General features: G+C 40.7%; 4 protein-coding genes across 13 annotated transcripts; 3 read left to right on the forward strand and 1 right to left on the reverse strand.

Moving 5' to 3' along the window:
* The first annotated feature begins 11697 nt into the window (after positions 1-11697).
* Positions 11698-95015, forward strand: RCAN2 (regulator of calcineurin 2). 2 transcript variants are annotated; one of them, XM_021529740.2, is made up of 5 exons: positions 11698-11825; positions 19327-19550; positions 78791-78964; positions 81554-81725; positions 88652-95015. In XM_021529740.2, the coding sequence occupies exons 2-5, from the start codon at positions 19329-19331 to the stop codon at positions 88810-88812; spliced, it is 729 nt and encodes a 242-aa protein (XP_021385415.2). In that variant the 5' UTR covers positions 11698-11825; positions 19327-19328; the 3' UTR covers positions 88813-95015. The 2 variants fall into 2 exon arrangements, with proteins under 2 accessions (XP_021385415.2, XP_021385417.1); XM_021529742.3 differs by lacking the exons at positions 11698-11825; positions 19327-19550 and adding an exon at positions 53621-53931.
* Positions 95016-97111: 2096 nt separating this feature from the next.
* On the forward strand, positions 97112-108312 carry ENPP5 (ectonucleotide pyrophosphatase/phosphodiesterase family member 5). Of its 6 annotated transcripts, XM_077782464.1 has the most exons (6): positions 97126-97204; positions 97936-97973; positions 98417-98539; positions 99178-100047; positions 103130-103306; positions 104622-108312. In XM_077782464.1, the coding sequence occupies exons 4-6, from the start codon at positions 99183-99185 to the stop codon at positions 104990-104992; spliced, it is 1413 nt and encodes a 470-aa protein (XP_077638590.1). In that variant the 5' UTR covers positions 97126-97204; positions 97936-97973; positions 98417-98539; positions 99178-99182; the 3' UTR covers positions 104993-108312. The 6 variants fall into 6 exon arrangements, with proteins under 6 accessions (XP_021385404.3, XP_077638590.1, XP_077638588.1 ...); XM_077782462.1 differs by having other exon boundaries at positions 97157-97204; positions 97936-98539; XM_077782466.1 differs by lacking the exon at positions 98417-98539 and having other exon boundaries at positions 97162-97204.
* Positions 108313-110800: 2488 nt separating this feature from the next.
* On the reverse strand, positions 110801-118787 carry ENPP4 (ectonucleotide pyrophosphatase/phosphodiesterase 4). 3 transcript variants are annotated; one of them, XM_021527246.2, is made up of 4 exons: positions 118649-118787; positions 116106-116970; positions 115023-115193; positions 110801-112647 (listed from the first exon to the last, which is right to left on the reverse strand). In XM_021527246.2, the coding sequence occupies exons 2-4, from the start codon at positions 116926-116928 to the stop codon at positions 112283-112285; spliced, it is 1359 nt and encodes a 452-aa protein (XP_021382921.2). In that variant the 5' UTR covers positions 116929-116970; positions 118649-118787; the 3' UTR covers positions 110801-112282. The 3 variants fall into 3 exon arrangements, with proteins under 3 accessions (XP_021382921.2, XP_021382918.2, XP_021382919.2); XM_021527243.2 differs by having other exon boundaries at positions 118701-118748; XM_021527244.2 differs by lacking the exon at positions 118649-118787 and adding an exon at positions 118487-118637.
* An 8888-nt stretch (positions 118788-127675) lies between these two features.
* On the forward strand, positions 127676-196924 carry CLIC5 (chloride intracellular channel 5). Of its 2 annotated transcripts, none has more exons than XM_021527240.2 (6): positions 127676-128131; positions 173375-173484; positions 173821-173946; positions 175284-175390; positions 194153-194334; positions 196562-196924. In XM_021527240.2, exons 1-6 carry the CDS (start codon positions 127676-127678, stop codon positions 196727-196729), a joined length of 1149 nt encoding a protein of 382 aa, XP_021382915.2. In that variant the 3' UTR covers positions 196730-196924. The 2 variants fall into 2 exon arrangements, with proteins under 2 accessions (XP_021382915.2, XP_021382916.1); XM_021527241.2 differs by lacking the exon at positions 127676-128131 and adding an exon at positions 146432-146765.
* Positions 196925-268888: the final 71964 nt, after the last annotated feature.

Genomic DNA, 268888 nt, shown 5'->3' on the forward strand with positions numbered 1-268888 from the left:
AACTCCCAGAATAATCACAACTTCTTTCATGTCTTCCCTCTAATGAGCCTCCCCAAAGGCCCCTCTCAAACCAAGTATTTCAAGTGGTCTTTCCCTTTTCTGTGCCATTGATTGTCACAGAACCCAAAAGTTTAGACTTAGCACATACACCTCCTCAAAATAACTGTCTGGGGACTAAAAGATAGGGCTGTGGACATTGAGAGGTGGGCTAAAAATAATTACTTCCCCTCAAAAAGAAATTAATTTTACGACCGTTGCTCTGTGCTGGGCTTAGGCACTGTGCCAAGCAAAACTCAACTTAAGCATGTGTTTTGCCTTAAACAAACACTTAAAATGGATCTGGGGAATAAGAATGGATTTTGATTTAAGCACAGGCTTAAGTGCTTTGCTGAACCAGGGTCCAAAAGCCTCAGTCCCTAACCTGTTGTTTACAGTTAGTCTTGGCATCTGCATTGCAATTTTAAGGACATACAAAGGTTAGTGGAAATACTGAGGTGGCTTTGCTCATTTTAGGTGAACCTGGCACACACAAAAGGATTTTAGGAAGCATTTATAGCCCAAACCAGTAGGCTTTGTTGGCAACAAGCATCTTTCCCAATTATTTGGTACATTCTAAATGCATAGGTCATCAGACTGCAAAAAATACTCCCTGTCCACCATGTGGTAGAAGGGGAATTGGACACAGGAAAGGCAGGCAAAAGATAGCAAGCACTTAATTGCAACAGCCAAGGAGAGGCTTTCATAATGTGGCCATTCTGGATGACATTGGACATGCGACTGATTGGCACGGCATTATTTGGGTTTTTCACTTTGATCATAAAATTACCAGGAAAGGCTTAATGGAGTTAAAAATATCTTGTTTCCATGAGAGTCCTGGGAGGATAATTATAGCACTGAAGTCTTTACAAAGATAGAGCATTTATAAAATGATATTATCTGAGGCCTCCAATGGATAATGTAGGGAATTCTGCACTCTATTCCCAGCTCCCCTATTGACTCATTGTGCTCTTTGGGCGAATCACTTCATCCCTCTTTCCTCACTCTGGGGTAATAATGACAATTACCTACTGCTGCAAAGTCTGTAGGGCTTAAAAGCTGTAAGTGTTGCTCCCACTCATCAGAGCACTCCTGATTGATAGCAATGGCTGTCTGGAAGGCTTTGGATGAGCTACATGTTTTCCTGATGTGTGCTACTGGTAAATTACAGTACTTGTAGAGTTAGAGTCAAAACACTCAGGAGAAATATTTTAAATCTCTTAATTCACATTTTTTAAGAGGATAATGAAACAGCTGTCTTCAGAAATACTTTGCTTTTAATGCAAAGTTTGGCATTTAAAGACTATGGACAAGTTTCTTGTTGAGTGAAAAGACAACTTCCTTTCATAAAACCAAGCCCTGTGGAGGAACATTATCCAGAAGGCTGAGTAGCAGCTGCCTGTGAGTAGAAACTACATCTATGCTAACATTCCTAGCTGCACTTTTCCTGCTCTAGAGACACCATACATCATCTTTCTGGCTTTGAAAAAAGCAAGTGATGAAAGAATGATGGCAAATGAGCAAATGATTGTCACATGGGATACTTTGCTTGAAGGCCCTAACATGGACTTTGGTTACAAAAACAAGAACTTCAGTGCTGGAGAGGAGATCCTACATCTCCCATCAATAGCACTCTAACAGCCCTGGCTGGGATTGCAAACAGCTCCTGATAAACTTGAGAGAGATCAGAGCTCTCTGATAGTGAATGGGCCTGTGGAGGTTTCTGTGTCTTTTTACAGTGGACTGAAATGAAAATGAGCAGATTCCTAGCTGGAACAAGGTAGAACTACAGATGAGGAAATGGAATTGTTTTACCAAGCACTGAAATGACGTTTCTATATGAATAGTCCTGACAACAAAATTGCCTATTTTTCCAAAATAGAAGCTCCTGCTCTGGAGCATGTGCACTCCTGGGGTGAAGGGAGGAGAAAAAGGAAACTTCATTACTTTTCAGGAATCTGCAAACATAAACCAGGAGAGTCTGAATATCTAAATTATCTATATGGGCATTCTGCTTCTATAAAGCAACCTCTAGGTAATACACAAAGGAAGAAAACATCTTTTTTTCTGAGTGCATTTCTCAGATCATAGCTGGGCAGAGAAATCTAAACCAAAGGAGGATCATGTTCTTTACAAAGCATTATGGAATGGAAAGATTTAGCATTCCCTTTTTTCCTGTGTCCTTGCTCAGAGGCAATTACAAGTGATTTCTGTCAAAATCTGACCCAAATAAGAGCTAAGAGAGGCTCTGTGGATGTGGTGCCTCAGCACTGCATGTCCAAACTACTCTTGCTGTGGCATCTTGCACTGGTAAAGAGGATCCAAGCTGAAGATGGGGCTCTGTCACCTCTTCCCCTCAAAGGTCTCAATTGCCAGACTTGACTCATTTGAATTAAACACACTGGATTCATAGTGTTGGTCTTTGGAACTGCTGGCACACATACGTAGGAAGTCTTAAGGCACTGGCCTTTTAGTTGACCTTTATTCTGAAGGCCATCAATGCTCAGAAAAGCATTTGCTTGACACCTGAGGAAAATCAAGTGATTTGCATTATCATGACATGGCCCTCTGAATGTTATTCCCAGGTTAAAATGGATGAGCAGCTTGAGATGCTCAGAGTTCTGCTCTTTAAGTAATTCACTAGAGCTGAAGATACTGCCTTCGATGCTCTTCTGCCCAAATCTTAATATTATAATGTACTATTTTCAGTTTGTTTATAGAACTGGAATAATATACAGATAAAAAAAGGATAATTACTAGGGTGTTTTCAGGCATTAAAGCTGAGGTTTGGAGTTTCTTTTTCTGAGAAAATAAACCAAGGAATGTTTTACTATCTGAAAACCTGGCAACTGGTCCTTGCTTACCATGGAATAAAATCAAGCACCACTTTGTTAAAAGCCAGTTTCATCACAATGATCTAGTTGTTCCTTAAAATAATAAAGAGGCCTGAATGAGCAGGAGATGGTTTTATTCTGTCCTTTGGGTATTAATCAATATATGCAGCTAAATTTTCCAGCAGACACTGGCCTTGCAGCTTGATTGAGAGGTTTTGTGCACATGCACAGTTTGTACATTCACACAGTTTGTACAGGTGTGTGAGTCTGTAGGAAATGAGTTCTCTACACATCCACAAGCCAGGACAAATCCAGGTGCTTTGTTGCAATCACATCTGCCCTGAGCTGCCACACCCTGGGAAGGAACATTTATCCCTCCACACAGAGACGTTCCAGCATTGGCATCTTTGTACAGGGGCCAAAGCTGGAAGCTGGGCAAAGGATCTGGAAGTTGGGGCTGGCCTGCCTGCTGGGCTCTGAGCTCTCACAGCCTGGGAAGGTGCCATGCCACTGGATGTCTTGGTGGGCTGGCTGAATGAAACACTCATGGCACAGCAGGCTGATCCCCAAGGTGGCCCTGGAGCAGTCGAAGGCACAATTAGAATAGAAGCCCTGCTTCATCTTTCCCTTTTATCTCCTATTTACTGTTTCCATCCTCCCTAAGAACTTCAACAGTGCTCTTTTTCCCCCTTCCCAGCTCAGCTGTAAACTCGGCTTACATTTTCCTTCAGGTCTTTTAAGACATTCAGGCTGCCAAATACCTGGAAAGTTTAATGCTGGAGTGAAACACTGTCCTGGTTTGTAAGATAAGCTTGTATTCTATTTGCCATCTGTTGGAGGTTGGGCAGGTTTGTTATCTCTTCCAAGAACAATGGTTTGCTCGAAGAGGTAATGGTTTGTTAATGGGCCATTGACTGACTCACTGCAGGGCTGGTAACATAACACCATCCCATTGTGAGATACTCCACCAAGAGGGGGAAGCCAAGCACTTTTTTTTTTTTTTTTTTGTATAAAGGGGTACCTTTTGGGAGACAGAGCAGCTCTCTCTCTTTGCGGGATTCCCAGAGAAGCAGCTCCTTCGGTGGGATTCCCAGAGAAGCGGCCGGAGCGCGGTGAGGCGGCGACGGCGGAGCTCGGAGGCGGCCCCGGTGCAGAGGAAGACCGGCCCCACTGCCACCAGATCTTCAGAGAAAACTGTACCCTTCAAAAGATCACCACTGCAGCTGCAATTCATCAGCCACTGCAAGAGGAGCAGCTGTCATTTCAACCGGACTGCTACCAACACCCCGAATCCTCAGGTTGTGGATTTTATCACTAGTTTTGTTTGTACCAATTGCATTTGCCTTTTTAAATTGTTATCTAGTTTTCTCCTAGTAAAGAATTGTTACTCCATTCCCATATCTTTGCCTGAGAGCCTTTTAATTTAAAAATCCTGGTAATTCGGAGGGAGGGGGTTTACCTTCTCCATTGCACAGAAGGCTTTTACCCTCCTTCACAGACTCCTGTCTTGTCAAACCAAGACAAACACTGCAAGGGTGAGCCTGGCAGATCAGTGCCTCAGTAGGAGATAACTCCTGAATGGACTGGCTGTCCCTTCTGGAGCTGTGTCACACTGCTGGGAGAGCAGGAAGAGGGGGCAGATGTGGAAGGAGGACACTCCTTAGAGGTTGCTCTGCTGCAGTGACTCAGTGCTGTGGAAGCTGTGACTGCCCAAAAATATCTGTGTCACCAAGACCATTTCCATTTTGCCATCCCCACTGCTCCCCTTGCACAAGGGCTGGCAGGTCAGGGACACTGGCAGTCACTGATGTGATCTTTAGAAAATCAGTGCTAAAATATATAAAAGCAATGCTATAAATACAAGCATACTCAAAGATAAAGTATGTAAACAAACTATGTCTTAGTATTGAAAAATTAAGTTTTCACTTCTAGGCACAATGCAGGTTCAAAAATACAGTCTCAATTGTTACTTACCTGCTTGAACTGCTTATTTTCCATTAACTGGATGTGTATGAGGTGTCATGCTGACTAATAACACAGCCTTCTGCTTCCATGATACTCCAATTATGCCATCAGTAGTCACTTAGAAGTGCCAGAATAATGAATGAAAATTTCAGAGAAGAAAGAAAAACACAAGAAGCCTGAATATTATGGATCACACTTAAGGAGACTGAAACATTCAATTTTTTTTAATGATCTCTCAATATAAACAAAGCTTCTTAAAATGACATTTTGGAAAGCCTTCCTGTGTCAATCTCCATAATTAAGGATAAAGATTAATAAAAGGCAAAGAAATCTCATACAGTGGATTTCTCTATCAAACCTATCTAGCACTGCTTCAGAACCAGGGCTCCTAAATTCTGCTTCTCAACAATTAATAAAAATTAATTACCACAATATTTGCTTTAGAGGAGTAAATAGTGTCTTGCAATCTGTGAATTACAGTCTGTGGCCTTCTAATTAGCACATATAAAAATAGAATTTCTAGTAGCTTTTTTGTTTTCTTAGTTGTTTACATTCTTAAGCAAATTAAATAACATATTCATAAGCTCAGTCTGTATTTAGATACCTAAATAAGCATCTTGATTTTTAAGAGCACCTACAACTCTGAGTCACACAGTGCTCCTGAAAACCAGGCCATTTATTTAGGTGTCTATATTTAGGTACATGAGTTTGAAGTGTTTGGCTTGAGGTCACATAGCTATGGCTCACTGCATTTTTTTATTTCCATTTGGGTCATAATGGGCAAGTCACTTCTAATAATTCTCATCACAAATGTAAGAAATAGCAGGAGAGCTGGTAAGAATTACTTACTAAAAACCATAATGATGTTTAGCATTTCCTGAAAATACATGGAGTTTCATTCATGGGGAATTAAAACCTAAAAAAGATAGAAAGCAGTGCATAGAAAGGTAAGACAATGTGTTTAGAGACTAAATTTATGTTGTGGTTGAACTGTGCTCATTTCCTGGATTGAATTTTCTGACATCCTTGTCATTGCCTCTATGACCTTGTGACCATTTTGACAAGCCAGATGTTTCAGCTTCTTGTAGTTTGACTGGGTAAATCCTAGAAACAAGTGTTTCTACTTGTTAACACATGGCAGCAAACCACAGTTTATTCTTGAGGAATTTGGGCTGACATCATCTGTCATGCTCTTGAATTGTGGCTACAACTCCAAGATTGCTTTTGAATTTGCACAGTAGCTTATACAGGCCTTAACCTTAATGAACCAATTATGAACTAAACAGTCCAGGACTCTGCTGAGAGCACTTGGAAAAGGACATAAGGAGTTTTAAAATAAATTTTAAAGAAACAAAGAACAAAATTAAAACCTCCTATTTCAGCATCATTCAAATGTGACTATTTGCATCTGGCCATAATATTTCAGATCTGAGAGGTGCACTTGTACTGTAAGGATGTTGTTTGTTACAGTACAAAAGGTTTGTTTTTCTTTCTTGAAATGGAGGTTGTTTTAAAAGTAAATGAAACCTGTTTTTCCTCTTGATCTATCATGCATCTAGGCTGAAAAAACATCTCTTGTTTAAAAATTTTCCTTCAACAGAAATGGGGACGTGCCATTTTTGTTGTCTTTAAAGCAGAGGCTTAGCTATAAGATAGTAAAGTTCTGTTTTGTGTGACTTTATGTTAGATAGGGAATTGTTGCAATGTGAAATCAAAAAGCCCTTTATTTTTTTTCCAATGGCTCTCACTCTCTGAAGTAGATGTTAAATGGAAAGATTCTTTGTTCCTGTTCTGGTTGCCTTAAAAGACACAAGCTCCTTGTCTGACCTCTGTCTGCTCCTGAAGATGCTCAGAAACAACAGGGATATGCCAGAGAGGGGATTTAGGGAGCAACAGAGCCAAATGCAGGGGGTGTCCCACTGCAAAGGTGGGAATTCAGGGGTTCCAGAGCAGTGCCACAGGTTCTTACGGAACCACAGACTGGAAGGGACCTTAAGGATCATCCCAAACCATTCCATTCCCTGCCATGGGCAGGGACACCTTCCACTAGACAACATTGTTCCAAGCCCCATCCAACCCAAACTTGAACACTTCCAGGGATGAAGCACGCACAGCTTCTCTGGGCAATCTGTGCCAGGGCCTCACCACCCTCACAGGGAAGAATTTATTCCCAATACTTAATTTAACCCTGCCTTCCATCAGCTTAAGGTATTTTTCTTTGTTCTACCACTCCATGCCTCTAATAAAAGTCCCTATCCAGTTCTCTTGTAGCCCCTTTAACTGCTGGAAGCCCTCTCTAGGACTCCACACTTGCCTGACCCCCACATAGCAGATTTGGAGAGAACAGACATCCCAGCTGCAGCATGTGCTTCCCTGCATATCCAATTCCTCAAAGGAAACAGCTCTGCTCCATGATCAACCTGCTCATGGAGTAAGGTGTACAAGGGCTCTACAGGCACTGAAATTTTACAGCAGGTAGAGGATAGTCTCCTTTTTAGCAGGAATTTTTCATTCGTGCAATTATTATTCCTGTACCCAAAACAATGTAAAATGCTCTGTAGATACAAAGAAAGAAGAGCCAGTGTTTGCTCTGCACATTTTTGCTTTTCTCTATAGTATGTTGCAGCTAAGCTGCTCTGCAGTGCTGAGCACACAGACACTGGAGAGGTGTTGAGGCAATGTTGCCTCACTGCCCTGAGTGACTGGGTGATAAACCAGCAGACGAAGTTCAGCAGTGATAAGTGCAAAGCACAGGGGAAAAAATAACCCCAACCACACACACACAGACACTGGTTAGAGCACTGCAGGAGATCTGGAGACAGAACTGGAAAGCCCTCTGGAAATGTCAGTGTGAGGCTAGGAAGCGGTCTAAAAGGGGAACTGAATGTTAAGAGTCAGTAGCTTCCCCTTAGAAGATGAGGAGACCCCCAAAGTCTTTAGCCCAGATGCTCAGAGTTATTCCAAGTCCCTTGGCCAGACAGCTCTTGTCTATTCCAGACCCAGCAAAATTCAACAGTCATTTTAGCAGAATCAAAATTTCAAACTAGTGTTTTCTTGTAAAATTAGATAGGCTAGAGAGGATGGTGATAAAGTCTCCCAGTGAAAACAAGAGAAAACCACATGAAATTTAAAAAGGGATAGCTGGAGGGAAATCCAATTAAAGGCTAGGAAGTAATGACAGAAGAGTTTGGAAGGAACCTAAAAGATTATCTTGTTCCAACCCCTGCCATGGGCAGGGGTACCTTCCACTAGACCAGGTTGCTCCAGTCTGGCCTTGAACACTTCCAGGGATGAAGAATCTACAGCTTCTCTGGGCAACCCGTGCCAAGGCTTTAACAGAAGAATTTCTTCCTAGTATCTAATCTAAACACGTCCTCTTCCTTCATCTTAAGTCAATCCGCCTTGTCCTATAATGATGGTGACAAGGTATAAACAGTAAATTTACTGCCTCTATAACAAAGGAACAATTAAACAGGGGTAAAACTTGGTGGTTTTACACAGTGAAGAACTATCCTGTCACAGCACATTGTGGAAATTGGTTAATTTTGAATCACAAAGGGGTTCAAAAAGAGTTAAAAACTCCTAGAGAACAGAACCACTGGTAGCTACTAAGTGTTGTACCTTCGATTAAACCATGAGTTCCAGAAATCCCTACCTCCCTAGTTGTTGGAAGGTAAATAAGGTGAACTACCTACTCCTATAAGGTAAATAGGAGAACATAGAGCCTATTTTTACACTGATTTATTAAGCATCCAGTCTTGGCTGCTGGAGACAAAAGACAAAGCTAAATGGATCCAACTGTGTTTTTTGTGTTCTAAAAAAGTAACAGAAACAATCAAGCATATAATGCTGACAGAGTCACCATTAATTTACTTGCTTTATCCATTCTAATCTCCAAACTCAGCCATTTGCAAGAAATCATAATCCAGATCTGGCTAAAGAATTTGGGATTATCCCAGTGAGCAGAAATGTAAAAGATAAAGTATTGGTTCTTCAGAATGTACAGATTTTCAGGCATTACTTATTTGTTTCTTCTAAAAAAGGGGAAATTGTCATCAGAACATCTGCAAAGGCTGCAGGACTTGGCCAGGGTTTGTATTTTGATGATCAGAAATCAAGGTAACATTGGCAGGGGGCAAAATCTTTTGGTTACAGTGGTTCAGTTGTGTTGAAATTCTCAGTGGCTGCTTCAGCACACTTGAGAGGCCACTTTTGCTTACAGATTAAATCTGGAGATGGGAAGCAGGTGCAGACTGAAGATAATGAGCAGCTCAGGATTTGGAGGAGACAGGCTAAGCCTGTGCTCTGGGATATCAGTAACAAACTCCCACTCAGTTCTGTGGGATGAACTCACAGCAATGCTTGTGGATCCTGCAAGTAGCAGCTGTTTTATCACCTCCTTTGGTATTCTTTCCAGAATTACAGCTTCCTCCAGGTTTTGGCACTCTGCAACTGCTTGGGCTGTGGGAAGATGGCCACAGCCTTTAAGAGGCACAGGGTGCATAGCCTGAGCTCTGGGGTGAAGGGTAGGACTCCACAAAGGACCTTCTCTCAATTGCTCTTATCCTATTATTTTTGCAACACCATTTTTCCATGTCTAAACAATATATTATTTTGTGACCTTTCCTAATATAAATCTTTAATGCTTATAACACAGGATATTAACATCCTGCAATTGCTGCCATTATCTGCTTTGAAGGATGTTTCACTGCAAGCTGTGGAATTTAGGGTTTTTTCCCCTTCATCTTAGCAGTAGTGCCTGGATGCATATAAACCCAGTGCTGACCTTGTCTTTCCTGATTTTTCCTGAGCATGGGTTGGTTATCTTGCTTTCAAAACTGCAGAGATTCCTATTTTACTACAAGGAAAACATATGCTAGGGCAGCTTCATCACAATAAAAACATTCTTCCCAATATGAAAATTAATAAAAATCGAGACACAAGATATAGTTAAGAGGATGGAGATAAGAAGACATGAGGAAATTGTATAACATAAAATGCAGGACAGAAAAAGCCCAGTGGATGCTCTTCCTACTCAGAATATTAAAATAACACATCATGCAAAGGGAACACACATAAATGGAAACAAAGGAAAATATCATACCAGGTTTAATTCCCAAAACACAAACCAACAAGCAGATAATTTGATTTAAAATCTGATTAGTTTATATAGTGACATCTGTGGTTCCATAGTTTGCTTACTCTTCTGCATAATGCCTAGAGCAGTGAGATCATGGTCAGAGATCGATATTTTAAGCACAAGGACAAATCAATGAAAATAATAATTACTATTATAAGTTACATATGATACATTTAAAAATAAAAGTAAAACTGAAGCAGAAACCCTGAAAGGGATCTAAACCAGATATGCATCAAGGCATAAGTCAATCCTGAGTTAAGGGACTAGGAAGAAACTCTTCTATTGCAAGTCCAGCAATTTCTAGTGCTCCTTGCTGTCTGCAGAGATGAGGTGGGATACACTATTGATTTCATTCTTCACACTACTTATTTTCTGCTATTATTGGAAAGTGCTGCTATAAATGGCACACATATTTTTATATATTTTAAACTAATGGATAATTATTTCTTACATAGATTTTTATAGGGTATTTAATAATTATATGGGAGTCTTCTAGTTCTTCATTACACTCTATAGATTTTCAAAGCCATCTTTACAAAAACCTATTTATGTTTCTGTAGCACCCTATTGATTAAATCCCTTTGTATTACATTCCAAAGTGAAGAGACCACAGAAAATCAGTGTTAGCCTCGGATGTGCAGCTGGAAGAGAGAAAATAGCCCTTCTTTTAATAAAACATGCCTTGGGGGCATCTGGGGGCTTTCTCTTCTTTTTAAAATCATGACCAGCATCAGCCTTTTTTCCATTGTAAATGTGACTTTCCTTTAGAGCCCTACAAATGCTTCTTCTGGTCTGGTATCATCTGTAGTGGGGAGATAGCCCTGATTCACCTGTTAGCCTGAAGATCTGGCTCTGCCCCAGATGGAGCTCACTCCAAAGGACAGTCTGGGTGTTGGTGGTCAGAGGGGAACATAGTTTTGGGAGAGTAAGTAGGACCCCTGCAACATCGCCACAGGAGGGCCTGAGGGGTTGTCACTAAAGCCATGGTGAGGTGCCCCGGCACTGTGAGGATGCCCATCCCACCCACCTCTCCCCTACCTTATCCCATCATCCCTTCTCACTCCTATCCCATCCCACCTCCCTCCTACACCATCTTTCCTCACTTCCATTCCATTTCATTCCTTTCAACTCCATCCCATTCCATCCCACACCACCTCTTCCCTACCGTACCTTATAAGCTCCCCCCATCCCACCCCTCTCCACTCCCATTCCAACCCATCCTGGATGTCCCTACCCCACCTTTTCCCTACCCTAAGCCATCCCATCCCACCCCACCTGACTTCACCCAGTCCCGCCTCACCCTCAGGATGGGGGCACTGACTCCTTGAGGGAGAGCAGCTTTGCCAGGAGAGCACCGAACTCTGCCGGTTCCTGCCGCTCCCCGTCTGCTGGGGCGTCAGGAGCTCCCGCCCGGCTCCCGTGTCACCTCACTACCCTGTGCCGCTCACCCGTCCTGCGTCCCTCTCGCCTGTCCCCACACACCTGCCACTTGTCCTCGGTCATCCCTTGTCCCCGCACATCCCCTGCCCGGCTCGCCTGGCCGCACTCATCTGTCCCCGTCCATTCCCGTGCCCGACCCCGCTCCCTCACGGGCTCCGCCGCTCCCCGACTCCCGGAGGGTCGCCGCGGGAGCGGGGGCGTGGCCGGGAGTGCGGGAGGTGGGATCGACGCGCTCCTCGCGTTCTCATTGGCGGCGCCTCCTGCCTGTTTAGGCGGAGGCGTTGCTGATTGGGCCGCCCCGTCCTCCACCTTGGCGGGCGCGGCGCGGCGGGCGCGGGGCGCTCTGAGGGAGCGTTGGGCGCGGAGCGAGGCGCACTCCGGACGGGCAGGGAAGGGCGAGCGAGCCGCAGGTAAGGGCACGGCCGCCTCCCCCGGGGCTCCTTCCCCGCCGGGGCCGCAGCGCTGTCCGGCAGACCTGGGTTATGCAACCGCCCCGCGGTCCTGCCCCGGCGCCGCGCTGCCCTCGGGGCTCCATCCACCCGGGGCTCTAGGGCGCGGGGGATGCGCGGCCGCCCTTCGGGAGGGACTGGGGCCGGGGCCGGTGTCTCCCCCGATGGGATGCGGAGGAGCTCGTGAGGAGGGGTGGGAAGCGGGAAGGAGGTTTGCGGCCGTGCTGGGAGCAGGTCGGGGTCCGGGCGCTCGGGCAGGGCTGCGCCGGCAGTCCTGTGAGAGGGGCTCTTCCCGGGATGCTTTAAACTTGGCTGCTGTAGCCGAAGGGGAATGGCTTTGAAATGAAGGAAGACTGGTTTAGATTAGATATTAAGGAATAAGTTCTTTACTGTGAGGCTGGGGAGGCATTGGCACAGGTTGCCCAGAGAAAATGTGCATACCCAATCCCTGGAAATGCCCAAGGCCAGCTTGTAGGGGGCTTGGAGCAGCCTGGGATAGTGGAAGGTGCTCCTGCCCATGGCAGGGGGCTGGAACGAGATGGTTTTTAATATCCCTTCCAACCCAAACCATTCTGTGATTCAGTGATCCCAAGCCAATATAATTTGATGCTTATGTAATAGATAGCTCTCCAAACTTGCTGGTTTGGCTTTTTTTTCCCCTCACCTCTCCTATATTCTTTTGTACCTCTTTATTTCCTTTATTTCTTGAGTTTGGCATTTAATGAAGGTTCCTAAAAGCAAATGTATGATAAGTTTGTACAGCTGAAAGAAATCATATAAATAAGAATTGTAGTTTAATCAAGGTTTATAATTTACACCAACTTCTGTCTTTGGCTTTCAAATTTTGCCCTTGGAAATGGTTTGGTCTTTTAGCTACTTAGAGTGGCTGACCTGATGAAAAGGAAAACCCCTATTCTATGAAAATACATTATTAGTGTAAAGAAACTGCTGCATTTATCTTGTAGTGAAGCTAAATGATATAGTTACTCATCATCATTGTACAGATGGAAGTCTGAATACTCTGAGAATATAAAGCATTACAGAAAACTGCTAACAGTAAACAAGGACAGAAGATTTTCTTTAGATGATCATCTCTGTTAACTAGTCTTTGGTACCTTTAACAGCAGGATATGTCCTTAAACTTCCGAGAAGTTGTCAGGTGTGTGATTCAGTTTGTCTGTCCCCTTCCAAGTATTGTAGCTTGTGTTCAGATTCAGTAGCTGGGTTTGTCATTGGGTAGAAAATGTATGTCATTACTTAATTTATAAATTACTTGATTGTTCTAGCAGGAAATCCTTTTAGAGGAGGAAACTTTGAAATGTTATTCCAAGTTACTGTTGTGCCCCGAGTGTCTTCCAGGAGTTAAGCCCTGTGAATGGCTCCCGTTGCAGGTAGTTGTGGGTGAGACACGGGGCTCAGTTCTGAATTTCAGGTTGCAAGCTGGAGGGCTGCTGAACGAGTGTTCCACTGACCTCTGTGTGAGGTGACAGCTCTGGCTGAAGGCCTGTGACACTCTAATGCTGTGTGCCCCTTATGAAACTGGCTTGCTTTAAATAGATTAGCATAGAGGCCAAGTGAAGGTGATCAGGAGGCTTGTTCTGGTTTCTTTGTGTTTGAGGAGGCTTTTTGGTTTTTCTTTTTTGTTCTTTGAATACCTTAATGTTGCCATGGTTACTGTAGTGCCCAACTGATTGAAGCTCAGCTTCTTGACTTTAAGAAAGGTACAGGAAATCTTCACACCTGGCATTGGCTGCTCCGAAGTATCACCTTCCTGTGGTGCAGTGGCACTGGAATTTTGGCTTGGTAGGGCTCACCAGTGCCTCCTGAATTGTTTGCTCCAGTGCTGGAGATATAGATGCTGAGCAAGGCAATGCCAGACGAGTCTCTCTGTAGTCTCAGGATACATCCCTGGTGTGGGAGGCACAGCTGAACCTTCGGTGTGATGTTCATGTCCTGAACTGCTTGAGCTGACCAGTCCTGCTTTAGAGGAATAAAACTGAATAGTCCCTTTGGATGTTAAAAGCTTCCAAAAATAGTTCCCAAGTCTCAGCTAAATTTAATGCGGCTAGAATGTCAATGGAAAGGATTAGAACATTTGGGATTTGCACCAGTTAGCATTTAGGGAAAAAAAAATCCTCTTCCTCATATCTGCCACTTTTGTAAGAGGAAAAGTGGAGATTGGCACTATTTTTGTGCGGTGCTAACCCAACTGGAGCTCAAATGTGAGTGGATTTCCCTGTGCTGGTAATTCTGATTCCTGTAAGGGAATTTGCCCAGGTGGGAGGTCAGGGTGAAGGCTGTGGGAGAGGGGTCACTATAGTCCTTATTGCTTTTGAGGCTGCAAAGGTTCATTAATCCTGTCATGTGTGGTCTAGTTCTGCTCTTTCTAATTAAGTAAAAAGCCTCTATTTAAGTCCATAGGAGCTTTCCACAGTGAAGAATTAGCACCATTAAAAATAATGCTCATCTCCAGTGTTCATTGTGCAGAGTGGAATGAACTTCCAGTAAGTTATTCTGTGACCTTCCCTGATACATTTGTGCTTTCTGACAGAGCCTTCAGTGTGGAGCCAGTTGGATCCAGCAGGAGATGCAGCCCTAGGCTGACACCACTGAAATTGATGGCTCTGCTACTGTAAAGTCAGTGAATATTTTAAGTAAAAAATTATTCTTTCAGTAAAATCTTATTAACTGGGTTTGATTTCTCCCCTCTTGCCTCTCCCCTGCCTTTGAATTATGGTAAAAATTGCTTTATTTGGGCTGGTTTTTTTCAGTAGGAGCCAAGATGAAATCCCTACACTTCTCCTGGACCCTTCTACAAAAGCAACTGCAACTTTTCTTGCTTTGTTTTTTTCTCCAAATTTTCTTAATTCCTGCAGATTATGGTTTCCAGGTTTGCACTCAGGACTCAATAATACTTCTAGTTTATAGTGATTATATTTAAAGCTCCTATTTGTAACATTTTGTTTGCTTTATTCTATTTTTAGTCATGTTGTTTGTCATGGCAAGCAGTGTTTAATAAAAAAAAATTAAGTTTCCTAGTGATTTCAAGAAATATGTGCCTGTTTCTTGATGTCCCTCAGGGATTCTTTTTAAAAACTTTAAAGATAGGGAAATGTTCACCAAGGAAATGCCTTATTAGTTTCCATAAAAACAGTGGATAAATCTGTAAAAGCTCAGTGATATAGAAGGCATTGGTCCATTCAGACACTTCATGTCCTCAAATTGTCTTCATTCAATACAAGGTTTTGGCTCTGCAGGATCTGACTTCATGAGAAGATGTACATTTTTACCCTTTAGTTTTATACTAAATATAAGTGTAATTTTTCAAAGAGAAACTTCAGTGAGCTACTGCTGTTTACCAGTGAATATAATTTTCTGCTGGCCTCTGTTAATTTTAATTAGAGGTGTACTGTGTCTAAAAATAGTGAGGTAACAGAATGAACACAGAGCTCCCACTTGGAATCTCTGCAGAGATTTTGGTCACAGCGTCTCCAGTGCTGAACACTGTGACATGACCTGATCTGTGCCAGTGGGAAGGGTGTTTGCCTTGTGTTTGGAGCCATCCCAAATTAGAAACCTTTGCATGCCTGGACCATGGGAGGAGAAATTTAAAGTAACGCACATCAGAGTGAAGTGATGTCTAGGTCTGGGGGGGAAGTGGCTGCTGTGGTTCTCCAAGGGTTAAAAGTGCAGCACTCTTGAGGTTTTCTCATTCTGTGGGATGTATTAACGTTGAGGGTCCAAACCTTACATCAAATTCAGAAATAACCCAGATAACATTCAGGTGTGCTTTCAATAAGGGGAATAAATGGATGTGGCGAGTGCTCACCTTTAGCTGGGGGTTATGTGAACTTGTTCGGCTCAGGTTTGAATCTGCCTCAATGTCTCAGATTTTTCAGGGGAACAATCCTGACAGAGTTTGCTGTCATGATCCCAGGTAAGATTTTGGGCAATTTAGCATCAATATTAGTTCTGGATAGTGCCTATATTGGTGTATATATATTTTTTTTTAATGGCATTGCCACTTTTTAAAAATTCTGTATGGCAACTTATGATCTCAAGTATTTGTAAAATATGATTTGGGAAGGGAGAAGAAAATGCATAATTTGATCTCAACTTATTGCATTTTAAAAGGAAAGTGAGTACAGTTTATTGTTATTTGGGGGTTTTTTGTTCTTTTTTTATATAAAAAGGATCCTAAGGGGAAGAAGTTAACTATTTTTTTCAGAAGCTGTGGAAAGGAGCTTTAACATAAATGGGAATGTGATCCAGTGATTGTATTATCGTAACATAAAAGATTACTTTTAATTTGGCTTATTTCATATGAAAATCCAGTTCATGGATGATACATGACTTAGAGTTAATTGTTTTAAGGGATTTGAAATGTAAATTCTTTTGTTCTTAATTAGTTGAATAATTGGAAAGAAAATTTTTTTTTGTCAGAGGACTGCCTGAAGTGGCTAAGTAATTTCAAAGAAGCCACAAAACACTACCAACAACATGATACCTGAGCCTTAAGGTTATAGAGGATATGAAGTTGATTTTTTACATATATGTATATTTTTTAACGTGTAACATTATTCATATGGAAGAATGTCAGATTTCCATCTTATGCCTGAGGATAACTTCTGATTGAAATCTGCTAACAAATGTTGATTCAAGTATGTTTGTCCCCTGTGATTATCATTGAGCTCAGGCTCATAGGCAGTTTATTTCTCTTGGGGAACATGTATGTATTTTCTTAGGTTTCTATTTGTGGTGCTCTGCTTTCTATGTTGCAGTGCATGGCAAAGGAGAATCTGTGAAACAACAGTTATTCCATACAGGTATTCTCAACCATCCCATCATCAACTGGGCAGAGGATTTAAGAATCAGGTGTAAGTTAACTTGCTAGTGGAGGGAACACTAATCAGAACTCGGTGTATCTTAAGAGTAGAAGATGCATGTCCAGGCACAGACACCTGCAAGTCTGGGAGAAGAGCTGGCCAAGAGCCTGTGAGACAGTGACTTTCTTAAAAAGACTTGGCCAATACCCAAGTCCCACTGGGTAAAAATGTCTCAATAATTGGCTGGAAAAAAAAAAATCAAGCTTTTCCTATCCAAGAGCTCTAGCAGAGCAAGACTACTGCCACATGATGTAAATATTTATTATTTTCTCATCCTGGCTGCTGCAGCATATGTTCATTTTGTTATTGGTTAAAAACCTGAGCTTCATGGTTGTAACTTAAAATCCTGTTCTGTTTTGTTGTTTGTCATAGTGGTTTTGCTGAATTCCTAATTTAAAAGCTTTCCTATGTAGTACTTCATTATAATATGGCTCTCCAGGAGAGAAAAATAGGCAACTGTTTAGTGAGGAAGCCTATAGACTTTTCTGAATTCTGTCAATAAATTGAGATTCTTTGCTCTGCACAATTAGCTTTGTTATGCCTTGGGAAAGGAGGTATGAAACTTGTTAGCCTTAACATTCATAATCTAGATTCCTGCAACTTTAGCATGTCCAGTGTAACTCTTAAGATGGTCAGTGTCTTCCCTGGCTGCAAATTGTTTGTTGTGAGTGAAATTCTTCCCTCGTGCAAATCTGCTCTGCCATGTAAATTGTGTTTTGTAACACACTGGGCTTGAGGTTCATTTCCAAAAACCTAATGACACAGGCTAGACATGATGACAAACATGCTTTGAGATTATTGTTTTTGGAGGAGATGATTTATTAAAGCTTTTTGCTAGGGAAAACACTGCATTCTGACGTGAAGTTTCTGGCTGCTATGAGGATTTCTTTGCAGTATTTCCCTGGATGTGTTTACCATGAAATGTGTAATAACACAAAGCTTAAGTGAATTGGTTCAAATACCAGAGGCAATGTTGCTGTGATGGTGAGCTCTCTTATACTAATGTGTACTACTGAACTTGTAGCCATCTCTTCTGCCATTTGTTCAGGCTTCTTCTTTCCAATTAGGATTTAATTTCTAAACCTAAATTAGTTGGAAGTGGTTGTGCTAGTATTGGGCTAAGCTGCTGAAAGGAAAGTGTGTATTTGATAGCCTGCAAACCCATCCTCGGGTTAACACACTACTTTTGAGCACGGCTTCAGCTTGTATACTTGAGAACTTCTGTCATTAGCCCTGAGATTCCAGCAATAACAATTACTGATATTTCCATAACGTTATGGAATGATGTGCTCTGTCATCATCCAAATCTCATTTCAGAGCAGAGGTTATATGAAAGGCACAGCCATGGCAAATTAGCTCCATAATTTAGCTTTACTGAGATTAAGTGTAATAAACCCATATGGTTTAATTTTGGACAGCAGTTCTATATAGTGTGTTTGAGCTAATATTTACAGCTATTTATAGAGAATAGCAAGTATGCAAGAGAGCAAGGGCAGAGCAGAACAGATGAGCATGCTGAGTTTATGTAACTCTAAATGCTTGTGCTAGAAGGAAAAGCATGATTGCATATTGTTATTGAAAGAAACAAATAAAAGGGAATGGATTATTATCCAGTAAACTTCTACTTAACTTACTGGGGCTCTGTAGATGCAGTAGGTTGATGTCTATTAAGGACTTCTAAATACCCGATTTAATACTAATTAACTCTCTGATCATTAATTGGACCTTGACTTACTCCCCTTGGCTGGGCATGTGGCTTTCTCTCATAACAACAGTAGTGATACCATTTCGTGTATGAGCTCATTATGTGTGCCCATCATTTTGTATGCCTTAAAATTACCTTTCTATACTGATGCATTTGGGATAAAGGCTCCAAAATCAGCAGGACTTTCCTAAAAGTGCTGAAAGTCATCGAGTCCACTCTTCCCACAACTTTATTTGCTTCCTAGTGTGATTAAGATGCAAAGAAATTGCTAATGAGCTTTGAAAACCAGTCTAAGTTCTGTACTTAAACTGTAGAAAAAATTGGCTGTGTTCTGTATAGCAGAGATTGTAGCAGTCTTGGTTGTACTGGCTTTTGATGATGCTGTGTTCATGCTTCTTTCCATAAGGGTGTTTTATTTTGGTTTTTATTTCTTGAAGTCTGCTTTAAATTTCAAAAGTTATTTTCAAACTTCTTACCCTGAGCGTTATGCTTCCTGAGCTGGCTGCAGACTCAAAAGCACCAGCAACCTTCCCATTAACAAACATGGTTCTCTTAAAACCAAATACAGCATGTTATTTTCTCATACGGCAGGGGGCTTTTAAGTAATGTCTCTTCTGCTTGTGTTCAGAGGCTTGTAGTGGTATGTTTAGGCCTTTTCTGTGCTAATAAATGAAGTTAAAGTCCCTGTTTGAACCTTAGTGAGACTGGTCTTAGTGCCCTGCGTCAGAGGCCATTGTTGCCTTGAAATAGTGTGAAATTCACTTTCTACAAATGGAGCCCCCAGACTTCAGAATCTCTGGGTTACCTTGTGGATGTGGAATGTTTAAAATTGTTGTGTAACTGAGTGATGTTATCTTCTCTGTGCTGCCAGGGATGAGGGGAGATTCTTATTTTGGAATGCGGGGCCTTGGCCAGTATGGCTGCATCCCAGAGGATGGAGGACGCTTCCTACTCTACTCTATCAATGGAGACAACGGCATAAAGAGATGTTTTGCAGAGGAAGATTTCCATGAAATAATTGATTTCAACGATCTCCCAAATTCTCTCTTCGCTTGTAATGTTCACCAGTCTGTGTTTGAGGATGAGGACAGTAAGGTACAGTGTCTGTTTCCAAATTTTCCCTGTAAGAGAAACCTATGTTTTATATCTGTTTATTGTTGTCAGTGGCTGGTGACTCAACCCCTTCTCTGGGCAGCCTGTTCCAATGCTAGACAACCCTTTTGGTGGATAATTTTTTCTAATATCCAAGGTAAACCTCCCCTGGCATGCCTTGAGACCTCTTCCTTTTGTTTACTGATTGCTAATTTGGATAAGAGACCACCACCTGCCACACTCCAAACTCTTTTCATATAGAGAAGAGAGATAAGGTCTGATGTGTTTTAAGTTGTCTGTAATACTGTGTTCTCACTCTCATTCACTACAGATTTTCTAGATAAAAACACATGAGAAACTTTATGACAATATTTTGAACTCTGCAATTAATCTAAAACAATGTTGAGAACAACATGGTCTAAAGATAATAACAAAAAAGCAACTCTTGCAGGAAGCATTCAGTTTCTGTTTCTTAGTCTAGTATTATTTCTGACTGAGACTTCAAGAATATAAAACTGATAGCTTGGGGCTTTATTGTCTGATGAAATGAGTCTGAGCTAATTGTTATAGGCACAACTCAAGCTACTTGAGTGTTCTGTTCAGAATTTTCAATTCACAAACAAGCTGGCAGTGGTACAGTGGGTTTTGCCTGAAACTGTCTGAGGTATCCAGATAAAACTACAAAATCACCAGGACCAGAGCTGGCCAGAATGGACAAAGACTTTTTAGTGGGAGGATTGCCAGATTAAAGAGGAATAAAACAAGACTTCTAAGGATACAGGCTCCCATTAAAGGTACTGAAAGTGATGTCTGGTGAGGCTGTATAAGTGGAATTATTTGTGTTTAGTTATTTAGGCATTTTTGTCTTCTGTAATAATGTCTTGTGTATGTTTGAGTAATATAGGTTAGTGCTGCAATATGAGCTTTAAAGTGTGCATTTATATATTACAAATTCTACACTCTAAATTGCAATTTTGAAAAACAGTTCCCTATTTTATTGAACAGGCCTTTTGCTAATAAGCATCTTGCATTTACATTCTGCCATTTTCCAGAATTTTCTCACCATCTGGTAATGAACTTGACTAAAGTTGAAGGTGTCTGAAAGTCCAGCTTTAAAGGAAGAAAGCAGAAGCCCACCTGGAAGTAGGGACTCTTTCTTTACCCTGCAGAGATTCTATCCCTACTTGCTCCTGATCTTTCCCTTTTGAGAGCTGCATTCTGGTATTTAGCTGATGGCTTAGTTAGAAAATGGAATGGGTGATTATGTAAGTATGTGGGATAGCAATCCCCAAAGACTTGCAGGACTTAAGGATATGGCTTAAGAATAGCAGCTGGGTTGTGGAGGTGGATGTTCTGTGCCACGTGCGAGTCTGTAAGAGCCCTGTGCATGCTGTGAGTTGAAGCTCTGTTTGCAGGTAAGTGGTTACTCCTCTAAGTCTCTATTTAAAGAGATAGGATTACCTTCAGATTTTACATTAAATCCAAGAACCTGGGGAGTTGATTATAGTTTTTATTATTCCTGTAGAACATGTTCTTGTGTTCCCAGTTGATTAATACCCATAATCCTTTCTATTAATAACTGTTGCTGCAAGATAAGAGCACACGTGAATTCAAAATAAAAATATTGTCAAGTTGCTGAGCTAAATTTTAAAATCTCACATGATCACTATTCATAAATGATGGTAACAGTCATATCTTCAATTATGTATTGATCCAAAGTATATGTAATGGTACAATAAACTTCTAAAAAGTATGTACTATAGTAATGGTTATATCTAGAATTATTTAATTGTGGTTTTCATTCTACAGAAAGTAAAGCTTTTTGTAATGTATTTTTGACTTTTACTCTTGACCTGCACTTTTAGGAGTAAAGTGAAGGTATGATTGGAAGTTACAAGTTAGCTAGTACAGGAAGCCAGAGAAGCCCCTCATTGTAAATGGCTGGTTTGGTTTGGTGTGGAAAATTCTGAGTGGCTTTAGCATGGAACACCATTAAAGTAAAGAAGTTGCTGTGTTAGTTCTAAAGTTACATTGTGGCATTCACATTCTCTGGACAGAGAGACATAATTCTGTCTCTCAGGAAAAGCACGGAGAGAAGAGAAAACAATCTTTATCTCTGCTCCTTTGTTTTCCCCATGTGGAATGTGGTATGGAGATTGTTTACCTGAAGTGTTTGCTTGATTGGTTTCTGGTGAAGGTTGTTTGGGTTCAATGACCAATTGGATCCTGCTGTGCCTCGGACTCTCAGCAGAGAAGTCACGAGTCTTTAGTTGATAGGTAAATAAGAAATAGGTAGGATAGGATAGTCTCTCTTTAAATAGTGTATTAATGTAATATAGTTTTAATAAAGCAGATCCTTCAGCTTTCTGACTGGGAGCCAGACATCGTTTCTTCCCTGTTGAGGTCACCCTTTTTTACTATATTACATTATCTGAGATGTCCAAGGGGCTGAAATGGCAAGTTCAAACTTCTGACACACTAATATCTAAGTAATACACTCACTAAAGACAGGTTTTAATTTGAAGGCATTAAACTCCTTTGTATCAGATACAGGGTAAATTCCAGACTGTGCTGGAACGTGGACTTGAGGTAGCTGCTGGCAGCACGTACACCTGTGCTGAGGATAAGCTGATTTGGTTTGTTCTGAGTCCTGTGTCAGAAATACCCTTTCACCAGTGCTGCATGTCTACAATCCCTCTTAGAAGGAATTCTGTCTCCTGTCAAAAGCAATGATGGCACCTGAAGGTGAGAATCTCTGGCAGCTGAAGGCCGAGTCCTTTGCAGGGAAAGACACAGGCTTTGGTTTTCTCCTGGCTGGCACCCTGAGGTCTCACTATCCTGAGCCTGAGGAGTTGTGGACTCTGGAGATGATTTTGCCATCAGGCTTCAAGGAAGCTGCTTGGAACTGACTGCCTTGAAACACTGAAGAAAAGGGAATATAGGTTAATGCTACCTACAACTGATCTTGCTTCAGTAACAGAGCATCTGGTCAAAAAATATTTTCCTACCTTCCAGCCTGTGTTTCTGGGAAGAAATGTGTGCTTGGGCCAGGAGAACGCCCCAGATAACTGGGTTGATACTATGGGCATTTAGGAATTTGTGCAGGATGTTTTAGCAAGATGCTGAAAAGGATATCAAAAGGATAGCAGCTTGCTGTAGCTGAGGGGAGGTGGCTTTGTTTATCTCCACTCCCATCATGGACAGCCTGCACATTCCTATGCAAAATGAAATTGTACCTTCTTTACAGTGTGCTCGAAATACAGAGCTTTTTAGTTCCTAAAATTCAGCAAAGGTGTGGGAAAGATTATCCAACAGGATAATCTGTTGCTAAGCTGGGATCGCATTCAGTTGTGCCCCTGTCACTGTCCTGTGTTCTGATCATTTGTTTTGGCATAAAGCTGTTAATGGTAGGGGCAGATTAATTTGGTGTTTTGGAGTGTACGGCACTGACTTGGTTGGGTCATGGAAGTCTTACTGTAAAGAAGCTAAAAATAAAATTACGCCTTAACCCTGGGCGTTGTCGCATTGATGGGACTATTTATGTGTAAGATATGGCAAAATTGAGACTTATTTTTGGCTGGTAGAGTGACTGAATGGGGGGGTGCTGCTCCTTTTAGCTTTCCTGACAAATCAAGTGTGTTGGTGAGCCAATGGCCATGACGCTGATAACTCCTGAGGGTTGGTATTCTAGTGTTTCAGCAATTAATTGCTACCCATAGCCCTTAAACTCTGGCTGGTAACTCTTTTGTTGTGCTTTATGTGTGTATCACTGTTTTGTAAAACCAACCTTTCTGTTCTGTGACTTAAACTTCCTTCAGGCTGGGACTGGTAAACACACTGTCAAAGTGAAGCATCTTTGTCTCTTAGGATGGTTTCTTCAGATGCTGTAGTGCCTCAGGAGATACTTACACAAAGCTAATAATATTCATTATTAGAATATGTTTTCATGAGAGAAGGATGTGTTTCCTCAAGCATTTTAGAAGCTGCACGCTCCTTTTTTTTCCATTCTTTTGGCTCAAATTGGAAGGTGCACCGATTAAACTTGATAGTTTTATTCCAGATAAAGAATGTTTCATCACTTTCTGAGCATTTTAGTTATGGTGAAGCTGCCTAGGCAGTGATAGCCAAAGTCTACCAAGTGCTTTTTCTTGCCAATGTAATCTAAACCAATAGGAGATACTATTATTATTTTTGCATGAGAAAATACTGATCAAATGCTTCCAGTTCTGAAATTTCCAGCATGAGCAAGACATAGACGTACTGGAGGGAGGTCACAGAGATGAATGGATGGGAGCCTGTCTGCTCTGAAGAAAGGCCAAGAGAGCTGTGCTTGTTGAGCTGGAGAAGGCTCAGGTGGATCTGAGAATGTGTGTGAACGCCTGAAGACAGGGTGCAAAGAGGGCTGATCCAGACTCTTTTCAGTAGTGTCAAGTGCCAGGAGCAGAGGCCACAGGTATGACCTGAAATGCAGAGGGTTCCCTCTGAACATCAGGAAACACTTTTTTACTGTGGCAGTGATACCACAGGGTGCCCAGGGAGGTGGTGCAATCTCTCCCTCCCCATGGAGATACTCTGAAGCTGTCTGGATGTGGTCCTGGGTAGCTGAACTTGAGCTGGCCCTGCTTGAGCCAGGGGTGGGTTGGAAAAGATGACCTCCAGAGGTCCTTTCCAACCTCCTACAATCTGTGATTCTGTGAACATCTCTTGTTAATTCTTCTGATGCAGAGGGCCAGTGTGCGAATGCAAGATTGGGGATTGAAGGTGATTAAAAATGCATCTTCTGAACTGTGAACTTGATGGAGCTGGGATGGGACAGGAAGGAGAAAAGTCAAACTAACAAGCCAATGGAAAAGATAATCCTATTTTAATAGAAGGACTTTACTATTAAAACAATTACTATTTTTGTGAGGGATTCACATTACAACATTATTGACATATATTGGATGATTGCTTGCTCTTACTGCAGAAACCTCTGTTAGACTTCCTCTGACTTGTTTTTTTTAAGATTTATTATTGAACTTGGATCCTGAACAATATTTAAGGCTCCCTCAAGTGGGTGCTGAAATATTTGTCCAAGGGTGATGCTTTAAGAGCTCTTCATAGCCTTACTTGTAAAGCCTTTTTTCCCTTTGTACTTGCATTCAGATTTCTCAATAAAGCCCATTTTCATGCTGCTATTTTTATTTTTAAGGTTCAGTGAAAGACACTGGACTGCTCACTGGTATGCTGTCTTTAATGTTTATATGTTAATTCTGGAACTGAAACTTTCTGCTGATTCTTTGACTGAAGCAGATAATTGAAATGTGTCTGTTCAGTGCTCCTTTTAAACAAAGTGGAGCCAGTGTGTCTGCTGCCATGTGTGAAATGTTTCTTGAGTTCCCTTTTCCTACCGGCTAATTCAAGATGATGCTCTGGGAGGCTCTAGGCAGGCTTTGTGTCTGCAGGGGAAGGAAGATCTGTTCCTTTTGACTTGAGTTTTAAGCATCTAGATTGTGAAGTCAGAATCTCTTTGTTCATATTACATCACTGAAGCCTCCAGGTGTTGAGTCATCATTATATTTAGAGGGTGGCACACTTCTTTTTAGTCTAATATTAGTATTCAAGCCTGGACCCAGCGGAAGGTCACCCTAGCAAAGATGAAGTCAGGCTCCAAGGCTGGAAAAGAATGCAGGCTTCACTTTGCCTTCCTAGTACACTTGCTGTTGCTTTGCTTTACTTTCAGTTTTTCTACCTTTTAAGGTTGGTGGTGGTTGATATGATAACATTATCAGAAGCTGCCTCTTGAAGCAGACTGTGCCTCTTGCTATGGAGTCTACCTACTTTTCTCTGTCCTGCTTTATAAATGGGATGAGTGTTAGTCCCTGGCATTCTGTGAAAATGGAAGTGTTTCTTTGCTATGCTCTGTCTGTGCATCTAATAAAATGAAAATACAGAGAGCTTGCAAAGAGTGGCTGTAGGAGAAGTGTCCTTCATGAATCACAGCTGCCCCCTGGGAATGCTATTTTGCACTTTTCCCTGGGTGCTTGTTTGCAGACAGCCAAGCACTGCTTTTTTTGTATGTACTTTTGGAAGCACTAAAATAAAGCTTTAGGAAGCTGTTCTTGCTTTAAGAAATATGCACTCTGAAGTTCATTTTCTATTGCATTTTTTTTTTTCTGTAACTAATTTCAAATACTTTTATGAACTGTCTCTGAGCAGTGCAGTTTTTTGTCTGAAAACACCTGTGGTCTTCCATGCTCTGCATCTGATATTCCATCAGACTGCTGGAGTGGTAAGCCTGATTTTTTCAGCCTCATTATGAAAGTTCTCGCTACAACTGAAAGAAGCTGTTGATATTAGGCCTTAAAATGGCCTTAAACCAAAGGGAGGGTAGGTTGACATTAGATATTTAGAAGAAATTCTTTACTGTGAGAGTAATGAGGCCCTGGCACAGGTTGCCGAGAGATGTGAATGCCCCATCCCTGGAAGTGTTCAAGGCCAACTTGGTTGGAGCTTGGAGCAGCCTGGTTTAGTGGAAGGTGTCCCTGCCCATCACAGGGATTGGAGCTAGAGCATCTTTTTAGATCCCTTCCACCCCAAACTATTCTATGATTCTGTATTTGTCATTCATAAACCTCCCTTTTACCCCATTGTGAAGCTGCTGGCCCTTGTTATCCGGTTCTGTGCTGGCACATGGAATGGGATGTGGTGTCACAGTTCCTCCCTGTAGCTGTTGTTCCTGTGCTTTGCTCACAAGTCAGGTGTGAGTTCTGTTGAGGGGCTCCGATAAGAAAAGCATTAACTTCATAGAGGTGGAGATACTGTAGCTTTTGAACTCTCTAAACATGACTGGCAGTAAGACCCACAAAACATCTCTGGAACTCCTTAGGACTCAAGCCACAGTAACCATAAGGAGGTGAAGTTTTACTGGAGAAGGTGAAGTAGGGAAGTTCATCTTCATTGACATTTGGGATCTGTTGAGTATTCATTGTGGTTCAGAGCCATAAAATGAGTTAATTTTGATTGGTGTGTTTTGCATATTCAGAATGTCAATGCATATTTATAAGAAGATGATTTAAGGCTGCTCTTGTAGCTTTTAACAAGACAACTTGCATTTATGTATGTATATAGGCTCTGATGGTAATTTCCTCTGAGGTGATCTGCAGAATTTCCAGAGGAGCTGTAAGGAGGTGTCAGTGTAGATTAGGCATTCCTTCCATCTTCTCTTGGGTTGTTCTGGAGATGATGCTGTTAGCATGCAGGAATTACCCAGCTCTGAATATTCCTCAATTGCATCAATGTTCAATCCTGCTCTAAAAATATGGTTTGGTGTTTTTGTGGAGCTGCTGGTGTTGTGTTGGGTTTTTTTAAAACAAAAAACACCTCAATCTATCAAAAAGTTAGTAACAAGTATTTCTGGGTCTGAAAGGCCACTGTCTGTCATGTGGATCCTGTATAATAATTGTTACAGTACTTGAGATTATTTTCCCATCCATGCACAGTGTTCTTGGTAGCACAAATGCCCTTGTTTCGATGGGAGAATGTGCTTGGCAAAAAACCAACTGGGTTAAAGGTAGGCCTGTATTCATTGCAGCTGAAATCTGAATTAGTGCTTCAAAGCATTTAGCTATACTAGTTGTTTGTAAATTACAAAAATAACCTGATTAATGTTGTTTCCAGAACACACAAGACAGCAGTTACTGTCTGCTTTTTAAATTTGGAAATGTACTTTTTTCCTTAAGAGCAACTATGGAAAAATTCTTCTAGTGTTGGCTTTCTGTGGCTGTATTCTACTCCACAGTCTAGAGGGAATGTGTTATCTCAAACGAGGCTGGGTAGGAAATCTTGCTTGGGAAAGGACCATTCAGGGTATTTCCTTTTTTTTTTTTTTTTTAACAGGAATATAATTTTTTTACCAGTTTTACTAAAATACAGATTTTTGAATAATGAGACATTTCAACAAAGGTGTTAGTAAATCCATGCCAAGGTTAATGAGGGCCTTCTGTTATTACATAAGTAAACAGGCTCTGGGAGCCATAGGGAATTGCAAGGTCTTGTGTGTAAGTCAGTAAAAAATCATCCTCTTAATTACTCCTTTCTCCAGCACAATGGCCACTGTAGGATAAACTGTGGGTAGGTCTGATTTAGATATCCCTAAACACTGTGCAAATTTAGGTTAAGATTCCACTTGGCAGTTGTCTGTCTCCTGTAATAAGATGAACTAAATTCCTATACTCAAATGCCTTTTGATCTTTGAGGAAGTTGGATCTGTCCTGGAACACTGAGGCTGGTGTGGCTTTCCTCTGAACTCCAGCAGGGTTAGCTGGAACGAGGGTTCAGCCAGGGACTTCTGCTGACTGAGTTTTGGTGTTGGTGGAGTTTTCCTTCTGCTTACCCTTCTTGAAAATACTGGATGGGTATGGAATATTGAGCCTTTCTTCTCCAGGATGATAGGATATATTGTTTTCTGGGATGATAATATTTATTGTAGCTGGTGATACTTGCTATTCTTGAGCAGTGTTAGTCCAGTTTGGGTGTTTTTCCCTTTTTTTTTTTTTTTTTTCTTGTCTGGCAATCTAAGTCATGGCATGTTTTTATAAAGCAATGAAAGCCAAGATGATAAGATAGCAGGTCACACTTGAAATAAAGCACAGCCATGAACTCTGCAGGAACTTCCTTGGGCCTCATTGAAACTGATGCTGGCACATTGCATATTAAAGGAAGAAGTCAACCCTTCTGGTATCTGCTGACATGAGCAAGAGCTACAGCTCCCAAAGGGAAAAGCTGCCTTTATGTAATTTATAGAAGCGTCTTTGGTTTGTTCCACTAAGTAGTTCTTATCAACAAATATCTGCTAATAATCAAACACAGTTTTGCCCTTCTCCCTCCAGCAAACTGTCACTCTGAAGTCAACAAATATCCTGTTTTTCTAGCTGATAGTAATCAAAAAGTGCAGTAAAGCCATTCTAATGTGGTTAGGGCAACAGCTGTTCTTTATTTTAATAGCATCAGAGGTCCTAATCCCACCACAAGTTCTGCTATCAGTTTTCTGGCCCAAGGAAAAGGCTGCTGAATGAAGGTCAGCCTTCATTAGTAGTGCACAATGACACCGTGTTTGCAGAAGCAACCTTACAGTTTAATCACATTCAAAGTAGTAAATTTACAACTGTAATTTCCACTTATTTAAGGGAATTTCTCAAATATTTAATACAAAATATATGTTAACACTGTGAAAGAGTTAAATGCAATTAATAAGTTAATAGTTAAAAGAGGTGGGTAAAAAATGCTGCTTGAAGAGGAATATTGTCTTAGAAAATGAGGGATATGAGGAGGTAATGTGAGAAAATACAGGGTGGAGAAGGGAGAGACGGTGTTTTTAAGATTGTGGCATTAATTAAGAATCTGCAACCAATTTGGGCACAAATGTGAGAGATCAGAGGTGAATCAAGGTGATACGAATTATCAGTTACTTCTGTGCATTTGAAAACATGTTTTCTTCTGTGCCAGCTGAATTCCCGATTCTTCTCCAGCTGATGGAAATTTTAACATTTGCTGCAGTACTGCGAAGATTTCTCCATGGTTTTGTGCTCAGGTCCAATCCTGAGGCAGCAAGATCTGCTGATACCATTCCACCAGTGAGGATTTTGCTCAAGTTCTCAGTTTCCTGTGTAGTGTGTGTGAATGTACTTTTTTAAATTGTCTTGGCTTAATGTAATTACTTTTAGGTTATTTTCTTCTAATTCAATTGCATTTTCTGGACACTCTACCCTGCTTATGTTACATAACCTTTGTAGTGGGCTTTGAAACTTAATCCAGAAGCAGAGGCATTGCAGATGTGGTTAGATGTAATGTGTTTGCCTTGGAGGGATAAGAGAAGCCTTCCATGTGATAGGGGCTAATGAGCTGGAAGTTAAGATGAAAGTAAAATGGGAAAAAAATTACAATATCTCTGACAAGAGAGTAATGAAAGCAACTCTTGCACTGCAGCAGAGTGGACTCAGATCTGCGTATATTGGCTTTACCTTGTCTTGTGAGTTAAAAAAGCATAAAGACATTATAAGACTGCAGCATACAGAATATAAAAGTGTTCCATTTCATTTTACTGGAACCAGCACTGGGGAAAAATCTGATGGTTTCATCCCTGTGTTTCCAGTGTGTGGCTGCCTTACAAGGGAAGAACAAGCTGGGAACTTCTGAAAATGATGAGGAAATGAGGTACCAGCCCTGAATGCAGGGAGAGATGTCCCCTGTGTTAAGACCTTGATATCAGACTGATGTGTACCATGGGCTGACTTACAAAAGCCATGATAAAGTCAAGAAACCCATGTCTCTTTTATTTTTATTCTTCATTACTCTTTTGGATGCTAATTTTGTATTACTTCTTCTGAGCTTTTGGTGATTTTTTTCTTTTTCCTTTTATTTTTTGGGTTTTTTTTTTTTTTGTTTTTGTTTGTTAAACAGCTGGTTTTTGTGGTATCCCTGACTGAAAGCAAAGTCAGTTCACTCAGACTGAAATACCAGCAGTCTTGAAGAGAAGGGAATGGGTATTTTACATGGCTGAGGTTGTGTTGGATTGAGCCACAGGGCTATCTGAACCAGCCTTCTGTCAGTTTCTAGAGTCATTTTTACATGGTTTTCTTTGAGTTCCTGGGACAGGGCCATGTACAGGCTAAGAGCACTGACATAACCCAGAGGCTGCCTCCTATGTGATATCAAATATTTTTAATGTACATCAACAAGTTGGCACTGCTCATTTTCACTTTTTTGTCTTTGCAGAGCTTCTGTGTGAATTCTCCCAGGAATATTTCCTTAACAGAGATCAAATTTGGGATATATAATATTAGGTGCTTAAATTAGCAACTTCTGGACCCTTTCAGTTCTTACATACTGGTGATGCTGTTCCTCTGAATAACCATGCAGGGCTGCTTCACACTGTCTGACTTACGGGATATGGTCACAGACACTTCCAAATTCCTTTAAAGTCGCTGCTGCCAACAGGAGCTGTGGAAATGTATCACAGAACGCTGTTATTTTGTCCTTCCTTTCTGTGTCCTTCTGGAAATCCCTTTATCTTTTGCATCTTTAACTACAGATCTTCCTTTCAGTCATTTCTTTGCCCAGTGGCCGTTCTACCTTCTGTGTGCTCTGTGATGCAGATGCTCCTGTGATTGTTTCCCTCACAATTAAGAAGGAGAAACACACAGCACAAATGGTATAGAAGTGTTTCTTAGGAATATAATCTGTCTTCCTGTTTTTATATTCCAATTTCAAATAATTTATATTAAAAGTCTTGTACCTTTTAATAGGTATTTCCCAAATAAATTGTTTTATTGTCTTAATCCATCACTCTTACAGTTCTGAACGAAAGTTTTTCTGACTCCCTGCTGGTTTTTGACCTACATATAGCAGATGCAGTTTGTCCTGTGCATGTATTTAGATTTTGAGAATTTTTTGGTGGAGCTGTCATGTAGTGAAGCACAGTTCTGATTATCTATTCAGAACTGTGCTGCATCCCAGTCTTTCAGTTGATCTAAAATGTATGATGTGATTGATGCTGTGTGGCGACAACACAAGCAACTGCTTAAAATAGCTGGTCCAAGCTATGTGTCTGTATTCCATGTGTTTACTTCAGGCCTAAGAATTAAATCCTTATCTGATATTTGTCAGTCTTGAAACAGAGATGGATGTACACCTTATCAGTAGCTTGAGCGAATATGAGATTTTTCCATATCTTCCATTCCCAGCACAACCCTGTATTTTTCCAGCCTGTTCTTTCTCTAAACTTAACAGGGGGAAGAAGGAAAAAAAAAATGTTGTACAAATCTGCATTTGGTATGACAATTAATTTTGTGTAAAAACCAACTACTTTCTAGTGGTATAACTGGAGGGCAGAAGGGGTGATGGAGTTTGAATGTGAACAAAAACGGGCACTGGATTTTCAGAACATTATTTGTAAGGTGAAATTCATATGAACACAGTGACGTTTTTGAAATTTTAGGTGGTTTATTAGCTGCAAATAAGCAGTATAGAGTTTCTGGGTAGTCCATTCTCCTTGAAATACTTAGTACCTGTCTTGCTTTTTCTTCCATATTAGCAGTTAATGCCCTCCCTACCTTATTTTGTTATTGAGGACCTTCAGCTACCCTTTATTATCCACATTCTTGGAAGGACTGCTGTTAACCCCAGGCCTAAAAAACATGAGTTGTGTTAGTATTGTGATACTGATTTTAAAGAGAATTTTACGTTCTTTTTAATGCCTTCTGGCTTTTGACCTAAGTTGCCACCTGTATGCTGATTTTGGTTTTTATTTTTTGAGGTTGTATCTTAGGTGTGTGTTTGGCAAGGTGAAAGAGAGAATTTGCAACTGGATTTCTTGCACAGAAACTGATGTAAACTGGGGTAAAAACACTGATACTGTGGAGTTTGAGATTAAAATTATGAAAGTGAAAAGCACCGTTCTGCTTCTTTCTGATATTTCCTTGCAGTTCAATATCATGCAGGAAGTCACCTTGGTAGTGAAAGTAAACTTGATTTATGCACACTTAGACCATTTACACGGTGTAGGGGAAAATCCTGGCTCGTACAGAAAGAAATCCCAGGTTTTTGTGAATAACCCAGCCTATGTGTGTGAGCTAAGGGCCATCAGGGTGTGTGTGTCTGGTTCGTGGGTGCCATCTGCTGACTCGTCCCTGCATCACACACCACTTGCTGTTGGAAGAGGGAAAGATAATATATACTAAAGAATGTAGTTTTAGATACCCCACCACTGGAATATTAAATACAAAATGTACTTCTTAATCCTTGCTAGTTTTGTGGAGTTAGAGCAGCAATGTTCAGCCTAAATGTATTTCAGTTTCATTTCAGCCCTGCAAAATAGCTTTACAGAGGAATTATTATTACTATCAGATTTCTTTTGCAGTGTTTTTGCTTATGGTGGACCTAGATCTTAATTGCCTCATTGTATCTCATTGTATTGTGGCTCAGCACCTGAACTCAGCTTCTAGCATTTTACTTTCAACATTTTTGAAGTCTTTTCTCATTCCATGCATTTATTCCATTGATGGTATCCATTGATGGTATATAGCTAGGAAGTCAGATTGAAATAATTTCTGTGTTATGCTTGCTTGGAAACCTGGTAAAACAGGTTCTGTTGTCCTTTGTGACCATACCACCACGGAAAGTGGTGTAAATAGGTAATCACACCTGATTTAGTAACAAAGCTGAGAGAAGAGGCTAACTGGAGGAGAACAGTTTAGCTAGATCCTAGAGTAGTTTAGAGCCCACTGATTAAATTGGTTTTAAAGGCAACTTCTCTTTTGTCTTGATTGTCATAGTTTACTTTAAAACCTAAAATAGATTTGTTGCTTTGAGTCACTCAACTGAATGTTGGTGAGTATCTACTGAGAAGGAATTCAATCCTAATAAATGTGACATCTGTAATGCCATTGTCATGAGCTGCTGTAAATCAAATCTTGTTCTGGCAAAGGCTTCATAACTATAATGTGAGATTCCAGCTAATCCTCAGTCATGGAGCAGCTTTGCTCTTCATGCTGTGGAGAGGTAGCATAGCCAAATGATTATTGGCCTATTTAGGACTTGGGACCCAAATTGTGTACAGGTTTATTTTTTTCTCCTGACAAGGACACCATTACCATTCCACCTAGTGTATCTGGATGTTGTTGGGATAAATGCAATCACAGTCTTTAAGATTGGGAAGGATCTCTGTGATCATGGAGTCCAACTGCTAGCCCAGCACTGCCACTAATCCATGTCCCCAAATGCCACATGCACCTTCCTTTTGAGCGCTTCCAGAGAGGGCAATTCCACCAATTCCCTGGGCAGCCTGTTCTAATGCCTGGCAACCCTTCCAGTGGAGAAATGTTTTGTAATATCCAATCCAAACCTGTTCTGGAGCATCTTGAGGCCATTTTCACTCATCCTTTTGCTTCTTATCCCGAGGAACAGACCACCTGAATACAGCTTCTTGTCAGGCACTTGTACAGAGCAAATATATCTCAGGAATGATTTAAGGCACTTAAGCCTGGCTATTACAGGGAGCCCATCATAATTTTTTTTTTCTTTTTTGTAAAGTAAAGGAGGAGAGGTACTGTTGCATTAAGAAGATTAAAATCTGAGCCATGTTTATGCATATTTATTGTCTTATTTGGCAAAACCCTATGAAGTGTATAGGTTTATTTGAAAGCAAGGTAATGCATAAGATGGATAGTTTCATCCTGGTTTAGATGAATGGGTTCAGCTGAAATATGTAGTAGTAAATTATTTAAATACATTTACAGTGTTTTTTGAACAAAATGAGAAGATTGAGTACTTGTGCTTTTCATAGCACAGCCTTGCGAAGGAGACTGTTTTTGGTAAAAATAACTTGATAAAAAGCTCTACTTTTAACTTTGAATCTTCTAATTTAAGAATATATTGCTTGTGCCTTTTCCACTTGACTGCTGAGGGGTGGGGAGAAGTCTTTGGCATTCTTATCTTTGTGGGGGAGGTGGAATGTCCTCCAGATATGCACAGAAATACTTAGCAGAACTAATTGGTGCCTAATGAGTATAGTCACTGTCTAGGGTGAAATGGTAGTTAATGAATGGATTGAAGAGAACGCTTCCTGAAATATTTGAATACATCAGTAGTTTTAAATACGTAAAATATGAGGAAAAAAAAATGTATAATTTTTAAGTCTTGCAAATAGGATTGATCTCTTTGATGTGGTTATTGATTATCTTAAGTGTGTTAGGTCTGTGATGCTTGTTAGTATAGCAGCAAATATAGTATCTTAGACCCTAGAGGAAATAAACACAACCAAAATGAATAATGTAACTAGAGATGCCAGGAACAGCCTTCTTAGGTAGGTATGACTCATGTCCCTCTAATACCTTAAGTAATCTTGGAGTTATCATGTTGTTTATGCAACTTGGACTTTTCAATTATTCCTAAATCAGAACATTTAATTATTAACTTCCTGCTCTAGGGTAATAACTAAAAATGTTTTTGCTATGTGTAGAAAAAAAATAGCATAATATGTTTGCATTAACTGAGTGTGATGATTGCTTTTTTCTGTATTTTGGATATGTAAGAGTAGATTATAAACCTTCCTACCAGCTGAATTTTTTTTGCTGTTTGTTTTTTTGTGTTGCATGTGCATATGCACATAGTGTGTGTACAGCCTTCAGGAAAATAATTCTGATATGGAAGTTCACTTTGATTTTCTTGGACTAGTAGAACAGCCAGGTAATTGTAAGAACAGCAGTAGGAAGTCTGCTTGCCAGATTTCAAACAAATGTGTTACTGGAGCAGTTTAAGTAATTTGGACTGGGCACAATAAATTTTTTAGGTAGAGGGACAACTCATCACTGTAAGACTTACTGTTTTATTTGCAAAACAGTTTTCTTAAACTGGAATTCAACTCTGTATACATCTTATTTCTCTTGGCAATGATGGAAGATCCTGTAGGCCAACTAGATATAAAGGATGGCTTTATATGCTCAAAAGTCATTATGATGTGCTATATTGTAATTGAAAGTTTGAGTAAATGTAGTGAGGCATTCAAAATGTGCTTATAGTGATATTTAAGTGGCAATCAAGGAGGAGTCAACAGAGATTTGTCAGACAAAAGAGAGACTCTTCTAAGCTCTTGGCAATATAAAGTATATTGTATTATTTGACTTAGAATTTAACTTCTCTCTCTACTTCAGGTTTTTTGAGTCTACAAGTAAGCAGACCTCCCTGCTTTTCCTCATGCACATTATAATTAAAAATATAATGAGAAGGTCCGAAACCAACACATTCCTTTTTGAGTCTGAGTGGTAACATGTCCCTGAGTAAAATGGGAAATGTTTTATTTGGTGCGTCTATGTGTCAGGCTAAGGTATGCTTTGTCCTCACTGGGAGTATTTGTTCCCCAAATTACTATTGCTGTCCTGAGCAATTAAGTTCCTGCATTGTGTCTTCATGGGATCACAGAGACATGAGTTGGAAGGGGTCTCTGGAGGCCATCTGGCCCAGCCTCTATCTCCAAGTTTAGGACTGTTGCCAGCACTAGTTGAGGTCAACTCTGACTTTTTTTCACCAGCTCTTAAAAACCTCCCTGCAACTCCACAGCCTCTCTGGACAGGTGACATCTGTGTTACCTTTCAAGTTTGTTTTTGTTTTTTTTTTTTCAGCACATTTGCAATTTGCCTTGTTGCTCGAAATGCTTAGGAAGATACTGAGCAATCTGTGCCCTGATACTGACCCTTGTGATAGTCACCTGTTATTTTTTGTCAAATGGATGCTGAGCACTCGATAATTAGTGTTCCAGCCTGTCCGTTCAGCAAGTTCTCAACTCATTTTAACAGACTGATCATGCAGCCCATGCTTCCTCAAATCACAAACGGGATCATTGGGTCAGGATTTAGATAAGTTGATCTTAGTCAAAGCTTTTTAAAGTGCTTAAGAAATAGGTGATATTAGCATCATATTTGGATGCTTAGTATTACTGTATTATTTCTTGTATCCGTGGTTTGGTTTTGGTTTTTGTTTTGTTTTGTTTTTTTGGTTGGCTTTTTTATTTTAATGTCTGAGAGTGATTTACAGAGCTCAGTTTGCCTTCTGTGAGCTACTGGACCTGAAACCTGAGCTGCTGAACAGCCAAAGAGATGTTGTTTCTTCCTTGGAAGCAGATGAGCCCTGGGAAAAGCTGGCTTCCAGAGCAGGAAATAGCATGGGAGGAGAAAGGTGAAGAGGAAGAGACCTGCAGTGCAACAGTTTTGGTAAGACAGAAGCACAAGCTGCAGAGACACTGGAAAGGGAGTTCCCAGGGAATCAAGAACACACTGAATTTCCTGCAGTGCAGGAAGCCACTTTACTGCTGGATGGAAAGCCTCCTGCAGGGCAGCCCTTCTATCTCTGAGGATGCAGCAGACAGGGGTAAATCTATTTCCAGCTGTGTTTCATTTCTATTTTCTCACCGTGAGGCTTGTGTATTTTAACATGTTAAGATTCCAGTCTTCAGTCACAGGTAACTGCATCGTGTGCTACTTCAGCAGGAGCAGAGCCAGCAGCTGAAGGAGGTGATTTATTTTACTTACTGATGAAGCAACATCTGGGATAGCATGTCCTGTTTTGGGCTTCTGTACACAAGTAAAAGGTGTAGACAAGCTGGAGAGGGGCTCTGAAGGGGAGCATGTGATGAGGACAGCCTGTGTGTGGGGCTGGGTTTCTTCAGCCTAAAGGAGAAGAATAAGACTGGAGGGACCTAATTGGTCTCTGCCATCAAGTGAGTGTGGAGAAGAGACAGACTTTACTTGTATGTGCACCATGAAAGGAGAGAAGGCAGCAAATAAACCCAGTCAGAATTTCCCACCTCAAAACTTAGAAGGAAAAAACAGTTTTCACAACAGGTAAGCACTGAATCAAGCTGCTTAAGGAGGCTCAGGAACCTCCATCCTTGGAAGATTTTCTTGGAAGTTGACTGAACAATCTGATTTGATTGCTCTCTGTTCCTTGAGCAGGAGGTTGCACCAGATGACCTCCAGAGGTCTCTTCCAAGGTAGATTATTCTCCTGGCCTATAAGACATATGTTTACATGGCAGTTTATTGGAGTATCCTGGAAATTAATGTGGGTTTAGGCACATGTCTAGTTTTTTGTCCTTTGACTTTTGAGGTTCATTCAGCAAAGTCAGTCATTTGTTTGTGCTGTGTTTCTCTTAAGGTTTTGTAAAGCATTTAATCCTTCCATGTGAGGACTGACACCTACTAAAGAAAATTGAGTCTGGTGTCATCCTTTTTCATGTCTGATTGGCAAATGTAGAGTTTTCTTGTGTGTAACCTGCCATAGATGGAGTGTGGGTGGTTGCAGGCCTCTTAAAATCCTACTTTTATTTTAACATATTCCTGGCCCTTCTGTGCATTGTTGTTACTACAAATCAGAAGTTCTCATACTTAGTGTTCCTTCCTGCATGACTGGGAAGAAATGGAAAATTGGATTAGCATTCTGACACCAACCTTATCTTTCTTGCGCTGATTAAATTTTTTTTTCCACATAGTGGCCAAATATCCTGTGCTGAAGTTCTTACTTTCTGACAACCTCTGCTAAAGGAAACTGTCTGTGGGCTGAGATGCTGCCAGAATGGGTCTGTTGTATTTATGTGTGGATGTGGTATTTCAGACTACTTTTTAAGCTAGTTCATGTTCTCTGAAGTGAGCATGCCTAGAATGCCTCTTCCACTTCAGTTTTGTTTCAAGAAATCCAATTTGCACAGTCAGCCTGAGCAGCGGTATGGAACAAAGTGAGATAGGTGAGGGTTGTCAGGAGGTTTGCTTCAAAAGCACAGTCCTGGTCTGAACTAAATTCAAATATAGTCACAGCTATAAAATACTGTTGTGTGTGTGAAATATATGGTAGTTGAGATTTTTCTTACCTGCTTATGGAGACTTAAAACTTATTCCTGGGGCCATATAGCATGAGCTTAAGTCATGTAAACTCTCTCAAACATTTCAAAATAAAAATGCATTTTTGATAACGAGTGACTACCACATTGTCATGGATTGTATTCTGATCTTTACATGTCTGTTTTGTGAAGCTACTGAACAGCCATCTGCAAATGTGTTGTGCTAGGGTGTGCTTAGCTGAATTTCAGATGTGGAGAGAGACAATAAAGAGCAGAGGGAGCAGAAGGGCAAATAATGGAAAAAATGTTAAATGTAGGGTTTAGTTAATTCCTTAAATTATAGTGTGAAATGTTAAATATGTGGGAAGTCATGCCTGATGAACCTGATGATGGTCTATGGTGATGACCTCAATGGATGAGGGCAGAGCAGTAGATACTGTTTATTTTGACTTTAGGTCTCTTGGCACTGCCCCCTGTACCATCCCCATGCACAAACTACTGGAGTAGGTACTAGATGAGTAGACAGTGAGGAGGTGTAGTGGGTCTAGTGGTTGCCAAATGCCAGTGCAGCCAATAGAATTACTTACTCATTTTCTGCTGTGAGATAAGGATTAGGAGAGCAAAGCAGGCTCAAAACTTTAAAGGGTATAAAGAAAACTTTATTAACAGAACTAAAAGAAAAATAATAAGAAATCAGAATAAACCTTCTAAACACTTCTCCTCCCAAATCTTCTTTCTTTTCTCTCTGATAACATAAAGAGACAAAATTTGGTATTTGCAGTCAGTTTACCACTTCTAAAATAATCTTTCTTAAGTTCCTGTAAGGAGAGGAGTCTCTCTTGCCATTCCATGGAGACTTTTCCACAAGAAACAGTTCTCTCATGGTTTGAATTTTCACAAATAGCAGCCACCTGGATATCTGCAATTGTAAGTCTCTCCTACGGTTTGGTAGTCTTCCCACAGCTACCACCATGGGTCATCTCAGCTTATTGGGGTACAATTTTAAGGATGAACTGTTCTAGTATAGAAACAAAAGTTCTCTTTGTTTATCTCTGGGAACAGAGGTTTCCTTTTTCTATCCCTGGGGCAAGGTTTCTCATCTGTCTCAGTTCAAACTTCTTATGTTGAAGTAGCTGTGATCCAATCTGCTTGCTTTAACACTGGTGCCTCTGTTCATGGCTGTGACTAGAACACTACATCCCTCAATACATTCTGTGAGTTACAGGGGAAAAAAATATAAGTCTGATGTATCAATTCTATCTTCACCATAGCCTTACAAGAGAATCTTAGCCCAAGGCATCTCCTCATTCTTCTCCCATCTGAGATGTGACTCCTTCACTGACCTTGGTGTGTCCATGTTGCTTCTCTAGGTGTCTTCACCCTTTCCATTTCCCTTACGTGAGAGAAAGGCAGGAAGCAAGAGAGTTTTTCCTGGGGTTCATTTGTTTTTAAATGTGATTTCACAGAGGCGCATTCTGCTGTCTTACGTGGTTTAACAGGGTGTCAGGATTCAAAACTAGCCAGCTGATTGGTTCTGTCAGGTCCAAAGGAAGCTGCAAGGTCCTTACAGGAAATCACTTCCGTAGCTTGTGTTTTTTTTCCTTAACTGAAAACTAAACTATGTTTAACCACAACAGGAGGATTGAACAGTGTCTCAGCTGCTGAGATAAAAGGGTTGAGATCAGCAGAACAAAGTCCAGCTGGTGTTCAGACATTGGTGGTGCACCCCTAAGGTTGCAGCTAGGGGCAGTGCTGTGTGTAAGCATCTCCTGAAGATGAGTGAAAAAGCTGAATCCAGACTCTTTTCAGTGGTGTTCAGTGAAAAGAAATACACTGGACACAAACTGAAAAAATAGAAAAATAATTTAAACATTAAGAACAATTACAATAAAGCCTTCTTTTTATGGTGGAGTGGTCAAGTGTTAGCATAGATTGCTTAGACAGACTGTGAACTCAGTCTTCAGAAATATTTGAATCCTGACTGGACATGACCCTCAGCAACTTGCTCTGTTTTGACCCTGCACAGAGCAGGTTGCGTTGGACTAAATGATCTCCAGACTTGCCCTTCAGCTTCCTTCCCTTATAAAAAAGTCACAACTTCATGCAGTGCATTCCTATAAAAGTTCTGTGTGAAGCAGAATTTTATTGGTACATTCAGGAGTGTTGATGTGCTGGTTCCTGTCTGCTCTTGCATTGCAGACCACTTAACTTAAAAAGGTCAATTGCTCATACTGATTTAGCACTCCTTAGAATAATTTTATCACAGACTTTATTACACAAAATTGGGCACTTTCTTGACTGACACTTGTTGAAGTTTTTACCCAAATTAAAATCAAACTGTGGAAGTAAAATAGCTTCTAGTATACTCTTAGATTATGTTATTCCTGTTAGGTCTGGATTTGAGACTGCACTCCCAGTTTACTGGTAGTTATAACCCACTGTTGTTTGTGCTTCATTGGCTCTTTTGGTAGGAATCTTCTTTAAGTTGTCTTGGATAATTGCATATTTTCTCCTGACTTGAGTCATCAGCATGAAAGCTGGAGTTGATTCAGCTTCCCAGTTCTTACCTGGCTGCTTGCATCCAGTTGGACTGATTTAGTGTTCCTTTACGTGTGCTTTGCTGGCAATGTAAAGACTTGAATGACTTCATCCAAACGCTTGTTCCTTTTCTGATGCCTTTTTTGTTCTTTTATGCTTAGTGTGTTGCAAACACCTCTGCCCTGGTTCCAGGTGGCAGACCTGGACAAGCAGTCGAAGTTTATCTGCTCAGCAAACTTCAAGAACTGTTCTGTGGCTGCAGGAATGTGTTTGACCAGCGCAGCCTCTGAGCTGAGCTGACCACGCACTTGAGTGTGATGACTCCCACGCTTTCTCCCAGGCTATTTCATTATTCAGCATCACTGTTAAGCACCTTCCCTGTGAATCATTGTGCCTGTGGTTCTGATGTATTGGAAGATGTAAAATGCTGTGAGATAGGAATGTGCTCAGGATTCTTTTTCCTCCTCTCCAATGCAATCACTCTTACGTATTCGTGCTGCTGTTTTACATTTCCATTTCAAATTTATCGCCTTCTTTGCTCTGCATTTATTCCCTCCCACACTTAAAAATCCTTCAAATCACTCCTGTCTTTTTCTTTCCCACAGCAGTGCCAATCATCCTGTCCTGTTAACATTCTCACAGACATCTTGGAACTTGTTCTTCAATCACAGGAGTTATTCGCTTCCCATGCCACAGTCATCTTTTCTCTCTCTCTCTTTACATTGTGCTGAGGTGTTGTGAAGTGACATCAGCACTTGTCTTTCTTTACCAGGAAGTATTCTGCTGCTGAAACCTGGGAATGCAGTGGCTTTTTCCACATGTTAATTATGTTACCTTACCTGGGTTGTTGGTCCTGGTCAGCTTTTGGTTCCAATTTTGGTCTTTCATGCTTTGAAGACTTTGAGCCATCAGTGGATTTGTGGGTGCTGACCTGTTCGTGAATTGTCGTGGGTCACGCGTGGGTTGTCATGAATGTGACAGATAAAATTGCTGCTAATAATACAACTCAGTAGGAGATAGTCATAACCTTCCTATGGATTGGTACTTCTGCTGCTGGCACTGAAGGGAGCGTTCTCTTCTGCACTTTGTTCTGCACCCATCCTTCCTTGTCTGCATTAGCAATTTTCTGTTTGAAATTATTTATTATACGTGAGACCCTATTGATATCTGAAATAAGCCATACTAGACAAAAATCTGTTAAAAATTCTCTTCAAAAAGAGTCCAACTTTAAATTTCTGCTGCTTTATTTTGGCATTCAGGTGTATGGAATGCAATGATCTCTTTCAAAACACCTTCCAAATGTCTGTTGAATTTGTGCAGGCTTGTGCTTTCTTACCACATTTCTGCCTGTATTTAAGAAAGCTGTATTTATGTTTGTCCAGTAACAGAGTTTTATGAGTTGATGATACAACCCCAGGTTGATGAAATTTAAAGTTGTCCTAACCCTCTGCTTTTGATTTGGGGTGAAAATTTCAGATGTTTTTTAATAGAATTTGTAAACAATGCACTAAAGTAAAAAAAACACTCAAATAGTGAGATCTCAGAATTAATTTAAGAGACAAGGTTAAATGGTTAGAAAACTTTATTCTGCAAAAACAGGATGTAGAGAGAACACAGGAGTCTCTTTTTCTAGTTCAGCCATTTGAGTGGTTTTCCAGATTGCAGCAGATTCTGTACATTGATAAATGGAGGTCTGAGATAGTAGAAAGAAAGAAGCTTGAGTTTGCTTCTCTGTTATCTGCCATTTTGAAGACTGAAATCTCTGTCTGGGATCTGTTTGTTCTTTTCCTTTGAATTTAAAACTGCATGGATTTCAGGCCACTTTTATTTACGTAAGTTCTGCAGCGTTCTGTTACTTAACAAATTCTTGTTGTAAGTACCAGTGACTCTGGCTTCCCATTCACCAAAGGAAGTAATACTTCAATTCCAGACAAAGCAAATTCCGTACAACTGAATTCTCCATCATTATTACATGTAAAGAATTATAGACAGAAAATTATTGGATATTAAAAAAAAATTATATTGGTTGCAGCATGCAGCTGCTCTGTGGATTATACAATCACTGTTTGAGAATAATGACTTTTAAATAATAGAAAAATACCTCTGGGTTTTTTTTCTCTGCCTTTTAAAACTTTGCTTTGAAAAAATGTTCTTCTCATCATCTTTCCTCTAGAAGTACTGCTGAAATAGTTCTTAACCTTGTAATTCTGCCTACATTTTAGGGGCAGAGGAACTGCTGTTGGTTTTGAGCATTAAGCTGCATAAATGTTTTACTTCAGAAATTTGTATAGTAGCAAATAATCCAGAAAAAAATAATTATTTTGTGTTTATCCTGATAAATGGAAGGATTTAATTAGCAAATTGAGATACAGCAGTTTTAAATGGGGAATGGCTCAAAGGCATTAGAGGAAAAGTCAAAGATGTGGGCCATTAAAATTGGAATACTTTTTTTCTAGACTTAAATTGATGTTTAAAAAAATCCTAGGAGTGCCTTGAAGATTCTTCATGGCATGATTTTGTGTTGGTAACTACTCTGTCTTCCAGAAAAGCTTTTGTAATCTGTACTTTCAAAATGCCCCATCCCTGGAAATAGCCAAGGTCAGATTCGACAGATTGCTCATTGCAGGGGGTTTGGAGAAGATGCCCTTTAAAGGTCTCTCCTATGATCCTGTGATATTTAGTAGCTTTTGAACATTTATTTTACAGCTTTGTAACTAACTTTACATGTAAGTGGATGTTAATATAGAAACCTGTCTCCTTGTCAGCCACCTTTCCTTTACAGAAACAAGACAGGAAGTTGGGAGTGTCTTTAGGGATGCCAGAATATGTGTCTTTATTGGTGAATGTGATTTCAGTCCCTGTGGGTTTGTGTTGCTGCCAGGGTGGGCTCAGTGTAAGCCCCTGTGGCTGCTCAGTGCCCCTGTCTCATAGCCTTGGCAGACTGATGGGAATCTTACGGTGCTTAGCATGGAGCTTTTTATGTGCAAATTTTATATATTATGTCCATCACTATGGTGAATGTGATGCCTTGAAGGCTTCAGTGGGCTTCTGTTTGTACAGTGTAACATAGCAGACTGCCCTGAGACAATCTGCAACTTGATACAGGAATTGTTTTATTGGGAAATTGGTTCTTTTAAAATCTGACCACTGTATATGGCCTGGTCCATGTCCCTTCAGAAATTTGGCTGCATTGTTGATGTATGTAAAATACTTTAAAAATGGCAACCAGACATGACCATCACATTTTAAGATTTACAAGGACATCAACAGAACAGAAAATAGTAACTCAGTTGCTATGATCAAAAGATAAGACACTATTCTTTCTTCAAGTTGAATTCAGTTACCTTCAAGGAATGTTTCCTGGTCCATGACTGTCTTCAGTTGCCTCCATTTGTCCCAGAAACACAAACGTGCTTGAGACACACTGAGATTTGCTCCTAGCCTAAATTACTGCATCAGCTGCAGGGCTTATCCTTGCCCTGAGAAGGGGCTGCTGTCACTGGATGTCATCCAATGTCAGAACTCTCTTTAGCAGTCTTTTAAGTGCTAATTTAAAGAATTGTGACCTTCTTGGGTTACACACATTTTGGAGCAAGAATTTCTTCTTGTTCAACTCGATGAAACCAGGGTATGGAATGAAACAAAGCAGTTCCAAGTGATCCTTTGATAGAGCAGGTGGTACAGCCAAGGTGCCTCTTGCTATGTGTTGTAATATCTGAGCCAAAATTTATCTCTGTGGCCTGAGAAAATTGTTACATGGTTAGAGGGATCTCAAGTGAACTAAAGCAGGATTTTGCTTGTCCATCTCAAGTAGAAAGATGAATATCAAGTTCTGACTGTAAAATCTCAGTTTATGACTAAAATGCATAGATACTACATTAAAATTTCATAATAAATTGCAAATTAATACTTAAATATTTTTTGTCTTTTCAACAATGAGGAAGCAATCAGCTTTCTACAATAAGCTCTGCTTGCTGCAAAGAAAAAGAAGGTGTTGAAACAAATTCATATTTTATGGTCAACATTAGTGTGGAACACCTCACATCAAAGGGCATAAGGTGGAGAGGACTGGAGGTTTTTAGTCAGAACTTTTTCTCCCTTAACTGAGATACTGTGCACTGTATAAAAAAATGAGGCTATTGGATTAATTCTTTAATGATTGAAATTTTTGAGTGCTTCAGTGCCAGCACTCTCCATTCATAGCTTATTTGTACTGTTCTAATTTAAGCGACTAAAGAGAAAATTAAGTGGTCTATAGCCATGTGATAAGCTTTTAATTGGAGTTGTATTCATAACTTCTGTGAATTGATTAATGTAACCAGACTAGAATATTACTATGAAATTGTGTTAACAGAGTGCAAAAACAATTAGCAAATTAAAGTTAAATCACGAATAAATATTCTCAGATAATTTTATGAGCATTCTTGTGAAGAAATAAAAACTTAACTAAATATGCATTGCTTGGTGAAGAGGTGAAGGCAGCTGTGATAAAGTTGTGAGCAAAAGTTAGAGTAGAATTTACTAGGGCACAAGTGGTCATGAATAAGAATGCAGAACTGAGCAGGAGATAAAGTCATTGTGTAGTAACAGATAATTTTAACTACCATTTCTGTTGAAGACTTCCCTCATTTGGATGTTTAAATCTATGTTGGACAAAGTGATAGATGGGCTGGGCTACAGAGTACAACTAACATCAGATTATCAGGTCTGCATTTGTGTATCTGGACATGCACAAGTCAAAGACAGTTGCTGTGGGACTGAAATTATGACTTCATAAAAGTTTTACTTTAGAGTTTCTGAGATCCAGTGATTATTTGAGTTTTTGACCTGTGCAATTGTAATGTTTTAATGCAGTTAAAAAAAAAAAAAAGCAGGTCCATTAGGTCTAGAAAGTATCTTTGATTGATAAAGCATGGCTGGGAGCACAGGCAACTACAAGACCTTAAACATGGCCCACAGTACCTGGACAGATGTGGACTGTTGCATGCTACTGGGTCTCAAAACTTAAAGTATTCCTGATAGACTTAGTTACCTGGAGTAACTGCAGGTGTGGTTTAGGGATCAGTTCTAGGCCCCAAATATGCGTAGCCACTTAATGTGCAATCTACAGAAAAATTAACCAGCATATTCCCAAAGTTAAACAAGTTCATAAGCTGGGCTTGCATAGGTGCAAAGCAACTAGAGTCTAAGAAGCTATGGAAGAATAAAAAGGTAGAGAATGAGAAAATCTTGTTTCTAAGAAAACAAGAAACTTCACAGAAACAGTTATTTATGATTTCTCCAGTTTTGACAGGGGCTTCTGATTAAAACTGAATTACTTGAAGTAAAATGAACAAACAAACAAACAAAACCCCAAGCAAACAACCTACAAATAAACCCTATTCTAAAGTAACAACTGAACTTGCTGTAGGTTAGTTGGACCCAATATTTGGGTTCTCCCCCTTGTGCCTTTGGCCTTCCTAAACTTTTTTTTCCTTTTCTACTTTCCTATCAAAAGTAGAATGAGTTAGAATTTTTGTATAGAAATGTTCTACTACTGAAAGATGCTTTGGTTTGGGGAATATCATGCATCTGAGCTCATTGTTTGAAGCTCCATGCTTCAGAAGGCAGCTGACTGTTTAAATATAGATCAGTTGCTTTGAAATAAGATCAATTTTCTGTCACTCATTTGTACTTTAATGTATTTGCTATTTAATTACTGTCAATTTAATATTGACAATGCACTGTCAAGCTCTTTTATATAAGAGTGTGGACCAACATTATAGAATAACTAAATGGTTTGGAACTGTTTTAAATACCTTCTGAAACCACACTGATACCTCATATATGAAATGCCTGTATAGGAACTATTTATGCTTCAATTTTTAAATTGTTTTATTTTTGTTGATATCTCTTTAGAGCTGTATCATGCTTCATAAAAATATGGAGATACTGAATAAACTGAGAGTTCAAAACATAGGAACAGAACTGGTTCTGGTCCTTTCTCGGGCTGGGTCAATGGAAGACTGTTCCTTGAGTTTTAGTTAGGAAAATAACTGTGGGTTTTAGGGAGAGGAAAAAGGGGAAACTAAATCTGATCTGTCTTCAAATAAGATACAGGTTCTGAAATGGCCCATCATGGTCTCTTTCTTCTGTTTGTGAAATCAATTAAATCCATCTTATAAGGAGAAACTAGGATAAATCCATTTTGTAAGTACAAGTGCACTGGTATCTTAGAATTACTCAGATTTTTTTTTTTTTTTTTTTTTTTTTTTTTTTTTTTTTTTTTTTTTTTTCCTGATCATCATGTTCACATATTCAGGGAAAAAAATCTTCCTTAACAGTATTCTTATTTCACTTTAGAGCCATTGGAATCTTTATATCTGACTTTTAGACTTTTAGGTCTCATTGTATCTAATCTCCATCTGTCTTTTGAACATAAATAAAACAGTAATAGCAGAGGATTTAGACAGTAGAGTCACCTGTAGCAAAGACAAGAAGTAATATTTGTATATGGCAAATTTTAAGTATCAACACCCTTTTTTTGTCTGCAGTTTAATCTGAGGATTAACAGAAGAGACTATTTGTTTTAAAGTGTTACAGTAAAATAAATCCCACCCTATAATATCAGGATAAAATAGCAATTACATAGGAAATTTATTATGCATTGCTTCATTATTTGCTGTCTGACTGCATGCTGTTTGACAGTGGGCTTTTTTCTCTCTCTTTTTTTTTTTTTCCCCTTTGAACTGGGCTGCTTTTGCTGGCTTGGCAGTAAAGGCTGTTTTCTCTCACCACAGCCATTAAATCTCTCACCTGCGTGTCCTGTGCAGAGCTGCAGTTGAGAGATAAGGTTGGTCTCTCTCACAGCAGTGAGCATTGGTATTCCAGGCTCTTCTTTCAAGGGCATTTTGCTGTGATGAAGCATCTGAAATGACAAGGAAAACATACAGACATGTTAAATACCCTTGCTAGTCTGAGACAAGTAAAGGTAAATGGAAATTATTTTAAAATACATTTTGAAGCTGTTAACAGAGCTTGTGGATAACTGCAAATCACAGTTTTAGGCAGGAGCATTATAGACCAATTCCAACTGGCATCATCCATTAAAATAGCAAATAATAATGGAGAGTCCTTGTCCTGGCGAGATTACACTTAAAATCTAAATAAAACACAAAGCTCTGAGCTATTTCTGAATGTGTGCTCCTGCATGTTCTTCATCCAAGGTCACAAAGTTAGTTGTTGTGAAGAATTGAATCCATTTCTTCAGTGTCTTACTCCTGTGACAGCCCCTGAGCACCTCCATCTTCCCACTGGGAACTGAGGGAGATGCTTGGGATTTCAGTTTCCTACAGCTGTCAGAGCACTGGCCTGGCATCCTCTGTGTGTGTGAATCTCATACAGAATCCTTATAGGACCTGGTTTTAATTCTGTTTTCAAGTACTGCAAGAATAAACATATGTAAGGACTTCACCTGTTTTGTAGTCTTCAGTCATTATTACTTTTACAAAATTAAAAACAGCATAAAAATATGTTTTACATGTGCTTGTTAATATTGGATGCATTGACAGAGCAGGTATCACCATTCCTATCCTGCTGTTGGAGAAATTGATTAACAATGATAACTTAATGTGTAGGATTCAATTATAGATTAGCACTTAAATTACAGCATCAGCTTGTACATATGTGCTAGATGCTTATGTTTCTGTTGTAGTTGCTGAAAATCTCATTAGTAGTCAGAGGTTGGAGAGAAATGCCGTCCATCCTAAACTACACAGCAAGTGATTGATCAGCAAAATCCCACTCTAATAATCTATGGAGTGCCTTGAACAGTTGCCCAAATAATAAGTTCTAATTTAAATATCTTAAAGAACCTCTTGGGGCCTCTGGCTGATGGTTCAGAGGAGGGAGATATTCCAGAGGTCCTGGATCATGTCTGTCAAGCCTGTATGTGTGTCTTGGATACCCTTAGGCATCTCCCATTGCATTAGCTATCCATGCTAGAGCTATGAAATGAATTCCCAAATCTGTTGCTTATACTGGCAATGTGTGCACCAGCATGTGGGGATCTATGTTTCGTTCTCTTAATTTGAAATCTATGCAATTTATCAATGATACTGTGTAGCTAGGCTGAAAAGAAATTCAGCTTACACTGCAGGGTTATGATCTTCTGTTGCTAGGGATTCATGTGTGTGTTATGTATTCTGTAGGTGTTCATGGGTTCACCAGACGAATCAAGGATGTCTTGACTCCTGAACTGCAGCAGTTTATTTTACCAGAGAAGTTTGCAATTTGGGACCATAACAGTTGTTTTCCTTTGTGGATCTGGCACAGGAAAGGATTTGTAACCATTCTGAGTTGACAGAAGACACACGCACAGATTTCCACCCCCTCACACCTCCCTGAATTTAGTTGGAGCGAAGGACTATGAATGGTACAGCCACGTTAAAATAATTGAGCAGCTCTGACTCACAGTTGCAGCTTGTGTAGCTGAATGAGACAGCAGTGATGCTGCCTGACTGACACAGTTGTTTATGCAGTCACTGAAATATTCTCCCGTCATGTGCAGGCCTTTGAGTTGTTTGGTATTAACTTTATTAAAGAGGAAGAAATCCTTCATAATGCTGATGATTTGTTTTATTTTCTTGGAGGCCCTCAGATCCCGAGACTTAGAAGCATGACTAACAGAAAATTATTGCCTACAGAAATGCAAAATATCATTTAAAATACAGAAAGGCTACTTTTCCTGAAAGCAAAGCCAGCCAAAGCATTTTCTAAAATCAAAAGTCTCTGCATATATGAGGAACTTACTGATTTAGGATCATTCTAAATTTAATTTAACTTTTATTGTCCGGTCAAGATTCTGTGTCTTTGAAAGTCTTCATAGGAATGATTACTTATTTTGAGAAGGGGTTTATTGGAGTCCTTTTCTTTGCCCACAAGTGATGCCACTTTGGGATTTGTAGAAACTTTAGTTTGGGTGTCAGACTCATTGTGGGAAAATCAGTGGGTTTGTAGCTGTTGGATAGTTCAGTGTTCCTTATTTACTGCAATGGTAGTTAAATATTCTATTTAAAATATACATTTCCAAACAGTTTGATGGCCGTTCTGTTTGCTAGCGTGTTCCTCTGGCTGGATTTGTCTGTTGCTTCCATTGTTTTGGGGGTAATTGACCTTAGCACAAGCCAATGTTCACTGTCATGAGAAAAAAAAATTATTTCTGTGGATGAGCTGAACCTTGCCCAATCTTCAGTGTTCTATTTTCTTGATGTCCTTGTGAAACACCTCTTTGAAGGAGCTGACTTTTCTCCTGAAGAATATTTGTGGTTGGCCTTTTTTATCTTCTGCTGTAGACAAAGAAATTGGAAGAACTATCTTTCTGGATTCTTTTTTTCAGGACTGTCTCATACTTTTCTAAATTTTTCTGTGGCTTTGAAAGTATATATCATTTATAATTCCGCTAAAAATGAGATTATATTTGTAAAAGTGTATTCCTACTGATAGGTAAGAGCATGGTTTAAATGCTGTTTACTTGTGTGGTAGGCTGAACAAGATCAATAGAGATGCACATCATTAGAAGCACTTCAGCCATAATGTGAATCCATTCCCAGTGCTCCATTCAGCCCCCAAAGGGTCATTGATGGAGGCCTCATTTTTATTTTTTGGGATTTACACGTTGACCTAGTAAGGTTTGCACCTGCAAGCAGAGCTGCTACAGAAATAACCCCTCTAGTACCAGTGGTAACAAGCACAAGCTTCATCCACAGAACAAAAAAGTCAAAATCTGAATTTAGCTGCTGGTTTCGGTTACCACGTGGTTGATGTTATTGTGAGGTCCAGAGCCAGTGAAGTTGCCCTAAGGCTAAGTCAGTAGTAGTTTGCTTGCAAAAGGAGGGTCAAAATTTTGCAGCAGTTGTTTTAATGACTTGAGAGTTGAGCTTGAAAATCTTAAATCTGTGGTGCTGCTCATATGTGTTGAGCTGAGACACAGCTGGAACTACAGGAGGAAAGCAACTCTGTACACAGGAGTAAAGGCTGTGTTGTCTCAGGAACTGTACAGATGGAGAAAGGAAGATTCCTGGCTGGAATGGCATGGCTTTTATTTTCCTTCTGGTTGAGGAAATGCAAATATAAAATCTGATGAAAATATAAGACCTGATAATCAGGTGTTAATCATCAGAGTCTAGTGATGCTATGAGGTTACTGTGGTGCTTGTGAAGGAACCATAACCTGGAATATTGCTCTGAGTTCTAGAACCTGTCTGATGCCTATGCATGTAACTGTGAAAACTTGTTATTTGCATGCTCAGCCTGATTTTACAAATGAGCCTCAACTACTCCTAAATTCAGCCTCCTGAGATATTCCAGTAGTGAGTAGTGCCCCTTGAATTCCATGCACAACTCTTGCTATGGAAAAACACTGAAACACATCAAGAAGCTTCTGAATAACTGTTGAAAACTCTCCACTTTCTGTTCTCAGAATTTATGGTCATGGTCTTAAACTCCATATAAAGTTGGTGAGGGATGGAAGTAGAGTTACATTGTGGAACCAGTTTGTGATACTGAAGGAGTATCAGTACAATGCTGAAGTGCAGGTCTGTCTATATCAACTTCTATTTATTAAATATAATACTTTAAAATATTCATGAAACATGGCTTCATTTTTTATTGGGAATTTGGTGAACTGAAATTAGCAAGACCATCTAGAGACAGAGTTAAGAAATCTTTTGAAAGAAATTGAAATGCTTTTTTCTTTAAATTTGGATGAAAAGGAAGTCTCCTGAACTGGAGAAATAAGTCAATATTAACCAATTTTAAAGCGTTCAATAATAAATTTTTCATTAACATTAGGTGAGACTACAAGGAATTGTGGAGTACCCTGAAAAAAAACCATTCACATAGGAATGTCTTGATTTCAGCTGAGAAGTGAGCACTGACAAATAGAATATGACATATATTAGCTGGGGTACTCAAAAGCTTTGTAGACTTCTGTTAGGTAATCTTTGTTTTCAAGAGGCAAAACCAACTAGGTTATCTTTGTAAACAGCTCACTAAAATGCCCTAGTGAGCTAGAGTGATTTTTAAGGGGGAAAATTAAGTTATACTTTGGAATAGGCAAGAAAAAGCAAGAAATGAAAGTAATTGTGATCTCAGTAAGGTCTCCTTATTCAGATTGAGTGGGAAAATTGCAGTGATTCTCCTTTGAAAGGAGATGAACAGTGGAAGTGCGGGAATAATCTTGAAGTGGAACAGGTCAGTTTGCACATCAGGTGCCAGTTTTCATAAGAAGATAAAGGCTATTGAAATTGAGAGGTGACAGTTTTTAAAGAACAAGAAGGGGAAAAAAATATTTCTAGAACTATCCAGTGTAGCTCTATAATGTAAGATCTTTTTTCCATCACTGTTGTGGAACCACACTCAGGCCAGCCATCACCCTCACTCTGGATGCCTTTATGGACCTTAGAGACCATCATCATCTGGTTCTTGATATTTTCCTTTCCCAAATGCTTGTTTTGTTTTCATCCTGTTGGTCCATCACTGTTAAAACTTTCATAAGACTCAGACACATGACTCATCTTTGCTTTCAGGGTTTCCTTCCAGCTCTTTGGTAGCACTTACTGGCTTCTCACTTTTCTGATGCCTTGATTTTTCCATCGCTGTCTGCCTACAACCTCAATCAGGCCTTTATGGATTTTTTTCTCTGTTAGCACATACATATTATATTCAAATGTATGAATAAAAGGTCCGATAAACACTCACAAAAATGTTAACTTCAAATTCTTTCTAAAAAGTGGTTTCCTGTGGTTTATGAGAAATCTTGACAGTGATTAAGTGACCAGTGCAAAAAGAAATTGATATTTGTGACAATTCATTTTCTGCCTTCTTCTGCCCTATCCATTTCTGTTGGTCTGTATTGGTCTGGGTTTGTAAAATATTTACTGGTGGGATAGGTTTTTGTCCTGGCTGTGGATCTTAGTTTGTGATTACCGCTGGGGAGGTTGCTGTAAATGCAAGTTGAAAAGTGGGAAAATTATTCAATAGAACTTGAAAAAGAATTTTCTGGTAAGTGATATTGGCTTATTTGTCTCAGCATCTAATGTCTCTGCCCTGTTACAGTAAAGAATTTCTTCCTAACACTTAATGTTAGTATAATTAGGAGTTTATCTGTGAGTAAGTGGAGGTAAGCAGAACAGTCTCTTACACTGAGCCATAAGCTACTTCTAGGTTCATACCAATAGTTAAATATTTAATTCTCCTTATTAATCAGATGTATCCATAAATGCCAATTCTAGGCCTACAACAATTAATAGTAATTTTTGAATCACAAAAATGAAATAGTAGAGGAAAAATAATGGTGCCAGTCTGGGATAAAGATCACTTCAGAAGTCTCAGACTTGTAGATATTTTATTTCTACCATTAAAAAAATAATAAATAAACAGATCACTGAGTCAGCAGGTGTAAAGCATCTTCATTTCTACTTGTTTCTTTTGTTGAACTCAGTTCTATTTGTGAAGGGTTAACCCTTAGGATGAATGGTGTAAAGTTTGCCTAGTGTGAAGTCCTAATTTCAAGGAAATTTTCATGTTCTGTTCTTTGAAGGGGTATTGACTTCCAATCTGCACACAGACATGCCTCTGATCTTCCTGGGGATGAGTCACAGTGCAACGTGGATGCAAAGCACTGGCATCAAATTTGCAGTGTGTTGATCACTGTTGATGACAGGACAAGATGTTCTCTAATCCCATGTGTGGGGTTGTAGAGTGTGCTTTATTAAAAAAGAGGATTTAGAGCTATTAAAAGCAGAGTGCTGAGATTTTGTTGATTTGAGGGGTTTTTTATTAGTGCTCTGCTGTAGATTTTCAAGTATAGTAAAGTAACAAATCTTACCTTGAGATTAGTGGCTTTAAAAGGCGGGTTAATTTACTCGGAGTGGAGCTTTCAGTGTCAGGCGATCTCTTTTATTTTTTTTTTTTTTTGCCACCATAAGCACTCAGCTGAAACAACAGCTATGACTCAGTTGACAGTGAACGCTGCTTGAATTGATTTAGTCCGAGTTCAGATTTAGCACATAATCATGTTCAATTTGATCCACTGTGCTGCCTAGAGATAAAAGGGTTGAAAAAACAGATTTAGCTTGTGTCAGTCTTTGTGGTGATGTCATTGCCATGAGAGATGGAATAGCGCTGTTACTATGCTGTGCCTGCTCAGTTGGTGGGTGTACGGGGGACAGGCAACTCGCTGTAAGTGCACAGAGCTCGTGTGCAGGCTTGCAGGCATTGCCAGCGCTGAAACTGAATCTTGGACTGTTCAATTGCAGTACTGAAGATTTTTTTTTATTATTGTTATTCTTTTGTTGTTTTCTTCCATCGTTTGTGACTCTGAGCTTGCCTAACTCTGTGTACAGAGGCAGGGGATGCCAGCCCGTAGCATGGACTGTGATGTTTCCACTCTGGTTGCCTGTGGGGTTGATGTGGAGGTTTTTGCCAGCCAAGAGGTTAAGGTATGCGCCTGCAATTCTTTTGTTGCTTCTTAGAAAAGCCTTTGGGAGCAAGAGGCATTTGTATGTAGCAATTGACAATAAGGGGCAGATGAGATTCTGCTGCAGTGGTAAAAGAAACGCAGTTTAAAAAAATCTGTTAATTAGTGGAGAGAAATATATCAAAGCAAATGTGCCTGCTTTTTGCTGTGTTTTGATAAGCTGAAAGAATAGTCTGGTGTTTACTCTTTAATGATGTAAGAAGTGGGTTATATAACTGACATCTGTGCATATGCATGTTTCATATTGATAAAAAAATATTTCATTGTTAATTTTGTCAAGTTATTTTTAGTCCAGTGTCACTTTTTAGATCAGCCTTGCCACAAATGTTATTTATTGATGTTGATAACCTTCAGATATCTTTACTCAGTTGACCAGTAGCTGTTTCTTTCCTTCATATTCAAATCAAATATGCAAACATAAATTTTTTGTGAAGGGCTAAAAGTTTGTATTAAGTATCTTTGTGCATCTGCAGTGTAACAGAACACAAAAAGTTATGCATCTTGCATATCATATGCATACCTGGAAAACAATGCTTAAATTTAAGGCTTGATATTCAGGGCTCATAGTCTCTTAATTAGACAACTGCTGTAGAAAAGTCATTGTGTGAAATTGCTTACTGTTGAAATCAATTATCTTTTTTCATTTATTCTCATATTACTGCAAGAAAATTACTGTGAATTAAGTTTGAAAGAGGAATTCTAAGTATGTGTTTCACAGATCATCTGAAAGAGCTCATAGATGTAATACAGTGTTATTCAGCAGTTTATAAAGGACAAAGGTACAGACAAAATTAGTTTCTAATCTGATCGTTCTTAGTATTGAAAGACTGGAACAGGGTAAAAAGGATTTACAAATTGGAGGTCAAATTTTGAACCTCTGTTCTGTTTGGTTCTGAGTCAAACACTGAAGCCACTGGAAATGAAGCTACTTTGATTTGCAAGAGACTCTGAGGATTTTTATTTGCCTGTTAGTCTGTTACTGTGTGAGATCATTTATACTTTATACAGATGTTTTTTTGTTGGTATCAAAATATTCTTCTTAATTTAAGAAGCTTTTTCCTAACAGTTTAATAGTGAATTTATAGCTGAAGAAGTGAGTAATTCAGAGGAATCATTCAGGTGAGGAGTCTTGCCTGAATTGGGACATGTTTCTTGTATTATTTTGAAGTAGTAAAATGTTTATCTGGTTATTCATTTTTTATTTTTTTCTTCTTTTTCTCTTTTTTTCTACTTGAGAGCATTTTCTTTTAACATGTAAGATTTACACCTGCATTGATATAATTTTGTACCTGGGTCTTTTTGTGTCTGGTCCGTGTTTGATGTAACACCATGCAAGAAATTAAAGTTGTAGTGAGCGTCTTGTATCCTCATGCTACTCATGTCAGTAGCAATGCAAAAGCAAAATTTTGACTAACATAAATAATCAGAAAGCATACCAGTGATTTGGGTAAGATTAAGATTAGCCTGATTTAATCTGCAGCATCTATAGCGTGTGGGCCAGGAACAAAAGGGTTATAGAGACATTACAGGAATTATAACCCTTTTGTGTTACTTGGACTTTCTGTACCTTGTTTGCTTTGGTTAAAACTGCCCTATTTTGCTTTTTTCCCCTCTTATGTTTGAATTAAAGTGTTGATTGCAAAGTCTTTGGGTATATTTACAGTGGGGACTGCACTGCAGATTGCACTGCAGCTTAGAAATGCAAAGTCTGCTCCGAAGTTGCCTGGCTTAGAGGCTGTGAGCAGCGTGTGCTCCGTGACCCACAGCTCACTGCAGCTCCTTCCCACTGGGCTGTCCCCAAACTCTGTTGTGAAGGCTGTGGCCAGCTCTGCTCATCCCTGGGCTCCCCATGCAGCAGCCTGCAGTGTGGGCACCCTCTTTGTGAAAGTTTCACTACTGCTGTTAATGTAAAGCTGGAGATACCTAAGATACCTACTGCTCTTTGCTCACTTCCAGGAGAATCGCAGGGAAAAATACCAATATGGCTTTTTTTTTTTTTTTTTTTTGCAAAAGGGTTCACTTCAAAGTGAGTTTTTTTGGTGAAAGTGAGAAAAGATGGGTGTGGAAGTTGAAGAACAAAAGCAAGTGCAGAATTCCTGTCTTCTTCACCTACCCTGAACTTTTGTGGGTCAGGCTGAAGGCACAGGTAGCATTGACAACTGAAGTCCGGGCTATTGTCACTTCTCCAACAGAAGGTTTTGTTGCAGGGAATCTTCTCCCTGTGTGAAGGGAATGTTCCCTCAGTGGCAGAACAGAGATTGAAGGTCTTAGAATACATGTGGTGCTTGTTGAAATTTGCTAGGATGAGCTGTTAGTCCCGTAGAATAGTTCTCTGATGTCAGTAAGGGTTGTGTTCAGGGTTTGGGATATGCTTATAGCATATCTCAGTTTAATTTCAGTTTAGGTTTAGAACTGACATGAGGCCTGGGAGAAGGATGCTGGTATTACTGAGCCATTGTTCTCCCATGAGGCTTGGGAGAAGGATGCTATGTTACTGAGCCATTGTTCTCCCATGAGGCCTGGGAGAAGAATGCTGGCAACACAGAGCACTTTGCAGCATGTGTTGGCCACAGCTGCAGGCTGGGAGTCTGAGGAGCTTGCCAGGACTGCAGTAGCAGAGCTTGCTTGGAGTGTTGGGGCTCTGGAGCAGCAGTTTTCACAGCAAGTGGCAGTGGGGACTCCTGGAAGTTGCCATTTCAGTCCCTCAGAGTTTGGGAGTTCTTACATAAATCAGGCTTTGAACACAGGACTTGGAGCAGAGGGAGCTCTCCAGCTTATTGCTGCTTTTCCACCTCTGGAGGAGACCTTATTCTGTACGCATTATGCTCTTAGCATCTGGCAGTCAGGCTTGGAAACACTCTGTTTCCATTTGGCCTCTGAACAGGGGAGCAGTTATTTAGTACTGAAGGTAAAGCTTTTTAGTTACTGCATTTGGAGCTGCTCATCCTTTCGATGGACAGAGGCTTGTATGGGTGCCTTGTCAGTGGCAGCTGGCCCCCAGCACTGACACAGTGGGTTTGGCAGCCACAAACCCATCCAACAAGCCCTTCACTTCTGATCAGCTGCTGTTTTGAGTTGTCTTTTCTAGTCCAGAAATTGGGTCAGGCTAATCAGCATGCTACTAACTGTAGATCAGGAACTAGAAGAGTTGAGAAGGCAACCAGAGAAATCACGAAGTGCAGTTCTGCTTTGAAGTTCACCTGGTTAATTAAGATTCTTTCAGTGCCTCTAGATGATAATTTCATGTAATGATCTTTGTTACATAAGCAATTAGTTAATATCTTGTTTATTTCTAATAGAGGAATTCCAGACATCACTGAAACAGTGGAAGATAATTTAAACTTGTATTTCTTACTCTAAGCAATGTGTTTTTATATGATTAATTCTACATATTCTCTCCTCATTTTTGTTCACACAGACCATTCCATTCAGAAACAGGATAGGACTGGGGCAACTTGGCACTACTGTAAGAGAGAAGAAATATTCATGATCCACATGGATCACATCCTGAAGACAGTAATGTAATGTGGATGGGACCATTATCTTAACACAGGGAAAAAACCCAATGTGTACATGAGCCAGGCAGCAAAGGGAAATAGTAGGAATAGTTTCACTGTTTGGACTGTTACTTTGGAGGATTAATCCCCATTAGAACAGGATCTCTGTCAGTCTGTAAACTTATTACTCAGTTCAGATGCTCCAGTGAGCATCCTGCTATTGGGAATTGTTTGGGATGGATGGGTTGGAGGTTCAGTCACTGTCCTGCAGTTGCCTGTGAGAGGTTTAGCAGTCTAAATTTCTGAGGTCTAAAGGGCAAAACCACACCAGCTGCTTGCGGTTTTTGCTCTCCATTTCAATTCTCCACTTGTCTAAGTGCTCATTGACAAAGTTGTTCTGAGGTTTAAAGTTTAAGTGCTCTGAGGCCAGAGTCAAGTGAAGAAAACTGGAGAAGGGGGGAGAAGTGTTGCTGCCCCTCTGGATGGTGCCAGCTGTCCAGTGGCAGGAAGCATGACTTGCTGGGAGAGTTTCTGGGTTTCTGCCTTTACATCCTTCTCCTTAGCCATGTGAGCTTGATCCGTGGGAAGAGTCTGTTGCACAGTCATAAGACTTCACAGACGAGCTATAAGGAGGAAACCAAACAACAGCATGACTGCCAAAAATACCCTGATGGCTAGAAAGGCCTGCTCTGTACCTTCTCTTGGTATTTTCTGTAGTTGGGAGTTCTTTCTAATTGCAGATACGGTTGAGTCTGTGAAATCTGTATGATCTAAGAGTTCTGCTGGAGAAATAAACCTGCTTGTCATTTGATCTCTGCTTACTGTCTGTGCTGATCTGGAGTGAGTAATGGAGAGGAGCTTTCCAAATGCTGTAGTGCTGTTTCCAGGACACTGACCCTGCTCTTGGCTTCAGGGTCAGCACAGAGGGACTGACAGCAAAGCTGGGGCTTGTGCAGCCTGTGCTGCTGCATACTGAGGTGCTCCCAGTTCCAGTCACAGGCTGAGCTTTGTCTCTGTCCTTCTAACACCCTTATGTGAAGGCAGCTGAACTCTTTAGGGAGGTTCCCAAAGAAATGATAGAATGTTAAGACTTCTAAAGGCCATAATATGCTCTTTAGGCTGATCTTAACTTGTTTCCTTTTCCCTTGGCTCAGAAGAAGGGGGTGTTGCTATTTCACCAGAGGTTGGTGGCAGCTGCAGGTGTTTATACACCTCTGAATATGGCAAAGCTTCTGCTTCTCCTTCTTCACCCTTTTAATGCTAACAGGGAACAGCAAAACAAGTCAGAGGGCTTTGTATTCTCTCTGATCCTCCTTTCTATTGGAAGTCACATGAAGATTATTTCCTTTTCACAAGGATAGCTAGACAATATGTAATTTGTCAAATGAAAGCAAATAACAACTTGAATGCTTTGGTAGAAGGTGTAGAATTAATTCAAGGCAGGTAATAAGGTAAGATGGAGCTTGGAATTCTACTGATAAATGGCCCAGCCAGTGAGGAGCACTGAAAAGATGGTGATTTTCTTAAGCAAATTTGAAGAATTAATCAGAGCAGCTGTAGATTGACATACTTGTAATATGGATACATGTATGATGCTGATTTTTCATTAAATAATTACTTAAATTATTAAGATTTTAAAATAAAATTCTCAGAAGAACCTAGAGAGATAAAGTACCCAAGTTCTTTCTCTTCTTCTAAAAGAAAAATTATCAAGGACACATTATTTTCAGGTCTGGAGTGATCCAGTCTCATTTTCCTCTAAAGGTGCTTTATATGTGCACTCTTTTATCTCAAATTTTACTGATGCTGTTTGCTGCTGCTTAGCACGACGAAGATTTGCTACTGAGCAGTGTTGCATGTTCTGAGGCAGAGGTCTGCACAACCTTTTATGTATCTTTAGTAACTTTTTATTAATTTATGGTAATTTTTTTGCTCAAACTTTTATGTATCTTTAGTAATTTTTAGGTGGTTTTTTTTTTTTTGCTCATAGACTAATATAAATGCTTTGTGGTTGGAGAGGACTTCCTTTCTAGGGATGATTCTACCAGAGGCCTTAAATAATCTACTCAGTTTTGATCATTCAAGTGCTCAATAGCCTGTTTGCTTTGGAAGATGCTACCCAATCATATGCTAGAGTGCAAACAACCGTGACAGTGTGGTCTTGAGCAGAGAATTCTTCCTTGGCAAAAAGACACTGAGGAAATTGGAACACAGTTTGTCAAACTTTTGGCTAACACACAGGACCAGGAACCAGCCAAGCAAAGCCTCCAGTCAGTGGCCACTTGCTGGAAGACTGTGTGTTTTCCATGTACATATTTATAGTGGGACCAGCATTGTGTGCATGAGCCTTTCCTGAAGATTTCCCCCACTAACATGATTTTCAATAGGCAACTTCTCCTTCTAAAGGCCAACACAATTAAAATTTCCCCCAGGGAAAGGGCAGACTTCTCCCCTTTCTTTTCCTTATTGGCAATACCTCTAAAAAGCACATGCAACCTTGGAGTTTGGCTCCAGCCTGTGATTTCCACCTAGGATTCCAGCTGATTTCTGATTTGTCCATGTCCATTCCTGGAAGCACAGACCACTTTCTCACAGCATCTCACAACATTGTGATGCCTTGAACTGTCCCCACATGGAATTTCTGTTGGTGCTGAATCAAGGAGAAGCCTTTGGTTGTAGCAGTTGTGATGGAGCAAACGGCTCTGCTGTCCTTGCAGGGACAGCTGGGTGGGTCCATGTAGAGCTGGATGCTGCAGCAGCCTCTCCATGGCACCTTCTCTTCTGTACACCTGGAGTTGCTGGAAAACCTCAAGGTGATGTTATAGGTAAAAAGTTCCAAGTGTTCTCGTTTACAGATGGAAAACTAAGGAACCAGGAAGTAAGTTCTCTGATTAGGAAACTGGATTTGGCATGCAGAGCTGGTGTAATTCATAATTCTTGTTTTTATTAATCATGTTCTCTAGATGTTCGGTTTCAAATGTCATTGAGCTCTAGGCATTTTCCAGAGACCAAGGAGCTTTATTGAGTTGGTAGCTGATTTTGGCTGGTTTTTGTGGTTTGTTTTTGTTGGGGGTGTATGTGTTTGTTGTTTTGTTTTTAATTAGCCCAAACTTGCTGCTTTTCAGAATCTGCATTAGATTCCTGCAGACAGAAAGACTGACTTTATCTTACAGGATGGCTTCATATTTATCAGTAGCATGGAAGAGTCTCCAGTTTTGCAGCACCAGGTAGTTCCACCTGTTGAAACAATAGTCCCTGAGCTGAGAAACCCAATGAACCTACTGAGCTCCAAGCAGTAGCAACAGGCAGCTGTACAGGAGAATTTCTGCAGATCAATTTGTCACTTGCAGAAGAATCTCTCTGCTTCATCTGCTATAGTGAGGGATATGTTTGCTGTTAAAAGTTTGAGGGGTCCAGAGGGCTGAATCATGCAGCAGGACTTCTGCTGCACAACCAGAGAGAAGCCACTTTGCAGAAGTCTCACTTGTCCTTTTATTCATGTAGGTCAGATATGCTGGTGTGAGGCAGATGAACAAATAATGGCTAAATACCTGCTAATTCTCTCAATAAAAGAAATTCCATATATGGAGGAGATAAGGAGATGATTGTTTTATTTGCTGTGCTGATTTTACTCAAACATTACTATCCTCAAGTTTCATCATCCTTTGCTGTGTATCCTCATGCCCGGTGACAAGGTTCATTCAGTTTTGGCTACTTGTCCACATTTCTTAGAGAAAACCTATGACTAAACCACTAAGAATAAAAACTTCTGAATTTTCTGAACTGGAAAATTTGTTTTAACCACAAAGCAAATGTTGGTTTTGGTGGGGGTGGAGTGATGTATATTTTATTTTGTTTGGAGGATTATTGTTTTATTTCCTACTGCTGATACAAAAGCAAAACCAAAAGCAACCTACCAGTAGAAATGGCCTTTCTCCCTCAGAGAATAACATTTTTTTAAAGAGAAGCAAGTATTCTAAGGGGCAGATCATAGATGGAACTGTTCTGAGCTGAGGGAGGAGGAAATCAGTTGTTCAAAATGTAGCCAAAATGAGGAAGGGTAGCATGGGGACTGGGAGAAGGGAAGTCAGTCTGATGAAGTTCGTCTGTTGGGAAGGACCAAGAGTGGGTGGGGAAGAGTCCTGTGGAGGCTGGGGCAGGTTGTGGCAGGTGGTTGCAGGACTGGTGTCTGTGGGGATGACAGCAGCAGGGCAGCTGGGATGGAAGGACAGCTCATGAAAACAAGAGTAATAATGGAAGGCCAAGGTGAGAACAGATGACTTTGACTTCTTGTGCTGTAGTAGAATGATTTAAGGGCAGAAGATGATACAAGATGCTGGAAAAACCCATTGATAGTCTAAAAAAAGGAGGATTTTGACAAAGCTTTCATCAAGCAGGTGTTAAGCATCATTGAAACCGTAGTTAAATTAATCTTGACAGCTTTCTGCTGTACTGAAAGCATCTTCCACAGGCTTCCATCCCACCTCCAGGTAACAAAATCCCCTTGTGAATGGGTACTCTGGGCTGCTGCCACTCTGCTTTCAGCTCCTTCCTCAAAACCTGTTGCTGTTAAATGTCTCACAAGGAATTAAACGATTGAACATAACTACACTAAGCTACATATGCACACCACACATGGGACAGAAAATAATTTGGAAATGTTACCCAAAAAATCAAATATATTCTCTTTTTATATACTTTATTCCTACCTGCTCTGTCTTTCTGTTTCATCCTCCTGGAATTCAAGAATGAATTTTGTGTTTTCCCGTGTTGTTTTTGTTCATTGTGGTAGATGATACTAGAAACAAATAGCAGTAATTTTTAACCTGTTGGAAATATCCAAACAGTAGGTGATACAATAAGACATGTATCAAATTATGAGACTGTTCTGGGTGCAGGGTCTTTTAGCACATGGAGGTAGGTAATTTTATTTGATTTTCAGGTTTGATTTTAGCAATTGAAGAAATTAATAATGGCAAGTACTGTTGGTGAAAATTATTTTGAAGTTAGCTTTTGAAATAAAGTCTGAAGTCAGAGGAAAATAATTTTTCTGAAAAGTCATTTTCACTGACCTTATGGAGCTGGTAAATAGTGTCTCCTAAGAAGATTATCTGAGAGACCAAGAAGAACATGAGAATTAGCAGCTAAGGAGGCACTTTTGAATGTATAATGGAGATTATCTATCCTGATGCAAAGGACGGATGAGACATACAATGAGAGACTGTTAGGGCTAGATCAGATACTCCTTTTGCTTTAGAGCAGTTTAAGGATTTAAATATAATGTGAAAATCAAGTGTGCAAAATCACAAAATAGGTTTCCATTATCAGAGGTTTTAAATAAGAACAAGGGAAGTCTTGTGATGTATAAAAATCAGGAGGAAAACATGTGTAAATCCATTAATAGTAAGATACATAATGTGGGAGAGGGACTGATTTCATTTATATTATATAATAACACAGATAATTACCTGAATTAATAGTAAAAACAACCCTAGTAGTGGCCAGAGCAGAGAAAAACTGCTAAAAATTTGGGGGTAAGACAGATATTTAAATGTACAGGAGCTGTTAAAATCTACCTAAGTATGCTTCAGGATGCAGCTGAAATAATTTTTTACTATTTGAAATTATCTTTAAGAATTCATAGGTTATTAAGAGACTGCTGAGATGGGAGATTAAAAAAAAAAACCAAACATTTGTGTTTAAAAAGGGGGAGAGAAGAAAGACCTGGACAATTACAAGTATATCCTAAAGTTAGTATATACTGAAGCTTTCACACTGTTCAAGTCATTTCCATAAGTAATCTACACTCCAAATATAATTTCCATAAGGTGAGTGCATAGTTGTTTACAGAATGTCTAAACCAGAACCAGTTGATTCTCAAATGGTGAAGCCATTTAAGTAGATGAGCTCACATGTTCCTTCCTGCAAGCAGGTTAAAAATAATGACAGTAGTCAGAAGGGAAGATCCTCAAAAAAAGTGTGATTGACATTGACTTGGTGGGCAGGGTCAAAATTGTAAAATTCTGAACAACCCTTGGTTAAACAACACAATGAAATTTAGTGCAAAAAGAAATAAAATCACAGCTGTATAAAAACATTCACATGGTTAAACAGTTGTGTGATGCAAGTCTCTTGAGTTCTGGTGAATGGCAGTGGATAATTAGCAGCAGTATCACTCTTCTGTTAGCAAAACAAATGTGAACTCACTGAATGAATTGGGTTAGAAGGGACCTTCAAATATCATCTTGTTCCAGCCCTGCCATGGGCAGGGACACCTTCCACTATCCCAGGTTGCTCCAAGCCCCATCCAGCCTGGCCTTGGACACTTCCAGGGAAGAATTTCTGCCTTAGGTCCAATCTTAACCTGCCCTCTTTTGTTTAAATTCATTGCTCCTTGTCTGACACTACTGGCCCTGGTAGAAGTCTCTCTCTGTCTTTCTTGTAAGTCTTTCTCCATCTTATCTTTTTTAAGTATCCCAAGGCTGCCATAAACCTCAGAACTCCTAAAGCCGTTTCTTCTCCAGGCTGAGTAGCCCCAACTCTCTCAGCCTTTCCTTAGAGGAGAGGAGCTCCAGCCCAAGTTCGCTGTTGCATCTGTGCTGTTTGTCTCTGGTAAGAGTTTTCAGATGCACATTTTCTTGTCTGGAAAGGAGATTTCATGTTGCTACCTTGTTTACAGAGCCTAAGAAGAAAACCACTGATGTGTGAAAAGTAGTACCTTTATCTTTAGAAACAGCTGATTCCATGAGAGGAACTGCAGGGCTGTATGACCAGCCAGCTTTCTGCAGGCGGCTGCCAGTCCTTGAACCAGAATCTGAGAGTTGTGGAGCTAAAAAAAATTCTTATTAATCAAAACAGCTGGGAGCAAAGCCAAGTGCTGGGCTGTAGCAGAAATAAGTATGCTGCTTATGTTAGACAGAAGTAAATTATTAGCATACTTAAAATTTTAGAGACTTGGGAGCTGATGTGGTTTTGCCTGATTTTTTTTTAATAAGTGAATAAAGAGGAAAGATGTTTAGCTGCCTGCTTCATATTTCTGTAGCAAATTATTAGACTGACACTGTTGAAAAACAGTAGTGATGTAAGCAAGCTGCCTGCAATCCTGACTCCAAAGTAGTAATATTTTTTGGGAAGGAGTATACATACTGTATACATATTACTGTATGGCATACAGTAGTAGTCACAAAACAAGAATTTACTCAATGATGCTGCATCCTAGAATACAGTATAGAATATTTTTTCATGTCATGTTCTTAGTGTAAAATTCCTGCTTAAGCTTTATCTATTATCCAGTTTTATAGTTTATGTATTGTATAGTGAAATAGAAGCAGAGCAAAGGACACTAACAATTCTATAAGGAAAAGGTCTTGGATAAGGGGAATTTACTTTGGGAATAAGTAGTTGGTATAAGTATGGTAAAATGATAGTATAATGGGAGTGTACACTTGTGTGTAAAATGAGGTGTGGATGATAATGCTGCAGGTTGGTACCTATCTAATTACTCTTATTTTAGAATCATAAAAGTAGAGAATCACAGACTGCTTTGGGTTGCAATGGACCTTAAAGATTATCCAGTCCCACCTCCTGTTATCAGCAGGGACAACTTCCATAGACCTGGTTGCTCCAAGCCCTGTCCCTCCTAGTCTTGAGTGCTCCCAGGGATGGGGCAGCCACAGCATCTGTGGGCAACCTGTGCCAGGGCCTCACCACCCTCTCAGGGAAGAATTTCTTCCTGATACCCAATCTAAACCTGACCTCTTTCAGCTGAGACCACTTTCTTATATGAAGGTACTCTCATTGGTTTATTCCCCCCTAATGTTTTCCATTAAATCTGAAGTTTATATGTAGCAAGTTCAGTCCTATTGTGTTTCTGATTTGAGTATCCCTTGGATAAAGTCTAGACTATGCTAAGCTTGAATGTATTCACTTTTAGTTGGTAATTTGCCATTCTTAATTTAATACTAATATCCCACACTGAAATTTCAATTTCAGTTCAAAACTGTAAATTCTGTTCTTGGGGCTAAAACTGATGCTGCTTTTGCAGTGCAGTGATGTGCAGCTGGCTACAGGCACAGTCCATGCATCAAGCTGAGTGGTCTGGGACCCCCTCTGAACTCTGAAGATGTAACTTCCACAGGTGGCTTCCCTTTATTTTGAATGACTGCTTCCACCAGATTTGGCATCCCACTTCTTCTCCTGTCATTTAGAATCTATTTGCACAAAAAAATTTCCTTGACCTCAAAGCCAGACTCCTTGAGTCTGCATCTGTGTCATGGGAGGCTTAGGTGGGATTTCCCAGAGAGGTGAGTGGGCTCCCCAGGGAATGGTCACAGCCCCAAGGCTGACAGAGCTGTTTGGAAAACACTCTGAGGCACAGGGTGGGGTTGTTGAGGGGTCCTGAGCAGGGCCAGGAGTTGGACTTTGGTCATCCTTGTGTCCCTTGCAGCTCTGGATGCTCTCTGGTTCTGCACGTTTGTCTCCAGTGTTCCAGACTGGCACAAGGGCATCTGCAGGGCAAATGCAACAGAAAATGCAAGGCAACATTTGCAGGACAAATGCAACAGAAACAGAGCCAGTGTGAAACAGTGCCACAGGGCAAGAAACTATGGAATACTGATTATTTTTTGTGTCCTATTTATTTGTAAAAAACTTGTTCATAAAAAGAAGAAAATCTCCATTTGTTACAACCCTGCTTGCCAGCCACTGGGCTTGTTTCTTCTCACCAATTGCTCTGGATCTGTGGACAGCAGCTTCAGTTTCATAATCCCAGTCCAGTATCTTTTTAATATCATGCTGCTACTGATATATTTTTCACATCAGGAAATGAAAATTATTTTGATGAAGAGCAGTACTAGTTTTAGCTCTAAGATAGGATTAGTCTACTTTCTAATTCTGGTTTTTAAACAGAAATCATGCCAACTGGAAATTTTCCAATTTGTTGAAAAATGACATGGGAGCAGTTTGGTCAGGAATATTTGCTTTTTCACCCTGGGGTTACTTCCATCTGCCTAATAAAACAATTATATCACTGTAAGACTGAAGTTCCCTGTGCTGTCTGGAAGTGGATGGTACTATGGCTGTTGAGTCAGATGGAAACCTCTGCTATTTTTCTACCCTTCTGTACCCAGTACAGAGCCTGTATCTGTCATCTCAGCCTTTCTGCTTGCTGGAATCTGCTTACTAAGTCCACACAAATCCTCTTTCCTGGCCTGCACAAGCCCAGTTTTCTGATGTGTGCTAAATTCTTTATGTCATGAGGTCCTGTAACACTGTAAAGTTCTAGAGGCTAATTTAGCATTGTGTATACTGGAAATTAAAATATGCTGTTGAAATATTTTTAATAGGCAGGTAAACCATTGTGTGGTGTTCCCTTGGTATTTCAGCATCTGTGCAGCTTGAGATCCTGGCATCCTCTAAAGACTGGGACCTCTGATGGGGAAGAAAACAGCCTCTCCAAGTGTAAAAATGTTTCAAGCATTTTTTTTTTCCCACTGAAGTTTATTCAAACTGGAAAGCATCTTCAGTGTTTTTTGTAGGTGAGTGCTGAACTGGGGGTTCCAGTGACAATCTAGAAGCAGCATGAAGAGTGTATCATCTCTGTTTATGCAGATGCTTTCCATCCATCATTTTTTCCCATGATCTGCAAAATCAAATTCACAGTTAAACTTTTCAGACTGATAACAGCATTAAGAGGCATTATACCCAGCAGATTATAGCTCATTTGAGCCTCCTCTGAGGGCATCAAATCAATGGATGTGGGAGAATGACAAACTCGCAGTCTTTTATAACTCTTTCAATGCAATTTATGAACATTAACATTTTAGTCTGTGGAAGTTCTGCTGTTTGAACTTAGAAGGAACAAGCTGTTACCTATAGTTATTACTTTTTCTGAACTGAAATTTTATATATATATAGATACATATTTATTTATCTATTTATTTATGTATTTATACTGATGTCTTTACATTTTAGCACAATTCCTGTTGTGGGGAAAGTCTATATCCTATGTAATGAAAAAAAAAAAAAAAGAAAAATAATCTGTTCAAATAAATGCATCAGGTGCAATTGTTCTCTCATAAGCAATTAGTGAAGGAAGGACTACAAGGAGCAAATTAGGTTAAAAAGAAAATATGCATAAAGAATTGATGGATTTTCACTGGCAAGCTACAGAAGATGTGCTCCATATCTCTGAGCATGTGGCCTCCTCTGGACCTGCTCCATCAGGTCCATGTCCCTTTTGCAGTGGGGTCATCAATGCTGGATGCAGAAGAGGGGCAGCATTCTCTCCCTCACCTCCTGCACTCCTTATTTTTGGTCCAGCCAAAGACATACATGATATATATGAATGTGATGTCAATATCCTCAATTTCTCACATTTGTAAACAGAACATTTCCTGCTCTTCCAGCGCACTGATGATTTTTTCTTTAGTTTTCTTTTCACCACTTCCCTACATGTTTATTTCTGATGCTTTTGTTGATGCCGTTAATTCAGAAACACCATTTATTTATAGTTGATGTAGGTTTGCTAAAGACTCCACTCAGCCACTTGACTGGAGGCAAAGTATTCCCATCCTTGGTTTGTCTTCCTTGTACAAAGAGCCTCAGAGGCTGCAGCTCCAAGGAGCTGCTCAGATGTACAGACAACAGACCTGCTCGAGTAATTTGCAAATGAAGTGTAAGACGGGGAATGACAGATGGTTGGGACAGACTGGGAAGAGCAAGGAACAGTCAAACAGCACAAGCAGAGCATTAGACAGTGGTCACAGTGCTGCTGGTTGTGACTGGGGGGGTCTCTGGGCTGCAGAGAAAGTAGAGCGAGGATGATGATGAGAGGATGTGCATTGGTGAGTCAGGAGTTTCCCTTGTACCATTTTTTATCAGTTAAGTAACAATTATGGACCTGCATGATATTAGATTCTATTTGCTCAGGTTTTTTTGCTTCATAGTCACTTTCAAAATTGTCAGTGTCCTTTCCAAATCCAGACAAGTTGAAACTGTATTTTTAGTCCTATTTGTGCAGTTTGCAGTGTTAGAGGAGAGGAGAGGGAGAAAGCATTCCCCATGACTGATGAGAACAGCTGAAATGCTATAAATGTTGATCACTGTAGGCAAAATAGCAAATCAGGAACAGGCAATGCAAGCATTTTATTAGTTTAAAATGTCCCATGGCTTGTTCTTGTTTATTTTTCCAGTTTAACTGGGTTGACAATGTCAGGGAATAAGTAGTGTGCATTTTATGGTTGTTTTACAATGTTGCATCTCCAAGAGTATAAATAAGACACAGTTTCTCAGCTCTTGGTGTCGCCTTCATTGTAGTTCATCCTTGCATTTAGCATTTTGCACACTGATGTCCTGATTCTGCATCACAGCAACAAAGGTGTACCCTGACACTTCCACAGCTTCAGTAAGAGGCTGAGGTTTCTATACTCCAGTTGGGGATTGTGTAGAAGTAAAGTGATTTAAAATGAGTTATGAAAACTCTGGTTCTGATCCCATGGTTTCCCATGAGCATGTGGTTTCCCACTGTGACTGTGGGTCTGTCCTGACCTCAAGTGTCACCACAGGGACAGGACAGTGGGGTGGCCTCAGAAGGCTTGAGGACATGAAATTGCAGTTGCCAAAGATCAATACAAATAGTGTCGTAATAAGATGGATATTTATGTAGCTTGTATTGTATCAAAGTTTATACAGTTAATAGGAAGAAATTCTTTGATGTGAGGGTGGCGAGGCCTTGGCACAGGTTGCTCAGAGAAGCTGTGGGTGCCCCATCCCTGGAAGTGTCCAAGGCCAGCTGGAACAGGGCTTGGAGCAGCCTGGCTTAGTGGAAGGTATCCCTGCTCATGGCAGGGGTTTGGAACTAGGTGAGCTTTAAGGTGTGTTGCAACCCAAACCATTCTGTAATTCTATGAATGTGAATCATTTTCACACAGCTTCTCATAATAAATAATTTCAGTCCTAGTTCTGTGCACAGGTTTGACCACCAGTCACTTATTTATTATTGGCTCTAGCACTTCAGTTTTGTTGTGGAGTTGTTTTATTCTTCTCCTGGAGTGCCAACTAACTATTTTTATGAGGGATACAGGCTTGTGTCTACATTAGCATTTTGAGTCTGAGCTGGGCATTTTCATGAGGCAACTTTCCTGTTGCTTGTCATTAACTGTGCTTTTTGTTCACATCACAGAGCAGTTCATGAACTGGATGCCTTTCAGATGAAATTCATCTAGAAGATGCACTCTAGTAGAATGCCTGATATGCTCCAACTGCTAATGGGCATTCAGTCTGTGGCACCTGATCAGAAAGTCCTCAGCACCAACTGTTTTGCTGCAGAGATCTGCTCCTGGAATCTTCCTTATTAATATAAATGTAGCAGCTTTTGGTAAAAACTAATTAAGGTTGTTTTTCTTCCTTATTTTGTGTGCTAAATTAACATAATAAGAACTTTAGAAAAATATACACAGTAATTTGTTCCTTTTGCTACCAATTAATTGTTGGGCTTAACAACAGGAACAAGACAAAAGTGATAGCTGGTATTGTACTATGAACATTCTTAAATCCAATGCAGATGAGCCTCTTGGAGTTCACTACATATATTATCTACTCAGTTATTATTTGAAATCTTAAAGCAAACAAAAGTAGGCTGTTTTTTCAGGACAGTCTCAATATTTTCTTCACATCTTTGTTCTTAGCATTATTTTTACCATTCTCAAGCCAAAATGTTAGGCTGCTATTTGGAAAACAAATGCATTAAATCTTCCACAAATCTGTTCAGGTTTTTATTTTTTTTTCCCACTGACAAATATAATGCAAAAGAGAAAAAATAAAAGACAACTATTATGTGATGTTGCACAATAATGGTAGCCAGCACTGGAATCAAATGTAGCTTTTCAGGGAACAAAGAATGATGTCTCTACATAACACTCCCCAGCACTGAGGTTAAAACTAATGGATCTGGTAATAGAATGTGCACTTTGCCAGCTGGTTTGAAAGAGCACTTCCAGTATTTCAGGGAGCTCATACAGCATCTGGAACTGGAGTACTTCAAATATGGTGTGCTCAGAAAAGCTGTGGCTGATGATACAGTAAAATAACAGTGTTCCTATAAAGAAGAAATGTAAAGTGTGGATTTTTCTTTTAGCTCAATCGTTGGGTGTGAAATTGAATTGAGAACTCTCCAAACTATATTAAATCAGCCCCTTGGCATTGCCACAGGAACAATTTATTTCATCTTGAAGGAGCCTTTGGTTTCCAGATCAGTGGAGCTAAGCAGGAGGAATGTGCGTCACATTGAGGTAAACAGGGATGTGAGCTGGTTAAAAACAGAAAAGGCAACGCAGCAGAATTCTGTGCCCCTGACATTTGTCAGCCTCTTCTGAAATGTGAATGCATTTCCATTAAGCTTTGGGGCAGATATTATCTCTGTACCTTTTGTTGTGCTGATGAGCTGGAAGACTGGAAGGAAAATTTATTTGGTTCAGCTGATTTTTCAAGAGGGACATCTTTGTTGTTCTGTTCACCAGTTGTTCACAGTGCTGTCATGCCATGATGGGCATGTAATGCAGGAGGGATGGTGAGGGATGGATGCCTCCTCCTGCCTTAGTCCCAACATGAGGTGGGACCAGCAAACTTCTTCCAGCTCCTGACCTACTTTTGCCATCAGGACTCTTTGAGAGATGAAGAGTTAGAAATGTCTTTACGACGTTGTGTAACATCTGTTAGACTTTCTCAAAGTCCCTCTCTGGTACAGATACTAGATCTGTAAGCAGTAAGCATTACATCAAGTATTTCTGCTGTCAGAATGTTTTTGGCACAATGTGGAGGGCAGAACACTCATTGCATCCTTCAGGATCTAAAAGTTCTATGCAGATGCCTGTGAACAGCCCCAGTGTGTAAGGATAACACAGCAGGATGTGTGAGCCATGGGACAGGGCTGTGTTTTGTGGTCAGTGTGCTCCTGTTCAGGGTTGGTTCACTGCAAATTGCAGGGCAATGAGGCCATTGAGCATCACTTCTGAAAACAAACTGTGCATTCTTTACTTAGAAAAGCTTAAATGTATGATGCTCCCCTTTATCAGGATTGCAGTAGTGAAGGCAAATCAATCTTCATTTTATTGGAGAGAGCAAGATTTAATACTTTTTTAATGCCCCCCCATCTTTAAGCCCAGCCTTAAAAATTTTTTTTGGCTTTACTGCTTTATTTCATCTCTGATTCACAATTTACCTGACCTTCCGCTCTTGAAAACAAGAGAAAGCCAAGCATAGAACAACAAACTGAATGGACTGGGGTAGCAAACTGAGTTGGTTTGCTCGTGTACTGACAGAATTGTTCTATTTTGGAATATGCTAATTACTGCCATGTTTAATGCAAATAAACCCAAGCTCGTTCCAGCCCTATCTTAATGCTCTAATCCAATGTCATGAAGAAATGAGCAGGGCTGTATACTGAGTTCCAAGGTAAGGGACACACTTTTACACAATATAGTAACCAGGAGGTCACTGCAGAGTACTTTGTGATTATGATTACCTGACAAAATAGCCACTGTTCCCTGGTTTTCCCCCCTTTCAAAATGTCTCACATGTAGAAATGTCCTTTTAAAATGTACCCTGATGAAGGACAGGTGGAAAGACACATTTTTCCGTTCATGTTGCCAACTGAGAGATTCTCTTTGGTAACAGAAGGAACCAACAAAAATGTTTGTTTCTGCAAACCAGCATTCATACAGTAATATTCAGGGTGAACATTCAGATAATGCCCTCCCTCACTTGTAAGGAGGGAGTAGGAAGATCCCACACTTTCAGCTACAGCTACCTACAGTGAAAGGTGAAATAAAAAGCTACAACCTGGAGACCTTTGCCTTAAGGGGATCTCTAAATGGTGAATTTGTATTTTATTCTCCCACCATTACTTAAAGGCAGCAGGACAAGCCCATAGGAATTCTCTATCATCACTGGTTTAAAATATTTCCTCTCCTTATAGCACTCCTGGAATTTTAACTGAGAATCAATAGTGGATTTTCACATGCACAACCAGGATTCCCAATGAGTTTCATCTTTTTAGAAGCAGAGAATTTGAAGAGGCTGTTGCTTATACTGGCTACTTGTGGGACTTCTTGCTGTTTAGGAATATTCACATGTGAGTTGTATCAAGCTGCTTGGTTGTTTTGTGTGTCTCATTAAATAATTGTTGAAAGCACTTCAGATGAGCCCAGTTCTTTTAAGTTTTCATTAGACAAATCGGGATCCCTTATTGTTTTCCTCTAGTCTTTCCTCTCCTTTTGTCTTTGAGAACCACAAAAATGTATAGTGCTCTTCTTTCCTTCTTACCCTTTTCATCAAAGCAATTAGGCTTTTTTCTATTTCTGGGCCAGTGGCATTTTGATGTGTTACAGGTCTAGTGCTAAATAACTGCCTCAATTTAAGTATAAATCTTTTAACAGGCAGTCTTTGTTTAATATCAACACTGTTGGTTATTTTAATTCTGCTAATCTCTTTCCCTCTACATTATTTATTGATTTGCTTACACACAGATGCAACAGAAACGCCTCATACTTTGGGTTCTGTTTCCCCAGGCAAGATCCCAGAATCTCAGGATGGTTTGACCTGGAAGGGACCATCTCATTGCAGCTCCTGCCATGGGCAGGAACACCTTCCACTACACCAGGTTGCTCAGGTCCCTGTCCAGCCTGACCTTGAACACTTCTGGGGATGGGTATCATCTACCTCTACCTCCTGTGACAGGTTCACAACTTCTCTGATCATCCTTGCAGTCTTTTGTTGCTCTTCTATCTTGCCATCTTCCTTAATTGTGGATGAGAAGAGCTACACACAATATCCAGGCTAGGTCATTTACAATACCCTTAATATGGCATTGACATAACTCAATGCTGAAATCACTTCAGCTCATATTTTCTAGGCTTCTGTTTTAGTTTTTTTGTTAAATGTGTGTCACCTTAGTGACTCCTTTATCCCTCTAGAAGTAACTGGTATGCTTATCCTCTTTGCTATAAACTGGGAATGAATCTGTTCTTAGACTGTTTTTTCTGCAAGACTCTTCAGTGCAGAGCTTCCTGTTTTAGCAGATTCTTTTTTCTTGTGCCTCATGAGAACTTTGTAGGGTTGCAACCAGCATGGCTTGTCTGGAAACAGAATACATTCAACTCTGAGATAGGAGTTTATATCTTACAGGGGTATTTATATCCAGTACAGAACTAATTTCAGGAAAAAATAATTTAATAATTGCGAATTATATCCCTTTCTCTATTGTGGTTAGTTCCTTGGGGTATCTTTTACATGAATGAACAGGAAAAATTGAAATATGAAAAATGCTTTCTTTATTTGCTTGCAAAACTCTAGGAAAAGCATTAGGCTAAAGTTCTAAATCACAGCCATCTCCTAAATCAAATGTGTAGCAAGGGTGATAATGAGTGTAAACACACTGAATAATAAAATGCAATTTGGGTTCTGAGTTCTAGGGCTCTAATCCAAAGCTCGCTGATGTCTGTGGAAAGGCTTCCATTGATTTGAATTAGGCCTTGGCTTTTGTCCTGAATGAACACAATACCAGTGGAGCTATTCATGAAAGAAATGTTTGGAAATAAATCACAGGAACTTGCTGTGTCAGAACCCAATTCACTTGCTAATTATGGCTGTCATGTTTTACAATGCTCATTGTGTCGATACTTTGTCATAGTCCCTCACATGAACTAACCAAATTCAATCTTAAAAAAATAATTTGCTGCCACTGCTGTAATTGGAACGTTGTTTCTGGATCATTAGTCTGATGTTTGAAACCTTCTTTAACTTCTAGACTAAACCTATTTATGCCAACTGTTTCCCCTTGTTTTATGCCAATGTCGTCTTCTAGATTTACAGCATACATGTGTGATTTGTCCTTGCTCTGAACAGTACTGGTAAATTACTGATGACTGTCCCATCTCTTCTCAGGCTTTGTTTTGTTTTGCTAAATAAGCCAAGCATCTTAATTTCTTGTTTAGTAAGTTGATAATCCATAGAATTATGGAATGGTTAAAAATGGAAAAGACCTGTAAGATCATCTAATTCAACCATTAATCCAGCACTGCTGTGATGACCACTAATCTATGTCCCCAAGTGCCACATCCACCTGCCTTTTGGGCACTCCCAGGGATGGTGATTCCACCAGTTGCCTGAGCAATCTGTTCCAATGACTGTCAGCCCTTTCAGTGAAGAAATTGCTCCTAATGTCCAGCCTAAACCTCTCCTGGTTCAGCTTGAGGCCATGTCCTCTTGTCCTGTTGCTTGTTCCCTGGCAGCAGAGCCCGACCCTCACCTGGCTGTTCCCTCCTGCCAGGGAGTTGTGCAGAGCCGGAATATTCGCCCTGAGCCTCCTTTTCTCCAGGCTGAGCTCCCTCAGCTGCTTCTCATCAGACTTGTGCTCCAGACCCCCCCCCCAGCTCTGTTGTCCTTCTCTGGACTCATTCCAGCACCTCCCTGTAACCTTTATCTGGATCTATTCCCATTAATCTGCTTAGGATACAGGCAACAAACCCTGCATTTTTAATGAGCTGCTATAGTGCTCCATACAATGCTGTTAACACTGTCCTTGCTTTACTGGAAATACTTTTTCAAATATACCCAGCATCTTGTTTACCTCCCTATGGCTGCATTTCAGTGATCACTGTTACCATGTGACTTGCGGGGTCTTGGTCTCAGATGAGTTCCATTTAGTGCTAGAAATAGTTTTTATTCAAGAAGGGCATAGGTTTGCCCTTGTCCTCAGAGGCTTTTAGCTCCTGTCTGTCACTCCATTGCTCATTTCTTCCTTGCATGCTGCTCTGTTTGTTCTCAGTATTGGCTGTCCTAAATGATAACCATCAAGCTAGAGTAATCAGCAGCTTTAATTAGTATGGTCCTACTTTGTGCTAATTTTATTAATTTAGAAAACAAACAGAAAAGAACTTTGGAAATTGCTAGAGGCACTGAGTGATGGGAGCTGACAGAAGGTGACAGGAGAGAACTGGGGAAAGGTGCCCAGTGCTGGGCAAAGGAATAATGAGATGAAGAGAGGTCACAGGGCCCAGGAGGGAGAAGTGGGAACCTGGGGAAGTGAGGGTTGCTTACATCTTCCAGAGCATTAATTGTGCCTCATTGAGACATACTTGGGATGGATGAAGACACTCCAAAATCCTAGAAATAAATGTATAGCTCATGACTTTCTACATTTTGGCTTTTCAAGAATAGCAACACTGCTGCTTAACTTTGGATGTTTCCTTTTTTTTTTTTTCCACAAGTTTCAAAGTGCTCTGAAAGTTCAAATACTTACTTTCTAAAAGCATTTAAAAATACTTAATCCTAAAAGCACTTTAAAAGTCTTCAATTGAGAGGATTATGAGTCTTGAATAATTTATCCACAAAACTTGAAAGGGAAAGAATTTGCTTAGGCCTTTAAAATGTATATGATACATTTTCTTATAGATTGGAATTACTCTGAAAGACTTTTATCCAGATAAGTGCATTCAGCAGATATTAGAAGTCACAGGCAATAGCAATTAAGACATAAGGCTTTTCCTGGGAATTGATATCAAGCTTGAAGGAGTGGGGATGGCTCAAAATGCAGCTGGAGGCCATTAACTTCACTTGATGATTAATGACCTCTGCTTAGGTCATTATTATTATCAGCTGAAAATGTAAAAAAATCCAGATGTATGAATCTTTTTAATGGGAGTTGCAGTTTCAGTCAGTGCAGTGGAAGTGTCCCCACTGTGCATAGACTGCCCTTTAATAATATCAAGTAAAGGGTTTGATTTCCCTTCTCCCCACAGCATTTTCAGGAGTGTTAATCAAGGCTGGGTCTCTAAAGCTGTGCCAGTATAAAATTGAAAAGCAAGCAGAATAAAGTCCATAGTGCTTTAAAGTTCTCGCAGTGTGGCAATGGCATCCAGGACTTAATCATTTTTTTTGCAGTTCTCCATCTATCCCTTTCAGTGCCTAATCAGAGTGGGTCACAGTGTAGCCCAGGAATGGGCCCAGCACATTCCTCGTGTTCATTGTTTTTGGACCCACGTTTGAAATTGTGTCTTCCCTAAAGTTGTGTTAGGTCCCTCACCAAGATCTGGGCTCTGGCTTGTGTTACAGAGGGGCAAGCACACAGCCCTGACTGCTGCATCCAGACAGAGAGCATCTCTTTATTAATAAATGGTCAGTAGAAATAGATACTTCCCAGTGTCCAGACAAGTCCATGCATGGTTCCTTCTGCTCTTGGTGAAACTTTTTTTTATATGATGAATTTTATTGTTGACTTGTAGAGAAACAGAGCTACTACTGGGAAATGTTCACCTTGCTGCTAATTTTTTACTTATGAGACTTCTGTTCTAAGGTCTTGATCATTGTATACATACATATATATAAAAATACCTTTCTGTCTCTCACAGAATCATGTCTTTAGTCACCCTCTGCCAAACCACAGAGCTTTCACCTCCTTTTTATTTTTTCATTCCTCCAAGTATCTCCTGCAGTGAGAGGACGAGGTGAGTGAGGTCAGGCAGAATGAAATGAAAATCATGAAAGCTTAATAGACCATAGGGAGGTTCCTTTGAAAGGGTGCCAGCGATGGAATATCAGTTATGGGGAGGAAGACCACAGAGCTGGCAGTGAATGAAAGGAGATCGGGCACATGCGCCGTGGTGTCCCAGCCCTGGCTGTGGAACTGGGCTGCTTCCCTGTTAACTCCTTAACAAATGTCTCACTCTGACTAATTACTCCCATGGTGCTGTTAGTGCTCCCTGTGCAGCTGCACTGTGCTGCAGGATGCATTTTTTTGAGAAATTCTAAATTGTTTGTTTTGCTGGTAAGCTCAATAGATGAGAACTGAAGTATTGATGAGATTACATAAATTGCATTTTCTATCTTCTGTAATCTCTACCAGTTATCCACTGTAAGGCAAAAGGAATTGTTTTCCTGGATGAGAAGCAAAGAAGTATTTTAAAACATGTAAAAATGTGAAGACTTGTAGAGATAGCAAAGAAAACAGAATCCTGAAATGGTTTGAACTGGAAAGAACCTTAATGATCATCTCATTCCAGTTCCCCACCATGGGAAGGGACATCTTCCACTAGGTCAGGTCGCTCAAAGCCCCATCCAACCTTGCCTTGAACATTTCCAGGCATGGGGCATCAACATCAGGTTATTGCCAATATACATTAGGTTATTGTAATTATAAAAACCCCTGACATAACAGCTCTCAGTGTATAAAAAATGGTGTGGCAAATCATCTCACCAGTGATTTTTTTTTTTTTTTTTTTTCAGAATAAAGCACTCCTAAAAGCAGGGGCTTTGGTCTGGCTGATTCTCCATCTTACAAAACTTCAAGTCTTGATTGCAGTAGCTAAAATGCTCAGATTTGATGTGTGACACACTGGATGGCAGTCTGAAATCTGAGTAAACATGAAGGCTGGGCTAAATAATAACTGCCCCATTTCAGCTTTGGCATTTTATGAATTTATGCTTGTGTGATTGAAAAGACCTATGTCAGAATTGATTTAAGAACTTTGGGTTTATTTGATGGTGTGAAACTTAGTCCTCTGTGTACTCACAGCTTGCAGAGAAATCATGGAATCCGAGCCTCCAAGGCTGACAAAGTGCCTTGAATTTCTGTTCATCTCCAAGTCCATGGTTGTGGTAAACTTCAGTCCTTCCTTTTACAATGCTAAATATCCCTATTTTTGTTGTGAGCTTTTGAACGTGTTTCTACAGCTGAACATTTTGAAGCCTGAAGTTTCTCTTTCAGACAGATTACTGTTTTCAGTTGTCCAGTTTGTTTCCAGATGCTGCAGGACCTCTCAAAGGACAAATGTGTATTCTCTTAAGTATTTAAATGACAAAACATCCAGAAAAACATGGCATGCAATACAAAATGACCCTGCAATGCTGATGTGGATGTAAGCCTCAGTTGTAGCCTTTGTCTGCTGACTCCACTGTAATTCAGCACAATGGTTGCTTCTGTGCAGATGAGCCCACTGTTGTCTGGTGTTTTCAGTCATGTGCCCTTTCAGCTTCATTTCATATATCACTGTCACAGGTTTGCTCAACTTGTATGAGAAGTTCAATAGCTGCTGGGTTCTCAATTTGAAGACTTCTTCCCCTAAACCTTTTGCAGAGTTCAGCACTACCAGACCACTGCTTTCCTTAATTTCTTTTCACAGAGTCTTTATTTGTCTATGGACACCTGTCCCCAAAGGCCACAGGTTGAACCTGCTTAAACAGCTGTTGAGTTTCAGATTGTTGTTTGGCTCAGACTGATGTGACAGAGCATAGAGTTAATCTTCAGCATTATTTCTTTTTCCTTTGCAGGAGAAGTTTGAAGGTTTGTTCCGTGCCTATGATGACTGTGTGACGTTCCAGCTGTTCAAAAGCTTCAGGCGTGTGCGGATAAATTTTAGCAGTCCCAAATCAGCTGCTCGTGCCAGAATAGAGCTGCATGAAACACAGTTCAGAGGGAAGAAGTTAAAGTTGTATTTTGCACAGGTAATGAAATTTGGACTCTACTTCTGTGTTACTGCACAATATTTAGTTAAAAGCTATGCACTAACACTGAATAAAAGTAATAAAGGTTTCTCCCATGTCCAATCTCTCTGATAGAAGATTACTTAAACCTCCTTATGTTGACTGAGCTGTTTCTGCCCTGAGGGTCTGCAGTAAATTTAAAGGACCACTTAGGACTGAAGTTGCTCATTCAACACACAGAATTATGTATCTCCGAGGTGATTTACAACACTGAATGTTGTCTGTGGGTAACTCTTTTAACTAACCATAAGAAAGTTCTAATGTAAAGAATCCAAGTGAATAAAAAAGGTGGGACTAGATTGCATATTTGGCTGCAGCCCTGAGCCACAGTCAGACTTCCTCCTGCCTTTTTGGCTTTTCCTAACTGAATACATGAATTACAAATACTGAATTCTCTAAAAGGAATTTATTGAGTCTAAATTAAAGGAAGAAGGTAGGGGAAGAAAAACACTCCCAGCCTGGGGCTGTAGGTGATTATATCCATCTATTGGAACTGTCAGGTGGGTGTTCAGTTCTTCTTGGCCAAGGGAGAAAGAACATAAATCTCCCACAGCAGGCTGGGCCCCAGCCAGGATAGAGAAAGTTGAAGAAGGTTGAGAACCCAACCACCACCTCTTCTGAATGCAGTTTAATAAATTGATGAGGTCACGTGGCTTGTGAGATACCCACTAGTGTTTAAAAGCAATGTAAGTGTGCTTTGTGCTGCCTGTTGGCCCTTCAGAGGTCTGAGAATAAGGGCTGGCTCACTTAAAGGTACCAAGCAAACTCATAATGTTAAATTATGAGCCCCTTCATCCTGGTCAGAATAGGAACTGTTGTGAGGCTAGGCAGGAGCAGAACCACAGGAAGATGTGAAGCTACAGCTGTGAAACAAACAATGTGCTTAACGAGTTAGATGAGCTCAGATCTTACAGCTGGATTTAGGTGTTAAGAATCTGCCTCAATCCCATTTTCTATGCCCTGATCTCCTAAATCTGGCTCTGAATTTTTTTTCCTGAAAGGTTGAAAAACCTGCAGTTAGGCAGATCTGAGAATGATTTCTTTCTAACTGTACATTCAAGAGGATAATTGAAAGCTGGGGCTAAGAACAAAAAGCAAAATGTGCACAATAGTGATTAGTCTCCCTATCTAAGCTGATTTCCTGCAGAGCCATTCTGGTATCTGCACTATGGTCTCCAGTACACATAGTCTTACAAGAGCTTATTAGTCGTGTTCAGGGAATGAAGATGTGGAAGCAGCAGTGTCTGGCCTCAGCCAAGCTGAATAACAACTTCCAGACCTACAAGTTCTGGGGAGCATGGAGTTGAGAGATCCAGACTGGCTCTTTGCAAACCCCATGTTTGCTATCATGGAAATAGAATTTATTGCTTCTGTGCTCGAGCTGGTTGCAATCTTGCTCAGGTATAGCTGCACTACAATTCATTTATGTCAAGGCTTCTTTAACATACTAGCAAAGAGAAGGAATTAAAGTAGATAATTTAAGGTGGAAATAAAATAAGGACACTGAATTGCAAATGACTAAGGAACACCATAGATTCCTCTTTCACTTCAATGAAAGAAATAAAATCTGTAGAAACCTTTTGAAGTTACTTACAGGGCCTTGGTTCAGGAGTTACTTGTGTAATATCACTTTTTATTTAGGCATTTAGACCAGATCACAACAGTACCTTTACAGCCTCAAAAATCTCGGAGCTAGCAGCTGGGGCTACCAAAGCTTTGCGTTTATCCTGAAGGAATATACACAGGAGGCACAGACACTGTAGCTTTGCTGATGTCACAGCCCCACACTGTGCATTTACTGCACAGGCACCATCTGTAAGGCTGAGATGAAATTCATCTACAGGCCTTCTCTTCTGAGACTGATGCTGCAACCCTGCCTGGGTGGCATTTGGGATGAGAAAAGTATGATTTGATCAGTCATTCCATTAGCAATCCTGTGGGGATGAGAAGCTGGACATGAGCTGGCAATGTGCCCTGGCACCTCAAATATCCTGGGCTGCATCAGCCAGTGTGACCAGCAGGCTGAGGGATGTGACTCTGATCCAGTGAGATCCCACCTGGGGTCCTGTGTGCAGCACTGGGCTCCCAAATGCAGGAAAGGCATGGACCTGTTGGAGTGAGGCCAGAGGAAGCCACAAAGATGCTCCTCTGCTGTGCAGGCTGAGAACTGGAGGTGTTCATCATGGAGAAGGCTCCAGGGAAACCTCACTGTGGCTTTTCAGTACTTAAAGGGGGCTTACAAGAACAATGGGAATGGACCTTTTAGCAGGGCCTGTTGCAATAGGACAAGGGGAAAACAGTTTTAAATGAAAAGAAGGTTGTTTTAGGCTGGATGTAAGGAACACATCTTTTACAGTAGGAGTAGTGAAACACTGGCACAGGTTGCCCAGAGGAATTGTGGATGCCCCATGGAAATATTCAAGGCCAGGCTGGATGGGGCTCTGAGCAAGGCAGGAGGGTTGGAGGAGATGACCTTTAAATGTCCCTTGCAACCCAGAGCATTCTGTGATTCTTTCCTGTACTAAACAGTGTCTTTGTTATGCTTTAAAGATTCAGACCTCTGAGACAGATGGAGACAAGCTTCATTTGGCACCACCACAGCCTGCAAAACAGTTTCTCATCTCGCCTCCAGCCTCCCCACCTGTAGGGTGGCAACCAATAGATGATGCAACACCTGTCATCAACTACGACCTCCTTTATGCAGTTTCTAAGCTTGGACCAGGTAAGCTCGTGGTCCTTGGGTGAAAATGTGTCAGGAAAAGCAGACAAAAAATACCAGTGTAGATAATAACTGTAGAGGGAGTTGGCATAGAGCTGGAAGTTGCATTAAAATTTGGATTTCAGTTGATGGATGTCACCTGGTTCTTTCCTTCAGAATGAGTTTCACCATGTGTAGGCACAGAACTGTGTGTTATCTACAGCTTGTGAGAGGTGATCAAAGCTTTGCTTACACCATTTATTGTGCTGGGGTTTGTGCCTAGATGACACAGCTGATGGTTTAGGTGGGGACTGGACAAATGTTTGGCTATGGATGTGAGGAGTTTTTGCTGTACACGACATCTGCTCAGTTCTGCATTCCAAGGTGCAGATTTCTCACTTGAAAAAGTGCACATTTACTGGAGTGGAGAATCTCTCATGTTGTTTGCTGAGAGACAGCTACTGTTCCCCAGCCCCAGTGGGATTGCTCTGTTAGGAATGCTCATTTCCTGCTGAAAACTATGCAAGAGGAATGGGATAAGTTGTAACCTCTGTTAGCACAAGATAAATGTCAATGGATAATGCATCCAGGCTTTCTTCTGTCTTCTCATTTTCAGCTAATGCCAGGACTTGAAGCTAACTGGGATTTTCAAGCAGTGATTTCCCTTGGAAAATGCTCATCTGATAAAACCAAAACTTTACATAGGAGAGGGTTACTTTTGATTTAATTAAGTAATCTTTACAAATAGTTTTCTTTCAAAGCTGTTAAAGCATCCTGGTTTAGAATTTTCAAAATGAGAAAGGTTCCAGTTTCAGGTTCAAGCGGTATCATTTACAAATTAATCTAATTTATGTTCATAAGCCACAAGGAAAAAATAGCCTATTAAATTATCTTCATACCAAAATAAAACATTTCAGACCCAATCTAATAACAATTGTGGGGGTGAGCTCATGAAAATTTAGCAGTTTATTTTTGAAATTCTTGTGGGATGAGAGAATTGTTTTTTCCCCAGCTGTACTGGGAATGCTGCTTGCTCACTCTGAGAGCAGCTTCCAATTGCAGACATATAATCATTGGGGCTTTTGTGCAACTGCACCAAAGGAACTCAGAGCTGGAGTGCATGGGGTGCAGAAGGATGTTTCATGATTCATAAGGTTTGCAAGATTATCTCCTGTCTTTTTCAGATGGGATCTCTCACAAGAGGAAAATATATATCAGGAGATTCCTACGGTTTGTTCCCCTTCAGCAGGAAAAAGGCAGCAGAAAAATGCAGTCAGGGACGATATTACATATTATTATTTCCAGGAGTGATACTTTGCTTCTAAAATGCTGAATAAAAGAAAAACCAAAAACCTCCTTTATTTTTTTTTTTCTCTTTGATGCAGCAGTGTTATAAATGGAAACATGTAAACGAATTCCCGAGCTAGCTGGGTAATAAATCAATTCCTGTTCTGGAGCAGTGGAATGTGAAATATCACTCATTGTCCCACACTCTGGGACAGCTTTGCGTGAAGGTCAAATTCACCGGATTTAAGGAGCCTGCAGGGAGCAATATGAAAAGCCATTGTGTGCTCTCTTCTTTCTATTTTTAGCACTTGTTAGAGGGATCAATTTTAGTTAACTGCAGCGGCGGGTTTAAAATAGTGTTGCTGTTCTCAGTTGTGCATTTACTATGTTTAGAATTTCATTGAAAAACAAATACCAGTAACACTCCTTTCTCAGTATTGCAGCAGTAAAACACTGCTGGACATCAAACAGCATTGGTAGCCTCAGAGAAGAGATTTTTTTCATTCAAAAACACAATTTAAAAATGTAACTACAGCTTATCAGCTGTCGAAAAATACTCACACACTTGGCACAGTTGTTTACAGAGCTGAGAATGTTAGAATCTGAATTACATGTCTTTAATTTGTGAGGAATCTTTGCTGTATTAAATGTAGTGATTTGATATAATAAACATCTGAGGACCAGGAAAACTCATTAATGCTTCTAAATAGTGAACAGTGTCTTTGTACGCCCTCAGCATAAGATGATTTTTATTGTCCTACTTCCCTGGAAATGCAAGATGTACCACCTGGACACTGACCTGTGCTCCTTTCCCATTCCCTGAATCCAGGTCATCTCCTGTCACAGTATGGTTCCATCATCATCATAACCACAAAATTAGAGACCAAAACTGCCCCTGAGTGCAAAATGTTGGGAGATTTGCTCCAGAGTGTAAGGAGTATGCTGGAAGTGAGTTAACAGATTTGCTGTGTGCCAGCAGTTTTGGACAGGTGTTTTAACTGCAGTGACAGGCTGGCATCTTGGAGAGCTGATGGAACAGATTTCTTTCTGTGCTCAAAAGGAAGCTGGTTCTTTCACAAGGAATTGAGATTGGTGAGGGTGCATTTACTCCTTAGGGAAGATGGTGGCATATTTAATTAAGTTCCTGGATGATTGATGCATATTCTCACTTTCTACAGATGCAGAAATTAGGCTTTAAATGAGGCATGAACATAGTGCTGTAGATCAGTCAGAGCCAGGAACCGTGACTGCGCCTGGTGCTGACCACCAGCCTACAATCTTTTCAATATACTGCAAATAAAGGAGTGGAATTGTTAATCAGTTTGATGGAAAACACTTCCACTGTCAAGACAACTTCCAGTAGTCTGATATGCTGATGAAGATCTGCAGACATCAGGGCTGGGACTAGAGAACAGCTTGGCAGGTTGCAAGCATTCCTGTAGGAAAAAGCTCCTAACTTGGGGCTCCAAGTTAGGCCAGGTGAGGATAAAACCTGGCAACCTGACAGGCAAACAAACAACCACCTTACATTGCAAACATATTTTATGTGAGAAACCTCTGCAGGGTGGAGGGAGAGTGAGTCTCCAGGTCCAGCCTGTGTCTACAGCAGAGCTGCTCCTCTCAAAGAACAGGCAGCTGTTTGCCATTTATTAGTGCAGTGATTTGCAGACTATCCTCTTGGCACTAGAATATGCTTGTTCTTTTCTGGAAAGCAGTCCCTTCCTCTCCCTATCCACTCCCCAACCTGCCTATATTTGCCCTCCTTACCCCACTGCCTCTTTATTCACAACAGATTGTCCCAGATGCCCTCATTTCTAACTCTGCACTCCAAAGTGTCTTTCCCCAGGATCCCAGGTGCCACCCTGACTTCTTGCCAGCCTCAGCCCCTGCTCTGCCCTGGGCTTGGCTCACCCTTCCCTAGGGAAGGGGAAAACAGGTGAGAGCAGGACCCTGCCCAGGAAATGCCATACACAGGGATTTCAAACCATTTCACAAGGCAGATTTTCTGTGCCCAAGTGTTTTCAAACTCTCATGTTTGTCATCACTGATTCAAAGGAAATACTAAATACTTCATATGACTCCCAGGGAGGATTAAAAGGGGATGGAGGGGCAAACAAACAGTGATAGATAAAACTTTTCATCTCTGTCCTTCCTCTCCCTGCTGTTCTGTGGGTGCTTTTGCCCTTCCTTTCTCTTACCAGGGGCAGGGTGCAAGAGAGCTGCTGGATGAAGAAAATTTTTCCTCTGGTTAGGAGAGTAGGGTGCCCAGCTCCTGCAACATCAGTAATGGGCTTCCAGGGAGCAGCTCCTCCACTTTGCTATGGCAGATTCCTGCTGTAGAGGTGTTTCCTGGAGGTATTTTGTGGGATGGGCTGTCACAAACATGCACCCATACAAAGGACCTCCTGTTATTTGTATCCTGTTGTTTATAAAGCACTTGGATGAAGGGACTGAAAGTGGAAGGGATTTTCACGATACCAATGCCACATTTACTTGAAATGGGCAGCTCTGAACTCATTAACCTTTGCTCATGAGTCTGAATTAGGGATGAGGTAGCTACACGTTATCATTAGCATTTGTTCATTATTCTTTATGTATATGAACATGGTCTTTGCTGGACAAAAGTGTCCTGTTAGACAGGAGCTGCACCATCAAGGAAAGGTCACAGTACTGACTCACAAAGGGATAGAAAATCCTATACCATTATTTTTAATTCTGAAATATCATTAAGTTGCTTCTGTGCTCATCTTTCTTGCGTCTCCCAAGGCTATGGGTTTAGTCCTGGCTCATGTGGTCACAAAAGGTAGGGCCCAGTGACATAAAAGCAGCTGTGCTCATTATTAAGGAAGAAAACTTCAAATTTTTACTGGCTTTTTATGCAAAGCAATGGTTAGGGAGGAACACCGCTGCTGTTTTCAGGGACTTATCAGAAAGTTTTTTTGACAAATCAGCAGTGGATGTGCCACAGCTGAATTCTGCCCTGAAGGGCAGAGTATTTTTGGTAAATTTTATGATAATTTTGTGAGTAAATTTATGTGAGTTGCCACTGTTAGCTTATGTGAAGGTTTAAATTTATTATTACAGGATAGAGAGAGGTCAAAGACAACTGGAGGAGAAAGACCCCTGAGCCCAAGAATCCTTTGGCTTAGCTAGCCTGTAAGAATTCTTCAGACAAGCAGGAGAAGCAGGAGCATGGATCAGTGTAGGGCCTGAGATCACAGAGGAAGCCATGTCAGAGACAGCTGAATGAGGTCACTGGACAAATGCTTGGGTGGTGTTACAGAAATTGGTGATTCTTACCTATATTAATTCAACTTGCTATCATAGCTTGGGACAACCTAGGTTGTGTAAATATAACTCCAGTGACTCAACCATTGCTTCAGCAGCTGAACTGCTGCAGGCTTAGCTCATTAATTTTATTTTTTTTTTAGTGCTGAAAATGGTATTAAGGAGAAAAGAAAAAATCATAGAAACAGGGAAGCCGCAGAAGGGAAGGACTAATCTGGCTGTATCTATTGGATTTTTATTTTGTGCTTATCACCTTAGTGTTTGTCCGCAAACAGTGACTATGTTTGGAACAAGATACAGCTGTACAAAAGTCCCAGAGTTATTGTTGTCCTGTTCCTAACTCAGCCATGAAAAGGTTTTGTGCCATTTGTGTACAGAACAAACAGCACAGCTCATTTATGCTCAGAAATAACTGTATGCCTTAAAAACCTAATTTATGAGTGCATCACATTTTGGTTTACAAAGTGACATTAATTGTTGCTTCAGTTACTTGTGCCAGAGGCATCTGAATATTTTTCCTTGCGTCTGTACTTTTTTCACTGTTCTTTTTCAGCAGAAAGACTCCTTCTGGGAGGGATTTGAGCAGTACAAGAATGTGGCATTTGAACTGGGATGATTACCTTTTAGGAGGGCAGTGAATGTGATTTCCTGGCCGGCGCTGCGTGAGCGCGGCACTGCGGAGCTGCCCGCGGTGACAGTGACCAACGCAGCCCTCGGTGCTGCCTGGCGGCATTGACGTCAGCCCAGAGCTGAGAAATTAGCTGAGGCCCGCAGGGAAAATGGGCAAAGAAAAACCATGTAATTCCTCAATGCAGCACAACCAAGCTAGTTCTCTTTTTATATTTTAGCCTATCAGCAAGACCTGTAATGCTTTGCTCGATTTGGATTCAGAGGAAAGGTTGCCAAAAATAGAGCAGTTAAATGTCAACATTAATGGTATCACAGCAGTAAAATATTTCTCACAGCAAGATGCCTGGCTTATAGCTATTATTCACTAGGTGCCTCCTTGTTTTTAGGCAAAAATACAACGTGTCCTCTAGTCTCAAGCCATCCAGGCTTATTTGGACCAGAAATTTGTCAGCACAAATGGCATGTGAGCACAGTCCCAGAACTACATAAGCTAATGCAGGGCCAAACTTGAAACCCTTTCTTCATATTAATTACTCTGCCCCAAAGTGACAAACAAATAAACCTCCAAATTAGTACCACAAGCAAGCCACAAGTGCTTTGAGGCAGGAACTGCCATTTGCTTCCATGCTACAACACATGGCACTGCTGGGTTCTGTCAGTGGTGCAGCATTTAGGAACCACTGCACCACAAACAGAGGCCAATGGGGTTTGCTAGGGGCCTCACCTTCCTCATCTCAGAAGATTTTGCAGGAATTTTTTTTTTTTAAGTCTTAAATTAATTTTTTGCAATTTAATTACCAATACCTACTTGTATCCCATGTAAAATCCAGAATACATGTAGTGCCAGCAGGCTGAATTCAGGACTCAGAGCCCTATGTCTGATCCTTTGTTTGCTTGTGGACTTTTGCAGGTAACCACCCAAGCCCATATGGGCCAGTCTCTTAATAGCTGGACTCCATGATCCTTGTGGGCCCCTTGTATTTCAGAATATTTTCTGTGGGAAAAAAAAAAAAAAGCCATGTTATCTCCCTCAGAGGAGTACTGTGTTGAGACTTAAATATGGAATGTAGATAGTTAGAAAATATATGTACTGTTTAGGCGTTCAGCCTGCTGTAGCAGTCATTTATAGACTGCTCTGTAATCTCATCTGTAGAGACAAAATTTGTTACAGCCCCAGATAAAGAGCTTTGAAATTCAAAATCTGTCTGCAGCAGAGATATCAGGGAATTTATTTCTGGATAAATTAGATTAAGTGTTGAAATCTATCTAAGAGCAACAATTAGGCTTTAAATGGGACTGAGGAAAGAAGCCACAGCAAAAAAATACTAATCCCAACCCAACAGGTGTGAAATAACTTCAGACCAAAGGTTGGATAGTTTGGCTTCCAGTTCATCTTTTTAACTGTGAACTTCTGTGCTCTTTCTCCTTCCTCTGCCTACTTTGGGGGTTTATTTCAGTGCTACTGGCCACCAATATTAGTACCAAAACCCATTACAGACACAAGGATGTGTGTATTTTATGATGCCTTACAGACCTGTGATCAAACTGCCTCCTGGGGCAGGGTCTCCAGGATGTGTTGAGGCAGCTGACAGAGTCCAGCCGTGCTGGTGCTCACCTGTATTTAGGAGCAGCACACACTCAGCTCCCTACCCAGGTGTGGAGTATTCTGCAGTCCAGGAGTGCCACGGGCTGTGTTGCTGCTCAGATTGCCATCTTTTGACATGATTGCTTTTCTCTGCTTCCAGGAGAGAAATACGAGCTGCACGCAGGAACAGAGTCCACTCCCAGTGTGGTAGTGCATGTTTGTGACAGCGACATGGAGGAAGATGAGGACCCAAAGAATTCTCCAAAGCCAAAAATCATTCAAACTCGACGTCCCGGTGTGCCGCCGCCTGTATCTAACTGAGCCTCTCCGGCAGAAGCAGCACTTCTCTCTCCTCCAGCACAGCTCTTGGTTTTTGTTTGCTTTGTTCTGTTGAAAGGCAGCCTTTGCCTTCTGAGCACTGGGACACTAAGGTCATTGAAACCCCTTCACAGTAATCAAGCCTCTGTAACAAAAGGGCTAGGAAAAAGATCTTTGTACCTGTAACCATATCACACACCAACTGATAGACCTAGCTGGAAAGGACAAAACAAGGCTGAGGAAACAAGGGTGGGTTTCAGTCTGAGGATCTTTTCACAGCTGTAATTTGCATGCTGAACTACCACTACCAGAGATCGTTTGGGTGGAAATTAGGCCAATATCAGTCTTGATATTCAAACTCCCAGGATTGTTACTGCCCTTCATCAAGCAGCCTGCTCCTCTGCCCTCCTCACTTCCCAACAGTCTTTTCCTTGTTTCCTTTTTTTTAAGGGGGGTAGGTGTGTTGTTTTTACTCTACTAGCTTGGTGGCTTTTGCACCCCCCTGGAATTCTCTGTAAGGAAAACTATCTTTGCAACATTTTCAGAAACAACAGACAACAATGTTCTTCCAGCAATAGCTGTAGAGAACGGTGGTCTGAAATGGTGGCAGGGATCTCAGATGGAGCTCTCTGGGCTGAGGGGAGAAGCAGCAGCTGCTGGGGGGTCTGATCAGTCCTTTCTGGGGAGAAGGGAGCCAGAATATCAGTAGGGATTGTCAGTTAATGTTCTATCAAGGGATGAGTGGTCTTCCCTTTGGGTCTGAGGAAGAAGAGTTGACTGACTGCTCATGTAAAATGAGATTCCTTGCTCTCTGTCATAGCTGAACGCTCCAGTAACATTACAGGCTGAATGTTTTCCTAGTGGTGTGGTGAATAGCCCTGAAATTGTCAGTAATTACTTGCAATCTCTAATATTTAGCCCTTTTCCCTTTCCATGGCCTGTGCTTCAAAACCCTTTTTTAGCTGTATGAAGTTTGGGTTTGTGGAGGTGAGCAGAGGTTAGTTGAATTTTTTTCTCTTTTTTTAGGCCAAAGAAAACAGGACCATAATTACACACTTGAAATTAGACTGCATGCAACTGAATCCCCTTTTTTCACCCCATCCTGCATGTTTCTTTCACTTGCAATATATACTGGGTTACAAAAATTGTTCTGTGTTTGCATCATGGCTGACAGCAGACAGATCCTGGCTTCCCTGTCTGGCAGACCTTCCATGATGATTTATTTTTTTAAGGTGTACTTGTCATTTTGAGAACATATTTTCTAGACATTTGAGCTCAGATTTTGCATATATTTAAGCATGCGCTTAATTTATGCACATGAGTAGTTCCACTGAAATTAATACTGCAGAAACTGAATGTATGTGTAAGGTATGGTGGGATTTTTAAGATGATTAGCTGCAGCTGTACTCCCCAAAGTGAATATAAAATGGCACAGCGAGCTTCCATGGTTTAAAATCCTTTACAGCTTAAAATAAGTAAATACATCTTGGAAGCTCATTCTAGGGTCTGAAAAGTCAGTTTAGGCTCTGTAATCAAGATTTTTTTGTTGTAAAACCTAATGATCTGGTTTCTGAGGGAGGGTTCCATCACACCCTTAATTAGCAGCAATGCTACAAAACTTCAGCAGAGTCAAGTCCCCTTTGCAGGGTCTTGGCTTGGCAGCACTTCCAGGACAAGCAGAATGTTGCTCTGTCAGTGAGGACAGGAGATGGCATTCCCAGCCTGCATGGTGAGGACATCTGGGAATGAGGACTTGTCATTCTCACATAGTTCAGCCTCTGAGTATTCCTGATGAGATGCAGTTCTTTGCTCAGCACTCAGCACATTTCTATAATTGTTACTACATTATGGGCATCATTGTGTACTGTTACACTGATAAGTGTACTGCTCATTAAATACAGCAGAGACTGAAAAGAAAATGGGGCTTTAGTATCTTCATGATATCTATGTAAAGTTTCCTTAAAGTAACTCCTTAGAGGTGCCACATCAATTATATTTCCAGTGATACATTTAAAATTGATTTAAAGAAAGAAGTTGTCACTCACAGGCCTAGGAATATATCCTGTTGGTTACACCATTTTAGGCCACAAATGATATTCCAGGAGTAACACCACTGTTTTTTGAGAGCACACTCAGCACTGATGTCCATGGGGTTTAGTTCAGCCCAGTATAAACAGCCAGTAAGATTTAAACATGTAAATGATCAGATATCATTGCTAATGGATTTTTTTACAGGCGAGACTGTAGGAGGCCAAATCTTGGTCTTGTATCCATGTCCTCTAACTTTGGAGAGAAATGGTTCTGAACTAAGTACTTTGGCCTCAAATGATGTAAAACTATGCTGCAAATTAAAGCACTGGACCTTAAATGTTCTTTCCTCAAAGTGCATTTTCAAACAGATTTAAACAAGGCCCCATTCAGTGACTACTCCATGCTTTGGAAAGCTGTGTGGTACTACCCAGGAGGCAGCAGGACATGGCTCATTGCTTGAAGCATTGAAATAGAAACACAATTACAAACCTGAAAATTCAAAGCAGGCTCCATGGTCAAAGCTTATATATCATCTGTGATAAATTAATGATCATCATAAAAAAAAAAGTGTTTCATGTATTATGGAATAATGTCCCTATCACCAAAGTATCAGCATTTTTGGCTCTTGACAGAAACTAGTGTTTTACTAAAGGCTGGTTCTTGCCTGACATGGCAATAATGCTTCTTTCAAAAAATGCTGACTATCTGGAAGGGGAATTGTCCTATTCAGTAAATCACAGCCAGAGCCCCTACTCATTTGAGTGGGAATTTGCTTTTCTGTAGCTTTTCTGAGGTCAGCCACTCCGACTTAGACTTCTCACAGGGTGTCAGGGGTTCTCTCCTGTTGGAGGCCTGGAAGAATGAAGCCTCAGTGTTACACTGTGGCTCCTGAGGCACAGTGGCACTGGCGCATCCCTTTAATTTCCTGCCCAAAGCAGGAGCTGGAGGGAGCAGCTGGAGGTGATGCCCTGGGGCCTCTGAAGGGTGGACATGGTTCCTGCTGTTCTTTGGAAATTAAAAGAAGGAAATTAGGGGAGTACAGCTGCTGCTTCTGTTGCCTGCTGCCTACTTGTCCTTTCTGACCTCTTCAGAAATGAAACTGACATTTTAATGACTTCCTTACTTCAGTTTAAAGCATGAAAACCTTTTCAGTGCATGGAGAAAGAGTGTTTTAGAATCTGCTCTTTTGGAACAAACTAAGTAATTTTTGTGGCCTTGATTTTTGTAATTAAGACAAGGTATGCAAACTCCCCCCTTCTTAACATACGCAGACACACTCCAGTAAACTTTGTTTTCAGCCAAGAAAATATGGCAAGAGCATCCCTTCCTCAACTACAGCAAGACCACAGCCATAGTTACTCTAAAGCGTTTTAGGTTATAGAAATTCTCCCCATGCATAAATTTTGTAGCACTAATTTGATCCTAAACTGGGCAAGAGGGGTGGGTTGGTTTTAGTTTGGTTTTTTCCCCCCTCTCTGTCCCATTCAGCAACACTGTAAAAGCTTTCAGCAAAAATACAGATTGTTGTTTGTATTGAGGAATGGACTGAACTCCTGGAAGAATGCGATTCCAGTGGTTTGTCTGAGCACTGTCACAGATGCCATGAGCTTTTCCATTGTATTGTACATAACTTTTGAAATGTTCTATTTAGTCATATTTTATAGGAGTACTAAAAAGCTACTGGCTAATTAATCACTTTTACACTTGTATAATTCAGAGCTTAGTTTAAAATAATAAATATGGCAAACAGTATTTTTGTGTTCTGCTTGCACTGGTGTTTGGAAAAGCAACATTTAAAGAGTTAAACTATATCAATAAACTGAGTAGTGTGGTGTATACCCCTGGTAGAACTGAAAATGCTTAAATGTGTGACATAGGCCAAACTTTGTTTCAGTAGCAATTAAGGGGAAAGCAGCCTTCTTGTTGGCAGGATATGCCATATTCCATTTTAAGCTGCTGCAGTTTCAGAGTCATGTGAACTTGCTCTGGTTTGCTGTGGATTTGGCTCAGTGTACACAAAATAGCTGCAGTGCAGTCCCTGGTGAGCAGAAGCTTGGCACGTCCCAGACCCCTGATGTGGTTCTCACTGTGCTTTTATAAACATGGGTGATGCTGTGGCCATGAATGCTTGGACAAGGAACATGGCATCCAGCTGCCAGCCAGGCTGGGGAAAGAGTTCTGTTAACATTCGTTATTATAAAAATTGAAACTAATTGTTGTCTCTTGCATCAATTTGTGCTGGGTCTTGCAAAAGACTGGAAACTGTGAGATGAGTTTGCTGATAACTGTCCTGTGAAATTCTGATATCAAATTGCTCAAATATGGATGTGAAAAAATTATTTTTATGTGTGCCTGGCATAAAAAACTTAATTTATCAAAAGATGATTGTTCATGATTCTGAAAATTAGATCTGCTTAGGAAGTCTCACTGGAGAAGTAAACTCTGAGCTTTTTAATTCCTTTGGAAAGGACAGGCCTTAACCTCTGTGTTTTAATTAGAAAAACTAATAATACTGAACTTCTTCTGGGGTTCTTTTCACCTCTTTTAGAGGTCAAAGGCAGAAGGCCTTGTTTATTCTTCACTTTGAGCACCAAAGGAGCTTCCCCCACCACAGTGAGTTTCTTCATCCACCCAACTGAATTGTGTTTGCGACATGCCAGCTGTGGCTCTTCCACCATGGCACTGGACACAGCACTGGGAAATGAGCTTCAGGACAGAGAGCTGTGTCCCAGAGGATCAGACTGATCACAGTCACAATGCTTTCAGATCCTCTAAAGAATATTTACTGAAATTATTCTTGGTCCTTCTTTAGTGGCAAGTATTTCAGCACTAAACTTTTCGCTGTTTCAGGCTTTATCTCACATACCAGTGTGAATGTAAGACCTTTGCATTTCCTTGATTCCCTTTTGCCTAAGAAAACACTTTTAGTTCTGGTTTATCAAAAAACAAGACCAACTATGGATTAAAGTCCCAGCCAGACCCTCATTTATACTTAGCATCATGTAATGCTCTTGAATAACAAGTTTCACTAGCAAAAACCCCAAACACTGCTTTTCCTGATTTAACCCATCTTCTGGGGGAGTACAGCCGCTTTCAATATTTTAGGCTTCTCTCAAAAAGAGATGTTTTTATAACAGTAGCTGTGCTCTTTTTTTGAATACATGTAGACTGCAGCATTCAGGGGCAAAAGGACAAGGGAGGAAGTGTTGTAAAAGCTCTTTCCCACAGGTCTATTTGAAGTGTGGAGTATTATTTGCTTTGGCTTGGAGGGGAGAGATGCCAGCACTGTTAGTGACAGAATGGCAGCAGCACTCTAGAGGAAGGGCAGGAACCCTGAAAGACCCTACTGCAGAGATGCTCAGAAAGCTTAAAAAACTAGCCTGAATTCTCTCTCCCCTTCTGTCAGTTTGTTCAGTAACTACACAGATTCTGGGGCTGCAGCAAGAGTCATCTTAATATAGGATTGTGTCCTGATGCCACAGCTATAAAGCTTAAATAGGCACATTTGATAGGGAGGTTCTTGCTGGAGTAAGGCTGGGAAAGCTGTGAAGTGCGAGCAGCCTTGAAGTTAATGAAAATAAAGATACTCAGAACCTTAAAACAGACTTCAGGATGCAGAGTCATGTACCCAAGAGCTGTATTAAGGGCCCATTTGAATCAGGGGCTCCCTCACAGCATTAAGAGTATCCAGAAAGAAAGATAAAACTTCTCTATTATTCTCATGAGAAAATCAGCCTTCTTTTAACAAATTATGATAACTGATCATATATCTAGTGTGAGAAAGTTGTGTCTACATTAGTGTCACACAGATGTGTTCTCTTCACTGTTGGGTTAATGGAGGTAAATGTTTTGAATCCATTTTAGAGCAGAGTTCTCGTACAGAAACTTCTGACAGAAATGCCATCTGTAGGGACTGGTGGATCCTTAAGTGTCAGTTTGGCAAGTTGTCCTAATGTGGGTAGCTGCAGAAATATTTCGTGTATGTTGTTGTAGATTTAAAAGCATTGCTCATGGTTTCATTCGAGTGTCTACATTTCTGACACGGATGTGACATATCTGTATATATTATAAATCAATACTATTTTTAACCACATATTTTGTACAAATATTCACATTAGCGCTGTACTTCAATGAAAATCTATTATGGTATTAAACATTTTGGTGGAATTAGCAAACTCCTTGTCGGTGCTTTGCTTTCATTTTATATCAGTGTTAAGCAGCTGGACCATTTCTGGCATCCAAGGCAAATATAATTTCCAGCTATTCATGTTGTTCTTAAATCCAGGTGCACCTGTACCCTCTAGTGACTGATCCCAGCCACTGCAGAGGCAGCTCCCAACACCTCTGGATCCGAGTGAGAGAGCCCAAAATCAAACCTGAACCAACAGTAAATGTGAGCACAGGATTTTCTAGCTAATGTGTAACAGCGTGGGACAGCACACTGCTGTTGAAGGACACCCAGCAAGAGATTTCAATATACACAGGTGCAGTTTTAAAACAACTTTCCTTTTTTCTCTTTCTCTGAAGTTTCTGGTGGGGTTCACAGCTAGGAATCAGATGATGAGCTTGGTCCTACAGGTGCAGAACAGTGACATCCACACAGGTTCTACCAGGCACAGCAGCATTGTGATTCTCCAGGATTGGACTCAGCCTCACACCCGTAACACAACAGCAGTAATGAAGGAGGAGGGAAAAAGACATTAAGAAAACAATTAGAAGAGCCTCTTTCCCTAGTACAATCCCTGGTGGTAGGGTGAAGGGGAGAAAGGTATCATCTATATGTATATAAATATAAAATTATAAAATTATAAAATTATATATATATAAATATCTTTATTTATTCACTAGATCAGCAGTACTTGCAGATAGATAGATAGATAGATAGATAGATAGATAGATAGATAGATATTCACCAGATAGGTAGTGTCAGCTATAAAGTGATTAATAAGCATCATGTTTGATTATATGATTCTCTATGGTTGGACTTGCAGATCCTCAAGGTCTCTTCCAACCTTGACAATCCTATCATTCTGTGTTCCCATGCACCAGTAAGAGGATAATGGTTTTGTACACTGCCATGAATTGGGGTGGGGTTTGTGTACATACACAGGACGTGGACTTTGGACAACTTTGGACTCTTATGTAGCACAGATCCTCAGCCAGGAAAGGTGGGAAACTTAGCTTGGATTTTTGTCCAGTTCAGCAGTTTCAATTCATCTAGTGAGATGGGGACGGATAAATTAATTTTCATTCCAGGGCATAGCTGTGGGTCTGGACATCAAAAGGTGGGGAAAACCATCTTCTGGGAAGCAAATGTAAAATCGAGAGCCTCAGAACAAGAGGAGAAAAAAAGGCTGATAGAAAACCAGCATCAAAGCCAATTTTTAAATTATTATTATTTCTAACTAAAGAAACATTTCCAGATATCCAGAGAATGCATTTTACTCCTTGTTTTACAGTCAGGCGAGCCAGCCGTGCCCAAGCTCTATGCCATGCACTAACGCCCTTACAGCCCTGGTGACATCTGCGCAAGGGCTGTACCGGAGAGCCCACCCCAAACTGCCCGAGGTCACCTCCCCTGGGACCTGGGGGTGCTGTGCAGCAGCTGAACAGGAGCCGGGTGTGCCCGGGTGGGCAGCAAGGACAAAGGCACCTGGGCTGTGCCAGCCATGGTGTGGCAGCAGGGCCAGGGCAGGGACTGTCCCCTGTGCTGGGCACTGCTGGGGTCACCTCGAGGGCTGTGTCCAGTTCTGGCCCCTCAGTTCAGGAGGGACATTGAGGGGCTGGAGCGTGTCCAGGGAAGGGAACGGAGCTGGGGAAGGGGCTGGAGCTCAGGTCTGAGGAGGAGCAGCTGAGGGAGCTGGGGGGGCCCAGTCTGGAGAAAAGGAGGCTCAGGGGGATATTCTGGCTCTGCACAACTCCTGACAGGAGGGGACAGCCAGGGGGGGTCGGGCTCTGCTTCTAGGGAACAAGGACAGGACAAGAGGACATGGCCTCAAGCTGAGCCAGGGGAGGTTTCGGCTGGACATTAGGAAAAACGTCTTCACAGGAATGCTGATGAGACACTGGAACCGGCTCCGCGCAAGGCCGTGGAGTCGCCGCCCCTGGAGGCGTTTGAGGAAAGCCCGAACGCGGCACTGAGGGCCGCGGTTCAGCTGACGCGGCGGTGCTCGGTCACAGGCCGGATCTGTGAGCTCAGAGCTCGCTCCCGACCCAAAAGACGCCGTTGCCTCCGTAATCCCGCAATTCCGTAATTCCGTGTCCCGCTCCCGCCGGGCCCGCCCCGCGCCGGCCCGCCCCGCAGGCGCGGAGTGACGGCGCCGGGGCCGCTGCCGGGCCGGGCCGGAGCCCCGCGGCCCCTCAGGTAACGGCGGCCCGGGGCTCGGGGGCCCGGCCTCCCCCGGCCCGGGGCTCGGGGGGCTCGGGGGCCCGGCCTCCCCCGGCCCGGGGCTCGGGGGGCTCGGGGGCCCGGCCTCCCCCGGCCCGGGGCTCGGGGGGCTCGGGGGCCCGGCCTCCCCCGGCCCGGGGCTCGGGGGGCTCGGGGGCCCGGCCTCCCCCGGCCCGGGGCTCGGGGGCCCGGCCTCCCCCGGCCCGGGCTGCTGGGCGCGGGCGCTGCGTGTGGGGAATGGCGGCCTGGGCTCGGCATTGGCGTGTGCCGGGCTCCGGCGGCCGCCGAGCGGGGCCCGGGGCTCTTCTCTGTCTGTCTTGTCCGTCCGTGTGTCCGTGTGGCAGCACCTGCCCTTGGCAGGCCGAGGGGTTCGTCCCCCCAGAGTTTTGTGGTGCCGAGCTCGGCAGAGACCCGGGTGTGCTTCGGCTGTATCTGGGGAAAAGCAGTATGAAAAGGCCTTGGAAAAAAACCAAACCAGCCGTTATTTATTATTTATTGAGAGCATGCAGTTAAGGAGTTAGAATAATAGAATTAGAGATCATGCTGAGATCATTAGTCGTGTAAAATTCAGAAGTAGAGACTTGATTTCACTTGAGAGGGCTTCAGTCCATACTTGTCCCTCCCCAGAAGGGGAGTTTATGGGTTATGTCTAATTTGGCAGCTGGGATTCCAACAACACCTCAGTGTGTTGTCCCTTTGTCCTTCAGGTGCAGCTGGAAGAAACATCCCGTCAGGTGGATCTGAGGTAATCAGTAGCCTTTGGGTCTGTGTTGCTTACTGAAAGGGGAGTTAAGTCTCTGGAATGTCAGTTTGTTCTTAGCAGAACTCAAGGCCTGCATTTTAATTTCGAGAGACACACAGGTCTGGTGTAACATTTGACTACCTGCAAGTCACAGAATCCTAAAATCACAGAGTGCTTTGGGTTGGAAAGGACCTTAAAGCTCATCTCATTCCAACTCTGCCATGGACAGGGACACCTCTCACCAGCCCAGGTTGTTCCACGCCCTGTCCAACCTGGCCTTGGATACTTCCAGGTATGGGGCAGCCACAGATCCCATTCCATTGTTGCAGTGATATTCAGATGCTTGTTATACCATAGCTTCTTATATTGACTAGGATATTTATGTATTCTGAGTATTAAGATGGGTTTATTGGTTGCAAATTCACTGTTTTCCATCTGAATTCCAGTGGTGATTGAGTCCCAGAGGATTGCTGAAAAATGGAAACCTAAAGGGAGCTGTGAGGAATATTGGTACCACCCATCGCAGGATTGAACTGGTCTTGTGATTAAATGATACTGTTGAGCAAAAAGTGGGTAATATTAGTATGAAATTTTAGGTCAGTTACAGACAAGGAAGTTCTGTGTGAGGATTCTTACAGGGATCTTGCTTTGAGTAGATATCTGAGTTTAAAACAAAAAATTGTTTGGGAGGAACAGGAAGAAACTGGGGCAGGGGATCACAAGCCAATACAATGTGAAATTATGTGTTATATTTTGTCAGATAAGGACATAATGAGGACTGTTAGATGAGGAATACCTGTCATAGCTAGGAGTAGTCAAAATCCTTGAGTCTTAGAATTAGAATCATAGAATGGTTTGTGTTGGAAGGGACCTTAAAGATCATCTTGTTCCAATCCCCTGCCATGGACAGGGACACCTTCCACCAGACCAGGTTGCTCAGAGCCCTGTCCAGCCGGGTCTTGAGCACTTCCAGGAATGGGGCAGCCACAGCTTCTCTGGACCTGTGCCAGGGCCTCACAGTAAAACATCTCTTCCTAATATCTAATCTAACCCTGTCCTCTGTCATTTTGAAGCCATTCCCCCTTGTCTTGTCACTGCACGCTTTTGTGAAATATATCTTAGAGCATATAAATATATAAGGAATATTTTAGCCACTCATTATTAAAACTAAGTTATGACTTTGACAACTTCTTCCTCTGCTCAACAGATGCCATGTTGCCTCAGAAGAGGGGACAGATACCTTCCAGAATAGCCATGAGCAATCTGTGGAAAGTCCTGGGAATTTTCTTACTCTCTCTTACAAGTGCACTGTGTCTCCAGCCAGTCCAGCCCAGAGTGCTGCTGGTGTCGTTCGATGGGTTTCGGTGGGATTACATCTACAGAGCGCCCACTCCCAATTTCCACTATGCCATGAAGAGCGGGGTGCACGTCAGGCAGGTGACAAACGTGTTCATCACGAAGACGTACCCCAACCACTACACCCTGGTGACCGGGCTCTATGCCGAGAGCCACGGCATCGTTGCTAACGAGATGTATGACCCTGTCCTGAATGAAACCTTCTCCCTGAACAAAATGAACACCCACAACTCCAAGTTCTGGGAAGAGGCCAGTCCAATATGGGTGACAAACCAGAAGGAAGGACACAAATCTGGTGCTGCTATGTGGCCTGGAACAGATGTGAAGATACATGGAGTCTTGCCTACACATTACATGCCCTACAATGAATCTGTTCCCTTTGAAGACAGGGTAGCAAAGCTTATTGAGTGGTTTACATCAGAAGAGCCCATCAACTTTGGTCTCCTGTACTGGGAACAGCCTGATGAAGCAGGACATGTTCTGGGCCCAGAAAACCCACTTATGGAAGCGATAATCAGTGACATTGACAGAAAACTGGGATATCTCATTTCTGAACTGAAGAAAGCAAAGCTGTGGGATGTGATAAATGTCATAGTCACAAGTGATCATGGAATGTCACAGTCGTCCTCAGAAAGGCTCATTGAGCTTGATCAGTATGTGAGCAGAGAGCTCTACAAAGTGATCGACCATTCCCCTGCAGTAGCCATTTTGCCAAAAGAAGGTAGGAGCTACAGCAGCAATGTTCCTGAGGAGGAACTTGAGTATCCAAACTTTACAGACTGAGTTGGTGGTAGCAGCACTGGTGGCAGTAGGACATCAGCCTTGAACAAGGAGTACTTGCAGGATCCCTTTGTTGTTTTTGTGGCTCTGTCAAAAGCCTGGATGAACTTTCAGAAAAGGGAGCAAATTTGTTTGCAGTTGACTAATATTGCCAAGGATCCTTTAGTCCTTGTGAGAAATATGATAATCTAATAGCAGTGTCAAGGCTGAATGGTGCTCTAGATAGATAACACCTGAATGTTACATATCTTGCCTTTCATCAAGATGCTGAAGCCATAATGGAAGAATTATATTTCTAACTCAAACAGTAAACTGAGAACAGATGGGGATCTGATAAAAAGAAAGCCTGTGTTGGCTATTTGATTGGCTGACAGCTATTGTAGTTCACTTGAGTTCTTCCCCCCGTCATGCTGGACAGCCAGTCAGTTATATTCATACCATTTTTACTGAGATAAAGATGGGCAAGAACAATGTTGGAATCAAAATCTGAAATCTGGTTGCAGTCACCTAAGGGTTGCTGTGATGCCAGATGTATGTTTAGTGTCACTAATGCATCTGTTTTTTGATAATCAAGTACTGTAAACTACTTGGTGCAGAAGTGTAAACATGGAAAATAACACCCCGGCCCACACAAAAAAAAAAAAAAAGTGCTAATTTGGAAGTTGAATTTCAAGGCAGCCTTCTGGAAAGATGTCTTTTAAGAATTCTGTAACATTGCATCAGTAATGGATAGATAGCACTCTAGTGCCTAAGCAGGGAGAGTATTTTGCAGAATTAAGTGACTTGTAAGTCACTTAATTAAAGTATGAACAAATGGGTCTTGTCATTTATTTGAAGACTACTCCAGATTAAAATGTGAGTATGTCCAAACTGAGGTCTCTGTTGCCTGAGCACAGTCAGGCCCTGTAGCTGGGTGCTGTTTCTCTCGGTGGTGATAAAAGAGCCAAGTTTGGAACCTTCATCCCATAGAGGCAAACTGGTTGCCCAAGATGTTCTCATTAGTAAATAAAGAAGCTGTAAAAATAAACTTCAGTGCTGACATCCCCCTAATGTAGTAAAGGAGAACTTTAAGATGTGTAACTTGATTCTCCTGTCTGCTAAATGCTAAAAAGAAACAGTATCCTTGCTACAATTAGATGACAGAATAGTAAAAAAGCCATTTCAGTGGATTTCAGAAACAACTTAGATTTGATTTAGCCCAGAGATTGAGGTAATTATTACACTACCAATAAATAAGAATTAGTTTTGAGAACAGCTAAAATTCTTTCCTTCAGTGGTACCAGATGTTATTTTTATTATAAACAGTGAGTTTCACTGTCAGTTCAGGTATGAGCTAATATGTGCTTAAGTACATAACACTGATTCTTCTCCTGCTACTCAATTTGTCTTTCTTAAACCAAGGGAATGGTACAATTTAGTGAGAGTGAGAAAAGGTTTGAATGCTTAAAAATGCAGCAATTTCTTTTAACTTTTTGGCTATCTATTGCTTCCCCAAGAGATGGATTAAAGCCATTATTTAAGCATTCTGGTGTATTAGTGTGTGGGGAAGTAATTGGATGTTTACAACAATGGTACCTGTACCACAGCTGGTGATGCTGGCCTTTTTCTTGCGTTTAATATAAATATATTAATTCAAATAATTAGGATAAAATCAAGTTTGCTATATTTGGGACTTCCCCTCACTGCCATCCCATACAGAAACCTGGCATAGCAAAATTAACTTTATTACTAATATAATTCTAGAAATGCTGCATTAGAGTCCCTCTTCTTGTTGCTGTAACTATCTCTGATACCTTCGCTTTTGCTGTCTCATCTTGACCTTTGTTTTGTTTCTTAATTTAGTGATTTTTTTTTTGTGCCAGTTTGAGATAAGAAGCATTAATTTGTTTCCTTCAGAATGGACATATTAATGCATTTTCTTTCAGAATGTCTATACTGGATTCTAGGAACTGAAGGAGAAGAATAAGATGTATTCTTTAGAAACATTTCCCACTTTCTCCTAAACATTTTTCACTGATATCCATTCAAAATTCCATGGATACTGGAAATGGCAGTCTGAAAGGGGCCTGCAGACACACGGTGCATTCATCTGCTTGTATCACACAAATACTTACCCAAATCCCAGAGCTGATGGATTTGGTATGTCACAGGAATCTGTTGTGTGCACTGCATGACTCTCATGGAATCTGGCTTTTAGTGGAGGTGGGGAATGAAGAAATTTGGTCAGATGTCAATTCCTGCACTTGCTTTTGTGTTCCTAGCTGTTTGTTCTGGTTCCTCCATTCTGTGCTCTGGTGCTCCAGCCAGATTGACCAACTGGTTGTGGCTCTTCAGTGGTTTTTACTGGAAAGGCAAGCTCAGAAACTGGAAATAAGCAAATAAAGAATTGGAGGTGGAAAATGCCTAATTATTCAGTGTCAGTAGAGCTCTTGAGGGTTTGTGCTCACTTGACTAGGTAGGGGAAAGGAGCAGGCATTGGGAATACAGAGGAGTAGCTCATGCTCTTGGGTGTTATTGAATAATAAAGGAAACCAGGAAACTGCTTTAAAATAGATGAAAAGTGTCACTTGTTGTCACAGCCAGCTAGGTGACAGAATTTGGCCTGAATGCAGCCATTACCTCACAAACAGGTTTAGGAGGTGTCTTCTTGCTTTCAGGCACTGCATAAAGCTAGGAGGGTTTGGTTCCTTTTCCAGGAGACAACTGAATGCTTTCTATCTCATTCCTGTGAGAAGCTTACATTCTGATAACTGAAATGAGGGATTTTTGTCTAAAATTAGCAAGGCAGTTATTGCTTGGGAACAGGCTGTGAAGTCTGGTGCTGAGGGGATCTTATTATGACTGAGGCTCTGAATTTCTCACAGGAACTTCTCTGCACACACTGTTGTCTCTTACAGTTATAATTCACTTATGGGGAAGTGCATTTTTCCCTCTTCTTTCAGCTGTATTTTAACCACTGATGAGTTCAGCAGACACACTGGTATGTTTAATTTTTGTCTTTTGTATTTTTTGTTTGTTTGAAGGCAAACTGGATGAAGTATATGAAGCTTTGGCCAATGCTCATCCCAACATGACTGTATATAAAAAGGAGCAGATTCCAGATAGATTTCATTACAAACACAACAAGAAAATTCAGCCCATCTTAGCAGTGGCTGATAAAGGATGGGAAATTGTACATAACAGGACTGATGGTTTTCTATGTAAGTATTCTGTCTTTGTAGTGTTTTGCTGTATCTTCCAAGGCAGTGACCTTATGTGATACTTTATCTCCTAGTATCAACAACCAATGTTCATTTTTAATTTTTTTTAAAGCTATGAGGGCAAACTAAAGTGTGTGAAATTTATAATTTTTTCCCCTGATGGAATGGGAAGCACCCTACTGTTTGGGGAGGAGGATCTGCACTTACCATTTCTTAAGTATTAAATGTACTGAGATAAGATCAATCACATGTTTTAGTGGCTGCATACTTGAGGTCTTTCAGGATGTAGCAAAACAACAAGCACTTCCTGAGAGATTAAAAACCAAAATTGTAACTGAATGTGTTGAGTAGAGAGTGAATGGGTTGTTTTATCATGTTTTATTTACTGGAGAAGGGTTGGGTTGGAAAATACAAGAACATTTTCTGAAAGTTTTCAGCTTTTCTGGATGCTACACTTAAGAGTAACCTGGTTCATTGTTACAAAGAGTCTCTGGATATTGTGTTACTGCACACCAGTGTTTTTCATTTGCCTTGGAGGAAAAAATGCATTCTAGGTGATTTGGAGGAATAAAACCCCCAACACTTTCAAGTTCCTCACGTCACAGTTTTGAGATCTATTACAGGTAGCATGGAGACAATGAACTGTAACTTCTTGGTAACCTAAAATACAGGTGTTATATGATCAGTTCTTACATTTCTAAATGCGAACCTTTTGAACTTTACTGCTGGTTATGTACCTGAAGTGTGTTACCAGCAAGACTTAACAAGATTTTCAGTAACTGCTGAGAGCACCTTGTGCCTGTGTGTTTGACATGTTCCCAGTTTTTAATGCCTCTGTCAGGAATGGTCACTGGACACCCACCAGTGAGTTCTTCTTCCTTGTTGAGGACTTGATGGTGCCCAAAATTGGACAAAATGTCAGTGTCTCCTTGGAGTCACGTGGACAGTCTGACTCTACATGTTTTTTTGAATTTTTCTCTAAGAGACCTGGACCAGTTGCAAAGTTGGGAGTTTTTCCTTGAGGAAAATCAAGGAAGTGTGAATGTACACAGTATGCTATTGACAATGCTGTTAGTGCCATATGAGCTCAATTTTTTCCCCCTCTTTGTTAAATGGTGTTCTCTGTTGTGGGTTTTTTAGTTATTTTCTCTTTGTAGTTCTCTTTGGTATTTGCTAGGAGACATTTGTGCTGTCAATCAAAACAATCCTCTCTAAGGATGGTGTGCCTTTTCTGCATTCTGCTAATTCTAGGAAAATGTTTAATGCTTGTTTTGCAACTTTGCAATATTGACCTTTATCTATCTTTTATTTCTAGTTGGTAATCATGGATATGACAACACTGTACCAGAAATGCATCCCATTTTTTTGGCAGTTGGGCCTGCTTTCAGAAAGAATGCCACCAAACAATTAATGAATGCTACGGACTTGTACCCCTTACTGTGCCATCTTCTTGGCATCAACCCACTGCCCAACAATGGTTCCTTCAATGCTGTGAAGGATATACTTGCTGAGAAAGTTCCTGGAGCCCGCAGAGCAGATTCCTACTCCACTGTGATAGGAGTCTTCCTGGGCAGCTTGCTTGTTTTGGTTTTTACTGCAGTTTTTGTTAAGCATTTTGTCCTTGCCCAAGCAAATTCCATGCAAATCCGACACACTGAAGTTGCTCAGCCACTGCTGCAAGATTAATAACACCTGGGATTATTTCCTGTTGAGGCTTAAAATAAGCCCATACAAAGAAAATAAACAATGGAGGTGGATTAGCATGAATATGTGGAGTGAAAGGAGATGGATGCTGATCCAGTGGTACTGATCCATTGGGCATGTACAGACCAGGGATGGAGAGAGAGCATGTTCCTGTTTCACACTGCAGCCACTTCATCTTTCAGGGCTTGAAGATATCCTGGGTAAATCTGGGAAGCTCTGTGTGTGTACGTAGACCTGTAGTGACAACAGATCTCAAATACCTTATTATGGCTTTTTTTAGGGAAATAACATCAACTGGGGTGCACTTCACAGACTATTAAATGGTCATTTCATTTCTCACCCTCTTTTTTCTTTTATTCTTTGAGGGGTTTTTTGAGTCTCTTTGATTTTAACAAGTCACTGGTACTAAACTTTTTTGTTAGTATTTTTCTGCCCTACTCAAGGAAGCTTTTGCATGGATCACCATTACAGATAACTTGGTGGGTTAAATCCTGCAGGAAAGAACATTATTATTCAGCTGGCTCATGCAGTGCTAGGTGTCTAAGTTTCAAGTTACATATATTTCTTCAAATTGCTGTGTTAGCTGTAGCCCCAAAATACAAAACTTAAGTGGTATTGCCTTTAGCAATCAGTATTAAACTGCTTGATTCTTAATATTTTAAAAATGGTTTTAAGTAAATATAGGTTTTTACCACTTTAGATATGATTTCAGGTAAATGTAGGTCTTTACTTTTTTCTATTTCCTCTGCACTGCACTAAATTTTCGAGGAGTTCCATGCAGCTGGCAGGATAAAGACACATACAAGCACCACACCTGTATATCCAAATGGAATATTTTCTATTTCTGTGGTGCTAAGGGAGGTGAATAAATTAAGGAACAAGGATGCTTAGGCTGGTTTCAGAGTGTTGTCAGGCTTGTCCCGGGTGTGCTAGTGGAGATTCTGAGTTTGACTCGTGTCTTGTGCTTTATCTGTTCTGTCTGGGTGGGCTTTGGAATGAAATGATCAGGATTACACATGCAGTTTAAGGGGCAGCTGTATAAATCTTAAGCCATATATGTTCTTAAATCTGAAAAAGCACACTTCACTAATAAAAAAAAAAGTGTAAGACTGGAGTTTATTTCTCCAGAGGAAAACCTCTGTCAGGGAAAAACATTAATTCTGCCTCAACAAAGGTACATATTCTTTTGTATGTGGCAATAAATCTTCTTGCTAGTGTAGCTGTGAGTTTTTTTGTGAGCTCACCTAAATGGTGAGAATCTGCTGACTAAAGTTGGTATGAAAAACGTTCTGAAGTGAGGAAAGTTGTCTGTTGTCAGACTTCTCCCATTCTCCCTGTGAGATGATAGTATTTCTCAGCACTTTGTTGCCAAGTACAATGCCTGGAGAAAGAAACTTTCAAAATTAGTGCAGAAATAGCAGACTGGGTATTTTTAAATGCAATTTATGTCTGTATCCACAGCCCCCAGCAGAAAGCAAGGGTGAGAATACCTCAGCTTTGGATGTGCAAGGGCATGGCAGTCAGTTCTGCAAGGGGAGGGCTGGGGTACAAAATTCCTTTTGCTGGGCTAAATTCCAGACTTATTGAAGATTTGTTGTGTTTTGCTGCAATGGCAGGGACATTTGCTTAGCAGCAAGCTGTCTTGCAGATACATGTGGACATTTCCAGAAGCCACATTTGGGTACAGTGAATGCTTCAGAGGGAAGGCAATGAAGTAGCCCAACATCTTAGTAGCTTTTAGAAGGCAGGAAAAATGCAGGTCTCTTGAAGACAGCCCTCAGGTTTGGGGGATTTATATGAAACCCTGTGATTTCCAGCTGACTCTATGCTGTTACTGTGCTCTGAACTGCCTTGTTTTCCTGCATTGCCATTTTCTTAAGAAAACACTGAAGGAAAAGGTCTGTAAGGCTGATTCTTAGTGCAGCTGGCCCTTAGCTGTGCCTGAAGTTGAATTTGCTGGCACAGGTAAAACTGAGTGCTGCAGGGGCTCCAGCTGAGCCACGACACCAGTTACGTGTTCACAGCACTTTTCAGAGACCAGGGAAGTCTGAGCACAAAACCCAAACCTCTGAGTTGTTACTAATCCCTACCCACCTTCCAAAAAGTGGATGGCACATAGCAAACTGATGCACTGAGTCCACCTTCTCTTGCTTATTTGCAGCTTAAAAATGAATTGTAGCAAAACGTACTGTGTGTTTAAAGGAATATCTGCAGGCTTTTGATAAGACAGTAACAGTGACAATTGTCATAACAATTCCATAACCATCACCTCTAGCTTCTGCACTGTGGAACTTGTTGCTTTAGTAGAAATTCTTCTTACTGCAGTAATTTCATAGCAGTGATTGTGGCAGATGTAACAATAACTGGGTTGTAATCTCAGAGCTTTTCCTTAAACCTCACTTTAATTGTGGCAAGTGTAGTTCTGTCATCAGCCACAGTGACCCTTGATTTTAAGGGGGCGCAAAGTTTGCCAGTGTTGATCAGCCATTTGGGACTTAGATTTACCTGCCCAAATAGGCAACAAGTATAGAGCAGTAGGTTTCCCCCAACAAAGGGTTGGGTAGCAATAATATCAAATAGGCTGGGGACAGGAACGTGAGAATTTATGTCATTGTTCTGTATTGCACTGTGAGGCCCTTCTTTGAGGAGGGCAAAATAAAACTTTGTAAAAAAAACCATGAAGAGAATCTTGTAGCATTTGGGTATTTCAGATTAAGGTCAAACATTTCTTTTATTCTTAGGTGTATTTGCAGGTACCTCTTCGTAGTTCCTTGTTAGGACATTTGCCCAACTGTTTTTAAGTTACTGGATGTGAGCTTAATGAAATTGAAAGCACAGATGATGCCACTCGAGAAAAGTAGCAACTTTTTTTCTGATGTGACATTTTGTCAGACACCTTTTTGGGTGGGGGGGATGTGGGATTTGGTTTCTGTGATACTTTCTATGATTGTACAAACAAGTTTATTGGAAAGGGAATTTGAGTATACTGTGTACTGCTTGTAACTTAAACTTGGAAACCAAGAATGATGCATGATATGTTTCATTACTGACCTGTTGAGCATAAAGATGTCAAATGCTTTCTTTGTTTCTTCTTGTTTGGAAATGCAGAAGTTAAAAGAAATCTTTGCTATAATGCTGTCAAGCATGGAGTGCTGGCTTCATTGAAAACACTTCTGGAAATTAAACTTGGACTGGGGGGAGATGACTGGGGGAGAATGGTTTCAACTTGTATGCATCCCAGCTATTCTTTGGACTCTGCAAAGTGTATGCCTTTGTTAAAAATAAATGGAAGTGTGATAGAAGTTTGGAATTTTAGGTCACAGCTCTTATATAACAGACTTGTTTCCCACCTTGCTGCCATATATGGAAAAAACTGCTATCAGTTACCAATAGTGGGAATCCAGTTTCTTTTACTAAAAAAAACTCTTCCAGACTTTCTTGGTCAAGAGCTGCAGTAATACTGCTACAAGAAATGCAGTCTCAAAAAAAAAAAAATTAAAAAGCAGAAAAATCAGATTCATTAAATCACTTAAGTTGGAAAAGACCTTTAAGATCATCCAGTCCAACCATTAACCCAGAACTACCAAGTCTGTTGTAAGATGAAATGATGTGCAAACTGACTTTTCATACAATCATAGAATAGTTTGGATTGGAGGGGACCTTAAAGATCAGCTCATTTCAAGCCCCCTGCTCCCCTGACCTCTGTCAGAAGTGTGAACAGCACAATCTTGACTTCATGTGAGATAAGGATAAATGTGCAGTGGTTGGGTCCCATTCTGTAAAATGGAAATTTAACAGGCTTACGTCCCAGTCTTCTTCCCTGCATAAATAATTCCATGGATGCTGTGTTGGCCATATCTATGCTGCTGTATAAAACTTTCATGGCATGTTTGCCCTACAGTAAAGGTGATATAAGTATTTATTAGATAGTAAACTACAAAAATTGTTGCAAGCACATGAAAATTATAAATTCAGTTGGGGTATCAGCCTTTCCATAATGAAATCCTAATCTGAATCCTATTATCAAACCTCTAATACTGTTTTTTTTTGCAATAAAAGATGCTACCATGCATGTTACAGCAAACATCTGTCCCTGTGGTCCCTTGGAGCTACACAAAGTTGGTTTATTTTCACAGGCAATGTGCAGGCAGCAAGTTACTGAAAGCAGTGTTTCAGAGCTGTAGTCAGGTGAAATCAGCTCAATTCTGGAACTGTTTCTGTGATGCCAATGGCCAAAAAGCACAGAACGCCAGAGGGGTTTGTTTTAGGGCTGCTGTACCCAGTGTGGAGAGTTCCTGTATGGAGGCAGTTAATGTAACAAAGCATCTGCCTTCAGTGCTGGGAAATGTCACTAAATGTCCCCTATTCCTCTCTAACTGCAAAGCCAGTTAAGGGTTAAGGACTTCCCCTGAATTATCCTGCCCTTTGTGACCATTGCTGAGTTGTGTCTATTTAGCAAGTCATGAAATATTGTCACAAACTACTGTCCCTTTATCACAGCCCTGAGGAAGCACAAACCACAGCAGCTTTGTTATTCTGAACTGGCTGCTCAAAAGGAAATCAGCCACTGGCTTTCATGAGAAATACTTCACACAAACCAGAATGAGACAGTGGAAATGTTTTGTCATGTTTAAGGCTCTGTTGTTAAAAGTAGTAATTCTTAAATAAATCAATTGCATGCCTTAAAGACAGAAAGATGTTTTTTTCTAGATTCTCTTGATTTGTACATGATCTGTATGAAACTGGATGCACAAGAGCTACTCTGAAGCCCTTTGTGCCAGGAAGAACACTCAGCACCTTTACAGACCACACTACATCTTTGGAAATGAAAATAATCAGCAGTGCAAGTGGAATATAGTTTATCTTACTTAACACTTAATTTCCTCTTCAAACCCTTTCCACAGTAGCACTGCCTCATCTTCCTGCTAAAGGGAGGAGGAACAGAGGGTGATAAGGACTCCCACCAGACACAGCCTCTGGTTTCACAGCAGCTCAGTGCCTGTGGCAGTTCTCATCAGAAGGGGCTGCCTTAGAGCTAGGAGGAGAAATGCATTTAGGCCTTGATTTCCCCAGCTGTAGCAACATTCCTATTTGTGGTCGAAGTTCTGCCATCCTGCTTCAGTCAGCATTTACAGTTCTGGTCACCAAAGCCTTGCTGGTAACTTTGCCACCTGCCTGGGAGGGCATGCACGGAGGAACCGAGAGCACATGTCCACATGCTGTGTGACAGCTGCTGGGGGGAAGGAACAGAGTGGAGAAAATACTGTCCTAACCAGTTTTAGCTTCTAGAGAAGAACCCAAAACTCACAGGTAGAGGAGAGAATGTTTGCCAGAAAGGTAAACTCAGTCAAGCCTTTCCAAACACAGGTGATGAAAAGCATCTCCAGTAATTCTCTGACCCTCTGCAGACCCCACTGGATTAGAAGAATTACCAGAACCTAACAAAACTCTCTCCAACATAGGAATTCATGCATCCTCCCTTTTAAAGTATATCTAAGCCTAGGTTCTACCCTGCAACACATTCCCTTTGTAGTTACTCATTAACCTGACCTCTTGGTGCATGTAATTAATTAATTTAAATATAGCAGGATGAGGAAGTGACTGTGTTCAGTCCAGCTACTGCTCTAGATATTCAACAGGCTAAAATCCAGTACTCTGTCAGTAACAGCACAGATTCTTCAAGGAGCCTGAGCCTTTTACAATTACTCTGAACCCTTCCAGTTCAGATTAATTTAGAGTAAACCATTAGTAAGTAATAATTAGTAGTTTAAAAAAAAAAAGCCGAAGTAGTTAGGTTTTGGATTGTGTTTTTAATCAAGTACAATGGAATCCCGAGAGGGGAAGACGCACCTTACTAAAACTTTCAAACATTTGTAAAACTCAAGTTTATTTTTTCCAGTGGGCAGTTCAAAGTAACTCCTTCTCTCCAAAGTTCCTGCTCCCACCCTGCTGGATCACTAAATGGCTGTGGCCAACACCAAACTGCAATGAATCTGAAGTTGTGAATGAGAAACCCCATTGCTACCACATACCTCTGTCATTTTATTTTTTAAAACCATCAGACCTGTAGGAAAAGGACTTGATAACTGTAGTTCTCTTTCGGGGTTAGCAATAATAACTTAATCTCACTGAAAGATAAGGTACCATTTAAGGCTTTCTTAATCAAACTTTTTTTATAGTAAGTTACTAGATGGCCATTAACAAAGAATCAAGAGTTTCAATTAACAGTTAGCTCTGGTCTTCAGGAGGAATTTGCATCTATGTACCTCAAGCATTACAGAAAATTTATTTTTTGAGATAAGATCTGCTAACTTCTTCCTTTAAATTTCCAGGGTTTAAAATAAGAGCTTGAAATCCCTGCTTGATGACATGCACATCAAACTTCCAGCTTTTTTAGCACAACAGCCTTCAAGAGGCAATTATGAGCTGGTACACAGCGCAGAACCACCTTTATCTCAAAACCACCTTCAGCAGAATTTACTCCTGAGAAATTTTTGATAGGGTTCAGGAGCATTAATTTTACACTACAGCTGATGAAACTGGGTAATTCAAAGACTCCCAGGTTAAACTGACTTTCTTGAGATGAGGCAGTAGTGCCATCCCAGCTGGACCTGTGGATCTAAGTCATCCAGAGACACATATCCAGAAATGTCAGAGCCACCTGCCCAGGCTTATGTAAGTGCTTGCACATACCTTATTGCTCGAAATAGAAGAGATATGCACAAGTTCTTTAATCACTGACTTCTATTTTCTTTCTCAAAAATTTCTTGTCACATTGCTGACTTAGGGTAGAAACAGAAGTCTTGGATCCTCTCTTTCCCCAAATTTAAGGGCACACCAGAATATACTCTCTAAACAAAACTAACTCCTAAGTCCCAATAAAGTTTTTCTTTCCAACACAGGTGCAAGAACACTAAAAGTAGTCAATATTAATTTAATGCAAAAAAGCAATTATCATTTACAAATAGTAAAATTCACTTTGTCTATCCTGGCTAGTCACACTCTGGAGTCTCATTCTGAAAGCGTTCAGAGGCTTGAATGAAACACTAAGCAACCTTATTTTGTTAAGCTTCTCTTCCAGTAAAAAGCCACCTGTTTACTGTTTGGTTATGAAAATATTTTTATCTGACACTAGTCACACAAATCAGCAGGGTCTGGCTGTACAGTATTTTACACAGATAAAGTGCATCAAACAAAGAATGCCATCCAGTGCAAATTGAAACTGTTTTCCTGAAATCACAATGTAGGAAGCGAGGCGAGGCTCCCCCCAGGCTATCCAATCAAAGGATCGTCGTCATCGCTCTGTAACTGGAGCCGGGCAAAGGGCCGGGAGGGAGCCACTCTGTTCTTGGACATGATGATGATGCAGGTGAAAGTGCTCAGGACCATGAACACCCCGATGACGATGCCAATGGCCTCGGGGACGCTGATGCACCACTGGTCAGCCAGCAGGCACTTGGTGTTGGCGAAGGTGCCGTTGTGTGGCCGCGGGGCGAGCCCCAGCACGTGGCACATCATGGCGTAGATGTCCACGTTGGCCAGGCTGCCCTGGCGGCAGCCGCGCCGGAAGGCGGGACCGCGCGCGGCCAGGAACGGGTGCATGCTGGCCAGGGCGTTGTCATAGCCGTGGTCCCCCACTGCGGCGGGCAGAGCACACAGTTACTGGCACAGCCTCTGCTGCAGAGCCACTGGTCCCCTGCCCATCTCCCCGGCCCCCACAGCATGTGCTCTAACCAAAGGTGAATGCACAACATAAAAGCAGCTGTTGGAGCAACCGCAGAAGAAGCCAGAGTTCCTTCCCTCTTCCCCCAAACCCCACAAGTCTTTTCCCATACTGGCCTTTCCCCATGGTTCTCCCTCCTATTAATCTCTTTTCCTGTCAGTGTTTAACATTTCCAGTCTTCCCCTTCCCATTCTTCATGCCAAAGGTGAAAAGGAGGTTGCCATTCCACAATGAGTCAGTAGCTAGAATGCAAATTTTTACTCAGATTTTGAAACGTCTCTCCTTGTAGAATGGACACTTTACTTATTAAAAATCAGGCACCTTTCCCTTGATAGTGTTCAGTTTGAGCATATTAAATACCCTCAATTCATGCTTATCAGATAAGGTACTTCTGCTGATGGGACATCCAAAGAGTCAAAACCAAAAGACAAAGGATCATTGTGCCTCTGGCAGGCACGTAGCAAAACCTTTGTGGCTATCAGGTCAAGAGAACTTGGACATCTGGTAGGTTTTCAAGATTGACTATAAACAGCTGAAGAGCAGCCACTGTTAAATTTCCTAATGGCATTCCTGAAAAACCTGTCCAAGGTGTCAGAAGTCTCTCACTTTGAGTGACTGAATTTGAGTCCATTTCTTAGTAACTGTGGAGGAATATCACTGAGAACTGTTTCCTTGGGTGCTTCCCTGAAGCTTCTGATGCATGAATATCCAGATTCCAACTGATTAGGTGACACTCACCACTTCAGCGAGCTTCCACTAGTCCTTTTTAATGTTTCATACCATTCCGTTTGTAACCACATCTTGTTTGTTTTGACTCATGTTTCTAGATTGTTTTCCCTGCCTTTTACTACTTGTTTGTTCTGAACAGAGCTACTCCAAGTCCCCTCACCAATGAAGTTGCCAGTTTTTCACCTATGAAGTAGGATTCTGGTGTGTGGAGTTACTGGCACACTTGGCAATCCCTGCCACTTTGTCTGTGAAGACAATAAACCTTAAACAGGCTTTTAGGCTAAAGCCTCCCCTGCCTGATTCTGGGAAGCCTTCACAAATAAAATCGATTTGAAAAGAGATTTACTTCAACTGATACAATGCTGTTCCTTATAAATATCCACTTACTATTTTTAGGTACATGAAAGTGAATCTAAACAGAAACAAGAAAAAGAGAACTCTGATCAGAAAACACTTGTGCTATGTGTTGCCAAATTGAAGATAATTGTAGCAAATCCATGGGGAAATTAAAATATAAATACATCCTGCATTAAAAAGCAGTACTTCTGTACAAATACTGAAAAAAACTGAACTTAATTCTGCAAAGTGCAGACATTAAGATCAGCCAAAGTGGGTGCAGCCAGGATTTACACCACTCAACACCCTGTCTCTAACAGCAGTTGTACAGGGAAGTATCCAGGAGGGATATCCCTGACCCTATCGACCAGCCTGAGCTGTTGGCTGCTCAGAAACTTCCCAGAAGTTGGTACTTTGGTATTTAATTTCTATTAATGGATTTTCCTACCAAGAATCTGTCCAATCACTTTCTGAACACACATATACACACACACAGAGCCTTGATCTCCAACTGGAATTACAGGTTAGAATTTTCTTACTATTACAACACGAAAATCTATCTGGAATTTGTTTTTGAGATACACTTTCATGTGACTGTTGTATTTTTTCAGTTAATTATCCATGCCTCTTGTATGCCAAAAAAACCCTGCCTGTGGAACACCTGGAAATATATACACATATATATATACACACATGCATATATATGTATGTGTAATTTGACATTCGAGCAGGAAGAAAGTGCTAGCTAAGCACTGAGAAGTGACACCTGTTGAATTTTATCTTTCAAACATGCTGCAGTGTTCCTACTATTTTTAGTATTTCCTGCCATTTATTTTCATTCCCTAGAACACATATTGTAATATTGAATGGTGTGTGTTGCATGCTTTGATTATTCATCCCTTCATATGTATTTTATATACAATAAAAAGTTAAACCAGTTTCCCACATCCAGGGAAAGCTTGAGACAGACTACTAACCTGCCTAAGATAACTCAGACTATTAAATTGAACATGACAAAGTGTTTCAGCCAACAGAATATTCCCCATGTCCTCCTCATTTGTTAAACACTCCAGGCTCAGGCTGAGAATGTTCTAGAAAATGCTGCATATTCCTAAACCTGCACAGTGCCAGGACTCCCCTTGCTAAATGAGAACCATCCTGCAGCTGTCTGGAATAGAAACAAGGCAGTTTACCCACACAACCCACAGAGGAACACACACTTACACTTGGAAAGGGACTCGTTCTGTACGATTGTCCAGCCTTCATCTGCAACCAGAATTATGGGCTGGATTCTCTTGTGATGGCGATAATGGAATCTGTCCGGAATTTCTTCTTTCAGATAAACTTTCATGTGACTGCTGCAATTTCTGAGTAAGTTATACACATCTTCTTTGTCTGCCAAGGAAAATATTGCACATGAAACAGCTGGAAATTAACTCTTGTTTACTACAGTTATCTGTCATTAAACCTAAGATCCATTATTTCAAATTAATTATTTTTTGAAAAAGCACATAGAAAAGCAATTTTTATGTCCCTTATGAAATGCTGCAATGGTTGAGGTGCATTTCAAAATCTGCCTTCATTTTAAAATCAGACTCCTCCCAGATGTGGGTTTGGACCTACAACTCAAGATACCATATGGGCTTGAAGGGCAAAATTCAAGGAGAGAAATCAACAGAAAGCAATCACCCCCTCAAGTAGCCAATATTTTATCCAATGCAGTAACTTTTTTTTTTTACTGTATGAATTACTTTGTTCATTACTGTGGCCACAGAGAGGCCAGCAATGTCATGATTTCAGACATGCCTGCTGGGGACTACTCCAAGATACAAAAACTGAATTCATGGTATGAAATCTTAGGTTTCACTCCCAAAAACAGAAGTGGTAAAACGATCAAAGTTGGGACTAGAGTCTTACTTGGAAATTTGCACAATGATGTTTTTTATTCTTAATAAACACATGGGTTTATTTCATGCTCACTGTGAATCACAGCTGCATTAAGTGAGCAACAAGAGACAGCCAAACTCAGTACCTACCTACTTTCCCAACCACCTGCACCGGGGTCATCCTTATTAGCCACAGCAATTTGACAAGAAATTCTCCTTGTCCCTATGATTGCCAAAACAAACTTCCAAATCAACCATCATTCTATAGCTTACTCATTATGTCAATGGTCTCCAACATAAACTCCATAGGTTTTGCAAAAGATTAGAACAGTCTAGCATACTGTGCACTTTTTAGAGAGGCAAGATAAACAAGATTTAATTCTCAGTATATGCCTTAAAATATAACCAAAACCAAACATACTCTGCCTTGGCAGCACTGCAGCAACAGGAGTCCTGTCTATCAGGGTGTAGTTATTGCGCCCGAGGCATTCATCCAGGACAATCAGCTTCTCTGCAGAACAGGAGGCCATTCCATGGTCACTTGTTATTATGACATTTACAGAGTCCCACAGGCCCGATGCCTTCAGTTTGTTCATAAGGAAACCAACATGTTTATCCACTTCTTCCAACACTCTGTGCATGTTCTGGGTGTCACTCGGGCCATACTTGTGCCCGCTTGCATCCGGTTCTTCCCAGTAGAGCACAGCAAAATTGACCACTGGGTCAGAGCTGTTCAGCCACTCAACAATTCTCTCCACTCTCTCCTCAAACTTCACTGAGAAGTTGTACTTCATAAAGAAATGAGGGGTCGTGTTGTTGATTTTTACATCACTACCGGGCCACATGGCAGCAGCACTTGCTCCCTTTCCCTGCTGTTGATTTGTTACCCAAATTGGAACTGCCTCATTCCACCAAAAGGGATCTGAATCGTTGAACTGCGAAAATTTTTTCTTGGCATCTGCATCGTACATGTCATTAGCCACAATGCCATGGCTTTCCTCATACAAACCGGTCACTATGGTGTAATGGTTTGGGAAGGTCTTGGTGATAAAAGCATTCATGACTTCTTTTACAAGCACACCATCCTCAATGAATTCCTGGAGATGAGGAAGTTTGTAGGTTTCCAAGTAATCAGCCCTGAAGCCATCAAAGGACACGAGAAGCAACTTGGGTACCGAGTCACCAGCTGTGCAAGCACAACAGAGGAGGATTCCAGCAAAAAATAAAATCAAAATCGAGCTCATTGTGGAGACTTTGAAGCACTTCCAGCAGGTAATCAGATGCACCTGAAAAATTTAAATAGACAAAGTATGTAACCAAAACTATTCTACTGTGACCAGTTTAACTAGCTATACATTATATACATCTCCCTTCCAGAGGGTAATGTCTAAACACCCAGTCTAAACAACCACTCAGGTCAACAGTGGATCTCCCTACTGACTTCAGAGGTTTCTCACATATTGTCAGTTTTTCATATATTAAAACAAATGTGCAGTGTGATTTTTTCCACTGAAGACTAAATGAAAGGAAGAATTGTTTTCTTTTGCTCAATTATTCCATTGTTGTGTGTGTCCTATTCCAATTCTACATTCCAAGGGAGAAAATCAGTATTTTTCCTCATGTTCCAGCACAGGCACAAACACTTGAGAATTTCCAGACTCACATTTAAGAGTTCTCTGCAGCCCTAAATTCTTATTACACATCACTGTTCAGATCAGAAGCCTGTTTCCTACTATAATTGTAATTTTCCTTTTCCATCTCACTTTCCCTTTTACGGTTTCCACCTCTAGAGTTGCTGGAAGACTTTTCAGCCTTTCAGCATCCCCATTTACTCATTGCTCATTCCATACACAGAACTGCCAGAAGTAACTTCTCCTTTCCTTCTAAGCTAGTCTAAAATCTACCATAACAGCATTTAAATCTGTTCTTCCCATACCACACTTTTCTATTAAAAAAAAAAAAAAACAAAACAAAATTAATAACCTTAACTATGAGGTAAGTATTTCTCAGCAAGAAATTAATTATTGAGTGCCAGGTATGCTTTGTAAGCTTATGTATTATGTGTGACTTAATAGGAAGTTACAGAATGATGCTCTCAATCTTTAAAAGAGGAAGTGAATGTCCAGGTTTCACAGAACTTTCTGCAATGTTGTTAGGCAGTGTATTTGCTTCTCAAGAAGAGCAACATTCTGGCAAATTTTCCCTTTGTTATTTCTTCTATCCTTATCTTCCTTTATGTGCAGACAAACTGTGATTCTAGGAGGCACAGCAGCTGACTTCCCAACATTTTTAACATTAACCCTTTCCCGCAAGATCCATAAAACGGCAGGTTTATTTTAAAGGTGCTTTATTTTAAAGGAGCTTTAATGTTAGCTGTAGCTTTAGCAGTGACGGGAATTCAAAGTACAGGAAGCCACCTCCAGCCCTGGTTTCCAAGTTAAATGGTCTACAGAACATACAAGAGTTACGAGGATTGTCAAAAACAGCATTAAGACTTCTCTTAGCACCGAGGACTTGGAGCACACACGCCTTTTCAAGGAGAAAAAGGAGAAAATAAAGGGGAAAAGCAACGCAGCGGCGATATCACCCCTTCGATGTTGTCAGGTGCTTTAAAAACCAGAATCAGAGTTTTCCACAGCGCAGTAAGGCACAAACCCGCATCGTTCCCTTCGAAATGCGCCGCAGCTGCTCAGCACTGGGGTTTTTATACACAAGTGGCATATTCTAACCAAAAATTAACTCTGTCCCAGGCAAATCCAGCAAAACAACCCAGCCGCGAAATACCACCAGCACTAGTCCAACCTGCCCCCGAACCTCCCGACCAGGTTTTGGAGTTGCTCGGTTCCGCCAGAACGGAGGTTATTCCGCCTGCAAAGCGCACACACGCGGCACCGCCGACCAACCGGGCGCTCCGCGTCGGTTTCACTCACGCCTGTCCCTCAACCGCACTCAGACCGAGCTCACCGTCCCCACAGCCTCCCGCCGCGGGACACCCCGGTCCCCGCCGGGGCCCCACCGTGAGGCGCCGGGACGAGCGGGCGGCACCGGAGGTGGCCGGGGCAGCTGAGGGGGTTCAGCGCCTGCGCACCCGCCGCCCGCGCAGCCCAACCGACAACTGATGGGCCCTGGGGGGGGCGCGGGAGCTCATCGGTGCGCGCGGCCTCTGCCCACTATGATTGGCTACGGGCCCACTGGCGGGAGATCCGATTGGCTGCGGCGCGGGGGCGTGGCGCTGTGATGATCTGACGGGGGAGCGGGAAGTGAGGGGCGGGCGGTGAGAGCGCCGGGAGGAGGCGGCTCTGGGGGCAGTGGAGAGCTCCTGTGACTGGGGTGTCTCAGGTCAATTAGGTGGAAAAGAGCGCTGAGATTATCGAGTTCAACCTGTGGCCGATCACTATCTTGTCAACTAGACCATGTCTCTTAATGCTGCGGCCAGTCTTTCCTTAAACACCTCCAGGGACAGTGCCTCCCTCGGCAGTCCATTCTAGTGTCGAACCACCCTTTTTGTGAAGAATTACTCATAATGTGCAACTAAAAACCTCCCGTGGTGCAACTTGAGATTATGACCTCTTGTCCTGTCCTTGTTCCCTAGAAGCAGAGCCCAACCCTCACCTGGCTGTCCCCTCCTGTCAGGAGTTGTGCAGAGCCAGAATATCCCCCTGAGTCTCCTTTTCTCCAGGCTGGGCCCCCCCAGCTCCCTCAGCTGCTCCTCCTCAGACCTGAGCTCCGGCCCCTTCCCCAGCTCCGTTCCCTTCCCTGGACTCACTCCAGCCCCTCAATGTCCCTCCTGAACTGAGGGGCCAGAACTGGACACAGCCCTCGAGGTGACCCCAGCAGTGCCCAGCACAGGGGACAGTCCCTGCCCTGGTCCTGCGGCCACACACGGGGATGAAGGGGGCAGAGCTGAGGGGAGCCATGGGGCTGTAGGATGAAGCCCTCCCAGCAGAGCAATGCGGGGTTTTCAGGGAGCTCAGGGGTTTGCGAGGGATGTGTTGTACCCCCGGACCAGGATGCAGCTCACTTTGGGGCTGTTTGCTGGGCTTCCCATTGTTGTAGAAGGGCACTGTGAGGTGAGGCAGCGATGGGACACATCCTTGGGAGTGTCCCTGTGTTTTCCCAGCACGCCCATAACCTGCCTCCTGCCTCCTTTGCAGGTGCCTGGCAGCTCCAGGCTGTCACCTTTTTGAGGTAGTTCTGCTTGTCAGCATGACTCCTCCATGACTTCTCCATGACTCCATCTCCCTTTTGGTCACACAGCTCTCTCAGTTGGCTGTTCATATTCTTTCACGCACATCACCTTTTTGTGGTCTCTTGTGGAAAAAAGAAATAAAACTATTTACCCTAAAACTCAGAATACAGGCAGGAAATGGTCAGGTGTTGCTGAATGTACCGAGTGCCACTGCAGCAGTGTATGCTATGAGTTAAGATCTGTTTTGGGTCTTGGTATAAGTTTGTTTCATAAAGTAAGGCAAATAGTTTACATTCCCATGGTTTTCCTTTTTATTATGAGAAGGGATTAGTAATTCTGCAAAACCTGCCAAGTTACTAGTGCTGAAAAACAATGAGATCAGCTCTATGTAAATAGAGAAATTAAGCACAAATCATCACTATTGTAAATTTCATCCTAAAAACTGAGAAAAAGACATGCTTATGGCTTCATAACTGGCTGAAGTAGATCTCAATTTTATTCTGTGTACCCTGCTAGATGTTTATTCTGCAGGCAGTGTAGATTTCAGCTTGTTTCTTCCTAATGGCTTTACATATGTATGAGTTAGGCAGGTTTTGCTACCTGTGTGTGTCAACTGTGGAGTGGCTCTAAAATGTGGTATAAATGGCTGAATAAGTGACACGCCCCTGATTCACCTTGATTTATGGAATGTAGCAGGTATGGCAAAACACAGGTCTGTAAAAGAGGGAAAAAACATCTCCAGCTACTTAGGTGTTATGTGTCAAGTTCAAGTCAAGGTCCTTGTGTTTTTGTTTTTTTTTTTTCTCTGAGTCTCTTTTTGATTATACAAATTCAGCTTTGTGAATATACACATGACAGCTTATCGTGTGGAGGAGGTACATGTCCTTTATATATTACTTTGTTGTATTACCTTAAATTTTTTTTTTTTTTTACACAGAGTGAACTAGAACTCCAGGGAATGCATAACAGACCAGGTGCAATATTTAGACCAATTTCATCCAGTTACAACTAAGTTCTTGTTAAAAACTTTATGTACAGATGCAGACAACTTTTAAATACCGAGGCTCTTTTGTCAGCCTACTTTTGCAGCATACTCACTCAGTTATTCAGTCCTAAAAGGTGTGAGTAATCTCTTGTTTAGCCTTGCTCACATGCTTTGAAAACCATTTACAGTATTCACAAGCCCAGCCTAATGTAATGTACCAGTTTGATACATCATACAGGCAGCACACCATAGCAGTTCTGAAATCTGAGCTGGCCTAGCCAATATGTACCTAATGTGTTTAATACAGCTCTTGGTTCTATTTACAGTGTTTGCCTACAAGAAATTGGTGAGTTACATGTATATTTGCATTAAGAGGAGTAAAACTGGGCACTACTGAGATGTTTGCCTTTCTTCACCTTGATCTCTCTGTTGTATTTTAGCCCACATTTGCGTTTAGAAGCTGCAGTTCTAAACCTGGATGCTGCCAGAGCTGTCCAGATTTACTGCTGGAGTACAATTGAGCATTTGCAGCTTGAAAACCATTAGTCAGTGCCAGGAAGTAAAGAGCAGGCAACCTCAAAATATTCTCAGGGGTTGCTAGGTTTAGTACAACACTTAGATGGGAAACCATACCCTCTAGTTGGCAGTGTTGTGGAGGTGAAGCAACTGGATTTATTTGGATTAATTAAATTTGGATTTAAATTTGGACTAGTTTAATTTGGATTGTTCAGCCTGGAGAAGAGAAGGCTTAGGGGTGATCTAACTTTGACATTCCATCACCTGAAGGGTGCCTACAAGAAAGATAGAGAGGGACTTTTAACAAGACTGTGGAGTGACAAGACAAGGGGGAATGGCTTCAAACTAAAAGACAGCAAGTTTAGATTGGATATTAGGAAAAAAATCTTCTCTGTGAGGGTGGTGAGGCTCTGGCACAGGTTGCCCAGAGAAGCTGTGGGTGCCCTATCCCTGGAAGTGTCCAAGGTTAGGTTGGAAGGGGCTTGAAGCAGCATGGGCATAGTGGAAGATGTCCCTGCACTGTACTGCATGCTTTCTTGAATAATAAATACTTCCTGTATTTCCAATTTTAGTCTCAATTTTATCTATGTGATGGAGACCTCTCTCACCATTTTTGCTCAGTAGTTTTTAAAATCTGTCATTTAACCTGTAATTTACTGTGTTTTGATGCATCTTTATAAAATCAAGATTAAAAAAATAGATGTTTCATGAAACCATAAAAAGAACTGGGTAAGCAACAGCTGTTAAACTTTATTAGACCTTAAGCTTGTAGTGTCCATTTAATGCAAAGCATTGCTTGTATATGGTGGCTATAAACAAAAAGGGCTCTTAACCTTTCTGTTTCTCTAACTATGTGGAAGGAGATCCCTAAGGCTTTTGACAGGGTGATACAGAGGACTGTAGTGTCTCTGCCTTCTTTATTTCAGTTACCAGAGCCTCCACTGCAAACACTTGAAACTGGGTTGCTGAACTTTTCGAGAGTGCTTAGTTTCAGCGATAAACAAGGTTGTTGAAATTATGCCAGATTTTAAAGGCAAACAAAAATGTTTTTCTTGCAGCAGTTAGGCAGATAAAATGTTGGTATTTCTTAGGCTCTCAGATATTCCAATTGAGTTCTAACCATGGACTTCAAGACTAAACCAAGTAAAGTTTTAGAAAATGAACCGGAAGACCAAAAATAAAGGGCTTTAAAACAGCTAAACTGGGAACAATTAGGCGCTGCAGCAGGCAAAGCAGGCTTTCAAATGTAGGTTGACAACGACTCCTGGTATTTTTAACAACTAAAAGCTGTTGATAACGTGAGAATTGAGTGTCCTGTGCAAAGTGGTTTTCTATTGTTTGTCTGGTTCCCGGTGGAGAAATTTCTCTCATATTCAGAGTGAAATTTTATGGGTGTGTTTGCTTAAAATAAGCATTTTATACAGCCAGCATCCCAGGAAATCTGGGTGAAGGTGAATCACCATTACTACAGTGGGGTCCTGAATTCATGAACCAGCCCCTCAAGACTGCAGAATCCAGGTCAGTTTTAGCAGAACAGATGGATTTCTGGATGCTTGCTGCAAGGATGTGCTGACTCCTGTGTGAAATATGTCATCCTGAACATTTACCAAACCACTGTCTTCTGAAATAATTCTTTGGTATGTTTGTTTTCCTTACTGCAGTACAACTAGAATACAGGTAAAGGAACAAAATGTGGGATAAAGTCTTGTCCTCGTGCTGTTTAGTGCAAGATTGGCAGTGGATAGAGGATTACTGTTGATTAACTGTGTAGAGATGAGGTGTTGCTAATAACACAAAAGCTGAGGCTGGAAATGGTGCAGGAGTTTGTTTGTGCTTGATTTCCTCCTGCTATTGAGTGCAGGCAGGAGGGAAAACAAAGTTACTGCAAGTCCCTTGTAGTATGTCTGTAAACCATGACCAGTCTGTCTCCCAGAGCCCACAGTGTAGTTTTGATAATGTCCTTGAACTACATGTTGCAAAGCTTTGGAAATTTTGGATCTTTACGAAGCAAAAAGTTGTTGTTTTTTTCTTTTTGTAAAACCAACATCCTGAATGGCCAGGAACATCCATTTTCTTTGAGTGCACTTAATTGCAAATGAAGGGTCTTATCCTCTGGGATGCTAAGATCCTTCAGTTTCTGAGGGACAGTAAACTTTGTTTACCATAATTCAGTTTCAGGTTCAGCTGTTTCCAAGAACTCTGAGTATTTTAACCATTCAGGATTTTTTTTTTGCATCTCTTTGTCTGGAAAAAGATACTTTGAGCAAGCAACTGAAGGACCTTAATTTCTTTAGGTTATAAGGAATGATTTACAGGCTCTTTGCTTAAATTGTGCAAGTATCTTCATCGAGAACAAATAAAACCGAACGACTCTTTTATTAAACCATTAAAATTACAGGAATATCCAACAGGAAATGACAAAAGAAATTCCTATAAAAGCAGGTTGCTATTTCTAAACAGGGCTGTGAACCACTGAAGTTACTTGTGGCACTGATGGTTGAGTTGAAATTTACAATATTATGGAATGTCTAGAAGATGTGCAAATTATTGCTTTAATAAAGGTGTACCCAGGTAGAAGTCTTGGGAATCTGTACTAAATAGTGTAATGTGGGGTTTGCCTCTGATTCTTAATCTCTGAGAATATGTGAGCTATTCTCTTTAGGGGTCTGATATTCTTGTTACTCTTCATTCTTCCCACCCTTCTCTTCCATTCTGGAGGCAAAGGATAACTGACTCTAGCCATGCAGGAATTTCTTGACAAGTGAGTCTTCTGCTTGTCATTTTAAAATAAGTGCAAGGTGGAGGTGCTGATTTCTGTTGGGCTTTCAGGGTGAACTGCTAAAGTTTCAGTAGGAGCTTCAGCAGTCTGAGTGTGCCAGAGCCCTTATCCTTCAGATAAATCAAGTTGCTCTAAGCAAACAACTTAAATGCCAGTAAATGTCCCTGTGTGTTTGAGCTGCTGAACTGAGCTCTGTGTGTCTCTGCAGGGTGAATTAGGCAGTTATCTGGGTTCCTAGCCTCAGTTTTGATGTCCATTTGTGGGCTTATAAATGTAGATAAATACCAGCCTTGCTGTCTAAACAGACACATCTATTGTAGGGAGCTCTGATAACTGGGCTGTATTAAAGACCATCTTCATCTCCATGTTTTTCTGTGATGTACTTTGAGGTGCTCATCACCTGAACACCTGAGCTCATCACCTGAATCACTGATTCTTTCCACTGGACTATGGAAAGAATCAGTGATCTGCTTATTCCAGGTGCTGAACACTAACAAAACTGTAACTTCTGTCTAAGTACACTAGCTGGACTTGTAGTCATGTTGATTCTGGTATGTCTTCCTTTAAAAAGAATAAAGGTGAAGTAAAATCAGAAATTCAGTCATTAAGCAAAAAACAAGGTTCTCCTGAAAATAAGGAGTTCTACTGCTCATGTTCTTTGTCCTTTTATGAACATTTCTGTTTATGGTTTTTGTGTTTCTTTGTGTTTCTGCAGAGCTGGTGATCAGCATTACCAATGGCTCACATGGGTCCAGATCAGTGACACAATCTGGATTACAGAATTAGCAACATAAAGTGTTGTGTTACTAACTTCCACATTAACTCAAGACTTTCTAGATTTGGGAGCAGAGGAATTTAGGGAATGGATGAAGTTGGTGGTCTCTGTTTTGTAATCTTGCATTCTCATGGCTACAGGGTGGGACTGTTACTCAGAGGGCTTTAGTTGTGCTGAGACCTTTTTTTTGCTCTCCTGCCTCATACAACCTCTTCCCTCTCACTTCTGTGCAGGAGAGATGTCCCATTTCACTGGACACTTAATGTTACTTTTCATTGTTTGTGGAGGGTGGCAGGAGAAAGAAGAACTCGGATAACTCACAATAAAGAAACCCACATCAACTGTACTTATTTTTGAATAATACCTTATGCTCTTACCCCTTGCTTTACTTGTGATATTTTAAACCCTCCAGCAGGTGCTGCTGCATCCTGCAAATGTTGTCTTTGTGGAGGGGGGAAAAAAGTCATGGACTGGACTACAACTGGACTTTGTTCTTTGTTTTGTGTCATGCATATTTCTTGTGTTCTTTTTTTCCCTCAAACTGTTTGCCAGGCAAGTTATTAAGGAGAGAATTTTTATGATCCCAGTGAGTTTAATCCTGCAAGCACTCTGTAAGAAGGGGTTGAAGATCAGTGGGAGTTGCTGATCAAAGTCATGCTGAGAGCAAGCTGAACAGACCCAGGCAGAAATACATTTGTCTTTCTACAAAATATGAAGAAATCCAAGTGTTTTCTTAGAAGTGAAAAGTAGTCCTAAAAGAAGTTGAATTTATAAAACTTTACCATCTGTTTTATTGCTTTTCTGAATTTTCTGGAGCTTCAGTAATTTAAGTTCATGATTTTAAAATCAGTCTTATCATTAGCCTTACTCGCCTTACTCTTGGGTGCTAGAAGTTTGCAAGACAGATTACACAGCACACATTTCAGAATCTCTGAGTCAGGATTTCCATGTGAGGAACTGTGGAGTTACATACAGCTAATGTAAAGAGATGTGCTTTATCCTTTTTGGTGATCGACCACTTGTGCCAGGCAGGAATGTGGGGGTAAAAAGAGTTGAGATTAGGCCTTGGTAATGGGTAATGTATCCTTGAAGTCCTTGAGTTGCAGCAGGCCAGAAATGCCCTTGTGAGCTAAGAGATCTCATTGATTTCTGATACTTACCTGCATCGTTGTACTGTACAATCACAGTGATTAAACTTGGTTGTGACCTTGGCACTTTTCAGGTTATCTAGGAGCCCTAAGTTTAAGTAAGATGAAGTACTGGTTTGCTTTTGATATTTAATTTTAGTAGTACTCTAAACTTCTTAATATTAGAGTAATGGCAGTTAACTACAGTTGCAAATCCCAGGCAGGCTGCACCTGCTATCCTACATTGTGAAACAGCTTGTGTTCCCTTCTTGTTCTGCCTGAATGGTTTGAATTACCATCTTTCAATTATCTTCTTTATTTCTTTAAGAAATCTAACCTGGATTTGGCAGTTACCTCTCAGAAAGTTACAAGGTTGGGGCAGGAGGAAAACACCTTCATTTTCCTTTTGACTCAACCCCAAAAGGTTAAATATAATTACTTTATAAGAATTCTTGTCATAATCTATGTAATCCAGATGCAGTAAGCATGGAGATCAAAAGTCTTTAGTCAATAAGGCTTGAAATTCTCATGATTTTAATAGATTGGTAACTTTATAATAGTTTGATAACTGCAAGTTTGGATCTTCCAGAAGTTTCAGCTCTGTTAAATTCAGTCACTCTGGAATGTGTATCTGTCTCTATAAAGGCAGTTAATTTTATGCTAAAGCTGGCAGTATTCACCCACTTTAGGTTCTGTGCAGTTTGGGGTGTCTCTCCATTCATTAGAGAAGGAACTGTATACACAAGGTGGCAAACTAGATTTCTACAGTGTATGTCTTACAACATGGAGATACATAACCAAAATGTGATTATAATTAATTGATGCATTATGTATATATAATTAATACATGATTAATACTTCTTCATTGCTTTCTTTTCCTGTATTCCCAGTGAAGCTTATGAGAGCTTTTACAGTTTTGGCCCTAGTTTATAAAGTTCAGAGGAGGACAATGCCAAATGTGAAATGTGTGGCCCCCAAAGTGAATGCATGGCAGTGTTGGAAAGAGTTAAAATTTGCCCCTTTATTTTTTTTGTAGTTTTTTCATAAATGATCTTCAGTTGATGATGATTTTGTAAGTAACCATTAAAATGTTGTAGATGATTGCTTGTATTATTGAGGCACTTTTGTCTTGCTTTTCCTTGAAGTTTTTGTGAAAAAACTCACTCATATTGAAAATATGAGTGAGTGGGCGAAGTCTGCATTTCTACCTCTTTACATAAATAAGATTTCCAGTAGAATTATTTTTGACTTCCTATATAAGAATACTTATTTTTTTTTACTGTATCTTTCTAGTACTGATAGGTTCTTCAGCTGGTATTTGCTATACTTACCCAGGCAAAATCTGGGGGAACAACTGATTACAGCTCCTGAGATACAGTTCCCAGGAGTCAGATCGACAAAGGGGTTAAAAGTGAGACAGCCTTTTACTTCGGTGGAAGTGCAGTTGTTGATTCAAGGCTCTCAGTAAATGATTGTTGGAGATCTGCCATGTGTAGCTGAGCATTCAGAAAGTACACCACAGACTCTGCTTCCTCCTGAGGAGCCTTGTCTGTCAACATCTCACTTTAATTGTAGTCTGTAAGGTACCAGCAGGCAGGCAAAGCCCACCAGCCAGCAGCCATGGAAGATCCAGTCTTCACTCAAATCAATCAAAATGCTAAGGACACAACTGTCTCTGAGGTTTCAGATTCTTTTTTTCATCATGTCCATGAAGATTCAGCATCCCCCTTTTCCATCACTAATACCCCAGAAAACATGGATGGTAGTAAGGAGAACTCAGAAGATAGCTGTAATAATTCTGTGGCCTCTCAGCATGGAAGTGATGGAGAAGATGATTCTTCATCTCACCATGGTGCTGAAGAAGATTACCCACAGCAGCAGATGCATCTGATGAGTCCAGCTCTGGAAGATAAAGACATAGAGGGCACAATGTTTGCAAGCAACCTGCATTTTCCTCCAGATTTCCAGTTTCGTCAGAGACAGAGCAACTCTTCAACTTCCCTCAAGTTTCCCATTAACAATAATGGAAAAACAAACAACTTTCAGGAAGATTTGGAGATTTCCATTTTTGTAAAGGTAAGAACCCAGGTGCTCCTAAGCATACCCTAGTTTTAAAGCCCAAATTAATATGTGTATCCTCCAAATGAGTGAAATACAGCTGGCCATTGCTTTGCTCCCAACTCTGCTGCAGGGAGCCAATCTCTTCACTTACCTCCTGCATCTTTCAGCAGAGAAAGAGGTGATTTGTGTTGTGTGGAAATGCCTGGGATTTCTTCATTCAAGTGGAAGTAAGTACAGTGTAGGTATTCTGATTGTTGCTGCAATTAATTTATTCTGGGAAACCTCCCTGCTGTTGCAGCTAAGCTGCTACTATTTAGTTGAGCTAGTTCAGCTATCCCTACACTTCACTATCTGGTAGCTGAGACCTCAAAAGTAATAACTGTGAATGCTATGAAGGAAATAGAATATATAGTTCAAATAATACTCATCCCAGAAAGAAGTTTTTCTTTCATTTATTTCAATATTTAGATTTAGGCATTTCTGTGACAATTTCAACATATATTTTCATTAACTTCCAATTAGGTATAAATTACTGAGAGGGCTTTCACACTTTCTCTCACCTTAAAAAGGATTTCTTAGCTTTCAAAACTGTAAACACCTGTGTTCTTGAATAAACACTATGATTCCCTTCATAAAAGCACTTGTATTTAACTTTTCTCAACATTTATTAGGCTGAAACACAGGCCTGGCAGTTCCTTCTTTTTAACTTGTGTACCTTGAATAGAACACACTATACCATGATTATAATATTCTGTTATTTCAAAAAAGCCTTATGAAGTTTGTCACTTTTCAACATAAGTAATATTATCAAAATCTGTTTCTCAGTTCCATGGGGGCTTTGGAAGCAGAAGAGATTTTTTCATCACACATAATGAGAAGTGTTTTCAGTAGTCGTTATTTGTTAAATGACCCCCTGAAACAGCACCTGTCCTATTTCTGTGACTGGATCATGGTCATTGCTAAAAATATGTTGATTATATGATCAAAGTAAGAGCTGTGGCAAAGTTCTATTTTATATTTCTGCATGTAGTCCTGTGTATGTGTAAAAAGTTGCAGCAATTGAGTACATTTTGTTTGTTATCAACTACATGGTGTTAGCAACCTGTATTTGGGCTTTAAAATAATCTCTTTAATTTCCTTATTCTTTTGCATTCCTCCTACTTCAAAAGAACAATGTCTTTTTCTATTGATAAAATAAGAAATCTGTGCAGATGTTCCCATTCAAGCAGAGTTGTTTGGGTTAATTTGAAAAATTGAGAGGAGAGGCATTTTGAATAGAACTGTCAGCGACAAGGTCTGAGGAAAGTCCTTTTCCTTGCCTTTGTTGTGCAGAGTAGTTGATTATCCCATAAAGGTTCTTATCAGCTGCTCCAGAGAGAAAGGCAAACTGAGCTCTCTTCACTTGCAAAACGTGACTGCCTGGTGTCTTTCAGATGTCCTTGAGCCCCAAGATATTCCTACCTGGCTGAAAGGCTGGGACAAGAGGCTCTCAGGTGATCCATGCTGTGCCCAGTGGGCAGGGCACTGGGTACTGCTGGGTAGGTGACTGAACTCCTGTTACAGTGTTTTACTCCTTGAGAACGTGGTGATGTTTCATTTTTTGCTTTTTGTTTTTCTATCTTTCTGGTATCAAGGTGATAAAGCAGTAACTCCATGGAGTGCAGATACAGCTTTGCTCTCTTTAATTATCTAGATAGCAAAAAGTCAGCCTGTAGAATGGAATGTCACGGAATAATATATAACAAGAGTAGTGAAATCCCTGAGGTCTGTGGTTTCTTGCACAGGGAACTAATATCTCAGTTGTGTCTATAAATATTACTCATAGATGGTTCCTTTCTCTCATGGTCTGTAGCCCACCTGAGGCCAGTGTTGCTCTGAAATTGGGTTAATCTGGGTTTGCACTTTTCTGCAGACACTAACAGTAACAGCAGGACCTGGTGCTGTAGGACAATAGTGATCGTGACAGTTCTGCCACTATTTATTCCTCCCTTTGCTTGTAGACCTAATAAATCTCTGTGAATGACTAGAAACATGAGTATCAGAGGACTGAACACCAGAGAAAGTGGGAAGATTAAATGGTATCTAACTCACAGTGCAGCTGGATGGATAATGCTCACATTAGTCCATTCATTAGACACCAAGAATATGTTTACATCACTTTAACTCATTTTTCACTGATTATCAGTGCTTGGTAACTATGTCATGTCAGTGGGCTATTTCAGGATGTGCCATAAGGTAAAAAAGGAATTCCCTGTGCCTTTAACAGCAGAATACATCATGTAACAACATGGATCTGTTTATGTGAATCCAGCATGTCCAGGCTTGTCACAGCCACTTTAATGCTCTTTCAATAACTCTGTAATTTATTCAAACAAAAGCCTTTGCAATTTGAACACAAATATGACTGGCACATGGGCTGTGTAACTGAGTGCACAGGACAGCCTGATCCAATCATAGCGCCAAGGTCCAGCCTTCTCACCTGTACACTGTATTTTCCTGTTGAACAGGATATTTGTTCTGAAGGTTTGGGAACACAGTTCCCAAAAGAACTTTACCCTAAGCAATAACCACCTTGTGTTAGGCAAAAATACAAATGTTATGCTGTGGTTTAGCATCATCAACATGCACCTGTTGGATCACTGCACTGAAGTAACAGAGTTATGGATGCTGGAGAGCATCTCTGGAGATCACCTTGTTCAACTCCTTACTCAGAGCAGGATCACCTACAACAGCTTGCTCAGGGTCATGTTTGGTTTTCAATATTTCCAAAGATGAAGAAACCACAACTTCTCATTGCAACCATTCTCATGTCCTACCCTCATGGTAAAACTGTTTTAAATTGAATTTTGTGTATCTAAATTTGTGCTTATTGCCTCTTGTCCTTTTAGTGGATAGCAGTGCTTATATTTAAGAATCAGAAATTACACATTTAGCTATTTCTGTTTGGAATTATGAAAAAAAAAGTAAAATTTTATTAAGTCAGGAGCTGGTAAATAAAGGATATTTTTGTTTTTCCAAGATGTTTTTGACTTCCTCATTTGAAGTGCTGAGTCCTGCACTTGGGTCAAAACAACTCCTGCAGTGCTGCAGGCTGTGAGAAGAGTGGCTGGAAAGGTGGCAAAGGACCTGGGGGTGCTGCTACAGCAGCTGAACATGACCCAGCTGTGCCCAGGTGGGCAAGAAGGCCAATGGCACCTGGCTTGCACCAGCCATGGTGTGGCAGCAGGGCCAAGGCAGTGACTGTCCCCTGTGCTGGGAATGGCTGAAGCCACACCTCAAATCCTGGGTTCAGTTCTTGGCCTCTCATGACAAAAAAGAAATTCAGGGGCTGGAGCGTGTCCAGAGAAGGGAATGGAGCTGGGGAAGGGTCTGGAGCTCAGGTCTGAGGAGGAGCAGCTGAGGGAGCTGGGGGGCTTTGGTTTTCCAAACTCCCTGAAAGGAAGGAGAGGCCAGGTGGGGGTTGGGCTCTGCTCCCAATTAATGAGTGACAGGATGAGAGAAAATTCCTCAAGTTGTGCCAGTGGAAGTTTATACTGGATATTAGGAATTTTATTTTTTTCCTTGGAGAGGGTTGTCAAGCACAGGCTGCTCAGGGAAGGGGAGTCACCATCCCTGGGCAGCCAAAAATGTGTGGATGTGGCACTTGAGGACCTGATTTAATGTTGAACAAGGTGGTTGTGCTGGTTGACAGTTGGACTTGATCTTAAATGGCTTTTCAAACCTTACCAAGTCTGTGATTCTGTGGTGCTCTGATTTCCAAGCCAGGAAAGTCTGAGGACTCCAACTCAGTGCCACAACTAACTCTGTGCTAGCTCCCTACTGCCTCCCCGGGCTGAGCTGAGCTGTTGTGAAGGACAGACCTTGCTCCTCACAGGGACGGTGAGACTCACTGTGTCACTGGGAAAATCACACTTCTTCCTAATGAGTTGGCTTTTCTCTTGTTCTATGAAGAATTCTGATATCTGTTCTGAAAATTCTGTTTAGGAATGTGAATTAATGATTCAGAACATGAAGTCACAGGACAAATCTAATTTTAAACAGATATAATTTGAAGAAAGCAGAACCACATGAATGTCCAATCAGAAGTTAGTGATTAAACTGTTTTGCTGAGCAGAACTGAACATTTCTTACAACACTCATAATCTACAGAATTGCAGTTTTGGGCTGTTAGATATTTGTAAGCATAACTGGGTGTCCAGATACTTCCTAGCAATGGAAAGCAGTTAGTCTTCTGACTGAATCCAACACAGCACATTAGGCTGGTGTTCAGCCATATCTTCTCCATCAACATTTGCAGCTAGAAAGGTAAATTCAGGCTGAAGCCAGGTGGCAGCTGTAACTCTCCATATGTACACAGAATTATAGTAGTTTGTCTTTTTATATCATTTTAGCTTTAAAAAATATTATAAATAATTAACAGATGTAAACAAATAGTATTTTGGTCTTATTAATAAGCTTAGAAAAAGGTTGAGTGATTCATAATCCATCTTTTAAATAGTGTTGACTGAGCAACCTGAGCAAGGAAAAGATCCAATAACTATTTTCAGAATCTTCCAGTCTTGGCAGATTTACAGACCAAGATGCTGAAGCTGACATGTACACACCAGGAAGTGACTCATGGGGAGCCAATATCCTAACGTGATACCTGTTTTGATAATTAAAATGAAATTAATGGTTGTTTATTCCTGAAAATAGCTTAAGATACCTTACAAGTACAATTAAGTATAGAAATACAAATTTGGAATACCAGGTGGTGTGTCCTGCTCTCAGTTTTCTCTAGAGTGTCCCTAACAGAAGCTACTTTGGGAACATTCAGTGATGCCCATTCAGCATCTATACCAATGAGTCTCTGTCAGTGCTTAATTTTTGTTCTGAGACAATTATTTTCCTTTAGTAAAATTCTGTTGCTCTGAATTATGCTATTTTTCTTTTGACTAGACAAGACCTTTATGTATATAGAAGACACAAATCAAATTTCCTTCAGTCTTTGCTTTCTTGAACTAAACAAATCCTTCAGCTTGCCTTCATGCTTGAGTCATCATTTCTAAATGTTGAGTGGTTTGGTGTGTTGTGGTTTGGAGTTATTTTGTTTATTTGTTTTAAGGGTCGTTTTTATGACCTTTCCCAGTCTTTCTCCAGTTAATTTATGTAATTCTTAGGCTCCAGTTTGGAGATACAGGTAGTGCAAATAGCAGTACTAAAAAATTACTACAGCAAGCACCTCTTTAATTCATCATTTATCTAACTCTCTAGTCAGGACACTTTATCTGATCTATTTTAACATATTTTTGAGTCCTCTAACATTCATGTGGTTCCTCCAGCAGCCCTGTGGTTTTCCCAATAAATGTTTCAGTGACAGTCTCAACCATTTGTTACATGCCCATTTGCAAACAGTTGCAAACAGGTGTAATACAGTAGTACTGCACAATTTGCAGCTGCCATTTCACTTGGAGAGTGTTAGGTTTCTCTTCTGTGAGAATTTAGGTTTCTCTTAGTGGTATAATCAGACTGATCACCCCTCACTGAAAATAGCATGGTTTTGGAGTCAGAGAACTGCTCTGACATAAATCCAGTGTGAAGGACACCCTCACCAGTGCTTTTGCTCTGCTAACTCAGAAAATGAGGATACTCCTCTAACACCTCCACACCACTGTGCAGACCCAGCTTGGCTTTTTGGCTCCCTCCTCCACCCTGTCATGTACAGCAGACTGGTAATCTCTTTAGTCTTTGCATATAAACCTAAGAGGTACTAACCCTTATGTTTGAGGAGGAAAACTGTGCTGTGGGTCTCTTCACAGCTGGATTTATGCCTATCCTTATTATCCTCTAATCTGAAAAGATTAGTGACAGCCGTTCTGTTACAGATAACACCCAGTCCCCCAACTATCAGTCATGAGCAGAACGTGTGTTTCAGCAGCAGGGCAGAACAGTTTGCTTAATCTTTTGGATACAAAGGGTAAAAGGTCTTGCTTCCAACCCTTGCTGAGTCTGTGCCTCACTCAGGCACCTGCAGAAGGGTCTGTGAATCAATTTTCAGCTGGCTCTCCTGTGCCCCCCTCAGTGTGTGGCTCCAGCGGAGTCTGGGCACAGAGCAGTAGCGTAGCAACAGCTTCAAAATACAGACCTGAATTATCTAGGAAATTGTCCCTGCACAGTGACTGCAGCAATGGTAAACACAATGTAAATAATATAGGTCACCCTGAGAGAAAATTAAAGCAGGATTTATTTACTCATTTCTTTTTCCTCATATACATTTCATTTTGTGATACGCTCTTTGATGTTCTGAAAAAAAGGCTCTTATCCCAGCATGGACTGTTTTTTTTCTTTTGAAACAGCACCTACATTTTTGCAGTGAAAAATGTTTGGATTTGTGGATGGATTACTCCTTTGCTGGCCTTGAAAACTTACCTGTGTAGCAGTATTGTCACCTGTTAAATGAATCCTGTCCAAATGAATCCTGTCCAAAACAGAGCAATTTGTATTATTTCAAATTGGTTATTTCAGAAGTACCTAAAGAGCGGCTCTACTGAGACTAATATTTCACAAACACAAAATAATGCATAATCTCTGCAGAGCAACAGATGATGATAATATGTCCATTATTTTGGAGTCTGCAAGAGGAAAGCAGCATTTCTGCTCTGCTATTTGTTTTCTTGAGATATCAAGGGTTGGATTTGGCTCGTCCAACTGAAGGTGTGTCTGTAAGCCATTAACTACACCTCTTCAGGATATCTAGGCTTTTTTTGCAACAAAAACCTATCTGAAATACCATGATGGGATGTTGATTCCTGTGGCCAAGTGCAAGCACCACCTGTAGAGGGAGGTTCCTTGTTAGGTCGACTGTTCATTGTATGGAACAGAGCCTAATTCAGTTTTCCAACCATGGGCATCCGCTGCTGGTTTAGATGTCTAAAGGCTTTCCTGGCCTCCAGGTACCTCTGGAGTGTCCCATAAATCCTGTCTCATATATGTTTATGGATTTCCTCAGCCATCCTGTCAAATGCTGCTGGATATCTAGGCTTAGTAAACTGCATCAAGCCATAAACTTTCACTGAATACAATGGCCTGGTCACCTAAAGTTAAATAAACTGAATTCCACCAGTGACAGTTTAAATACAAATCTTGGATGACGATTAGACTAGAAGTGAATTCTGGCAATAGACATCTGGAAATTATCTTTGGATTGATGTGTTTCTTTTTTCAGGCTATTTAACTTCCCTTATTGTTTCAGAATCCCCACTCAGCAACAACTGAAGTGCAATAGAGATCAAACAGTGCAATGTTGGACACTTCTGCTGTTCACTTACAGTCTAAATTAACCAGACAAAATTATCTAACACATTTTATCATCTTTAAAAGACTGAGATTCAGCACTTTTCCTTTAACTTCAATCAAATCTTATCCTTTTTTTAACAGCAATCCCCATATGTGTCTTTTAACTGTATTTGTTTTAGAATTACATTTTATTTCAGACACCACAGTAGAAGAGAAAAGCTAACTGAACATACTAAATTTGAATTCCTAGATACTGTTTCAGACACAACTTAAGATGTTAATTGGGAAAAGAAAAATTCTTTGTTTCTTTGGGTCATAAGACCCTGCATTGAAGGCAAATTTTCCCCTGTTCTGCCACTGTATTTACTAGTTCATTTAGAATTAGTCAATGTCCTCTCATAACTTTGTTTGTGGCTGAAAAGATACATATAAATATTTTTATGCATTTGTGGCAATAAAAAAATATTTACTACTTCTTTGTGGAAAATATTATGAACCTGTATGAAACCGCCTTTTGTGGGAGAAGAAAAGGAGGAAGTGTATCACTTTAAAATGAGTCATTTATTTGTCATCTGCAGGTATGATTTTTATATTTAGATCTCTAGATGATCTTTTTCATATCAATTAACGAAACAATTGTAGGTGAATTTTTACTGTTGGTACGTCTCTGATAGTACAAGACGTCAGTGACATTGATGACGTTACAATGACGTGCTCAGGGATAGCTGGGAAGTGAATTTGTCAGTGTACAGGTTTGGTTCCAGTACATCAAGCAGTGTTCAAAACCAGGATTTTGATTTACAAGTTAATTGATTTTCTGTTGCAGGATCCATGCAGGTGTTAATGAATTAAACTCAAGAACACATCTTCTGAGGGAAAACCATTATCTTCCTGCTTATATGTTTATAAAAGATGAGGCACAGAAAGGCAGAAATCTGCACACTGACCAAGATGGTTTCTTTGGGGATTCTAGGTAATCTGAAAAGAAATTCATGGGACTGGATGTGACTTTTTGGGACATGAAATTGAGTATTCTGTTACAGACAGCCTCATCATGTAATACTTCATTTATAAAGTGATCAAGGTCTATTTAGAAACTATTACTATTATTATTCATTTTGGAAATCTGTTTCAGAATGTCACTGCTCTAAAGGTTTGACACTTTAATTTTCAAATTACATTTATTTATGTGCAGCTAGAACAGCTCTTGTTCCAGTATGGTCCATTAGTAGTCATTCATGCATTTTGCTCTTTTAAAAATCAGTTTAGGCTCAGACAACCCCAGATGCTTTGGGGCTAAACCAGCCCATCTTTTTTGTCTCCATTTCTGCCAGTTGTCATAGTAATCCCCTTCTGCACATATTTCCTTTCCACAAAGGTGCCTTTTCTTTTTTCACAGCTGCATCTTGTCTCAGGTTGCTTCTGCTTTTATAGCTAAACTAAACAAGCAGCAAAAAGATTCTTTTAATAACCTCCTGTTTTAATATACCTATGATTGTTTGAGTAAACAAATTCTATTTGAGGTGAAATGTCTATGTTGCTGTGCTTTGGGAGTTCTCAACACTGTGTCCCTGTAGTTTGAGATCTGGTTGAGAAGCAAATGGAAGGAGTGGATGCTTTGCATCTGGGAATATAGGTGTTTAATCACTCATCAGACCTCTGCTCACATGTATTTGCACCATTTTTGGATTAATTTTTAAATCTATTTGAGTAAAAATCTGACTAGCAGAAGTGTTTTATATTTGTCCACATTAATACTTAGTCTATAAAGATGCTCATCCTTAGCTGTAACATTGATACTTTGGGTGGCCCCTCATTGCAAGAGGGTCTCTGTTTTCCAGAAATGGCCAGTGAGGTGCCCAAATAATACTGGCAAGTCCTCAATAAACAGAAATACTAGGACAACTCATTTAAACTTATAAAATTTTTATTTTTCTTAATGTCATCAGAAATTCTTCCTAATTTTAATACATATTTTTATCGCCATTTCAAATTAATTTCTCAAAGCCTAAAGTTACTACAAGGTCATATTTCCAGGAAAAGTTACTAAAAGATATGCTGGACAAAGTCCAGTTTCAAAAGTCTATTATACACCATGTGGCCTGTTTTGAAGAGGCACCAATCTGTCTTTTCCTTCTTTGGTGAGCACATGGATTTGTAAATAATCACAGTAAATTGACGTTCCCCCCTCGCACAGCCCCCTGAATATCAGGCTAGCTCAGAGGTCCAAGGCTGTGAGGGGAGGAGTATCAGGAGATGGCAAAGATTTCCAAAAGAGGCTCTTACCCCAATATTGATATGTTGGTTCAGCTCTCTTTGTTCTGTGATGTCCATGTGGCGAGTGGGGCAAAAGAGAACGAACAGGAAATGTCAGGGGTCTATAGAGACTTTGGACAGGGTGGGCTTCCCTGGCTCCCCGCCAACCCCCTTGGGGCAGGAAGGAGGGTCCAGGGTTATCTGATCAGAGTCACAGGGTCCCGGGGAAGGGGGCACAGAGTGCCCATGAGCTCACTGTAACAGTAATTTCCACTTACACAATACACAGTTACAAGGTGACATAAAAATCACCACCTTTGTAAAACCACCAGAGATTGATTTATATGTATATCACACTGAATGATTGCATCACTTATTGGACTTCACGAGGCACCTTAAATTCACTCATTTTCACCAAATATAGGCAGGATGCTTATCTGTTGAATCAGTAACTTGCTCACGGTGCTGAGGCGCGTCCTCGGCGCGCTGGCGCCTTGCAGGAGCGCGTCCAAAGAGCGGCCCCGGCTCCGAGCAGCGCGTTCAGCGCCTCGGCTCCTCCCTGCGAGATCGCTGCGAGCGGAGTTTGCCCGGGGCAGAGTTTCTGTGCGGCCCCGGGCGCGGATTGGCCCCGCACCCGCGGCTGATAACAGCTAAAAATAGTCCCGGTATAAAAGCTCAGCACCCTGGCATTCCCTCCTCCGCTGCCAGCCGGGGAGGAGACCGCGCTCTCACAGTCCCTGCAAGGATGTGACCAAAGAACGCTCTGCTGCCTAATTCCACTTAACAATTAACTTGTCGAGACTGGGCTGTGTGACTCATGGGGATGGTAACCAAGTGCATTTTATATTAAAAAGAAAGAAAAAAAAAAGAAAAAAGGAATAGGCTGAAGGGCAGATTTTCCAAGCAGAGCGTGACAGGTGGGCTGGTGGAATGTCTTTGGAAGTGTGCCTGTAGAATACTGTGTACAAGAATGTTGTACTTGTAGATATATTCAGATAATCACCTGTATGGAGAGTGTACTCCATGACAATGGAGTTCTGAACACTTGGGAAAAAAATTCATTTGACAATGGTTTGACTAAGCTGACATTGAGGAGTTCAGGAATCTATTCTTAGCTTGCTGTTGATTCTGGGGAAATTGGGTCATTTCCTTGCATTTTTGTTCACTTTCAAGCTTTTGTTTCAAGATGTAGCCCGGGGAATCGGTGAGTTCAGTGGCTGAGTGCTTTGCAGGATAATTCTTTGGGTGTCTGAAGTCCTTTGGATGAATAAAGAAGACACCAGTGTTGAAAAGCTTCCTTTTTAAAGTCTGGTAAAAGTTACCCTGACTTGAAAACAGGGTGTAAGAAAGAATTAGGAAGCATTAACAATCAGTGGCATTATCAGCCCTATCAATAAACTATTCCCACATGTATTACTCCCAGTGGCTCTGAGTCATTCTCTTTGATTTTATGAAGCTTTGCACTATGAAGTTTGTATGTGTAGATTCCCCTTAATTTTCATTACAGCATTTTAATTTTTTTTTCTGGTTTACAATAATAAAGTGCAAGCTTTATAATATCTTGGGAGAGTAATAGATGATGTGGCTAACTTGCTTTCAGTTTTGATTCTATATACTTAGTTCTCCAAAAAGGGCTATATTTTAATTTGTTGTTTAATTGCTAGATCTATCATGAGATATGAGATAATTGCAGAGCATGTTGGTTTGATAATTCTGTATGTTAAAGTAATCTTTTTCTGCTCAGGAGACCCAGCATGGTCAGAGATGATCAAAACTCCCTCACACAGTGACTTCCACCTAGTCAAGATGCAGAGCTGAGAGGAGTCAAACCTCACAACACACACAACTTCACCCTTCTGAATTCTGCTTTTCCTCTCTGAAGGTCAATTTTCTGCCTGAACCTGTAGGCAAGGCTTAACTGGAGAGTCTGTTTGCTGCCACCCTCTGCAGGGGAATTCAGTTTTCTCTCAACATCACAAGATACCTTTAGATATATTTGTTAATTAGTCTGGTATCAACTCTGACTTGCTGCTTGGCTAGAAATGGGTAGAAGTTGCTAATAATGAGTAAAGGGTCTATATCTCATTAGAACTTTTCCAGCTGATGTAGATCTCACAGGAAAACCTAGTCCATTTTCTACAGAATTGTATCAGAGTTATCACCAAGATCAGAGCAGTGACATTGCAAAGACAAACTGGGCTTTGACATTTTGGTGGGCTGTGAGGTTGCTCCCAGATATTGCAGCCAGTGGCCAAGGGTCTACATTTTTCTTATAAAAGTAATAGCTGCTACATGCTCTGTGAAAATTTGTGATTTTGGCAAAATATGGAAATTTTGTGGAGAATCTTCCACTTAAGAGGCAAAAAACCCCCTTATGTCTTTATAGTTAGACTACCCAGTATTCCTAGTTCTAACAGACTTAAACAAGGCACCACAATTATTTAGACTGTGCTCAGTGCTGAATTTCACTAAAAAATTACTTTTAGTCTTAAGCTAACCATCTTTTTAAGAATTACCACAACCATCTTTCACTTAAGGATGTGAGACATGTTCTTTGATGTTCTAATGAACTGGGTTTGCTGGTCACCAGCAAAAATCTGTTAATGTGGTGGTTACCAGCAAAAATATGTTAATGTTATGGTTACCAGCAAAAATCTGCTAATGTAAAAGAGTATTTGCAGAAGAGAAGTTCACTTCTGTGCTTAACTCACCACCTTGCTTCAATTAATCCTGGATGTTTGCATTAACTCTGCAGTGAAAAGGGTCCTCAAGCAAAAAAAAAATCAAAAAACAAAACCACAACAACCTAAAATGGGATATCACCAAGTCAACTAGGTTCTGCAAGATGTTGAACTCTTACTTTGAAGTTCTTGGGAAGGAAAAAAAGAACAAAGAACCCACGGTTCATTTCATAACAGCTTGAGGTGATGCACTAAGGCAAGTGAGCTGGCAAAGTTTGTGGAAAGTTTATCACAGAAGTACCAAAAGGTGAAATGAAAAATGAATGAAGGCAATTTATTAAGGAGAATGGAAGAGTTCTTCAGTTCACTGTGAGGCTCAAGGTCAGCCAGCGGCACTAACCCAGGCTAGCAGCACTGCCATTGACCAGTGGCATCACCACTGCAGAGGTTAAACTTTGCTGCCACAGAGGGATGTAAGGATGTTGAGCCCTGCTATTTCACACTGATCCAGTGTGAGTTTATCAGGGAGCAAAAATCCAGAGGCCCTTTTCTTAAGCCAAACAGTACATACATCACAGAGGATTCTGAAACCCACAGTGCAGATCCATGCACATAACCTGCTGTGCAGGTACTGATGCCAGTGTGTGAACCCATGGGGGCCAGCCTGAGTCATGAGTAACTTCAAATTGAGCTGCTGAAGGCTCCAACGTTTAGACATAATGTGCATCGGGACAAAGAAAGTAATTTCAGCTCTCAGGCAAATTGTTTGCTAAACAACAGTGTGAAACACTAATGTGTCCAATAAAATCAGCAGCAACTGTGCATTCTTTGAGCCTCAGTTCCTGGGAGCAATTGAAGCCTAGCCTGAGATGTGCATGAGTTGTAAATGCCATTTTGAACACTTTCTGTAAATAATAATTCATAAATCAGGATTAAAGTAGTGTGTTGTGTGCTGGTCTTTTGTTTGGGGAGGGATTTAATCCCAGGTTGCATGTTCATGCTTCAAATCTTAATTAATTTAGAGTTAATTTATGATAAGACACATACAAAGCAGTGAACAGAAATAATCTAGAAAGGGACTTGCATGATGAACTCCTGTAAAACAACACAGGAATAGGCATTACTTACTTTGTTGCAGACTTGGAAGTAAAATAATGCAATTTTAGTTCTATGACAGTAGTGAGTCAACAACAATGGGTACATCACAATTACCTGGTGCTGTTTTTCTTCAGCACACTTGATAGCATAGAGGATTCACTTTGAAAAGCAAGGGCTGAGGATCTCTACATTTCTCCTTTCATCATTATCCATATGGCCCACAGTTTGGGACAATCTGTCATGCTCTCCATTGTATCTCCTACAATACCACTTTCCAGAGCAGTCTCAGTCCTGGTTGGAAGTATCTTTTGTTTTTAATTGAAATGTCAGTTTTGGAATGACAGTGAAATAAACTACTGCCCTCTAGAAGCCTCTGTACTGAATGCAGCATTAGGAGATGATTTTGTACCTTTTCAGAGCCACTTCCTTACAAATGGGTACCTGAGACTGCCTCTATGTGAGCACTGAGATCATAATCCATAATGTAATCCCTCTTCACACTGAACAGCAGCAGGTTTATTCTTCAAGGTGTTAATGCTTATTAGTGTTACAGCAAAGTCTGATGCTGCATTCATGTGAAAACATAATTATATATAAAAATAATTCCATGGTTTTGGACTAGAACTTTACAAAACTCCAGTCTGAACTGATTAGTTCTGCTAAACAGAAGAGTTTTGACAAGATAATTTTAGAGCTAAAATAATACTTTTAAATAAAAAGATAAAGGAGAGCTGTATCATGGCTGTGATAGATTCATAATATATGGGGGTTGGTAATAGAGTGGGTTACCTCAAACTGGCCAGTTTTCTGGTCTAGGCTTTTCCATCCCATCCCATCTATTGGAACACTCAGACTGCACACCTGTTTTTGTATCTCTTGATGTCTTTTCTTCCATTACCTTGAGTGTGGGAAAATTTACAAAAAGGAACAAAATCAAAGTTCTTCAATCAAACCAACATAGTTTGCGGTACTGTACATCTTTAGAGTCAAGGGAAAGTATCTGCTCACCCAGTGTTGGCATGAGGCTGATAAGAAGAGCTTTGTATGTCCTTGCATGTCTTTTACATTTGTGGAGGGGAACCTGCTCTCTGGCCCCAAATATCTGAGACAAATCTTTTGATTTTTCTAAAATTCAGACAAGAAATCAATAGTGACACATTGTAACTCAAGGGAAAATAAAAATGACTGGATTGATTCCTTGCAGTTGTTAACTTGTTACGTGTGTTGTATATCAAAACTACTAGCATCCAATAATTGTAGTTGGAAATTTCCAGTAATTCAGAACTGTTTCTGGGGGAGATGTTTCCATAACCTGTTCAAACCTCCCTGGCTGCTGCTTAGGTGTGGGGCTTTTTGACAACTAAGCAGTTAAATAGTTCCCTGGTGAAATCATAGCCCCAAATATCATTTGCTGCATTTACTGCAGCTGCACCAAACTTCTACTTCTTTTTATCACAACAATGAAAAACATTGCCTGTGTCATATAAAACTTGCAATACCTGCTCTGATGGAAGGAGCTGGATGGAAGCACTGGGAGATGAATGTGCTTTGTGCTCTGATCCTTCTTGGTAACGTAGCAGTGTGCAGGAGAACTGATAGAGTTACATTCTGGATGCTTGGCCTCTGCTTCACCCCCTTGGGACAAATCTTTGCTGGAAGTGAAGCTTGGATCAGGCCTGTGAAAGCTGATAGGGCATCAGGGTTCACCTACAATAGAGGTCTTACATCGGGATGTGACTGTTCCTTTTCTGAAGCTGTTCTCTTCTTTTATTAATGGGACGACATGCTCATATTCATTTCTATATCTCATAAGCCTCAAACTATAATGACTTGATTTATGAGGAGTTCATAATTTAGTGTCTAATGATCTTGTGTGTAACTCAAAGCCTCTGCTACTTTTGACTTGTGAGAAAATGATAGGCCAAACTAAGTGACTCATTCTTTGCAGTAAAATGAGAGTGTACTAATTATTTATCAGGATCTTACCCTTAATTTGGCTCAAGAAAGAGCTGATTTCATCATACACAAAAGAGCTGTGTAGACAGTAAAAACCATTATAGTCAGAAAGGTTCCACCCAGATGTAAGCGATAAGTCAGTTTTATATGACAGAAAAGCAGTAAATGCATGAATAGATTCCTAAAACAGTGCATATATAAATACATATATGCATCTATATATATTTCCTCCTACTCACTGCCTTCTACAATGTTTATCATAAATTCAACTTCCAGAATCCCTTTATAAAAAAATAGCATTATCTGAACAAGTTATGTTGTCTGTTATGTTTGGTCTCTTTTAGGGATTCCATTGGGGTATTTTTGTAAAGCAGAGGGTTTTGTTTGTTTGGTCGGTTTTGGTGTTTTTTGTGTTTTTTTTTTTTTTTGTTTGTTTTTTTTTTTTGTTTGTTTGTTTTTTTTTTGTTTTGTTTTTTTTTTTGAGGTGGGCTGGCTTATTCTTTCCATGGATACCTAAAAGCACAGCTGGTATGCCAAATGTGTGGTATTTACTTCTCAACTTCTGTAGCCTCTGAGCACCCCATAATCAGGTCCTGGGTCAGGAGGTGAGGTGGAAGCAAATGGTGAAGGCACCTTCCAGTGGCAGCACTGCCCAGAACACCCTGAGCCAGGTGGGATCTGGCCCATCCCTGCAGCAGTTTATATCTGGATTACAATGGAAATGGCTGCAGGGCACCTTTGCTCTCTTTGTATTGCAGTTTCCCTTCTGCTTTGCTGAGCCTCAGCACAATAATCTTCGTCTGCAAACTAATTAGAACACACCACTAAACCCAGGCAGTAATTGGGAGGGAAGGATTTAGATGTTAGCACGTTGAGGCTCTACTGAAATTGCTTCATCTAGAGTTTGACTTTCAGAAGTGCAAGGCATGCACAACTTCTGGAGTGAGGGATGGCACAGGCACAGGAATCAGGCTCTAAAGCCATAGATTTCCTCTACTTAAAAATTACTGCAAGATTTGACTGACCATTACATGTTTATCTCATTACCCTAGACTCAGTGGAAAAAATTAGACACTTCTAGAGCATGTTTTTTCATTCTAAAATAGACATCTAAATAGGTCACATGCATCATAACTTGTAAGTGCTGAGATTTTGAAAGCTGATTTTATTTCTACCCTTTGGTTTAGCATTAGCAGCATTACCTCATTACTGTGCTCATAGCTGGCAGTGTCTTCTCTTCCAGAGCCAATGGTCCTGTGATATAACTCATTCAAACCACTTGCCTATATCAAAACAGTGTTTTCAGTGAGGCTGGAGCTACAGGTAACTTCAGTCAAGATGATCCATTTCCCATTGTTCCCAGGAACCCTTATTAAAGGGAAATTATGTCACCACGAGGTGCTAGAGCAAAACAATTTTTCAGCAAATCCCAAAAGCTTATAATTGTATAGTTAATAGTGCATTGTTTAGGGATGCATTTTAGAGATACAGCAATTACTCTTAAGTTTTTGGCAGACTTTTATAACTGTAATGCATAATTACAATGCAATGATTCTTTCTGCCACATGTAAGTACACTTAGCCCATGTCCTTGGAAACTTGCCGGTAGGCTTAAGAATAATTGTACTCTAAATGTTTGGTAATTAATGTGCCTGGTCCAAAAATTACATGTAAAAATTTGAAATCAAAGGAGTAATAACACTTAATTCTCTTACAGTTAACCTTCCAGTTATTTGAATGAGTGCTAATTAGATCTAAAAACCATAAGCATACTTTTATAGTAATTACAATGATGATTATGTTGTAATTACAGTTGCAGCAGCATAATGAGATTTTCTTGTTAACCATTTCAGTTCTTCATGTAGTGCACATGAAGCAGCTGTTGTAGGAAAATTCCCATAGAACTTACCCAAAGGGCCATGGAGGTGTTGAGTTTGAGTGCTCTGGAGCTGTGTCAATGCCTACAGAGAGAACTGGAGATCATCACAGAAGCACACAGCTAAGAGCACTTTCAGGAAAGGCGAGAGTTTGATCATGTCAAAACCCTCCCCAAAAGGCATCTCTGTGTCAGAAGGGGAAGGTAAAACTGCTCATGCCTGGCACCTCAAGCTGCCAACAACCTGTGAGCCAGAGCTTTGGCAGTCCTGAAACAGGATCAGGGGCAGAAGCGTAGAGAGAGACTTCCCGAGGGCAAGAGGACACAAAGTCCCTCCAGGCAGGGATGGGGATGAGGAGGAGGTGCCATTGACCCCTTCACCTCTGCCTGCTGTCCCCTCGTGTGCCAGCACTCCCTCTCTTCGTGCCTTTTGGCTGCGTCAGGACTTTCTATAGGTGCCACCTCATGCTCAGGGCTGCTGTGCGGTGCCCTCTGAGTCACGTAAGGAATGCAGGGCAAAGGAAAGGCAGTAGGGATGACAGCAGCATGTCAGCAGCAGGCTGAGGCCCTTGGAACTGTTCTCCCATGCTCCACCCAGCAAATCATTGCCCTCCTGTCCCCCCTCTACAACCAGCACCCCGAGGGACATGCTTAGAAATAGTTACGGGACCCAAACATTCCCATTCCTCTGTTCCTGAGCTCCATCACATCACAGTGCTTCTCTCACCTGACTTTTGGCTTCTGTACCACTTTGTACTGCATACAAGGTGGGGGCTGCTGAGGCAAAGCTCTGCTTTTCTTCCCATTACTTGGTTGATCCAACAGCCAGTGCACAGGCTCTTTTTCTCTTACCTTTCTTAGCAATAACAATATTAGGACTTTGAACAGCTAGAGGCAGGACAAACACCCTTCAGAAAAGCAGAAAAAACATCACTGTTGCTTAAAACAACGAAACCAGCCCGGCTGCAGGACTTCCTTCTTCCCTGTCCCTGGTGCTCCCAGCTGTAGAATGAGGGAGGGAACAGAAACGCTGAAAACAGGGAAGAGCAAAATTATTTGTTCAGAGACTGATCTTACCGTAGGTACCAGGAGCTTGTCTCCTCCCCTGTGAGTTTAACCCCACCCTCTGTTTTTTTATGCTCTGGGCTATTTTGGGCAGGCAGTGAGGGCTGCAGCTCTGACAGATGAGGATACTGAACCAGAGCACAGCAGCACTTGTTGCTCTGAAGAACTACCGGGACTGCTCCTCTGCTGCCTGCCTTTTCTTAATTATTGTTAATTACATGCAACTTGTTTACTCCACTCCTTTCGAGCTTTATCATTACAAGTGATGTTTTAAGAGCTTTGTGGGAGCGGTTCAGAAGGGAAACTCGCACGCCGTGCAGTTGAAACCTCCTTTAGCCACTTAATATCAAGAGATCAGCTGGCAGCCTTGGGGGTGAAAAATGACAGACTCTGTTGCTGCTAATGGGGAAGGAAAGGACCCTGAAATTGAGCTCTTTGTGAAGGTAAGTTGTGCTGTGAACTGGACACTGGTGTGGCTCTCAGGTCGGCTCAGCTTCTACTGAATAATCAAACTTTAATTTTCTGGCTCTGAGTGGAAGCGGTGCTGTGACAGCCTGTTATCTCTTGCACACACGCTCACTCTGCTTTCTTCTTCGTGACATTAGAATTAGGTAATGTTGTGGAGGGAGAGTCAGAGTTCCTGTGTTTTATTGTTAATTCTCTCCTCCTGAGTTTGGTCTGTTATTCTTAGCCTGCTGCCTGCAATGTACTGTGTCCTAACTTTACACTTGAGGTTGTGGGCTTCAGGTTTTGCTCTATGAATCCTGACTTTCTTTTCCATTTTTGGGAAGAGCTGGGGATACCAGGATTTGGTACCTCAGCAGAGGCTGTTGGGTCTGAAATGCTGATGGGCTATAAAACAATAAAGGTTGAGATAAACTGTCAGTCTTCTGATTATTTTCTGCAATACTTCATTTTTTTTTTCCCTAAACTGATACAAAATCAGTTTTTACTGTTGGTTTCTTCAGACTGAAGCTCATTCTGATTTTATAGAAGGGTGACTGAGAGCAGAAAGCAATTAAATGAAAATACAGAAAAATGACTACAGCTTTCATGTGGTAGGGTTTCAGAATGTTTCAAGTTGTGTATGGGTGTCGGTCTTGGGCTGTGAAAATCTTACCTTTAAAATCAGTGGCACAGTTGAAATCCATGACACATACAACCTTATTAACAGCAAACTTCATGCAAACTGTCTCAGTGAAGAGCTCAGATTTTTTGATGTTCAGAGCATTTTAAGGCCTCTACACACATTGAGGCTGAGATCCCCTATGCCCTTGTAAAATTATGGAATGGCTGGTTTGGAAGGGACCTCAAATATCTTTTTGTTCCAATCCCCCTGCCATGGGCAGGGGCATCTTTCACTAGACCAGGTTGCTTAAAATCTTGTCCAGTCTGTTCTGGAACACTTGCAGGTGTTTGGTCTCTCTGAGCCTAATCCATGCGTGTAAATCCATTGGATTATTATGAATATGTGGGAGTTACCTCAGACCCTTAGCAAACAGAGCCCTGAATGATTAGGAAAGCAAATTCCAACCCCTCCCTTCTGTCAAAATGAGAGTATGTAATTGCTTTGTACTCCCTGATGGATATTTTGGGCTGTAACTTGAAATGTCAGCCACATCCATGATATGTATACATGGCCTCTTCACACATCTTCCAAAACCAGTCAGTTCAGGTGCAGGTGCTGTGACTGAACCAGCAGTGAGGTCTTTTTCTGTAGCAAACAGATTTGGCAAGAATTTCAGGTTCATAAGAGCCCTGTAGATACTTTTTACAGAGAGCTTAATGTACTAAAATGGACCAGCAGGAGTCCATACAGCCGGATACCTCACCTCTTACAAGTTGTTTCTACCAAATTGAGTTTAATGGAGATGTTTATGGACTAAAAAATAGGTTTGTGATGTTGTTTGGTACTCTGTCATCAGCCAAATGTGTGCTGGAATGGGAATCTGTAGCTACTGATTTGTTTTGGTTCTCACACTATTTCACTGAGGCTGACACAGATGTTTGTGATATGTGGTCCTTTGACTGCATCAGCTGTTAAAGTGAAGGTCATTGCCCAGATTCATTGTGTGAATAAGATACTGGGGAAAATGAGCACTGCCTTAAACCAAGCCATGCCACCACCTGAAGATTTATAACTCCAGAAAGAACATTTTTAGTAATGTGACTTCCTGCATAATGCATATTACAGAATTGCATAGAGACTCACATAAAACTCAGAGCTGGAACAGAAGAATTAATTGGTATCTTCCTGGAGACTTTCCATTTAGGTTGAAAAATTGCAATTCTTGATGTTTTGGAAGGGTGCCATTAATTTAATTAAAAGTTTAAAAGGTTCTATAGTAAAGCATGTGACCAGAGTATTAAATTATACACCTCAAAAGTTCAAAAAGAGAACATCCAAAGGAGAAACAAGCTGAAAAATAGAAGAATATAAGAGTATCATGAACAGGTGAAAACTTTCCTGGAGGTTGACTGCAAAGAATAGGATATTAGTAGGGGGAGGTAAACAGGAAGGCTGATCCAGGAGACACTCTGCAAAGAAGAAACAGACTTATTCTGTCTGTTTTAAGGCAGGAAAGAACAGAAAAGTAGTAACTTCTGGAGGACTGTGAGGTACTGGGACAAGTGGCAAATGTAAATATACTGGACCACACTAGAGGCAAGTTCTAACAGCAGGGGATGTTGGGATCAATGAGCAATTCCTCATTTGAGTATTACAGAGGTGGTATTTCACCCAAGGAAAAGAGTTCTGTCCTGCATCCCTGAAGGAGCACACAAAAAATACAGCAGTAAGTCAGAAAATGTAGGGCAGTAGATATGGCCTGGTGGAAACAGTATCTTCCACAAGCCCCAAAAAACCAGAAAGGGCTGTTTTTCACCAGCTACAGTGTCCTTAATAAAAGCATTTTCTGTCTCAGGTTAAAAAAAGAAAGGTGTTACACAATTGCTCTATTTCTCTTTGCTGTTTGTCAACCAGGAGTGGAGGAGCCTCAGACAGACAAGCAGGGAGCGGAGCTGTAACCAAAAGAGCTGCTCTGTAACCCAATGCAGCCTGGCTCAGGACAGGCTGGGCACCACCAGGACACAGCTGAGCTGCTGTGGCAGGGACAGGTGAAGTGGTTATCACACCTATTTGTTATCACCCCCATTGATTTCACTTGTTTTCTAACGGTGCCCTAACCTGGATCTGTGAGGTGTTTTTTTGTGAACAAGTGTTTGTTCTTGCAAGGTGCGTGTTTGAGAGCAAACGCCCCCAAATCTAGGGCAGGACACAAGGAGAGTGGTGAGGTCTGCCAGGGAGGTGCTGCTGCCTTGGTCAGATGTGCAGCTGGTGTGAGCAGGCCTTTGCTCAACTCTGAAACTCTCCAGCAGCAATTCCCTCCCTAAACTTGTTTGACAGGGAATTGGAGGAGCTGCCAAAGAGAAGGGTTTGTTGCGTGGTGCCGTGAAACACTGGGGAAGACGTGGGGAAGGGAGGTAGTGCTTGCTCTGTGCTTAACCCAGCTTGCTGTAACTTAATTTCAATCCTCTGTGTGCTGGAGAAGCAAAGTGCTTCTGTATAAACGACAATGACACCCTGATGGAAGATATGTTTAGCTTTTCCTGGCAATCTTGCACCTGTATGCGTGAATTTAATGACAAAATTGAAATAGTACTCCTATTACGTGAAGTAATGAAATTAAAACCCATAAGGGAGGACCACAAGACTTTTGTGGCTTCTTTCTGTTTGCAATGGAAACAGGTGTTTGGATGTACATTCCTTGCCTTTCAGGATTAGTACCTAATACCAGAAGTTAATTTGAATGGAGATGCATTGTACCCATAGAAAACAAAACATGATGCAAAGAGAACTGCATTGCTCAGAGTGCAGTCTAGAAAGCAAACAAACCCACAAGAAGACCACAGTACATGTAATTTTAAAAATCTTCCTGCTTTAGAAGCACTCTATAACAAGATATATCTTAACCCATATTTCTGATAGTGAAAAGATGGTGGTATCATGGTGGTAGGAGAATGTGTGGTAAGCTGGCAGGCAGCTGCTTCTAGAAGGAGTCATTGTTGTGGCACTGATGGATTAATATTAATATTTAGGAGTATGTTCATCAGTGTCCTGGGCTGAACCCAAATCAGAGGAACCTCAGTTGAAGGAGGTGATTCTGCCTCTCTACTCCACTCTTTTGAGACCCCACCTGCACTGCTGCATCCAGCTCTGGGCTCCTCATCAGAAAGAAGATGTGAACCCACAGGAATGAGTCCAGAAGAGGCCACCAGTTGGATCACAGGGCTGGGACACCTGTGCTATGAAAACAGGTTGGAGAAGAGAAAGCTCCAGGAAAACCTTATAAAACCTTCCAGTACCTAAAGGGGGCTACAGAGAGACCTTCCACAGAAGCCAGTAGGATAAAGGGGGGGATGGCTTTAAGCTAAAAGAGGCTAGGTTTATATTACATGTTAAGAAGAAAGTCTGTATAAAAGGGTGGTGAGGTCCTGGGGCAGGTTGCCCAAAGTTGTGAATCCCTGACAGTGTTCAAGCCCAGGCTGGCTGGAGCTCTGAGCAGCCTGGTATTGTGGAAGGTGTCCCTGCCCTGGCAGGGGAGTTGGAATGACCTTTAAGGTCCCTTGCAACCCAAACTATTCTAGGATTAGGTGAGCAAGAGCTTTTGCTTAAAATGTGTAAGGCTTTACTTCTCAAAGTGTTCATCCAGAGTCATGCTGAACACCCTTCTAGGGAAAATGTGAAAGTGCTGCAAGTGTAGAAATCAAAAGAGACCTCAGAGGCCTTGAACTTCCACAGTTTCTGCTTCAGACATTTAACATGTCCCCATTTTCCAGCTGACTGGGCCCATTAGGATTATGTCTAAAAGTGATGGCAAAATTTTGTACAAACTTACTGTTCTGAATGAATGGGTCAGTCAGAGAGCCTGGCTGCCAGGATGGAGCAATCATAAACAACAGTGTGCTCCATCAAAGACCCAGGAGCTGCTGCTCCCTGGAGGGTGTTACTGCTCCTCTTGTAGACAATTATCCCAGAAATTATCTCAGGGAAAAGCAAGCTGTGTGGGTTTTTTTTTTTGTTGTTTTTTTTTTTTTTTTTGTTTTTTTTTTTTTGTTGTTGTTGTTGTTGTTCTGGCTTTTTTTGGGTGCATTTCCTGGATTTTTAAAGTTATTTCTGCTGGAAGGTGATTTCAAACCAACCTTGGTTTGAATTTTGGTGATGTGTTGTCACATAGCCTTAAAGGAAGATATAAATAAAAGTGTTACTCCTGTTACGAGCAATCATTCCCCGCTGTTAAGGCTTTTGTGTTTTTAATATGAGATAATCAGTCTGATAAGAAAACTGATTTCAGTTTCAGATTTTCAGCATTATCACAACCAGTACTGGCTTTGCAAACAGGGAGAGATAACTTGGTAGGAACCTTTTAACCCTTTATAACTAGACAGGCTCTGCAGTGTGTTTGATTCATAGACTGCCTTCAAAAAGTTTAACTGATGATGAGAAATCAGAATCAGATCTGTAGGGCTCTAAGATAATTTCTGTTTCTTGAGAAGTGTATTTCCTGGGTATTATGAGCTCAGCTTGGCTTTCATACAAAATCATTCCTATATTTAGCTAAACTTTCTAGGTAATTAGGAAATAACAATGATAAAAAAGCACAAAGAAGAATAATGACACTGAAACATCTGGTCCAACCTGTCTGGTGCTCCAAGACTGACCATAACATGTTTTTGTTGCCAAGCCTTTCACATTTTGAAAAAGCCACAACCACCCTAGCAGAAGTGTACGGTGTGTGCAGTCTCTGACACTTTGAGCTGTCACCCTGGAAGTGGTGGGAGCACAGGCTTTGCTGTGTATCTTGAATTTTTACCGTTTGGAGCTGCCAAGCAGGTGATGGGCACCATGGTTTGTGTCTCTTCAAATGGCTTTTGGCAGCCTGAGTCTCCTCTGCCACCATCCTGGCCTTGTGCTTTGGTATTAAGGTTACAAAATTTACAAGGTTTACCAGTAGTCTGGACACCAGGGAGGAAAACAATTTTACTAGGTTTGTTTAAACATCTGTAAATGAGTTTTGAACGTTCCATGCACTGGGACTCAAGTATTTCATTGTAGTGGTTCTGCTAAGATCATGTCAAATCAGGAATGAACAGAGTGACAAATCTGTAATAACTCCACTTCTGACCTGCTTAAATCAGGGAAATGCTAATGCTACCTGTACTGATTGTTGCTGATTTTTTTTTTGTTTGTTTTGTTTGTTTGTTTGGCTTTTGTTTGTTTGGTTTTTTGTTTAAATATTAAGCATTTTCAATAAAATAATTAAAAAATAGAGGAAAAACATCTGTCTTGGCAAGAATTCATTTTGCTTTAAAATTCAATAAATTGCCATATAACCACTTAGCAAATGTTTTAAAATTACAAGTTGCTTGTTTTTCCTTGTGATGAAGAAAAACAATACTTTAAAGAGGCTTTAGCCTGAGTTATACAGTGCAGCGTCTGTGTGTCTGTTTTGTCTCTGAGCATTTGGAGGTTTTGTTTTGCATCAAGACAAGGGCCTCGTTGGTGGGAATATTAGAGAGAGGCAGTAAATTGTTTAAGCAGGCCAAGCTTATAAAGTGACTTGGCAGGGATATATTCACTATCCTGGTCACCTTAAACCTAGTCTGGAATGTTTTTAGGATTGCCTGGGAAACTGGTTCTCAAGTTAAGAAGGTATTTCCAGCCATGTCTCCTGCCTAAGTTCATGGTTTCATCCTTAGTTTATGGTTAAAAGTGAATGATACCCTGATCTGCCATGGTTTTGGGGTTTTCCTCTATTAACAGCTGTGACTATTTGCTTTTTATTAAACTTGATGGAGCTGATCTACATGTTAATTGTGATCAAAACATCTGCTTAAAATGAAACATATTTCCATGCTTTGTTGAATATACATACTTTCTGCAAATAGGATCCAATCGAATAAATAAGAATTCAGAAACATTCAGCTTGGGTTGTGGCCACAAAAGCAAGTCAGTTTTGTACTGCTGAGTTCAGTGGCAGCAGAATCAGGCCTGCCTAAGTGCATTTGAGATCTTCTTTAAACTCCACTTGCTAGCTCCTTCCTTTTTTCTGGCTTTTCTGAGCTACACAGTCAAACTGGGAAAACATGTTTTAATTTAACCATGAAGAACTGGTGATACTGGAAATTATTATTGCTAATAATAATAATTCTAAATATTGGAATTAGCCACCAGTGTGCACTGGGTGCTCTATCTTTAGCTGCAGGTTGCTCTTTTTCCATCTCTAGCAGCTCCCATCCCGTCAGGCTGGCAGGTTGGGTGTCGTGGTTCAGCGGTGACAGTGAAGCTCCAGTGTCCTCAGGAAACTTTTCTTGGCAATACGTGGCTCTGCTGAGGCTAATCCAGAACAGCAAATGTCACTGGGATCGTTTGACATAACATCCCCAAAATACACAGGGAGCCTTTCCAGGAGAGCCAGCAGGAAATACGTCTGCCTGTGCTCCAGGATTTAATGTTGGTATCAGTCCACCTGCCTGTGTCAAGTAGAGTTTAATAGAAGGCTGGGTAAGATTGTTTAGGAGAGCACATTGATCATCACAGCAACAGTATCATGTAGCTCTTGTGTGGCACATAATTCTTCAAAATGTGGCAGTTATGAGCAAAATATTCCCAGCAATGCTGCAGAAGTAACAGAAACATTATTTTGTTAGTAATATTTCCATTTTTCAGCTAGGAGCTCTGGTAGGTTTTTTAAATTACTCCTTTTTAAGAGAGTTAGGCAGATGTTAAAGGGCTGTGACTTTATGTGTTAGTTTTGTACATGAATAATAGAAGGTTTCAGTGATACATTTTTAGCTAAGGTTGACTTAAAGTCAGAGAGAATCAGTTGGGATAAGGAAGGGATTGGTTTTGTGCTGGACTCAGTCTCTAAATCTTACATGATGTAGGAAATGAGAGCTGGTACCTAAAGTGCTACAGTAGGTACTTTGTAAATAGCTTGAAGTGATTTGCTTGACACAGTAAAATTTCATGTGGTAATTTCCTTAATTCCCTTTCCTTCCTTGTCTTTTGTTCTCCCCATTTTTTTGCACTTCTGTGTTGCTGACATGCAATAAAACTCATCTAGATGGGGTAGCAGGGATATATATGTACATCTGGAGCTATGAGTTTAAAAAATCTGGTTTTTGTGTATCCGAGGAATTTAATCAGCATCATGTATTCCTGGCATGATTTTTATATTAAATTTAAGACTTGGAAATTATTACAGTGGAACAGAAGTAATTCAAAGTGTATCCAGCTGTGTTTTGCAGTTCCAAAGCCAGTAATTTATCTAATAATACCTAAGGGTAGAACTTAATCTAACTGATTGCATTTACAACATGTCATTGCTGTTTGTTACATAACTTGATTGCCAGTACACACGTAAATGTAGAATGATGAATTGGTAGGATTTTTGCTCTCTCTTAAAGATTCTTTGTAAATTAGTATTATTCTGTCTCTCTCAAGAATAATTTCATGACTTATTTTTAAAGTGTTTATGATTTTACTTTTCTATATGTATCTATATTTTATTAATGGTGGTATTCACTGGATTCAACACATATTCTTCTTTGATTCAGTGACTCTGATGCACCACAGAAATGTCATGGGTACAGTGTCATAAGAGGAGATGTGCTCCAAAAAGAGATTGGATCACAAAGCCCCTGAGATGCAGTTCTCTAAAACACCATAGCAAAGTTTTGCCATGTTTAAATGGCCCCAGTTTGTCAAAACCCAAATCAACCTTTCTTTTTTTTTTTTACTTTCCAGTCTATGAACAAATAAGCACTTCAGCACTTTATCTTAATAGAAAGCAGCAGCACAGCTCCCATCATTCAAACTCTCTGATTTTTATTATTTTTCTCATCAAACTGTGAAAAGGTCCTGCAATGCAAATTTTACATGTTAAACTCAGTAATATTTGTATTTCCAGGTTTTGACACAAATTCTTCACAGGATTTCTTTACTTTTGTGCTTTTCTGCCTCCTTCAGTGACCCAACGCAAGTTTTTCAGGCTCACCTCACATTGATAAAATGCTGATACCAGTCCTTCTCTGGTGCCAAGTTTGTGCACGTGTTGCATCTTCTGTAGACCAACTTCTCTGCTTTTCCTGCTTGTTCTCACACACAGACTCATAAATTTATACCAGTCTTGTAATCCCAATAATTTCTGTGTTGATCCCCAAAGCAGCCAGGTTACTTCTTAAGAGGTATTGTATATCTGGAGCTCAAGGGCTTCTCCACCTTTTTCCCCATACACCTGATCAAAAGACATTAAAATAGCTCCTTTTTATGTATTTCTGGCAACCCTTCATAAAACTGAAATAAAGCACTAGTTGTAATGTATTTCAGGAGGGCTGTGTTGTATTAATGCATCTGTAGGACAGTAGGAGTTGAAACTTCCCCTTCTATAGCTACTCTGGTGTAAAGGACATTATATTAAGGAGGATAAAGGTGCTCAGATAGTGACAATTTGCTCTTCTAAATCCTCATCTTGATAGATGCTAATTTTGTGTGCAGTGTAGGTGACAGAAGCCTATGGAATTCACCTGTATGTGCTTGCTGCAAAAGGTAATTAAAATTCTCAAGGCCTAATATTCACAGCTGAAATTGATTTTCATTTACTTTAAATTCTATAAAACTTGCAAGGATATTATATGGGAGTAGTAAATTCCTCCCCCCCCCCCCCGCCTTTCTTATGTAAATCCTGCTGTAAAGAAGCCCTTTCTTAACTATTTCTGTAACTTCTCTTGCATTTCTTACAATCATAGAATGGTTTGATTTGGAAGGGACCTTAAAGATCATGTAATTACCACTCCCCTGCCATGGGCAAGTACACCTTCCACTAGACCAGGTTGCTCAGAGCTTCATTCAACCCAGCCTTTAATACTTTCAGAAAGGAAGCATCCACAAATTCTCTGGACAATTTTTTTGTTTCTTCTGGTCTAAGAAAAACATCTGACTCAGGTCACTCTTCACCACAATCTCAGGTGTTAAAACCTGTTCATGATTATGGGAAAGGGGTTTATGCACAGAGAAAATTTGCTTGATTTAGGTATGGCTTTAGTTTCTGTTTCTCTTAACCAAGAAGATGCCAAAGGAGACATATTTTATATAACTTCTGCTGCAGGTAAGGACATAAGTGCAATGCTCTATTTCTTGGAGAAGGGCTCATCACCCTCAAAGAGACTGTGCTGCTGCAGGCTCACGGTGGAGTTCAAAGTATGAGGAGCTAATCCTCGTGTGCTCCATCTCAGAAATCTGACAACTGAGTTCAGCAACTCTCTGTATTCAGAAAAGAATGTTTAGCATCAGTTTTAAATGTTCAGAAGATGGAATTTTTTTGTGAGTGTTGGGTTTTGTTTTTTTAATTCTTGGTAGTAAAGCACAGGGTGATACTAGAAATTCTCCAAACTTCCTAGATAGCAATTAAGCATCCTTAGATCCCAGTTCTGCAAAGGAGGCTGTGCAGGCTGCTCTGTGCTTTGGCAGGCACCTCTAAACATTTTTGCAAATGGTCTTTGCAAAAACCATTCCCCGAGGTAAAAAATAAATACAGATGCCTTTTTATAGTATTTCCAAAGCATTGTCAGTACTTTACAGTACTGACAATGGTCATGGTCAGTACTTTACAGGTGCAGAAGATAAGAAGCCATCGCCTTCTGGAAGGAGAACCAGCAAGAAATTCACCTTGATCCTGTTCTCTGTCCTTTAGTCAATAGCTCTTGTGTCCTTTGGGTTTTGTAGAGCACTTAGCATGACTAATTCAGTGTTCATGTGTCACTCAGGCATAGTAATTCACAGTAAATAGCCCAATAACAAACACACAAATCACACTAATCACATCTGTGCATTTTTACTTTGTCTTTTTGCCACTGCTATTAGTAGGGAGTGGTCAAGGTTTAGATTATCTTTTGACTGGCTATTTTAAACAACACACAGAACTTATGTGTGTTAGGATACTGGAAAAGAAGTAGAGAAGAATAATTTTAAGGCTTAAAAATTGCTAAAGATTGCCTTCCTGAAGGCAGCATTTCTCCTTTAATTAAAAGAGCAAGCATCACTTGACTGTAATATTAAATATATCTGCAGGGTCTTTTTAGTACAGTGGTAAGAGGTATAACAAGACAGAGAATCACAGAATGGTTTGACTTGGAATGGACTTACAGACTGTCTGTTTCTAAACCCTCTGCCATGGACAGGAAACCTTCCACTAGACCAGGCTGCTCCAAGCCCCATCCAACCTGGCCTTGATCCCTTCCAGGGATGGGGAATTCGCAACTTCTCTGTGCAATTTATTAATAGTTAAGGTCAAATGTAGTCAGAGTAGGAGGAGTCTTAATAATAATTGTAAAGGTTGTAACCTGTTGGAATGGACCAGCAAAGAAGTCATGCTCTGTCTGCCTCTGGTTCAGATAGATATGCTCTAATGAAGCACACATAGCTAGGGACAAGAAAGGAATAAACATGCCAGAAAATCTGCAAACCAGCAGGACATTGCTATGGAGGAGGTATTGACAAGACAGAACAGGGCTCAGTTGAAGCATAGAAGGAATCTTTGCTTTCTGTGCCTCTGAACAACACCACAAATTTCGTTGAGGCTAGTCTGGCAGAAGTGATGCTGAGAGGCTGCTTACATGTCCTGGGTGTGACAGTGGAATGTGATTGTTCAGGTGCTGGTTAAACATGGGATTGCTTATCTTATGTGCTTATCAAACCTGGTTATGCCAGGGCCAGACTTTGGAAGGGCCTCCAAAGGCTGGGCTGGTGATTGTTGTGCCAGTAGAGGTCAGACCTTGAAGATGAGGTGAGGAAGAGCTAAACTGGGAGATGCAATAGTGGAATTCCCTTTCTGTCTGTCATTGCCTAAGGCATGCCACAACCCTGTGCCTTGGCTTCATTCCCTATGAAACGTTTGCCCCAACATCCATTTTTATATCTGTGTAGTCCAGTAGCATGTCCAGATAAAATTTCCCCTCTTTTCCCTTTACAAAGATGAGTGACTGTAAAAGCTACCCAATCATTGTGGATTGATTCCTGGCAAAATACTGAATTAATTTTCAGGTTGGGCTGGTGCTTCTCTGTATGGATTGCCAAGCTTGTCCTCTTCATGACATTTTAACACCCAGATAAGCAGCCTGAACCTTGACACCCAGGGCATGTAGCTATTGTTGTTCTGCCTGCTGGTGCATGCCTATACCTGTGTATTGTCCCAAACGAGTGGAAATCAGAGAAACCAGCCCTGATGGATCATTGCTATTGTTGCTGGTGTTTTTCTAGATTGTGACTCAATTTGTGTGGATCAACAGTCACGTTGTGTTACTGCTTTCCTTTTGCTTTTAGCTGCTGAATGGGCAACTTCAAACAGATGCAAATGCATATCATGGGGGGAAATTATTTTCTTTCACTGCCCTGTTTTGTGATGAGCCATTGCTGCTGATTCAGTGTGCAACTGGAAACCTATTGTTTGTTTATTTTATTTATGGTATTTTTTTAAAAAGCTCTTCCTGAATGAAGAGGGATTGAATAATGGAATATTCTTGCAGGTTCTAGGTTCTCTCAGAATGGCAGTATTTGTTGTTTTTCTGTGCTTAGGTCTTTTAAATGCCCAGGACATGCCAAGAGGATTCAGTGCAACAATTAATAATGAAATTCCCTTCATTATTAAGTCTATTTTCAGTCCTCAATTAGCATTTGGTTAATTTTAATTAAATTTTCATTCTGCAGTTTGACAAAGAATTCTATTTTGCCCTTTCTTGTACCGAGATGCACAAAATTTGAATTTTTGTTTTCTTTTTTAAAGCAGTATCTCAGAGTCTCACAGTTAACCTCTAGAACCAGTCCTAGGACTGCGTGGGTCTTGCTTGAGGTTCAAAAATGATGATTCCTCTGCATTAAGCACTCTGTACTCAGCCTGGTCCAAGATGGAGCCACAAGGAGCTCCTCAGAGTGCACGAATGCAATCTTCTGTTGCATATTTCAATTCCATATTTACAAATCTTCAATTGCATGTTTCTCTAAACACTCCATAAATCTTCTTGCTATTCAGTCTCTACCAAAGGCAGGTGAACACAGATGTGGGAAGACTTGTTTCAGAGTGGGAAGTGGCTCCTTGTCACCAGCAGCCCTGTGACCTGTGCTGTGGCAACACCTCATTCTCCCACTGAGCAGAATCTCTGCTCCATGGCCTCATGATTCAGAGTTTATCTCAAAACAGATGATTCAACAATAATAATACATCTTAGAAATGCTGACTGTAGACAGCTCCTCAGGTCCAGTCTTGAAGAGCTGGGGAAGGATGTGGCCAAAATGAGAAATTTGAAGATGTTATATAACTTTTATAGAAATTTATATATTTCTCTATAAAGTTATATAAATAGTATAATATTTATAAAGTTATAATTAGTCCCATGACATCTCTTTCATTCTGGGCACCAAGTTTTTAACTTATTAAAGATTATTTGAATATTTATTTAACATTTATTTTAAGCCATATGCAGGATCTTTGAAACTGCGTGCAGAATTAGTACTAATCACCTTGTGCCATTCTGCCAGAAAGAGAGATTTTTGTACTAACAGATGTTTAGCTTTTCATTGGAAGTGTGAAATTATAGGATTTTTCTTACTTGTTATTTTTTGAAGACCACCCGTGTGTGCTTGACATTTTACAATAATAGGAAAAAAAAATCTCCACTTTAGAGAGAATTGTAAGTAACGATTAAAAAAAACCAGCTTATTTTTCAGATCTTATTCAGGTATTTGAGGAAATTAGGCCCAGCTGTACACAAATGCATAGAAAATATTCAGAAATTCTCTTGCCAAATTCTGGTTTCTCAATTACCTGATTACCCTGCATTGTCTCCAGAGAAGATGGCACCTTCTTGTGAACTTAACAATAAATGGATGAGGAGATTTAGAGAGCACGACCCTTGTGTCACACTCCATTTCCACCATATCAAAAAGGATTTGTTTAATTTGAATAAAGCAGCTGGGTGACAATGGCAGAGAAGCAGAATGGAGAGCCAGAGAAAAGGATGGGAGCTGGGGACAGATGTCAGGGTTGCTGTCACCAAACTGTGGTGAAGCCAGGGAATGGGGAGTATGGCTGAAAGGTGAGTGGCATAAAATGAAATAAAATCAACAAAGTGATTATTTTCTTGCGGGGGGAAGAGTGCAAGCAAGACATTTTTGGAAGATGGCTACTGATTGCTTCTGGGAAAGCTGTGAGAGGAAAGAACAGGCTGGAGAAGAGTTCTGCTGTACAGCCATGCTGGAGTCACTGCTGAACTTTTTGGAGGGTGCTCCACTTGGGGCAAAAAAGACTTAGGAGTGATAAGAATAATAATAATAAAAAAAAAAGGTATTTGGAATTGACAGCATCATCAAGGATCCCTGAAACAAATGGACAGTAAGAGGTGAAGAGGTGCTAGGTAAAGTACAATTGATTATTTTGATGAATAGCATTGAATTAAACTTAATTAAACTTTGGTTTTGGGTTTGGTTGTTTTTGTTTTTCATGCTGTATAACAGGATACAATGAAATCAGAGGAAAATCACTCTGAGTATTAGGTAAAAATTTGTTTTCAGAAAATGAGCAAAACAGTTTCTTTTTAAAGCATTTCAAACTGGCTCAAACAGTACAAGCAAAGTAATTTAAGAAATCATCCTGTATTGGGATACTGAGCAAACAAGAAATGTGTTCCAGACTTCTCTCATTGATCTGTTCTTTTCTGCTTACAATATTTATCATGCATTAAATTCAGAAGCCCATACTGCAGAAAGATATTTGTAAATTCTACTTTTGCTAATACACACACTTATTCAAAATTTCTCAGTAGTTTTTGGAAAGCACCACTGTTTATTTTCTCCATCGTTTGATACTGAACACACAAATTGTTTTGCTTTTAGGTGGGTCCCAAGGAACATTTACTTGCTGCTTGTGTGTATGGCTTAGACTCTTGCTTTCACTGCAGGTATTTCCACATAGTAACTCAGAACTTGCTCTCTGTTTCTTGTTTAATGAAACTTTCAGAGGGAGTGACATCAGAAAAGTCTGCCTTGTAGTGCAACACCCCTCTAATGGCTAAATATGACTGCGTGTCTGTGTAGATGATCAGATGAACAAATACAGCAAGGAACAAAATATGAAAAGTAAAAAAAATCCCCTCAATACTGAACCCTGTAATTATTTCTCTGTGAGTAGCTGAAAACCAGAAACTTTATTTATAAGGCATTTTTATTCTCAAGGCATTAAGACTTGGTTCAAATACCAGTAATATTGTATTGACAATTAGTTTTTTGGAGTGATCGAGGGTTGTGCTTGGAAGTCACACCGAGGTGCAGACATCAAACCAAAAACTGCTTTGGGCTGGGGTTTGCTGGTCCTTTGCAGCACAGTTTGCTCTGCTTTCAGTGGGAGTCAGAATCACCTCGGGATGGAGCTTCCCCTGCCCTCCGAAGGGCTGTGAACTTTGGAGATGCAAAAGGAGAGAGGAAGGTCCTGCCCACTCTGGGACACCTCCTGAGGGCTGCCAATTGCTCTTTTAACCCATTCAGAGTCACTGAGGAACTGTATTTTTATGATACGGTTTATATGTTAATATGGTACAAAACAAGACCCCTGAGGACACTTTATAGGATCAGCTGATATGGTAAATGCCATTATCAGCAACACCCACCATCCAGACCTTTATTTGCAGTGCCTGCAAGTGACTCTCTTTCCTAGGACTGCAAATAAAGTCATGGAATTTCAATAAATAATTCAGCCCTGGATCTTATTTCAGGTTCAGCGTTGACTTTCAGCACCTGGCTGCTGTTATTATTTGTTAGTCTGATACACTGCTTAGAGGCATGGAAATTTGGCTGCTATTCACCAACATTTGCAGAATATGCTGTGTGGCCAGATTACTACCCCTGGCTCAGAGATTTTAAACAGAAATCCAGATTCCAGATGTGCCAGATATAATTCTTACAAGAAAAAATGCATGCGGGATTCTGGTACTGTAATGGGAACTCTGAAGAGATCTGGTTTTGGAGAAACACCTGATTTGCACCTGATCTCCACTAGAAACAGGAATAATTTGGCTAGAATTGCAGTGCCTATGACACCTTTTGGCACTGATCTATCTCTCATTTTATTTTCTGCAGCTTCCTCGGGGGAAATTTTTTTTTTTTTTGGTATCTAATTAACTCTCAGGATATAGAATAGTCAATAACTGAAAATATTAAAAATGGTCCTTTGTGAATAGCTAAATAAGAGTTATTCACAAATTCTTTCTTCAGAGCACTTGTGGTTTTAATCATTTATTAGGAAGAAACTAGTTAATCCAAAGTATGACTCTGCTTTCACTGAATTGAGTGGAAAATGTAGTGGGAATATTTTGAGTGAATACTGACTATTATAGAATTAGATAAGGTACATTATCACTGAATCACAGAATATTATGATTTGGAAGGGACATTTTAAATGTCATCTAGTCTGATTCTCCTCCAGTAAACAGGAACATCTTTAACTAGATCAGTTTGCTGAGAGCCTTGTCCAGCCTTGAGTGTTTCCAGGGATGGGACATCCACCACCTACTCCATTAGAATGTAACCCATTAATGGGTGGGCACCTGTAGGGAACGCTGGGCTCCAGGACGGCTTTGATGAATGGAGATGAGAGATCTCTGCAGGCTGCTCTTGGGATATCAGGTTTATTGGGGATGGAGAAAAGTCTTGCTTGGAGCTGCCAGATGCAGCACATGGCAAGGCCTGAGGGGATGGGGGCGGGGAGAGACAAAGGGTAGAGAGGATGCTCTAGGAGAGGGTGGAAGTTCTAAGAGGGGGAAAGATCCAAGAGAGGGGAAGTTCCAAGAGGGCGTCTGGCCCCTTGGAGACCCCTTATCGGGGGCTTCAAGGTGGGCTGGAACAAGACTTGGGCCAATGGGGTCACAGACACTTGATGTTTCAGGGGAGGGTTACAGGTGTGGGATGAACCATACATTTTGGGGTGTGAGAGAAAACAGTTCATTTGACTATTGGACCTATCTGTAGGTAAGGGTATTGTCCAGCCAGTACGGAGGATTGTTTTCATCCTGGCTGTACTATTGTGAATCTTTTGCCAGGCAATTATATTTATCCATCCTTTCCAACAGGCACCTAAAGGTAAAAACCCTAACAATATCCTGCAGGCTTAAGCTTCCAAAATGAAAGAGCTGCATTATGGATATGCAGAGCATGAACAGGCACTGGTATCAATATCCTGTAGGACAAGATCCTTCCAGTACCTGAAGGGAGCCAACGAGAAAGATGGAGAGAAAATATTTACAAGAGCCTGGAGTAAAAGGACAAGGGGAGATGGCTTCAAACTGAAAGAGAGCAGGTTTAGATTGGTTATCAAGAAGAAATTCTTCCTGGTGAGGGTTGTGAGGCCCTGGCACAGGCTGCCCAGAGAAGCTGTGAATTCCCCACTCCTGGAAGTGTCCAAGGCCAGGGTAAATGGGGCTTGGAGCCACCTGGTCTGGTGGAAGGTGTCCCTGCTCACGGCAGAGGGGTTGGAAATTGATGATCTTTAAGGTCCAATCCAACCGGAACTGCTATGATTCTAAGTCTATTTGTCTTAATTACAGGATTTGCGACTTTCTTGTTCAAAGCCCTTACTTCTCCTATGAGATACACAATTGTATCCAAAACAGTCAACAGCAGCTGATGCTTCAGCATCTCTATTGAATTTTACTAAAATCATGACAATTTTCTAAATACCGGTGTGTCCTGACTCCCCAAATCCTATCACTAAGGTTCCTTCCAGTACTTGAACCCACGTGCAACTGATAGATAAGAAAAAAAGATTGCATGTATAACTGATGTGACAAGTTAGGTACCTTTTGGAAAACCCCAGAAATGGGATGCTGACTTCCTTGGGAGTGAGAGCTGCTCCCTGCAATGCAGACAGACAACGCTAGAGGGGATTTTACTACCACTCTATCTGAGGCCTGTGGCTCTCCCAAAAACCCTTCCAAAACATATGTTATAATTCAGCCACAAAATGCTAGCTACAGGCTGAGCAAAATCTATGTTTGTATGATGCAAAAGATCAGGAAATATTATGATAATTGTCCCCTCTGGCCATGAAACCTCTGAGTGAAATTCTGGTACTGTCAATGTCACAGGCAAAGTTGCCATTGATTTCACTGGGGTCAGACTTCATCCTGTGTAGGGTGGAGGGTGACAAAAGTCTGTGCCACCAAGCATCCAGCATTGGCAGCAGGAGCAGCTTTATTGTCAGAATCACTAATGTACACTGTTAAAAAGGGTTTTTAAAACATTCTATGCTGACTCTTTGCTCTGCAGCAGCAGGATGAAATAAATCACAACCAGTTTTAACAGCTTCTTTTGGTTTCTTCAAAGCCTCCACTAGATGCAGATTACACAACCTCCTTAGAAAGCCTGCTTTGTGTTTCATTAGTCCTATAATTACACTAGCTTTTTTCCCCTCCTAAATCTTTATTGTTGCAAATTGAGCAAAATACTTAATCCCATTCTCTGTGGGCATGAACAACAATGGATCATCATCCTCTTTGGGAAGCAGTCTTATGCATGCTTGAGGAGACTGTTATGTTGTAGTAGAACAACACATGTACATCTCATTATCTTGTTGCTGTTTCCTGTAGAGGCACAGGCTGATGATTCACGTCGTGATTTACGTAAAACCTCCTTCACTTTGCCCTCCCCAGCTATTCCCCATCCTGCATTTTGTACATTACATTTTGTTTTTCTCACATCTAACACCTTGCAGTTTATTTTGCTGAATTTCACTTAATTGGTTTCAGACACTTTGTTCCAACTTCTTAGCATCATTTTGAGTCTACTCCTCTCCTGGGGAATCCCAGTAACCTCTCTGTGCTTGTTGTTGTCAGGAAATTTTGTAAGGTTCTGTTTGTTCCTTCCTCCATTTTGCTAATGGAAACATCAAATATGACTCATCTTGTCACAGACCTTTATGGAACCTCTGTTTGTTATGTGTTTATGCGCTAACAGAAAACTTGATTATTGCTGCTCCATAAGTATTTTTTCAACTACTTGTACAAGCGCTTTGCAGAAGTTTCATGAACGCCTTTTCCCCGTATTTTGTTAATGAAAATATGGTCTGGATTTGATGTGATAAACCTTACAGAGGTCAGCTCTAGGTACCTGCTTCTTTTTTCCTACCCAAAGTGCTGGGGAACCTGGCAGAGAACAAAACTTACTTGGGCTAATTCATGTTATTTGTTCCTGATATGTCCATATTGTCTTTTCTTATCAACTTTAGATTTACACATTAACTTGTGAATTACTGTTACTCAGTTGTTCTGGTATCTTTCTATAGGTTAAACTTGTATATCTGACATTTCTTGCATTCTTTTTTTGTTTCTGTGGTGTCTCACTCAGAATGAATTATTGATGGGTCCCTAAAATGCAAAGCTTTTAAAAGCTGTTTTCTGAGGTTGCATCCACTGGCTGATGTGGGTACCCAGGACCCTTTGCCAGGATTCTGGTGAGTGGTGGGAGCACAGTTGCTTTATTAAATGGGAAAAGGCTCAGGAAGAAGTATAATGGATGATTGTTGTTTGTTCATCAAGCCAAGAATGAAACACCTGTATTTTCAGTCCACTATATTCTGAAACACAGGAACTTTGTGTACAATCTGCTATCAAGAGCTATGATAAGAATGGCAATTTTTGGTTATGAAGAATTTCAAAATTTTTGCTCTAAATTGTGCTAAGTCTAAAAAACCCATTTTAAAACATTCACAGCATTTCTAAACAGAGGCTGTGGTGGGTTTTCTGTGAGGAGGGAAACTGCAATAGCAATTTTAGAAGGAAATTTTGGCTGCTGGGTGGGCTGCTGGGCAGCCAGGAACCCTGAGAGTCCTGCTGAGCTGCATGTTGTGACCTCCCAGCTTTGTGTGGTGCCAGCACCTTTCCCGTCCTTGGGGGCTGGCCAAAGACCACAACTTCAGGCGTATTCCCCAGGGTGATCTGGCCAAAGGTTCCGTGCATCTCCATCAGGTATTTGTCAAATTCCAAGTGAGCTCCTCAAAAAATATTCTTCCAATGGAGATTTTATTTTTGAACACTGAATTTTTTGTGTAGTTGCTCAAGAAACTCACAGTCAGTGATACTTCCCTCTTACTGAGGCTTTTAAAATCAGCTTTTCATTTTGAGCAAGCTTAAATTTTGTGGCATGATTTGCCAACTGTAGAGAGTTGATACTTGTGAGAAGTCAGCTGCCTTCAAATTGTCTCACAAGATCTAAAACTGTTAGCCACTCTGAAAATGGCAGCCTGCATTTAGCACCCATTCTTTAGCTTGTATTTTGCTGACATTAAAAAAATATAAATACATGCTCTATGTGGTTTCTTTCTACAATACTGCTGGTATTAATGATTCTTACTCTTTTGGAAGCTTTTCCCTTATATATAACCCCCTGAAAGTCAGTCTTGGTGTTCAGAAATTCCTCACAGCAGAGCAGGCTGGAATATGGTTTCTTGGAAAAAATATTTTGGTACCAAACTTTATATATATATATATTTGTGTATATTTGGTGTAGGAAGTTTTGTTATAATTCCCACTACCTCTGATTTTCTAATATTAAATTCTCATTAAATTGACCACATGCAAAGTGAAGTAACAGATCTACAAATACAAATAATATAATGTCCCAGGATGTCAGACTAGTCTGTGCTCTTCTACTCTAGTGATATTTGTCAAGTCATGGAACTTTAGAAGAAAGCAGAAGAGGTGATGGAATAGCATGGAATCCTTTCCATGTGATCAGACCATTCACCCATGTCTAGTCTGTAGTTTTTTAAATCTAAACTGCACATGACTGATTGGAGTTCTCAGACATCACAAGGTTTATTTCAGAGCAAAAATTATTTCATGCAAGAGCAAATGCGGTGGGCAGTGGCTCCAACAAAGCCCTGGAGGCAACTGAGACCTATTTGTGCAGGTTGATCCCTGTGCCTGCAGCTGTTCTGCTACCAGGGCCTCAGCTGATGTAGCAGATAAATCTGATCTTTAGCTCTGAATATCCCAAGCCATCATGAAAGGATTCTTTGGAAGAAGCCAACCTATAGGACTGATCCCTTCCTGCCCATGCTGCCCCTCACATGGATATAGAAAGTTTATATGATTTACCAAACCTACAGATAATATTTGTCATTTGTCCTAACTGCATGATGCCCATGGGGGACTCCAACCTGCAGTTCCATCTCCTGAAAGTCTCAAGAGTACAAATGCATCTCTTCCAAAGCTGCAGAGATCTGAGAGTGCAGTGACAGCCCCTTGGAGATGCTCAGCCCTGCTGACGTGCTGCTCACTTGGAACCTAGTGGGAGAAGCCAGCTCCTCCAAACTGGCCAGCAGCACAGACCAGTTCAGCTTATGTGCATCTGAAATATATGCCTGGATGTAATGCCAAACTGGGACAGCATTTTGGCTGGCTTTTGGGGAGCTGGCTAAAGAGTCTCACCACTTCCTTTTTGTTTTGTTACTACCCTGACAGCCCTTCAGGCAAGTGCTCTATTTATATTTGACAAATATGCACATGGTCCATTTCCACGTGTATGTGCTTAGGAATATTTTCCTGCTCCATCTTGCCCTCTGGAAGGCTGCTGCCCACAGCTTCTCCTAGGAAAATGAAATCTCAGGAAAAGTCCAATGAAGTTGAAATGCTGCATAGCAAATTTATTATTGTTGTCATAGGCCCCTGATCAGGAAAGTACTTAAGTATGTGCTTAAGTCTTATTGAAGTCAACAGGACTTAAGAACATGCTTAAAGTCAAGCATATACTTCCTCTGAATTGGGATGAATTTCAGCACAGGCTTAAATGCTTTCCTGAATCAGAGCCACAGTCAACAAGAGTGTCTTGAGATGCACAGGGCTTGTGAGACAAGATTTACTTCTTACCTAAGACCTACCACTGCTGCTCTATGAATGTACAGTTCTTAGCTTGTATCTTGGTTGGTGGCATTCCAAAAATCTCACTGGCTCTTGCATTTGGATAAGAAGTTGGGAAGGAAAAAAAAAAAGGACAAGAAAATGGAAAAAAAGCCCAAAAAAACCTTACTAAAGCAATACCTTGGCATGTCTGATCTCATGTTGCAACCCATGTTTTTTTCCCTACAATGGAGATTTTTGCTATTGTGTGTGGCATAATTACTATGACAGATTTTTTTTTCTTAATTGCACAATAAATAGGGTATTTCCTGGCCTGCTTTGCATTTCCAATAGGATTTTCACATCCCCTTTGGGTTCTGAGCGTAAGGAGAGTAAGTGTCAAAAGGCAGGAGCTTTCCCAGTTTTAAAATAGAGAGGATGTAACCACGTGTAATGTGAACCATGAGTTTGATTGTAGGGATGATGAAATCAAATCTCTCCTTAATCCTTACTGTGAAACATTGAGGTGAATTATCCTGCTTGTTTTTGTTAACTTGTTAAAATCCTTTTGAAAAGAAATGTGTTTTAATGTCATAAAAACCCTCCTTGCTTTACCCCACAGACTAACAGACCCCTGGACCACATGCAGAGTGACCTCCATGCAGTGAAAAATGAAAGAAGAGGGAGGATAGATAAACCCAAATACATTATTTGCCTGGAAAAATCACAGTGCTTTGCCATATGCAATTCCTTCCAGTGCTGCCATCTTTAAGCTAGATGCTTAGTCATTATTAATGATGGTGTATTTGAAGTTCTTTTTTTGGGAAAAACTGGAACTTGTCTTTTTTTCCTCCCTTAATGTTAGTTAAAATAATATACAGTTGTCTGTGTGTATTACATGTACCAGTTGGCATATTTTTTGGAATATGGGAGAAAATTTATTCCAGTTACTTCATTTATAGCAAAGTATTAGCTTGAACTTGAGAAGAACTCCTTGTTCAGCTATGCTATGCAGTGGTTGGAGGTTTTTGATACTGCCATGACTTCACAAAAATACTTGACACAAAGTAAAAATAAAATCACTGAGACTATTTTTTTCTCCCTCCTGAAACCACCTAAATTTTCTTAATTAATGACATGTTCATGCAGCCCCCACACATGCACACAAATGTCATTACGGTTTAATTAATTCACTAGAAATAGCTGAACTGTTTAAGGAGGAGCACCTTATAATTAATAAAGGAGAACACATTGTTCATTCTTGCCATTACTCAGAGGGAAGCAGCTGGTCTGACAGGAGGCTTTTCCTGATGTTATTACACTGAGTTCCAGGGCAGGACCTTGCATCACTTGGTGTGGAGGACAGAAACAGCTGGAGACTAAGTAGAAAGGCATACATTCTGAGTAGGTAAACTAATAAAATTATGTTTGTGGGGAGCAATGGGAGCAGAAAGTGCTATTTCCAAGATGGAGAAACATAAGTCTATAGAAATTCTGTCTCCACAAACTCCAGACTTTTCTATTGCTGGGGTCCATGCTCATCAAAACTAAGACACTCAGTGGATTCAGTCAAAGTGAAAGGTGGACAGATTAATCTTTCAGATGTGCATCTTGGCCTTGCTCACAGAGGAGACCTTCTCTTGGGCACCTAAGTTCAACTTCAGTGAGGTGAGTGATTGGCCAAAGAGTCTCACCTGGTTAATCCTCAAATCTACTGTACTTTTCCACAGTCACTATGGGAATTTTCCTGTTCTGGTGAGGATCTTCTCAATTGGGAGTGCACTTTAACAACTCTATCTCCTTGATCCTAGTGCCCACAAAGCCTCAAATCTGTCCCTAGCTGCAGTCTTTTATTCAGAATTGTCAGTACTGTCCCTAGTTGTAATCACTGTATCAGAAATATCCAATATTGCTGGCAGGGAGAGTGCATATGTCACCAACTTTCTCCATTTTATAAGTACTTCATCACTTTCACTGTGTTTCAGGGAAGCTGTATGAGAAAGCTTTTGTGAAAAACAGCAGGGATAAATGGTGGTTCTCCAGCTTGTCAATTATATGTTCTTTTCTTTCCATCCACTGCTTGAGTTCTTGATCTTGATGAAGGTATTATTTAATTCCTGCCTTTCTGAGCCCTTACTCTTGGACAAATATGTAACAGATTTTTATTTAGGCACTGCTGGGTGCTTTAAAAAAGCTGTTTTTCTTTGAGGCTCAGAGTGACTAAGCCTAGGAAATTTTCTTTCTCATCTCCTCCTGGTAGTTAATAGACTTCACAAGGGATCTCAAAACTCTGATAAACCTTTGAAGTTGTTACCTACTAAGGTTTTGGTCTTTCTGAGTGCTGAACATTAAATTACTGACTGCTGTTAGAAGCAATGAGAAAGGATTCAGAAAACCAACAGAGCTTTGCCTATAATTTCCAGAGGAAAAGAGCTGAATATAATAGATAAATTGTGTTGCTGGGGAGATTTTGATTCAGTTCCCTCCTCTGTCACCAGTTTGCCTTGTGATTTGTGGTAGCATTTTCAGTTATGCCAGTCACATGAGATCAAAACCCATGAGTCAGACTCCACCCAAATCATGAGCCTGGCTTCCAGATCCCAGAGCTTTGAACAGAGATCATACTGTACTTTTTCTTTAGTTTGTTTTTTGTTTTTGCAGTTTCCTCTGCCTATTCCCAATGTGTCTCTAGCAATAAATGTTTCCCATTGCTTTGGAAGTGTTGAGAAGGAATTTCAACCATTTGGGACTGTTGGAGCCCTCGTTTGACCTACACAATTAATTTTATTTTTGATCACCAAGTCAATCTTATTTCTTTCAGATTTCACATCTTCTTGAATTTCCCTATGACTTCTACATCCCTTAGCCCCACACAACCCATCACTTCTGTTCCTCCCTTGTCATTATCATTCTTCCAGGCACATGGTGCAGCTCTTTGGGATGTCCTTTGCTAAGAGTTGGACTCAGTGATCCTTGTGGGTCCCTTCCAACTCAGCAGATTCTGTGGTTCTGTGATTCAGCTGATTCTGTGATTCAACTGATTCTGTGGTTGTGTGGTTCAGCTGCTTTGTCCTTCCTTCAGTCCTCTGGTTTGGAGATGGTTTTTCACCATTCCCTTGAAGGACAGAGAACGTATAAGAAGATGCAGGTCTGGGCAACCCTTAATCTTTGCATGAGAATAAACAAACGGAGAGAGAGCAGGGAAATTGTATCCCTGTGCCTTTCCTGAAAAAAGGTGAAATTGTGATTTATTACTAAGATGAAAAAATCAAGGGGAAGTTTGGTGTCATATCACTGCTTTCTCCCATAGCATTTGCTTCTTTTCAAGAAGGACAAGAAGTCAAAAGCTTCTGGCAAAGGTTTAACAAACAAAGTCCAAATCAGAAAATGTGACTTCACAGTAATTATGACATGCATTATGGTGGTTCCTGGTATTCCCATGGTGACATTGTTGCTGTTGCCATGAAATTTGCAGAACAGACCTAATGATGAAATTAATGAAATTTTGCAAATCCAGGCTACTCACACCTCAGGTAGATGGGAAATGCATCCTCTCCTACTCATCCTCATGTTCTAACACTCTTTCACCCACGTTGTTTGTTGATCCTTGCATATGCCATGTGCCAGACATATTGCAGATCTATAATTTCAAGTAAAACTGCAAACAGACTGTTCCCCCCTATATCCAAGAAGCTCTAGAGTCTGAGTGCTTGAAACTGGATCTGAACCCAGATGAAATCTCTTTACACATCTCTGAACTTCATGCCAGGTTGTCTCCAAGCCTTGAATTCACACTCTTCCCATAGTTTGGTGACAGGAAGTGTGAATTTGTTTTTAAACCCAGAACTGTCAAAAGTTGCATTCAAGACATGAGAAAGATTCTTGATGCTCACCAGAAAATCTTTTGGCTGAACATTTCACAGTCAAGGCCTGAGTTTGTACCAACTGGACGTGTCTCAAAATGTTTCTAGTTGTGCTGGGATGCTTCACAGAGCTGCAGTAATAAGAAGGGATTCATTCATTAAGACAGAGAAATGCTACCTCACACCTTGAATATTAATAAGAGAAAATTTATGGCAGCCACAGAGTAATATAATAATTATAATTATAATAAGTAATATTGTCTCCGGAGGAAAAGGGTATTTATCTGCTTAGCTCTTTCATCAGCCATTTTTGGACACACACTGTGCTTAAAATGCAGTTATGCAATCCATGTGGGTCAACAACGGAAGGTTGGTTGCTTCACCAAGATTATAAGAATCTTTTAAACACAATGGTACCACAAATTAAAATGGAAATCTATCAAAACAATTATCGTCCTGAAAGCTTTGGCCACAAGCATGATTATTGTAGAAGGATGTTGTCCTTGGCCACAGCTTTGGCTCAGTTCTGCTGGTGTTATTTGTATCCCTCCAAGGCTCAAAGTTAGAATTTGCATGGCTAAGGACCATAAATTTTTAGAGGAAAAAATAGGCTGCTCCTCAATGCTAACACTAGCAGTTTTATGTTGTTGTGTAGTGGTTTGTAGGCAATTTGTTAGATACTAGAGATAGGAACAGACTGAATGTGGCTGAAACCTGCCTTGAACTTTGGGAGGATTCAGACAGAGATTTCTGTCTGGACCTGGCTGTTTCTGTCTGAGGCAGTTATTGATGTGAACAGGAACAAGTTAATGTCCAGAGTTTTTGAGTTTAACCCCAAAGTACATGTTTTAGATAGTAAAACAGTGAAGCAGATATTGAGCTGATATAAACTGCAGTCTACAGAATTAAATAAAGCAGAAGTAAAGTCCTGAGTGTGTCCAACCTGTCCATGAGGCAGGCAGTTGTAGGTGTAGAGTTGAAAGAACACCCTGGATGTTGCTTGCCATCAGCAAAGGACACATTTCCTTAGAGATGTCCTCAGGAGAGGCTCCATGTTGCACCCTTGAGCTCCTGACAAAGGCTGAATCCTACAGTAACTCCATTCTTGTGTTGATGATAAACTATATTAAATTACAAGCACTGCTGGTTATTTTTAAAATGCTCATTTTTCTTTCACCATCCAATTTTCTGTCTTGAGGGAGGTAAATGAGTAACAAATCTGAAATCCATTTTTCCTTTCCCCCCTCCAGGCTGGTATAGATGGAGAAAGCATTGGGAACTGCCCATTCTCCCAGCGTCTATTCATGATCCTGTGGCTCAAAGGAGTTGTGTTCAATGTCACCACTGTTGATCTGAAAAGGTAAAAATTGTTTTGTTTAATTGAAAATAGGTGTATAACCCAGTGTTTGCACTATAGAAAAACCCCTCCAAGTTAAATCAGATTTTTATGTGGCCTAGAAAGCCTGTGGTGCACAACAAAATAGTTTGGATTCAGGTTTGGCTGTTGTTTTTATTTTTTTCTCACTTGTGGAATGTTTTTATATTAAACAGGGTGCTTGGGGTAGTTTCAAAGTCTTCCAACCACAAATTACTGGAGAGGAAAAAAAGGCAGACTGATTTTGTAGGAACTATAAATATCTGTGCAACTACCCGACCATAAAGATTAGCGATTTCATGACTTTTTCTCTGCTTGCAGAAAGCCAGCTGACCTGCACAATCTGGCTCCTGGGACCCACCCACCTTTCCTGACATTTAATGGAGAAGTCAAGACAGATGTTAACAAGATTGAGGAATTCTTGGAAGAGATTCTTGCACCTCCAAAGTAAGATCTTTGGATTTTTTTTTTTTTAGTCAGTTTTCCATTTCCTAGGAATGAAAAATGTCCTAAGAGGAGTTCCTAAAAAGCACTCCTTCCTACAACCTTTACTTACAGGAGTAATATTTATTTATGAAATTTGCTGGCTTCAGTGAGATGACTTCCATGTGTGAAGGTTACTTATGTGACTAATAACTGCAGAATGTTTTCTCTGTACACATTTCAGGATGCCCTTGTATGCAGAATTAAGGAGACCAGTAATAAAAAAAATTTGTAGGGGTCTGGTGGCCACATTTCGCAAAGCTAAAAATAACTTGGAAGAGATGCTGAGAATTGCCACACAAAATATCTGTGCCAGGAAAAGCATTTTACAGTGAAAAACTAGAGGTTTCTGAGCTGTATGGTGTGTTAGGAAGGTTGGAAGGGGAACTGATTACAGAGGACAAGAGGCTCGGGAGGCAGAAAAGTGCTCATTATTCTAGTCAAGAAATGACAAGAGCCCATAACTGGGAGTTATAACTAAACTAATTCAGATTAGGAATAAGGCCCAGATTTTTTTAGGATGAAAAAGCTACCAATGAAAGGTTTAGATTTACCAGATATGTCTTAGTAATTCAAACATTTTGGACTTAATACAAGGATAATGGAAAAAATAAATAGTTGGCTTGTGAGTTGGACCTTAGAATCTATGAATCCATCAAATTTGGCTTGGTTCCTTGTGGAGCATTTTACCTCCAAGTGAATCAGCAGCTATAGGCCAGTCCTGAAGCAAGAGATTAGGCATTTAAATTTTCTATACTCTGCTCCAAGACCACTGAAGTCAGTAGGAGTTGTTAGTTTGTGTTTATCTTTCAAATCAATATATTCCTTTTCACCAAATGTCTATAAAAAGCAATGCAGGGACTGGAACATTTATGTTCCTTCACCTGGTGAATCCTAACAGCCTTTGCTGTTCCATCCTGGAGTACATTTTCAGAGCAGGGGATTAGACACGGCTGCCATTCTTAAGGGTGTGATCTGGCTGCCACACTCCCCTGCACCTTTCTGGAAATGTATGTTTCCTTCTGATTCAAGGCTGATTTTGGACTGTGGTTACACAAAGCAAAAGTGCAATTACCTTTGTCTTGACACCATCCCTATGTAACTCCCCACATGCCTGCCTCCACAGACAGATTACAGATACCATTACGAGGGTCTTGCCAAACTCTTTTTTTGAGATAATGAGTGTTAATTACAGTTCTTCACACAGGAGGTTTTCCTCTCTTCTTGTAATTTATATTTGTAGCCATGGCTGTGATGCTGGTAACAAGATGTTACTCTCCCCACTGCTTTTGCCTTTTCAGGTACCCCAAGCTGGCTGCTAAGCATCGGGAATCAAACACTGCTGGAATCGATATATTTTCCAAATTTTCTGCATACATCAAAAACACCAAGCAGCAGGATAATGCTGGTGAGTATAACCATTGCCAAATGTGCCAGGGAGTTTGTGTGCTTAGAAGTGAAAGAATTTTGCCATTCTTTCATAATTTTTTTTTTTTTTGTAAACTTTGCTCAGATGACATCAGGCACTGCTGCTGATCAGCTTGAGGTAGTTGGTTAGGACTCAAGTTCACATGTCCACAGCTGAATTAACTACATCTGTAGTAGTAAATAAAAGAGCCATGGAGTGTTTGGTAGCCTCTTTACCAACAGCCATGGCGTGACTCCTCTCCATGCAGCCCAGTTTCCCCACCAGAACAGGATCCCTAACTGCTTACTGGAATGGACTGGTGGCCTGTGCTACCTCCTTCTCTGCCCCAGCACTGCTCAGAGGAGTGTGTGGTGACTGGACTCAAACCTGTGAGAGCAACTCATGCTTTATTAGATTTTGCCATCAGGCTCTTGGCCCTCTTATGATTATGTTATGCTGTTATAGCTAATTTGCTCATATAAACTGAGTTATATCAAGACATTCCATATAAAATAATTAAAAGACAGAAGTGAATTTAAGAAATGTAATTACACTGTGTAAGCTCCAGATTTTCCTTCACATTTGTTTATGAAGAGTCCCCCAGAAGCCAGATGCCATTCATATTTATATGCATCCCACACAGTCTTCTTAATGAAATTGCTGTTCTTCTCCACATTCCTTTCACCTCAGAGAGGCAAAACTCCAGTGAGTCTGGGCTCCTGTTGCTCCATAAAGCTGTGGATTTACACATCCCTATCCCTTGAGATGATCTAGTAGAATATTTGCAGTCATTCACTGGTGTACCTTCTCCCTTGTGTTCCGGCTTTCACAGAGACATAAGGCATGTTGAGTACCATGGGTTTATATCACATCATTCAGAAAACACTAGATTTTGCAGGTTCCAGCTCTGCCACACACTTCATCTGTGCAATTATATTTCATTGCCTAAGGCTCACCCATGAGATAAAAATGGGTAAATGATGATTTATGTCAGATAACAATCTCCTCTGTAATATTTTTGTGTTGTTAACCGAAGGAAATAATTACAGTGCTTCACTTCTCAGTGATGCTAAAAACTTGGGGTTTTTTTGTCTAATGCTAATGAGATGCTCAGCTAACTTGTCTAGGAAGTTGTAAAAGGAAGATAAATTAAGAGTTAGACTAAATAGATATAACAATGAAAGTAAAATATCCTGGCCATTTAGAAGGAAGCTTTATGGTCTGCTGTGCAGCTGTAAATCTTCAGCTGTGCTATCTCACATGCACAGTTCCAACTCTTGCTTCTCAGTGACTGCAATATTCAAATGCCTTGGCTCACAAGGGCTGACATCTCCAGCCAGGAATAGATGGGTGTCCTAGAGGTGTCTGCATCTGGCCATAAGCAGAGCTGGAATTCAAGGTCTGATATCCACTATGGTGAGATAAGGAATCTAACCCCACAAAGCACTCTACATTTTCAGAAGCTGCAGTATGATTAAAGAGAACTTTCCCTAGTTCTGCATAACAAACTTTTGGTTTAGGTACTCTTGCAAATGACAATTAAGCACACCAAGGTTTTAGAGACAAGAGCTGTTAAGCTCAATCAGAGACACAATCTTTGCTCCCTGCAAACATCCTCACTCTATTTTTGTTACCTGCTCCTGTCTTATCCAGACACTGCAGTCTCTGAATGTATTGCTGCTCAACTTTCCTCTTCAAAGTAGAGAAAAGCTTTTAGCTTAATTTTATTACAGCTGGAGTGCTGCATTGCAAGGAGAATAAAACAGACATGGGCAGAGTAGAACTGGATTTTTCTATCTATAACTATGTTTTTTCTATCAATGGAGTAAGGTCTCTGGGACTGTCAGTGCAGACCTCAATTTCAGCAGAGTAATTGACTGTCAGTTTTCAAGGGCTAAGGAAGAATAGTTTCTCCCTAATCCCAGGGATGTTTTATTCACTTTCTGCCTGGTTCATCTCAACAATAGCAGTTGTTTTTCTGAAGGCTGATTAGGATGGAGGAGAATGAGTTAGTCAAAAAGTAGTTGTGTTAAATTTCTTGAGCAGTGAAAAGACTGTATGCAAAGAGGAGAGCAACACTGTGTACATATTTCCTAATGAACCTATTTATTTTTGATTTATATTTAATAATTTTTTGTAAAATTGCAACACTGATTCAAAAGTAATCTGAGGCTTTAGCCCTGATCTGGTGCATATCATTTTACAACAGGTCCTGCTACATTATTAAAAATAATAGAATAGAATCACAGAATCCCAAAAGACCTGGGATCTGTAAATCTGGAATCTGGAAAAGACCTTGAAATCATCAAGTCCAACCTTTGATCACGACGCTGTCAATTAAACCATGGCATTGAGTGCCACATCCAGTCACTTCTTGAATACTTCCAGGGATGGTGACTCCATCACCTCCCTAGAAAGCCCATTCCAATGCTTAATTACCCTTTCACTGACTAAATTCTTCTTGATGTCCAGCCTGGCCTTCCCCAGGTACAGCTTGAGGCTTTCTATTGAAGAAAATAGTTTTAATATTGTATGAGTATTATAGTCCATTATAATTATATATTAAATATTATACATTCATTTTTATATATAGTGATATGATTTTTATTTTTCCTATATAACAGCAGAAGTAGTTGTATATAGTTCTGTGAAAAATATAATTACTTAGGTGAAGTCCCTTTCCCTGTCTGTGCATGAACAGGTGAGATCCAAAAAGAACAGAGATTGCTGCTCGTGGTTATCAAAAATGGTTTCTGTAGCTCCCAGCTCTGAGATAAAGGTTATATGTGTCTCGTAGTCATCCTCTATATCCATTCCTAGCTCCAGCTGATTCCAGTGGTTGGGTTAATCTGGAAAGCCACACCAGTGACTGGAACATCAGTTGCATGTGATCAAAACACAAATAGAAGAGTTGTTAGTAAATTAAAAATAGATTATAGAACCCAGGTCATTACATAAACAATAGTTTTCATTTCTTTTAATGGGAAATAGAGGCCTGGCCTGACAGGACAGCAAGGTGGTTAAAGCATCAAACATCAAGTTATTTAAATTATGTTCCCTTAACTCAGGAGTAAGGGAAGTGAATTCAATGCCATGTGGGATATCAGGCTGGGAATTAGTGGCATCAGCCTGTCTCTGGCTGTGAGGAGTGTGGGTTAGGTGTAATTATGTGTGACCTTGCCTTGTAGGGTACTGGTTTAGAACAGGTCTCATGGTGTGTGCAATGTGACCGCTCACCCCAGCCTGGGGCTGTTACAGCTCTGCAGAAAAGTGACACAAAATGGTTGGGATAATTAATTATATTTATGCAGCATGAGGGTCGTGGATGTGAGAATTGATGGGAATCTGATGCACACCAAAAAGAAGGCCAAGCTGCTGTCCCTCTTAGCAGAGTTTGCAGCCAGGACCATGGAGAAATGTCACACTTCACGTGATGCCACTGCTGGCCATGTCACTGTGGTGTTTCCTGTCGTGAGAGCACTGGCAAGATGCCACTGCTAGCACAGCCTCTACATAGCTAAATGATTTTTTTTTTCCCCCGGATAGTGGAAAAGTCAGTGAGAACAACAAGAGATTGGTAAATCCTTGCTTTAGTGTGTGTCTGAGTCCTCGTATGTAAATGAACAGATGCAAGTATACATTTGTAGGTCTGTTTCTGAGATTGTGACACCCTCTGCTGGCAAATATATGAATGTATAAAGCAGCTCTGCACAAGCAGATTTACAATCAGGTCGGAAACATCCCCTTACCAAAACAGGATTCTTTCTGTCAAGACAGTTTCCTCTTACAAATGTAACATTGTCAAAAGAGAAGTGTTTCTTAGTAACCTATCAATTTTGACAAAGTTTTCATGGAAAAAAATTATGTTTTTTCTGGATGACTTAAATTTACTTTGAAGTAAAAATGCTTTAACATAATAGAGAAAAATAGTGATTTTTTTTTTTTCTGGATTCATGCAGTACTTCATTAGCCACACACCGTTATGTTTTATGCCTGGCACAGAAGCAGGCGATAACCTTATCCTGTAAGTCTGCATGGCAATATGTTATTGATCATGATTCATTTACTTACCAAAGGTATTTGGCAGTGAAGCTGCCCTGATTTAATAGTTCCCTGAATTTCTGATTCTTTTTTTCCATCTTTGTTTTCCTAACTTTTCTGTCTTACAATATAAAAACGTTGAAAGTTTTGGAAAGGGCTGGTGAGGGCTGTAAGCCCAGAAGCAAACATGCTCATGCCATATCAAAGTCCCACCACTTTTAAGCTTCTTGAAAGGGAAGGAATTGATTCCAGATTCTCAGGATGTGGCAAGCTGTGTTTAAAGAAAGTGTGTGCATTTATTATTTCAAGTCAGTTCAATCAGAACTTTATTCCTTCCACCCCCTGTGCCACTTGATAATTTTATAACAGGCCTGTTTGAAGGAGTCATCTCCTCATTGTGGGATTAGATCTGTGTTTCAGTAGCACCACTGGATTATTCAGTTCTCTGGCTGTTGTTGCCAGGCTTCACCCCTTGTGCCTGAAATGACCATAGTTCATTCACACAGAGACAGGAATCCTTGGGAAGGTTCAGTGCAGAGGTCTTCCTGGGTGCTCTTGCTCAAGTTTTCATGGCCAGATTGAGAGTTTTTGATTGCTTAGTGATTGTTTAATATTGAGAAGGAAGTCTTGTCTGAGCACAGGAAAGTAAATTGAGGTCTTGTGTGTTTACTTTGGTTCTTCTGGTTGATGCTGAGCAAGTCACTCATGCTCTGTACAGTCACCAGGGAAGCAAAAATTTATGTATTCATTGGAGGAGGATGAAATCTAATTAGAATGCTGTGTACACAGTCAGCATCCTGCTTATTATTTTTACTTGTGAGACTGTGTGCTGCAAACCAAGGGGACAACCTGGGGTAACCACCCATTAACTGTCCCGCCTAAAATTGTGAGTTCTTTGGCTCGTAGAATGAGCCCTTTGATTTCATGTAGGAGTTTAAAAAGTTGTTTTTGAATTGAGTTCTTAGGGGGCACCAGCTCCAGTGTGGGTGGGCGCATTCATTAGTGGTACGGAAGGATATTTCACTGTACGGCTGCTCAGAAGGCACTGAGCTGGGAGACCACCAACATGATTTCGTGCAGAGGAATTTCCAGCCGTCTGACCAGAGGACTCTGCTTGTCTGGTTTGGATTTACATCAAGAGGCTAAAAATAAAAGCGCATTTAAATCATTAATTCACATGTGATTAAGTGCTGTTCACCTCTTTCAGTAGCTCCATCACACTTTGTGGTTTGGTGCGTGAGGTGGGAAATGTCTCTCTCCGTGTGCTGTGTATGTACACGTGCAGTAGAAATGCACACACACACAGAGGCCTGGAATTAAAACTGCCCTACTTCAGTTTTACACTGTGGAGTTACTCCCTCTAAGCAGAGGGTCAAAGCCATAGCACAGGTATGTGCACAGGCTGAATTGTGCACAGTGATCCTTCCTAGAAGCCACCACATGCCTCTTGTCATAAGCAGAAAATCTGCCCACTCCAAACCCCAGCACAGAATATTCACAGCAATACCAGCTGCATGGTCAGACCCTCTGAGGCTCCTGTGCCAGGAGTAGGAGCTTCTTGATGTGGCTGGGCAGCTTGGGACATCCTGACGAGCATGGTGTGGTCTGAGAGCCAAACATCTGTCCCCAGAGCATCTCCTCCCATGGTGGGGAAGGGCAGGGGGTCAGCCCTCTTCCTTCCAGCCTGGCTCCTCAGCCAAAGGGGTCATATTACAGTTGTAACTGTGATATGGCTTCTCCTGAGTCTTTGGTCCTTCTGACCTGTTCCATGCCTAAAAGCTTAACCAGTGCCCAGAAAAATTCCTGGCAAAGCTGCTCTTGAGTTTGCCAGAGCAAGTTTAAAAATGCTCTTGTATTGATGGAAAGTTTCCTGTGACAGGGATCTTGGATCAGACTCTAATTTGGGACCAACATTATGCTTTATGCTATTTGAAAAGGTTTTCAAGGTGCCATATGAATATATAGGCAAAAATGTGAATATGTGTATGATGTCTGTGTATCAACTTGCCATTACATTTTTTTATTCTTTCTCTTTAGTTGAAGAATTTCATTTAGTAGAGAATTTCCATTTTCCACTACAAACCTCACATTGGTCCAATGCCCAGAACAAGCCACAATTTGTCCTGTAGTGTGACAGTACCAAGTTTCCTCTGTCATACAACCAGGAAGGACTAGAAAGAGCTTTTAAAATTGCTTTAGAGAAAAGGATTTGCTTAGTGATGGAACATGTCAGGATGGCAGTTCTTCTAGTGGAAAGTGTCCCTGTCCCTGGCAGGGAGGTTGGAAATAGATGACTTTTAAGGTCCCTTCCAAGCCAGGCCATTCAATTATTCCATGCTGATTCCATGATTCTTTAATTTTGGCCTTTTGAAGCACAAAAAAAGAGAACTATTTCAGAACATTTTAAACAAGTTTTTATTATTCCCCATGAGCTGAATAATGTTGGGCTCATGGTAGCTAAAGTGCTTGGCAGCTTTACAAAACCAGCCCTAATATAAAAAATACCCAGTCTTTAAAACATATGTAAAATAGGTTTTCTGCAACATTTGTGGCACATAAAGTACCAAATACATGTTGGTGAGTGTGATATAAAGCTTTTATTGCCATTCATTTGGGATGACCCACATAACTCACTCATGATATGCTAATAAAACTGTTCACTCTGTCTCCTTATAAAAACACACATGTAAAGACCACTAAAACTGTGGTGTAGCTTTGTGCTAACTTGTTAAGAAGTGCTGCAAGTTGCATTTATCACCTGCCCGAAATTGCTTTATCTGCTTTCTGCCCAGTAATCAAAGCCTAGGAACAGCAGTTTGTAACATAAGTATTCTTGAGATATAACTTTTTGAAAGTTCTCAAAATCATGTTGGCTGGATGCCCAGAGTCATCAATATTCTGTCTGGTACCAGTGACAGCTTTAAGGACCAATATCTTTTGACCTGCCAAAACTGAGAACTGAAATGTTATGTCATTAAAAGGAAGAGGTTTTCAGTTTTCTAAAATGATAACACACCACCACCTTAATTTGAGAAATATGTAATTTACAAGGGAATGTTTCTAAACTTTCCATCTTCTAATACCTTGCTAATTGAGGAACAAAGATTTCCTGATGGAAATGTGAAAAACACTATTTGAAGACAACACAAAAGGAACATTTTCTATAAGTCCAGATGTGATCAGACTGCAGACTCTTCAAGGCAGGGACTTGGTATGCCTGATTAACAGTTTTAGATGCAGCCATTTTGGGAATAGTAAATATTTGCATTAAATTTACTAACAGACAAAATTTTCTGACATGTCTGTGCTGAAGCAATTTTGAAAACATAGAATACCATAGGGAGGAAGAGAGAGAGAAAAAAAGAAAGAATATATGTATTTATATAATTTAAAGTTACAGAGCATGCTGAAGTCAACAAGGTTAATGACATGATGAAATTAAGGCACTTAGTCAAGCTGTTGCTGAGTCAGGGCCTGTGTACATGGTCAGGCCTAGAGTAAAACACTTGCAATGGGAGCAGTAGTTGGCAGCCACTCTCCTTTAAGAGGGAATTATTTCCCCTGTGTGTTGGAATATTCCTCCAAGTGCTGCTGGCTTTACTGGGCTGCTTTGTTCTGTTTCCCAGCCGAGCTCCCATGCTCGCACTCAGGAGCAGTAGCACAGCTGGAAGTGGATTAGAGCAATCTGGCAGCAGCAGTCCTGGGAGGAATTAAGCGCCTTGCTGCTGGAATGGGAGGCCTAAATTACATTATTATTTAGAATTGAGTTTTAACTTCATTGCTTTATGGTTTTGCCCTGGTGGATAACTCCCTTTGTTGTGATAGACTTGGTGTATCTTAAGTGTGTTCCCCGCAGCAAGGACTTAGATGAAGTTATGGCTTTGCTCAGTTCAGTGTCCAAACCTTATAGAACCAAATGTTCAGGTTTAAACACCCAGCTGGTCTTGATGTGCTAACAGGATTGTTCACAGGTTTACATTTTGCCATTGCAAGCTATCACATGGTAGATAGCCCAGTGACTGGCTCCTGGAAGTCAGTTTGCAAAACTGGACTTCAAAGAGAAAAGAATTGGCCCAGGTTCTGTTTTTCCCTAAACAGATTTTTAAATAATTTTTTTTCTTTTCTTTTCTTTTCTTTTTTTTTTTTTTTAATGCATGCAAATGTTCTTCATAAAATAACAGGGAAAAGAAGAATGAGATGTAAGTGGCAATCAATGTTGCTAAGTTTCTTTTTTAGATATATCTTAAGTCATTGACTTTCAGCTTGAAAACACTGCTAGAAATGAGGTGACAAAATGAGAATTAGAGAAATAATTATTGTAAAAATATCCTGGTTTTTCTGATTACAGAAAAAAGTAATCTGAATTTCATGAACTTTGAGGCCAGAAGGATCTTTGTGTTATTTACTATCATCTCCTACAAATTACATCCCAGTGAGTTTTGCCCATTGAACAAACATGTTAATGTTCCATCCTTAAAAGGATTTGGTTTGATTGAGCAGAGAACAGGAGAAACTGAAGTGTCCTTTGTGCACTGAAGAGTCTTTGGGGCTTTTCTCTAGTTCTTGAGCACTGTGTTACTGTTTTCTTTTGACCTCTTGCTGGAATTCCCAAGGCCTTTTTATTTTTTTTAATTTGAGAGAATAGAACGGGGAAAAATGTTTTTAATACTTGCCACAACAGCTCAGATGCGACAGAGGCAATGTGACCTCCCTGCTAATTCTTGGATTGTTTTCATACATCCAGACTTAATTATAACTGATTTTGCTTCTGTTCCTTTCAGGGAGGTTGAGGCATAATCACGATGATCCCTAAGTTATTTCAAGTTATTGAAGCAAAAAAATCTCAAAAGCAGAGAAACAATGGGAAAGAATTAAGATGAAACTTGTTTGTAAATCTCATAATCTCATGGCTTTTTGTGTCTCAGTAAAAATTTTTGAACACAAAAATTCTGGAAAATTGAACACAGAAAATTCTGGAAATGCTAAATAAATCTATTTGAGACTGAGATTTTTCAGGTGAACGAAGGGATTTGGGAACTTAATAGCTTTAAAATTTCATCCTCAGGTGCTGCTGGCTAGGCATTGCTTTGTCTCCCTCTCATGTGTGTTCACTGATGCTGGAATTAAACAACATAGTTGAAAACAGTGGAATGCAATTGGGATTATCCTGGTGTGAACAGAAGCAGACTTTATTCTTCTACATGCCTGGAATTGGAAGAAATTAGTATTAAAGATTCAAGCACAAACAGCCTGTACAGGAACCAATTTCTTCACTTAAGTCTTGGAACACAAGAGGTCCCCAGAGCACTGCTGCTAAAGCCCAGCTGCACTCGCTACCAGAATCTCACTTTTCTCCTACTTGACCGCAGATACATGAAGTTAGTTTTCCTTTTGTTAGTCCCAGAATTGTCTTATTTGCTCTTCAGTAGTAAACCAAAAGTTTCAACTCTGAGTGAACACACTAAAAAATCGAGATAGTGGTGCGATAACCTCATACTATAAATAATGTGTGTTTATAATCTGCAGGGCTTAATTTTTTTTTTTCCCAAATTCCTGATGCAAATCAGCTGCTGCTTGTCTGCAGATGCTTTAGGGACACCTGCACAAGACTAGCATGGCAGAGGTCAGGATCAGGCCCTTGGGGACAAGCCCTAGAAATGATGCTTGTCACTTAAGTGCTGCTACAGGGTCAGGATGATTTGTGAAACGCAAGTTCTTCCTGGGGCACTTGTAGGCCAGTAGTTTTACATTCACTTGCTTCCTGCCCTCAGGGTCACTTGGACTCCTAAGAGACTTGGGAATGAAGCTTTCTTTTGGTGTCATTTGAACACCTGGGTTTTCTTCTTAAGAAACCTTTGAAGGTGCTCTGACAGCATTCTTCATGATAATGTTACAAGTATTCAATTTATTTCTTGCCTCCATTGTAACAATGGCTAAGAAAAGGGAGGGAGGAAAACTGAGTTTTCAGTAAAAAAATAGAAACAAGTCAAAACAATATTTCTAGATGCTTGAAAAACATGTCTAATTTACTATTTAAGGTATTACTGATTCACCTGCTTCACTAGGTTTAATTTGGGCGTAGAAAGATGCCAAGATGCCTCTTTTTTCCCTTCTATTTACTGCTTATCACATCTAACCTGAAACATATTTCCACAGCTGGTGCATTACTGCTTTACTAATGTAAAGTTTGTGGGCAAAGAGTATTTTTATTTTTATATTGTATATAGGACGTGGCAAGGCAAATGACTTAAATTATTTTTACAAGGCCATATAGAAAACTTCAGAAGAAGAGACTCAAGTCTCCTAAATCCAAGTAACCTCTTAATCCTTAGATCATTGCTCTTTGTCTTAGGAAAAGGTAGCTGGGAATTGAGCTTTAAGTCTCATTCCTTCTATGGAGGTTTTGAGACATGTCTGTCAAAATATCCCAAACTTTTTGGGTGGAGCTCTAATCAATCAATCAATCAATCAATCAATCCACATCATCAGTCTGTAGATGGGGTAAGAAGGGAAAAGAGATTATAGGGGTGGGATCATCTCACCTAAATCTGTCTAAGAATTATATATTAGTCATTCAAAAGTCCTGGTTTATTTCTGATCAATGGAGAGAGACATTTCTAAAGGGTTTTTGATGTTTCTCAAAATATGAGTCTAAAGCTGGAAGAATTTCCTTTGGAGGTGCCTTTCTCTCATTGCTACCTATAAGGGATTCTTGAACAATTAGGTCAGACTAATTATCTAACAATTAGAAGTCAGGTAAGGGGAATCTTACCCATAAGGAAATCAAGAGATTTTTGAGGTGTCCAGGTTTCTGAGGGTGCTTGGGTATCCCTCAGCTGTGTCAGCTCCATGTTCCTCTGAGTTCTGGAGGAAGTGTTCCTGGGGCTTAGCACCTCCATTTCTCTCACTGCACGTACACAGATCATATGTGTGCCAACATGCATGGAAAATGTGTCCCTGTTTATGCCTGGCTCAGACCATGTCTGAAAGGTCATTTAGGACCAGAGTTGTGTGTGTTCCCATGTGTGCCCTTGTGTTTTTCTGACTCACCCCATTCCTGGTGTTTGCTCACCCCAGCACGCACTGGGAGTAAAAAATGCCTTTTCAAGTTCCAGCTCTGACTTGTCTGGAGGATGAACATGAGCCTCTGTCCCCTACAACAACCCCAAACCAGGAAAAAGTGGATTTGAGGAATAAGAGACACTAATTTATTTCTCTTCTGCATACACAGGGTATTTGTTGATTCATTAAGTGGGCAGAGAGATCATGGCTTTTTCACAAAGCTGTGTGGGCATTCACCTTTATTGTGGGAACATGCACAGGTCTCTTTTCCAGTGAATATTGAATTATTTATCTGGAGTGGAGCATCTTTAATAGGAGAGCTGAATCACCCCAGAAACTCCCTTTGGCCCAGACTTAGGCATCTAAATGCCTTGGATGCATGGGAGCACACAACTTCATCCTCCTCTGCATTTCCAATGGCTCTCTCAGTGACCTCCCACTCATTTGCTGCTCAGAGCTGGGGATTTTATGAGGCAGAAACATGCCTGGAAAGGATGCTGCAATGCTCAAATGGGCTCTGTGGGGAGTAAACCCTAATATTTAAGTGACTTTAAAAAAAATTGGAGGTATTATCCTAGATCACTTGGGTGAACTGTGAAATTACATTCAAAGGTTAGGATTCATCTTGCCTGCCTTCACCTCCCTGAAAGTGAGGTGTCTAGTCTGAGCTAGTCCTTTAGGTTTCATCTGTAATTCAGGCAGCAAGAAGGGCATGTGTGCAGTGAATCACGCTGGCCTGAATCAGGTGGCTCAGGCAGCTGGATGGAATTACCCTCTGGAGATGCTCAGTCCCTCTGAGCACAGAGGGAACCTACAGAACCAGCTTAGACAAGGCACCCGACCCTTAAATGGCTGAAGAGAAGAAATCAAGGCAGCACTCAGATCTCAAGGGTTTTATTAACATCACAGGGGGGAAGATAAACTGTTCTATATGGAGTACAGAGTCATGTGTATCACAGTCACAGCTCCTCCATGGAGAAGAATTAATCTATACAGATTAAAATTATAATACTCTGTTGAGCCAGCCTGAAAATTAAAAAAAAAAAAAAAAAAAAAAAAAAAAAAAAAAAAAGAAAAGAAAGTGAAAATATGAATCCTTGGTTTTTAATCAGACTGTCAGACTAGTGGAATGATATTATTTTCTTACCTTAAATTGCTGTTTCTTAGCTTGTTCCTTTTTCCTACCAGAAAACAGTATTGGATCTCATATAATATCAAACTGTGAATCTGGAAGTGATCAAGAAAGGTGGTTTGTTTTTTTAAAGGAAAAAGAAATCTCAGATGGTTTGATTGAGACTGTGAATATTTATGTACTGTTCCCCCTTTTCCCTCATTGGTATTTCACCAAGTTAATTTGCGTGTGTTACAGGATAAATCTTACAGGAGGGCAGTGGAAGAAAGCAGTAAAAAGGGAAAACATCAATCAGTGATCCAGGGTAGCAGCAGGAATCGTTCATTTTTGTACATGGACCATGGTTTATTGTACTTGCCTGGGCTTGGCAATTAAGAACCTTGCAGTTGTGTTGAGATCAGCTTCAGGTAGTTTCAGATGTTGGCTACAAAAGACAAGATGTTGCTGGGCTTCAATCACTTTTGAAGCCTTGTTGTCACAGGGATAATCACTTAGAAAGAGGGCCACATATATTTGTCCTTAACTTAGAGAAAATGTTTTGTGACAAAAGGTTTATTTAATAAAAATGCCATGGGCGGTGTGAGTAACCTGATTTATTGGCATATGTGGGTGGAATTTTGTGAATAATAACTTGCTTTGGAAAGTAAAAGTATCTTCTGTTAAACCGTTTGAAACATAAGGTTATTTTCCTTTTAATTTGGAAATGATATGTTAATTTTGAAGATTGCCAATATTTAAAAAGTGATGTGAAAATGATTGGATGTCTAGGCTAGACTTAACCAATTGTCCCCAAACATGACTTCCTGCTTTCATGTTTGTTTAGAAATCTTGCATTTTTTTGCTTAAAGTTTGTTTAAAAAATAACTATTTTTGCTCTTTTTTCACATAGTTTTTATGTTCAGTTTGCTTAAAAATCTATTGTTCTTAGTACTGTGATCGTACCCTCTATGCTTGGAATCTTTTTCCATAATAACTATCAAGTGAAGTCCTTATCCTGGCAAGAGGTTCCAAACAAGCACATAAAAAAGGAGTCTTCTCACCTCATTTTAGCTATTTTAAATTTAGGTAGCCAGTCTACCTATGAGAGAGAGTGAGAGAGATAGAGAAAGTGAGATTGAGGCTTCTCTGGTGGTAATTCAGCTTTTCCTAGGCTACTATTTTAGGATGGAATGATTTGCCTTCCAGTGGCTCATTCAGGCCACAGAGATTGGTGTTTATGTGCTTTGTCTGCTTTGCTATTTCTCCTTGTCCCAACGTTAAACAAGGAAGGAAATATTTGGAGTTCAAGGAAGGGGAAAAAGAGTCCTCGCCTGACCTCTGCAAACGCTGTGGGTGTGGGCAGTCTGAATCAGTTTTACTTTTTCCAAACTGTTTTTCTTTTACTACTTTCTAGTTACTTTCCATTTTGCTTCAGCCTTATTTGACCCATAAAAAACAGAGATGGAAATGACTGATGATGCTGGAAGTTTTATGGCCGGTATTATTTCAGGGGTCAGATTAACTGATTAAAATAGTCTATTTTGGCTTTCAAAGATTCTGAAGAAGTCCTAATCCCACTGAAGTCAACAGCAAAACTTCCATGAGCTTCAGGATGGCCAAACTTTCACCCTGAGTACCTATTAGTGAATCTTTGTCATCTGGCCCTCTGCTTGACTTGCAGGATTGCTCCATGCATTACATTTTCCAATATTTTGTTCAGATGTAGTATAAGTACTTCAAGGCACAAGGGTTTCTCTCCATCCCCTGGAAATAGTTGCACAGGCTAATAGTTTAAGGAAGTTTTTGCTTGAAGAGTTGAGTAACAGAGCCAAAGTCTCTTCTTGGTTGAACTGGAGTAAATATGGAATAGCTTGTTGACAATGAAGTTACTCCTCTTTTATGTCAGTGTAACTGAGGGCATAGTTTTGCCCATTATTAACTTTTGTTACATTATTTGTATTTTTGTGCATGTCAGAATTTGTTAATCTGATTGTTCAACATGAAGTAACCTTCTGCTGAAAACAGAACGTCAATGTGAATTAGGTATCATCAGCTAAATTGAACCTCACCCTGTGTATTTGACAGATGGTAATACATTCATTAAGTGTTCTGTGGTTGCTTTGAGGTTGGAAAGTGCTATTTTTCTGGCTTCTAACTCATAATTCTTAAGTAAAGTAGTTTAAAATCCTAGTTTTGAAGGGAGAAGAAAAATCACAAAAAGCTCAGGAGGGTTTTTTTACTAATATTATTGTTTATTATTAGTGGGATGACAGGGCAGGACTGTCATTGCTAGAACTTGTCTTTGGCTGCATAATTAGCCCAGAATGAAATAGAGAGAGATGGTTCCACCATGGATTTTACCTATACCTGGGTAGAATTTCTTGGAATTCGAGGTTATATCAAATATATCCCAGTGAAGACAATATGATGCTGGTGCCTTTGTGCTTGGTGATTCCACTGTCCAGAAGAATGGTTTCCAGGAGTTAAGACATTGCAGCTCTTGCATGGATAAGCTTCTGACAGGGCTTATCTCTCAGAGCTGGTCACATCTGAGATCTCTAAGTTCCTACTCAAAGTCTGCAGGGTGGGGAAGCAGTTGGAGGTAGAAATTTCAAAAGCAGCACAGAGCCACATACTCAGGCCTGGCTCTACTTGATGTTGTAATATTGAATCCGCCACCCTGACATTACCAAGACAATGCAAGGGTGTGATTAGACACTTCAGGAGAAGTTCTCCCTACAGCTCATTTAGGGGTCACCAAAACCAACTGTAGAATAGAACACTCCACTGAACAGAGAGGAAGCTCTCAGGGTGTTTATTTCAAACCTATTATTTTATTTTTACTCACTTTGGGGAAGGTGAATCCCACCCATTAGCTGTTAATCAGCAAAGCTATTTAGTTCTTTAATGATGCTTCCCAGAGGACAAATTGCCAAGGGAATTAGGTGCTTAGCCACTTCTGAAATTCACTGTGGCTGGTACTCTCACAAATGGGGAATTAGTATTGTTTTAGATCTTCACATCTTTTTAAATGTCTTCATGCAGTCTGGTGCTGACTGGTGTTCACATGGCCCTTGCCATGGTGAGTGCATCCTCTCCCCTGTGTTCTCAGTGGAGACAATGTAGAGTCATCCAGATTTTCATGAAATAGCCACAGTATAGGAAGTTTAGAATTAAATCCAAGTTTAAGGAATTAATCCAAGCTGAGTTTGGTCAGTAATGTGAACCCAGACAGTTTTTTCCTCAGGAGGAGTCTCAGAACATTCAGAGCTCTAGGCTATTCTGAAGAGGTCATTTCCTGGTTTCCAGTCACAATTTTTCATCTTTCACATAATGCTTAAATATCTAACAGGCAAGAGAGAAAATTTGATTCTTTTACATATTCTCCTATTTTGGGTGGGGATTTCCCTGAGAACCTGCTCAAGGAACATAAGATTTTAAATCCTATAGATAGACCTGAATGTGTTAGGGTACCTAGAAAGTAGGATTTGCAACATGGATATTTGCATATGAATTTCAAAAAAGGCCTTGGAAATCATTGTCAGACCTTAAAAATCTGACCCTATGCACCTAAAATCCATTTGATATGGCAATTTTTGAGTTTTAATTTTCTTTGTTTTTCAATTTTTTTTCACTATTTAATTGGAAGGAGAGCAGTTCTCTCTTATTCACTATTTTTCTATTTTACAGGCTGTTCTGAGAAGTTTACTAGGATCTAAGATCTAGTTTACTGAGAAGAGTTTTGCTTTAAAAAATGGGGTCATTGGTGTCACAAGCAGTTGTTCAGTTCTTGCCTATCAGGATATAAGATGGTCCTGACTGTGGTGATTTCAATGTGAGGTGTCAGCATCCTGTGGGCTGCAGCAGAGCCTGTGAATTAGGTCACAGATGTATTGAGCCTTGAATATACACTTATTTCTGGCCTAAAGCTGCCGTATGCAAGTGCCAAGTATGAATTCAGATAGTTGTTTTTCTTGCTGTCACAAACAGGCTGCACTCCAGGCATTGTTTTTGGGACAGCCATGACGCACTTTGATAGAGCAATGAGAGCAAAAAAAAAAATCCCAAAACCTAATAAGTTCCAGAAGAGTTACATAAACAAACCTCACCTGCTGCTGTTGTCTCTGTGCACACACCTGACTTACCTCATGGGCTAGCATAAAGCATCAGACTCCTCCTGACACTCGAATATTGCTCAGATGACTTGGAAAAGCAAAAGCTCAAATGACTTGGAGAACCAAATTCCCAGCTGGGTGAAGGGAATACTGGAAAGTGGTCAGTGTTGAGCCAGTTCTCTAAAACCCAGATGAACAAAACTGAATGAAATCCCAGTAATTCAAGTCCACTGTCTCTACATGAACACACTGTAAGAGGACACAGTCTGAGAATGACCAAGAGGTGTTACAGGTCAAAGCAAAAAGAAATTGCTGAATCCTTGCCACACTCCACAATTCCTACCCTCCCGTGGAAGCTGTGAGGCAGGACAGCTGCAGGCAATTAAAGGCACCACTGCCAGCATCTGACAGCAGAATGTCAGTGTCAAAATTCAATTTGAAGTGATTATATGAAGGATGGCAACACTTTTGTTTTATGGATGGCAGCACTTCAGTTGCTTTAGATGCTCTGCTTTCAGAAATAAAATTCTTTCCCTCCCTGCTATGTTTGTGGGGGTGTTTTTGGTTGGATCACAGTAATTTCTCCAGTCAATCAATTAAGCCAGGGTTTGCCACTGTGTCTCAGAGTCAGCCACAAAAGAGGCTGGTGGTTCCCTGGTGCTGGGCCAAGAGACTTCAGTGGGAGCAAGGCATCAAGCAGCTTAATCTGACTTCCACTGCTGGCACAGGTTTAATGGATGTTAGGGCAGCAGGGAAATCATGTTCTGTGGTGTTCAGCTCCTGCTGTCTCAGTGGCCCTGGATGTGCTGCCTTTCTCTCTGTGCCAAAAGCACAGGGGCAGCTGACAGCAGAGCCTGTGGAGTTACCTGTGCCAGCAAGGCTCTCTGTGGAGGGTGATTGCTGCAGCCCTTTTGAGTGCCTGTTGTCCATAAATATATTTAGGACCATAGGATTTTAGAAGGTTTGGGTTGGAAAAGACCTTAAAGACCATCTAATTGCAGGTGTCCCTGCCACGGACATCTCCCACTATCCCAGGTTGCTCCAAGCCCAGTCCACCCTGGCTTTGAGCACTGCCAGGGATGGGACCACAGCTTCTCTGGACAACAACCATAAAGAAATTCTTGCATATAATTAACCAAATTTCCTCTATTTCAGTTTGAACCCATTGGTCCTTGTACTTACCTCCATAGGCCTTGTAGTGCTATACCACCTGAGTAACTCTCCCCTAAGTTCAGTGGCAGTAAGTTACTCAGAGATGTAAGATTTTACAGTATTAGGCCATTAATACTGACTCCAGGCCACATCTGCAGCAGGTATAAATCACTGCAGGTAATTTTCACCAGCTGAAATTCTGGCCTTAAGCCCATGAGTCATGTTGTTATTTTTTCACATTGTAAATTCTTGCTGTTTTTTATTTATGTTGCTTTAGCACTTTGGGGCACTTGTGGGGGACCAGGACTCCATCATGGTTTTTACCCTTCAGACAGAAACACGAAAGATCCTTCTTTGCCCCAAGTGTTTGCAAGTAATGCACAAACCTGCACAGAGTTATCCAGCTTTTTTGTAAGTGCATTATTGCAAGCAAGCTTTTGTATTGTCCTGACAATGAAGCATAAACCCACAAATTCCTTGCCTGGGTGAAAAATTTGCACTCTGCTGTAGAGGTCTAGGTGGCATTTGAAGACTGGAATTAGTTGAAGCCAGCAGCAGTGTGGGACATGATCTTCAGTAGCTGAACTAAGAAGTCTGGAGTCTCCTCTCCATCACAAGACTATTTGAGATCTCTCAGAAAGAGCATTTGCACCCAAGCTGAACCTGAGTTAAATGGGAATTTTAACACTGGCTAATATTTCATTTCATTTGTAGCATATCTTTCAGCTCTATGGAGCTCTGGTTAGCATCTTTGGAATTACTGCTATTGCCTTTAATTACTCTGCAAGGGTGTTGAAAGAAGTAAAATTAAGACTTGATAGAACCGAAGTAATGCTAGAAAATTCTACTTCATTGCAGTCTTATGCAGCTGGTTAGAAGAATGAAGGAGCAGTGTACATGGTTCCAGTACCTATGTGATGGCTTTCAACAGACCAGAAGAATATCATAGGCAATGTGTGTTTTTTTGGTGTATCATCTTGACAAGCTGTTTTTTTCTTCTGTGATCTCTTTCACTGCTTTTTGTTGTTTGTCAGGAGAAGACGTGGTACAGCAAGGTCCCTGTGTCCCTTTTCCCACTGCAGGATGAGATTTATCCTCAGGCAGATGTACTTTGCTGGGCTACTTTGCCATTGGATTGTGTCAGCTTTGGAGCACAAATTAACAATGAAGAAATTGGTTCTTGGTTTTTTTCTAGACACTAGCATAGCCATTGACAATGAGCATTTATAAACAATTCTTATCTTGCCCTAGCCACTTATTCTTTGCTTTTTTTTGGCAAAGCACTTGAAAGGGGCTTGGTGAAGGCTCTGAAGAAGCTGGATGACTACCTGAGAACTCCCCTGCCAGAGGAGATTGATGCAGACAGCACTGAAGAGGAAAAAGTGTCTAAACGCAAGTTTCTGGATGGAGATGACCTGACACTTGCTGACTGCAACCTTCTGCCCAAACTCCACGTTGTGAAGGTAAAAGATGTTGTGAGATGGTCAAAGAATCCATATCTGACATGGTGTGCCTTGCTCTGACAGCTGAGTGCCAAAACCAACGTGTATTTCAGCAGAGAATTCTTCAGGCCTAGAAGAGCACTTTGAAACACAGTTTTGCTCTTCAGGGCTTCCTAGAGGTTAAATAAAGGAACTTTATATTTAGTTCATGGGAAAACTGTCCCATCACTTATTAGTGGTGAAGACAGTACTAGGTTCTAGATGTCTTGTCTCTATTTTTACCCTTCTGTAAGTAGCAGCAGTCTTTCCTATTAATTAGTTCCTAATGCCCTTAAGAAACATGTCAAAACTTTAGTCAGTTCCCACCCATTTGTAACTTAAGAGCAGCAGTCAATTTCTTTGGGGAATATTTATTCCATGTGGCATTTCACACAGAGAAGTTAACAAATTAAAGTCATTGCCAAGGTCCAGGACTTAAGATGTACAATGGTTGCTGGTATAGTGCAAATCATGTACATCATCTTGACTTCTAAATGTTGCATTTATTTAATTTATCAGATGACATGTGGCTTTAGAATAACGCAAATACCTGGCAGACCTTGGCAAGCGAGTGAGCTAGGAATTAAAGCCAAGTCATGCATCTAATTTGGCTCTGTGAGCCAAAACATAAACTGAGCCTGGGAGCTGACTGCACACATGCAAAAAGAAAAAAAAATTAAAAAGCACATAAGTCACCAGGTAAGAGATGTGATAATATCCTCACAGGTTTAGTGCTTATTCTGACTTGTCTTCATTGGTGATGTTGGAGTCAGACAATGCAAAATGAATGTGTGGCCCCTCACTGGTTCTTGTCTCTTAGGGATGAAATGAAAGATGTAAAAAGAGAATTAAAATTTTTCTCAGACAAGCATAGCCATAGGATATTGCCTGAGAAGCATTTAACAGATAGAAGAAAAGGGTGAATTATTTTTTCATTTGATGGAAGATGTGTGCTGGAAATTTTGAAAATATTGACTTAAGCTGCCCAGCAGGTTTTATCTTCCCCATATGTGTGTGAAGCATCATGGAAGGCAAGAATGCTTAGTTAAATGCAGTTTAGGGCAGGATTTGGGCTTTCATATACCAAGTGGATCCTGGTAATAGAAACAAGTCACAGTCATTTCTGAGAACATGACTGTCCTAAGAAATCTGAGATGGAAAACAGCTCTACCATGTGCTTTAAAAATAAAGGGGAACTCTGTGGCACATATGTATGTAATTTATGCCCAGGAACAATTTTATACTGTCAGAAAAATTAGAGATTGGAAGCACTCCTTAAATTAGCTAATCCATCCTTTCCTATCAGATAGCTCACTCTGTCACCACAAGCTTATTCTATATGGTGTATTCCTACAGGGAAACTGAAATATCCCAATCCAGCAAGGTACTTAACCAACCAACTAGCTTTAAGTGCAGATTAATCCCATTGACTTCAATGGGACTGTACAGGTGCTTAAAATTAAGTATGCACTTAACTATTTTCCTGAATAAGGGCCTGAGTGTTTTTAGAAATCGAAAATTTGCCTTGATAGACAATTTCCTAGTCTAACAAGTCTTGAAATAACCATTTTCTCTCTCAGTTTATCCCAATGCTCCTGTTTCTAATATATGCTAAATCATCTTGGTTTCCTAATCATGGTACCCATACCACCCTGAATTTCTCCTTTTCATGAACATGGATCCAGCCTTCAAACAGCTGTAGGTGGTTATATCCTCTGACACCATTTACCAGGCAAAATATATTACATATAGTAAAAATATAATACCATATATATATAAAAGAATGTTAAACATAATAATTAATATGAAAATGTTATAATCATTACTAATGCCTTTCTCTTAAATCTATCTTGCTCTTTATAATTCAGCCCCTTCTTCTGTGTGTCTAACTTTAGGTGATGTACTTAAGAGTTGTAAAAAAAAAACCCCAATATGGTAAAATCCATGAACTTCAACTTCATAAAAGTTGAAATTTTGTAACAGTAGCCAGGTTGTAGCTTTAGACTATCCTTAGGCCAAGCAGCAGCCTTGCATGATAGGGGACAACCAACAGTCACTTCTCAGGCTTTTCTATGATAAATCACTTATTCTCCAAACATTCCTCTAATTTGCTATTAATTGTATGACAGAAGAGAGCAAGAAGCCCCCTAAGAAGGAGATGTATCCCCTGTAAGATGGTATATTTTCAGGTGTTTTATCTTTGCTTTAGATTGTTGCAAAGAAATACCGCAACTTCGAGTTCCCGGCGGAGATGACGGGGCTGTGGCGGTACCTGAAGAACGCGTACACCAGGGATGAGTTCACCAACACCTGTGCAGCAGACAAAGAAATCGAGCAAGCCTATGCAGATGTGGCCAAGAGGCTCAGCAAGTCCTAAGTGCCCCCAGCCATGGCTCAGTATCCCCTTTTACAGACTCTGCTCCTTGTTGCCTTAAGATGTACTTTATCGTTATGCTGTCTGGTTGGCATCTTTATGACTTCCCATGTTCCAAGTGTATTGGGCAGGGACAAATCTGCCTCTCCCTGGAGAAAAGAGAAGGCAGCTGTAATGGGGGGGGTGGTCAGAGGGGGATGGGGGATGGGGGTGGACACCCTTTGAAGTCTAACCCAAGATCTGGCTCAACTAGTATTATTTGCAATCAGTATTGGAAATGAGTCTGCTTGACTAGTTTCTTGTTCTATGTTGGGGGGTACATCATGATCTTCATTCTTTAGCATTTCAAAAATAGCTGAAATTTCAGGTAAGAGAGTTAGGAACACATAGAACTGGTTCCTCTCTAGGTTATTTCAAGGACGTTTTCCTTCAGTTCTATTAAGATCCCTGAGGCATGAACAAAATTCAAGAGAGAGAGAGAGAGAGAGGAAAATAGGAGTTTGACCCTAAAGCAGAAATGCTCTTAGCAGTTATATTTAAATAAACTCTCTGAATGCATCTTCTGTCTTAGCAGGCCCAGGAGTTTATAGGGTATTTATTTTTAACTTGGCGCAAGAGGGGGAAGCCTGAGTGAATATGTCAGACTTGCAGATGCTACTCTGCATAAAATTTGCATGATGGTTGTTGGATCTAAATGTTTAAAGCAGAAGAGAGTGAAAGAGCAATTGAGCAGGCAGCCCTTGGAAGGGCAGGGCCTGTGCCAAAATGCCCAGTGGATCTGCTGGTTGGTAGAGACAGACAGGCACAGCAATAACGGGGCAGCAGATTGACTCCAGCACCCACAGAGGGAATTGGCACAGCAAACCAGACCACGCAGGATATTGTCATCTCGACTGTATGGTTGCCAGTTCCTTTATAATTGCTATCTTGGGAAACTTGGATCAGCAGAGGGAAGCTGTCGCTGCACACGGATTCCGGGCAGGGGAAGCTCCAGATGGGTCACTTGCAAACACTCATCATCTCACCCCAGGAGGAGTTTGCTGTGGGAGCCTCAATCAGGGCAGGCTGGCACAGTGAGGGGCACATTTCCAGCCAGGAACTCAGCAAGTGTGCTAGCAGAAATCCATGCATGGTGTCTCAGTCCCACTCATCCAGACCTTACCCATCCAGGTTCCACAATTTTGAATCAGGTGTTTTTTTTCCCTAAAAGAGATTATTTTGCCCTGTCTTCAGTGCCTGCCTGGCACATCTGCTTTATACTGGTGATTATTTGCACGTTTTTTCAGCAACTTCAGAATGACAGCTCTTTCACTTGAAGCTCATGTGTTCCAGTATGTGAGGAGAGCACATGGTTCATGGGTTTCAGTTTGTGGGGGGATTTATTGCTGTTTTAAAAGATAAAATAAAGCTGAGCTGTAACCTGATGTAGCTCCCTTCTGATCAAAGTTGCTAAAGCTGCACTGATTTGAAGGGAACCTCAAGCTGGTGAGCTGTGACTGAGTGGAACCTCACAGCAGCCTTGTTTGCAGCCAGAGAGCTGGGAAAGTGGAACAACATTGAAAGCCAGGCTCTGTCGTGTGATGCTGATGACAATCTGAAACCATCCTTTTGCTTTAGTGGGATAATTCGACTTTTCACACTAACCCAGCTGAGAGCAGATTGTTGCTCATTGACTGAAGAGAGTTTGTGGTTGACTATTGTTTCACATGCAATGGTCAATTTGTTCTGAACTTTCAAAACCTTGGAAGAAAATCCATGAACTGCCAAGTCGTCTCCTAGAATGGGCTATTTGCCTCCAGTGGCTAGACTGGAGGGCAAAGGCTTGCACTCCTTAAAATATTGCTAAGAAATCAGCTGGCTCAGAGAACACTAATAGCAGCCAAAAAAATCCGATGAGATTAGAATTATCTGCACAAGCACATGTGGCTTGCTAAAAACATTTCTTCATGAGATTTGAGTTGTGATATTATTTTCTTTTTTTTTTTTTAATTCTGGCATTTATTTATTTATTTATTTAATTGACTCGATTATTTCTTTCTGTCTTTCTGGTTTTTGTTTTCACTCAACACTTAAGTCAGGATGGCTCAGTCAGTTTAGAAAAGTGTTATTAGCAAAGCTCTTCAAGTTTGTTCCTAGAGAAAAGTCTTCTATCTGATCAATGGTCCTCGGGATTTTTTACTCTCGGTATGATCCTGTCAATCAACCAAAACTACATTTTTCTCATTTGCCTTTTCCCAGGTTTGCACTTCAGTCAGTAGCTTTCCTTAGTCACAGTTGCTGTGAATATTTGAATGAAAGACGCAGAGGCAGGTTCTTGCTCTCTGCTTATTATATTTATGTCCTAAGTCTGTCCAAACATGCAGCAAATCTCAGGCAGATCTGCCCTGATTTTAATCTCAGATTCATCTCCATTTTGCTAAATCTCAAAGTTCTGAAATTCTCTTATGTTTGTCTCTATTTTTATAGAAGATGGCCAAATCACAATCAGTTGATTTCAGTGACCTCAAATTGCATCTGGTTTAAAAGAAAAAAATGTTTTAAAATAGTTGGGCTCATATAAAAAAGAAAATTATCTATAAATGCAACAAGATTTTTCTGAGATGATTTGCATATTCTTAAAAAAATTTTAAGATTTCATAATAAAATTTAAAAGTCCCCAGGCTAATTTCCTTTCAATAAATTGCAAAAAAAATTCCTTAAATATATTCATTTTTCATACAGTATTCTACAATATCTAGATAAAATATAATTATGGGTATGAGAAACTAGAGGAAAATGCAGCAGTTTTCAGCTAGAGTGCCAGTTCTGTCTGAATTCAAGTCTCACTCTGCATTCTAACTTTGCATTTTCCTCATAACTCTATTATAGGCTGATTCAAGATCATGGACAGGTTCAGGCATTCCCTGACCTTTTTTTGGGTTTGAAATCCAAGCTTATGTTTTCAGATCTGTAACTTTTACTCACCTTTGTGCTTCTTGGCTATATCCATTGCCAGAAGCAGGAAATACTGGAAATCCTACATAGAAGAGTGTTTTGCTAAGTTTTTGAGCTCAGTTCTCAAGGCTCAGGATCCATCACCAACGAGATTGTAAAGGGCTCCAGATTCTTTTAGGTGGAGTATTTTTGGTGACCTTCCATTGTATTTAGAATTATAAGTAATAAATATTAATCTTAAAGGATTGTATATCTACATTGGCAAGGCAGCATTTCTAAAAAGAATCTAAGTGACAAGACAGACATTGCAGATTTACAATAACTTTGTTCATAAATTTTTTTGTAAGATGTAAAGAAAGACATAGTGCAGAGAGGGAAGAAGCCAACAATGTGGATTTAATAATCTACATTTCAGAAATGCAGACCAAATGTCTGTGAAGATGTCCATTTCATCCAAACATTTCTTAGATATTTATTTCAAAGCTCCCTGCTCAGTCATTCCAACACTCCATTCATATTGTAAGGAATATTGATTTTTCTTCTATTAGCAGTGGTATGGGAGTTCTTGAGAATCCCACAGATTAGTTACCCTTATTCTCTGTTAGACCTGTTTGAATCGCCAAGAGGTCATTTTGCAGCACAGGTAGTACTTAAGAGTATCTCCCTAAAGTCTATTTAAAGCAGAAACATTTTTTCCTATAGAAATCACATAATGATGTTGCTTTTTCAGGTTTAGTGTGGAATATAGAACTATGGTTACTCCTCTGGTTGCACTAGCTGAAAAGCCACTGCCAGGGCGAATGACAGTCTATAGCACAAAGAAAATAGACAACTTTGTTTCCTACAAGAAATTTCAGTTGAATTGCATGTACTATTTATTTTAAAGATATATTTATTTTATTTTCACCCCTAAACACCTTTCTCCCTCTCTTGTCTGTGCTCAAATTCAGCTCCAAGTTAACCATAACCATTTCCTCAGTGATAAGTAGCAGGATTCTCATGGATGGGCACAGTGGAAACTGTGTAGCCCTTCCATCTGGTAGGATGAAGCCTCTTGTCTTCATCACCTGGGTTTGGCTAATTAGATGAGTTTAAAGCATTGCAAAAGTTTAGCCCATGGAAATCACACTTCTGTAAAACCAGAAGCCCATGGAAGCATTATTGTTTTAAAAAATGAATTGGTGTTTTAAAGAAAAAAAAATAACCCCTAAGTCTTGTGTCCTCCTTAATGTGTATTCTTTTAAGCATCAGGAAATTTGCCTTTGCTTATTACTTCTCTAAATGTATTCATTATTCTTGAATTGTTTTTGATATTAAGAAATATTTTTCCGGTAAGATTTTGCCTCTCTGCTGAATCTTTCATCTATTCATTAATTTTTGATGTCTGCAATGACTTAGTAATTCCAGAGGAGGCAGGAAAGCTGTGAGGTTTATACTTGTTGAGAAGCTGAAGGAGGTAATGATTTTTTTTTTTTTTTGAGAAAACAGCATTAAAATAATTTTTTAAATTGTGTCTTTTCACCTGGGATACTTTAACCGAAAGTTAAGTAACTGTTTAGTCTGGACTGTGAATTTCAGCACAGACATGAGCAAGGCAGCATGTTGAAGGTGGCTTTGCCTAGGGGTTTCTCTCAGGTAGTAGACATGTTCCCTCTGAGTCACAGATTCCCCATTTCCTCCTTTCAGGAGGGCTGTGCTGGTTTGGACACTGAACTGGGACAGCCCATTTGGGGCTCAGCAGTGAAAAGAGGAATCCTGTTCCCTTTTCTCCCCTTCCAGCTCAGGTGCAGAGAATGTTAAGCTGTTTTATTTCCTTGTCCCACATTCTAACAACACTTGGTCCCAGAAAAGCTGAGAAACCCCATCCAATTCTTTTTTCCAGAGGTTGATAAGTGAATTTTTTAACACGTGAAGAAGAATCCCGTGTAACCCCTCAGGCATTCCCCACGCAGGACTCAGCAGCCTCTCAGAGACCACAGCAATCATCTTATTCCCCTGTTGCCCCAGCTCATTCCCCTTTCACCATTCACTGGAGGGATGCTAATCCTGAAAACACTCCCAAGGATGCATTTGAATGTGGTGGATTTGAGCTGTGCTCATCAGCTAAGCAGCTCTGAATGGTGGCTTTGTCACAGCTCAGCAGGTCGTGCCAAGGGGACCCACCACCCTCTGGAGAAGCTGAAACTGCTCCATCAGTGATGGTGCAACCATGATGAAAGGTTTGAGGGCCACCTTTCCTCCAGCCTGCCTCCCTGGCTGAAGTGTTTGAGCTCAGCTGGAGCCATGATCCAGCACTAATGAGCATTTCTAGCTTGCAGCATGTGAATAGGGACTACTGATGTGTTTAATGTTAAACATGTGCCTGCCTGCCTGCCTGCCTGCCTGGAGAGGGGCCTAAAAGCCATGACAGAAAAGTCTATACTAATGAAGGGCATTATTACTCTCTTCCCTTTGAAATCTGGTGGCAGAATTCCCAGTGGGGGAATTCCCAATAGGAATTCCCAGTAAAGCCAAAGGTGGCATAAGCATGAAGATGTTTTGAGTGCAGAGAGAACAGGGAGCACTCAGGGAGAAGAGGAGGCAGAGTGGTGTAAAGGTTCTTCGTGCAGAAGGACACCAGGTGGGACTGCAGGGACACGGGCAGTGCTGCCAGGCTCTGCTCGGGTCCCGTGGGGGATCAGAGTGGAGCAGGGCCCAGGCTCTGCTGGCAGTGAAATGCCAAGGCGTGTTCTGCTGTATCTCCAGCCACACTCCCTGTGGTGGCGTCCCACAGAACAACGATGCCTCCATTGTGTCTGCCTCACTCTTATTATGAAGTGGCTTGTCTAAAGAAAACTAAGAAGGGTGGGGATTTTTTTTTTTTTTTTACGTATACATGGAATAAAAACAATCCAAATATTCTTTAATGGTTCTCAACATGATACTGTCAATTCTCACCACAGGGTGGAAATGAAATGAAATGAAATTAAAACAGAAGAGTTTGGCTATTGCTAATGGGTACTACTGGGAGCCCTAAAAGCAGTTTGCAGTGTAGAACCATAACAGGAGTGAACATCCTTTAATTCCCAGAATTGCTTGGGTTTCACAGGGTCATTTTGGCCTATTCTGCTGCACTGCTGAGAAGTTGCTCTTTCCCTGTCTCTCTAGGTCCATAAACTCTGAAGAATTTGGGAAATGGCTACAGGCACCAAATTAGTCTTTTTCTTTCTCACTCCTTTTTTTTTCCTCCTTCATTAAATTAACTACTTTAGTTTGGAAGTTAGCAATAAGTAAGTAGAATTTGCAAACAACAAATTTCTCTACTCTTTCATTAAGAAAGTTTTTAAGAGTTTTCAGGAGACGAGAGGTTATCCCCCGTGTTGGAAATAAACTGTGGTATAAAATACAAATATAAGTGGGATTCTGATTAAATTATTGAAGCAGAAAGATTGCAGGTTTTTTAAGGATCATGCTTAGGTGTAAATGAACAGAATATTCCAGATACTGTAGTTGGGGCTTCAGTTCTAATTTCTGGTTCAGGTTTTGTGTTTGTTTTTTTTTTTTTTTGTTTTTTAAAATTACCTATTGTACAACATAAAATATATATATACACTTATACATATATATATTCAGAATATTTATCTGGATTATTTAATTCAATAATGCTGTGAAGTTTGTTGGGATGGAAAGTGGCATAAAGAGGAAAACTTACACATTTGAAACAGCACTATTATTTCTGTGTCTTTGATTTGGTTCCCACTGGAATAAACAAGAACCACACTATTAGTTGTGTGGAAGCAGGATCTCAACTTCACAGACCCCAAAAGTTTGGCAGTCCCTTGGAGGGCAAGGTAATTTGGTATTTAGCAATCCGAGCCTTGCAGTGGGCGCAGCACGTTTTGAAGGCATTCAGAGCCATCCTTGGGTGAGGGAGTGATGCTTGCAGAGGACCCCAGTGAATCCCTGCTGTTTTAAAATGAGATTAAGCCATCATGAGATGTGGACTGGCTAACCCCAAACCAGGCGCGTTCGCCTGCAGTGCAGCCGCTAAATTGTTCTGACATCAGGAACCGCAGCGAGGGAGCTTGGCCTCAGAAGTGAGTCAAAGCAGCATCTTTGTCACCAGTCATTTTCTATTTATAATGACACAGATCTATTTTATAATCACAGGGAGGCACAACAGAAGTGTGCTTTGTTCTGCCTAAATCGCATTTCTCGTGCGGGTGCGTTTAAACACAGCCCTTGGCCCCTTGCCCCACACCACACACACCCAGGGTGGGCAGTTCTGGCACAACAATGCACACCCTGTCGTGCTTGAATGCTCAAAGCCTCCAGTGCTGGAGCAATAAACTCCTGCTAAATGGCTTAAAAATGCTCCCTTAAGTACACTGAGCTGCCCCGCTGCTGCCTCACTTCTCATTTCCAACGCTGTTGTGTTTCCAAGCCTTGTGTTTCAAAGAAGCCAGGAGTATGTCGTGTGATGGAAATTGCAGGGCATTATTAACTGTAAGAACTTAAGATGAAAAACCCCACTCCCCAACCCAACCCTGGTGCAAACAGCTTTTACTCCTGCCTGTGTTTTCAGGGGCTATGAACAAATTCCCAACAGCTGCTTGGTTTGATTCCTGGAGAACTGGTCCTCATCTGTGCAAACTCATCAAAGTGCTATGATGGTAGCCCCCTCTTTGCTCCTTTTTTTTTTTTAATGAAGGGTCCTGCTGTGTATTTCCTAGAAAATTATGATTTTGTGATCAATAGATTTCTTTTTGTAACCTGTTTTCAGTTCTAAAGCCTGAAGATCAAAACCAAGTTGCATAGTAAGATTTGGGGGTGAGCAGAAGTGCTTTTTCCTCTCCAAAACCCTCATTTTTCAAATCCTGACTAATTTAGAGCACAATTCTGGTTACTTTGAGGAGGTCTGAGGTTGAAGGAGAGGAAGGGGAGCCCACTGAGAGAGGCTAGCAGGAACCAGTCTGTAAGTCTTCATAGATGTGTGGACAAGTTTCCTATCAGTGTGTGAGTAACCTGTGCAGAGACCTGCATGGCCCCAATGGACCCACAGTTGGTTAAAACCTGCACTGATATTTAAAGGCAAAATTTGGGCAGTGAACCATGACATGATGATCAGACATGATACCTCTTCAGGGCATTATACAGGCAAAAAAGAGCTCATTTGAAAGGACACTCAAATTTTTAGCTACTGGTCAAGACCTGAGTTCACATGAGTGGATTTTCTCCTCCAAAATGTCATTAATCCCAGAAATAGCTAATGGCTTCAGGGCTTCCACCTGAAGTATTGGGCTAAAAGCAAGATCTGAAACTCATGGAGAAATCAGGAATTACCTTTAAAAAGACCTGGTAAGCTTCAAAGGAAAGTAATTTATTTGTAAACAAATATTTTATAGTATCTGACAGTGAAAAGAAACTGTGTATACAGAGGTCTTCATCAGATAAGAAAGCAAGCCAGGATCCCTTTTGTGTAGTTGTGTTTTTCAGTCAAGGAACATCCTCTCTTAATGTGCAATTTTAGGTTAAAGTGCAACCTCTTTGGGTAGAAACTCTATTTTTTCTCTGCATGTGCAGCTCTTTATATGACAAGACTATGATTAGGGCCTTTGTGTGCTGCTCTAACCCTCATAACCTGTAATAATAGGAAAAATATAATTAAAATGTCATTGCAGTTCACCTTTAATATTATAATCGTGAGACTCTGTCAACTGTGAATAAAATATGTCCTTTTTGTATAATAGGTAGTATATTTTATTATTGAAGAAAGAGTTAAATTTAATTTTTAAACACAAAAAGATTATCTGCTCATTGTTTCATTTTAAGCTTTTGAATATATAAGCAAATATTTCTTTTTTATCCTTCAAATGAGTATGTGTTAAATGAAGAAACCCACCTTCCTGAATTGGATCTGTTTATAATTATATTCCAAGAGTGATTAACACCTTATAATTTGAATAAAAGTGGTTTATTTTCTCATTGGGTTATTGTGGAACTTTGTTTAATTTTGTTAATTTTTTTTAAACAGACAACTTTTCTTTGCCTGCAAAAAACCAAACATGCTCAGAGCTTGAATACAGCTATAGTCATCCCTTACTCTAAGACTGGGATATGAAAACTGGTGGGATTATAATATACATCTATAAAATAATGGAGGGGTAAAATGGGGTGTGACCATTCACTGTTTCTCATATCAGAGATTATGTATTCCTAATAAAATAATCAAGCAGCAAGTTTAAAGAAATCAGAAAGAAAGGTCTTTTTACACAGTGTGTAAATAAACTTTGGAGCCCTTTACTGAATGATGCTGTGCAGATCAAAATGAGTATGGGGTTCAACTTCCTGAAGAATAGATCCATAAGTGTTGTCAAACATGGAACTTTGGAAGCAATGTCCAAGTCAAGAAGTCCCAAAATACCAGGGCTGAGAGAAAGTCCAAGAGGAGGTAGGTTTCCATATGCATAGTTTTCTTGTCTTTTTTTTTTGCTGTGAGAGATTAGACACAGCCACAGGAGGGCTGGGTGTCTTGGCTCCAGGATGTCCTTTCTGGGATTACAATATAGAAATGTGAAGTATTGTAAATTGAACTCCAGCACAGAACTTTGAATTTAGCTTCCCCAAAGCAAACCAGTTCCAGAGATGCTTTAGATACAGAAGCTCAGAATCCCCCCTCATAGCAAATGACAGGGGATCACATTCCATCTGAAACAACAAGATTTCACCATCCAACAGCTGCAGCTGGGGAGGAACAAGCAGGATTTCTCTGAATTTACAAATAAACTTCTCCTCTGGTCACAAAGATTGTACCCAATGGGTCAGATCTCTCTAATCTCTCTAGTCCTGCATTGCTCTGGTACCACATCTCTTTTGATGTGTGTGATACAAAAACAGGCATTTGTTTCAAATTCTCCAGACCCAAGGTGGTAAGTGCCAGCCTAATGTTTCTGCTCAAACTAGTGCTGAAATACCATTTCACTTGTCCAGCACTGTACAAATACAGGGCCTTGGTTGATTTCTTTTGGACTGAGCCCTAAATGTGCAAACACCCAGTTGCCCCTTTATAGCACATGTGATCTTTCCATTTCTCTCCAGTTGTGGAAGCAAGAGAGAAAACCAGGGAATCTGAAAAGCTCAACATCAGACATATTAGACATATTAAAGAACTAATAAATATTTTCTTTTTCTTAATTAGTAGATAGTCCTGAATGGAAGTTCAGCTTTGCTGTTCAGTCACTCAGCTGGTGAGGGTTGCTGGGCACTGCTGTGGCTGATGGGGTGTCGGAATCCATGGTATTGATGATTCTGAGATTGTAAAAAGCCTCTGTCTTTCTGCCCCATTGCCAAAGAAGCCATAATTGGTCTGTGCTGGTTCCAAGGTTGTTTATTCTGTTTATCTCTAACATGTTCTGCTGCCCTGCTGCAGCTCTGTCCTGCAGGGCAGCGTGTGGGGCTCTGCCCTCAGTGGGATGTTACAAACATTAAATACCAGAAACTACCTGTGCTATATTTACAATAACGTGCCAATATCTGTCACCTACATTGAACAGTGTGTCCCCAGTCTAAACCAATAGAAAAATGCCAACACCACAGTGAAACATGGAGGGCATGAAGAAGGAGAAAAAGGACAAGACACATCCAATTTCCTCCATCTTGTCCCCTTTTAACCCCTAATCTAGAATTCTAAAATTCTACTTTTGCACCGTGCCACACTTAATTATTACTCATATCAAACACTCAGAGCTTGTAATTCATCCTGTAAGATTGAAAACTCTTTTCCATGGACAGAGATCACAGACAGTGTCTCTGGGGGCTCTGTACGGGGGGTTCTTGACCCCCTGCCAGGGTGCCAGACCTGCCAGGGCAGCCAGAGGGAAGCTCTGGACTCCCACAATGAGGGACACTGCTGTAAAAACACACACCTTGCACAGCTCCATCATGTCACTGTCATGCCAGAACCACAGGCATGAGACTGCTCCATCCTGATAAGCATCTCTGACAGTGGTCAGTACTGAATAATTCACAGAGGGCTGCCAGGAGCCCCAACCCTTGAGGTTTGACCTACTGACCATACACAAAAAATGTACTGGCTTTGTCGTTTATTTAATTAAAAATTATTCCAAATAGCTCTGTCCCCTCTCATTGTACAAACAAACCTAACACAGGTCTCAGGCTCTCTGGACACTGGTCTAGGTGATATTTGACAGTAGTAAAACTGAGTGCATCAGATCCATTAGGCACTGTGTAAAATAAGTGGTTTCTGTGCATAAGTGATTGTGATTGCGGATCTGAATGATGAAAAATGGGGTGAGTAACAACCTGGATCACTTATGACTTTTCCTGTCTTTATTTTATCATTCCTTATGCCTTTGCCCTGAGCAAAGCCAAAGCTTTCCCCTTTCAACAGCAATGTCTCACTGCTGCTGGTCATTTTTTTGGTCATTCAGTCTCTGAAAATTCACTTCTACCCAGGTAATCGCTCTCTCTGACAGGGATTTGTACTGCTGTCTCTCCCTGCTTGCTGTGTAAAAAAATAGAGCCCTTGATGGGCTCCACAGAGCTGCTGGCACCTCTTCCTTCAGCGAAGGGGTGGGGGGAAGCTTTGTCAAGGAGGGTTTAGTTTGGGTTTTCTTTTTTATCTGACTACCTGACGTAACACTCCACACGTCCTGCTCGACATGCAGCAATCAGTCCAGTCTGCGCCAGGCAAGAGTTTAGACATTTCAGGTGTCATCCATCCTTCATATCTCATGCATGCCTTTCCTTTCATGAGCCCAGCAGATGCCTTTAATTGCCAGCCTTTGCTTCTTGGCTTTCCAAGGAGCAGCAGAGGAGCTATGGAGTCCCTCTGGCGCAGGATGAAACGAAGGGGCCCAGCAGTGTTATGACATTTTCTTGCACTGAATTGGCTTTGGGAAGAATGGCCTCTTTCCTCCCGTTAGATAAGCACAGAAATCTTAAGCAGATGCTTGCAAAACATCAAACAAATATATACTTTAAAAAAATAAATATAGGCTATACCCACATGCCCCATAATCTGGCCAATATTCAGCCACCGCTGACAGCATCTAGCCTTTCTCTGGAGGAGCCTGGAGGAAAAGGAAAACCCACAGTCTGGTCACTCCTCAGCAGGACTGGAACTGGCTCCTCCACCATCCCAGAGCCCAGCATGGCCATGCCAGCGGCTGGTGGCCAATTTCCAACCCGCCCTGTTGTTCAGCAGCTAGGGGGAAACAAAACCCTTCTCTCTTGGGTGTTGTGTGTACACCCCAGGGACTTTAATCTCTTTGAGTTTCTCCTTAAATCAGCATTGCAGAATGCAAAGGGGAATTTAATGCCATAGGGAAGAAGGCGCAGCAGTTTGAATAGTCTAAACTGCCAAAAACAAGAAGAGGGTGTTTTCTTCAGCACATACGTAAGCCTTGTAACCCTTATGCTCCTGAATTTTAGAGGAGAGATAGCAGAGGGGATTTCTTCTGGTTCCCTTGCACTGAAAGCCACAGGTTTTGGGAAAAGCTGGATAGAATTACATTCACTGGGAAGTGTGAGAAAGAACTTATTGCAAGAAGTCCCCCTTCCCTCTATCCTTTGTTAAAACAACATTAAAGAACATTATTGGTGCCAAGGGAAGGACTTTGAAGAACTTGCTGGAGTTCAGGTCACCCGTGTAATCCTCATCCAACTCCTGGTGTGGACAGGTTGTGGTACCAGCTTTCATCAGCTCATGCACCACATCCTGCACAGCTCCTGCCCCGTCAGTGCCCTGAATGGGTGATGCAATTTGTTTTCTTGGCACAGAGTGGTGCTGGGCCTTCTTTATTCCTTATTGCTCAGCCTGTTAGGAAACTCTTTAAAACACTCACAGTATCATGTGCTCTCTGCAGCAGCGTTGCTTGTGACTGCTTCACAAACATCAGACCATTCCTGTGTCCCCAAGGAGCACAGGATGATATTTCACAATGTGGGGAACCAAGACTGAAAACTGCAGAGATAAGTTTTCACTTCAGATGCTACATTTCACCTATTAAAGAGGTGATTTTTGCACTGTGCTGATTTCAGGGAACTGCTGTACCAATAAACTCAATGTACTGGGATTGCTCCCAACCTCTGGGACAAACTGGAACAAACTGGCTCCTGTCCATAATGGTTTACCCTCCTCAGCTGAACAGCTGCCTGCAAATGGCTTGTTAGAAACATCTCCTGGACAAATGAGCTTCCAGCTGATTTCAAAGGTTAGTTTGGGAGGGTACTAGGTGGCCTGAACCAAGATACACATGCATATTTATATATTTATGTATAAAAATGTATGAATTTATATACATATACCCACTAAGTAGTAACGGCAGGTATTTGGGTTATGGTTCCAAGTGCAGCTGTGACTGCTCAGAAGCTCCTGATCCTCAGCTGTTGCTTCAGGTCCCAGTGCCACCATGAAGCTTGCATATAAAAAGTAGCAAATTTGGGCAGATGATCAGTATTTGATCTTTCCTGACTCTGGAGTGACTTTGCAAATATAGTAATGTTTTGATGTAGTTGTGCTTTGTAAAATGTTTTTTATACATTTGCACACATATCCATGCATGGACATGCACACATGTACAGTGACATCCTTCCCTTTGAGCAGAATTTTAGTTCTGGGTTTTTCCTTGTTGTCCTTAATGACAGCAGAAGATCAGTGCAGCTGGGATTTGAGCCACCACAGGACCAGCTGGCTTTGGCACCACGTCTCTGCTGAATCCCAAGTCCTCAGAATGTTATTTATCACACCACAACCAGACTTGTGCTGCCTGCCTGCTCTGCTGGGAATATTCCTCATCCCTTGCCACTGGCATGATTCCCCAGGGAGAGAGAGCCCCAAAGATGTTGGGGCCAGTTGGATGCCTTGCTCTGCAACCAGCACTCATATTTATAGTGTATAGAGTAAAATCTTTATTCATAAAGTAGCAGCTTTAGCTTTTCATTGTCAGTGTGGATGTTGAACTAATCAGAAAGGGGAGCAGGGGAAGGGTGGGGACAGGAAAAGAGGACTTTGTGGGAACATAACAATGTTAAAGAAAAAAACTCTGCTTGCTGTCAGTTAAGTCTCTCCATTAGTTACCTCTACTATTATGGATTCATTTTAAGATCCAGACTTCAATATACATAACTTTAAATCACTAACATCCTTCATGGCTCTGTGATTTGCTGGTTCCATATGTAGCCTCTTGGCCCATTGTGTTGGCACAGGTTCAACTCTTGTTCTTCCTTTGGGTTACGGTTTCCTTGCTTTGATGGGGGGGTCAGGAGGGGAAGAAGAGGGAGAGAGGAAGAAAGGGATGGTGAGACAGAAGGCAAGTGCTGGTGGAGAGGGAAGAGATGGAAGGAAAGGAGAGGAGCAAAAGGAAAAGTAAAAATAATACAAAGAGAGAGAAATAACTTGAAAAAAATCAGAAGTAAAGTGGAAAGAGCAGAAAGAGGAAAACAATGAGAGGGGTTGTCATGAGCAGCTATCCCCACCTTGCTGCTTGTGGCAGTGCTGGGATGCTGTGGACTGGGAGGAGAGAGCTGATGCAGCTTTTCCTGAGTTCCTGGAGTGGCAATGCCAGCCCGCTCCTCATCCCAGTGCCAGGCTGCCCCTTGTCCCCTCGCAAGCAGGCTCAGTCTCTGCCTGAACTTTATAATTAAGCTCGCTGAGATTTTGCTTAGGGTCTGGGCTGACAGCTGTATTGAATTTTGGTTTATTGTGTGATTTATCAGGGCCGTCGATGGGCGTTTGGATGATTTAGTGCTGCAAAAATACCTTGGAATGCAACGCACAGCAATATCTGCATTATTAATAACAATAATAATAAAGATAAATGTCCCTCCTCAGAGCTTTCGATGGCTGTGCCACTCAATTTAACATTTTAACAGTGGCATGTGGCCTCTCCATGGCACCTGGTAGCGTCTGATGGATTTGAGCAGGCAAAGAAAAGGTTATTTGTCAAACACTCAGCCTCAACTGTACAGTATTTTGAAAGCTCCAGGTCAGAGCAGCCTGAGCTGCATTCCTGTCCCTGACATCCAGCGAGACTGAACTTTGTCATGTTATTAAGCTGTCAGCAGTGCTGGGGCGTTATTTGGATTTCTGGTGGGAACTCCTTGCACATGCTTGGGGTGCTCTAGTGGGATTATATCAACACCATTGTAAAACACACACAAATGAGCTGTGCTGTAATTACCACATGAAGACCTCACTTGGCTGGGTTAATCAGCAGAGAATGGAAATACCAGATAAACACAAATGGCCCACCAGGATGTTTATTCCAGTGGCAACAATGGCATTGTTTCCTAGGAGACCAGCCTGATTCCACAGCTCCTCTGGCAGCCAAACCACTAATTGCTCATCTGTGCCATGGAGGAGCAACATGGAGCTCTGATCCATCCTCTCCACTAGCACCTGACAGACCAGCAGGACCAGGACTGGGAAGAGTAGAGGGACCACAGTATTTACAGGTTTTATAAATATCTGTGATACTTGTTGATTAAAATACAAGTTTTCTCTATACCCTTGCACCAGTTTCCCCCAAAGATCTGCTTTGCACAAGAGTCCTGTGCCCACCAGAACAGAGGCTACTTTCTCTCCACCCCTCCCCATGATGCTCTCTGAAGTGGAAGGGGCAATTATGGCTTTATCAGTTCCAGCTGCCTGTCAGGAAAGGAAGGCTTGGGAAAAGCAGCTGTCTGGGGTGGCTTGTTATGTTGGTTGCCATTCAACAAATCACATTTTAATGTACTTTTATGGTTTGCTTTTCTGGGAGAGACACAACCTGATTAAATTGACTGCATTTCCCAGTGCCACAAGTCACAATGGCCAGGTGGGACCTCAGTGGCACCAACCACCCTGGGCAGTGCAGAGGACAGAGATCCTCCTTCACAAACTCTGACAAAACTCTGTGTTGTCAGCATGTTTCCAGCACAAACCCAAAACACAGCCAAAGGGATGGACATCACAGGTCTGCTCTTCTCCTGCTTTTATCCATTCTGTAACAAGGCCAGGGAAATCCTGATGTCTTCCCTGAGTGTAGTTCATCACCTGCAGAGACCTAGTCAGGAACCTCCTGCTGCACAGGTGACTTGAGCTCCTAGGGGAACAGGTAAATGTTCATCACTTCCCAAAAATCTGAATGCACAGCTCATAGACCTTCTGTGTGTGTCTCTCAGTTAAAGGATCTTCTGAGCAATGTGTATCCAGATGAAAAATATTTTTCAGCCCAAAGGAAATTCTCACTAAAAAATGTAATCCCATCAAAATTTTCCAAATAAAATTTCTGGTTTGGATGCACATGCAAAACCCCACCAAAACAGTTAATCTTCATTTGCTAACAAGGATACCAAGGTTAAATATCTCCTTGAAATTCAACATTTGGATATTAAATTACATTTTTAAGTGAAATAGGATCTCAAAATGAATTGTTCCTTCCAGGGCACCAAAACTGGCTATGTTTGGTTGATAGTCATTTCCACCTTCTTGCTTTACTCATTTGCTGTTCTCTGGCATGGGGATTGGGTGAACATCTTCAGCTGTGTCTCAGCAATAGTGTGTCCAGTAGCACCAGGAAAGTGACTGTCCCTCTGTGCTGTGGGAACACACCTTGGTCCTGGGTTCAGTGTGGGGCAACTTCTGACAAGAAAGATTGAGGGGCTGGAGTGTGTCCAGGGAAGAGCAACAGAGCTGGGGAAGGGTCTGGAGCTCAGGTCTGAGGAGGAGCAGCTGAGGGATCGGGAGGGGGCTCAGCCTGGAGAAAAGGAGGCTCAGGGGGGAACCTTCTTGCTCTCTATAGCCATGTGAAAAGCGATTGTGGAGGTGGATGTTGGTCTCTTCACCCAAATAACAAGCAAGAAGATAAAGGGAAATGGAAAGTTATTTCTGGGGCAGTTTAGATAGGATATTAGGAAAATTTTCTTCACAGGAAGGGTTGTGAAATATTGGAACAGGCTTCCCAGGGCAGTGGTGGAATTCCTGGATGTATTTAAAAGTTGTATAGATGTGGCATTTGGGGACATGGTTTAGTGGTGGCCTTGCCAGTGTTGGGTTAATGGTTAGACTCGATGACTGGTGAGGTCTTTTCCAGCACAAACACTTATTCTGTGACTCTGTGGTAAATGATCACTGTTTTGGTCTCAGAGGGGTGGGCACAGGTAGCCCATAGCTTTGTTTTGCAGGTGATCAAAGCTGGCCAGATGCAGCTCTGATCACATCCTTTTTCTCTTTGACTCCCACCTGAAAAAATGCATGAGCACATACTTATCCTTAAATCCAGGATTGAAGTCAAGGGGTTACATGGTCTGTTGAGCTGGGATAGAGTTTAACATGTGCTTGAAAAAGTGCTCATTTGGTTTACTGAGTGGGACCATTTCCACAGAATTTTGAGAGAGAGGTTCATATAAATGAAAAAAAAGACAACATCACGTAAAAGGTGAGTGTCACTGGACAGGAGTGACACAGCAAGAGAAGCACTTTCACATAACTTCATCATCTGAACACCTCTGACCAGCACTTTCAAAAATAGTTTATTTAAAGTGCCCACAGCTGGGTGCTAAAAATTAGGGAAAATAAATAATTTGGGCTATTTTAAACATAAAGATATGTAGACAACAGAATTTTGACTAATGAGGAGTCATGTGGTGATGAATGGTTCACTATATCTTCCTTGTGGTTTTATGAAATGTCTTAAGCAGGAAAATAAGAAAGTAAGCACCTCTGCTCCCAGTATGCTTGAGAGTCACATGTTTCATACCCTGCAATACCAAGCTTCCTTGTTTGGTACTTGCTTTCTCTTTGCCATCAGTCAAGCTCTTCTGCAACTTCACAAGGAAAGATGTCACATATTTTTTAACTCATAGCTACAACACCAAAAGATTTCAGAGAAAAGATGGAGCTCACTTTAAAAGAGGGTTAAAAGTGTTCTCCCACAAAGGAGAAAGTATTATGACATTTGAAAAATTATTCTTTCTGGGACTCAAGGTTTTTACCAGTGATCTACATCTGTATCCTTTCCCAAAATACTCTGTCATCAAATGATTCAATGTCATCATCAAAGAATTTTTGGCTACTGACTTTCCTTTAATAATGGTAGAGAAATTTAATGAAAGGTCTGCATAGATTTCTTCCTAAATTGGATGAGATCCTGCATTTTTTCCTTTTTTCTTTTTCTTTTTGGTAATATTTCTGCTCAGAGAAAATTATAGCCTCTGGTGCCAGTGATGTGCTCTGTATGTTTTGTTTATTACGGTGGTTTTAACTGGAACCATGGGTGAGGGAGTATCATTATAAAATTCTTGATACCTCTCATATATTTGTGCAAACATAGTTGTGGGCACCGAAGGCAGTGGTGGAGATGCCACTTCCAAAGCATTCTCTCCTTGTTTTAAAAATGTGATGCATGCCCACATGCTCTCTAGGCAGGGAGAAACCCAGGTCCTGGCTCAGACCGGACGTCTGACCCCGCGTGTCCAACCCCACCTGGCTGAAGCTGGGTTCCTGCAGCTGCCTCTCCAGCTGGGCCGTGGCTTGGTGGTGGTACCCAGTGGTCAACCCCTTCCTGGTGCTTGCCATCAGGAGCATCCTGAGGAGCTGTGTGGCTTCTCACAGAAGGGCAGCCTGGAGTGGTACAAACCAGGACCTGCTGCATTTTGTAGTAAAAACTTCTTGGCTGTGTAGGTTACACACACACAGCGGTTGAGAGGAACAGGTGGTTACCCAGCTTTGTGAATAGCAAGTGTTGGGTCTCGGAGAGCTGCAAATTCATGCCATGTCTGCAGAACCAGTGAAGATGAGCTCTGAAAATAAGGCCTGCTGGTCCTTTCTTTGCAATTCTCTGTATTGCTTTATTTACAACTTTCTAGCACTGAATTGCTTCTGACTCCCTGTAGGACTGCAAGAGGTGACAGCTGTGGAGGACATAAACAAGAAACTGTTTGAAAAGCAAGGGCCTGGTTTTTCTAAAGATACAGGAGCTGAGCTTCTTGCCATTTGGTATCTACAGGCTGGGACAGATTTTCCATTTAATTCAGCCAGCAGCACTGGATGTCTCCCACTAGGACAGTAGTATCCCACTCTGCAAAAAACTTCAATTGCAAAGATGTTAAACTGTCCTAGAAACTGCACCTGTGAATAACCATCTGCTAATTTATTTGTACTACTTTGTTATCAAGCCCTCCAACAGCCTGGCTAGGGAAGTGGTGGAGTCACCAGCCCTGGAAGGGTTTAAAAGACTTGTAAGTGTGGTGCTGATAGAGATGGTTTGGCAGTGCTGGGTTAATAGTTGTATTTAATGATCTTAGAGGTCTTTTCCAACCAGAATGATTCTATGATTCTGTGAATCATGAGAATCACTTAGTTAAGGGAGATGTGGAGTGGGAGGGGAACTGAGATTTTTATTTATCTTTAGAAGCTACCATATCAGTAAGGGCGGTGTGTGGCCTCTGCAGAGATCAGAACACCTTGGTGTGACCCTCTTGAAATGAAGGCTTACACCAAAACCCTGGGGTGGGCTTGTCCTCGTCTAAGGTTGACTACCTTAGACCAAGGTGTATCTGCCATCAGTGATGTGAGATGAGCACTCCCACAAAGCTGTTTGCCTGTCTCCCTAGGATGGGAGGCTCTGTTCTTTTACAGAGATCCATCTCAGACTACACATTTAGTTTTATGACAAATGAAGCCAAGTGGGAATTATCTCAGGTGCACACAAATGGGGGTAGGGGTGACCTGAAGTACTGGGCTCACACACTTTGCTGGATTGGGCAGTCAGCAGCTGATACAGCCACCTCCCAGGAGTATCTGTGCTTCCACTGACTGAAACACCCCTCTGAAAGGCACAAATTCTGCTCCAGTCCCCCAAAACCTCCTCTCATTGCAGTTGCAGAGGCCACTCCAGTGGCAGAGGCAGCTGCCAGCAAAATGTGAAAAGTAGGAAGCAAACTGGGCAAGAGCTGTAGACATCCCCCACTGGAGCCTGGAGAAAAGCTCTTATTGATATCTCTGCAAATCAGGGCTGAACCAGATGAAAGCTATGAAGAGAGAACTCAGTGTTCTGTGAGGTTGTGTTGATCTACAACCAAGAAGGGGAATACTCTGTAGTCTACAAGAGCCTCCTGGGCAGCACCAAGAAAAATTTTTCTCTCATCAGCACAACTGGAATTAATATGGACCAGTTCTAGTGAAAAAAAAAAAATTACTCTGTAAATTTTCCCTTCTTTCTCCTTCCCCCACATCCTGAATATGCATTAAAAATAAGTCCTGAGCTCTGAACTCAAGAAATGACAACTTACGGTGCACACGCTGGAAGTGTTTGGGAAATGTTTATATGGCAGGATTGTCTGATACAAAGAGGAGATGGGGAGATGGAACAAAACTCTCATGAAGGGCAGGAAATCAATAAAAGATTGGTCACTCAACCCTGGGTTAAATAGAGAACAGTGAGTAAATACCTTGTTGACTCAAGGTATCCTGTTAGGAGTGGTTCTGAAAGCAAAATGTGGATGGAGCCCACAGTGTCTTGGGAAGCAGTAGTGGGTTTGGTTGATCCATATTTTTATGTTGTTGATGCTATTGGTGTTTTTTTTTGTTTATTTGTTTCTTGGTTTTTTTTGGTTTTTTTTGTGGGAACTCAGAATGTCTCTCAGACATTTTTAGAGGTTCCAGGCCTTGGTCAGAAGCATTCTAGACCCTGGCAGACAGCTGAAAAACAGCTGTGATTTTGAGTTTGAGCCATGGAATGAATTACCAACTTTGGAAGTGGAACAAGCAGTCACAAAAGGTTAGATAGCATAGTAAAAATAGTTACAAAACAGAGGGGAAATTTTTTTAGTATTGTACAGGGGGGTTTTAACACATGTACAGGGGGGTTTTCACTTTGTACATGGGGGTCAGAAGTTCTAAGATGGAGGAAAGTGGGCTGATCCTGTTCTTCCTCCTTCTTTTTCCTTACCTCCATGTTCTTGGTGATGTTGGCACTCACAGATTGGTTTAGAGTAGAAAAACACTTGGCAACGTAGGTAGTAGGTATTGGGGAATAATTGTAAACATGTTATACGTAATATATCTTATAAAAGATAGCAGCAGCCCTGGGTGGAGAGAGAGACGAAGAAGACAGCAGATAGAGAGGATGTCAGGGTGTGTGTGTGCCTCTGCCCAGCCCGCTGATCAAATAGCTGCAGTCCAAGAACACAATCTGATAGATAACTAGCAATAAACTGCCTTGAGACCGAACAGCTAAGCCTGCGGAGTTTTTCTTTGGAAGCACGGGTTGGAGGAGGAATTTCACTACCACATGAGGCCCCAAAGCAAGGCCGGGGTTCTCACTTTTTTTTTTTTTTTTTTTTTTTTTTTTTTTTTGGTTTTTTTTGGTTTTTTGGTTTGTTTAATTTTATGAGCGACACCTATTTTGTCTTCACCTATTTTGACAAACTAACCAGTGCCAAGGGGAATTTCATGTGCAGCCCCTTTGTTGTCTCTGCTGTTGAATTGTCTGAATTTCCCCAACATGCTTCTGGCCTGATCCCAGCAGGGCCCAGCTGTGAGCTGGGAGCTAACAGAGAGCTCAGACTGGTTCCAGCAGCTGTTCAGGTGCAGCTTCCCACTTTTGGGGAGAATTTAGCAGTGTGGACATGGACATCCAGGGAAGCATTGCTTCCATGTTTATGTACTAGCATAGGTGCCATCAGTGTGTTTGTGTTCAAAATAAAGTAAAATATTTAACCATATATCCATCACAAACAATTATTGGCAGATTTTTGTAGGTAGTGAGGTGGGAATCCATGGGACAGCTAAGCACCAGGATCCTGCAGTCCTGTACCTTCCTTGGGGTCTCTACTGCATATCCAATGTCTGTGTGAGCTGAGCTACCACTGTAAAATGGCAGGAAATGGCTAATTTCCACACTTCGTTTGTGGATGTATCTTTTGTTACTTTGATGAGCTGAATTAGCTGAGCAATAAGGCAGCAAAGAAGGTCTGGGACAAGAGCTACCCAGCTGGGTGTCATGGAGAGAGGGCAGGGATCCAGCACAGGAGGGACTTCCAAGGGTCTCAGTGGGCCTTGAGCCTGGACCATCAGTGTCCCATTGCTGCTGGTGAGATCCCACACACAGGCTTAGACACCTTCCTCCCCTGGGACTCGCCATCCTTTTGCTGTGCTTTGGCTCTTCTCTTCCCTCTCACAATTCATACAATATTCCCTTGCCCCTGCTGTTCTCTGTTGTGTCTTTGCCTGTGTTTTCACAGGGAATGTGTGTATTCCGTGGCTGTTCAGTTTTGCACATGTGTTGTTCATGCTAAGTATGAGCCATTCTGTATCAGGAACAGTCATTTACGGGGCAGGAAGCAGTCAAAAGATATTAATAGTAAATTCTGGCATTTGGCATTGAGTGTTCAAAATCTGTGGATGCTGGGAGCATATAATTCATAGCAACAGCCTCAGACTCATCCCCATGAAGAAACCAAGTTTTCATAAAATGAAAAAAAAACCCTATTTGGAGTTGCATCTTATGTATTTTAAGGGATTTTCTCTTCCAAAAGACCAATTATATAAAAAACAAAGGTAGGAAAAATGCCTGTTGTCCACTGTCTTGTGGCCATTTCTTATCACAGTAAGGATAGGGAAAGATAAGCACTTTCCATGACAAGTGATCAATGTGATGAAAAAATACTGAAAAGGGAACAACAAAATAAGTCAACCCAACACATAGGCCTTATTCAACAAAAAAAACTAGGAATGAACAAAATCAGGGAAATTATTAGAAACTTACAAAAGCCTATAAAAATATGGTTTAAAATCAAAGGGAAAAAAAATATTTTCTTAATTCCCTTCCAATCAACACCCAGCCCACTATTTTGCAGTATTTTAGTCCTTTAGGGCATTCTTGAAAATTCAAATTAGACTTATATGCACACTTCTAACGTTGAATATAATTTCTGTTTAAGAATTTGCTAAATAAACAGAGCTGATTAATTTTACTCTACTACCTTGTGTTGATAATACTTCAGGATGCATTAATGTTTAAGAATAAGGGACCTGAGGCACAGAGGAACATTAATAAAACAAGTAATTAAATATAGAATATCTACAATATAGCTCCAGCTTCTTCACTGATGAAATACCCATGGGACAATACCACCTACTTAAATTTACATGGTTAAGGAAACATCTTGTAAATGGAGGTAGATGGAAAGTCACTGTTCTCCTCTTATGCACTTAAGGTAAGTATTTGACTACTGGCAGAAGCTGAGCAAGTTTAAGTAAATGAATACAACTGTGCACAGTGGGAACAGCATGACAGATATTTAATTTCCATAATCCATGTGATGTTGTTACTAATCCATTCAGCTGAAAAAGAGGAATTTTTCTGTTCCCAAGGTGTAATGGAAAAGGAATATTCTTCTAGAAATTAAAAAAAAATTGGAAGATGGACAATGTCAGTCCAAATGTGGACTGGGGGGATTTGGTCACTTAGGGGAATTTGGTTACTTAGGAAGCTCAAAATGTCATTGAATGTCTTTTACGGTTATTTGGTAGATCTTGCTCTACACAGGGGGTCCTACTGTCTTCCTATCCTTCTTGATAGTTCCTTCCACACCAGGAATTAGCGTGCTATTTTTATTAAATAAATACTTTCAATGGGCTTAATGCCTTTGTACTAGGGATCCTCCAACAGAAGGCTGTGTGTGTTAGGGAAAAAATAACCATGAATTGACGTTCAGCATGAACATAAACATGTTAAAGATGAGGTAGCAGGAACACCTTCCACTACTGCAAGTTGTTCCAAGACATGTCCAACCTGGCCTTGAACACTTCCAGGGATGGAGCATCCACAGCTTCTCTGGGCAACCTCTGACAGGACCTCACCACCCTCACACTAAAGATCATCTTCCTAGCATTTAATCTAAATCTCTTTTCTTTAGTTTAAAGCTATTCCCCCTTGTCCTCTCTCTCTCTGTCTTTCCAATTAGAAGGCCAGTCTCTCTCTTTTTTTAGGCTCCCTTTAAGGACAGAAAAGTTCCAGTGGGATCTCCCCATAGCCTTTGCTTCTCTGTGTTGAATATACACAGGAGGGAAGAGTATGGTCCATCCCCACCCAACCTACTTTCAGTGGCCTTGTATTTACACCTCTCAAAAAACATGGAATTAAAAGTTTTGGGAAGCGCGCTGTCTGCAGAGAGCGCGCGGTGCTCTGCGATGCCCAGCGCCTGTGGTTCTGGCACCAGAGGAGCTGACTGCTGCACTTTTACCAGCAGATCACTTAAGGCAATGGAGAATTCAATGCAGGGAGAATTCAGGGAAATTGCTTTTTTAATAACAGGGCAGGAGTTTTCACCCACCTCTTTCACCCTAGCCTGAGTGCTGCAGAGAGTAGTTATCTGCATGAATTGGCTTCCTCACCCAGTCTGAGTCATTTTTCTGAGTCTTAAGTTTTAAGGGATTCTTTGTGGCTACAGACTGACTCTGGTTTCATCCCTGGCATCCCTACAGGAAACTCAGTCGCACAGTTTTGGTGTCAGACTCAGCAAAACAGCCCTAGACTGAGTGGGAAGAGTTGGACCCTCTGGGAGAACAGAGACAGCATGAAGAGGCAGAGTGAGGAGAGGTTGCCCCGCTGCCCTTGTTATTCCAGTTCTGTGGATAACCAGAAGGTTACAGCCTTCAGCACTTCTGCCAGTCAGAGCTATTTTTGATTAAATATAAAGCCAGGAAGTTTTTAATATGAGCAAACCAATAATGGTTTGTGTCACTGGCAAGTTCTAAAAATTATTATGCTGAGTCTTTGTTAAAAGACGGAAAAAAATTGCCTGTAGTTTTCTTTCTTTCTTTTGTTTTTCTTAAATATTATATTTGGTTTTTAGATTCATTTATAAGCTCAAATATTAAGAAATACCTTTCTTGATAACACATTACCTAAAAAAACTTGTGTAGAAACTGACAACCTGGTCTGGGACACTAATAAAATCCCGACTTTTAAGCATAAACTGAGTATGGTTAGCAATATGTTCCACACTAAATGAGATTGTCCTGTTATTACAATGTGTTCATATCTTGCTGTGTGCTCCACAAGAAGTCAGAATATATGTGGTGGCTCATCAGTGACCAAATACGAATTAGCTGAAAGATCTGTAAGGAATTATCTCAGTAGAAAGAAATATTGAATGCCATAAGAAACGTTATGTGTTTGGCTGGAAAGAAGCTACTGGATCAGATGTTTTTCCAAGAATTATGCTTGTCACTAACCATTTCTTAAGAATAAGTACATTTAATATGGTGATTGGTCAATTTAGTATAAAAGCCTGTTGATCTCCCCATCTGCTCTTGTGAGACTCCACCTGGAGTGCTGCATCCAGTTTTGGAGCCTTCATCACAAGGGGGATGGGGACCTGTTGGAATGAGTCCAGAAAAAGCCATTAAGCTGATCACAGGGCTGGAGCACCTCTTCTACAAAGACAAGATGAGAGAGCTTGGGGCTGTTCAGCCTGGAGAAGGGAAAGCTCCACAGAAACATTAGAGCCTCTTCCAGTACCTGAAGGAGCCTACAAGAGAGCTGGAGAGGGACTTTTCACAAGGGCATGGAGTGGTAGGACAAGGGGAAATGGCTTTAAGCTGAAGAAGGTTATGTTTAGATTAGATATTAGGAAGAAATTCTGAGTTTGGTGAGGCTCAGGAAGAGGTTCCTAGGGAGGCTGTAAATTGCCCATTCCTGAAAGTGTTCAAGGCCAGGTTGAACAGGACTTGGAGCAACCTGATCCAGTGGAATGTGCTCCTGTCCATGGCAGGAACTCAGAACTCAATGGTCCCTAAGTTCCCATCCAGCCCAAATCATTCTATCATTCCATAATTCTATATTTTGCTGATGTCACAAAGAGAAAAGTAATCATGCAGGGAGAGCTGTTGTCCTGAGAGTGAGAAAAGCAGAAATAATATGATTTTCAGCAGAGCAAAACACAAGGATTTCTCTTTATAATTATTATTAATTATCATTCTTATTATTATAAAATGCTTTAATATCAGAGCCATCACCTGGAAGCAACTGAGACATGAAAGACATTAGTTTATTAGCTGACAGCGCATTTATTCAGAGCCACCAATGGAATGGAATCAAAATAGCACAAAAGTCTTCCCAAAATGGGAGATGTCCCCAGCAAGGAAGATGTTTTCCACTGTTGCAAAAGATCTGCAGTATTGCCTAATGCCTGGGTCCCTGTTATGTGGTCAAGCCTGAGCAAACCAATCCTGTGAGATCACACTCAGGGATTTCACTAAATGGGACTGCTTGGGGTGCACAAAAATCTTCTCCAAGACAAATGGGCTTTCACCTGGCACATGATGGGATCTGAAGTACCTCCTGAAGAGCTGTGAGAACAAATCAATCTCCTTGTAGGCTCCTCTCCATTAACACCTGGAGATATGGCAGCACATTTCTCGTTCTGCTGCCCTGCAGCTGCCCAGGTCCATGTGCCAGCAGCCTCTTCTGAAACATCTGATACCAGTCACACTCTGAGATGAAGCCATGGTAAGATGAGCAGCTATTTCCAGTTTGGCAGCCTGGAAATTCTTGTTTCCCTGGGAACTGGCAACTGCCCACATAAGCTGAGCCACTGTGTAAGAATCCATAATTAATGTCACATTTGCTCTACCATCAGTCTAGACACATTTGTCTAAACTATTGTTTTTAAAAAAGAAACACAAATATAAGAAATGTCAATCCCCAACAGACAGAGAGTAGAGAGTAAATAAAGCCTGGCAGACTATTTTGCCTTTGATCACTTTTGCTACATTCCTAGTTGTCTTTTGAAAGAGTCTGGCACAGATTTGAAAAAGTGATTTCCTTTATCCTTTTTGACTTTGCAGTTGCCCTGCATTAGCTGGCATCACATAACAGAAATGCTGTTAGAGTAAAATAAAGTAGACACCATGTTCAAGGTTTAACAGAGGTATGTTGTATATTATTTGGGCACCTTTTACTGTTGTGTTTCCACATTTTCAACAGCCTAAAAATGTCCAGAAACATTCAGAAATAGCTTAAGTTATCTCTGAAGTTTAGTTATTTGTGAAGTGTTATACTGAATGAATAATATTACAGAAGCTTTTGCTTCAGACATATATCATTAAACATCCAGATGAAAGTACAGGAAAAAATTCAATTTATAGGATACTGATTTGATATCTTGCTTTATAGTAGATTATGATTTGTTCTTGAAAAATGCCAGTAAAGATCACCATATAGTTTCTTAATATATCATGCTGTTTTCTAATAAAAAAGATAAATCAAATTCCTTCCTTCCTTCCTTCCTTCCTTCCTTCCTTCCTTCCTTCCTTCCTTCCTTCCTTCCTTCCTTCCTTCCTTCCTTCCTTCCTTCCTTCCTTCCTTCCTTCCTTCCTTCCTTCCTTCCTTCCTTCCTTCCTTCCTTCCTTCCTTCCCTCCCTCCCTCCCTCCCTCCCTCCCTTGCCCCCCATCCCTTTTCCCCATCCCCTCCCTCATCTCATTGAATTTGAGTCCTCTAAAACTGTATGGGTAGTGTAAATCACTTGAGTAGGTTTCCTTAGAATTTATGGAATATGGCATCCTACCTGTTACTTTACAGTTCCCTCTTAGAGTGCAATGAGGAACGCTCCTCTCCATCTCTTACACAGGGAACATAGGGAAGTTACTTACACCTTAACTCTCAATTTCAGGTGTCTACATGTGTCAATATCCACCAGTGAACTATTTGTCTTGACTCCCACTACAGTCAAAACCTTATTGCTTTGGTTAGGGAACCTTGGGCAAAGAACTTCTGACCAGATGTGGGTGTCTACAGCCAGATGAACCTCACTGACTGTTGGGATGAAACCTGAAATGGCCAAAACACAGGTCAGATCCCCAGCACAGGTCTAATTGTGTCCTGAAAGCACTTTGGACATGATTCATCCCACCCTTCATACCAAACTGTGGTGCTGATCTGCCACTCTTACTGTTTTAGCTGTTTGCAAAATGTTATGTGAGCTGCAAATGTTGCCTGCAGTGAATTTTTTTGCTTGAGATGGACGAGTTAGAATGACCTCAAACACATTCTTTAGCGATCCTATCTACCTATTTATAGCATTTCAAAGTTCTTATCAACATGATATCACCACAAAAGCCTTTTAACTGGAGACAGAGAAGAGCTGCATTTTGGGTTTAATGCATCCAAGCATTTATGCCACACTCATTCACATAGCTTCTGAACATTTAACAGAAGGATACAAACAGGATACTTACTGTCTCCAAGTTCTGTCTCTTCTGACAAGAAATACAGCTCTAGAAAGATGTCCACACAGCTCTCATAACTATACTCTTGCAAATACATGGTAGAATTATTATTGGATTAAAGAGAAAGGTACACCAACACTAAGTGTCTTGCAAAAACCTGTCTTGAAGTGACAATAAGGTAAATAAGGTAAAATTAGGGGGAAATCTATCATAAACAAAGTTGTGCCTGTTTTATATGGCCAATTATTTTCATTTTGCTATGTGATGACAGCCTTTCTATATTTCTGTCTGAGCAAAGGGACTTTAGAAAATAAACTATTATAGGAGAAATTTTAGTAATTGGAGAGGTGAAGGAAGCAAAGGCAGAAGAGTGAGTGAAAGGCAAGAAGCAGTGTAAAGAGGTAACATCTTTGTGATTCAAATTCTCTCACCTAAAGCGAGGGTCAGCTGGAATACATTAAGTTTTCCTTGTTAAAGTAGATCTTTTAATAAAAGCAATGATTCAGTTCTGTTCAAAATTTATATTTTGACTGAAGAGCTCAGATTTCTTTAGACTCAAAGTCTGTTTGTAGATTTTTTCTGAGGCATTTTTTTGGGGTAGAATACCCTCAGTGTGGGTGCAGTATCACATAACTGTTGCAAGCGTCTGACATCACTTTTACACCATCTTTCCAAAAGCAGAGCTCAGAGAGTGTGCTGAAAGGCCAGGGCCTATCTTCTAAAGCTCAGTACAACAAAAAACCTACAGCTTACACAACTTTCATCCAGGAATTGAAGCATTTCCCCACTCTTCTACCTCATGTACACATATGTGCTCTGGACTCCTGCTCCTTTACCCTGAGTGAACATCAACAATCAAACAATGACCTGCAAGGAATGAGACACACAATTAGCAGTGAAATACAAAACAGCTGGTGCAGCTGAATAGCTGTTATTCTGAGCACATGAACCTGAAAAGATACTGTTTAGCTTATAAGACAAACAAAATTTCCCTTCTGCTTGATCACAGAGACCATCTACCATCGGGAGCTGTCCATTTTCATTTAGTCTTTCTGATGCCAGGGCCAACTGTGCAGGGTTATAAACAAAGAGCAGAAAGTATCACTTTCCTTGTTAATTTGACAGTAAACAGTACTAATTTGACCATGCAGCTGTTTATTGATACCACCCCCCCACAATTTAATATACAAAACAGTAGCCAGTGTGCTGAAACTGCACAGTTTACAAAATTCAAGGGGCCAGAATGAGCACAATCTCTTGCTGTAAAGCAGACATGAGGAGTGATTCACATTTGTGCACTTCACCTTGTGCCAGGGAAGGCTGTGGAAATCATAGCATCATGGAATCACAGAATGCTTTGTGTTGGAGAGGACTTTAAAGATCATCTTGTTCCAATCCCCTGCCTTGAGCAGGCCATTTTCCACTAGACCAGGTTGCTCCAAGCCCCATCCAACCTGGCTTTGAGTACATTTGTGGATGGGGCAGCCACAGGTTCTCTGAGCAACAAATGCAAAAAATGCATTGCTGGGAGCAAGATGAGCAATGTTTTTCTTCATGGGTGTCTTCAAGGTGGTGTTTCCAGAAGCATTTCTTATTAGTCTCTGATTCCTGTGAGGTCAGTGGGAACACATTTAATGCCATAGCATCTGCTCAGCTTGCTCACAGTGTGATGACACTGAAAATAGGTCTTAAATGTTTGTTTCTAAGACGTTCTTAGTACTACGAGATTAAATGCTGTATTATATGAAATAGTAACTGGAGACGCCTACAAATTTTAATATCTTCCTGGCTTTTTCTTTCCCCAGCCATTTTCATTCATGCTTGTTGTTTTGATCTGCAGCTGTCAAATGCTGAGACAGATCACCAGCTTCTCCAGGATCAGAAAGGGAGACATTCTATAGCAATGCCATCTTACTGGTTTTACTTCTCAGGAATTGTCTAGACATGGCTTTTGTTTGTATGGCCAGAGCCCTATAACACACTGCCAGGATGTAAAGTGTCCTGCTGAAAGGATGATGACCCCATCCAGAGAATACTGAACCTACACAAGCCTAAGTAAACATCATCTGCTGTCAATTTTGAAGGGCAAATATAGCAAAACCAAAGTTAAGATTTTTCTTGCTGCATTTGCATTTTTTTAAATAAAAATTCTTGATTTTGCCTTTTCTTATACCTCTTTTGTTAATGCTTCCTGGGAGTGATGACTGATGCTGTATCAGCTTTTTGCATGAAGGGTTGTTTTAAAGATTGTAATGAAAGTTTGGAAGAATTCATACTACTTGATTATGCCAAGTTTTGATTGGATCACTCTGACTTGGCAGAAATGGTGATATCAGCTTTGATTTTTATTTTTTAATCACTGTTACCCAATTTTCAAATTCAACGGTGTATTAATGAAAAATACATGTATGGTTTCTATTGGGCTAAAAGGGAATTTAAGTATGTAGATAATACACTTATGTGCATTGGTAATTCCAGGTGTAGCAGAGAGAGAGAGATGAAAACTGCTTGCCACAAAATACACAGAAATCATAAGAAAAATATGGGTGCACCCACAGCAGAAATACTTTGGCTCCATTTGCCTTCAGATTTTACAAAGAATTTGAATAAAAGAAAAGATATTCAATGTCTGTATTTCTGCCTAAAATATAAAGACCTAGGTATTTGAAATTACATCCTGACACTCTTTCTGATTCTCATTGCACAGAAAATCAGGAACTGCACATATCTGTGGTTCTCACAGCTGCCTCGTGACAGGGAGCTGCTGAGTTGTTCCTGGGTTCTCTTGGGTCAGGATATTAAAATGTTGCCTCTTGTGACATAGCTGGGGGGAACTGCCAGTTCTCAGGGTGGTGGAATGTTTGCAAACGAGTGTGGAAGAACCTTGCACTAAACACATCCTGGGCATGATTTCCATAGTAGTGTAAGATCTGCAAGTGCTGCTGGGAATTGTTCTCCCACATGGGCCTGAAAAATGTTGTTTCACTGGGAAATGCACTTCCTTCCCCTTCTGGAGTTGTATTTGAGTGGTACCAACAGCAGCCATACTAAGTGAAGAATCCTGTATCCAACATATCCTGAACTGTCATGGAATCAGAATCACAGAATGGTTTGGATCAAAAGGGACCTGAAAGATCATGTCACTCCAACCCTCCTGCCATGGACAGGGACACCTACCAGACCAGGTTGTTCCAAGTGAAATCCAACCCAGCCTTGAACACTTCCAGGGATGTGGCAGCCACAGCTTGCCTGGACAACATGTGCCAGGGCCCCACCACCCCCATATAAAGAATTTCTTCTTAATATCCAATCTAACCCTGCCATCTTTCAATTTAAAGCCATTCCCCCTTGTCCTATCAGTACCTATCCTTGTAAAAAGTTCCTCTATAACTTTCACTTGGCAACACCAAGTTAATTTTGTGGTTTTGTGTTTTCCCTATATGATACCACAACTTCAACAAGGGAGCTATGTCTGAAAGGCAGAAAGTTGCCTACAGCCACGAGCTTGCTCCAGAGCTGCTGACTTGTTTTTTCATATCACTTTGTGTGTCATTTTGCTGGGCTGAGGTAAGGGGCAGTACCAGAAAAGCCAAGAAGCAGCTGTAGGTGGTCTTGTAGTGCATCTAAATAAATCCCTTGTGCATCACAATTAATAAAAGTCAGCCTGAAAGAGTGGTACAGCACTTCTCTGTGGCAGTTGCAGAGGAGCCCTTGCACATCACTTTCCCCTCATTTTTTGTCTGTGTATGTTGGCCCCTCTTGTTGGCTCCAGACATGAAGACCAGTGCTTGTACTTGGTGAACCTGTCTTGGGTTTGCTCTCTTTCCAAGTTTTCATAGAAGCCAAGGCCTCTTGAAGGTCTTAAAGATCTTTGCAAAGGATAAATTACATGCTTTGTTCCAGTACTTTGTTGTCTTGAGCCCAGAACAAAGTTTGCAGGTTTCTTTAATTCCTGTAGATGGCAACTGCAGGACAGTTGTCCCTGGCTCTAAAATAATGTCTAAATGGTGAGATTTAAGCTCAGGGAGACAGGAACAGGAAGGGTCCTCCCAATTGAAACTAATTGGATCCATGCTCCGATATCCGTGCCTGTTTCCAAAAGGGTATAATGATTCCAGCCAGACTGTTTGCTCAGTGTCAGTCTGAATTTAACTTCATGCTACTTCGCTTTATTTTAATTTGACATTATTTTTGTGTTTATTTTACCTAATAAGTGAATCATTTAACTATAAAAGACTCGTTTTGGAGGGTTAAGGGTGGAATCTGGAATGGGTGAAGCTTGGAATAACCACTGACCTGCTCGATTATGCTGGAGTAGGGCATGAGCAATGATGTCATGTCAGGGAGGCAAGCCAGACACGTAGGGGTGAGCAGGGCTGCCATTCTCCCTTCCTTGTCATTGGAAATGTCAGTAGACTTACTTGAAGGACAGATGTGGTTGAGTTTGTGATAAAGACACACTGAACTCTCCACCAATCAGAAAACATTGATGTTATTGTCAAAATTTACTTTGATGAATTGATTCTAAGAGAAAACTGATGGCATTACTACCACAAAAACACCATTTCACTCCATCTGCAATATCATGATACAAATGAAATATGAGGGGTACACAGTCCATGATTCAAAAAGCACACTGTGAAACTGGGAAACTGTTTTTGAAAACTGGACTCTTATCATTTCTCAAACTATCTTCCAATATAAGTAATCATTTTTTTTAACAGTGAATTGTGCTATTCCTGATTTATGCTGTTCTGAAGGTATAATTTAGTAAAAGATATGTTAATGTCTCACGGCTTAGAGAGAATTGTTTCCTTTGTTCTCATTTGAGGTGGGATTTACCTTGTATAACTTTGGAAAGCTACATTGAGTATGCTAACCCAGACATCTACTCTAAACAAAGAAAGAAATAGGATCCCCATGGGATTGCATAATCTAGTCTGGTTTTGTTATCTATATTTGGAAGAGATACATCATGGGTTTAAAATGCATCTCCCCCTGAGAGAGCTGGGTTGGTCTAGCTGGGAGAAGAGAAGGCTCCAACTTATTGTGTCCTTTCAGTAGCTAAAGAATGCTAAAAAGAATAGTGGAGAAAGACTTATTATCAGTGCCTGTAGTGTGTCTACAAGGGGCAATGGCTTTAAATTGAAAGAAGGGAGATTTAGATTGGACATAAGGAAGAATGTTTTTGTGACGAAGGTGGTGAGACCCTGAAATGACTTGCCCAGAGAAGCTGTGGATGTTCTGTCATTGGAGGTATTCAAGCCCAGGGTGGACAGGGCTTTGAGCAATCTATTCTAGTGGAAGATATCCCAGCCCAGGGAAATCTGGGTGATCTTTGAGGGACTTTTCCAGCCCAAACCACTCCATGGTTCTGTGACTCTCTGATTATACAGTCCAGAGTGACTACTTCTGTGCAGAAGTATATACCTGTGGTCAGATTAACTTGGTTCTTGTGATCTAAAACTGAAAATTTGGAAATAATATGATCTGACCCACATCTTGCCTTGACAAATTATAACTTTAATGTAACTATCTGTATTTTCTGGAAGAGCATCCATTGCTGGTCTGGAGATCTTTTGCATTGTTTGAACCACTTATTTCTGAATTTCTGGAGCTATACTTCCATTTGTACCTGCCGAATCATCATCTCTTGTTTGATCAGGATGAGGTTACTGACTGATCCAATTAATTCAGTATTGAGACTCAGTCTTAATTTGTTATTTAGCCACCTGGAAAACTTCGTGCAATCTGAAAACTTTATGAACAGTAATATTTATACTTGTTCTCAGAACAATGATCAAAGCACTGGATGACATGACACAATACCAACCCCTGTAGGAGCCCGGGGGGTGTACCATATTAAAAACTAATTTCCTGTTGAAATTCCTATTTCTGACATCTCTTAGCTAATAATTTCTTAATTCATTTTACCTCTGTGCTATTGAGACTGTGCAAAGTTCATGGTTGCAGGAGAATGACGACACACCCAACTGACTTTGCAAAAGCCTATGTTCCTCATATATCTCAGAAGATTTTTTACAGACCAAATCTGTTGGTTCAAAAGAGAATGAGGTTAATTTGAACTTACTGAGTGGCCCCAATTACATGTTATTTCTAAATTCTTTGCTTATTGAATCACTTTACTACATTCCTTTAATTTTGCCATGAATTAAGTCACCTCAGTCAGCTATCTGCATCATCTCACTTTCCTGCCTTGGAAAACTTGCACATGAATTTTGATCTTCAGGAATTCTGAGCTTCTATGGTTATTAAAAACAAGTATGAACCTACCAAAATCTCTCTCAGGCAGTTTTTAGGTGCAAATTACCAAGATCTGTTAAATTAAAAATTGTTAATTCTTCAGATTGTCAGAGCATGTGTCTTGAAGGCAGTTAGGCTAGAATCCAAGCTCTCTCTCCATCCACAAACCACAGGCACCTGAGCTCGAGGAGAACCTCTGTATGTGGATCTCATGCAGGCCTTGGCTGAAACATGTGGCTCTAACATGAGACACATTAATTACTCTTAACAGTTTGCAACACTTCTTATAGTGGTGAAGGTGGAGTGAGATGAGTACATTTGAGGAATGACTGATCATGAGATTGAGCTCCCAGAAAAAGAACTGCACAAAAAGACTGAGTTACAGATGTGCACAAATCCGTATCCTGACCATCTTTTTCCCATTATCCCTACCTCTCAAGCACTGCATACTGAAATCCTTTTGTGGGACAAGTAGCAGAGGGCAAGTCCTGCCTTCATTAATACTAGTTCAAGCCCACAGAAGCCATTAGGATTGAAGCACTCCCACTGGCTGCTACTTTTAGCCCAATGCTGATGCTTTTCTGCTTATGCAAAACCTCATTGATGAGATTTGGGATAACCAAAACCAAATGCAATCAATTTAAGAGAATGATGATGTTGTGGTCAAGGCACTGGAGTTGGGTATTGGAGACCTAAATTCAGTTTCTGGTCATCTCATGGTTTTGCTGTTTGATCATGGGTAAGTAGCACTGTAAGAGTAATACAGTAATGGATGCTACACAGGGGGCCTGACTAGCTCTGGATCATATTTTAATTGAGATAATGAAGATAATGAGGATCTAATTAAGCTACTTTAATTTCATAACTGTTACAGACCCAAAAGAGATTTTTTTTTTTACTGAAAAGGAATTATTGAAAGGATAAAAAGGTAAAGAATATAAAGTATTTGAGCACTAGTCTTGTCAGTACATGATACCTGAGTAATAAAGAGTTGACAAATGTTTAGTCATTCATAAAACATCTTCCTCACAAACATTTTTTACACTATTCTTTCATATCAATAGAAATATTCTATCTTAAGATAAAAAAGATTTTGCTACAATATTCATTCTGTTGAGCTGAAATGACACCATATAATTTTCTTGTTATTAAGCAACACTATTTTCTTATTGACAGGGAAATAAGTCTTTGTGCAATTGTACAACCTGTATCAAATAAACTGAGTCAGGCAGATTTGTCTAAATTTTCCTTGGACTCTCACCCTCTCTCCACCACAGTAATTTGATCCTGCAAAATTTCACAATGAGTTTTTGGCAATTGTTCCCCTAAGGTCCATGACTCTTCCGATAAAATCCTAGGCACTGATCAGAAAAAAACCCTTCAAAGCTAGAGAGAGCACATTATTACAGTGGTTGACATAATGTCATCTGGAGGAAGACATTACCACTCAAAATTAACCATGGCCATGTGGTGAGCACTGTGGCTTCTCCTGACTTCAAAGCTCAACATGGTAGTTAACAGATGACAATACCCACTTCCTTGGGCCTTACTGAATTTATTCACTGGGCTTCTTGAAAATTATCTTCCCCACCACATGAGTGACCAAAAAGTAAACCTCTACAGAAAAAAGAGTCATTAACATCTGTACAGTGGAGTTGAATGTGCCCATGTTTATACGGGGTTTTGATGTGTGTGAACAAGTGCTGACTCCAGATTTTGCAAATTTAGTATTATGTGTTCCTAAATATTTTTAATGCAATTTTTGGACACAGTGAGAATATGAAATCTGAGAGCAGATATTTTGCAGGTCAAACAAAAGCATACGTCTGCTTGTGCTAGTCTACATATTTAGGAGCTTTTATCTATTTGTTTGTCTTGCTGTTCTTCAATCTGTTCATCCAGGGAATCATTAAATGCCCACATGCTTAATTTGACTCCTGATATTTTTCTGCTGTGGGTTGAGCAGCCATATTTGAGTCTGTCTAGCGTAGAAGGATGGGGTTAGGTATACCCAAAAGTAGGAAGGAGACTGGGAGAAGTAAGAGAGGAAGGGGAAGAAGGAATGAGCTCTGGATTTGTGCTCACTGCAGTCTGGATGACTCCCAGAATTTCTATTGCTCATTATTCCTTTGAAGTCAGTAAATGTCTGTGAAAATTGCTGGTGAAGTTTTCTCACCTTCACATTACTCTGGTAGAAGAGGACAGCTTAGTCTCATTGCTGCTTTCTCTTTTATCTTTAATAGAGGTTGGTCCACAGTCTGCCGCAATAGAGCTCAGTCCTTCCCACGTGAATGTTGGCATGGTGGCACCTGATAAGCCATGCAGGGGAAAGGAAAATGGGTTTTTTTTATACCTAGGATATTATATTTAAAAATAAATAAATAAATAATCCAACCAACCTGAAAGAACATTTTACAGCTGTGGAATCAAACACTTAAAAGCTGATAAATGGCAGAATTAAGGGTGTCAATCAAGTTCCAAATGTTGCCTTCTGGCACTGTAAATTATGATAGTCTTTAGTTATCTAATCATATGCATTTTTTTCCTCAAGGCTTCTGTGTCTAGTAATGCACATGTAGCATTAAGGAGCAGAAAAAGTAATAGAGGATTTGCTTATTAAGTTTGCATCAAATGAAGCAGAGTGCAGAAGTGGAATTGCAAAAAAAAAATAAAAAAACCAACAAAAAAATGGAGCTAATAGCTGCAGAAGGGGAATTAAACCACTAATTCTGAGATCATAAATTTTTGTCAATTTTTATGATGTCTTCTTCATCTCTGTATCTGGGGAAGTGTTGACTCAGATTATAACCAACCATCTGAGCAGTCATCACTTTGACAAAGTGGTTCCTCTGAGGCATTACAGATTCTAGCTGGTTGTGAAACCATAAATGCAATCTTCACACACATTCAAATTTAGAAAATTTATAGAGATGTACCAGAACTGCTATTGCACCTTTACTGTTTTGACCAAAACTATACTGATACATGATTAAACCTTTCAAAGATTTTGCCTAGCAAACTGGTAAATCCTTCAAGATTCTGTAATCTCATTCACTCCTCTCTTGTGGGTAGAAAAAAAAAAATAGTTCTACTTTTGAAGGCATTTTATTATAGACAGTCAAGCAAAGCTGAGTTCTTACACATTTAAGTTATGGATGTAGTGGTCTTCTTGACCTGTCCCAAAGCACACTCATGGTAGAACTGGTGATGTCTGCCTAAGCTCTGCTGAAGGAGACCCAAATCGAAGATTACCTAAGCAAAAGGTCTACAGCATCTCTTCAGTCTCTTTCTATCATTAAACACCTCTGGCCTCACCATTATCAGCAAGGAGGTGCAGCACAATTTCACTTATACCAACTCCAAAACATCTTCAATCCATCCCACTGTAACATCCAGCAGAAAAAGGCTGATTTGGCAGCACATCCAGAACAGTTGTTGGTAATGCACTGCAAAGGTCAGTTTACCCTTCAATTATCACTTAGGTCTGGAATAGAAAGACAAAAGGTATTTAGTCCCCACTCCTGTCCAATCCAACCCCAATGCCACTGCTCCTAATGAAAATGGCAGCCAGGAAATGATAATTCTGCTAACCATCTCATCATGCATGTGTGCAGGGGCAAAAGATAGCAAAATCTCAAAGTCTAATTTCTATTAACATTTTGAAGCCTGCTTCGTAACTTTACTGGTATCTTTTTAATGTAGTTTTACCTGTGTGCACGTGACATACCAGAATTAGAGGAATATTAAGTCAGGAAATCTGGAAAAAGCTTCAGGATGTTGAAGACAAAAACATCATCCATGTTGTTCTTGACATTTTTGCATGTTCTAAAAAGCACTCTGTAATGACAAACTGAAATTCCTAAGCAATATACTTTCTTAGCTTAAAAAAGTTTCTTTAGTCAAATCTGAGTTGTCCTTGCTGAATTTCAAACTTATTGCTTCTTGTTTATCCTTCCTTGCTCCTTGTCTGGACTTTTTGTGTCCAAGCTCATAAAAATTCTGAATTGTCCAAAGTAAAGTTTTGAATTTCTCTGCCTCCCAGAGAAAGTTTTAACTTCAGTTATGTATCCCTGTGTAGGAAGACATGATTTAAAGGAATGGGATTTTCCACTTTGATCTTTGAGTATTATTTTGGTTTAACCTGGTTTTCTTCATTGAAGCTCTAGAGGAAGCTTTGGTATTCTCCAGCTCTGGAAGAGCTTGTCTTACTCAGTAACTCAAAGAGCAGCCCTGCACAGCCTGGTGAGGAGCTGCTTTTGAAGTAAAGCAATTGGAATTTATTCTTCTCCCAATTACCAGGAGTGACTTTTGAACACCTCCTTTCACTAGGGATCTCAACAGGCAAGTCTACCTCACATGGTGTCCAACATAAAATCTTTTACCTTTACAATTATGAAGGACTTCAGACATTGTGTCTTCTAGTGGTGAGAGATACTTACCTAGAAAACCACAAAAAGTGAAATTCAAAGTGAATCCAGCCATCTGTCACCCTATGTCACAACTATGTATAATAAATGTGTTCCCTTCCAGATTTGTTGAGAAATTTAAATTATGCCCATATAAAATTTTATGACATTTCAGACAGGTTGTTTCAGTTCTGTCTACTGCCTCCATTTCTAAAAATGCTTTTTCATTGCTTGATGGGTTTTCTTCTCTTTTTTTTTTTTAATTTTCCATCTAATAACATTACTGAAAAGTGATGTGAAATAGATAAATCCGTCAGTTTCCTCTTTCATTCTCAGACTCACACACGTATGAACCACAGGATGTGCATGAAGTACAGGAGATGGAAAGAAAATTTAGAAAATCATGTGCATGCCCTTTTTACTTATGTGGTGAATGAAAACCTGAAGACCTGAAGAACCAGAGTCCTGCAAGACTTGCAAGGCTGGCATACTGCTGCCAAGAACATGCTGTCATTTGTGGCTCCTCACACTTCCTTGACCACAAGAGAGCCTGGAGACAGGAATCCACCACTGAGGCTTTGAAAAACTGCATTAGGTTATTGAGCAACTGGATTCATGAAACTCTCCTTGATTTCCTTTTTGGGGTTTCTCTTGGCTTTGCAGCCCATAGCCAAATACCAATTTCTGACAGCATTTTAACCTAGGATATTGTACATTTTTACACTAGATAGTCTGGTGTCTGTGTTATTCCAGACACAAATTAGCTGGGAAAAATGGATATTACATACAAACACATGAATACATCTTTCTATTCTTCAAGAGCTTTAGGTCTCAAAGGCAAGCAAAAAATTAGGAAAAGCCACGATTCAGTTAGCTTTTGCAGTCTCAGTTTCTCACATGCAGAAAATCTATGCAGATATTTAAAAGATGTGTAGACTTAGTGAGGTGGTTTAGTGGTGGGCTTGGCATTGCTGGGTTCATTGTTGAATTCAAGGTTGTTAGAGATTTTTTAGAACCTATACAATTCTGTGACTCTATAATGAAATTATTATAGCCTATCTCTTCCAAACCATCTTGGTCTCATCCAGGGCTCAGGATCAGAAATTTTGAGACCCATGAGACGCAATATGGCAGTCCCATAACTCTCAAGAGAATATGGAGAAATGGAATAAGGGACTACAGTGACAGAAAAGAGGTGTAAGAGGCCCCATCTGCTTTCTTGCTGAGATCCCTGTTCTTGGTGCTGGGAACAATTGTGCTTACCTCTCCCCATGTAATTAGAATTACTTGTTTTCATGAAGCTAACAGCATAAAGAGCTTGCAAAGAAAATATATTTTTCCTTTAAAAATCATATAAATTTCCAACTTCAGTAATTGTGGGAAAGGCCTTATAGACAACCCTTTTCTCTTGCCCTAGTTATACCCACACAGCTGGTGCTTTACCCATCTCCCTCCCCAGCAGCCTCCCTCATGCTGCTCAGCTCCAGCAGGAGGAGCAATGGGAGCACACGAGAAGCATCCCACGTCTCCATGCTCCCCCAGCATTACCAGCATCCCTTCCACAGCCAAGAGCAGCAAATTATCTAGAAACTCATATTTGGCTCAGGGCTGGAGGAAACTCCAAAGCTGTTAAACTTGAAAAAAAAAATTCTCTGTGGAGTGTGTGCGACCTCAGAGTTCCCAAAGGCTCATTTCATAGGATAATTTCACCGGGTAATTTTACTGGAGAAGGTTTTCGCAGGAAAAGGCATGTCTCTGACAGTAGGGTAAGCCCCTTGCTGAATTCCAAATCCCTGCTCTGGAGAAAAGGCATAGGAGAATTTTTTAATGAAACACCTATTTGCGTTCTGTTGAGTTTTATACTGTGAGACAGTGGAACTTTTTTCCCTTGGGCTCTGTTTTGTAAACAGGTGAACCACATTTGTAAAATTTCAGCCCAAATGGTAAAGTTCACAAAGTTATGAAGATGTATAAAAGGAGTGTCATAATGGTATGAAAGCCACATATAGGACAGTGTTTCAGTGTCTGAATAATGGTATGGAGTTAAGGTCTCATGCAGTTCTGCAGAGAGCTGTGCCCTGCCAGCTTCTTCCCAGTGCTCTCCTTCACAGAGGGCATATCCCACACCAAGTGGTGTTAAAGGAGAGCTAGAATTTCCTTATTCACCTGTCCTCCCCACTGCTGAGTAGATTCCTGGATAGATACAGTTGTACCCTTAAAAGAGGATTGGCAGATTTAGAAATGACACACATTAGACTGCTTTCTTTTTAGCAGTGCCAGGAGGAAGGATTTGTGGCAAATGTAGGGAATACAGCTGATGGTGCCTTGGAGGCACCTCCAAAGTTAGGTGGGAGGTAATTCAGGGATTTGAATCTTAGGAGGATAATTAGAACAAGTTAAGCACCCAAGAGTTTTTGTGGCTCTTGGCCCCAACATCCGTGCAATGAAGAGTATTGTAAAAAATCACAAAATCACAGAATGATTTGGGTTTGGAAGGGACCTTAAAAATCATCCAATTCCAATCTCCCTGCCATGGGCATGGGCACATTCCATTAAGCCAGAATGCTCCAAGTGCCATCCAAGCTGGCCTTGGACACAGCCAGGGATGGAGAATTCACAGGTTCTCTGGGCAACCTGTGTCACAACCTCGCCACCCTCACAGAGAAGAATTTCTTCTTTACATCTAATCTACTTTTCTTCTCTTTTAGTTCAAAACTATTTCCCCATGTCCTATCACTATCTGCCTCTGTAAAAAAATTGATTTCCCTCTTTTTAATAAGTACCCTTTAGAAATGGGGCATTTGAACTGGAAACCACTCTTAAGAAAGCCAAGAGAGAGGTCTTGAAAAACTCTAGAGGAAACTAAGCTGTCAGAAAGTAAGAAAAAACACTGGTGTTGTCTCCTGGATTTCCAGTGGTGTGTTTCATGGTGGAGCAGTACCAAGTTGACAAGTCCGTCCTCAGTCTTGGCACCGAGCACAAGAGGTCCGTGGTGGAGGGTGATCCAAAGTGCATAGCTCCCTTCAGCAAGTACACTGCTAATCACCTAGATAGCCACAGAGGCCAGCTGCTCATCAATTATCCAGAGATTCCTGAGGCTGGAAAAGGCTGACGGGGCTGAGGTTGAAGAACGCCCTGCTCCTCTTCTCCCTGCTCAACCAGGAAAACAGCACGATTGGCTTGGTACAAGCCACTGCGAAATGGCAGGATGTTCTTGTGGTTTGCTCCATTGTAATTTGCTTTGGAAATATTTTGGACATCTCTCTTCTTTGTTGGGCAGGGGAGGAGGAAGTGTTTGAACCTTTAAACCCAGTGTGTCTGCCTCTGTTCCTATTTACTGCTGTGTGAGAGGGTGAAGGCAACATTTGAGCTTAGAAGATGAGTAGAGCTGGTTGAGTGTTTTGTACCTGATAATTGCTTTTCTTAATTTATCTGTCTATATTGTTTGTGCCTATGTGTTGTGCTTCCCTATTTCACTATCTCTAAAGAACAACAGCTCTTGGGATGGTTAAGTAGTTTAAAAAAGGCGAACCGCACTCATAAGAGATATTGCTCCATTTAAAAATCTGTCCTGCTTTCTTTTCACCTGATTTTTTCTCTCACACAGCTTTGGACACAAAACAATATTCCAAAAACAACTAATTGTTTTCTCTTTAGCATAACTAGCCTGTATCCTTTATATCACACATAGAAGATATACACCTACAAATATACATAAAACATTGAAAGGGCATTGGAGTATATAAAGACATAAATTTAGTATCTGCTGGTCCAAAATGTGGATTTAGCACCACCAAGAAGGCAGACTGGTGTGCCGAGTGTTCAGATCTTTGACTGTGAGTCCTAAAGCCAGAAATTTCACCTCTCTGTGCCTCGATTATTATCCTATAAACTAGAGTTAATTTTACTTGTCACTTTGTAAAATACTTTGAGGAATATTGGCCAAAATTGCCATCTAGGAAAAAAGTGTTATTAATGTTATTAGGACTGATGACACAAAGTTAAGCTGTTCCAATTTTATCCAACGGCCAAACACACACTCCAGTTTTACAAATTACAGTGTGGGCTATCCAATTTCATGAGCACACTTGCCACTCAGTGCCACAGCTTTATACCTCTGGCTCCACAGTTAACATGAACTCAGCATAATCACCATAGAATTTACGTCAATTTTGTGGAAATGTTATGATTATTCACAGCTGAGACTTCAAAGGCATCTTAAAGCACTTCACTGTCATAGAGTTTCCCATCATGAGTCTCAGGAGATCTACCTGCTGCACTTGCCACCACGCCTGGAAATCTGCCCACCGAGCTTCAGCCTGCGCCCACACAGGGAGCCCAGCTCCTGCATTCATGAGAGTGAGCCTGGGACAGGAACATTCACCTCTGCTTCCATTAATGGGCTCAAAAATGCCATTTTCTGCGCCTGTGCAGAGATGGACAGGGGATTGTCTGTAGCTGAAGTGGAAAAGGAGGCTCTCTGGATTATCTGTCTAGGATTATATTTTATTCAATCATGTAAAAAAGCACAAATCCCCAAAAAGCTGAAAAACTGACCTTTGCTAAACCTCTGCACTGAAACTCAGCCCATGCCAGGTGCTCACCTGGTCACCCACCTGGTCTGTGCTGGCTGCTTCATGGTGTTCCTGAGAAGCACTGTAGGAAATGACACATTGGGATTTTTGGGAATGAAGGAGAACACATGGTTATGATCTATGCTGTTCCATCTGCTCTTAGGACCAGAGAAAGGGGCTTGACCCCATTTAATTCATTTTAATAAATGTAGCTGTTCTGAGCAGGATTCTTTGGCCTGTCTAGTAATGTACATCTTTAAAAAGCCATTTCCAAGATGGGAAAATTAGCAAATTGTTTAAAATTAGCAGAGTACTTGAAAACAAGACAGGAAATTGTCTCTCATGTGGATGTAAGCCATATTTTTAGAATCAGAACTTCATCATTAATACCTAGTCAATCACCTTTCCTGCAGTAACCAAAATTTCCGCACACAAACCCTTGAGATTGAATGACAAATATTTTTGTTAATTTGTCAGCAGGAATGAGAGATTTTATAATTATTATTATAGTTATGCTGCTTAGGGACATAATTTAGGGATGCACTTGACATTGCTGGGTTAATGGTTGGACTTGATGATCTTAAAGGGTGAGTAAAATGGGCTGAGAACCTCTAGGACATTTGAAAAAATGTTTCAAGACAAAGGCAGTGCACATAAAATAATGAATCATATAATATATATCATTTAGGTAAAACACTTTATGTTTGAGAAGTAACTATTTGCTTTTGATACCATTTTACTACCTATATGGGAAATAAAAGGTGAAATTCTGTTGCATGAGAACTGTTTAAAGTCTCAAAATAACTTTTTTTTTCAGTTCCATGGCGAGGAAATGAGAGGTCTGAGACAAAAATCAAGGTCTTCTTATGGTACATGTTGTACAGAAAGAGAGGAAGAAGCAGGCTCTGATGCAGAAAGATAACTGTCTGGAGAGATGAGATTACAGGCACTAAAATGCGAGTACTCTTTTCCTGACATTGTAAAAGGGGAACTAACAGCTACAAGCATCACGCTAAGGTTTGGATATCAATTTTATCTGAGATGAGAAACTTCCAGCTTGAAAAGAAATCTATTCCAAGGAGCATCACCTTGTGTAGACTCTTGGGTATGATCTGATCTTGCACTGGAAGGTGGAGGGGTGGAGATGACCTTGTGGTTGTGCCCAGTCACTGACACTTTGATGCAAAAATGGCCACAGGCAGGGTTGACATCTTGTGGGTGTGAGGTCGACTTCCAGTTCTGGCCCAGCACTCTGCTTTCACCTTCCTGTGATGGAGAGGGAAGCCAGCAACCTGCTGGGATCTGCTTCCTTTTTTCCTTCCAAGCGTTTGCCCAGTGCTCCCTGCTGGCAGCAGCTGCTCCCTGGGGCTTGTAAAACTGAGGGTGCTGTTCCAGAGACGGAACAGAGCAACCACCTTCTGGTCTGAAATCTGTCTGAAAATTGAGCTCCTCATCGCCAGGGATTGCACTCCCACTCTGCTTGGATGAAGCTTGTCTGCAACAGGGGCCTGAGGCTCACAATGTCAGATGGGTCCTGCTTACCTGACACGTCAGGGTGCAACTCAGGAGCCTCCAGAGCAGAAAGCTACACCAGGAGTTGTAATGTCTCATATCCTCTGCGGGTTGGCGGAAAGAGGACCTGAAACTCAGGGGCTTGCACCAGTCACACATAGTTTTCAGCGCCAAATTTTGGTCCTCATGCATCACTGGGGGTTTTGCATAAGAACTAAGGTTTGGTTTACTAAGCAAATAAAATTTCTACCTCATGTCAGGTCTTCACCTTTTTACCTTTTTTGAGCAGCAAAATCGTGGCTTATGGATTTGCAGCTAAGTAAGGCTGCAAGTTTAGGTAAGCATGGTAATAAAGGGTTATGGAGTTGCACTGACCACAACTCAAAGTCACCATGGTTGGGGGGTAGGTTTATGAGAAATAAAGATCTGAATGATGCTGTGCTTGAGAGTCATCGGCTTTGTGTTTTCTTAATGCCAGGAGTGATTTATTTCTTGTAAACAGCTTTGCTCAATTGGGGCATCCAGTTACTACAGACCTTGTTTGGTATAAAAACTAATGGCACAGAAAAATATTGCTCTAGCAAGGTTTAACTGGTCGTCAGCCCAAACATGTGGCTGAACATGAATTCCACTGCTTGAAATATCCTCTGGTCGCTCAGCAACATCTCAATGTCAAGAGGAGATTATAGTCAGCGTTCCCGTTGAGCCGTGACTCAGAGGTACTGTATGGAAAGAGGACATTTCCAGCAAAAGCGTGATATGGAAACTAAACACAGTGCTGGAAATATTCCTTCCCATAGAAAAAAAGAAATGTGAAAGGCTAGCTCTTCTGAAGTGGAAGTTTGGCTGCTGCTGGGAACGTTATGAAAATACACATTACATGCCTGGTTCCTCATATATAGCGGTGTTTCACAGCACGTTTCATTACCAACCTTTGCCCTTCCTTTTTTAATTCAGAAAAAGCACAGGAAGAGATGTTACTTCTCAACAAAAATAAGTGAAAAATTGTGTAAAGGTGACATTTTTGCAAAGCAGGAACTCTGATAAGTTGAAATGGTGTCGTTTTGCTTGTGTTGCATAAAAGCTGGCTATTAACATACCTTAGATACTTTGAGAGGTATGGAAATATTTAAAAAAAACATGGACTGAAGAGATTGGCCTCAGTGAAATTTACATTAAAAAACCCAAGGAGACACTTACATATTCATAGTTTCCATTTCTAATCTTTCTCCACGTAAGTTTCCTGACATACATAATTCTTAGCTATGTTTGTGAGATGCCCGGCATCCTGAGGTCAGATGCATATTTCTTGTTGGGATCCAGATTGGTTATTTTAAATGTTCTGATGCTGTGCAGGCTTGCACACAAGAGTAAGTATAAAATAATCAGGACTATGTGCAGTTTTAAAGCCAGTCACATAACTGTGATTATTTATATTTTTAAATCTATATATATACACATTCCTATGTGTTTTCAGGACTGGATGATATAGAATTTAGATCAGAAAAATAAAAGTACCACTGTATATAAATGCTTGGTTGAAGGGGCTAGGGGGAAAGAAGGCAGAGCCAGTCTCATGGAGCCCAGTAAATGAAGAAAGGACAGTGGGCACAAAGTGAAACACAGCAAATTCCACTTAAACATAAGAGAAAACCTTTCTGCTGGGAGAGTGGTCTTACACAGGATAAAGTTTTCCAGGGAGGTTGTGGAATCTCCATCGCTGGACATATCCAAAACCCACCTGGAAAGAGTCTTGGGTAACCCTCTGCAGGTGACCCTGCTCTGAGCAAGGGCTTGGATTGGCCAGTCTTCAGAGGTGCCTTCCAGACCCAGCAGCTCTGTGATTTTGCAATTCTGTTGAAGAGAAAAAAATTACTTGGATTTGTCAGAAGAATGATTTCCTCAGTTGCTTAACTTCATTAGAACCCATAAAAGCAAAACCCATAAATTTCTTTATAGAGAAATTAAATGACAGCTTTTGTTCCAGGATAAATTTGCTCTGCTTACACATAAGATTACTTTAAAATCAATTTTTTTTTTTAGGTCCTCAGGTGTATTTGGTAATCTTATGTAAAAGTAATGAATTTCACAGGTTCATCATTCAATTTGTTAAAAAATTCCTCTCTGGCATGTGTTTGGAAAAACTTTGTTTCCATTTTCTTTATTCTTTTAATTCCTTTACTTTGAGGAAGAATACATAGAAAAACTTGATTTTGGTTTTTATCTCAAATATTGTAGCATGTGACACACTTCACTAACACTGGAATAAAAATTGGAAAAATAGGGTGAAACAGCCTAAAGTATGGAGTACAAGGTAACAGATTGCTGAAGGGGTTGTCCATTTGCATTTTTTTCAGTGTATTTCTCTTCACTTGACAATTTTCCAGTTTTCTTTGTGCAGTGATTCAGTTCCTAGCAAAGGATGGCCTGGGTCCAGTTCTGACATTGGCCTTGGAAACGATTTGCCATGAGAATCTGAGCTGAATTTCACAACCAAGAAAAAAGTTTATGTGTGTTCAAATCCTGAACTGGATACAAATTTTGTGGTTGGGGTTGTCTGAAATATTTGTTGTTGTTGTTGTTGTAGTTGTTGTTGTTGCATGAGACCTGGACCTCACTATTCTCACTGCATAAACTGCATTAAAAGTGGCTTCTTCCATTAAAATGACAAAATTCTTTAAAAAACCTCCAATTTTCTGCATTCAAAAGCCAACCATTCATTAGAATAGTTTGAGACTTTCCACTCCTGAGGTGTACCAATGCAGTGGGAGTGTCTGGAGCTGGAATAAATCATCCAGAGGGATAGAGCTGATCACTGGCCACCTGCTGGGTGAGAATAACCCAACAGGTAGCCCTGGAGTAAAAGGCACTGAGGCATTGCTGGTCAGTATGATAAGGCCTGGGATAAGATATTTTTTTCAAGTTGGTCATCTTTAGACAGTGTGGCAAAGGATGAGTTGAAGAAGGGAACCACAGTAGTGAAAATAGGCAAAGTGTTAGGAGGAACTAAGGGGAAAAGGGAAAAAAAGGTATGAATATATCAGAAAAAAATAGCAAATATACAAGAAAGATTAAATTCACAGGTAGCTCAGAGCCTCTAGTTCCTACCAGGCAAAGAGGTGGATTGAAATGATGCTGACTCTTGGAGAACTGTAATTTGATTTGTTTTGCTGCAGTTCAGAGGAGAATCCAGGCTCTGGTTACTGTAGCACTAAAGATCCTCTTACTGCTGGCATAAACAGGAACCTCATCCAAGAGCAGATAAGCAGCAAAGGATGTAATATTGAATTATTCTGCCAGTCTAGAGGTGACCCTTCTGTATGGGCTTGGGGCCCACATGTGCATGGCAATGCAGTGAGGTATATCCCACTGCTGCTTTCACTGTGTCTTTTCTGTGGCTGGGAGGCTGCTTTGGTCCTCAGGGCTGTCAGCTGGGAGTCTTTCCTGAGCTCTACATTTATTTTAAGAAGTAAAATCACTGGGCTGATGTGTGCACTTAGCCTTGATGAAGTCATTAATGTGGTTTCCAGCATACTGTTCATAAAATTCATGGCTGTACTTAATTGGTACCATGTTCTTCCTCCTCAAATATTATTATATTAATAAGAAAAAATGTTGAAAGGCCTAATAAGCTACACACAGTAGAGGAATGCTTGAACTGCCGTTAGCTGGTCACATCACCACAGACATGCAGGCCAGTTGTCAAACATGGGATTATGTGTCACTTAAGGCACTGAGTAACTGCACAGCCAGCGAGGCAGCTCATCCCTGTTCTCCCAGCCCAAATGTTGCCAGAAGATGCACAATGCTGGGGCTGATGGGTACGTGGGAAGAGGAGGGGGATATTGCTTATTTACTCTTCCGTCACCTTTTTGGTTGGCAACTCCTGTGATGCTGAGCTGGGGGTTCACTGAAGAAGACAGCTCTGATATTCTCTTAGGGAAAAATAGGGTTGTCTCACTAGGGACAGCTTTTCTTCCTGAGAATTCTTGTGTGGTGTTTCTGAATTTACAGCTCTACAAAGGGCCAGGACAATGCCTGGGTTCACCCAATCTGCTTAATTTGGGGCTTTCTTTTAGGAAAAGGGAAAGAGGTGAGTAGGATGCTAACTAGCTGTTGGATGTAAAACAATTTCAGGTATTTTATCTATTTTTTTTGCTTTTAACTTGCTAGAGATTAAGAGAGTTGCATTTCTCTCACTTTAGCTCTTTAAATATTAGATTTATTTTCTAAATAAATTGTTTATTGTGTTGTATGATTAGCACCTTCACAATTTATGAATCTCTCCTATTTAGGGATTTTATCCTTCAGTAAACCTCTGCCTGCTCCTGATCTTAAAGTTCTTTCCCAACCTAATGCTTCTATGATTCTAATCCCTCTCTGATCTTTTCCTCCTGAGTTCAGAAGGAGTCTCAATGGCTTGACTAGGTTAGGTCATTAATTTTTGGAGAGCCAAAATTGAGGTTAATCCCACTGCCTGTGATCAAACCCCAGCTCCCCAGCTGCTCCCTGGCCTCAGGCAACGTTGCCAGGAGGAGCTGTGCAGTGCAGGGTGGAAGTGCAGCATTGCAGTCCTGTTCCTCTAACCCAGAAGTCTCCAGAGAAAGTCTGAGCAGCGACTGCACATCAACATTTCAAGGGCATTGCCTTGACACCATATCCAGTGGGAACAAAATCTTTTCCTTTGTAGGCATATCACAAGGCAGTGAGGTCCGTGGAGTTACACCAAGCTGGCATCCAGCCTCAGCTACCTACCTGAGCCCAGCACAGAGTTATGGAGGTTGTGGTCAGGGATCCTCCTGCAGCCAGGTTAGCTGACCTGTGCTGCACAGTGGACTGATGGCTGCAAAACTCAAACTACCAGGGTGGTTTTCCTTCGAGCCAGCCTTTCACACTGTCCTGAGGTGTTGGCTCTGTGGACAGCCCACTGCTCAGTGACTGGGGGATTTGCCACTCTCAGCTGCAGAAATTGTTAGGTCCACTACTGAAGTGTGCCTTGGGAAGCACCTGAGTGTGCATAACATTATGTCCCACCTCCAGACAAGACTGGAATTGTGCTTTCCACTCACCCGGTGGGTGAAACAAGCTGCAAGCAGAATAACTATCCTGATTGGGATTTAACCAGAAGATGCCAAAAAGGACCTTCAATTTTAAGTGCCCTGGCTGTAGCAGAACCAAGAAAGAAGCCCCTTTTGTTCCCATCTTCCTCCAGAAACTGACATTCAAAGCTTAGCAAGAAGCATCCTCAAAATACTTGAGGACTAAATGTATCACCATCTGGAATGGGACTGCCTGAAAGAGAGTGAGAGAAAGACTCCTTTTTCACATGTAACTTGTTTAATAAAAATAAAATTCCTCTTGCGTTTCTGACATGGGACTGTAACCACTCCACCCTAACTCGCTTTGTCATGCTCAGATCTATGAAGTAAGAGGAAATTATGGAAATTTATCATGTCTGGGTTCTCAGGATTGATTATGACTCGCTGCTTTTATCTTCCAAACAGTCACTAAATCTAATTGCCTTGTTGTAATGGATTAACCCCTGTGGTCCACAGTAGCATTTATATTGTGTTCAAAGAGACTGTTAGAGTTAGGGTACTTTTTTTCAGCAATGTACTTTCATAACATGTGGGTGCTCTATGGACATAACTCACCCTTTGTGGGTCTTGGGGGTCTAATTGGCTCATTGTTCTGCCTTTCTGCAGGGGATGAACTTCACATCACTTTGGGAGCAGGTATAGGTGGGTCAAAGGTCCTTCCACAGCATAACCATTTCTTTTAAATTACAATGCAAGCAGATTTTGAAACCCTGTGTTCAAACATCAGCATCTGTATTGTAATCAAAAACATTCCCTTGCGGATATTTGTGGGATTAGTACTATTATTAGTCATTGTGCCTCAGCCCCTGGGGAACCTGAACTCTGGGGTCAGGTCCCCAGCTAGGAGATGTATAAATACAGACCCTGTGTTAATAAAGTTCCCACTTTGGATGTCTTACACCGTGTTTGCCAGGGGCTAATGGCTCACACACAGGCCCTCCTGGTGACTCAGAGGGTCCTGGTGTCTCTCCAAGTGTTGATAACAAGGTGTGTAGGTGTGAGGCAAGGAGCAAGAGGTGGCTGTGGACAGCAAGGGTGGGGTAAGGTGACAACTGCTGCTCAGTGTGACAACCAGCAAAGTATGCTGGCACCCTAAATCCTGACCAGTATCTCTGGAGGTGATGGGAGAACAATGATTGAAGGAAGGGTATGAAATGCAGTAAAAATGAAAAGAAAGTGAAAAATTTGGAGGATCAGCCAAGGCATCATGTGGGGTAGGGCTGCCAGTGCTAAAGGAGGAACACAGGTATCCCTGTTGGTATCAGAAAGAGGAAAGCAGAGTGCTCTGAGACACAAAGAGAGTAAAAGAAATGGCACCAAAAACCAGATGAAGGTGATGCTGCAACTTTGAAAGCACTGGTGAGATCTGACTTGGTGAAAGTTCAAGAAGAAAAAAACTCCAAAGTGGAGATGGTGAGGCAAAAGTGAGGCAGAGGAAAACTGCACTGAAGGGTTTGGTAATATTGCAATGTAGAGTTGTCTGGAAATAGCTAAAAAAATTAGTTAGAAGACTAAAAGAATTACAGGAAAACTTACTGGGTAAGAAGGAAATCAGCCAAATCCTGGCTCCCCAAGAGTCTCTGTACCCAACAGGGGGTATAGAGAAGCAGCTGGGGGTGAGTTCCATTTGTGGGAGGAAGCGCTGGCATGAAAAGAGAAGGGAGACACCAAAGGGAAGGGTAGGAATGAGGAAGCTGGGGCAGAGCCAACCACCACCAAATCAGAGAGCAGCAACAGAGATGGTCAGGAGAGCATGGAGCATGCTTGAGGAACCCAATCTAATGGGCAACTGCTGGTGGAGCAGGAGTCTGACAAGGGATGTCAGGACAGGGGTCAGACATTGAGATATGCTTTTGTGAAACACCCTATAACTGAGACTTGAATTAGGTTTGAGGTTCATAAAATGATTTCTAAAGGACTCATTTCAGATTCATTCTGAAGTGAATAGGAAGCAGTTGTGATCCAGGCTCCCCAGTCAGTAAATCTAATCTAACACATTTCATCACACCAGACATGATCGCAATCTCACATCAGTGTAACTGAATGTTTAATAGCTTCAAGCAAAAGAGTAGAGCAGGTGAACAAATGTCTTTAAATTGCTTGCTTTAAAGAAGGGGAAGTTGTCTGATACATTTTTGTGGGTGCACAATTGCCAATATTATTAATTTTATTTTACTATTTACAACACAAGTTTAATTAAAAGTATTATGAAAATTCTTGTCTTAACCATTAGCAAAATAATTGCTTTTAGAAATCTCATTCATTCTCAAGTTGTTTTTATATCCTGTTGGTCATACTGATAAGTGTTTAAATGGGTTGCTTCACAAAAATGGTCATAGGAAAGTGGAATCTGTTTGAAGTCTATTAAATTAAAATACTTTTTAATTAGAGAAATTGCTATGAAATGCTTTCCTGCTGTCTGTGCAGCTTGAACAGCACAGTTTAGGTCATGCTGAAATGGCTCAAGATGAACTTTTGTTTCACCCCTGAATTTGGTAAAAGCGTTTCCAGAGGTTAGTTGAGGGGACTGAATTGCTGATCACTCACTCAACATCTTCTGACCCATCTTTAACTCTGCTATTTTCCCACTGTAGCAAGTCATGAGGATTCACACAAGCAGGCTGAGATTCCTGTGTCTAGGGATACATTATTACTGCGGGTAAAACCATGACATCTTTGCAAACAACAAACCTTTCTTATCTGGGATGAGCTTAACTGTACTACTCAGAATCTGTAAGCAGAATAATTTATAGCAGTTCATTGGGACACAAGCTGATACAGAGAAGGAAAACAACATTTGTACATTTTTATGCACAGCTTCTGCAGGGAGATGTCGCTTTGGTTAACTGCTTCACTGCCTTTTAAGGCAATTTGTTAATGAGTGTAGACTACAGAAATTTGCTTGTTAGGAATGTAAATTCACTGCTGCTTTCCATATGCACATATTTTTATGCAAGCTAAGGTACTTCTGGATGTTTCTGTGGTGTTCTTCAGCAGCCATATTTTGAATAGCACTGCCACCTTGGTTTCAATTCTGTCTAGTCGTGGTGAGCTCCCCAGGTCAATAGTGTGTAGAGGCTTTTGGGACAGTGTTAGCCACGCTTGAGAAATCTTCTTTCTCTTCAGAGCCCAGGCAAGGGGGTTGTGGCTTCTCCTTGGCCTCCCTGGAGAGAGCCTGGAGCCCTTCCAACCCTCTCAGGTGTGCTCCCACAGTGAGGGTGTTCACAGGTAGACCCATGGGCTCATGGCCTGAGGACCTGACCTTCTCCTTGGCACGTGGCCACAATATTGTTGCATGATCATATGCACCTTTGTGTATTTCTGCATGTCACTTGTAGAAGGCTGACTCCTTCTACTCTCTTCTCTGAAGAGAGTAAGAACCTTATTTTTAAAAAAATCAAGAATAAAACAGAACAATACCATCACCAAAAAACCCCCAACAAAACAAAATAAATGTCTGCTCTCAAAGTGAATTTGACACCAGAAATCTTCTCTCACGTTCAGACTTTTGCAGAAGGTCCAGGCACCAGCAAGATTAGGATTTAAGCAACAAACTAAACAGTACAGTACTGTATTTATGAGGGAACAACATGACAGACTCTATTTAGATTTTATACCAAAAGCTTAACCTTTTGCAGTCTGTGGGTTTGAGCTGCACTAACAAGAAGCAATTACTGCGGTGGATTATTTTTTTTGCTTATGGTGTATGGCCCCAGGCTTCTCAGTGTGGCTTCTCTCATAGCTGGCACACAATAGCAGGGGTATATGCCAAAGCTGCTCTCACTTCTCCAAGGCAATGAATCAGAAAGAGCTGTGGTGTTCTAATCAGAACACTTTTTTTTTCTAGGCTGGGAGTCTATTGCTTTCTTAGAAACTAGGCAGACATAGCAATCCCTTCTGCTCTCTCTTCTGTTCCCCCATAGATAGCTCATTGGAGGCATATATGCACACATTTTGGCTGAGCAGCATGATGGATGAGGAGCCTGGTGACATACAAAGTGCAATTTTCTTTATTTAGATGTCTGCACCTCTCCCGTAGAGAGGGGATTACAAGGATGGGCAGAGCAATCCTTCCTTTCATGCTGGTTGTTGGCTCCCAAGATGTCTCAACACAGAAAACAGCTCCAAGCACAGATTTAGGGAAAGAATAAAGGCCAGAGTTGACAGAAGTTCAGATTCAACAAGTTATTAAGAGCTGCTAAGTGTGTCTGGGCTCCTCACTTTCCCTTGCAGTCTCAGGGTTGACTGGGTGCCCTGAGATTTCATGATCTTCTGTCAACAATTAGCCAGAAAATTAAAACTCATAAGAGCGTAACAGCATGTCTTTACACGGCAGGGAAGTCTGCTTCCATGCCAAGAAACAGAACTGGGGATTCTGTGGGAACACTGCCATTTGGAGGCACCTGCCATAAAACTATTTATATGCACATGGATATGTGTGTGCACGTACCTGGCTCTGTGCACGTGTGCAAGGCTGTGTAGGTGCACACATCTACCCATAAGGTGGACTCGTGGAGAACCTTAAAACATTTGAGGCAAAACAACCTATTTTCTTCTCCAAATTGCACCTTTGTTCAGTGTTTGCAATGCCCTCAGATGATTTGCTCAACGTATGTTTAAAAACAATTCCCTTGTGTTTGGCTTCAATTCATGGATTGATCATGACCACAAGGTCTGATCTAATATTCCATCACCTCACAGGGAAGTTTTTCATTGGAGATTTTGCCTAAAGACTAAGGGGACTGGAATGCCAATAATCTGATTGTTGAATGGGTGGATATGCAACATGTGGAGTCAGAGCTCTCTAATTCAGTAGCAACAGCATAGCTGAAAAAATAAATAGAGTCTTGAATTGTTTTCATGAAGATAAAATCAATTTGAACAGCTGGAATATTCACTACAATTCAGGTCTATCCTAAGACTTTTTTTATAGGAAAATTACTTTCTTTAGTAAGATATATGTGCTATTTGCAGACTTCAGGCTAATAATTCACAAAAATATGTAACTAATAAGTCCTATCTCATTTTTTAGCTTCCATGATTCCCTTGGAATTATATTAATGATTACTTATTAAACAATTTTTGCAAATTATTCTGAACTTACTGGTCAGTCATGGCCAGGTTTTCAATGGGAGTGTCCACAATTTACCCAATACAATACATCTGTTTGCATACATTTGTACACTTTTTCCGACTTCAAATATTCTGCTATGAAAATATATCTTTAAGGCTTTTTTAGGTAGTTTAGTTTTTTTTTTTTTTTTCTGTTATGATTAGTACCTTTGCTTAGCACAACAGTAAGTGTTTTAAGGGCAGTGCACATGCTCCTGCAACTTTCACTTGTTTTACTCTACCTGGTGCAGAGGAAATTCAATAAATCACAAATTTCTCTATGGCCAGTGAGCATGGAAATCTAGCGCAGCTCAAATGCTACACCTATGGAAGAAGCTGGATCCCAATACCTGTTCTATTGCCTATTCAGAAAGAAACTTCTTCAGCTTCACTGAATATCAGCCTCTTTTAGGAAAGTATCTGTTTTATTATAGTTAATTTTATGGCCCTAAAAACGAGCAGTTGCTATTTTGTGGAGCAGAATAGGCAATAGATCTGCATTTATAGCTCACAGCTGACTACTTTCCTGCTATCTTACAAACTAAGAACTCCTGTAATTTAGCTGGGAAGACACTGCTGTACAGGGAGAAGAAATCAAGTACATGTTGATGCCTAAATCCAGATTATTTTGTACACAGCAGGCAGGGCCCAGCCAACTGCTCATCCAGAAGCTGCAAGGCAGCTGGCTGGGGAGAGCCCTGACCTGCTGACAGGTTTGGACCTGTCTAAAGGCTTGAGATGAGGAGGTCAAAGCCAAATTTGGAGGACAGTGAGTGAGGAAGCACAGGATTCTATGGATCCCTGGGAGTTTTCACCTATGGGAGCAGTGGGAAATGTGTTCATATGTGCCTAAAGTAGGAAAGTAAATATGTTCCATGGACATTCCATGTAAAGAGGGATATATGGAAGACATCTTCAGGAGCTGCTGCAGGTTTCTTGTCTTCTTAAAAATAGTTATTTCATTTTTTTTCTCCAAGACCAGGTTTCTAGCCCTTCTCCCATCCTCAGGTGAGTTTCTCTGCTGCCCTGGTCAGAGTGTGCTCTTCCCTAAGAGATGTGTCAGAACTGGATGCTGTAATCAGCTGGAGACATACTGATACTGAAGAGAGAAGGAGAGGCTTCATGGTCCTGTGTTTGTCTTTTTTCTCAACAGCATGACAGTATTGATGCACCTTCACTCAGCCTCTGATCCACTGTAACACCCTGACACTTTTAAATAAAATTTTCAGTCCTCATCTTGTGTTTGTGCAGTTGATTATTCATCCTTCAATCTGGAATTTTGCATGTGCTGCTATTTGTTCTTTCTGAGCATTTATTCACTTTGATCAGTTAATCCTGATCCAAATCCATTCCATACTGAAAGTACAAGACCAGGGCAAGACCCCTCTGTAGGTTTTGTCTACTTAAACCTCGATTTTCATGGAGAAGGTAGAAGAATTACTGAGTTCATTAGCACTGAACAACCATCATGATTTCCTTAAAGAAATGCAGAGAATTTAGCTGAAGACTGGGTGGGTGTTGAAGGTGCAGAATAATTTAGAGTTGTACATGCTGCTGGATTGACAAATACTGCAAGAGAATGCACAGGAACAAGATACCTTTGGGCATCTTCTCTTGTTTCTCTCTACCCATACACACTGCCAGTAAGTGACCAGATGAGTTCAGAACTTCATTTTTTGCCAAGATCTACTAGAATATAGCAGCTGAGCATCCAGATTCTTCAGTGTTGTATATATGCAGCCTTTCACATAAACAAAGTTAAGCTGGAAACTGAATTTCTTCATGCAAACCTACAGAGGTACCATGTGTGACCTCATCCTACAGAGGATTTTTCTTATTTATGTGTCAGAAAGGATTAGGGAGGTCACTTTGTGTAATAAAGTGAAAATTTTTCACCTGCAATATTCTCCCTGGTTTGATCCTAATACACTGTATAATCCAAGAAAAATAAATTAAGTGATAGTGAGAGTATTTAGAGGAGAAAAAAAGATCTCCATTCTGGAAGTGAAATGAAAACTTCAAGTAAATGCTTAAGACTACCTTAGATGTAATCCTGAGAAAAATTCTATGAAATCCTCAACATTTTTAGAAATATATTGATTCCTTATAGTAAGTGAACAATGTAAAGTTATGAACATTAGTGTAAACAAGGTTTTTAATGATAAAAAAAGCCCAGGTACAAGAAAAATTACTATAATATATTTATATGTGTATTTGTGTATTTCATAAATGGTTCACTGTAACATGCAAATTCCTTGGCTCTCAACACAGCTCTACACAGATGGTGAACTTTAGTCAGTTAAATAAGTGAAACACTTCACTTGAAAATTTTCCTTTTATCTTTCACCTTTCTCTGCTGTTTCCCTCCCATCTTTTCTGCCAGCTACTCTACAAAGAAGCCTGGGAATGACTCTAAGGCAGTCTCCTCAGATCGCTTAATATTCCTATGATGAACACAGCCTGAATTCAAAGGCTCCATGTGAGAGACTGGAAAGATCTTAATTTCTCTCTTGGCAGGTCTTTTATGCTGATAAATCCCAGTTTGTTCTGCATGTTTCTGTTCAGAGGGAAGATCGGCACAGGCTGACAGCATTAACAGTCTTCTTCAGCAGCTGAAGCCCCTTTCACCTCATTTGGGGCATCACATATGAGTGGCATTGACTTTTAAACTAGAACCATCCAACTTACTGCAAATTTTGACACTATAATAGAATCACAGACTATTTTGGGTCAAAAGGGATGTTAAAGACCTTTTATTTCCAGCCCCTTGTCATGAGCAGGGACCTTCCATTAGATCAGGCTTCTCCAAGACCTGTTCAACCTGGCCTTCAATACTTCCAAGGATGGGGCATCTCCACAACTTCTCTGACAAACCTGTTCCAGTGCCTCATCACCCTCAGCTGTGCCAAAGCACCACAGCCAGGTGCTCATTCTGCAAGAATTAGGTCTGTGGTTTCATAGATGTTCAAGGCTGGAACTAGGAACACCACTGTAGACTAATTTAGTTAGCAGATTTAAGGCTAGAAAGGTGATGAAAAGACAATTAATATGGAGATGCATCTATCAGATTATCCAAACTAGCCTGGTTAAATACTCCAATAATTTTTGTTTGATAAAGCCATAATATTGAACAGGTTAAAATATATCTTTGACAATTTTATAGCCTTTTGAAAAGTTCCTCAGTTGAATATATCATCACTTTCCTTGTAGCTTGTAATTATGAATAATCACTTCCATTGTCATTTTTATATTTGTAATTTTTAGGGCTTCCATTCCTGTTATCCCCTTCTTTGATTTATTAAAGACCAATTGCATGTTGAGGCTTTCCACCTTAAGAGCATTTTCACAGAATCTAGTTGCATCATTTCTCAATTATCTTTCTGATAAACTCCATGGAATGAAGAATTTTAACTGAGATTGAATATCTCACTGAAAGCCATTTCTAGCAATTTGAGATTTGTCTTCCAATTTTTCAAAATTTCATTAAATATGAAGTCACTAGGAACTTATTCTGCAAATCCCATGCAGAAATCTTTAACTTCACCTGTCAAAATTGAAATCTTATCTCACTTCCAATAATAGTAATAGAAAAATACTATCAAGGGAAGTTTTAAATAGAAATTGGCATAGGCTATAAGCTGTGTTTAGATTTGGATGCAAACATTTCTATGGGCTAAAATAAATGGTTTGAGATCTTGGAGTCACCTGATGGCTCATCCACCTCCACTGAGGAGCTGCCATAGAGCTGGAGATGAAAATAAATGAGATAAATATGTCTAACTGCTCCTAGCCTGAGTGAGGCATCTGCCTGTTTCCTCTGCCCTGAGGAGATCTTTATGTTAGTAAGCAATTTCTCTTTAGAGAAATAAATTTCTCTCATTGCTATTTTTTCTTCTTCTTTTTACAATAGCCTTGGTTATGTTTTCCTTTTTATTTGGCAAATGGGTCCGACTCATTTTCTTTTACTCCCCTGATTTCAATAGCCTGATTATTACCACTTGTTTGGTACTCTAACATGTATTGTTTTGTTCCATATACTTTCTTGAGCATTGGTTTTGGACTCTGGGTTTTGGGCTGGGACGGACCAGCAGAAGGAAAGGAAAGAAGGTCTGTTATTTCATGATGAAAAGATGAAATTTCCCAGTGCTGTGGGTTTTGTTTAAAAATTTGCCTCCTCCTCTGTGTGAAATTTACATTAAATTTAAAACTAAAGCTTAAAAAAGAAAGATAGCAAACCAGTTTCTTTTATGATTTCCTTTGCAATATTGCAATTTAAAGTTTTTTCTTCTTTCTCTGCTTCATGCTAATCTCACAAATGTTCAGTGCAATGGGAGACTCATAAGGTCTACTGATCCTTTCATTTGCCTTGTTGCAAAGAAGTGCACAGTGAGCAAAGTGCTAACCCTAATTCCCTTTCTATTGTCCTCAGTGAAAAATGTCCATTTCATATTTCCCAATCAGATGTGGTACTTTCCTGCTTTTGGATCACTGTTTCTGTCAGTGAGCAGGGCAGGAACTCAGTGAAATGAATAAATACTCACTACTTGAAAAGAAGGCTGTTCCTGCTTCATTATCACAAAAATTCCTTATCACCACATGCTGAAATTAGGCTAAAGTGACAAAGGTTGCAGGAGGAGACATGAGGCCTAGTTCACGCTACTACATAATGCCCAGGAATGTGATTTTCCACCAGTCTCTCCATCTCTTTGCTTTCAGGTTCCATGAAGACACAGCCTGAACCATTTCACCCCAGAGTTCCTATTTTAATTGTTCTTGGTTTTATTTTTCATCAGCCTTGTCAAGCTTCTTGTCTGGTCTAAGCTCCCCTCCAGTCACTCTCTCCTTGTTTTGCTTGACAGGAGTAAATATTTTTTCTGTGCTCTGTACTGGCAAGGGGATTAAATATTTTGATGACACTTCCAGAGAAACCCAGCTTGAAGGGCAGCGAGTGGCATAGAAAAAGTTCTGATAAATATGTGGGGATAAACTGAATATTTACACAGGATCCTATGATGAAAATACCTTGTAGCATTATGGCAGGCAGAACAACCCTACAAACCAGAAGTTAAAATCTGCTTTAAAGGACTTATGGAAGACAAAGTACATCTGGCAGTAGCTGCCAAGGTGGTGTTTGGTCATAGGTTGGACTTGATGATCTCAAAGGTCTTTTCCAACCTAGCTGATTCTGTGATCTTCAGGAAATGCTGTACCCCTTCTTCCTTAACATCTCTTCTGCTATTGCCAGAAAAAATGCTCAAAAGTCCCTCAGGTTATCCCTTCCAGCTACCTTCTTGGCCAGCCTAGAGTCCAATCTAGCTGTAGAAAGCTAACAGAAACTCAAAACTCATGGACAAACTGAGACACGATCCTGTCCAAGGTGGATTTTCAAATGTCAGAAGTCAACAAGTCCATGGCAACTGCTGTGAAGCCAGTCTGGGGCTAATCTGCTTTAGGGGCTAAGCTGCTTTAGGTACTTTGAGAGATACTCTGGTGATGTGCCCCAGCATAACACTCTCCCACTGATAGCCAGAATTTTATAAATGATGAGAGCTGCACACTGCCCTAAGGTTAGCAGAAGTACAACATGCTCAGTTTTATTGATGTTGTGTTTCTTTTCTTTTCTTTTCCAGCAGTGAATACTGTTTAAATTACAGTAGAAATCTCTACCAGTCCTGATAATAGGGGCAGGGGCTAAACCTGGCTTGTAGATCTAAGTAATATATACCCTTTTTCCCAACACTGAATGATATTAGCTCAAGGCTTGTCAGCCTCTTGGGTTTTAATTAATGAAGTTCCTGTTAAGGACATTTTTTTCATCACTTGCTGTATTCCAACACATTTCTTTCATTTGAAACCTGAGCATTCTGCCAAGCAGGCCCACAGTGTCAGGAGGGGAGGGAGTGCCTGTCTGAACTACAGTCGTGTCTCTGTTCAACTTGATTCAATTTAGTAGAATTTCACTTTGTCAAATGACAAGATGCTGTATTTTGACATTTACCTATTTATGCTAAAGTAGAGGAATAATAAAATCAGTTTGGCGTCTGGCTTGCTCTATCTGTAGCTTTTACTTAAGAATGATAATACTTTTTGTTTGTTTGTTTGACTGACATTACTGTTTAGTTTCTGATTTGTTGTGTTGGACTCTTTACTCGTGAGCTTGTTGACTTTTGTTTTGGTTGATGTTTGATTGATTTTCTTGCTAAATAAAAGCTTTCCTAACAAACTGGCATTCTCTTCCTTGAACACACCCTTCCTCAGCTGCAAATCTAAAAAGAGGTGACATCTTTGTTAAAGGGAAGGAATTTCTTGTATATTTTTTTTCCTTTAAAACTTACTGGAAAAAGTAAAATGCAACAACCAAACAAAAACCTTCTAGACTTTTGGAGCAACAAATGCTGAGGCTGTGAGTAAGAGGCATCCTGTTACTGAGGCAGAATCCCCTTGTGGCTTTGGGAAGCTGGGGTGGTGCTGGGCTGGCAGACTCTAGGATGGTATGTTTGAATGATTTTTGTGATGGGCTCCTCACCACAATGCATGACCACCTTCCAGGAGCCCACCGAGAGATGTGACTGGTGTTTGTCATCTGCTCTGTGTCACTCCTTCCCCAGCAGACATGGGGGCACAACAGGGGATTTTGCTTTCCCAAGGAATATTTTCAAGTCTCATGTCAGAAGAGGCACCACAGAGGTAGATGTCTTGCATTTCACCAGAGGACAGTGAGACTTGTGATGTTCATTAATTTCTGGGGAAATTAATTCCACAATTCAGCCCAGGAAATATGAAATTTTTTTCATTACCCTTATTGCAGAAAATTCACTTGAGCCAGGAAAGTTGTTTCTTTCAATAGGAAACCCTAAGAACACAAAAACCCTGAAAGTCACACCTGACAGGATGCTCTAACAGCAATAATTTTCCTTCCCCCACAGACCAATATTTCTGGCAGAAAAATGATGCAGCCTTTGATCTCAAGCAAGCCCTGGAACACTCTACACTGATCCTCATCACAGCATTTGCAATCCCAGCCCAGTTTGTGAGCTGAACCACAGAGCACTTGTGTCAGAACATTTCTGTCATCCTCTCTGCTTGAGGGAGGGAGGATTTTGAGAAGGAAGATCTAGTGATATTGGTCCTGGCTTAACTCAAAGCAAGACCTGCCTGATAATTGAGGTTTCCACAGGGCAGAACACAGAAGGATGGACTGTTGGAGCTATACTGCTCTCTCCTTCCATCTCTTACATGGACAACCAGAGCCTGGGCCCTGGGGCTCCAGAAGGCCCCTGCTCCTCAGTGCAAGGGCATTTGCTTTAGTCTCAGCTGGCAGTGGAACCAAGCTTTGTCCTGTACAGACACAGAATGATTTTAAGGAATTTCTACAATTCCGTCCCTGTGCTATTCACATCAAAGGTAATCTTGGATGTTGACCTTTCCTCTGGGACTTTCTGAAGGATGTGTCTCTGTGTTGATGCACGTCAAATAAAAAACAAAACAAAAAGTCAAATCAAAAGCAAAGTGAAAACCCATATCTAAACCCTGTGATAAATAACATGCTTTATTTCTAAATAAAAAATAAAGCCATGTTTTGTTATCAGTAATCAGTAATTTGTTATCAGTGAATTCCACTGCAAAATTGACTTTGGGTGCGTTCTGAACAAAGTAGTTTTTCACAGCCCTAATTAATTATGGTCACTACAAACCCCTACCCATTCCTGGATACTTTGTTGTCCCAGCTCTCATCACAAGGTTTTCTTTTAAGATGAACATTCAGCTCTTTCACATGGATGGAGAACAAGAAATGGTTTCTTGCTTGTTTTCATGCCAGTCATGAGGAGATCCTTGGCTCTGCTCTGAATTCTCCCTCCGCAGCAAGGGACAGCTCTTCCCCATGGATTAGTGTTGAAGCCCTTAACAGGATGGTGGCTGCTATAAACTATAATGGGAGCCCATAATTTCTTAAATATATCACCTATCTTTATTGAGTCTAGCATTAGAATATCTTTAAATTTGTGGTTAGTTTTCATTTGTGTAGTTTGCCTTTTCTTAGATGCATTTCTCCCAAGAATTATGAAAACAACTTCAAGCTCTGTCTTCAGGCCCAGCAATCTCAGGGAGGTCAGACTGTAGAGCATCACCTGGGTAACAGAATCTACTCCTCTGTGAGCAGATGTAGCAGATGCTTAAGCCTGGGGGCCCCCCCAAGGGTCTTTTCTCTGCACAGATCCAAACATCATTGGGTGCATTGACAAACATTCTGAAAAAAAAAAAAAAAGTTAAACATTAAATATATAATACAAGAAAGCAAAACAACCTTAAAACTATAGTATTGAACATGATGAGACCAGAACACACTCAAATGATTTTGGCACTTTCAATTGCAGGACACTGGCCAGGTGAAAATGCCCAAGGTATCCACCCAATGCACAAAATTGTTGCAAATCTGATATGGAGAAGATTCTCCTGGCCCTGTAACTAATTAACAGTTTAAACCTGGGCACAGGAGCAAAAAGAAATCAAAAGGGAAGCACATGTACCCCTGACCCCATGTCCCATGTCAGAGTGCTGTGATGAATCTGAGTAAAATAGGGAAAAAATAAACAACAAAAATCAACAGCCAAGTTGTTCATCAAAGGTGGGAAAAAAAATCTTCCTGGCTTCTCTAGGCCTCCAGTGGAAACCCTGAAGCATGGAATTAATTAAATACAAAGAAACATAATTAATTTAATTAAATGCAGTCCTCTTAGAAAGGGTTGCTCTGATTAATGCCTGCTCCTGCAAACATTTTTGAATATATTTAGCCCCATTCCCAAATACAACATTTGCAGGATCTTGATTAGAGCAGCTAAGAGCTCACAAATAAGAGTGCAAGTGGATGCCTTGCACTTGTAGTGTGAAAATAGACACAAGAAATAAGTTTTAAACAACACAGAGATCAAAACATGCCTTGGTTTAATATCTGCTGGGGCCAAGAGGCACCATTCAGATCACCTAGACTGACTCTGCATAATGCCAACCACAAAACCTCACCATGTGATTCTCATACTAGGTCCATCAGAATCTGATCCAGCCAGATCCAGCCACCCATTTCCATAACACAACATTTGGTGGGGCTTTTTGGTACATTGATTTCACCCTCTGATAGCACTTGGCAGTGGCTGAGCTCAAATTCATTAAGTCAAACCATTTCCCAATTAAGTGGCAGACCTTATCATATCACTGGTGTTGATCAGTTCCCACACAACAAAACCCATTAAATAAAACAGCCCAGCTGAAAGCTTTAGAAATTAGTCTCAGTCACCTCCAACAGAGTTTGGGAAACTAAGGCTCTGGGACAGTTTATTACCATTGTGTGGTCATGTATTCCAGGAGTTAGTAGAAATGCTGTATTTTCTAACCTTCTGAAATCTGGTGGAAATGGCTGTTCTTTATTTTTTTCCTTGACAAATATCTTAGAGAGATGTTTTCCTAAAGACTGTAACTCTTCCTTGGAGAGTTGTGTTAAGTTTTATGGAAGACTCATTAGCTTGTCACTTGTAATGTGTATTTCAGGTTTTAATATTCCTCCTAGGTCGTGTCCTCAACACAGCTGATGTGCATCATCTGCAGCTCTCAGAACTTACAGTCCTCTGCATCATCAGTTACAGGGCCAGGAAAGTTGTCTCCATGTCAGCATTGTCCATGAGTTTGGGTGTTGTTATTTTAGCTGTTGCAAACAGTGAATATTACTGGAGCAGAATTCTTATAATTTTTCCATTTCACCACACTTAACACTAAAAATACTTTGAATTCTTTCTTTCTTAGAATGGGATTAATAAAGATTTAAAGAATGGGCATTGTGATTTTGTGGAAATATTGACAGTTTTATCAAGAGTTTATAGAGGCACTATAAATATGAGGAGAATTGTGATTTTTAACTTATTTATATGTTTGGTGATAATTCATCTTTTTTTTTATCATAGTCAAAAGTAAAGCAAAGTTAATAACCTCTACCTCCAGATAGGAAGCAGATGCAGGAGATCTTAGCTGTTCTTCCCAAGGCCTGTTATGAGTTTTGGCTCAAATGTCAACATGAGTCAATGTTTTACTTTTAGTGACAGGTTGGTTTAGCTTCCTATGTAGTATTGGTTGAAACACTTGGAGACAAAACATTGCCTCCTTAACAGAAAATTGTCCTAAAAGCCCTAGTAACATTTTCCAAAGTATTTTGTGTGTTTTCTCCCCATTTCCTTGAAATTGCAGCGAGAAGGAATTTTATCATCAAAGTGAGCAGAGCTGGCAAGGCATGAATGAACACAAACCAAAGAGGCTCCTGGTGGTGCCTGTCTTTGATGAGATCCATACCCTGCACCTTCGCTCCGTCTGCAGGGAGATCCCAGCTGTCATGAGAGTGTTTCCTCTGCAGATTTCAACTCCCCTCCAGACCTTAAAGAAGTGACTAGAACTTGCCTGGGTTCATACAGTTCATTGGATCACTGTTATGAAGTCCTTCAATCTTTTATAATTCTTTTTGTGCTTAAGGGGTTTTTTTTGTTTCCTCTTGGCCATGTGAGCCGTTGTTGTAGGAGGACTAAGACGTACACAGGTACTTCACCAGCAAGGCACTAATTCAAGCTAGGCAGATACAACTCTTTGGTGGGAAAAAAAAAAAAAAAGGCAATTAAATATCTAGGAAACTTTCCAGAGAAATAGGAAAGTGCAGGTTCAAATCTTAATTATGAAGTGGGCAGAGCATGGATTTCAGCACAACTTTTGCACAGCTCAAGCCAAGTTGTGAGCACTGGACAGATGTCAGTTGCCTTCACCTATTTGTGATCAAAAGGGACACACTTCTGCAAAGCACTTTAATTTTTGAAGAGGCAGGACTTGCTGATGCAAAAGATATTTGCTGAAAATGGATCAACCAAAAGTTGTGGTTGATCAGCAAATCCTCGACCTGTGCTTGGCAGTGGGGAAAGGACTGACTCCCTGATTCAGCCTACACTGTGCTTGTCTCACCTGAACTAAGGTGGTTCCAACTCCAGGTATTACCTCTAGGTATCAAACACATGACAGAATAACAACAGGCTCTATATGCACCAAATAGATCATTATAACCTTTCTTAGACATCTACATTTACAGGACACTGTGTAGGTACTACTGAGCCATGGAGAGATGCAGACTTCTGTCAGGTGGGGTCAGATGTGTAAACACAACAACATCAATTAGTCCCAGCTATAAGCTCAAGCAAATTCCCTCTGCCCACATTTCTCCCAAGCTACATTTCATTATCTGTTTACTCCCTGATGCCAAAGGCAATTTTTTGTATATCTGCCTCTGCTGTTCTTAATTCAGGCACCCTTGGGGCTTCTGTTTCATTTGTTCCAAAAGGACCTGGAAAATAGTGTAGAAGAATTATTTAATCAGTCAGCTTTTCTTATACATGTGGCAACAGGGATAGGGATTTTCTGGGCTGAGCATCCTCCATTGACATGGATGGGGAAGGAGATATGGGTTTGCTGAGTGTCCTTTCAGTCACTGCAGGGTGCTCCTGGAATAGATTCTGGCATCATTCACCTGCCCAAAGCCTTGAAGCTTCAATTCCTGAGATGAGAGACAGGCTTAAAAGAAAAAAGAAATAATTTTCCCTCTAGCTGTCAAAATCACAAATAAACTTTCAGGTTACAGGAAAAGCATCCTGTTCCTCTGCTGAATTTGATAAATTCTTATCCTTTTTCCAAAACTTCAAGCTTTAAGTAAATTCTCTTCCTGGGTTTAAAAACAAAACAAGGCAGAAAACAGGACACACATGTGACATAGGACAATAATTTCACAGAATAGTGCAAGGATAATGATGTGCTGTTTCACATAGACACTGGAAATATATTTATACCCAGACTTTGCCAACAGGATGGCAAGAACTTAGTTTTGAACTCCAATGTCCAATCTAATATGATCACAGCAAACAGCAGAGTGGTGAATGCAATTTATTTGCCTTTGCTAAAAATTCAGAGAGTTCTCTACACAGGGCAGATGCTATGAAGCAAATTTAGGTGTGAGTTTACAGCACAGAACTCCCTTTTGCACTTCCATCCCATCAGACACACTTCCCACAGAGTAGGTGTGGATCTGGCTGTTTTACTGCACTGGGCATTGAGAAGAGACTTTCAAATCCCCAAAGGCTTTGAACAGCCCTGATCCTAGTGCATGCAAACTGCCTCGGGTTAGACACCTCACTCTATTTATGCCAATGAAAACCTGTTCCAAAATCTTAGCTCTATCCCTCCCTGATCCAGTGCTTTTTGAAGACAATGAAAACATGGGTTAAACTGAATGCAAACCTAAGAGGGTTGCAGTAAAGACTGTACTGGGATTCAAAACTTGACATGCTTATTCTATATGAATAAAAATCAGATTTGCCATTGAATTGGCTGTGATGAAAATGCAAGAAAGCTTCTGAGAATATTTGGAAGCTTTCCCTCACTAATATATAGCAAGCAGATACTGATTCCTAAATAATTACTGAGAGGTACTTTTCAGCTGGAAATCACAATGCATCTGACTGCAAATCTGATACATGGGAAGAGTGACTCACATGCAAAAGGGAATGATTCAAAATGGAATTATTTACTCTTGAAAGTGTCTGCTTTTGGGATGACTTGAATGAAATATTGAAACTAAGGATTATAATGCATTTAAGCGAGGCAGGAGGTTCAAGGATAGATGTTTGAAGGAAGAGGGGAAAATATGACATAGGGGAGGAAAAGTGTTGCATTACTGCTAGAAAATGGACTTGAAGTCCAGAGAACAAATAATGGCTCTGTTTGCTAAGGCCTTCCATTGCTCAGACTGTATGTAGCTGTCTTTTGGGTGAAGAGATTTTTTTTTTTTTGGTTCATCTCAATTCCCCACTCTACCAAATCAGAAATATAATAATTCTCTGTTTTCCAGGGTCATTGTGAGGTTTAATCCATCAGTTTTTGTAAGAACATCCTGAGTGCCTCAGATGACATCAGCATAAGAATTGAAGGAGGCATTGTTTTAGGCAAAGAATAAATAGCCAGGGAGGATTTTGGTTCAAAGGATCTGGAGGCAAATAGTATGAGCATCCTTAAGCAAAATTTAGATGACTTCACTCCTGATGATAAGGGAGTATTCAATTATTTTACTCTTGAGAGCAGTCAATATGTTGGAGGAAGACAGGACTTTTTTTATTAGTCAGAAAACTGTGCTGGGTCAGTATTATAAATTAGAGCTAATTTTTATAGCATTTGCATTTAAAAAAAGAGAGGATGCCTTTCTCTAGCTTAAAATTTTCAATATATTACAGAGATGACAAGATCAGCATCAAGATATTGCAGCTCCAAAGCACCTGGCTCCTGGTCCCTGTCCTGAACAACCTTGTGTCCAGCTTGAATACACATTTTCTATATGACTTCCAGTGGAGAACAGATTTTAAAATCATCTTTTCCTTCTTACAGCTGTAGGAGAAGGTATTTAATTTATGGCAAGGGTTTTGCAAAAGGATAAGCCTTTAGAGGCAATACAGAAGCTAAAGACAATGGGTTTGAGATGTTATTCCTTATTTTAAATTACATCATCTTTCATCTCTGGCTACAGTGGGATGTCATTTTCCCCCTTGGTCCTCCTTGTATCTGTTAAAGTATTAAACTAATCAAAATAGTAAATATTAACAAATCACAGGGGCTGTCATATCTTAAAGGCATTCAGCACTAGGGAAAATTTCTTTCTATGATAAAATATTGCATGACTAGCAAAAGCATTACAAGTTCCTCCAGAGAATTCCTCTAAGTGTACTTCAGAGAGACAGTAGCTTCTGTAGTGATTGCTGCCCCATCCCTGGAAGTGTTCCAGGCCAGGCTGAATGGTTCTTTGAGCAACCTGGTCTAGTGGAAGGTGTCCTTGCCCATGGTAAGGGTTGGAAGAAGGTCCTTCCAACCCAAACCATTCTGTGATTCCATGTCTTTCAGCTCCTAGTTGGGTTTTCAGTTGCACAGGTATTCGTATGTTCATCCTACCTCTAGGATGTGTTGTACATAGATATTCTCCTTCAACGTTTCCTAAATTATCTATAAAAGAGCAATAATCTGACAGCATCAGGGAGCCTGATCCAACTACCTACATACCTCACTTCGCAGGCTTGAGTCAGGTGAGATGGTCTGGACCCATGTGCATTGGTTTAATGAAATTCTCACAAAGCTGGATATGTTCTTATGTTTGCTGATCCCATGACCAACAAAGTCAGTGGAAAATGCCTGTGCTGACTTAAAAGCACAATCCCAAAGCCAGCAGGATCTACAGCCAATACCTAAGGCAAAAGAGGGGGCATCAAAGTGGTGCTTATGAAAAACAGCAACTGAACACCTCTAAGGTCTAGGAAGCCACTCTAGTTGAGGTTCATTTTGGGGTAGTACATTCTGCACAATTTATTTCCTTTGAAATGTTGTTTCAATGCTTTCTGCTCTGTCCCGAAGGATATAGGGGATTCCTGCAACATGCTGCAAGAACAGCCAAGGAAGATTTTGGTTTATCCTTCTGTTTTGTGGTATGTGTCCCAAAAATGAAGTTTTTCAATCCAAAGGAGTGTATGGAAAAAAGTTTTGCAAATGTGGGGGAAAAAATCACCCTTATCTTTATTTCTTGAGATGATGTGTCATAGTCTTTCTAGTTAAAGTGCTTTCACTAGCAATCTGCTAAGGAAAATATGAAATCAGAATATTAAAAAGTGGAAATTAGACATTTGCCTTTTTAGATACATAATAAACAGTCAAATTTAATTAGTTTCAAAAAATGCTAACTATAATCTATGAGTACTGCATCCAAAATGAAAAGAAAGCAAGGGAAAGATCTGCAGAGCAATGTATTTGGCATCCATCCTGCTCCTCAGAGTCACTCTTCATAACTGCTCAGGGCAGGACATCTCTTTCTGTTTGCACAGTAATCAGTCACTCAAATATGCAAGCAGCCCTCAAGAGGAAAGGAATTTAATTTATGGCAGGAGCTCCAGATCACACAGAGAAGGACCATATTCAGCTCATCCAAGGAACATTGTTAGATACCAATGTTCAACTAAGTCAAATCCACACACACACACACACACACACATATATATATGTATATGTGTATATATATATACAGTACTAAAGTCACTTCCTGTTTAATACTGTTTAATATTATAAAAATGCATTGCCTTTTGCATACTTGTGCCAAGGTCTGCAAAAATCCTGGGGTACTCTGTCATGGTTTTGTCCTGGTTTGTGGGTTGAATCTTCTTTCTCCTAAAACTTGTTATATTGACTTTGCTGCTCAAACACATTCTCAAGTGTTTCCTATGTAATAAGTTGAATTTTCAAGAAGAGAGACTGAAGGAAAGCAGTGTAATTAAAGACATGAACATTATTATCAAGGAGCTAAAACTATTCTTCTTAATTGGAATATTTTAATGGACAAGCTGTCTTGAAGGGAAAGGAAATGCAGAAGTCCTCAGTCTTCATATAAAACTGTTATTCAGGATAGTGGGGGTTTAAAGAAATGACAATCATCTTCTGTTAACCCCCCTTATGTTATTTTATACTGCAGCTGATATCTTACTGACCCATATAATTTGCTATATGAAAACCTGCACAGAAGAAATTTTTGAATCAAAGATACTTAGAAGTACAATACAATAACTTAGAGGATGAGCAATTAAAAGTTAAGGAAGACTATTGTGGAAAAATAAGTATTTTAATCAAGTCACATGTTAGGGGTATAAATAAGGAGCTCTGTTCCATATTTACAGTGCAGTAGTTAACACATTACAGCTTATTCCCCTCTCAATATTGTAAAAGAATGGAAGGAACTCATCTAGTCTACTGTGGGAAACCATCCATAGGTAAGTGATAGCTGTATTATCCCCAACAAATGCTTGTTTTACCTGTTCTTGAACACCTCCTGTACTGAAGATTCCACAGCCTTGCAAAACAATCCATCTCAGTACTTAATTACATTTATGTTTACAATTTTTCCTACAGGCTATCCTAAATCTTTCTTGTTGCAATTTAAACCTATTACTTCTTGTTCTACCTGCACTAAGACAGGGGGATATTTTATTCCCTTCCTCTTTACTCTTAATTTCATATATGTGAAGAACAGTATCATATCTGCCTGCAATCTTCCCTAAAGAAAAGTCTACATAATCCTAATTCCTTCCACTTACAGGTCACCTTTTCTAACCTTTTTCTGTTCTTGTTGGACTTCTGTGTGTCATCTGCCACTAGACTACACCGATTTTAAATTGAACAAAGTAATTAAATTTAAATGTAGCCAAACCAAGTAGAGCAGCAGTATACCACATTTTATTATTAAGATTCCCTACTGTCCTTGTCAGATAGCATCCTATTTTTTACCAGTCATTTCTTTATTTTGTGAACATTATTTTAATTCTACTCAGGTCCCTGAATATACTTTCAGAATTCACTTTTCGATGCCTGAATAATTTATCAACCTTGCATTTAATGAGTTTTCTCTCTCCTCCATCACCAATTAATTCATGAGGGGATTGAATATTACCACAGGAGACTACTGCTCTTGACATATTTCTTGGGAGAGAGTGTAGTGTTGGCAGCCTTTAGTTTCTCAGCAATTTCTCCTCTCCAATTTATTATCCCTTTGACTTGATCCAAAGAATAGTGTTTAAAACAATATCAAAAGCTTATTAGAGGCAAGATAAAACATCTATGCTTCTCCCTTATCCAAAAGGTGTGTTGCTGTGCCAGAAAAAGTTTAGCTTGCTTTGGCAGGATTTCTTCTAAAAAAATCCTCAACAGCAATTTTTCCTCTCGTGCTCTTTTACAGGCACTGTAACTCACATTTAAAACTGTGGCCCACAGAGTTACCTGGCTTTAGGATGTGGTGGGAGACCTAAGCACCTTGATCTCCAGAGGAAGGTCCTGAAGTGCACATTGTCCTCCCTCTGCTTTATCCACCTGGGCTGTAGCAGTGTGGGCAGACTGGAAGTCTGTGTGCACTCCTTATTTGTCCACAGATGATGATATGGATATTGTTTCA

This window comes from Lonchura striata, chromosome 3 (genome assembly GCF_046129695.1).
Source record: "Lonchura striata isolate bLonStr1 chromosome 3, bLonStr1.mat, whole genome shotgun sequence".
Taxonomy (NCBI): Eukaryota; Metazoa; Chordata; class Aves; order Passeriformes; family Estrildidae; genus Lonchura; species Lonchura striata.

Bases quoted from the DNA above. Each gene is read 5' to 3' on its own strand.
- CLIC5 (XM_021527240.2), top strand. From the start codon at position 127,676: ATGGAAGATCCAGTCTTCACTCAAATCAATCAAAATGCTAAGGACACA. The intron at 173,947-175,283 runs GTAAGATCTTTG...TTGCCTTTTCAG, and splicing joins GAGATTCTTGCACCTCCAAA to GTACCCCAAGCTGGCTGCTA. The intron at 175,391-194,152 runs GTGAGTATAACC...TTTTTGGCAAAG, and splicing joins CAAGCAGCAGGATAATGCTG to CACTTGAAAGGGGCTTGGTG.
- ENPP5 (XM_021529729.3), top strand. From the start codon at position 99,183: ATGTTGCCTCAGAAGAGGGGACAGATACCTTCCAGAATAGCCATGAGC. The intron at 100,048-103,129 runs GTAGGAGCTACA...GTTTGTTTGAAG, and splicing joins AGCCATTTTGCCAAAAGAAG to GCAAACTGGATGAAGTATAT. The intron at 103,307-104,621 runs GTAAGTATTCTG...TTTTATTTCTAG, and splicing joins CAGGACTGATGGTTTTCTAT to TTGGTAATCATGGATATGAC.
- ENPP4 (XM_021527246.2), bottom strand. From the start codon at position 116,928: ATGAGCTCGATTTTGATTTTATTTTTTGCTGGAATCCTCCTCTGTTGT. The intron at 115,194-116,105 runs GTATGTTTGGTT...TTTCCTTGGCAG, and splicing joins TGCAGTGCTGCCAAGGCAGA to ACAAAGAAGATGTGTATAAC. The intron at 112,648-115,022 runs GTAAGTGTGTGT...TGCCCGCCGCAG, and splicing joins GAACGAGTCCCTTTCCAAGT to TGGGGGACCACGGCTATGAC.
- RCAN2 (XM_021529740.2), top strand. From the start codon at position 19,329: ATGAGGGGAGATTCTTATTTTGGAATGCGGGGCCTTGGCCAGTATGGC. The intron at 78,965-81,553 runs GTAATGAAATTT...TATGCTTTAAAG, and splicing joins TAAAGTTGTATTTTGCACAG to ATTCAGACCTCTGAGACAGA. The intron at 81,726-88,651 runs GTAAGCTCGTGG...CTCTGCTTCCAG, and splicing joins AGTTTCTAAGCTTGGACCAG to GAGAGAAATACGAGCTGCAC.